The 232,580-nt window shown below is 45.2% G+C and overlaps 2 protein-coding genes and 4 long non-coding RNA genes across 11 annotated transcripts; 2 read left to right on the top strand and 4 right to left on the bottom strand.

The window, feature by feature from the left end:
• Window positions 1-3,938: 3,938 nt before the first annotated feature.
• On the bottom strand, window positions 3,939-106,683 carry LOC309362998 (cyclic AMP-dependent transcription factor ATF-7-like). The gene is given in 13 exon segments (XM_081899075.1): window positions 3,939-4,385; window positions 7,546-7,743; window positions 9,683-9,835; window positions 11,530-11,643; window positions 13,218-13,317; window positions 15,345-15,502; window positions 16,822-16,956; window positions 26,479-26,496; window positions 26,499-26,510; window positions 26,513-26,640; window positions 34,262-34,358; window positions 80,531-80,595; window positions 106,461-106,683. Coding segments are annotated over 12 exon segments (1,491 nt in total). The 5' UTR covers window positions 80,579-80,595; window positions 106,461-106,683; the 3' UTR covers window positions 3,939-4,055.
• Window positions 106,684-106,762: 79 nt separating this feature from the next.
• Window positions 106,763-117,646, top strand: LOC309363017. 4 transcript variants are annotated; one of them, XR_014165158.1, is made up of 4 exons: window positions 106,763-106,953; window positions 108,607-108,703; window positions 109,296-109,431; window positions 117,185-117,646. It is a non-coding gene; the product is annotated as an uncharacterized lncRNA (long non-coding RNA). The 4 variants fall into 4 exon arrangements; XR_014165156.1 differs by lacking the exon at window positions 108,607-108,703 and having other exon boundaries at window positions 106,763-106,925; XR_014165157.1 differs by lacking the exon at window positions 108,607-108,703.
• Window positions 110,910-127,364, bottom strand: ATP5MC2 (ATP synthase membrane subunit c locus 2). 3 transcript variants are annotated; one of them, XM_081899055.1, is made up of 5 exons: window positions 127,279-127,364; window positions 123,371-123,444; window positions 119,482-119,559; window positions 117,561-117,748; window positions 110,910-111,188 (listed from the first exon to the last, which is right to left on the bottom strand). In XM_081899055.1, the coding sequence occupies exons 2-5, from the start codon at window positions 123,407-123,409 to the stop codon at window positions 111,116-111,118; spliced, it is 378 nt and encodes a 125-aa protein (XP_081755181.1). In that variant the 5' UTR covers window positions 123,410-123,444; window positions 127,279-127,364; the 3' UTR covers window positions 110,910-111,115. The 3 variants fall into 3 exon arrangements, with proteins under 3 accessions (XP_081755181.1, XP_081755179.1, XP_081755180.1); XM_081899053.1 differs by lacking the exon at window positions 110,910-111,188 and adding an exon at window positions 116,092-116,374; XM_081899054.1 differs by lacking the exons at window positions 110,910-111,188; window positions 127,279-127,364 and adding exons at window positions 116,092-116,374; window positions 126,867-126,890.
• Window positions 127,365-145,248: 17,884 nt separating this feature from the next.
• On the bottom strand, window positions 145,249-159,667 carry LOC309363023. The gene is made up of 3 exons (XR_014165165.1): window positions 159,226-159,667; window positions 158,992-159,133; window positions 145,249-145,776 (listed from the first exon to the last, which is right to left on the bottom strand). It is a non-coding gene; the product is annotated as an uncharacterized lncRNA (long non-coding RNA).
• Window positions 145,783-152,478, bottom strand: LOC309363040. Its single transcript, XR_014165184.1, has 3 exons — window positions 152,344-152,478; window positions 150,080-150,132; window positions 145,783-147,019 (listed from the first exon to the last, which is right to left on the bottom strand). It is a non-coding gene; the product is annotated as an uncharacterized lncRNA (long non-coding RNA).
• LOC309363052 lies at window positions 152,782-153,767 on the top strand. Its single transcript, XR_014165199.1, has 2 exons — window positions 152,782-152,858; window positions 153,666-153,767. It is a non-coding gene; the product is annotated as an uncharacterized lncRNA (long non-coding RNA).
• Window positions 159,668-232,580: the final 72,913 nt, after the last annotated feature.

The following is a 232,580-nucleotide window of genomic DNA, read 5'->3' as shown; positions in this document are numbered from 1 at the left end:
TACTGACTCAGCAAATGCCACCACCACATTTTAGTGTAGGATAAATAATTCATCCAGGACTCCATAGCAAATTCAGGTGAGGAGACAGCACAATCCATACCATGTGTCACCTGTCACTGTGACAAATCCATCTTCTGGAGATTTTTCCGGAGGAACGCTGACATGGTTTGCCTCCTTCAGGACATACAAGGTAGAGATGGAGGAGGAATCTGCCCTACTAGGATTCCAAAACAGATCATCAAGACAGATCATGACCCAGATTGGACTGGTGGCCGTCTTCAGAATCCACAATTGAGTGTATTCTGATATGAGGCAGCCTGGGGGTTATGCACTGTCTCTGCCCCACAATCAATTTGCTTTAAAAACATTTATAAAATAGGATATCCATTCGCCCATAGCCTGAGCAGCATGCACTCGGGGCTTCTTGTGATGGAACATGGTGATATTTTGTCACTCTCAGGGGGAACTGTATAAAAAACCCCATGGCTGCGCCCCATATAAACACTGCAAGGACTGAATACTTTATAAGCTTAGAAGAAGGCTGGGAGAACAGAGGTGGCATGCCAACTTTGGGCCATCTTGTAAGTTGTTTTTTACCTGTAAACAGAACGGGCTAAGTCCCCTATGAGAACCTGGATGGACCAGGCTTTAATCAGTCCTTCAATCACTAGTACAAGGCATGATGAATTTCCAGCACTGTGCCTTCTTAACATTGTCTGCCACCTTCTTTCAGCAGCAGCTAAACATGGCCACTTCACAGTTCTAGAAACTATTTCTCTATATCCGCCAGAGGACTCTCTCCCAGTTTTTCAAGAAGCAGCAACAAAATTATCAGGGCATATATATGCGGCTAGAGGTTCAGCAGCATGATTTCAGCATTCATTATGAGAAGAAGAAGAAACAGCCAAGTCTGTGTTGCTTTCTAGAAGACCTATGGCTGAGAGAAGCTCCAGCTTACTCAAAACACAGCTCACTCTGCCAGGGCAAGACCCCCGGTTTCAAGAAGCAGACACCCCAGTAGCTTTGAACAGAGCTCTTCTCCGTTGACAGCAGCACACCTGCCAACTCAAGAAGGCTCTATTTCAAGTGGGATGCGGGAACCCTTCCAGCTCAAAGATCCAATATTCTATGTGAAGTCTTAGACCATGATGTGGAACATCATGGGGATTCAAGCTTGTTCCTTCTTTAGAGAGAAACTTTTCCTGGAACAAAACCTGAAAATGGAACCGTGATCAGTGCCTTCACTCGGAATCCACTGTGAATAGCACCATCTGTTCTTGGTATACATCCCAGAAAACAAGCTAGTACAAACACACTTATTGACTTGTGGTCAAGCTCAAAAGCAGCGAAAAACTGTCACGAGTTGCTACTTTTGTCCCCGGAGTGCACCTGTGTATCCAGAAACACAGGAGGAAAATCCAGCCTTACAATAGGTACATGACAGTGCTGTTTCAAACCAATATTCACATGCCATTCAGTATTATTTACTCAAATTTTAAACGAAGTATCCGGCTTTTACTTTCATGTCCTATTGAACAACAATAACAAACCTTTAGCATAGTGTGCTGCAAATCCTGTGTTGTTTTGCCTTGTTGTCTCCTTGCAGTTTATGGTATTTTGGCATTCCCGCCCTAACATAAAAATTACTTGCAAGGTATCACAAATAATATAACCCAACTGTGCACGAGGAAGCTGTAATTCTATCCATGCCCTCTGGCATTTTTGTTTAAGGAATTGCTTAGTCACAAATCTCAATAATAAAAAAAGACTGTGTGTCTGTGTGCATGTGCAAGAGAGAGATAATTTCATTTTTAATATGCAGATGCAAACTGAATTTCTATTCCTGCAGCAAGCGGGCAACAAAGACTAATGATACGAATGATAAATTCTAAATGATAACAGGCGTGGTGGTGGAAGAATCATGCGGCCTTCTTGCATTGTACACAAAGGAACAGCCTTGGGAGGCAGAAGGGAGTCAGTTTGGTTTCACTGCCACATTTCTCAAACGGTGAGTCATTGCAGTGAATCAAAATAAACAGCATATGCCAAGAGCTCTGCAAGGCGCGAATGTGTGTTCACTGCAGGCAAGTGGCATTTCTCAATACTCACAGCAGTGATGCCTTCTGCAGCGCAAACAGTCTCTTGTCTCATGTATTATTGTTCCTTCCCTCCTACTCTCTTCCGCATCTCCAGCAGCCAAGCTAAGCTGTTTTGCCAAAACGGCACTACAAATATTAGGGCAAGGAAGGATCTGGCCCAAAGTCTGTCCTGTCTCCAGCATCAAAGGGTTACACAGATCCCAGATCTTACTAACTGATCTGATGCAGGAGACTTCAAGAACCCAGGCTGTGGAAATGGGGTGGTCGAGTCAGGGGGTAGATAAATAGGTTAGGGGTAAAGAAGCAGTTCAAATGAAAGGAATGGATAGTGGGCAGTAGCAGGAGGAGGAACACCTCCCCTGCATTTTCCTTTAGCCCACAGATGGATAACCTGCAGCCTGGGTTTTGCACGCCCCTGACATCTTCAGCAGCTGCCCTATTCTTTTACCCCATCAGAGTTCTTTCCTTCCTGATAGCTGCCTCTTTATTTTTCCTGGTTCTTTAAAGTAAACTGTGGGGCTTTTTTGTAGTCTCAGAACAATTCAGGGGCCATTTTTTTAAAAAAATTAATAACGATTTATTGATTTTTTTTAAAAAAGCATATTTTTCCTGTTGTATGGCATGGGAAAAGAAGGCCCCCGCCCCCCTCCACAAGCTCCCTTCTCTGTGTACGAGTGAACACACATACTATGGTCACAAAGGATTTGCCTTCACTTTCTTTCCAGAATAGCAGTTGTAATTGTCTGTTGTTCTAAATAAATTAAAATAGATAAAATCTGTATTATGTATCCCCATCAAACCCAGTGGGGTTTACTTTCGAGTGCATCTGCACTCAGGATTGGGAATCTGAGATAGCCTTGGAAAATTGGAGCAAGGAAGTCTTCATTCCAGTTTAGCTAATCCAGGACACCTTTGTCTTGGTCTCCATCTGTTATTGCCTCTGACTCCATCTCCATCTCCAGCACACAGATACAGATACAGATACCAGACAGAGGGCCTTCTCGGTAGTGGCGCCTACCCTGTGGAACACCCTCCCTTCAGATGTGAAGGAAATAGGTAGTTATTTTCTCTTTAAAAGACATCTGAAGGCAGTCCTGTTTAGGGAAGTTTTTAATATTTAATGCTGTATTGTTTTTAACACTCGATTGGAAGCCGCCCAGAGTGGCTGGGGAAACTCAGCCAGATGGGCGGGGTATAAATAACTTCTTCTTCTTCTTCTTCTTCTTCTTCTTCTTCTTCTTCTTCTTCTTCTTCTTCTTCTTCTTCTTCTTCTTCTTCTTCTTCTTCTTCTTCCTCCTCCTCCTCCTCCTCCTCCTCCTCCTCCTCCTCCTCCTCCTCCTCCTCCTCCTCCTCCTCCTCCCAAGGAAATAGGGCCCTCAACTAAGAAAAAGGTTCCCTGTCCCTGATTTAGCCCCTGCTATTATAGCCCAGCCGAACTCTGAGATTCAGTCAGAGATTTGGGGAGCTAATGTTTGAGCAGCTAACATCTCCACCTCAGACCTCTTTTCTAACCCTATGGCTCTCATCTTCCTGCTTGGCAGATTGATCTAGTTAGTTCTTATGAAATAGTCCTTTAATCTACTCTGGCTTCCTAGTGATGAACCTTTACAGTTGTACCTTGGTTCTGGAACAACTTGCAACTCAATCGTTTTGGCTCCTGAACGCCGCAAACCCGGAAGTGAGTGTTCTGGTTTGTGAATGTTTTTTGGAACCCGAATGTCTGATGTGGCTTCTGACTGAGTGCAGGAAGCTCCTGCAGCCAATCGGAAGCCGCACACTGGTTTTTGAATGTTTTCGGAAGTTGAACAGACTTTCAGAACGGATTTCGTTCAAGAACCAAGGTACGACTGTATTTGTTTGTTTCCTTTGCCCTCAGATTTGCCTTGGCTGCTGCTACCTCCTTGGACGTTTCTGTAAGCAGGTGTAAATAATTTGCATATGTGGCTCCTCCTGACATCACCTGGAACCCAAATGTCTGACGCACGTTCTGCAGCTTCCGATTGGCTGCAGGAGCTTATTGCAGCCAATCCGAAGTCGCGCTTTGGTTTCTAAACGTTTTGGAAGTTGAACGGACTTCTGGAACGAATTCCGTTCGAATTCCAAGGTACTGAGATTGAAACATCTACACAGCCTACCCTCTTTGACTCTGCAAGTATGTTCAGAGGCTCCCCACTTACCGAGATAACCTTGTGTTTTCTTCTGTAATGCAGTGACAGGGCAGTCTTTGTGAGCCAACAGAAGCTGTTTGAGTTGAGCAACTTCATTCCGTAATAATGTAACTTCATTCTGCAGGAAAGGAAACATTTATCTTCATTGCATGTGCTCTCATGTCCAGCCTTTCAAACTTTTGTCCTTAATTGTTCGGGATAGGTATTGTATAAAATGGGGGGTGTTGTGAGTCATCTTGCTGGTTACCGGAGGCAGGAAATGCTCCATTTTTGGCATTTAAATAACTGATCTGATCTTAGGGTTTTAACTCTGTGCTTAAGCAGTGCTTTTTGCCTCTGAATCTGGGAGCGACAATCAATTGGGGGGGGGATCCCTCGAACAACTGTGCATATTTAAACATAGTAAAATCACAATATAAAATGCTCTAATTATTACAGAAATAGTTATCCACTTCAAGTTCATGGGATGGGGTGGGCTAAAATTCACACACATGCAGCTTGCTAGAATGTTTAAAGGCACACGTTTCCATCACTGAAATACAATGAAAGACAAGCCTCCATGCAAGGAACTCGGCCAAAATGCTGTTTGGTCAAGAGGGCAGATTGCAGCTACTGACGAGCCACAGCACCAACTGGACAGGAACACCGCAATACATCCAACCTTTATTAATACAGTTGCATGGATTGTGGCAGCTATTCTTAGGTCCTAGTATGCAGAAGTGGCCTCTGCAGGGGTCACAGGTCACAGCTTGCATTTAAAACATCTGAGCAGAAGCTGCTTGCATTTGTAACCCTGCCACAGCAGTCTTTTTGCGGCACTCCAAAGATAACATTGAAGGCACTTATGAATGGCTGGGGAGATTAATTCAATGAACACAGAGAGAACTCAGAGGAGTCCTTTTGGGTGAAAAGGAAGTCCTTGCTTCCGTTCTTTCACAGGGAGACAGGATGTCCACCGCTGGATTAGGTCCCCTTCCCAGGGACCAGCCTGGCAAGGCTAAAACCTTCTTCCTGGAAGTTGGGAACTTTCCAAAACAGCCAAGTAATGTATGTAGTGGGAAGAAAATCCCACAGAAAAACTGCAAACTAAGTGGCCCCTAACGACCTCCAGCAGCAAATCAAATTAGGTCAAAATTCCATAAAATATGGGATAAAACGTGAGAAACTGGCCTTCCAAGGTTCGGTGTGGTGGGAAAAGTGAAAGCAAAAACACGCTGCATGCACTTAGGCAAGGATTTGAGTCACTGCTTACAAGAACAGAAGTCCACCTGGTAGGAGGACATTAGGTGATAAGATATTAAAAAAGGAGAGCATCCCAGGGAGGGAAGAAAACTCTCACACCTTTGCTGTAATTGAGCCCTAAGGTTTAAGAACTCTGCACCCAAAGGCTGCCTCTGTTGATGTGCAGATGGCACAGAAAGGTATCCTTTTGCGTGGGCTCTCTCCCAGAAGGCTGAAAAGGGAACCATTCCTTAACCAAGAGAGCTGGAATTAGAGGTAGCATATTCAAAGATAATGCAAGGATAGAGTAGCTATAGGAACCCCTCTGCAGGTCAATAAAGCCTAAAGGAGAACAAGAAGGCTCCTACTGGTTGCATAAGGCGAATGTAAAGAATACTAAGGATAAGGCCTTGCATGTCAGAACTCAGGACCTTCGAAGATGCTGCAGCTAAGGGCTCAAACTAACTGTGGGGAAGTACACCAACACCACATTCAGGCTCATGGCATGACCAACGAGAGATGAAATCCATTAACAGCAGTAAAGAACTTCTTGATCTGGGTTAATAAGCAACCGTCTGTGCCCCTAGGCTTCCAATGATACTGAAAACTGCTAAAACTTTCCTTGTCTATGTATTTGGTCACATACAAGAATCCAAACCATCTTGAAGGAAAAATAAAATGTCATTTCCTAAATGTGTTGCACCATGCATTACTGTAGGTGCATACAGTGGAAGAGTTACAGGACAGCAGACGAGTTGAGATGACCCTGGGTTGCCATCTTTCAACTTTCAAGCAGTCAGGTTGTAAAGCTGTGGTTGAGGATAAAGAAGGGCAGTCCTGATATTACCAGTAACTGCCATGGATCAATACTGGAGAGGACAACTGGATCAGAAATCCCGTGCCTGCTTAAAGATGGTGATGATGTCTGCCTTGTATTCTGTGAGCCTCCCAACTGTCTCAGAGATCAAGAGAAGGCCAAGTAGTTTGCAGACTTGCATCAGTCAGCCCAGCTTCTCTCCTTCCCTACTAAGTCTGCTTCTGAAGCAAGCCACCTGACTGTTTCTGTTAGTGGTATGAAGTTCAGTTTTGGGAACTATCAATCTGGATGCTATCTGCTGAAACACCCTCCAGTATATGTATCCAGACTGATCTACAAATCTTCAATTTACCCAGTCTGTATGAGCATTCAAATCCCCCCAAGATAAGCATGACATTATGGGGGAAAGCTGCTTCTGCCCCCCATTGAAGGCTGACTGCTTCCTTGAGATGCTACAGGGAGTGGGCATTGCCCTGTCTGTTCAGATACGCTTTTGCACTGGTGTTGTTGATATGGAAAAGTACCGTATTTTTCGCTCTATAACATGCACCCGACCATAACACGCACTTAGTTTTTAGAGGAGGAAAATCCGCAGGCATGCCATCCGTAGGCATTCCCTCCATAACACGCACAGACATTTCCCCTTACTTTTTAGGAGGAAAAAAGTGAGCGTTATGGTGCAAAAAATGCGGTACATTTCACCTGTACAATCAGGAGATGAAAGCTAAGCAGATTGTATTTTTGTGTGTGATTGAAATGTGGATACAGTGGTACCTCTGGTTACGTACTTAATTTGTTCCGGAGGTCCGTTCTTAACCTGAAACCATTCTTAACCTGAAGCACCACTTTAGCTAATGGGGCCTCCCGCTGCTGCCGTGCCACCAAGTGCGATTTCTGTTTTCATCCTGAAGCAAAGTTCTTAACCCGAGGTATTATTTCTGGGTTAGTGGAGTCTGTAAGCTGAAGCGCATGTAACCCGAGGTACCACTGTACAGTGGTACCTCAGGTTACAAATGCTTCAGGTTACAAACTCTGCTAATCTGGAAGAGTTACCTTGAGTTGAGAACTTTGCCGCAGGATAAGAATGGAAATCGTGCTGGCAGTGCAGCGAAGCACGCCTCTAGTTAAGAACAGTTTCAAGTTAAAAACGGACCTCTGGAACGAATTAAGTTCGTAACTAGAGGTACCACTGTATGTGTAATATTGAAAGAAAAGTATTTAATATGTTCCAAGCACTTACACTTAGTTGGATGTTCTGTGTTGTGAGCTCCTCCGCCTTCTTCTCCAAGGATGACACCCAGAGCTTGCGCTTCTGGCGGCAGCGGGAGGCGGCAGCCCGGTTCCGTTCCAGGAAACGCTGCCTGCGTTCATCTGGATCTTCATCCATTGTGCGTCTCCGTCTGCCTCCTGTGCTAGGCGTGGGCTGAGCTGGGGAAACCTGGGGTTGAAGAATGAAAGAATTGCCGAAATTAACGAACAAGATTAATTGGGCAGTTTGTGCACTCGCAGGGCAGCCCATTAAACACTCAGCGGCCAATTAGTAACAACGCAGAACAATTTCCCCGATTCTTGATCTCATATCCTCACTAACTCTCACCAGGACATTTAGGCAAAATAGCAATGTAAGATTTGTGCAAGTGACTCAAATACTGATTGTGTTCATGCTTTTCTTTCTTTTAACCCAGTAGGGACTGTGTCATGTGGAGTAATAATCCTCTAAGCCTTTAACCTATTTGCTTTGCAGTTCTTGTTCTGTGGGACCAACAGGGACACTGAAAACCTTTTCCATTATTTCAAGAGAACAAAGAAAACTAGCTGCCAAGAGCAAAACAGATCTGCAGGTTCCCACCTTAGCTCAGCCCCACCAAATGGGCTTTATAATTATGCAGACCAGTTTACACTTTGCTACTACTCACTGTCAGTCAGGCAGCATATGGATAGTAAACTTCTGGAAGCCTGTCTAGCTGACAGAGCAGGTGGTGATTTTGATGGAAGGCTGGCATTTGGTGAGCTGGCAGGAACAAATGGGGTGCATTTAAACCCAAGTCATTAAAACAGGAAGAGAGAGAGAGAAGATCTGAAAACAGATATTCCAGACTGTGTCCCAATTGCCTGTGATGCCTAACTGGCAACTGTCTGGCAGCAGTGGTGACAGAAGCAACGGGGTGAAAGACGCAGCTTCTCTGAAAGGCAACAGGCTTCCTATACCCGTTCAGGGGATCTGGAACTCAGTGCCAAAACATCTCAGATTCTATAGCTAGAAAAGCCAAATCTGGCAACTGGGGGAAAAGAAACCCCATACAAATGAATTATATGCATATAACATTTCTATGCTTCTTTTTGCTTGCAGAATCAACAACCTTGGTTGAGTATATTTGGCAAATGGAAAAAAGGAGGGTTGGGTCTCACTGGTGGTGGTGGAGCAGAATGTAGATGCAAGGCATCTACAGTGACATGGGAAATGAACTGGGAGCTGTGTGGAGTAATGTACCATCACTTTCTGGCTACTAAAAGACTGACAATACTTTTTTTCTGAAGACCTGATGGTGGAATGCGAGAAGAGGCAACATTGCCTATGGTTACATACACATCACACTACTGTCAGTAGCAGACAGATCAGTCAGGTTTTTAAAGGGTAAAGGGACCCCTGACCATTAGGTCCAGTCGTGACTGACTCCGGGGTTGCGGTGCTCATCTCACTTTATTGGCCGAGGAAGCCGGTGTACAGCTTCCGGGTCATGTGGCCAGCATGACTAAGCCGCTTCTGGCGAATCAGAGCAGCACACGGAAACGCCGTTTACCTTCCCACTGGAGTGGTACCTATTTATCTACTTGCACTTTGATGTGCGTTCGAACTGCTAGGTGGGCAGGAGCAGGGACTGAGCAACGGGAGCTCACTCCGTCGCGGGGATTCAAACCGCCGACCTTCTGATCATCAAGCCCTAGGCTCTGTGGTTTAACCCACAGCGCCACCCGCGTCCCTCAGTCAGGTTTTTGCAGTGTTTCAAAAGCCTGCAAAAGCACACCTGACTGTGTACGACAATGGGAACCAAAAGTGAGAGGGTAATTGTGCTTTTGTCTTATCAATTTTCAACTCCTTTAAGTTCTCTGTTTCGTTCCGAGCATCTATCTAAAAGCCACCCAAACAATTTCCCCTCATTCCTCCACAGTCATGAATACTCGAAACTTGTTCTTTTTACACAAAGCCTCTGAATTTGATAGCAGCCAGTGGATTTCCCATCAGATGTCATACCACAAGCTGAGGGTGTGACTGCAGCCAAATCAAATTCAAATGTCCATGGTAAGCCCCCCTTCCCAGAATATTACAGCTCCCCTGTCCCAAGTTCTGCTTTGATGTGTTCCAGCTTCAAGCAGACCTGTGGTTGGGCTGGAGAAGGTGCATCAGGATGCTGGATGAGTATCTGACCCTGTTCAGGATGAGACGTCACCATTGTGCTTGCTGAACCCACCACCATGCCACTGCCATTTAGTGAGGAAGTAACTCCTTGCGTCAGACTGGCTTTTAGCCTCTGTAGGGGGACAAAAACAAAACAAAATCAGGAGAGGCCCAACCATTTATTTCTCTTTTACCAATACACACATACACCCCCGTCTCTCTTTACTACAAAGATGCAGGCTGTTGAGAATGAAGCCTGGCCAGACTCTTTAGGAAATGCTGCTAATAGCCAGGTTTCTATTTCAAGGCAAGACATCATCATGATGTCAGGACACACAATAGATGCAAGCAGAGGGAGGGACCATACATGTAGCTACCATTTTCAATGAAGATCACAGGCAGCTTGCAACATCTAGTCCCAGCTAAAACTGACAACTGAGCTAATTGAAAACTAAACGTATATCAATGCATTTGCTCACGTTCATTGTCTGACTCTCCAAAATCATCCTTTGTTTTTGTGTGCAACCCGCACACCTCTCTTCGCACCTTTCCCTGCCCTTCTGTCGTCTCCCACTCAGTTTCTAAATTTAGACTGCAAAGCTACTTGGAGAACAGATGTGTCTTTTTTCTTTACGATGACAGCATCACCTGAATCTTATCGATCAGTTGGCTCCCTTACTAAAGTACAAAGAGGCCCTGAGGTTAGAATTCTATTTACTTATAGCAGCTTTTTGCTTTATATTGAAAATGAAGGGCAGAGATTCATTCATTTTCATGTTTGTTCCCTCTTTTCCTACTCTCCTCCCCAAGGTCTGTAGCACAGGGACACCGGTAGCAGCAGTGAAGAGCAGACTGAAAGACTAATCTGTGAATCTAGAAATCATAAGAAACCGCAGGTTACTTCTGTGGACAAGCATTCACCTTGCCAATATTCACAGCTACCCTCTTCCCTAGTTTTCATAATGTATTTTGGGCACTGAACCTTCCTGACAGTGTCTAATATCCGCTAGGGAAAAAATTGAGGGAGCTTGATAAATGTACCTAGGTGTCACAAGAATGCCCGGGTTGCCTCCATCTGAATGTTGCTCTCTGTTCTGCCCTTTCCTTATCCTGCCCTTTTCTACCCCACTCTACTTTCCCATGGGACACGGGTGGCACTGTAGGTTAAACCACAGAGCCTAGGACTTGCTGATCAGAAGGTTGGCGGTTTGAATCCCTGTGACGGGGTGAGCTCCCATTGCTCGGTCCCTGCTCCTGCCAACCTAGCAGTTTGAAAGCACATCAAAGTGCAAGTAGATAAATAGGTACCGCTCCGGCGGGAAGGTAAACGGCGTTTCTGTGCACTGCTCTGGTTCGCCAGAAGTGGCTTAGTCATGCTGGCCACATGACCCGGAAGCTGTAAGCTGGCTCCCTCGGCCAATAAAGCGAGATGAGCGCCGCAACCCCAGAGTCGTACACGACTGGACTTAGTGGTCAGGGGTCCCTTTACCTTTCCCTACAAGGATATACGCTATCCCATCCAGTTATAGGCTATGCAACTTGCACCGACAGACTACAAAGTGCTGTCTTTTAGGGGAGAAGGTAAAGTATACGGCACTCTCTTTTAACTGCTAGTGGTTTCAGTGTTAACAGAAAGTGTTAACAGAAAAACAACAACCTGAATGTGACCACATGCATCGAGTGACCACATGCTTTGAGGTTATCCCCCATGAGAAAACTGTGTTAGGGGGCGATGTCGGGGGGGGGGCCAACCACGGCCGCATCTCATTTCCTAAAATCGTACTCTAGGCAAGCTTGCCGATTCTGTTGTTATCTAACGCAACTCACCATTTTAGCTTCTGAGTGCACTGGAAGGCCTGATGGTGAAATGGAGCCGCTGCTGATAATTGGAGGGCCGGGAATACCAGGAATGTTTGGCACCACAGATATAGGCCTTGCCAGCTATAAGTTGGAAGGGGAATGGAAAACACCTTGTATAAGTTAAGCAGTTTTGTTGATTAACTCCTACAGTGTAGGAGAAGGGATGGGCGAGAAAGCTTGCTTGATAAGCTGTACATGTTAGAAATCTAATCACCAGTGTTTGAGAGATAAAAAGAAACAAACATTGGAGCAGCTTAAGAGAGCAGAGGAGTACCAATGGCAGTTTCAGAAAAGTTAGACATTGCAGGAAAGAGAAAACACCAATGCTTTCTTTCGTTTCCTCTGAACCATTTCACGCATTATGCTGCAGCAAATCTCAGCACTGAGCTACGGCCAATCCTAGATCTAATATTCCCATTTATGCTTGAGATTTTTAGGTGTACAATATCTTAAATGTGCACTGCAAAACAGTAATGTGCAATCCAGCCAACAGAAAGCTTTTACCATTAAATTAGGTACTTCTAGCAACAAAAGAGTAGAGTTCTGGATCCAGGCCAGCTTGACTACTAACCCCACCATATCAATTCAGTAGTATTGTGCTTGGAGAGCAAATGTGGTTTAATGGCTTCAGGGGGGCTTTGGACTGAAGATGCCCAGGCTTAAAGCCTCATTCAGCAACAAAACTCGCTGGATGATGTTGGGCTCATAATCCTCTCTCAGTCTAATCTATTTAACAGGGTTGCTATTATGGAAATACATAACAACCATATATAAACCTGCCTGAACTCCTCGTACTAAGGGCAAGATAAAAACCGCTACTAATCATTACAATGCAGAGAAAAGCTTCTGAGGACACCCTTGGGATTTATTTTCCTTTCTGCAATTCTTTGTGGGGTGCACCACTCTTTTTGCATTTTTACAATGGGCACACAACTTCCATATGAGTAGAAGAGAGAAAGTGACAGGTGGCCAGCTAGAATTCATGCAGTATTTCTGAGATAACCTGGAGAAAAGGCAGTTAAGTGCCCAAACTAGATTTTCAGATTTATAGAGCTTCCCCTCAGACAATTCTAATTTCCAACACATGGCAGAAACTTCCTGAACACTTAAATAGATGAAAAGTACACCCACAAAGAAAGAGAAAAGTGGATTTGTATAGCACAGTCAGCAGCAGAACCAATGCAAACTGCACCAGAAGGTACTTGCATTTGTCAATCACATACCCCAAGAAAATTCATTTGCAGAAATAAAAGCTAAATAACCATTTCATGCCCCGAAGAGGCCAGAGAGGGAGTTTTTCTGGCCTGGAAAGGCCAACATGTTCTCTGTAAGCTTGAATGATTTCAGCATAGAGCTAGCTAATCAGAGAGCCTGCAGTTCCCAGCGTTGGAACCAACAGTGTCTGCCATCTGCTCTGATGAAGATTCAGTTTTGAGCCTCCCCCCCCCCCAGCAATGTGATTGGCAGGTGCTGCTAACTTGCAGGCTGGTGGCTCCCTCAACCCCCACATCCTCCCCGCTAGCCCAGGCTTATCTCACATGGAGGGGCAGAGAGAGATGTCAATTTTGCAAATTAAAGTGATCGCATATGCTCTACAAAGGGGGGAAACTGTCCCTTCCTTTATCAAAAGTAGCCAGGCTGGAAGCTTCTATTACCGATATGACAGAAGGCATCTGAACGGGAGGGCCAGGAAGGACGGGCATGGTCTGTCCATTCACAAGGTGCATGACAAGTGGTACAGAGCTGGTGGGAGATCTGCGAGAAAACAAAAGACAAACACAAAACATATTGCAGTCCAGTTTGTGAGTACTATCAGAAATCCCCTACCCAACACATCTGAGACACAGCTGATCCCATGTGACACACAGAGCCCCCTTCCGCTTCCTAAACTCTCCACTGAAAAGCTGAGCATCTCTGCTCTGGCAATAGCAGAGTTAGCAAACGTAATATTTTTCAAACATTAATTTTTTTGAATTGATAATAATTGGCTTCCATGCCAATGGAATATACATGGGTTACAAAAGCACAGGTGCTCCCAGCTTACATAGATCTGCTCAGGTTTAGACAGAATGTGCAAAGATATTCAAATTTCCTGATATTTGGCTTGATAATTACAACTTTCAAACCAGCATCCATCACCTGAGCCTATTATGGATTAGAGAGATGTGCAAAAGAGAGAGAGAGAGAGAGAGAGAGAGATGCTTTCCGGCAGAGAGCCCTCTCGTCAGGTGTAAAGTTCACTGGCCTTTCAACCCCAGTGCATGTGCAATTACAAGAGTAGATGGTCCAAGGGCCATGTAGGGTTGGCAGTAGTATTTTAAATAGGAGCCATACTTACTGAGGTCTCAAGTTGCAGAGAGATAGCTCTCCAGATGTACCTGAACTGCTAGCTGAAGGAGGCATTTTGAGATTGTAACATTGGGCCTACTGTGAAGGTCCATTTCGTGCAGGGAATGGAGGGGGATCCTTGGAGGGCCAGCCCATCCAAAGATCCCCTCCTCCCTGCAGGAAAAGAAGTCATTACCTAGAGAGAGGATCCATTTCAGGGCCAAACTAGTCTTCGTACGGCAGAGACGTGAAGCAACCTCCTAACGGATCTCATATATGGAAGAAAAGCCATGGAAGGTCACACAGAAGTTGTGGAATAGCCAAGAGGGGGGCTGCTTAACGCTTCCAGCATAAAAAAATACAGTGGTACCTCTGGTTGCGAACGGGATCCATTACGGAGGCCCGTTCACAACATGAAAAGAGCGCAACCCGGAACGGTGCATCTGCGCACGCGCGGGTTGCGATTCGCCGCTTCTGTGCATGCGCAAGAGGTGAAACCCAAAAATAACCCTTTCTGGTAATTCCGGGTTGCTGCAGGACGTAACCTGAAAGGACGTAACATGAGGTATGACTGTAGCTGAGAGGGGAATAATTGAGTAGCTACCATTTCTTCATTCAAAAGTCTTAAATCCTGTCTTTTTCATTTTTAAAAATACATCTATCGTGTATGTATTACATCTATTACATCTACATGCATTTGCTGTAGTTTGGCTCTTGGCCTCTGGGAAGGAGAGGTTTTAACTCCCTCGTGACAAGAGCTGTTCCCTGGATCCCAGTCTTAGTCAGGTTCTAGCTAGATCTGGAAACCTGAACAAGCCACAAATTCAAGTAAGAAGGTTTTCTAAAGTTAAAGAGAGGGAGCAATAACAGTTCAAGTAAGGGTCCAAGAAGCTGGAGCCTTTTACAGAAGATGACGATCCCAGTCTTAGGCAGGTTCTAGCTAGATCTGGAAACCTGAACAAGCCACAAATTCAAGTAAGAAGGTTTTCTAAAGTTAAAGAGAGGGAGCAATAACAGTTCAAGTAAGGGTCCAAGAAGCTGGAGCCTTTTACAGAAGAAGACTGCTCAGCCTCCCTCTATTCAAGGGAAGGAGACTGCAGGAGTGACACTGGAGACTTTTTAAGTAGACAGATACGAAGCTGAAGCCTTAACTTGCGGCAAAAGTGTTATGCATGAGACATAGTTTAAGTTTGATGGTTCTCCCTGTCCCATCTCAATCTTTAATTTGCTGTCTCTCTGTGTCAATTCTTCATGTACTAAATGATTTAACAGTCCCAGGGTTCCTATTTCCCCCTTCGTGTCTGCTCTTGTGCAGGTTCATACACAACTGGCAAATTCTACAAAATCTAAAATCATGAGATTTGCAGGAGAAACTCCTGGCCATTCACTGATTACCCAATATGAGGCCTCTTAAGGTCCCTACACCTCCCCCCACTCACGATCTCCTTACTTACCCAAGCTGTCTGTTGGAAGGTGGAGCTTGGGTGATGACAGAAGTTGGAGAAGGGAGAGTGGGATGCAGAGGATCATATCCCAAGTGCAGTGGAAGTGACCCAGGGCGTACAATGGTTGGAGTAGGCGTAGAAATGATAACAGGCTTTGAAGCACTCTCCTAAGAAACATGCACATACTCAATGAATGCCAGGCATTATCATTTTGTGGGACTAATAATGCATCCCTCCTACCAACCTTCATTATTCCTAGGACTACCGCTCCTGGGAAATCTGAAGCACAGAAACTTAACTTCAGCTGTACCCACAGAAACCAAAAGTGCTAAATCTTGTGTCGAGCATGAGATAACAATCACACACTCAATAGGCTGAAATTTGCAAGAAGCAAACAAGCTTCGTAAATATACATTAAATTCAACAGTAAAAAAAGGGGGGACACACACAAAGGAAGGAACCCAAACCATTCACATCCTTGCAACTAGATATAAATTATGCAAGTATTACTTAAGAACATCACTTGGCCTCAAAAGGCACACCCAGTTGCTTTAAAATCATGTGCCATCATACCAGATAATTTGTTCTAATTGCAAAATAATAGAGAAGTGCGGATGGATGAGATTTGCAGGACATCGGCAGGATACATTCCAGGCGAGAAATGAAGGCCATTAAAAGTTACAAAGCAATCCATTTCACCAAAGTGCCTCAACGACTCACAGAACTTTGAGCAGAAACTCCCTTTATCTTTTCAAGTGTCTCGGCTGGGACACTAAATCCTGATGAATGCACCAGGACTGTAAATCTGCAAAACGCTCCTGACATAGGGAGTAATCTGGGGTGGCTTCAGATAACAGTGTGCACCATGGCATCTTCTTACCAGGCCTCAACAAATTCGCATTTTCTGTATGTTTGTTTCTGTCTACTTTGCTTACAGTGAAGCTAGAAGATGTAGATTGCCACCTCTCAGTTTGCAGGGAGCCAGAATAGTGAAAATGGTCCTCTGAATCCAAGCCCAATGCCTCTATCAAGGGAGGCAAGAGCTTTAAAAATAGTTAACACCAATCAAGCTTCTACAAACTTCATTCTGTCAAAGCTTTTTCTTACTCTATGGGCCTGCTTCAGGTGCATCTTGCAGCCACCCCCAGCCCATGTTGCTTGTTGGAGCATGTGGGGGAGACACATAGCTGACCATCATTTGCATGATCAACACACCTTTCATGTGTCCACCCATGAAATGGAGAAGCTGGCTCTTACAACTGGCACTCTCATGTCATTATAGAAGTCTAGCAGTAGCCCTCTGTGTGCGGGGGCCAAAAGGGCACATTCTATTGAATCTCCTACAACTACGCCAGTATAACCATAAAAGATAATGAACACATATCTGCCATTTCTGATAGAAGCGGGTTTGTTTGTTTTAATATAAATTTTACAAGTGGGTGAATGCCATTAAAAACAGATGAAAAGACGACTCACGAAAGCTCACCTTCTCCTTGGCCTGCGGTGACTGTGGACTCGCTACCGGACTGTCTGGAGGGGAAGAGTCCACTTCAACTGGTTCTTCCTCTTTTATTTTGAGGTCTGGGGTAGAAGGTAGAGACATATCGAGGGGCCCAGAACACTATGGAAAAGCAGAATACATACTTTAGGGCTTTGCCATCAGGCTGCCTGGCTGATCTGTTCACCTTCCCCAGCTCCAGGCTTTTGCACACTAAGAGAGGCAGCACTCAGAATACTGGGTCTGCATGTCAATATGGAGAAGCAAAGATACCATGTATGGTGCAGGAGCAGCTCTGCCCTTCACTAAGGCGTATTCCTTTTCCTCCCAGGTGAAGGCCACACTGCATGGCTTTTCTAGCAACTCATATCAAAGATGGATTTTTTTTTTAAAGCAACACATTGTTTTTGAGATTCTGCGAGTTAATTCTCACCCAAGCAACTTCTCCTGACTTTTATCCTCCGCCAAGCCTTGGCAATATGAAAAGAAAGCTAAAATGCCTGTCGGTCACAAAAGGCACTTTCATTCGCAGAAGCGCTGCAACCCACTATATAAGTCATTTTTGAATTATTGCTTGATTTATCAAAAGCCAACAAGAGAGCCATACGAGTTATTGCAAATCTATGACCAGCCCATTGTAATAAAACCTCACCATATGCCTGAACCTGGAACCATGCCACCACACCTATTTTCAACAGCGCTACATGGCCCTTTCCAATTTTATTAACAGCAGCTTGTTGCCTTCGTAGATCAATGGGTCAAAGCAATAGCAAAAGGAAATGGCAAAGCTAGGGACTTGGGAGTGTGCGGCAAAGCAGGAAAGAGTCAAAGCACATCAAGTAGTCCTCAAGCAATCAAAAACAGCACAATGCTTCCTCCGGTTCTTGGATGGAGCTCCTCTGGAACATGCCAAGAAGATAAAAACAAGGTATAATGAGTGCTGGGAAGAAACAGGCAAAAGAGCATGAGGAGCAAGCCATCATTTGGTGTATTCAAGTCAGGGAACTGCTTTTAGTGGCTACCTAGAAAAAACATGGATCGTATATCTTTTCTTGTTGCTTCTCATTCCTTTGTTTGGCTGTTAATTCCCCCCCCCTCCCCAGCTAAATTCCTCTGCTTTCTACTGTGCTATACTTTGAGGGTGGGTTATCCTCCTTTAATCTCCTACCTCCATTGCTTACTATAATTTTCCCTCAAGCCCCCACTTCTATAGTACCAGCTTCTTCTGAGTCAACATAATACCAACTATGAGCTGTGTGGCACTTCCTGAAACCATTGTTCTTTAGCACAGGCTCAGAGTTATCTATCCTGACTGGCAAAGGTTCCCCAAATCACAGGCAGGGAGTAACCTCAATGCTTTTATTTTTTTGTTTAAACTCTGGATGCCAGGGAATGAGCCTCTTGGGGCTTCCTCCTTGCAAAGCATGGAGATAAACCATAGTTTATTTTATGAATGCTACAATTCTGAATATATATATATATATTGTAGAAATAAAATGCCACTGATTTCGGAGAGAGCAATTTCCAAGTGAGTATGCCGAGTAAAAGGTCCTGAAAGCCACTCCAGATTCTGGAGCAAATATATTTGCATAGGGTTATAGGCTTGTTAATTTCTTGACAGTTTAACACCCGTACACTTGAGAGGAAAGTCATGAGAGTTGCGCACTGTAGGTTTAGGGAGCCTGAAGGAGGCCTTTGCAACTGAAGCCCCCTTGGCTAAACGTAGCCCACTGATAAATGTTGCCTCTCCTCCCCCCCTGCCCCCGTTGCCAACCTAGAGCAGTATGGGAAAAGTGGCCTGTGTGGAAAATGAACTTGAAAGCAGACCATTTTATGAGAAGCCACTTAAAATGTGGGCCGCAGCCCTTCTCTTAGAGAACTGGTGTGCCTTAGATAATATGAGTTTTCAGGAAGTTCTGTGAAAATTAAGAGGAGAAATATTGTTTAAAAAATAAGGTAGACTACGATGTGATAGTAGTGCAATATTAATTAGGGAATGTGTAAGAAGTGATTAAGACGGAGAATTAGCAGACGAGTTGATGGAAGTCCAAAAAGATGATGTTGGTGATAAACAATACACACTACAACAGATTCTTCTAGTCCCCGGTGGAGTACCAAGTGGATGGTCACTAGCCAGGAGACAACTCATTGGGAAAGTTGTGAACCACAGATCACTCCACTGATTCTGCTGTGACAGGCCAGCTCCATCAGGCCTCCTCTTCCCTCAATGGTCATTTGGGGGGCAGCCATTCCAGCTGCCTCAGTGGGCGGGTTAAGAAACAGGTCTCATTTCATGAGCTTTGCTGAAGGCCCAGCTCCATCAGGTACCTCCTTCCCCCCAACTGTGCCAGCTGGTCATCACAGGAACATCTGGTGTAGGAAACTGGTGCCCAAGCTTTGATTTTGACTTTTTCCTTTTTTCTCACTGTCCTTGTCCCTTGCATGTCATGTTTTTGTTTTAGATCATATTGGATTGTATGCAAGCTGCTCTAAAGCCTTTTTTGGCTGAAGAGTAGGGTACAAATGCTCTAACTACATAAAGTAAATGCAGTCGTACCTTGGATCCTGAATGCCTTGTGAGTCAAACGTTTTGGCTCCTGAACGCCGCAAACCTAGAAGTGTTCTGGTCTGCAAATGTTCTTTGGAACCCGAACATCTGACACAACTTCTGCAGCCAGGGCCCGATTTAGGTTTGATGAGGCCATAAGCTACTAAAGGTAATGGGGCCCTTTATATGTCCAGCTGTCCTTTGTCACTGTTTTTTGTGTTGAATATATGTTGTTGTTGTTGTTGTTTAGTCGTTTAGTCGTGTCCGACTCTTCGTGACCCCATGGACCAGAGAACGCCAGGCACCTCTGTCCTCCACTGCCTCCCGCAGTTTGGTCAAACTCATGCTGGTAACCTCGAAAACACTATCTAACCATCTCGTCCTCTGCCGTCCCCTTCTCCTTGTGCCCTCCATCTTTCCCAACATCAGGGTCTTCTCCAGGGAGTCTTCTCTTCTCATGAGGTGGCCAAAGTACTGGAGCCTCAGCTTCACGATCTGTCCTTCCAGTGAGCACTCAGGGTTGATTTCCTTCAGTATGGAGAGGTTTGATCTTCTTGCAGTCCATGGGACTCTCAAGAGTCTCCTCCAGCACCATAATTCAAAAGCATCAATTCTTCGGCGATCAGCCTTCTTTATGGTCCAGCTCTCACTTCCATACATCACTACTGGGAAAACCATAGCTTTAACTATACGAACCTTTGTTGGCAAGGTGATGTCTCTACTTCTCAAGATGCTGTCTAGGCCTGTCATTGCCCTTCTCCCAAGAAGCAGGCGTCTTTTAATTTCGTGGCTGCTGTCACCATCTGCAGTGATCATTGAGCCCAAGAAAGTAAAATCTCTCACTACCTCCATTTCTTCCCCTTCTATTTGCCAGGAGGTGATGGGACCAGTGGCCATGATCTTCGTTTTTTTGATGTTGAGCTTCAGACCATATTTTTCGCTCTCCTCTTTCACCCTCATTAAAAGGTTCTTTAATTCCTCCTCACTTTCTGCCATCAAGGTTGTGTCATCTGCATATCTGAGGTTGTTGATATTTCTTCCGGCAATCTTAATTCCGGCTAGGGATTCATCCAGCCCAGCCTTTCGCATGATGAATTCTGCATATAAGTTAAATAAGCAGGGAGACAAAATACAGCCTTGTCGTACTCCTTTCCCAATTTTGAACCAATCAGTTGTTCCATATCCAGTTCTAACTGTAGCTTCTTGTCCCACATAGAGATTTCTCAGGAGACAGATGAGGTGATCTGGCACTCCCATTTCTTTAAGAACTTGCCATAGTTTGCCGTGGTCGACACAGTCAAAGGCTTTTGCATAGTCAATGAAGCAGAAGTAGATGTCTTTCTGGAACTCTCTAGCTTTCTCCATAATCCAGCGCATGTTTGCAATTTGGTCTCTGGTTCCTCTGCCTCTTCTAAATCCAGCTTGCACTTCTGGGAGTTCTCGGTCCACATACTGCTTGAGCCTTCCTTGTAGAATTTTAAGCATAACCTTGCTAGCGTGTGAAATGAGTGTAATTGTGCGGTAGTTGGAGCATTCTTTGGCACTGCCCTTCTTTGGGATTGGGATGTAGACTGATCTTCTCCAATCTTCTGGCCACTGCTGAGTTTTCCAAACTTGCTGGCATATTGAGTGTAGCACCTTAACAGCATCATCTTTTAAAATTTTAAATAGTTCAGCTGGAATACCATCACTTCCACTGGCCTTGTTATTTGCAGTGCTTTCTAAGGCCCATTTGACTTCACTTTCCAGGATGTCTGGCTCAAGGTCAGCAACCACACTACCTGGGGTATACGAGACATCCATTTCTTTCTGGTATAATTCCTCTGTGTATTCTTGCCACCTCTTCTTGATGTCTTCTGCTTCTGTTAGGTCCTTTCCACTTTTGTCCTTTATTATGGAAATCTTTGTACGAAATGTTTCTTTCATATCTCCAATTTTCTTGAACAGATCTCTGGTTCTTTCCATTCTATTGCTTTCCTCTATTTCTTTGCATTGCTCGTTTAAGAAGGTCTTCTTGTCTCTCCTTGCTATTCTTTGGAAATTTGCATTCAATTTCCTGTATCTTTCACCATCTCCCTCGCATTTTGCTTGCCTTCTCTCCCCCGCTATTTGTAAGGCCTCATTGGACAGCCACTTTGCTTTCTTGCATTTCCTTTTCATTGGGATGGTTTTCGTTGCTGCCTCCTTTATAATGTTACGAGCCTCCATCCATAGTTCTTCAGGCATTCTGTCCACCAAATCTAAATCCTTAAACCTGTTCCTCACTTCCACTGTGTATTCATAAGGGATTTGACTTAGATTGTATCTTACCGGCCCAGTGGTTTTTCCTACTTTCTTCAGTTTAAGCTTGAATTTTGCTATAAGAAGCTGATGATCTGAGCCACAGTCAGCTCCAGGTCTTGTTTTTGCCGACTGTATAGAGCTTCTCCATCTTTGGCTGCAGAGAATATAATCAATCTGATTTCGATGCTGCCCATCTGGTGATGTCCATGTGTAGAGTCGTCTCTTGTGTTGTTGGAAAAGCGTGTTTGTGATGACCAGCTTGTTCTCTTGACAGAACTCTATTAGCCTTTGCCCTGCTTCGTTTTGATCTCCAAGGCCAAACTTGCCAGTTGTTCCTTTTATCTCTTGACTCCCTACTTTAGCATTCCAATCCCCTATAATGAGAAGAACATCCTTCTTTGGTGTCACTTCTATAAGGTCTTGTAAGTCTTCATAGAATTGGTCAATTTCAGTTTCTTCAGCACAAGTAGTTGGTGCATAAACTTGGATTACTGTGATGTTAAAAGGTCTGCCTTGGATTCATATCGAGATCATTCTATCATTTTTGAGATTGCATCCCAGTACAGCTTTCGCCACTCTTTTGTTGACTATGAGGGCCACTCCATTTCTTTTACGGGTTTCTTGCCCACAGTAGTAGATATGATGGTCATCCGGACTGAATTCACCCATTCCCATCCATTTTAGTTCACTGATGCCCAGGATGTCAATATTTATTCTTGCCATCTCATTTTTGACCACCTCCAACTTACCCAGGTTCATGGTTCTTACATTCCAGGTTCCTATGCAATATTTTTCTTTACAGCATTGGACTTTCCTTTCGCTTCCAGGCATATCCGCAACTGAGCGTCCTTTCGGCTTTGGCCCAGCCGCTTCATCAGCTCTGGATCTACTTGTACTTGCCCTCCGCTCTTCCCCAGTAGCATGTTGGACGCCTTCCGACCTGAGGGGCTCATCTTCCAGCGTCATATCTTTTATATGCCTGTTGTCTTTGTCCATGGAGTTTTCTTGGCAGGGATACTGGAGTGGCTTGCCGGTTCCTCCTCCAGGTGGATCACGTTTGGTCAAAACTCTCCACTATGACCTGTTCATCTTGGGTGCCCTGCTCGGCATAGTTCATAGCTTCTCTGAGTTCTTCAAGCCCCTTCGCCACGACAAGGCAGTGATCCATGAAGGGGCAGTGATCCATGAAGTTGAATATATGCTATACGGTAATTTATGGACCTAATAGGTATCTAAAGCCATTTGCACATAACAAATAGGAGCCTACACAACACAAAACACTGTTGCTGTATGTAGGTTTCGTTTTATTTGCTTTTTATCTTATATTTTTGGAAATATACATCCAGGTTTTTTTCCTTGAATTTTTTTGGGGGTCCACAAGCGAGTGGGGCCCTAAGCTATAGCTTGTTTGGCTTATACATAAATCCGGCACTGTCCACGGTTTCCAATTGGCTGCAGGAGCTTCCTTGGTTTCCAAAAATTTTGGAAGTCGAACGGATTTCCAGAATGGATTCCGTTTGATTTCCGAGGTACTGCTGTACGTTAAAATGCAGACAGGAGAGGAAGCATAAACTATTATGAGAGGAGCTGCTCCAACAAAGACTCATGTCTTCTCATGTCTTTGAATAACCTGCACTAACTACCACTACAGACATTTTAAAATTAAGGAAAAAGTTTAGAGCTCCCAGAGAGAACCAACATATGCCAGTTAAGAATGCTGGCCTAGGGATGGAGGAGGGGATTTCTGTTTCAATGCCTATTTCATCAAGAAGCTCACCGGCCAGTTATTTTTCAGATTAAACTATCTCACGGGCTTGTTATGAGGACAAAATTTAGGTGAAGGGGAGGAGACAGCAATGTCACCAACCTGAGCAACTGGGAGGATGGAATAAACACAAACAGCTGCCTCCCTTGCTACATGTGCTTCCAGATGTCATGCCCATTTTGCTTCCTGCTGCGTGCAAAGGAAGTGCCTCAGAATCTAGGAGCGAAGGCACAACGGTTGGCATCCCAAATGCATGGATTACACATGACTAGCGCAGTGACTGGGAAGACCAATCACCCACAAAGCAGCGTGTCTGGAAATACCCTCTCTGCATTTAATTACCAGAAAAAAACTCTGTGGCTGGAGCTATCCAGGACAAAAAATAAATAAAAATAAAATCCCACACGAACTAAAACGAGCTCCAGCAACTGGAGTCAACTCAGCCAAATGTTCAAAGCATCTCATGAATGTGCCCAGCAGCCCCTGCCAAGTTTTCTGAATAGCAAACCAGCTGGATCTAACAATCCAAGTCAGTACTAGAAGGGGTAATTCCTTCGGCCTGCTGACACCGAGCCAAGCTTTGAACTGCGGCAGTCTCTTGTTGGAGGTCAGAAATATTAAGCCTGAGCCCTATTAAACAAGAAACAAACTTCCAGCAATCTAAGAATTCATAATGGTAGCTATTAAAAACAGTACAACACCAGGATTATGGGTGGTCTTAACATATAAAATATCTGGCTAGACTGTGGGTTGTCTACCATTTCATTAAAAAAACAACCCTCAAAATAAATGCTAAGATTAAGATTCGACGCTGAAATAATAAAAAATGTAACAGGGAAGGACCACCTCACTGTGAAATGACACTGCTCCGAAAGGTGAGACTATTGCAGCAATACATGGCTGAGAGATCCATGCTACTTCTTTGATTTACATAGAAAATATCTAAGTGAGAGGGATAAAAGCCCAGCTGGTCATCATTTCTTTAATTTTTGGCTGCTAAATGGATTTGTTTTGTTTTCCTGTATTGTTTTAATTTTTTGCCACGTAATTGTAACTATGTAAGCTGCTTTGGGGGCCTCTTCAAAAGAAAGAAAAGCAAGAGGTATTTTATATCTATATATCTGAATTCCCAAAGACACAGTCTTTGGAAAGACATTAATGTAATTTGATTTACACAGCTGAGAAGATGATTGAATACAGAGGTCTACTTGTTTAGCAAGCAGAATTCAGTCTGGAGAAAAACAAAACAAAAGGAGTTGCACTAAAGATGTGCTACCCAAGTTTTCTTTTCAGAATGCCTTGAAACACAAAACAAACCCTGAACAATTTTTAAATGTAGTTTCATGAAAACTGATATTCAAAGAATTCTGGGAATAAACTTGGATAGTGCATATATTTTGTTTTGGCTTTGCAATTTCATTCATTCCTTACATGGCTGCTCTGAAACCTAACTTCAGCAATGGCTGGGACGGGCTCCAAAGTTTGCAAATATAATAAAATAATAATAATAATAATAATAATAATCCCTCCTATAGGTTTCTTTTAAAGCCCCCCTGTAAAGAATGCAAGAAAATCTCTCTACTTAGTCAACATGGTAAATATTCTGCTCTCTACTGGAAATCTAGTGGTAGGCAATTTAGTTCACAGATAAACTGGAAAAAGAGTTTTGCCTGAAGACTTAATTCAAGCTTCCAGATCACTATAGCCATTCAAACAGCTGCTGCTGCTGTTGTTATTTATATAATAATTAGATATAATTACATTTAATATAACAATTATGCAATTATATATACACATATATTTAATTATGCTGATAATAAGAATGGCTAGCTTCTACATTCCAAAAGTGGTACCCTTTTCATTTCAAGTAGGACAAAGACATTTCAATGTACTCCGAATGCCATGCTTGTTCACCGGCAGACAGGTGGGCTGCTGTTCCTTACTCCAGGGTGAAAAATAGCCTACAGAAGTGATCCCTCTCCCTTCTTGCTTCAATGGTCGTAGCTGGAACCAGTGCTTGGATAAAGGTCAGATCTCAACACTGGGGGTAAGGAAGCTTCCCTGTGTTTCATCCTCTCACAGCAACCCACTAACTTCAGTTTAGTTACAATGCAATTTCTCTGGGCAGAAAACATAGTATCTGTGGTACTTACCGTGCCTGTCATTATTGATGCCAATCAAGCATTTAAATGCTAGCATGCATTCACAAAACAGAAAGGTGATGTGGCTGTTGTTGTTGTTGTTTTTACTCAAAGTGCTCTTAACCATCTGACTGCTATAAGCAATGAATGAACCACTGTATGCAAAACACAAGCAAAAAGGACCAAAGGCAGGTAAAGGTAAAGGTACCCCTGCCCGTACGGGCCAGTCGTGTCCGACTCTAGGGTTGTGCGCCCATCTCACTTAAGAGGCCGGGGGCCAGCGCTGTCCGAGGACACTTCCGGGTCATGTGGCCAGCGTGATGAAGCTGCTCTGGCGAGCCGGCACCAGCACAGCACACGGAAATGCCATTTACCTTCCCGCTGGTAAGCGGTCCCTATTTATCTACTTGCACCCGGGGGTGCTTTCGAGCTGCTAGGCTGGCAGGCGCTGGGACCGGACGACGGGAGCTCACCCCGCCGCGGGGATTTGAACTGCCAACCATGCGATTGGCAAGCCCTAGGCACTGAGGTTTTACCCACTGTAACTGTCACCTCGACCCGCGTCCCCTGGACCAAAGGCATGGGGCTACAAATAAGAACTTTGCACACAGCTATTGTCCCCAGCTTGGGAAGCAAGATGAAGACAAAACTATGGCAGATCTGGGAAAGTTGCTGGAAGTGAGCGCAGATAGTACCAAACTAGATTGCCTATTGATCTGACTCAATATAATGCCATGATTTCACGACTACCATGTGGCATCATATGATGCACTCAGTGCAGGCCACTGTTACAGCAAAATGCGACAGTAGATGAACCCTCTTGGCTCGTAATGTTTGCTGATGCATGCATCTTAAAATCCCAAGATGAACATAATTTAAGGACACTATGGAACAACAAATTCCCTTACAGCTCTCAGTATTTTAGCTCAATGAAAACCCTTAGCCTCTTGCCTTTTTCTCATCATCTTCCGTGGCTTTCTTGAAGTCATGTTCAAATGAACTTGCCAACTCATTGAAGAGGCCAACTTCCTCACAGTTCTTCAAAAACCGAGTTGGTGTCGGCGTCTGATCTGTTTAGAGAGCAAGAGAAAAAGACAATGAAAAACAAGTTCAAATCAAAATATTCACTTCACAGAATGAGAAGCCTGGGATTATTTATTCATCATAGAATTTCCTGAATGTTGTTTTCAGCCTGTATTTAGGTGGCTAAAATTATACATTTTACACACACATTTCAGGGATCATATATTTGAATTTTTTTCTAATAAAAGAATAGGAACAGCCAGCTGCAGATCACTTCAATTCAGATAGTCGGCACATCTCTGATTTTTCAGTTATTGCCATCTAAGCCAAGAACATGGGAAATAAGAGAAAGCTTCTGGGTGTATGGTTCTGATACCTTAACGCTACATGGGCTCAACCCAAATGATAACACCTGACACCACTCATCTACACAAATGCCACATTTCTGAATATTCGTGCTTCGGTATTCTGTAACTGTCACCTCGACTACAGTATTGATTTGTATTAGAGCAGGTGAAGAAGAAAGAAGCTGTGATGGTTTGTTTTAAAACTTTAATATCTCTGTTAAATTACACACACAAATCTGATCATAAGAAATCCTTCTGCTGGTGCCATGGGCAGAATATGGAATTCACTATGCAGGTGAATATTGTATTGTCACGGGGTTGGGGAGAATAAATGTCCACTTTGGTGGTTGTACGGGTGGAATGACAGTTTGGGCTGGGCAAAAAGCTGGACGCAGGGGCAATTTTAGAAGATACAACTGTGAGAAGAACAGAGCCAAAGGGAAGTCTGACACTTTATCTGCTCTAGATAGCATTGCCACATGACCTAAAAGATATGCTCCAGGATCCTTTAAGCATGGGGCATATCTCTTGGATAACAAGTACTGCTTGACAACCCTAAAAAGATTGTTCCTCTAAAACAGCAGTGGGGAAGTTCTGGCACAGGTTCCAATTTGACCTGCAAGGCTGTTTTCCCCAAAACAACCCACTATACAGCTAACATCGTATGTGATGTCAGATATGGGGCAGGCAGACATGACTGGATCAGCTGAGCAACTAAATTCCCCATGGGGAACACCATTGGCCAACTGATCCCTGCACTGTAGGAATTAAATGCTGATCAGGTCACCTCAGTGTTTTTTAAGGGGCTCACAGCCTTGGTTAACTCATATAAAAGTATTCTGGCCCATTCCATCTGGCCCAGCCTAAATATCATTGAGAAAACATATCTGTCACTTGTGAAGGGCTTCACCCTTTTGTTAATGGTCTCACTAATATCTTTTAAGTGCAAATTTAAGGCAATCTACAATTTAAGAGGGACATGGGTGGTGCTGTGGTCTAAACCACAGAGCCTAAGGCTTGCTGATCGGAAGGTCGGCGGATCGAATCCCCGTGACGGGGTGAGCTCCCGCTGCTCGGTCCTGCTCCTGCCAACCTAGCAGTTTGAAAGCATGTCAAGTGCAAGTAGATAAATAGGTACCGCTCTGGTGGGAAGGTAAACAGCCTTTCTGTGCACTGCTCTGGTTCACCAGAAGTGGCTTAGTCATGCTGGCCACATGCTGGCCACAAACGCCAGCTCCCTCGGCCTATAGAACGAGATGAGCGTACAACCCCAGAGTCGTCTGCGACTGGACCTAACGGTCAGGGGTACCTTTACCTTTACAATTCTTTTTATACCTTTTTATTTTTACTTTTTTATTTTTACTATTAGCTCCTACGTATCTGTTTAAGAACATTTATGGCACATCAGTGGCCTAAACCACCAATTCTCTTCCAATTTACAAAAATCTTAATGAATTGAAATTAATTGCTTTACCAACACCCCCGCCCCCCGAAAAACCCACCTATTCTTAATTGCCTAGAGATGAATCTTACTTGCCATAGAGAAACTGGAAGAGTGACTATTTAGAAAGCACCAGTTGCTTCACTTCTGCTCCTGAATGCCTACTTCCAACTACTACATGAACTTGTTTCTGCTTTGTACCTAAGGTGTGGTGTACATTCTGCACTAAGATAAAATTGATTATTTTTTTTACTATGTCTGCATCAAGTAAAACAGTGATCTGAATTATGTATATTTGGATAGATATGCTAATTATGCATAACTCGTTTTGCTGCTGTTAGCTATGGGAAAGGGAAGCAATTACATAGTTAGTTATACATAGTCACAATAAATTGCTCACAGCTTATTTTCAAATCCATGAAGGCTAAAGCCATACCCCACCCCATCCCACAAAGGACCTTGGTGTAGTATAGCTGCAGAAAGATGGGATACAGAGTGCCTTGGTGAAAATCTAGGTCCACATAACTCGGATTTTGCTGGACTTTTTACTAGGTTGGCAAGCTCAGAATCTCAAGGGAACCTTCTGTTTGCAAATTACATTATATGGTCTCACAGAGAGAAAAGTCTGATTTGTTCTTGCTGGGAGAGACAAGCTGTGTGGGCTGATATTTTCAGGATGTTTGCAAGGACTGGAGAGGAGTTCTGAGTGACTCATCTATTTTACTGCATAACTGCCGCAAGAGGAATAAATGACTTGCATCTCCTACCCTTGAAATGGTCGCTATCAGCACCACAATGCACAACTGGAGATGATGGCAGTTGTCAACACTGGAGCACCGTGGATAATTTTGTGCTTGACAAAAGGACTAAAAAAAACCCGTGAAAAAGCGATTTGCTCTGTCCTAGCTCCAGCTGCTCATACCCACAATACTCCTACTATGCACAATTCTTCCAGCAGTTCCTTTGTGTCAGGAAGAAAAAGTTCCAAGAGGAAGAAGGATTCTGCTTGTAATACATTAGCACCTGGCGAGAAGAGAGTGGCTACACAGAACCAAATGGTGACTTCTGAACTTTTTATATAGCAAGAGTAAAAAAAAGAAAAAAAGTACTGTATCAATAAGTGCACCTAAGAGGTATTTCCTGTCAGTGCTGACGGAATGAAATAAACCACACCTGCCAAAATTCTACAAGTTTTATAACTGTCAGAAGGCTCAAAAGCTCTTTCCTACATCCATCCTGTGGAATACAGGCAACAATCTTTTTAAGCGCTTCCAGTTGATGAGTGACCATGCATATGGGCATCGAGCTGCCCCTGGAAGTGTTCGGGAAAGGGGGCATAACGGGGCATGGGCAGGTTTACATATGTTCCACCAATGAGCGGGGAGGGGTGGTCAGGAACGCAACCCCTGCACAAAACAGTCGTTGCCTGTATACGGCAAGCAAACGGAAACATGCATGTTAATTCACAAAGAATTTTTGGGCAGATGAAGATGTTGGGACTTTTTGGAGCTGGCCGACCTGACTGGGAAAATCCGCGAGCAGAAAGAAGAGGAGACACAAGAGGATTGGAAGAAATTCAAAGAATATTTAGCTAAATACTGTAATATAAGATAAATAGAAAATCCTTGGAAGTAACAAATAGGCCTAGGGGTAGAATAAGGATATGTGGTAGTAAACACTAAGGATTAGAAGATTAATAAAGGAGAAGAGATTAGTAAATGAAAGGAGTTAATATTATTAGAAATATGAACTTGGAGAACTGTTATAAATGTGATATAATGAAATTCAGTTAGAGGGGATTTGAGGAAGTCAGCTATCAATGTTATGAGAATTACCGGTAGGTATTAGAAGGAATAATCTTTTTTGTGCTTTATTTTATTGTATTGTAGAGTGTTTTTCTTTGTTGTGTGTTTTGTGTTTCTTTGTTATGTCATTCTGTGATAAATGTGGAAAATCAATAAAAAAATTTGTGGGGAAAAATTCACAAAGAATTTTTTTTATTCCACCTTTTAGGGTGTTCACCCTCCCAAGGTAGCTTACAGCACAATCAGTAAAAACAATAAAATTATAAAATATTAAAACAATAAAGCAATCAACAACACTCAATTAACAGTAATTGATAAATACATTATTAAAACACAGTGCCATGTGAATCAGGTGTTGCCAGCAGCATCTTTACATATCTGGTTGTTAAGACATGATGGTTAGAAGACTATATGTTCCCCTGCTTATCTGCTACACTCTGCCTTTTTTTGTACTCCCTTATGTTTGATTGGCCTCTAACCAAACATAATGGTATCAAACATACCAGCATTCACTGATGAACTGTTAACAGTGTGGGTGGATGGGTTAGGTTGGGTAGGATTTTTTTTACTTGACTTTTTTCACCTTTGTTTTCCATGTTGCTTATCTAAATAAAAGCCTTATAAACAAACAAACAGCCACCATGCCATAAAAATCACCGAAAACAAGCTGGAATAAAAAGTTTTTAGGAGGTAGATATGTAGCTTCTTGGAGAGATATTCCTCAGACTGGATCAGCAGAAAAGGTCCTGTGCTAAGTAGGTCTGGGCAATATCTGGTTTTCAACAGTATGATATATCACAATGTTTGAAAGAAGAAACTATGTAGTGGCTAACGGGGTATTGTCCAGGCAACTGCTACTTCTCAGAAGCCTGAAACGTACCGTATTTTTCGCCCTATAGGGCGCACCAGCCCATAGGGCGCACTTATTTGGGGGGGGGGAGGAAAAAAATTTATTTCCCTCCCCAAGCCCCAAAGAGCAAAGAAGCCATGACAGCGAGCGGGGTGGATCCCGCTAGCTGTCCTGGCTTCATTTTTAGCCTCGGGGCTGGGGGTCTGGAAGCGACGGCGAGGTTGCGTTCCACCTCGCCATTGATCCCAGAGCTTGCCGGGCTGGGGGTGGAGGAAGCCCGAGCTTCCCCCAACCCCAGCCCCCAGAACGGGTCCAGGAGCGATGGCAAGGTTGCGTTCCACCTCGCCATTGATCCCGGAGCTTGCCGGACTGGGGGTGGAGGAAGCCCGAGCTGCTCCCAGAACGGGTCCGGGAATGACAGCGAGGTTGTGTTCAACCTCGCCATCGCTCCCGGAGCTTGCCGGGCTGGGGGTGGGGGAAGCCTGAGCTTCCCCCGACCCCAGCACGGGTCTGGGAGCGACGGCAAGGTTGCACTCAACCTCGCCATCACTCCCGGAGCTTGCGGAGAGCTGCCCAGAGCCTGGGGTGTGCCCCGCTGCGCTCCCTGGGTTTCGGGCTTTAGGCTGCTGTCCGCAAGCCTTGGGAGCCCGGCGGAAACTCCCGCTGGTCTCCCAAGGCTTGCGGATAGCTTCCTGAAGCCTGGAGAGCGAGAGGGGTCGGTGCGCACCGACCCCTCTCGCTCTCCAGGCTTCAGCGAAAGCCTGCATTTGCCCCATAGGACGCACAAATACGGTATACATTTTTAATTGCCTTTTAATATTTTAAATATTGTTACAGTGGTACCTTGGTTCGCAAATGCCTTGGTACTCAAATGCCTTGGTTCCCAAACGCCGAAAACCCGGAAGTAAGTGTTCCGGTTTTCGAACATTTTTCGGACGCCAAACGTCTGGTGCAGCTGTCGGCTATTGATTCCGGGGCACCTGCACCAATCAGAAGCTGCGCCTTGGTTTTCAAACATTTCGGAAGTCAAACAGACTTCTGGAATGGATTAAGTTTGGTGTTTTTGTTTTTGCTATTTATTTTGTGTTTTTGTTTTTGAGGCTTTTTCGATTAATTTGTTTTTGTGACTGTACGGAACCCAGTTCAGCTACTGATTGATTGATTGTATGAATGCGGAAATGGATAAAAGCCCCCCATCTAAACAATGATTATCATCAGTGCAGGTAAGAATTTTTTTTAATTTTAATTTTTATCATCTACAATGTTGTTGTTTAGTTGTTTAGTCGTGTCCGACTCTTTGTGACCCCATGGACCATGGACAATACTCTCTTATATATTTTATAGTACATTTGCTTTCATTTTATTGCTTTCATTTTATGGATCAACGGTCTCGTTAGATAGTAAAATTCATATCAAATCGCTGTTTCAGGGGTTGTTTGTAAAAGTCTGGAATGGATTAATTTTGCATTACTTTCTATGGGAAAGTGAGCCTTTGGCTTTGGACCGGACTTCCGGAATGGATTAAGTTTGAGAACCAAGGTACCACTGTACCACTGTTATTTTATAGAACAGAGCAACAAGGGGCAGCAGGAATCATGAGAGAAGTGATGACCACCTTCACAGTTTTCCCCACATCGTGATTTTTTACATAGCACACACAAACATTGTGATTCACAGTATGTTGCCAAGTCAATGGAAGTGGATATAGGCTATAGGGTTAGAAGTAGAAGATAGTGTATTTTTAAATAATGGAAGTGGATATAGGCTGTAGGGTTATAAGTAGACGATAGCGTATTTTAAAACAGTATTATTTGTAAGTGAAATGTGAAGATTTTTAAGTGTGATTAAAAATATATGAAAAAATGGTTAGAAATTATGATATATGTAAACTGCTAAAGATGAGGTAAAATGAAAATCAGATGGGGGGACTTGGGGAAGCCCATCTAACAATGTTTAGAAAAAATAAGGATAAGACAAGAATCTGTTTGTATTGTTTGCTTTTCTGTCTGTGTTGTTTATTTGTGTTATAAAATGAATTAAAAAAAAATGGGGGGAAAAAGAGAGTATATTGCCAAGTCAGTATTATGAAACGGTTATCACGATGTTGACTACAAACCTGTTTTGGACGATATATCGATCAGCCCTAGTACCAAGCCCTGTCCCTGGTACTCGCTAACTTCATAGCTCTCACTGCTGGACTAGAGAGCAGGGTCTCTGATGCTGATCCTAAGGCTCAGACACACACACACACACACACACACACACACACACGTGTACTTGGTGGTCCTTCTCGACAGTGTGGTCCCAAACCATTTGTGGCTTTAAAAGTTAAAACCAGGCTCTTAAATTGGTTGCCTATCTGTTTCCAGGCACAGTGTAATAAACCATTCCAGGCATGGAACGGTGTATTATGTCTGGAGGACAAAACTCTTAAAAGTGTTCTTGCTGCTGCATTCTGCACCTACTGATGCTTCAGGGCTGTCCTTCAGGGCAGCCCCACATAGAGGACATTAACAGTAATCAAACACGGCACAGACTAATTCTCAAGTAGAAACTCCTGCATATAACAGAATATTTTTCTTCTTTCACTAATCAATAGAGAAAAAGCCATTTCATTCAATGATTGCAACCCTGCCACTTCCTTTTAAGGATTCACAAATGAAGGATAATTGACAGGGTGCGGGGACATTCCTGCAACAGCCTACAGTTTATGGCAATAGCCTACTGTTGAGACAGCCAGGTATATTTTCCTGAAATCTTGTATAAAGGGTTGCATTGACTGTGCCTGTTGAGAGAGACTCATCTGGACTCTGCAAATGCACTCCCAGCAACAGCCAATGCATGAGATGGAGTTTCAAATTTATTAAGTGACAGCCTAAAAGCTTCAGAAAATTGACACCTGGGAGGAGGGAAGGAAGCAGAGCTCGTAAGCTTTTGTTTATCACCCTGAAAAAAAGTATGAAGAAATGTGAAAAGCCTTTTGTCTGTACATTTTTCACTCTTAAACACAAAACCTGGTATTGCCACAATACATAAAGAAGCAGAGTTCTAGAAGCCTCTCGCTTTCTTTCTTTATTCCTTCCTCCCACCTCTTTCTGAATAAATGAAGGTCACAATTTGAGTAGAGAAGATAATATTCAGTGCATCTGGTCTCTGGTATTGATCTTACAATTGGACTGTATTAAACGTGCCACTTTCCAAACTGACCTAGATTGTAACACGTACCTGCTATGATGACTGAATCCGTTCTGGCAGGACCGAATTTCAGTGTCATTTCATGCTTGAGTTTATGAACAGCCAGGTGGTCCTCATTTGTAAACCTCTAAAATGAAAAATGGCAGGGAGGAGGGGAGAGGAAAGAGAGAACAATAAGTGCACAAACACACTTAATATTATAACTGTACATTCTACACCAGGATTTGGGGTGGGGTGGGACTGCCCCAGGACAGCGGCTACAATATAATCACTACAAAGTGTAAAGCAAAAACAGAACAGGCCAGATTGTGGGAGAAGTGCTGCATGAACACATTTTCTCTAAATGGAAGGGGGAAAGCCATTACACGTTGAGCTCCTGGCTAATAGAGAGAAATGGGTTTAATAATCAAAATTTAAAAAGGGGAGAAAAAAGGCAACAGCGTGTAGTTACTGCACTAGACTAGGAAACATGAAATATTCTCTCTGCAGTGCTCTGCAAAATGTGCCACTTTATTATTGACTAATGGAGAGGGAAATTATTTACTATTGGCAATGGAGGGGTAGGAGTAGGATCAGTTAATGGCCTGAATTGTGCCAAACAGAGCTGGCATCTACAAGGCGATTTGGTCCTCAGTTTATGAAACATGACTGAGCTAGGCTGGCTCAAGATCAGTGGCCAATGGCTACAAATACAGAAATGCAAGAGCTCAATCATCACTCCCAATGAACAAGGGCCTTTACATCTCATGTGCCAAAATATGCTATGTTCCACCTGCAATATTATTATAGGAAGGAACAAAGTACAGCTGGTCCTGGTCTCTGGGACTCTACTGGTAATACTGGATTTCCCACACGAGAGCTCAAGGTGAAGACAGCCAACTATGATTAATCTTATAAAAGGCAGGTGATAAAATAAAATTGGGCAATATTTGCATGTCACCAAAACATCCATAAAGACCTTTTGCAATATTGATGGAAGTGAACAAATAAAAGCTACTACATTTTCAGAAAGAAATAGTTTTAAACATTTTTTGTTTTTATTCCATAATATAGTAAACACAAATGAACCAAAATAGTTTTCTTCAAATGGGAAGTGTGCTCTTAACTCTAAATGTCATATTAAACTTAGACCAAACTCTGAATTGAACACCAAACTGAATATATCAAGGCTTCATTTATCAGAATTATTACTACTTCATTTCCCCCACTGAACAACAATTTGCTCCAGTGAATTGCCTGCCAATACTGACGGCCTCTTCAAAACAGAACCAAATCCTTTTAAAGCAGACAGGTGCTTTCAGACCACTATCAGACCACTTATTGTGCCATCAGGAGTAAAACTAAGTTGAAGGTATGTCCCACTCCATGTGCCGGACCAATGACAACTTGAGACAGCCCCATGGTTATCATGCAGGCCATGAAGTTCTGCGTCAGCTCACAAGCAGCCATAGTGTGAATGTTGAGGTCACTAAACAAGATAGTCCTTGGCTCCTACAACACCACATTTGAGACCACCTTGGCCAGCAATCAGGGAGACTGCCTCTCTGGCCCAAAAGCAGATACAGGTCCTCCAATTCAGCTACTAAGAGATGTGGTTCCTTGGTGACGGTCACAGAAGTCTGATGGACCATGGCGACCTTCTCTACCCCTCTGGTCTGCCATAGTGTTGCGCTGAGTACCTGGTTGGGCAGAGCTGGGTGAGATCAAGCCCACCTTCCTCAACCACCCAGGTCTTGGTGATACATGCCAGATTTCCCCCCCCCCCCCCACACTATGCATCTAATGAATGTTGTTGCAAACTATACTTTCCAGATCACTCCTTTGCCTTTTATGACTTCAGCTCAATACTTCAAAAAGCACTAAGAATTTTGAAAGTAGTTAGGATGAGCAAAAGCAGTGTGAAAGCAATTTATTCTCTCTGGAAGGTATGGAATGAAGATAGCAAGTAAACCATTTACCAGCAAATCTGCCACTATTTCAAAAGCAGCTTAAAAAACAAAACATTCAAGGAAGAAAATAAAATTAAAACCCACATCTACAACTCCTATTTCTTTGACACCACAATCTGGTACAGAACTAGCGGATGGAGTTTTTACTTTGGCAGAATGGCAAGCAGTGGCAGCAGGACCATAAAACACTGTAATAGGGAGTCAAAACTCATTTATTTGCCACCATTGAAGGATTTGTGGCATCAAGTTTTTTCCCCTTTCAAGTGCTGTAACACTGTGCCATATTTCAGTAGGGATTGGTAATCAAAGCACTGTCACTGCCATATAATCATGGCATTTGAAGAAGTAATCCATGTTGCTCAGTAAAGCTCAGTCATGGAGACTGTGGCTTCTACTCTGATCTTCAGCTACATTTTGTTTAATCTTAGAAATTCTCTTCATGCCCTTATGTCCCAGAATACAGAAACCACATACTGTACAGAAGTTCTGATGCAGAGGAGATGTCTATGGAGATGTGTGTGCAGTAGGACTCTGGCTGAGTGATACAAGACAGACCCAGAAGCTGGTCTGAGGTCCACTCAAAGTAAAATGCTCTGCAAGCCACCCAGGGGGAGAAGATGCTCTTTTGAAGCCCAGAATTCAGATTATTCAAAATGAGGATGAACCAGGATTTACGGGTCCATAAAGTCATGAACTGCCTACAGCCCCTTGGTCTACCCTAAGCTCCCAGCAGAAAAGGCAGTGGGATAGGTGGAGGCCATCTGGCCAAGTAGGAATGTCAGCCTCCAAGACAAGATGCTGCCCCTTAAATTATACCTAACTGAGAAGGGCATGCAGAACTGCTTCACTATTTTGGCATGCAGTTGAGCTCAGAGTGTTGTTGAAACAGTTTTCATTGCCCCTGGGATTTACATTGGGAGCTGGCTCAGGTCCTGTCCTGTCTGACCCAGCCTTAGCTACCTGGAATTCGGATACCTATTATCAGACTCATGGAACAGATCCAACTGCTACCAGCCTTGCCAGGACAAGATACACAAGTTCTAAGCCACATTTGTTTGCAAGCTTACAAAGGATTTTAATTGCTCTGCAATGTTTATTGTGTGCAAACTGAAACAGATTCTGCTGCTTTCTAATGAATGCCAAAACCTGGAGACTAACCATGGCACTTCAGTCCTAAACCATGCCTCTCCACACAGAAGGGAAAGCGATGGAACGTGAGATGAAAGGATAACAGTCTGAACCACAGTACTAGCATTTTAATCTCTTGCCCCAACTGACAAGTTCAGACTCTGGAAGGACTCCCTTCAGACACTTAAAAAGAAGTGGAGAATGGCTCTGGGAGCTGTAGGCATGTGGTCTTCTCTTCCACACCAGAAAGACCGATTTCAAATATTTAGAGAGAGAAAACGATAACATGCTAACTGCACCTGTTACAAGGATAATGGGGGATTCATTCAGTCCTGGGCTTTGTGAACACAGAGTCCATTTGAAACCTGTTTTAATAACCCCCAAAACTCATACATACTCCTCGAAAGAGAACATTTGATCAGAGGCACAGATGATGATGATTTACAGTATATATAACCCACCCTTTTACAGAAAAGGTTCTCAGAGCACCATACAAAAACAAGTACTAAAACAGTCCCTGTCCTCAGGCTCACAAGATATGACACACAAGGAAAAAGGAATGGGATGGAGTTGGGAAAAATAAGCTCACGTTATTAAAAGTTAACAATTCTTAAAGTTACATATGCAAACCGGAATAACTGTTTTGGGCACCACGCATACAACAGAACACACAAGCACATACCACAGCATATTCTACTGAATACACAGACTACTGCAATGCGCTCTACGTGGGGCTACCTTTGAAGGTGACCTGGAAACTGCAATTAATCCAGAATGCGGCAGCTAGACTGGTGATTGGGAGTGGCCACATAACACCAGTCCTGAGAGAGATGCATTGGCCCCAGTATGTTTCCAAGCACAATTCAAAGGGTTGGTGCTGACCTTTAAAGCTCTAAACAGCCTCGGTCCTGTATACCTGAAGGAGCGTCTCCACCCCCATCATTCAGCCCGGACACTGAGATCCAGTGCCGAGGGCCTTCTGTCAGTTCCCTCATTGAGAGAAGTGAGGCTACAGGGAACCAGACAGAGGGCCTTCTTGGTAGTGGCGCCCGCCCAGTGGAACGCCCTCCCTTCAGATGTGAAGGAAATAAGTAGCTATCTTATCTTTAAAAGACATCTGAAGGCAGCCCTGTTTGGGGAAGTTTTTAATATTTAATGCTGTATTGTTTTTAACACTCGACTGGAAGCCGCCCAGAGTGGCTGGGGAAACTCAGCCAGATGGGCGGGGTATAAATAATAAATTATTATCATTACTATTATTATTACCATCATCATCATCATCATCATCATCATCATCATCACATAATTGGAAGGGATAGTGAGGGTCATCTAGTCCAACCCCCTGCAATGCAGGAATCTTGCACCCAACATGGGGCTCAAACCCATAACCCTGACATTAAGTGCCTTATGCTCTATCAGTTGAGCTATCCTTAATCTACAGAATGCTTTTTTCAAGCCTAATTTGTATGTTTATGTATACAGTGGTACCTTGAGTTACAGATGATTCATGTTACAGATGCTTCAGGTTACAGACTCTGCTAACCCAGAAATAGTACCTTGGGTTAAGAACTTTGCTTCAGGATGAGAACAGAAATTGTGCCGTGGTGGCGTGAGGCCCCATTAGCTAAAGTGGTGCTTCAGGTTAAGACAGTTTCAGGTTAAGAACGGACCTCCAGAAAGAATTAAGTTCTTAACCCAAGGTACCCCTGTACACTCTGTAGCTGCCAAGGAAAGCCTTTGCAAGCACATGTTTCCCTGTAGGTGCCTGTTGGGAGACTCTTGAGACAGTATAGATCCCAGGAACAGCACTCACATCCTGGGTCAGGAGCTAATAGGTTGACCTGAAGATCATTGTGAAAAGCTGGGGAAGGCAATGAGAAGAGAAAGGAGAAACAGAAGCAGGGCGGTCTGAATTTTCAACTGCAAGTGTTTGGAATAATACAAGTGCCAAATATCATTTCTGGAACAACACGTTTTATAAATGTACATTAATATGTTTTGCAACTAGTTTTTGTGTTCCTGCTCTTCAAAAAAAGAGAGGACTAATAGCAGCGTTTTTGGGTATCAGGAAGAAAAGAGAGTATGGCCATATTCAGAAAAGGAAGATTTTATCTCAGCTTGTTTTATGTAATTGTCTTGTAAGTTGGGCTGTAATGTTTTTCTCAGCTAGTGTTCACATTAAAACAGTAAAATCACTCATAAAGTCACTCAAATCAACATAATCATAACATTAAGCTAATTTCATATCAGCAGCAATGAACAAAACAGTTTCATCCACTTTACACCTCAGCTTAATTTCCTCCAGAAAAAATGGATGAAGAAATCAGTATTTAGGTGGCACTGAAACTCCACCCCAGCCATTGGCCATGCTGCCTAGGCCTGATGGTGGTTGAACAACATTGTGGAGGGCCACAGTTTGCCCATTCTAGAGGGTCAATCTGCCCTGTCCGTTTGTTGGCTTACTGTTGCTGACTTGTATCTGTTGTCAGTGAGATCATGCTAAAAGCTGTAATGCAAAGGAACTTCAGCATAATGCCAGCACCGATCATAATCATGTTATCCTGCTTTTATAAAATCTCATAGAAAGCAACAGGTCATAAAATGACTGGCTTATCTGCCCTGCAAAGTACCTTCAGGGTATATTGCCAGGAAGCTTGCAGAACAAATCCTGGCAGGCTGCTACAAACCTGGAGGCGAGAACGTGGGTTGAAACAGAAGCAAATTTGTGCTGTCTCAACCTTTGGGAAAGGGTTGACTATCTTGGAATTCAACTGATGTTTTGCGTGTCATAGATTTTAACAAAGTTACAAAGCTTTGTCCCTAATTATCCCAAAGCCCCTGTTGTGGCTCTTTCTTCTTTGGTCCATGGGTAATGTATAATAGCAGCACAAGACAACTGAAGCCCAGCCAATTTGCATTAAGTGAACAGCGGGCTCATGAAATATTTCTACAATATTTTTTAAAAGGATTTAGAACTCAGCCACAAATTAAACAAATCTACCTGAAACATAGGTGTGGCCAGGGCTCCACAAACCCAGTCCTCCAAGTTATCAAGCAGCTGACAAAAAGCTAAGAAAGGAGTCTCAACTTGCTGATCAGAAGAGACTCCTGTTGTGGCTTACTTTCTTGAAATCCCAGGGCATTTTTTGACCTTCTTCAAATCCCTGCACAAATGAGAAAATATTCTGCCTCTCTACCAAGCCATCTGATATGCTACGACAGGGCTGCAGTTGGATAGGGTTCCAGTTTCTTATGAATTTGCAAAAAAAAAAAGTTCAACAACTTTTCTGTCCGGATTTTCACTGTTTGAAATATGGCAACCCTACGCTGTGAGGACTCTGTATGGAGGGAGAGGGCTGAAAGCAACCTCAAATAATGGGTAGAAAGTCAAGCAATGTTTGTGAACCTCTGGGTGAAGTGTTGCTAAGGACAGAAGGCTTCTTTTCTTGGCCTTATCACTAACCTATTACAACGTGTTGTTTGAGTGGTTAATGCATTGTGCTTGAAAAATTACTGAGCAGCTGCCACAGCAGCAGGGGGCACCAAACCATAGTGGGCACATTTTAATTAAAGCACCTATTTCCATTTAACATACTTGCTAGATGGTGAGCACCCAAGAATACTTAATGAACAATCTTGGTTGGAAAAAGACTGTGCTGTGGCAATACACTGAAACAACTTTCTTTTGTTCCTTTGCAAACCCACCATTTCCATCTTGCAACAGGATGTCTGTATAAAAAAATAAAATAAAAATGAAGGTATAAAACACACAGTGCCTTTTAGAAATTTCAGATGAACATTACTGAAAAAGTGAATTACTTTTCCTTCAATTTTACTGGCAGCTTGCTGAAATCAAGAAACCCACAACGAGACACGTTCCTTTGGGAAACAGAGTGCTCAATGCATTTATGTGCACTACAGCCCCAGAAAGTTGCCTCATGCTTAAATTCTAAAATGTTATTTTTGGCTCTGACAGTTCCAGGGACCCATGTGGATATATGCCTTTTACTTGAAAAAATGTGCTTACATCCTGAAGTATGATTAATCCATGTTCTTTTGTTTTCATAAACTATATCAGAAATACAAGCTACATTCCTGGGCAACACTTATTTATATTACGAGCAAGCCAAGTCGTGCTTGCTTCGGCAGCACATATACATTATGAGCAAGCCTAATTTCACTATCTGAAAATGTATGCCCGTTGCTTAACTCTGAGCCAGGAATAACAAAATTAAAAATAGCGAGTTTTTGCTCCCCCCCTTTAAGCTGCAAGTTGGAAAAATACACTCAATGCATGCCTGCCATACGCCTCCCCGCTCACATGAGCTAGGTTTAAAATGCTTGACTTAATGTTTAAGTTTCATTGTTTGAGCTACAGGAATCCTCTTTAAGTCACCCAGTAGAAAAGACCATCGTGTTTATCGCATAGTAATGGCTTCACGGGTGGCGCTGTGGGTAAAACCTCAGCGCCTAGGACTTGTCGATCGCATGGTCGGCGGTTCAAATCCCCGCGGCGGGGTGTGCTCCCGCCATTCGGTCCCAGCGCCTGCCAACCTAGTAGTTCGAAAGCACCCCCCGGGTGCAAGTAGATAAATAGGGACCGCTTACCAGCGGGAAGGTAAACGGCGTTCCGTGTGCTGCGCTGGCTCGCCAGATGCAGCTTGTCACGCTGGCCACGTGACTCGGAAGTGTCTGCGGACAGCGCTGGCTCCCGTCCTATAGAGTGAGATGAGCGCACAACCCTAGAGTCTGGCAAGACTGGGCCGTACGGGCAGGGGTACCTTTACCTTTACTGGCTTCACATGAAAAGCTTTAACAATAATGAAAAGCTTTAATAATATTAGCAGTGTTCCTGAACAAGCCAACTTTGGCTCGGTTATTCTGAGTCACTTGGATTTTCTTTTTCTGCACTTCTCTATGAAAACCTATGTATAAAGCAGAAAGCAGCACTTCATTGTTGTGGAGTAGGACTGTCTTATTAAAGACCGGGAGCAAAGTGTATACAGCTTGAATAGGTTACGTTGGACAGATGCATCTTATTCTGCAATACTCCCTGATAAGCAATTATGCACACAGTAGTCCCATGCCAAACAGAATCTGTGGAGCTCATGGGCACAAAAAGATAATGCATTGGAGCTTTCCTTCCATTTATGTGCTCCCACCCAACAGCAAATGAATGGGTTACATATAGCCTGTGCTCTAAAACCAAGCAGTTAGAGGATACTTCCTCTATCCTCCACACTCTCCTCTCCCTGCCACAAAGACACAGGCCGTTCAGATTGACAGAAGTAGTTTTGCTTGCTTGGAGGAGAGAGCAGCAAAACCTATACCAGCGCCGCTTCAGGATGGGTGCCTGAAAGAAGAATCCTGACCCTTCTCTTCAGCTGCCCACTTAATACTGAAGATGTAAAGCCATGACTTCCTTTTCAACAGAAATACATCTGAAAATGCGGTGTTTTGAATGAGACAAAAGCGTTACCCAGTGGAAGTGACTAATGGTGACTAACACTTTTGCAAACACAGCTGAGCCATAGAATTCTCACATAACCTCAAACAAGCCAACTGTATCAGAGCATTTATAAACCTGCTTGCATCCTACCATCTGAGTTCTGCACTCAAAAATAAAGATTCTGTCGGTCTATTACTAAAGCACATTGCAAACCTATTTAACAGAAGCCAAATTGAGGTACGACAGAGGCATCTTCACATCTTCACAATCATATCTACTACCAAAGATTCGCCCCTCTCCAATATCCTTGAATGGATATAATCGTTAGGTTTTAATCTCCTGCCTATTCTTACATCATAGGAGCGCTTATGAAAGCAGGAAGTAGCATATGTTTCATGACTATATATCAGTGACGCCCCTAGCACAGACCAATGTAACCCACCTAATCTCCCCAGCTGCCATGTTAGATGACAGGTTGACATGCACAAGTATTTAGTTTCTGAAATTCATAAACTATGACGCCATCCAAAATTGTCCTACGTAGAAACTTAAAACCTATTACATTAAAACATTAAACCCAAATACAATACAAGTATGGAGTGACTACCAAACTATGGTTAATAAAACACAGAAATCAAGAACTAGGTAATCTTTCTGCTGCAACATTCCCTCTCTACATGTTTTCGGCAGAAGTTAAGCAAACAAGCCTTTCTTTCTTTTTTTTTAAAGTAGTTATGAATTCAGCAGCTTTTATGACTCAGAACCTGGGAAGTGGAGTCATGGTCAGGAGGCCAAAAATAGCATTACTTCTTGAGCTTGAGAGTGGATTTTATTTATTTATTTTTACAAGACACTGTGATTAGAATGTTGGTCTTTCATTTGAAAGGCCTGAACTCCCCATGTTGTCACCTTGTGTAAATCAGAAGTACCAGGGCCAAAATGATGTGGGAGCAGTCGTGTTTGTTAGTCACCCCCTTTTCAGGTTTAAGGTGGACTGAGGAGTTTTATAACCCCCAAAAAAGCATGTGGATGAAATGGGTTGAATTAGCATATCTCAAAATTCTGTTTTCCCACAGCTGTACCACCTTTTTTTAATGTTTTATCATTTCTGCAAATTTCTCTCTTACCCTATAACCACTCCTTAACTGTAAGGATTTATATTATTCACCATTTTGAAGTACCACATTTTTTTACCAGTAGGAAAGCCCAAACAACACATGATGCTAACTGAACAAACTGTTTACAGGATTAAAAGTAAGTGTGCATAGGATTATAGTCTTAAATTATATTTATTATTGAAAATATGCCACTGACAGCACAATATTTTAAATTTGTACCTTTTGTTAATCAAGTGTAGTATCTGTACTTTTCCCGACAATGATATTTGTGGATAGTTCAATATTAATTGTAAATAAGCAGATAGAGGTACAGTCATTCTGAAAGTCCCTCTTTATAAAAGTTATGTTTTCTGATTTTTGACCACTAACTGGTAAAGTATTTATAAATCCTATTAATGCATTCCACCCAAACGGTAATTTTAAAGTTGAAAGGTTGAAGGTTTTCTAACTGATATAGTTTATCTGACTTTATCAAAAGTCTCTTCCACAATATGATTCCCCCTTGTGATTATTATTATTATTCCGCCCTATACCTACAGGTCTCAGGGCGGTTCTCAGGATAAAAGCACAACAAAAAAGCACAAAATACACAATCAAAATAAAAACAAAAACAACCCAATAACTCCCCCACCCATAATTAGCAATTATGTTCAATGTCCATCTAATGATTTATGGTTGTTTTTTTAAAAAGAAAATATTTCTACAATCAAATCCAGATAGTCACCAAACAATTTCCTACCACTTTATTGATTACCACTTTATTGATTCTGCCAAATGTGCTAAGATTTTCATAATAATCCTCACTCAGCAGAAAATTAGGCCTGTATCAACTGGTTAATCTCAGGCATTTCCTTTTCTTGAGGATTTATTCATATCATGTGGTGTTCCTAGCATTTTGTATGGAGTATGGTATTAACTAGAAGTTTTAATTAATGAACACCTCATAATATTTGGTTCAGAACCTATCTAATCATAGAAAATTATTTGATTTTATCTGCATCTGCTTTGTTTATTTTATCTCTTGAAAAATTATGAGACTTTTAAAAAATACAATATGATCTTCAATTAAATTTAGGAATGTCTGTATTGGCAAAGAACTCATTGAAGCCTTTGTCCTGTGGATGCCTCAAACCACACATAAATTTATAAAATGCAATAAATTCTGCTAATCTCTCTTAACATTGTTGTTTGGTTATTGAAGGATATTTTTCTTCCTTTTATCTCCTTTTATCTCTCTCAAAACATTTTTAAGGCTTTTGCAGCTTATTATCTACTACATTTTTTTTTACTTCCTCCAGCTTCATTATCTCGATTATTTTTATTATGTTGTTCTAATCCTCTGACCTTTCAAATTAAACTCATCTTGTTTTTGTTTCTCAGTTTATTTACATAGGAAGACACGCTTATAGCAACACCGCTTACATAAACCTTACTTGCATCCCTGGTCATTAAAGATGGTATACCAGTAATTGTAATAACTGCAGTAATCTACTAAACTGAAATTTATCGCCACATTTTTCTTCTTTGTAACTCTAAAATGTAGGTCAACCACCTTTGAAATAAAAAGAGTCCATAGACCTTGCTAGTACAGAACGTTTTTACTGATTTGTCTGCCTAAATATACTTACGTTAAGCATTTGGGACACATCCGTTGTTTGAAGAAAGAACAAACAAACCAAACATTTATTTACAAAAGCTGCATTGCTTGGTTTCTGCAGGCAATTTTAACTTGTCACTGGCAACCAGTGGAGTGGTTGTTTATAGACTGAAAAAGCAAGTTATATCCAATGAAGCCATCCTTTTAGAGCAAAGATTTCCACCTCAACTGGCTGATCGCCGAAGAATTGATGCTTTTGAGTTATGGTGCTGGAGGAGACTCTTGAGAGTCCCATGAACTGCAAGAAGATCAAACCTCTCCACTCTGAAGGAAATCAGCCCTGAGTGCTCACTGGAAGGACAGATCCTGAAGCTGAGGCTCCAATACTTTGGCCACCTCATGAGAAGAGAAGACTCCCTGGAAAAAACCCGGATGTTGGGAAAGATTGAGGGCATAAGGAGAAGGGGACAACAGAGGACGAGATAGTTGGATAGTGTTCTCGAAGCTACCAGCATGAGTTTGACCAAACTGCGGGAGGCAGTGGAAGACAGGAGTGCCTGGCGTGCTCTGGTCCAGGGGGTCACGAAGAGTTGGACACGACTAAACGACTAAACAACAACAAAAATGGGACTTCCCCTCCCTCACCTTGCCCCACCCCATCTGCTCTGGAGGGGTAAGCAGGAAGGGGAGAGAGTAGAGAGGAAGTCCTATGTACATGCAAGTATACCTGTTATAAGGTGCCCGCTGATCTCTCTTTTGTACCTTCAAATTATCTATGTACAGCTGGTATGATACTTGTTACAGAAAAATATAGGTGTGAGGCTGCTCAGTCACCCAGCTCGAGCCCGCAGGTCCCTGCGGAATAAAGGAAGGAGTCCAGCCACCACCCGGAGCAAATAGTTGTAGATCAGTTTATTGTGCAACAGGTTCAAAGAGGAATTTTTGAACCCGAAGGATGGGGTGACAAAGACTTTTAAAATTTCCCCACCATATCCCGGAATACAGTTCGTACAGCATCATTGCTACATCATTGCTACATCATGACATGTCACAAAAGGGGAGGGGTTTAAGCTTGGCAAACATGTCCAGACAAGTCATTGGTACAAGATTAGCATAAGCAGACATGGCAGGGCAAGACTCAGGTAGACATAGACAAATATGTCTTAAGTACCCACCACCCAAAAGTACAATAGAAGTTCCTTTGCATGTCTAGAGCCGGAGGCAAGTCAGGTGATGAGATTTGGCTTCCCTTGGTTAACAATGAGCCCAGCAATTGTCACCTCTGGGCACTTCCTGGAGTCCTTTTTCAAGGGGAAATAGCTTTGGAATGGAGGAAACTGGCAAAGGAGTTGATTTTATATAATGTTTAAAGCTAGGTAGCTTCCCTGAGCTGTCAAGTTGAAAGGATACATTCAGGCATAATATTTGTAACATTTAACCCGTAATTTCCGTAACAATACTGTAGATAAGCAGGTTCAAGCAACAAAGTGCAGCATGCAGTTTTTGTTGCAAAATTAGACATGCACTTTATACGTGGGGAAGACGTGTGAATATGCAAACATGCCTCCACCCAAGTCACATCTAGTTTAGCCACAATGTGAAGCATCTCTTACAGCACATAAAGAAAAGGAACAGCATCAAGCTGACCAGCCACATGCAGACCCAGACTGCAATTCATGAGACTGCCTGCTTTAAATTACAAGGGATAGCCAACCCGGTGCCCTTCAGGTGCTGGTGGACTCTCATCACTCCTGACAATTGGCCATGGCGGGTGAATCTGATAGGAGTTGTAGATCAAAACATCTAGAGGGCACCACTTTGACCACCCCTGGAACAGATTGTGTGTGTTGGGGTCAATGGGGGAAGAAGAGATGCAGGAAAGTATTTTATATTCACTAAAGAAAACAAGACTGGATTCTGGCCCTCTTGCAAAATCCTACTGTTTATTACAAGAACCACAAATTGCAAAGGCTTCACAGTTCCTGAATCCCCGACTCAGTGATCCTTCTCAAGCAAGCTTCACGTTTATAGACAACTGGACGTTAAAGTGAAAAAAAGTATAAGTCAAAAACAGCTCAGTCTTTTGCAAGATGCCCAGAATTATTAAAACATGGAAATCGATTAATTTGTCTACAGCTCTGAGCACGTGTGCAGTCCGAGGCTATATGAGTCTCTTAAAATATCTCTGGCATCCAGCCTGGCCTTGTCAATTAAACACAAGCAAGAAAAGTTTTGCCAGCAGGTGCTAACACGAGCAGTTAGGACTGGTGCAAACCATTCTGATATTCGGATTTCTCTGGCAAACACTGTACGTAAGTCGCACACACCTTCCTTGTGCAAGACCTTGAATAATGGACAACAATGGAAGTGTGTGCGGTATCTGTGTACAGACACTCATGGTAGAAGTGCACATATTACGCCTGCAGAAGATTACCTTTAGCTGCAAGGTCATAGCAGGCTAGCCATAACTAGTGGTAGGCATTCTGTGGCTGTGTTTCAGGCAACACAGTAAGCTAAAAATCATACTGTGAACAAGTTTACAAGATTCGTCTCTCTCAACAAATTGTGAACAAAAGGCCAAGAACAAATCTTGGCTTCCTAACAAACCACAAGCACTGAGATTCTATGATAAGCCAAAGCTTGTGCCAGGGTAGGACTGCAACGGGGCTGATTTGGGAGCATGCAGTGGTATGCTGCTAGTTCACAGTAGATGGTTTATGGCTCACCATGTCTTCTGAATGGCAGTGTGGGGGCAGGTGGATGAGCCATAGTCAACTGCTCCACCTTGCAAGGCTGACAAACTCAATTGTTCCTGTAACCATGCAAGCTTAGTGCATACAATTTCTTGTGCGTGTGACCTGGCAAAGTCAAAATTTGATTACATTCCCCATCAGAAGCCCTGATAAGTAACTGCTTTTCAAAAATGTTATGTGGCAGGGAAAATTAAATAAATGAGGTCACAGGTGATGAATCTGAACACTTTTCTCACCCGTAAGTAGTCAACTCTTTCACATCAAGGCTATGCAAGGGAGACGATAGCATGCCACGACAAGATTTATTTTCAGAGTTCTGGATCACTTGGTTAAGCTGCAAGTGCTCAGCCTGCCTGCATACGACTGACAAATCATTGTTAAAGTTACTTATACTTCATGGACTCTGGTTAACCGAAGAGCAGCTTATGGCTTCTACACACATCACAGCACTTGAACATTCCTCTACTAGGAGATAGTTTCTGCAATTATGTCTATGCTGCTTGTACATCTACCTTTGGATGTATTTTACTAGGGAGAAATGGCATAGATTAAAAAATAAACCCACTGCACCAACAATCCATCATTCTTCGATACAAATATCTCTACCCTGTAAATCCAATGTTGTCTGCAGAATATAAGGCATTTTAAATATTTGCATTCAATTAACATTCCTCATTAAAGGTTAATCTAAAGCTATTTTTATACTGTCGGGAGTTAGGGAATACATAGTCAATTTAAGTATTTTACTTGCTTCATTTGTGAAAATTTTATTGAGTAGCCGTTTTACATTTGCAAACCTTGTTACCTTTAGCTTTTAGTTATTGCTAAAGGTTACCCTACAGGTAAGTGTGCACTGGATTGCAACCTTCATAGTCAACAATATCACTTAAAACTTCCCAAAGACGGTACTGTGGTAGCAAGGGTAAAATTAACAGAAGCAAAGAAAGGAGATAAAATGGCAACCTTTTATGCAGAGAGGAACATTCAGCAACTTTGTTAGGTTAACTTGTAGTCCTTAATAACTTGAAAAAGTAAAACTTAATTCAACACTCCGCCCTATCCTCCCAAAGAAATGCACATTTCAAAACCCAAGGATTTCTGTACCCTGGATTGAATGAGAAACATGGTGACATACTTCAGTTTGCTTAGTTTCTCTGCAAACTCAGCATTTGCTTCTTATTCATAAAGTAAAGTAGCTTTTCAAAATTATTCCTTCTACACTAATTGAGGACAAGCTTATGTTGCAAAATTTTGGAAGTCCCACCACCCCATGAGCCAGGCCTTAGGTAGAAGACTTGCACTGTTATGTTCTTGAGCAAGAACAATTATTAACTTCTTTGGTTGGTATGGCGCCTACCGCACTGTTAGCACTTAATTTTTTAAGTAGCAGCAGCAAAGATGATGATGCCCACATTTAACAACCACTGTAGAATTCCTGGAAGTCAGGCAGTGATGAAATACTGGTATGTGGAAATGCGCCCAAAGCATTCTTCAAGCTCACCATCTCTCCGCTTAACAAAGGTATCTACAGAAAACGTAAAAGTTACAACTTGCAGGACGACTTTCCATTTCAACCACAATGACCACAACTTACTACTAACCATCTGCAAGTGGGTTATGCAACCCTGTCAACTTTTCACAACGAAAAGGTTGATGATTGCTTCACTACAAATCCAGACAAGACTAAGCGAGTGCTTAACTACTTCCTCGTTCTCCTCCTAAATTCTTACATTTTGTAATGCTCATGATTCACAACAGGAGGAGGGGGAGCAGAGAGAGATTTCAGCTGGAAGAGAATTAAGTCTGGCAAGTCCATTAGCAAACTCCCAGTACACCCATCCTAACTGCACACTGAGTGTGTTGATAAAGTCCACTCCAGAAAGTCTTCCCATGCTCATTGCTTCATAATTCCCAAATGCAATTCTGCGCCTGGTGCTTCTCTAATTTGCAGTTCTAATTGCTTTTTGAAACTAGTCCTAGCCAAGGCTTTTAAGCATTTTACTTTCCAGATGCAGTCTCTTAATAAAAAGGCAGAGTAGCGACAAGACCAGTATTGATAGTCACAATGCGAATGAGCTTTGTGGAAGCTTTTCTCCATGTCATTTTGCCAATGCACCTATATTTTGATCTTGAAGTAACCTCTTTCCTTTCCACGCTTCTGCAGCTGTCCAAAGCTGAAACGTACCATCTGAAGTGGCAAATGAATTATGGGATTAAAAAAAAAAAAGTCAGGATGTAGAAAGGGCTCAGAACACAAACAGGTTATTCATCTGTTTCAAATGGGAATAATAAAATAGGCTAAAGACAAAAAAAATCTCTATTTGTAGAAAGAGATAAATTCCTTTAAGTTTTATGCTACTTGAAGTTTTATGGCCATTAAAATGGATGCCAATCCTTTAAAAATACAAAACTGGTGCAATAAACTTAGCTTGGTCTTTGTTTTTCTAAAATATTGACAAATGTGAAATAAGCAGCTCATTGTAGAGAGCTCATTGGTGACCAGGGAGATTTCCTCTGGGTTAAAAATGACCAATGCTCTGAAGCACTCATTTAAGGTAACAGAAACTTCCATAATTCAAAAGGTACCTCTGTATCTCCAAAACCATGAAATATCTAATGGATTGGCTAGTACTGTACTTGCCATTAAGGCTGCAATCCTACACACAATCACCTGGATCTAAGTCCCACTGAACTCAGTAGACCTTAATTCTGTACAGGCATGCATAAATAGTTGCCCTGTTAACCAATATCTAGGATGTGAGACGAAGAGGGGCCCATAGGCAAGGGTCTATGGCAGCTTCACAGTGGTCTCATGAAGAAAGTCAGATACTTTAAGGAAAACTGTCTAGCTGTCATCAGGCTTAAGTAAACTACTTCAAGGTAGTTTAGCAGATGAACCATTGTGGTAACTAGTGACCCACTGTGGTCTCAATCTGTGATAAAGGGAACAAGTAAGTTTATGGGCAGGACTTCTTTTCCTTTGTGCAATACCCTGGATCAGGCCTTGTTAGAAAAGGCAGATTTCTTTAAAAAGGCAATGCTTTGGTTACATTACTGTGAACAAAAGCAAGCAGAGATATATATTTACTAGCAATGCAATGGCTATTAGTACAGTGGTACCTTGGTTTACTGTACGCCAGCTCCCTCTGCCAATAAAGTGAGATTACTGAGTGAGATTACAGAGTCGGCCATTACTGGACCTAATTGTCAGGGGTCCCTTTACCTTAACTTTATATTGGTTTACAACCATAATCCGTTCTAGAGGTCCATTTGTAAACCAAAACAGGTTGTAACCCAAGGCGCGCTTTTGCCAATGGGGCCTCCAAAAATATTTTGTTCGTAATCCCAAAAAATGGGTTGTAATCCAAAAAAAGGTTGCAAACCAGGACACGCACTTCCGGGTTTGACATGTTTGTAATCCAAAATGTATGCAAACCAAGACATATGCTAACCAAGGTACCACTGTATTCCAAATTATTATGCTACAGAACTATTTCTAATACAAGTAGGACCTGCAGCCCTCTAGGAGTGCTTTTGTTCAGGGCTCCAATCAGGTTCTGATTCCTTTAAAGCAGGAATGGGGAACTTGTGGCCTTCCAGATGCTGGACTCCAAATGTCAGCCAGCATAGCCAATGGCCAATAGCCAAGGGTGATGGATATTATGGAAGGTCCAGATGGAAGGTCACAGGAGTCTCAGCCCAGCATTAAGCCTTTTTCAAGTGTGAAAACTCTGGGAGGTCCTTGGTTGGGAGATACCTGGTTTCCAACATCACAATATATCACCAGCTAAACATCACAATATATTACAATGTCTGAAATAAGGATGGAACTATGTAGAGGTGAACGCTCCTTGTTAATCAATTCTGGGTGAAAATTACCTGCCTTTATGTACTTCGGCATTCTCTTAGTATGCTTATCCTGGGGTGACTGTTTTGCTTCCAAATGAATAGGCACAGAACCCAAGCTCAATTTTAGAGGGAATGACTTTTATTATGTTCATCCAAGCACCACCTTGCTTGGATGAACATCATCTACTGATGCTATCAGGTCGGGAAGAAGGCCGAGAGGCATAGCTGTCAAGTGTCCCTTATTTGAAGGGACAGTCCTTATTCCAGCGCCATGTCCCGCTGCTGTCCCTTATTGATGGATGTCCCTTAAATGTTGTCCCTTAAATTTCAAAGGAAGCAGCTCCTCTCCCTCCCTGCCAGCCAGGGAGGAGGGAGGCGCCAACTGTGTTGCTTGGCTATGTTGCTCACCCAATAAGAAGTCTAAGAACAACTGGGGGGTGGAGCTTGCATGCCTTGTGTGTGGCTAGTTAATGCAAGCTGAGGGGTTTTTTGAATGCTGGACACCATTTTGTTGCACGTGCTGCTGCAAACTTTGCATTGCCAAGCCAGGCCGGGGAGCCATCTTAAGTTGAGGCTGCATAGGCCTTGTGGTGCATGTGATTCAGATTCTATTTTGTTGAACCTCTGGTTACAAAGTTGGTTGGACAGTGTTCTTGAAGCTATCAGCATGAGTTTGACCAGACTGCAGGAGGACAGGAAGACTGGAGTGCCTGGAACAGGTGAGGCTGCAGGTCCCTTATTTTGGTTGCTGGTCCCTTATTTTCAAGGCTGCTGGTCCCTTATTTTCAAATCTGTAAGTTGACAGCTATGCTGAGAGGTAAAGACTAATCCAAAGCCTCTAGTCACTTCCTAACTGGGCAAGAATCTGAGGTCTTTGAGGTCAAGGTCCAGCACTGTCCATACACTTGCTCCATACCCAAGTCATCCGTATATCTGTTGGTGTACACAGTTCTCCTTGTTACTTCCTTCACATTGGACAAAAAAATCACAAAACAGCAGTGACCATTTGCAAGAATAAGATTGCAATTATGCTCATGCTGCTTCTTTAAACTTACCATTGCTGTACAGTTATTGTTCTTCCTTTCTAGTTGGGCTAAATCCTTTAAATTCTCACCTCCAAACATAAAGCCACCCCTTGCCAGGTGGCCTTGTTGGCATGGTTGAAGTCCCATGTTTCTTCTTAAGATCTGTGTATCAAGATTTGTTGGGGAGGCTCTTCTGCACAACCTGACAGTGGCCAAGACATGCCCTGAGGCATGGGAGAAGGCTTCCCCAACAGTTCTTAAGAAGAAACGCCCAAGTGTTAGCAAGTGAACTAAGCATTTCTGAACAACCACAGACATCCAAGCCTTTGGAAATACAACCGTCTTAAAAAGCACCAACTTATTTACATGCCTTGCCCTAGCTCGACATCACACAGTGGTTTTATTTAACAAGGTTTTACTACAGCGGGTTAAATTATAGCTCTGTTTTGCTGGGCTTTCAGAGTCCCCTATACCCTATTCCTTTCGCACAAACAATTCTTAATTTGTAAATGTTTACTCTCAAGGGAATCTTAGAACCATGATTTTTTTATAAAACACATGCTGCTTTTTTTTTTTTTGCCAGACTATAAAAATTATTCCAGAGAAACAGCTGGGAGCTCTAAAACACAGCGGCTTGGTTTGTCAGCATGTATCATTAAGACTGTATTAGAGGCAAACAAGATGCCACATTTCTCAAGAGATTAACCTTCAAGCAGTCCTCGGGGGTTCCCTTCAGAACAGCAAGATCTATGAAATCCCACTTGCCCGATTTTCTACATGTCCCTGCCAGACTCCCAATATTTTGTTTACTGTTAGAATGTGTGCCCTCACTTGCTTAGCCACCAGCTTCCAGAACAGGCAAGACAGTTGTTTCAAGTCAGTGACTCCCCTGTGGTTCTGGTCAGGGGTGCCAACTTGAATAAAATATTGAAGGGGGCGGGAGTAAGCCCTGCCCTGCACATTCGATCACATGACAAGGTGCACAGACACTATTTGAATGGCAATGCCCATCAATGGGGGGGGGGGGAAGAGGACCCCTGAAATATTTTATTGTGGGGGCCGAATACCTCTCGGCCCCTAGGAGTTGCCTCCTGTGTTTCTGGTGCACATGTGGGGCTCACAATGTGCAAACATGAGCGCTGCATTGGGGGCTTTGCACCTTTAACCATGCACAGCTTTTTGAACATAACAGAGAGGCACAAGATTTCTGATCAAACGTTTTCACATGGGAGTGCTATGCACTGCCTCCACAGTTGGAGGCAGTAATGCTTATGAAAATCAGCTGCTGGCAGCCACCGGAGGGGGGAGTGTTCTTGTGCCCAAATTCTGCTTGGCTACTGTGATAACAGGAAGCTGGGCTTGATGGGCAAAGGCCTGAACCAGGAGGCTCTCCTCATGTTCTTAAATACATTACAGATTGGTAAACCTGTGGGCAATGAGAGAGAGAGAGAGAGAGAGGAGAGAGAGAGAGAGAGAGAGAGAGAGAGAGAGAGAGAGAGATGTGTGTGTGTGTGTGTGTGCGCGCGCGCGCAACACCATTTTCTGCAGTCTGTGAATATGACTGCAATCTGGTCAGTCCAAGTGTCAACTTTCCCCTCTTCTCAATGGTATTACCTTTGCCATTATCCCTTTTGTTCATAAACATAGGCTCTCAAACCCCACACTAGTCAGAAGTCATAAATCATGCTCCCACAAGGCAGATCATAAGGCTTAAAGAGATTCCAACTATTCATTTTCTCTTTCAGAAAAGCTCTTGTTCATGCTTTCTGAACATTTGCACGCTTTGATCAAGATCAAGAAGCAAAAAAGAACACGAATAAACTCTTGAATATATGTTAGCTTTGCAAAGTCTCGTGACTGTAGACTAAATCGTAGGCTAAATCACAAGGTATGTCATGTTTGAATTCATGTAAAATTGAAAGAAAATCTAACCTTTCCATATTAACAAAGAAAATCCTAATGTCTTCTTCCCATGGTCTGGAAGACACAAATGCAGGTGACCCACAATCTATGGACCCGGAGGGCAAGGTCAGTTAATGGGCCAGCACTGTCCCAACTCCACTCCACAGAAACCTCATCCTGCTTCTTTTTTGGGGAGATTTTTCAGGGAAGGATACATCACATGCTTCACAAAACTGTCTGGTTACCCCAAAACCCACTCAGCTGTTAGGATTTCCTTAACAGCTCTTGCTTGAGAAAGTTGGTAACTGCCAACTCCAAAGCAAATAGGAATAGTTCCAAGTTTTTTGTTTTGTTTTTTTGTTTGCCTTAAGCCAACAGCTGAGTTTAGCACTCTTTCCTATACAGAAGATGGAAAATGGAAATGAAGTCAGAATTCACAAGCAGACAATTGACACATTTCCTTTGCTCAGTGAGTTATGGAGAACAGGTTAAAAGCAGCATGTACACACTTTTATTTGTAAATAAAATGGGAATCAAGAAGAAAACGCACCCAGAGACCATCTCCAGACTCCACACCCAGGTTGCAGGCATGCATGAGAAGAAAACTAAACACTGCAACAGCATGTTAATGGCCACATCACACAAGAAACAAGATCTTCAAGATGTACAATATGAATAGAAGTTATGTGGGTTGGAAGTGGGAATACTTCTTGGCTGTGAGTCTTGGGGGACCTGCTCCCTGCCTTGCAGGCCTTTTCCCACCTGGGGCCTTGACTGACTCCATCTAGAAAAAGCTGAGGCTGCTGAGGACAGAGACCATCTTGGCCATGTTAGTAGACAGGTCATCGAGCCTGAACTTCCACAACCACCGACTGATCGCCATGAACCGCCACTGGTAGAATTGGCAGCAGCAGCCATCTATGCTTTTTATAATATTTTATTCTCTTGTTGGGACGCGGGTGGCGATGTGGGTAAAACCTCAGCGCCTAGGACTTGCCGATCGCTTGGTCGGCGGTTCGAATCCCCGCGGCGGGGTGCGCTCCTGTCGTTTGGTCCCAGCGCCTGCCAACCTAGCAGTTTGAAAGCACCTCCGGGTGCAAGTAGATAAATAGGGACCGCTTACCAGCGGGAAGGTAAACGGTGTTTCCGTGTGCTGCGCTGGCTCGCCAGATGCAGCTTGTCACGCTGGCCACGTGACCCGGAAGTGTCTGCGGACAGCGCTGGCTCCCGGCCTATAGAGTGAGATGAGCGCACAACCCTAGAGTCTGGCAAGACTGGCCCGTACGGGCAGGGATACCTTTACCTTTACCTTTATTTTCTTGTTAATTATGCTGTTTTAAATGTGCATTTTATATTTTGTTTTGAAATGTTTGAGCTTTTTTGTTGTTGTTGCAAACTTTGCTCCATTAAATGTGCATTCTGTAGTTGACCTCTTTTGCAATGTTTTATTTTGAAATCTTTAACATAACATTTTAGTTTCCTGTCAATTTTGTTGCCTGGGACGTGTACTTTATATTTGAATTTCTTTTGTAATGCTTTATTCTGAGTTGTTTCATTTTATGTTTTCATGTTTTGTAAAGCTCTTTGACCTTTTTTTCTTAAAAGTATAAAGTGGTATAGAAAAGAAATTAACAGAAAAGAAAATTCCTAGTGAAACCGTATAATAAAGAGTGCGCATAGGAAAATACACAGCTTTAAAATGAAATAAAGTCACAGGTTTGTGGGCGTGATGCACTCAGAGCAAGGTACTCTCTTGATTCATTTGATATGACAGTAAACGTAGTAGTTTAATTTTGAGATAATAATAAAAAAAACTTGGCAAAAATCTGTGAGAAATCCAACCTTTCAATCTATTAGGCACTTTAGCCCAACAGTATATTCTTTAAAATGTTACATCCCAACTAAAGAACACCTAACTGATATAGCTTCAAAGAATGCATCCCAGTTTATTTTAGAAAAACCAGTTAGAGGTGGGGAAGAGCGATACAAAGCAGCCGATTCCTATAGCTAAAATTATTACTATATTTATCTACACTTCTTTTCCCAGTGAATGTTAATATGGAGTTAGAAATGTCTCACATATGAGCTCAGAGAGAAGCAGTTCTAGCCAGCACAATACATTACAGAAGCATAACCCCAACAGTCTGAACATACAGGAACACATTTATTTGTATTAAAAATAAAGCAAATTACAGGAGGGGGCTGCACTCCAAAAATGGGAAAGGAATGTTTAAGCAGCTCATATTCAGATGCCTACGGGAAACAAAAGGCATTTCAGAACCCCCAATCTGCATTGACCTAAGTACCAAATTCTCCCTCATCCCTGTACAAATAAAGATCTCATTGAACTTTTCACTCATGGGTTTTTTTGACTTGGTATGCATAGCCAAAAATATCTCAGAGGCCCTACCATGTTGTTACATGCTTTACAGCAGTTGGCTGCATTTCCGAGGTCTTGTGCAGATGGAGCTGGTGAAAGGTTTCTGAATCCTTTCATACACGAAGAGGGAATGAAAAGGTATACGAACTGCTGGTCGTGCTCTGCTGCTCCCATATATGATGATATAACCCTCTCTCACAAGAAGAGCCAGATTCACAAACCTATTAAGCAGGAGTATTTTTATTTAAACTATTTTTCTCAAGTCAGAATGCATTCACTTTGAAAGAGCCCCACTGTTCGGAGTAAGCTCTTTCTAGACAGCTGCTTTCACTACTAGTAAATAGTAGTGCAGTAGGTATATTGCGATTCTGCTGTTCACACACAGATTTTGCTAACAGAATGCAGATTGCAGCATCCTAAAAAATGAGGCCCTAAGAAAAATGTTTTTTAGTGACTAGTCCTTAAAGCTGCTTAAACCAGTTTAAAAATATCTTTAGCTAGTACCCAGGGAAGTCTCAGATTCTCTTGAAGAGAGCAAAGAAGACAGAAAGCATAAAAGGATTTGCAGCAGTCAGAAATAAGACTTCTCCCCTAATAGAGGGACTAGTAGAAGAGCAAAAGAAGCTATGCAAAGTGTGTATTTCATTTGCCTCAACTGCAATCTGTATCAGATCACAAATAATCTCTTCTTAGTGCTGCTGGTGGCTAGAGTTGGGCAACCAGAACAGAACCCATCCGCCTAAATTTAAGTACAGAGTACATAGAGCAATGGCCAATGATGTATGGGGTAGAATACTGAATACAGTGGTACCTTGGTTTAGAACTTAATCCGTTCCGGAAGTCCGTTCTTAAACAGAAACCATTCTTAAACCAAGAAGTTCTTTCCCTAATGAGGCCTCCCGCTGCCAGTGCCCTTCCACCGTTTGGCTTCCATTCTTAGACCGAGGTAAAGGTAGCAAACCGGGATACTACTTCTGTTTTGTGGAGTTCATAAACCGAATAGTTCGTAAACAGGGCTGTTCTTAAACTGAGGTACCACTGTAGTAGAGGAATGAGACTGGAGACAAAGAGACAGGGGAATTAAACAAAGAGACAGGGGAATTATTATTTTAATATCATACCTGAAAGGGATTCGGAAATGTTCATCTATTAATGGAGGCCAATGTGTTGATCCGGGGGCGGGGGGGTAGATAAGTCACCTGCTCTTACGAGTGCTACTAAAAAAACATATGAACATGCATTCACACACAGAAGGATTGTCAATCACTTGACAGGCCACAGGGCGACCTTAATTGTCTTCAAAAAGCAAGTAGTCCCTATGAATGCAGAGACGCATTTATGAAAACCAAGAATGTCCATGTAAACAAATCTAGCATTCAGGAGCTGACGCTTCTGTACACTGAATAATTCCGTTCCCCTAGTCACAAATAACTCAGCCGTTCACTAGTATGTTCCATCACTTCCGAATTTCCTCCTTCTTCTCGCCACTACACTGACACTTGAAAGCAAAATATAGATTCTTAAACCATGGTCTGTGTACCACTCAGGGGGTCTACAGAAAAGCTGTGGTCAATAATATCTGTATTTGGCTCAGCATTTGGTTTATTTTTTGATTGTGATGATCCAAGACCATTTGCCAAGGCCAGATTATTACAGAAGCTTACATGGCTCTGCCTCAAATCCAATAATGATCATAACATGTCACTTGTGCAGTCTACCAACTTTCCCCTAAAAACTGACAAGTTAAAATGGCCCTTTTTGGTGGCCTAGCCTAGGGCCTGTGATTTTCATAATATGGCACAGGATTGATGATAATGATGGTGCCGGTGCTGAAGAAAAGTAAGTTATTTTTCTTCATATTTAATACACAAACACATCCATCACATTGGAAAGGCAATATTATGGATATTAAAAACATGAGTTATGTGAGTTTTGAGTTGATTCATAGAACAAAAGAAGTTTATTATATGGTCCACCAAGATATCCTCCACCGATTTTCAAGTTATCCACAGGGAGAAAATGCTTGAGACCTGCTAATAGGGAAGATTCCAAATTCTACCCCCCATAAGCAAATTCAGAATAAAGCATGCAAATCATGTTCATATGCAAGATATGCAAAAAATTCTATGATTCTATTCATTTTTCAATAGCTTATTTGAAAGAAATCTGCTTTATTTAAACTTGAGTTTAATGTGTAATACAACTGAAAAATGTTGGTCACAACTGAAAAATGTTGCTACCACAGAATGTAACAAAGGAAAAAGATACAAATGGTTGCAGGAAGATTTTGCAGGAATATGTTCAATAAAAACTAAGATTTGAAAACTTTTGTGAGCTAGAGGTTCTTAATCTGGATATTATTTATTCAGAGTCTGTTGGGGCGAAAGCTGCTTTTTTATAGGAGATAGACTGGCAAGGATTTCCTTTGGGAATGAAGGGAGGGAGAAAGGTTGTTTGAATGACTAATATATTAGCAAACAAGGGTTGATAATTTAGTATTTTACAGTGTATTAGTATTTTAGTATTTTGGCATCCATAAAGAGGTGCAATGCATCTCATTAGGACTAGGACGTTAGCTGCATCAGAAAAAGTCATCACTGTGACATTATACTTGTTTTAACAGGCAACAATCAGACTTTTATAAGATACAGTGGTGCCCCGCAAGACGAATGCCTCGCAAGACGAAAAACCCGCAAGACGAAAGGGTTTTTCGGGTTTTGCGACGCTTCGCTAGACGATTTTCCCTATGGGCTTGCATCGCAAGACGAAAGGCCATAGGGAAATCTCGGGGACCTTTTTTTAAATGCTGGCGGTGGGGAGCAAAGCCTTTTTCCCCCCTCCGGACTTCAGAAGAGGTCCAGGAAGGCCGGCGGGGGCGAAAGGCTTTGCTCCCCACCGCCAGCATTTTAAAAGCGGTCCGGGATAGCAGGGAAGCGCTTCCCGCTATCCCGGACGGCTTTTGAAGGCAGGCAGGGGGGGCAAAGACTTTTGCCCCCCCGCCCGCCTTGGGAAGAGGTCCTGGACCTCTTCCCAAGGCGGGCGGGGGGCAAAAGTCTTTGCCCCCCCTGCCTGCCTAACCGGGGGCTTTTAAATCGCCCCGGGACTGTCCGGGGCGATTTAAAAGCCCCCGGACGGCTTTTGAAGCCTCCCCCCGCCGCCCGGCATCGGGGCATCGTCCCGATGCCGGGCGACGGGGCGAGAAAGCCTCCCCCCGCCGCCCGGCATCGGAACCATGTCCCGATGCCGGGCGACGGGGCGGGAAAGCCTCCCCTCGCCGCCCGGCTTCGGGGCATCGTCCCGATGCCGGGCGACGGGGCGAGAAAGCCTCCCCCCGCCGCCTGGCATCGGAACCATGTCCCGATGCAGGGCGGCCGGGCAGGAACGCCTCCCCCCGCCGCCCGGCTTCGGGGCATCGTCCCGATGCCGGGCGACGGGGCGAGAAAGCCTCCCCCCGCCGCCCGGCATCGGAACCATGTCCCGATGCCGGGCGACGGGGCGGGAAAGCCTCCCCTCGCCGCCCGGCTTCGGGGCATCGTCCCGATGCCGGGCGACGGGGCGAGAAAGCCTCCCCCCGCCGCCTGGCATCGGAACCATGTCCCGATGCCGGGCGACGGGGCGGGAAAGCCTCCCCTCGCCGCCCGGCTTCGGGGCATCGTCCCGATGCCGGGCGACGGGGCGAGAAAGCCTCCCCCCGCCGCCTGGCATCGGAACCATGTCCCGATGCCGGGCGACGGGGCGGGAAAGCCTCCCCCCGCCGCCCGGCATCGGAACCATGTCCCGATGCCGGGCGACGGGGCGGGAAAGCCTCCCCCCGCCTCCCGGCATCGGAACGATGTCCCGAAGCCGGGCGGCCGGGCGGGAAAGCCTCCCCCCGCCGCCCGGCTTAGGGGCATCGTCCCGATGCCGGGCGGTGGGGCAGGAACGCCTCCCCCAGCCGCCCGGCTTCGGGGCATCGTCCCGATGCCGGGCGGTGGGGCAGGAACGCCTCCCCCAGCCGCCCGGCTTCGGGGCATCGTCCCGATGCCGGGCGGTGGGGCAGGAACGCCTCCCCCAGCCGCCCGGCTTCGGGGCATCGTCCCGATGCCGGGCGGTGGGGCAGGAACGCCTCCCCCAGCCGCCCGGCTTCGGGGCATCGTCCCGATGCCGGGCGGTGGGGCAGGAACGCCTCCCCCAGCCGCCCGGCATCGGAACGATGTCCCGAAGCCGGGCGGCCGGGCGGGAAAGCCTCCCCCAGCCGCCCGGCTTCGGGGCATCGTCCCGATGCCGGGCGGTGGGGCAGGAACGCCTCCCCCCGCCGCCCGGCTTCGGGGCATCGTCCCGATGCCGGGCGGTGGGGCAGGAACGCCTCCCCCAGCCGCCCGGCTTCGGGGCATCGTCCCGATGCCGGGCGGTGGGGCAGGAACGCCTCCCCCCGCCGCCCGGCTTCGGGGCATCGTCCCGATGCCGGGCGGTGGGGCAGGAACGCCTCCCCCAGCCGCCCGGCTTCGGGGCATCGTCCTGGACCTCTTCCCAAGGCGGGCGGGGGGCAAAAGTCTTTGTCCCCCCTGCCTGCCTAACCGGGGGCTTTTAAATCGCCCCGGGACTGTCCGGGGCGATTTAAAAGCCCCCGGACGGCTTTTGAAGCCTCCCCTCGCCGCCCGGCTTCGGGGCATCGTCCCGATGCCGGGCGACGGGGCGAGAAAGCCTCCCCCCGCCGCCTGGCATCGGAACCATGTCCCGATGCAGGGCGGCCGGGCAGGAACGCCTCCCCCCGCCGCCCGGCTTCGGGGCATCGTCCCGATGCCGGGCGACGGGGCGAGAAAGCCTCCCCCCGCCGCCCGGCATCGGAACCATGTCCCGATGCCGGGCGACGGGGCGGGAAAGCCTCCCCTCGCCGCCCGGCTTCGGGGCATCGTCCCGATGCCGGGCGACGGGGCGAGAAAGCCTCCCCCCGCCGCCTGGCATCGGAACCATGTCCCGATGCCGGGCGACGGGGCGGGAAAGCCTCCCCTCGCCGCCCGGCTTCGGGGCATCGTCCCGATGCCGGGCGACGGGGCGAGAAAGCCTCCCCCCGCCGCCCGGCATCGGAACCATGTCCCGATGCCGGGCGACGGGGCGGGAAAGCCTCCCCCCGCCGCCCGGCATCGGAACCATGTCCCGATGCCGGGCGACGGGGCGGGAAAGCCTCCCCCCGCCGCCCGGCTTAGGGGCATCGTCCCGATGCCGGGCGGTGGGGCAGGAACGCCTCCCCCAGCCGCCCGGCTTCGGGGCATCGTCCCGATGCCGGGCGGTGGGGCAGGAACGCCTCCCCCAGCCGCCCGGCTTCGGGGCATCGTCCCGATGCCGGGCGGTGGGGCAGGAACGCCTCCCCCAGCCGCCCGGCTTCGGGGCATCGTCCCGATGCCGGGCGGTGGGGCAGGAACGCCTCCCCCAGCCGCCCGGCTTCGGGGCATCGTCCCGATGCCGGGCGGTGGGGCAGGAACGCCTCCCCCAGCCGCCCGGCATCGGAACGATGTCCCGAAGCCGGGCGGCCGGGCGGGAAAGCCTCCCCCAGCCGCCCGGCTTCGGGGCATCGTCCCGATGCCGGGCGGTGGGGCAGGAACGCCTCCCCCCGCCGCCCGGCTTCGGGGCATCGTCCCGATGCCGGGCGGTGGGGCAGGAACGCCTCCCCCAGCCGCCCGGCTTCGGGGCATCGTCCCGATGCCGGGCGGTGGGGCAGGAACGCCTCCCCCCGCCGCCCGGCTTCGGGGCATCGTCCCGATGCCGGGCGGTGGGGCAGGAACGCCTCCCCCAGCCGCCCGGCTTCGGGGCATCGTCCCGATGCCTGGCGGTGGGGCAGGAACGCCTCCCCCAGCCGCCCGGCTTCGGGCATCGTTCCGATGCCGGGCGGTGGGGCAGGAACGCCTCCCCCAGCCGCCCGGCTTCGGGGCATCGTCCCGATGCCGGGCGGTGGGGCAGGAACGCCTCCCCCCACCGCCCGGCATCGGAACGATGTCCCGAAGCCGGGCGGCCGGGCGAGAAAGCCTCCCCCCTCCGCCCGGCATCGGAACGATGTCCCGAAGCCGAGCGGCGGGGCGAGAAAGCCTTTGTCCCCCCTGCCTGCCTTCCCAGGGGCTTTTAAATCGCCACGGACAGCGGAGAAGTCCTCCGCTGTCCCGGGTGATTTTAAAATGCCGCCCGCCAGAAGAGGTCGGGGGAAGGCGTTTTCCATAGGAACGCATTAATTGATTTTCAATGCATTCCTATGGAAAACCGTGCATCGCAAGACGAAAAACTCGCAAGACGAAGAGACTTGCGGAACGAATTAATTTCGTCTTGCGAGGCACCACTGTAGTTATATCATTTTACATCCTTTCATTGGTTCAGTTTAAAGCAAGTATTTGTGGTTTCCAGTTTGGAAAATGGTAAGTGTACAAAACCAGCATGTTATTGACGGTACCAAGAATGGAGATCCCTGGAACTCTTTGAATACACAGATCTAATTACGCTGCTCTCAAAGCAGCTTGCATCAGTCAACAGAACTAGAGGTTCCCACTGTTCTGTTGTTAAATGGGATTGATTTAAAATGGCAGTTCACAAGAATGGATGGCTATTTCGTAAAATAAAAACTGCACTATTGTCGCAGTTGTCAGTCACCTTCACAGTCTTGCCTCTGCAGTGAAAAAACTGGTAATGAGATTACATCCCATTTAGACATTTCTGAGAATATTCTCTGCACCAATAACCTAGAGAGGAATCCAAAGTGCTTTTCTTAGCAACAACAAAATTAAATTCATGTGCTATTAATCATTCATATTGGCAGTAGAAGAGGTGGCTACAAAATTGACTTCTACTTCAAAATGGGGCTGCTTTGATTAACTGCATTTCCTTCCCTTTTTAAAATTGTGGTTCTAGAATGACTGAACTCTTTATCAGGAACTTGACTGAAGCCAGGCTCATGTTTGGAACCAGCAAGAATTAGGCACTGGGTATTCAAGAAATTAAAGGAAATTGGAATATATGATTATACAGATTTTTTTTTGAAAAGCTATCCTCTTGAGGATAGCGTTATTTGCAAACAGAAGTTACAATTGAAACAGAATGACACCTTTTTAGTATCTGAGTATTCCTGACAATCTCCAAGCCTACAAGGTTTCAAAAGTCATTTAAATAAGTGTTCCTCAGCAGTGGCGTAGCGTGGGTTATCAGCACCCGGGGCAAGGCAAGTAATTTGCGCCCCCTAACCCGTGGATTTCCCTAAGCCCCAGATGTTGCGCCCGGTGCGGCCGGCCCCCCCTGCACCCCCCACGCTACGCCACTGTTCCTCAGCACACAGCAGCAGAATTGTCAGACTCTTTCTGCACTATCCTTTGATAGTACCCAGCAAATGTACCTCTGCTGAGAAACTTCTGCATATCTAAGATGGAACCCCTGCAAGTTACATTTTGGTGGTTTCTATGGAACGAAGCCTGAAAAACAATCAAGGCAGGTCCAACCATTAAGCTTATGCTAGAGCTGGAAAACTGAGGTTCATGTCAAGTTTCCTGGGGCCAGTCTCCCAACCTCAGCATTATTACTCTATTTGAGTTCGAATGCTGCGGACTGCCAGATCTGGTTGCTTATTGTTTCCCAAATAAGTTGTCTTTGATAGTGCTACCAAAACCAAAGCACCAAAATGCTATTAAAAAGAATGTGCACGTCCCGTTAATTGCTATCCACTACATGTTTTGGAAAATAGTTTTGTCTTTTTCTCTGTGCACTTGAACTCGTCTTTATATATCCTCATCAAATTTTGCATGATGGTTCCTGAGATCAAGGAGGATGATTCTGTCCATGTCTGCATAAAATCTGATGCTATTTTGAACAAAAGGGGCGGGCTGAACCTTTCAAAAATTTAACCACTTATTTCAAAACTCTGCTGGTTATTTCTTGTTTGTTTTAGAATTCCCTAGCATTGCTGGGCACTTTCCATTTGTCCTTGATAATCTTAATCTATAAATAGTACGACATCTGTTACTGTGATGTGCCACTTCATTGCCTGACTAATTCTAATGGACTCAAGTATTTTGCATCACTACCAGCGGAGATGAATTTAGTGTTCAAACTACATGTGTAAGTGTGCACACATGCAGAGGGTTCCCAGCCTCCCTGTATTTTGTTTTGGTCCTCTTACCCTACAGGGAGGGGGGTACACCGTATTTTTCGCTCTATAAGACGCACTTTTCCCTTCTAAAATGTAAGGGGAAATGTGTGTGCGTCTTATGGAGCGAATGCAGGCTGTGCAGCTTTCGCTGAAGCCAGAACAGCAAGAGGGATTGCTGCGCAGCAATCCCTCTTGCTGTTCTGGCTTAGGGATAGCCATGCAAAACAACATTTGATTCAGAATAATTTTTTTCTTGTTTTCCTCCGCTAAAAACAAGGTGCGTCTTATGGTCGGGTGCGTCTTATAGAGCGAAAAATACGGTAATTCGAGTAAAACTGGAGCAGGGGATTAGAGGGTGGGGTTTGTTGATTTTAGGAATTCCAAAATTGGACTAAATAATTCATATTACTGATGTGTGTGCATGTACATGTTCAGAAGCATGTGCATGAAGAAGAAGGTGATTTCTGGGTTTCACATTTTTGTTTGGGTTAAAAGGCGCATCCCAGAAGACTGATGACTCCTGCTTATAGTGCATCAGTTTCCATACCAAACTCAGAATTACAAATACCGTAAGCCTGCAACTTACGTTTCAGGGATCGCACCTAAAGCCAAAATCTCATATAATCAAAACACATTGGGTTCAATGGCAGGAAGGATTGCCAAAGTCCACCCCCCCCCCCAGTATGTCAAGTTGAATGAGCACGATTTAAATGTACGTACGTTATGGGTTTACTGTATATATATTTAGAATGCAGAAAATTTAAGACATTCCAAAGTACTCTGAAATTGGGGGTGGAGACAGAAGTGCTAAATTTGGTGTTTGGATTAAACACACAGATGGCAGTGCCTTGCCTAAGGAGCAATGCAAATCAAACACTCACTGCTTGATCTCCTTCAACTGAGTATTTGCCCCAAGCCAGGGATAATCACTCATAAATACAAAACATTTGACTTCATGGCCTTTTTGTGGCTTCCAGCTTGATAAACAGCAGTCAGCTACAGAATGTGAAGACATGAAAATGATCATTGAGGTATCTCCCCGTCCCCCTACGCATTCTTGGTCTACTGTGCTTCAGAAAGCAAGTAGTACAGCCACCTCAAACTGATGAGTTAAGACACCCAGCTGTCAAGGTGAACACAGGCAGACACACCACGCCCCCCCCCCCAGATCTTCAATGACTTGGTTCCCCAAATATTCCTGAGTAAACTGGCTGACCGCTACTTCCATTGGCAGAAGCTCGAAATTGTTACTGTTCCATCCAAACAACAGCACAGTGGTACCTCGGGTTACAGATGCTTCTTTTTTTTTTTTAATCTTTTTCTTAATTTTCATTTGCCACACATATACAGGAAAACAAGAAGGAAAAAACAAAACAAGTGCATTTGAGGAAAAAAAGCACAAATGCAACTATTCACTAAAAATCTTAACAAAGAAAATTAAAAAGAAAATTGTCAGTTACTCGCTAGCCTGTGGAGTACAGCAAAACTGTACCATTGCAGTAATCCTCAGAGCTAACCACAAACCACACATCAGCTCAAATCACTATTGCCAGGATACTCAAGAGTCTATAAAGAAAAGACATGCAAGCACGCCTCCTTTTTTACTAAGGGAGGCAATTTTATTAAACCACCAGCCATTAATACATTTAGATGTGAATGCAAGTTGCCTGTCAAGTTCTCACCAGCAAGCCCTAGTAACTGAACTTAGTGATCCTGAATATAAAGTGCTGAAGATGCACCACTTGCCTATGGCACTTAAAAGGTATTATTTTAGGACCCACCTTACTCCGATGATTGAAGTTGTTTTAAACTGTTTTTAATATTGTGTTTTAATTATTGTAACCTGTACTAGGACCTTGGGGGTGAAGGGCAATTAATTAAGATTAATAATAACAATTATAATAATAAAAGGCCCTGCTGATACAAGCCCAAGATACAGGCTCAAGATACAAAATTTTAAAAAGTGTGCCATCCAGAACCTTTGCGCCAGGGAATCCTACATGGAAGTGCCTTCTGTGTAGAGCAGTGATTCACAGATTGAACTTATGAAGTACTTTGCAAAGAACCACAGTAGAATTTTCAGCCTCCTTGAGGAAACTGGAGAACTGAAGCTGATGGTTTAAGATTGTGTATCAAACCTATTGCTTGAGTACATCTCTCAACATGGAAAAGGTTTTCAACTGGGTGGCCATGTACCCTGCGCTATGGAGGACAATCCTCTATTTGAAGGATGATTCAGTCAAAATGTAATCTAAATATAAAGAAGGGAGAATGGAAAGTGTTTTGAAGCTCCCCATTAACAGCTAACACCTGGACAGTAGACTGAACAGGTACCCAGTCTTCTGGTCACAGTTTGTTCACTCTGTTGAGAAGCACTGTATTTCTATTTGAAGTGTGAAAGTTATTTCTAAATCTGCATATTTTTCTCTGTATATCAGCATATGCAAATGTGTATCCTCTTTTCCCCCCATACGTTTCCTCTTTTTTTTGGTGATGTGATAGTGGCCATCCAACTTTTTCAAAAGGCAACAATGAGCAATCTGTTTTTTTAACACTACAATGTGCAAGTTCCTCTCCACCTCCCCAGATCATGGCCTAAAGCAGTGTTTCCCAACCTTTTTTGGGCAAAGGCACACTTGTTTCATGAAAAAAATCTCGAGGCACACCACCATTAGAAAATGTTTAAAAAATTAACTCTGTGCCTATATTGACTATATATAAAGTAACTCTCTTTAATAGGAATCAAATAAACATAAAGAAAGTATTTTATAATTACTTTATTATGAAATATTAAGTAAACAGAAATATGAAAAATTATAAAATACTTTATTCAGTGCGCAACCTGGGCCTGTTTGGCTGAACACAAAGCTGATATTCTGGCTGGAATCGAAGAAAGACACACACGTAGCTCTTCGTCAACAGCTCTCAGTCTCTCTCTGTATTTAGTTTTTATAGCAAATGAAGGAAGAGTAAGCAGGCTGGGGTGGGTTAAGTAAGGGCTGAAAGTGCCTAGATGAAGTGGGGGAAGCTAGAGAGGAGGTACATTCTGACATTTGAGGATAGACTAGGTTCTTTATGTGAATGATAGGTGAGTTATTTGACAGATCGAACTGAGAGCAAGGTGTGGCTTGTGTAGCTGGGGTGGACATGAATGTTTGGGGTGCAAACCCCAGGCCGGCCAGGTCCGAGGGGGGGCAGGGAGAGACGGGCCTGCCTGCCCCTGCCTGCGCTGTGGTGTGTTTTGCCCCGACCGACGGACGGACCGACCTGCCAGCTGTCTCCGCAGTAGCAGCGCGGACTGGAGCTCCGTCATTCTCCCCGCCAGTGCCCGGGGAGGGGAGTGTGGGGCGGCCGCTGTGGAAGCAACGGCGTGCTCCTCTTCCTCCTCCTCCTCCTCTTGCCGGGCTAGAGCCAGCCGGCTAGCGCTCGCCCCTCCTTGCTCGAGCCGACCCCACCGCCGGGGGCCTTCCCGTCCTCTCAGCGGCGCCGCCTCGCGTCCCTTGTCCAGGGGTTGGGAGGGGGCTGGGGGGGAGGAAGGGGGCGAGGGGGAGCAGCCGCCGCCGCTCCTGAGGAGATTCTGAGGCGGTGGCGGGCGACGCGTGGCGGAAGAGGAGGGGTCCCGCCAGCCCCGCGTTTCTCTCTCTCTCCCTCACGGAAACCTTCCCCTCAGCTTCTGCCGCTTTTTCTCTTCTTTCCTTCTTCCTTTTTTTTTTTTTTAAAAAAATGAAAAATCTTTCCTTTCTCTCTTTTCCAGCCCCCCTCCCCTCTTCACGGAATTTCACTGCACTCGGGCGCCGCGGCGCGCAGGCGCACTGCTTGCTCCTCTTTCCGCGCAGGCGCCTTCTCTCGCTCTTTCGCCTCCTTTTCTTTCTCTCTTGATGGTCCGCCTACAAAGGAGCAAGGGAGGCGCCCGCCATGTTTGGATTTGCATCCAGCAGGAGATGCCGCCGCCGCCCCGCCTCTCGCCGCCCGCCTCGCCCGCCTCCCTCCCACGGCACACCAGGCAACGTCTCGCGGCACACTAGTGTGCCGCGGAACACCGGTTGGGAAACACTGGCCTAAAGGTTTACATTTCATGACACCTCCAAAGCAGAATGTAATCAAATGGACTGGCTCTTATTTAGAAGAGGAAAGGATCTGGAGAGCTGTCCAGAGTAATTTTCATTTGACAGACAAGTGCTTGTGTTGATAGAGCACAGCATGTGGGGCTCAACTGGTTCTTAGGTCTGCAATGAATCCTCACAGTAAGAATGATTAAGCTTTCAGGTTACTGGAAGTGCTGCTATTAAACAATATTTAAGCCTTTCATTATATTTTAGAGCACAGAACACGTTATAATGCTCTTGTAGTTAAAGGTCTGTCAACATTTCCATTTTAGACCCTCATTTTTAAGAGGTTTATAATTTGGTAATAAAAATTCATTCTAGGCTGGAACTTGGCATACAGGAGCTCAGCCCAGGAGCTTTTTCTTTATTATCCAATTTGGTTTAAATTGGTTTGGCCATTTTTAAGTTATAGGCATGTTAAAAAATAAATGTTCACTGGCTTCAGATGACTTTTCAAACTTATTATTTAAAAATTAGCTCAGCACTCCCAGTTAGAAAGCGATCCCTTTTTGAGCAAAATACAAAAGGGGGAGGGAACACCATCTTTGTTGCTAATATGGAGTAATAACCCTTACTAGCAAGATGCTTGAAGCCTTAGGCATTAAGCCAGCGAGTTTTGTTACTATGGTTCCAGAGTAAGTGTATTGTGCAACAAAATCCAAATTCTAAATAGGGCCTGCTGGATCAGACCAATGGCACGCCTGGTCCAGCATCCTGTTCTCAATGGCCAACCAGATGCGTATGGCACTCCAGCAAGAAGGACCCGTGTGTGAGAGCGCTCTGCCCTCCTGCACTTTCCAGCAGCTGGTGTTCAGAAGCCTATCGCCTCTGACCATGGAGGAAGAGCAGAGTCATCGTGTCTTGTAGCCATTGATAGCCTTTACCTCCATAGGTAAAAGGTAAAGGGACGCCTGACCGTTAGGTCCAGTCGTGATCAACTCTGGGGTTGCGGCGCTCATCTCACTTTACTGGCCGAGGGAGCCGGCGTGCACCTTCCGGGTCGTGTGGCCAGTATGACTAAGCCGCTTCTGGCAAACCAGAGCAGCACACGGAAATGCCTTTTACCTTCCCACCGGAGCGGTACCTATTTATCTACTTGCACTTTGACGTGCTTTAGAACTGCTAGGTTGGCAGGAGCTGGGACCGAGCAATGGGAGCTCACCCCGTCACAGGGATTCAAACCGCTGACCTTCTGATCAGCAAGTCCTAGGCTCTGTTTAACCCACAGCGCCACCCGTTCCCCTTTACCTTCATGTTTCAAAGACATCCAAAATGATGGCCGTCACCGCCTTCTGTGGGAGCATTCCATAGCTTAACTATGCACTATGAAACATGAAAAGGTACTTTCTTTTGTCTGACCTGAATCTTCCCAATATTCAGATTCTTTGGGTGTACAGTATATGAATTCTAGTGTTGTGAGAGAGGGAGAAAAACTTTTTCTATCCATTTTCTCCACCCTATGTCTAATTTTATGTGTCTTTATTATATCTCCTTTTTTGATCTGGGGAATAATAGCACATCACCAAGACTCAATCACTCTCGGGGCCCAGTATCACTATGAACAATTTAGCGGATGAGTCCGGCCCTTTTAAGGTTTCTAGCTTGCTGGAGCTGATGCCCTCTTTGACATACAGAGTGACACCACCTCCAGTATGTCCTTCCCTGTCCTTTCTATAGGGTTAGGATATAGATAATCATGCCCAACTGGTACTCTCCATTCCACTAGGTTTCCATTATGACCACTCTATCAATGCTATCCTCTAAGGCCAAAGCACGCCAGGTCTCCCATCTTGGATCATAGGCTTCTAGCATTTGTACATAAACACTTACATTCAGTGTCTCTCTTTATGTTCTTTTGACATTTGTGCTTTGGCCTAGATTTGGCATGTAGGGGCCTTGTTGATGGGCCAAAGCAAATCTATTTAGACCACACTGATTATTCCGACATGACAAAGATACATGTCTTTGGCCATTTTTCTATCAACCCTGTATTGGAGCCATTAAAACGAGAGCAATGCAATTATAAGAACCGGCCCTTATGGTGTCTCTGCACAGCTGGTTCTCGGCTGCAGATTCTGGTTTTGCACCAGATGAGTCTTACTGAGAAAGGAATGCCCCAGATGGGGTACTGAAAATATTCTCTTACCACTCATTAGCTACCTCATCTCAGATGGCAGGGACAGCCTCTGGTCAATTATCTCAACATACAAGAAGGTTGACATGGGAATAGGCAGTTTTTCAAGTGCCTATGCCTCAAGCTATGGCCATTTTAAAGTGCCAGAACTTTGAATTGTGTGTGGAAACAGATTGGCAATCACTGCACTTCTCTACATAGGATATTATGTGACCAGTACTTGATCCCAGCTAGTAGCCTGGAAGCTGTATTCTGATCAAACTGAAGCTTTCTGCTAGTCTTCAAAAAGGTAGCTTCATATATAAAACACACTGCAGTAGTGGATATTACCAGAACATGGATAATGCCCCCAACCGAGAAAAAGCACTCCATGCTGTAAATGCTACTTGAGGAACCCGCGGACTGTGAACCTAATGCTTTAGGGAAGGGATGAAGAGTTCCTTTTGGCTGGCGGGCCAAATTCAATTGTGGCCAATTCTTTCTAGGCCATATTAGACAGGTGGGCAGGTTTGCTCACCTGCCAATTATCTGACATCATATGACATTAGTTGGATCTAACTCCCTGCCTGTGCTGCTGATTGTTCCTTTGCAAGCATTGCTTGCATTTGGCACCATTTAAATGTGTCACGAATTCTTGACGGGGAGCGGAGCGCAATCCCGTCTAAAAGAAGTGGAACACTATTTCCCAAAGGAGATAAATCGCCTGTTCACAGCACCTCCATATTTCCAGGATTATGTTTCTTTCTTTTTTTGGTCTCTCATCCGGCCCACTACCAACAGCAGTCACTGTCTCAGAACTTTCTCTCATTTTCACCTAAGCCAATTAAATAGAGCTGGGTGTTATAAAAGTACTGCCAACACTTCGCACTAAATCTCTGGATGATCTTTCCCTGAAGTTCCATGTAGATGCTAAGAAGTATGGGGGCAAGGTAGAATCCTGCAAAAAAGATCTCCTGAACCCAGCTGGAGAACTCCTGCTCCCAATGTTATTGGACATGAAGGGAAAGTATGTAGTTTGGCCTAACTGGTCCACATATCCTGCAGTTATTTCACAAGACCAGGCAATGCTGTTGTCTAAAAGCAGATCAAAAGGAATGGGGGAAATGTAGGGAAGTATGGACTTTTAGGAGAGGGATTCTGGCAAAGAGCTAACTAACACAAGAGTAAAATTCAGGGATTTAAAAGTTAAAGGGAGATGCTTACCCTTCATATTTACTTTTCTAGCAGAGATACACTCATTGTGCATTAGTTTGGATTTAGGCTATGTGATCAACTCTCAGTAACCAACTACCACCCCAGTTATCCAAGTAGAGGAAGGAAGAAACTCTCAAAATGGATGCAAGGTTTTGTGTTCAAAAGCATCAATGTACTTATATGAGATCTTTTCTACAATCACGTGATTTGCCACTAAAAAGTCGAAGAAAGCAAGGGCAGCCTGTCACTGGAAATCTTCTTGAAAGAAAGAGAGGGCACCTTCTCTCTTCCCCCCTCCTTCTTTCTAATACAAGAGCTTGTATAACAGGAATAATCTATATTGGTTTGTATTATACCAGCTATAAAACACACCTTGGCTTCAGTGCCATGTTTAACCAATCACAGAAGCCATTTGTTGGCTCGTATATTACAAAGCAATAGAGATTTAAGGGATAATGGTTATAGTGGCAGAGTATACAAAGCAATAAACTACTTTTGGAGGTTGGTTAAATGCCAAGTGGTGCTGAGGCTTCAGTGCCATAAACATTATTTCTATTATATGACAAGATAAGAGGATACAATAAAGCACAAAGAGGGGGAGTCATTTTCTGGCCTCATGCAGGTTCTGAGCTTTTGATTTCTTGGATGTTCTGCAGATGACACCCTTAGAAGCATAGGCTTAAGGGGAATAAATTCTCCGGGAGGTGGGTTTAAAAAGCAGACAATTGTTTGAGGAAATGGCTTGTATAAAAGTAGTGATGCGATCAGACTCTAAGTGGTGATTTGTGGTAAGTATTAAAAAGTGAAATGTTCCAATTTTTTTCCTTGGTAGCTGTCTAAATTCTCTGCCTTCCAGAATACAGCCAGTGTTACTGCACTACTCATAAAAAAAAATTCTATACTACAAGGCAGTTGTACTGGATAAAGCGCACTAATGACAGCCTTCTATTTTAAATACTCTATAACACCATCTACAAATTTCATATGTTTTGGATTTTAAAAAGTGAGTGGAAAGGGAATTCATAGCGATAACATTGAGCTGCTATATTTTGTGACAGCCAGACAACGAGTGAATTGCACCTTTCAGTTGAGTTGTGGTTTCTTTTTAAGCTAGAAAAGGGAGGGTTGATTTGTTTTTAGTTTTATGGTACTGCAACATGCTCAGTATGTCCTGTGGCAGATCTTGGGTATCTTGTCTATTCAAGGGATATGGGTTGTGTGTACCCTGCTTAGAGTTGTATTGATGGCACAGATGTTGCGGAAGCACCCTACTATGTGACCAGTTATATTTAATTTTGCTGGCCACTAAAATACACCAATCCAAAAAGCATCTACAAGCAGATGGTGGTGAGCTGAGCTGTGAATTGAACATGGGGTGCTTCACCGTGAGCAAAAAACAAACTGATCCCACTCCATCTGCATCCCTGATGTGGCAATTTTATTGTGTGAAATGGCCATCAGCTCCTTTCTCTACTGACGGCAATTTTATGTCTCTAAGACAGTTAATACAAGAGTGTATTTCAGTAGGTCTAATGAGAAGGTTGCATCATTATACATTTTTAAGTCAATACCTTTCTGCTTTAATGACATCGCTAAAGTTTATTGCTCACATTCAGCTCCACTGAGGATGTGTTTTATTATCTCAGAGTATTTTAAATAGCTTTAGAAGATTATTTTAAGTAGCCATTGGGGATGCCCAGTATCTCTGCCAACTATTTGGATCTATTTCACTTGACACTTTCGGCTAAAACACAGAGCTGCTTCTTACAACAAGTTTTCTTCTCAGCATAGATATCACAGTACTGTCAAAACGTCTATGTTAAACTGACACTTTCCCCTTCAAACATTATGTACAGGAAGCTCGCTATTACAGTCTGTACAGAGGGGCAATTTTATTAGTCTTGTGTGAAAAAGTAAAACTTATGTAAATAACGGAACTTTATCCATTTGGTTGGATTACTATATTACTGTGAATATACAGAAATAAATAGCCTGGGGAAAAGGCATTTAAGCCCTCAATATAGCTATTTGGGTACACTTTGATTGCATCTGTTTCTCTTGAATATCAGTATATCAATAAGCAGAAAACCTGATGTTCAGAAACTCATCCAAGTTTGTATATTATGGCAACTAAGAGCAGGAAAGGCCAACAGACCACCGATTTCCCCAAAACGAAAACACCTCCCTAACTCTCAAATACATGTATGTAAATGTAAAGTATTCTACAATATTCTTACTCCATAAATTGCAACTCTGGGTTTAAAATTATAGGGCAACAGGTTTAATTTAAACAATAGCTTTCAAACTACCAGTCCAAAACAGCCAAGAACCTTCCAGAGATAAGACTATGCAATAGTTTTCCTTGGAGGTTTCCAAGGCAAGGCTGGTCAAACATCTATCAAAGTGACTTTAGGCTGTGGACATCTTGTCTCAGGGCAGGAACTGCCAATGGGCACCTGGGTTCATTTAAATGTGATTATACTATCCTACACATGAAGTGCTTAGGTAGCGCCTGAAAAACAAACACACACCACAAACCAAAGGACAAAAGTCTTAGACTTGTTTCTTTTCAACTACATTTAAACAACTCAAATTGAGAGCATAGTCTGTGTGCCAATGTGATGTAGTGGTAAGTGTTGGAATTAAACAGAGGAGAACTGAGATTAAGCCACTGTTCAACCAACCACAGAGCTTATTGGGTGATCTTGGGCTAATCGTTATCTCCCAGCCTAATTTACCTCAGAAGATTATTAAAAGCATAAAAGAGATGGATCACAACCACAACCCCTGAAGCACTTTGGAGGAAGAATTAAAATAAAAAGAATCTGTCTCCACTCCAGCAGATATTAGACATTTGTTGTCAGTGACTAGGGGCAATCAAGTAGTAACAGGATGGGTGCGGTATGTACTACCACTACCGCCATCGATACCCCATTTTCAAACTTGGTTTCCTGAAGACCTTATAAGGCCTGTTCATATACCCAACAGTAGGTGCTGGAAAAAATCTGGATCCAATCTGCATTTATGTAGAGTTTACTCCTTAGCCTTTTAGCAATGCAGCAGAGGTTTAGGATCAAAGATTTCCTTCTCCTAGATAGGCTACTTTCCCAGGTTGATGACCCCCTCTGCCCCTCACTCCCCTCTACAGTATATGCAGAAACCTCCTTCTTGACCACTGGACCCAGTTTTGGTCTTGTCCGCCTAATCTGCTAGAGCCTGTCTTTCAATGCAGGGGAAGTCCTTAACTCATCAAGGGTTTGAGATCCATTGGCTACCCTCACCAGGCTTAGCCAGTCAGCCAAAGCCATTTCTGGGGTGTGGCCGCTGTTCTATACTGACAGCTTCTAGCAGCTACAGGTGAGAGCTGACTGCAGGGTGGGGACCAAATGTGGACAAACTATCCCAGGAGCACAAGCTGTCCCCCACCAGATTTACTACCCCTCCCCTAACCCCCCATACACCCCAATATTTGACTAGATGGCTAAGTAGGAGGGCTTATGAGAGCTTCAAACTGGAATTGGAAGTCAGTTAAAAAAACCTTCTTTAAATTAAAATATATCTATCTACAAAGGATTTCAGATGGTACATTCTAGGTGAAAACTGAAAGGTTTCAAAACTGTTCAGAGGGCAGCACTTGATTTCCCCCCCCCTTTGCAACCATGAGGGCTAGACACATACCCTAAAAAAAATTAAGCTGATGTGACTTAGGACTGTATACAGTCTCAGGCACAGGAAGTTTTTGATCCCCCTGCCTCCACTCCCTCTAAGAGACACATTCTTGTAAAGCAACCACTTTAGGGCAGGGGCTGGAATGGAAAGATTGTCACCTGTCCTCTTAGAAAAGAAACTAGATAAACGACCTTCAGCTGAATCTTTTTAAAAGAAGTATATGCAGCACATTTAGAACTCAGCTGTGTCACATCAAGCTTACTGCTGGGAAGTGATCATGTACAGAATCCAAAAATAACAGCCATTAAAGACCTAGCAACCAAAAACATGTTTACAGGCCCATTAAAAGCCCAGTAGCTTGGATTATAGGGTGGAAGGGATAGCAAGCTCATCAAAATCAGTTTTAGGTCACCGTCCCTTCACCACAACAGCACTTTCCAAAAAACAATAGAATGGAAGAAATTGGGAATCAAGTTAATCGGTGCCACAAATGCTGCAATAATGAATGAACATTTCATATTGTTAACGTGCTTTCAAGACAGAAGCGAAAAGGCTTCGCAGCAATACTTTTCAGCTTGTATTTCAAATTTATTTCACTTGCTCTTACTTGTTCCTGCTCTTCCCTGACCCCACCAAACACTCCAGTAAAGAGAAGGGATGGTTCACATTTTTTTAGCATACTGATCCAATATGTACCCCTAATAACATATTGGGCAGTATTCTACTAACAAGTCCTATCAATGTAAGGGTCTGCTCTTGAGTAATGGGTCTCTCCCCCCCCCTTGTGCCCTTCCCAAATCTGCACCAGAGGGTTAGGGGAACTCCTAGGACAGCTTGGGGCGTGGAGAGGTGAGGAAAATTCCAATGGACAAGCAGAAATCCTTGAACTGGTGGAATGACTACCTTGGTGCTATGCTGGATTTGATCCAATTATTCTGTGGATTTAGCAGCTCTTCCAGTTTTGTGATACTTTTATCTACTTATACAAAAATGTGTAAAAACTGTATTTTTATCAAAGAATTGTATTTTAGGGTAAAGTATATTTAGAAATGTGTACTTTGAGAGAAAATACGTATTTAGATATGTTCATAAATAGAATTTTTTCATACATGTGTTTAAAAAAATCAGATTAACATGGAAACAGGGATTTATGAAGAGATGTAATAATAATAGTAATAATAGTACTACTACTACTACTAATAATAATAATTACTTATACCCCGTCCATCTGGCCGGGCCTCTCCAGCTACTCTGGGTGGGTCCCAACAGAATATTAAAAACATGATAAAACATCAAACTTTAAAAACTTCCCTAAACAGGGCTGCCTTCAGATGTCTTCTAAAAGTCAGATAGTTGTTTATTTCCCTGACATCTTATGGGAGGGCATTCCACAGGGCGGGCGCCACTGCCGAGAAGGCCCTCTGCCTAGTTTCCTGTAACCTCACTTCTCGCAGTGAGGGAACCGCCAGAAGGCCCTCGGAGCTGGACCTCAGTGTCTGGGATGAATGATGAGGGTGGAGACGCTCCTTCAGGTATACTGGGCTGAAGCCCACATACATGACATTAGCACATGTAATTGATAGACACTGGGAACAGACTGATCTACCCATCCCTACTAAGAGACAGACAGAGACAACTAAGAGTTGAAGGCAGTAATGCTTTTGAATGCCAGTTGCTGGAAACCATAAGAGGGCTCCTGTGCTCAAATTCCTTCTTGTGGGTTTCTCACAGGTATCTGCTTGGCCACGTAAGAATAGGCTGCTGTATTAGATGGGCCACTGGCCTGATCCAGCAGCCTGGTTTTATGTAAGAACCACTAAGTATATAGGAGGGTGTACTTTTTAGCATCTACAAACTACAAACCAAGATTTCATTTCATTATGACACATTATAAGCTGAAGTGGCAGAATAAGACATTCTGTTCCTCTCAGTCTACATAAAAAGCATATTGATGGATGTGATGAAACCATTCCATCTTTCAAAGTATTATGTACATTCCTGAGCCCCAACCCATATGCATCATATTATGCAAAATAAATTAGTTCCCAATTGGAGAAAATAAAAGGGTATGCATTAATTGTATGAGGACGATTTTCTCTCTCCCCCCCCTCTGAATGGAAGGCAGAAGGAAAAGAAAAGGGGCAAATTGAAGACACAGTTTCTCTAAATGTAGGCAGATAAACCCACCTTCAAGCACACCATTCTGAAGGATGATAGAAAGCTCATTGAAGATCCCCACATCAGATTAGAAAGAAAAAAAATTTGTCGGCAAGTACAAGGAACATGCGGTGGACGACAGTAGAGAGCACTGACTGGTCACATCTCTCAGACATACAGACAACTGCATGGTCTTGACATGCGTATAATATTTCCCTCCTATGTATTTACAGATTGATATCTCCGCTACCGCTCACAGAATCACAGAGTTGGAAGGGACCACAAGGGTCATGAAATGCATGAATCTTGTGTCCATTGTGGGGCTCAAACCCACAATCCTGAGATTATGCTCTACTGAACATATACAATAGACTTGCTAGAAATGCACCTGCAAAACCTTGCAAGAGAAAGAGGCTACTCCATCAAGCCACAGTGCTAACTGTTTGCTGTATTAGTTAAGTCTTAGTACACTTCCAGTCACTGAGTTTCTTAGGCTGGAGTGTTTCCTTGAGCTGTGATAATGCTGCTTGCCTACCTGGATGGAGGACAGTTATGCGTAAAAGCCTTCGGCGTTGGCATGGCTGGAATGTAACCTCCCTTTTAAAGACAAGTCACGCCCCTTGCTCTGCCCCCCCCCCACTGTGCCTCTCTAGCACGCGGCCCCCACTGAGTAGTTCTGCTCTCCTTGAATACATCAGAGAAATAACAACTTCAAAAGGCTCTCCTTAATAACCTATCGCACTCTCGCCACTAATGAGATAGGGAGACTGTGTGCAGGACAGAGTGAGCGAGTTTGGGTTGCCAATGGCAATTTCAGCCATGCTTACTGCTGGCACGAGGCCTTTGCAGGTTTAGCCAACAGTGTATGTGCCCCTTGGACCAAAGAAAAGACTGACCCAGCACTTCAAAGTGTAATATAGTGAATATAGATTACAGGGTGACCAGTTCATGAAAATGCTGGAGTGTGCCACATTGGTGCAGCCTTCTCTGTGGCACCAGTGTGGAGAACAGAATCCTGGCAAACCTAATGCAACCCTGGGAGCCGGATGCTTTTGCAGAATGCTTCTGTACTCATGACTGGCTGGAATGTTTTGCAAAACGAGAGGAAAAGAAAAAGGGTGCATTGGGCATTTTTGCTTTGTTAAAAGGAAGAGAAAGTGTATTAATGTAGATTTGGAATGAGTGAGTCATTGGGGTGCTTCAATCTTCCATCAATTGCTTTCATCGGTCACAGGTAAAGTAAACCATGCTGCCTGTATGAATAAAATGTCAAAGCTGCTACACATTTTATTACATACATGTATACTGCATGAAGACTTCATTGTCTAATATGCATCAAACCAGCATAATCTGTTTTGCTACCATACTAGTAGCCCAATCCAACACATACATTTAATAAACAGATACATTATAAGCTGCTTTTCAAAAACATCCTAAAGTAGCTAACAAATTAGATTGTGTGTTTTCTTTTTCAGGCTTATTTGACCAAAGAAGAGAACATTAACTGGAGATCAGAATAAGGTTTTCCTTTTCCAGGCTCCATGGATATTATTGGGCTATAGGTTGGTATACCAAAAGAACACCAATACGGCACAAAAGCCAGGCAAATTTCATTACTTTGGAGCCCTTGCACTTGGTCGTAACTTGGATTTACGCACTGCAAATCCTCCGATCTGATTACCTCCAGTGATCACGTAAAACACTGGCTTTAAACTCTTTGCCTTAGTGATAAAACAGCCACTTTGATTCACAACGATACACTCGTAATAAAGTATACTGTAAACGTACCTGTCCGCAGCCCGGGGCATTGCACACAAATGGCCTGTCGTCTCCCATATTTTTTCACAGCTGAGCTACACAAGACACACACAAAAAAGCAAGGGGCGGGAAAGAGGAGAGAGAAAAATAATTAAATAAAGTGAATACCTCCAATTATGTCACAATTTTCAGGAATACAGTTCATCTGCAGTAATAATAAAGGGGGTGGTAATTCAAGATGGACCATTGCTTTAAGGAGCAGGGAAGACCAAGAAAATTCCCAGGGCTACTGTCCATTCTATTGTCGGCAAGCAGGGGTGACTACAAAGAAACAGTTCCTAGATTGCACCCTGAGTTACAGTCCTACAAACAGGACCTCCTGCAAGCATAACTCCATTCTGCCAAACAAAAAGGATGGGAGGTGGCAATGGGAGAGTAGAGTTTTTCACTAAGTTTTTCCTGGAGAGATCTAGCTCAAATATATGCCAACATAGGATTCACACAAAATTAGCACACCCTAAATGTTTTCTTAAAGGGACGCAGGGGGCCCTGTGGGTTAAATCACAGAGCCTAGGACTTGCCAATCAGAAGGTCAGTGGTTTGAATCCCCGCGACGGGGTGAACTCCCGTTGCTCGGTCCCTGCTCCTGCCAACCCAGCAGTTCGAAAGCACGTCAAAGTGCAAGTAGATAAATAGGTACCGCTCCGGCGGGAAGGTAAAACGGCGTTTCCGTGCGCTGCTCTGGTTCACCAGAAGTGGCTTAGTCATGCTGGAAGCTGTACGCCGGCTTCCTCGGCAAATAGAGCAAGATGAGCACCGCAACCCCAGAGTTGGTTCACGACTGGACCTAATGGTCAGGGGTCCCTTTACCTTTACCTTTAAATGTTTTCTTATGCCACTCTAGCACATGCACAGAAATGCACAAAGTAGCCTTTCCTCGTGAGATGCTTCGGGGCAAGTCATGAGGGTGATACAAGTCACAAGTGCAAGAGTTGCCTCCAGCCACCACCTGAATGCAAATGGACCAGGCAAAAGTCCCACAACACACTCAGACCAGACCATTTGGATACATCTCATTAATGGACTTGATCCCTAAAATAAGTGCTATTCATACACACACAGATATTCCATTAGCCAATTGATCAAAGAAATCCAGGCATCCATCCCATTTGGGAAGGGGGGATGTCATTTAGCAGTCACAGAGTCAATGGTCCAGGCAACAGAAAAGGTGTGGAAGCCAAGAACAGTCTAATCACTCTTCCATTTCATCCCCTCCATGTTTGTTTTGCAGTTCCCAGCCCCTAATTCTGATTTGCTGGATGAAGAGGGTTTTTTTTAATGCCATATACTTTTTGATCATCCTTATTCTTGATTCCCCTATTCTTGATGTACCACAAAGAGAGGTGCACTTTTCTAAAGAGGCTCTACAAACAGACATGTGCAAATAGGTAGCAAGGAGATAAATCCAAGGCCTCTTGATGCACAAGCAATATATTCAGTGGGAGAGAGCAAGAAATTGTAATTAATTAAGGGATTTTAGGAACGGCACTCCATTTTACAAGGCCATAATCTGGCTCCCTGGTGGATAAACTACAAGACTGATGGCAAGAGTAGTTTGTCACCGACAATAGCGGAGGATAACAAAGCATCCGTCCTGTTATGCTGTAAGTGGAGCGATTCTTATTAATAAAAAAGAAAGAGTAAATAAAAAAAACCTTACCATGTAAATTCTAGAAATTATGGTTCCATCCCCCATTGTTTTTTAATAGCAGGATTTAAAAAGCCGCAATAAAGCAAACTTTATCCCTTCAGGGAATTTGCTACCCTGACATATTGCAGCTGTTTACATTTCTTACAAACATCTCCAAACGCAAGTTGAGGAGCTAGCAGTCTGTCAGGAGCTGACAAATATTAGCCACTGAGGCATAATTGCAGCCATTGTGGAATAAAAATGTATTCAGAATCGCAAGTTTTCCTAAGTCCGCTTCACATATGCAAATTCCAAGGCTAGACTGCTAATGTGTATCCAGTTAGCTGCAAGGTGGATTAGATGCGCCTTTATAGATGACTTCCTGGTTTCCTCTAAATTAGTTCCCTGCAACATCTGAACTGGTAAACGGTGGTTTGAGCAATCCCTTGAAATAAGGATCAAACCATGATTTACAATTCTGGTTTGGAGGATTATTTAAAACTACAGTTAACAAGTTTGTACATCACAGCAAACTGGGATTTGCAATGTAATGACTGAATAATAATAATAATAATAATTTATTATTTATACTCTGCCCATCTGGCTGGGTTTTGCCAGCCACTCTGGATGGCTCCCAACAGAATATTAAAAACATGACAAAACATCAAACATAAAAATCTTCCCTAAAAAGCCTTCAGATGTCTTCTAAAAGTCAGATGGTTGTTTATTTCCTTGACATCTGATGGGAGGACGTTCCACAGGGTGGGTGCGACTGCTGAAAAGGCCCTCTGCCTGGTTCCCTGTAACCACACTTCTCGCAGGGAGGGAACCACCAGAAGGCCCTTGGAGCTGGACCTCAGGCTGAATGATAGGAGTGGAGACGCTCCTTCAGGTATACTGGGCTGAGGCCATTTAGGGCTTTAAGATCAGCACAAACACTTTGAATTGTGCTCGGAAACATACTGGGAGCCAATGTAGGTATTTCAGGACCAGTGTTATATGGTCTCGGTGGCCACTCCCAGTCACCAGTCTAGCTGCCGCATTCTGGATTAATTGTAGTTTCCGGGTCACCTTCAAAGGTAGCCCCACATAGAGCGCATTGCAGTAGTCCAAGCAGAAGATAACCAGAGCATGCACCACTCTGGCGAGACAGTCTGTGGGCTCGAAGGGTCTCAGCAGGCGTACCAGATGGGAGCTGGTAGACAGCTGCCTGGGAACTGAGCACAAATATACACCTCCCATGTTACAAATGGGTACCTGTTACATTTTCAATACGTACCTGCAGCAAGCATAATGTATTATTTGCTTGGCATTTCATAAAATTATTTGTTCAAAAGCAGTGCCAATATCAGGGCAAGCTTTTATCTTGAGGGTGAAAAATGTACTTTATAGCAGTAGCCTTCAACATTTTCAGACCCTGAACACAGCTTTAGTTCAAACAAGCATTTGGGAATGTTAAGCACATATTTGTATGGTGGTAATGCTGTTGCTGCAACCCACCTTAAGTCAGGCTGCAACCCTGTTATGGGTCCTGATCCACTAGTTGAGGACCAATGCTTTTCAGCAGGGATTAGGCCAGGGGTAGGCAACCTAAGGCCTGGGGGCCAGATGCGGCCCAATCTCCTTCTCAATCCGGCCAGCCGACAGTCCGGGAATCAGCGTGTTTTTACATGAGTAGAATGTGTCCTTTTATTTAAAATGCACCTCTGGGTTATTTGTGGGGCATAGGAATTGGTTCATTATTTTTTTACAAAATATTGTCTGGCCCACCACATGGTCTGAGGGACGGTGGACCGGCCCATGGCTGAAAAAGGTTGCTGACCCCTGGATTAGGCAGTTTTGTGATTTACTAGGGGACCATTGATAAATTGTCAATGGATCAACAAGTGGTTTCTGGCTGCTGGAAGTAATGCAATAAGTAATGTATAAGGCAAGAGTAGATCATCTCAAGAAATCCTAACTATGCATTCTTGCTTTGCCAATATAAAAGATATCACTGCACTATATGGATACGAGTATTCTATTTTTTTAAAAAAGGCCATGAGGTCTGAGGTCAGTCTTCCCCATATCCTGGAAGTGTTGTATCTACAGAGGCAATGAGAAGTAAAGAAAGATCACTGTGGTGCTTATTAGAATGGAATAGGGTATTAAAAATCTGTACACACACTGAAACTGAAGAAAAAGTAAACCAAGAGAATGTTGAAAATCTCTCAAACTCTAGCGTGAAAACTACCAGGCAAGATCCCAGTCTTATGTTGCTGAAATTCAGGGAGCCCTCAATAGTTGGCTTCCTTGCCTTGGAGAGGCTGACTCAGATAGCAGTTTGAAAATCTGTTTTATATCACAATATAAATTAAGCAAGGGGTAGTTTATAAAATGTGTGGAAATAATAATAATTTCACATACATGCCCATGGGCTCTGAGCTGGCAACTGACAGGAGTGAGACCTTGGGGTTATAGTAGGGAGCTCAAGGAAGATATCAACCTAGTGTGCAGCAAATTCCATGCTACGGTTCATTAGGAAAAGATATGAAAATAAAACTGTTGTCATGATAATGCTGTTACACAAATCTATGGTGTCACTGCATTTGGAATACTGTGTACAGTTCTGGTTGCCTCACCTCAAAAAGGATATTGTGTAGCTAGAACAGGTAACCAAAATGGGCAACCAAAATGTTCAAGGGGATGGATTGACCTTCCTATGAAGAAAGGTTGCAGCACTTTGGGTTTGTTTTTTTTTAGTTTAGAGAAAAAGCGGGTAAGAAAGAACATGATAGAAGTTTATAAAATTATGTGTGGCATGGAGAAAGCGGATAGAGGAATTTTTTGTTCCTCTTACGTAACATTAGAACTCGTGGGCATCCAATTAAGTTGAAATGTTAAGGTTCAGGACAGAAAAAGGAAAGGACTTCTTCATGCAGCTCATAGTTGAAGTACGGAACTCGCTAATAAAATATCATTTTTAAAAAAGAAGTATGGAACTCGCTCCCACAGGAGGCAGTGATGGCCACGAACCCAGATGGCTTTAAAAGAGAATGAGGAAAAGTCATGGAGAAAAGGTCTATCGATGGCTACTGGCCATGATAGCTATTGCTCAGCCTCCACGGTTGAAGGCAGTCGTGTTTATGAATGCCAGTTGGTGGAAACCATATGAGGAGAGACTGCTCTTGTGCTCAAATCTTCCCTGCCTGTCTGTCACAGGCATCTGGTTGGCAAATGTGAGAACAGGATGCTGGACTAAATGGACAATTGGTCTGATTCAGCAGACCCTTTTAAAGTTCTTTTGTGAAGTATTTAAGTTGTTAAATATGGGGAGGTGGCGAAGAGACCCCCTAGAAGGTAATGGGTTTACTGTCTGTGCTATTTTATAAAATAAGAGTTCTCCTACTCTGGCAAGCAAAGCACACAGTCTCATTAGCAGCATGCTTCTGCTACTGAAAGCGTAGAATGACCCTATTCCTTTAATTTTAAACCTAACCTTAACATGAACTTAGTACGCACAGCAGTATGAAAGAAGTGGTTATCAAAGGTATAACTCTTTAGGTATAACTCTTCGGAGGCCAGTGCAGAGCCAATGCTCATAAGTCATAGGGTTTAAGAAGGGCTGTGGGATTGTTCAAGTTGCCCAATGTGTTTTTCAAGAAATGTGTATTATATTCCCCTTGTTTTGCAACCCCTGAGGGCACCTGGATTTTCAAAGGTTTTACATGACAACACATGCCCCTGTGTAAAAGGGAATAAACTCAAGAGTGGTTTCGAAACATCACACAGTATGTGCTGCCCTGAAAACATGCAGTCACGAGTGCATTTAGCTTACAGCATTTATGTATCTGGTAGTGGCTGAAAAGGGAGGCTTGTAGGAGCCTAAGTAGCAGTGATGCATGCATCTTGCAAACTTAAGATTGCTTCAAAAGGGGGTTTAGATACATTCCAGGCAGATGAGACGATCAGTGGCTTCTAGTCATGTAGTCCCTTTCAGTGCTAGAGGCAGGATGCCTAAATACAGTGGTACCTCTGGATGCGAACGGGATCCCTTCTGCAGCCCCGTTCACACCCTGAAGCGAACGCAACCCGCGCCTGCGCGTGGGTCATGATTTGCCGCTTCTGCACATGGCGTCATTTGGAGCGTCTGCACATGCGCGTTCGGCAAAACCCTGAAGTAACGTGTTCCATTACTTCCAGATCGTCGCAGAGTGCAACCCGAACGAAAATGCTCAACCTGAAGCAACTTCAACCCGAGGTATGACTGTACCAGTTCCTGGGAATCACAGGTGGGTAGAGTACTGTGGCACTCATGTGCTGCTTGTCAGCTTTCCATGGGCATCTGGGTGGCCATTGTGAGAGCAAGATGCTGGACCGGATGGGCCCTTGACCCAATCCTTCAAGGCTCTCCTTACATTTTTGTGCACATCCCAATGTGTCAAACTTCCTGCAGGAGTTACCAAGCAGCATTTTGTTGAAGGTACTTTGTAACGCCCAAAGCTGCTTCCTCTGCTACAGCTGCTACACGAACTGCAATGCTTTTCTTAGGCTTCCTAGGAACTCAGTGAGTTTTCTTTAAGTGCAGTATTATAGAGTCCCACACAAGGCTGATCTACACTTGCACAGAGGTCAGAGAGGGTGCATGTGTCATGCAGGGACAGCCTCCTAGAACTGTATCACTTCAAATTTCAGCAGTGGTACCACATGCATGAAGGCTCCTTCATGCTGAAATAAAAATCTCTTTCTACATAGAAAGTAGCAAGTCAGGTACAATAGCTTTGTTTTCACTTTCTATTTTTATATAACAAGGGAGGATATCTTCCCCGTCTCTCCAAATCAGAGACAGCATTTCAGAATACAGTACCTCACCTGCAATCTGAACTGGTACAGTCTCAGGAAGGCTATCACCACAGAACTTCTCTGCATGTGCAGGTAAAGGTAAAGGGACCCCTGACCATTAGGTCCAGTCGTGGCTGACTCTGGGGTTGCGGCACTCATCTCGCTTTATTGGCCGAGGCAGCCGGCGTACAGCTTCCGGGTCATGTGGCCAGCATGACTAAGCCACTTCTGGCAAACCAGAGCAGCAGGGTTTACTCTCAATGGGGATGTCACCCCATCTTCAAACAGCTGCAGTAACTTTTTGTTAACCCTGGAAGCTAGGACCCAAACCAATGGGTTTAAGGTATAAGAAAGGAGATGTTGACTAAGTATCCGGAAGAACTTTCTGATTGTAAGAGCTGTTTGATAGAGGACTTATATGGAAGGTGGTGGACTCTCCTTCCTTAGAGGTTTGTAAGCAGAGGCTGGATGGCCACCTGCCATGTATGATCTAGTTGAGATTTCTACATTGCAATGACTTGGACTAGATGACTCTCAGAGTCCCTTCCAACTTTACAATTCTATGAAAAGGGACGAGGAGTTGTGCATGCAAAGTTTCAAGATACCTGGTGCTTACGAGCTTAATTTGGCTTTTATATCTGTTATCTCACTTTTTGAATGGTGTGTGCCTAAAACAGCTCATAACATTCATAAAGGGGGGGGAGCCTTTAAAAGATTAACAGTTGAAGACAATAAACAATAAAAAATGGGCCTATAAGAAGAGGTGACTGGGGGGCAGAGAGATTTTAAGACAAACTAAAAAAAACAAAACATGAAGAATTTATCAACTACAGTCGTCTAGACAAAAAGGTGAATCCTGCTGCTCTGTTGAGTCAGTACATTGGAAGAAGGTATGCAAACTCTTAGTTTCTCCAGCAGTGTCTATTAACTGGTTCACAAGGCTGCAACCAGAAACACTGTCACCTCATAAATCCACATTGAAATAGCTTTTTTCATTACGGCTTCTTAAAATATCCAGTTTTTCCAAGAATGTGAAATTTCAAGTAAATCTGTCTTCTATAAATTCTACAGCATATGAAACTGTACTTGCATTGTTTGGGATCATACCTACAGCGTGCTATTTAACAGCAAGGTTAATCTATTGCCAGATGCCAACTTCTAAATATTATATTGTCAGAAAAGGAAGTTAAGAACAGGAACGGAAAATACTTTAGATTCACAGCTAAGAATTCACTTTACCAAGGTCAACTTAATTATACCAGAAAACCTAGCCAGAGGGGGAAATGTCTCTTGCAGACTTTTAGAAGCTACCTGGAGGCAATTGAAACCCACCCAATTGAACCAGGGCAGGATCTTATTTCAAATTAGAAGACATATTTAGGTTAACCAAAATGTAAAGTAGGAATGCGCTAGGTCTGCTAAAGTAGAAGTGTCTTCAAGGAACATACTAGCTGATAAAAGACAATAAGTTGGCTCAAGACAAGTGAGCTAGGATAGGTCAGATCAAGGGAAAACACCTCAAGTTTAAAAATCTTATTGTAGCCGTCTCTGATTCTTTACAGGAAGAAGATATTTGAAGGGAAAGAAACAAAGATCTGTTCTTACCATGTATAGGCAACTATGGGAATACCAGGCTAAGCAACAGTTTTAAAGATCCTGTACACTTCATAAGAAAGCGTAGTTGAGTTATTAGTACCAGAGCTCCAGAATCCACATGCTCAGTCAGCACTGACAATGTCATGGGGCAGTCTCATTCCAATTAGCATCTTGTGTTGCCCCTCCAATAACAATTAGATCCCTGAGGACAGCAATAACCAAAGGCACAGGCAGCAAGCAGGGAGTACACAGTACCGGACAAACATATTCTTCACCCGCTTCCTTTGAAAAGGCAACTTTCTTCCTGAAACAATGACCCCTGCCTAAAGGTAAAGGGGTAAAGGGGACCCCTGACCATTAGGTCCAGTTGTGACTGACTCTGGGGTTGTGGCCGAGGGAGCCGGCGTACAGCTTTTGGGTCATGTGGCCAGCATGACTAAGCCGCTTCTGGCGAACCAGAGCAGCGCACGAAAACGCCGTTTACCTTCCCGCCGGAGCGGTACCTATTTATCTACTTGCACTTTGATGTGCTTTTTAACTGAAGGGACTGAGAAATGGGAGCTCACCCCGTCACAGGGATTCGAACTGCCGACCTTCTGATTGGCAAGTCCTAGGCTCTGTGGTTTAACCCACAGCGCCACCCGCGCCCCCGATCCCTGCCTAGGAATGCCTAAAAACAGAGAAGCTTCTGCAACAAACAAACATGATGCTGAGAGTAGTCAAATAGGGGTGCTCCTCGAACCATCTTTGTTACTCAAGGCCCAGGTGACTTTGGAAGCTAGGAGCGCCACTGCCTGGTTTCAGCTGGTGCAATCTCCAAGATAGAATACCACAATGTGCTCTGTATGTGGAGATCCTCTTTAAAACTGTCTAGAAATTGCAGCAAGCGTAATATGTTGCAGCAAGAATGCTGGTAGGGCCAGCAAGCCACAAACATATTACAAGTATTTTAAAACAGCTAAATTGGTTGCCAATTCCTTTCCAGGCCCAATGCAAGGTGCCTACTTTGCCATATACAGCCCTCAGCTAATTGGGATTCAAGTACCTGTAAGCAGTGTTTGAAACTCCCATTGTTCTATGTGCATTTTGAAACAGGGAATTTCATTAGCGCAAGCAGTTTCTGAGCCCTGGGCGCAGTACTGCGCCAAAGATTTCAGATTAAAACGGCAGAGTAGAAGGAAAGGAGGACCTTTTTCTGCCTCCCCACTTCTAGTTACTCGAGATTGGAGAAGAGACCCTCTTAAGAGTATTAGGGGGGTGGGGAGAGGAAGGACTAGACCATGTGAAAAATGAATATAGTGTTTTAGCTGCAGTTCATTCATTTTCAGCTTTATATTCTTGTTATTTAAAAAGTGCACCATTGTTGCATTGTGTTGTTGTGCCCATAACCTAGGTTTAAGGTGTCATTTAGCTCCTAGCTTTCATATCTCAGTTTCTTACACTGCCTGTAAGCATGCCCTTTCCTATATTGACCTGCCCATGCTTTAACATCAGCCAATGAGGCTCTCCTGGTGGTCCCCTCCTTGGTATGAGGTAAGTGGTGGCAGCTCCTTGTATCTGGAACACCCTCCCTACTGAGGTGTGTCTGGTATCCTCTCTCAATAGTTTCAGGTGGTTAATTAAGGCACATATTTTTCAGCAGGCATTTGGAGCAACAGAGACCAGATTGTTGTAGCTGCTGCTATTAGTAATTGCTCTTTAGTGAGCTGTTACCTGTTTTTAAAGAATTTCACTACTTTTTCAATATTTATGTGTTGTAACCTGCCTTGTGGCTTGTGCAAAGGGTGGTATAGAAGTCATATAAATAATTAAACTAGCATAGGTTATGGGAGGGCCTTCTTGGCAGTGGTGCCCGCCCTGTGGAACGCCCCCCCCCATCACATGTCAAGGAAATAAACAACTATCCGACTTTTAGAAGACATCTGAAGGCAGCCCTCTTTAAGAAAGTTTTTAATGTTTGAAGTTTTATTGTGTTTTTAATGTTCTGTTGAAGGCTGTCCAGAGCGGCTGGGGAAACCCAGCCAGATGGGCAGGGTAGAAATGATAAATTACTACTACTACTACTACTACTACTACTACTACTACTACTACTTTGACAGATGGGCAAACAGCAGAACTCCTTCATGGCCCTCAAATCCCTACACAAAAGAGGAAGAACTGAATAATTTGGTTTCTGGGGTGTATGTTCCTGCAGGAATCACAATAATGCTTTATTCCAGAGGATAGTGCCAATAGCAGCCAGCCACCCATAGCAAAAGGGGCACAAATATCATATTGGATCAAAGACAAGAACAACTGCAACATGACTGATATTCTGCAAGTGTAATTCATATAACCTTCCACAAGGGCATAGTCTGAAGGTATGTGACCACCTAGCTAAAGCTAAACAGCAAATGTGATGACAGAAGAGCAAAAGCAATGGCATGGAAAATCTAAGGGAGCGACCACAGAATAATTTATTTCTTTCGCCCTGCAAAGCCTGCCAGGTAATACCATTTTGGAGAAACAGATAAAGTCCAACACTGAATGCCAAAAGTGCTTTTATTTAAGTACACTTTCAAATAGGATTTTCAAACTGACATCACATCACATTTTGCAGTAAGAAAGGCCAGGTTTTCGTTCCAACGAAAACAATTGTGAAAATAAGCAAAACTCCCTACTTCAAAGATTTGCACACAATGCTCTCCTCAGAAATTTCAACTGTTGTCTCTGGTTGGGCCAAGACATGACCTAGGGATCCCTCACAAACCCAGTCCTTCATAGAACTGCTTTTCAGCTAGCTGGGAGCAAATGGTGGACACAGCAGAAAATCCCACTACATGAGACATCAGAATGCACTCAAAAATTTATTGCCAGTTGACAGCAATCCCATTTATAACTTCAAAGCGAATGTGTTTTCTTTCATTTGATTCCTTCATTTAGCATAGGCTTTATAAACAGTTATTGGGAACTTTATAATGTTTCTTTCAAGTATCTTTCTTTCAAGCAATTTCAGATTCTGGTATATAGTCAAAACCTTGAGAAACCATACTAGCTGTCACACTTGCTTTGCTCACCAAACACACGTAATATTATCTCACGAAGAAAGATACTAAAACACAAATCAAAGGAATGGGGGGAAGGCAGAGAAGCATAGAGCCACAGAATTGTAGTTTGTCCACTTTTGGCCCCCACCCTGCATTTAACTAGTCAAATATTGGGGTGTGTGGGGTGTTAGGGGAAGGGCAGGGCCTCTGGTGGGGGACACGTTGTGCTCCTGGGATAGTTTGCCACCTTTGGTCCCCAACCTGGAGTCAGCTCTCGCCTGTGGCTCCTAGAAGCTGTCAGCATGTGACAGCAGTCACACCCTGGAATGCCTCTTGACTGCCTGGCTAAACCAGATGAGGGTAGCTGATGGGTCTCAAACCCTTGGTGAGTTAGGGACTTCCCCTGCATGTGAAGGCGGGCTCTGGCAGATTGAGAGGATGAGACCAATAGCAGGTCCAACAGTCAAGAAGGTGGTTTCTGCACATGCTGTAGAGGGCAGGCGGGGATGGTCAATCTGGGAAGGTAGCCCATCTAGGAGATGGAAAACTCTGATCCTGAACCTCTGCTGCCTTGTGGGATATCTTCAGGAGAAGAAACCCTGCATAAATTCAGAGTGGAGTCCCTAAGATGATTGGATGGTGCTTTGAACTCCTCCTTCCAGCAACTCCTACAGCCAGGCTGGTGCCAAACGTATTGCTCCTGTTTCCTCTGAACATCAGCAAGGCCGAGAGTGTTGGTCTTGTCATCTCAGCAGCCAAGACCTACACACACGCTGCCCTGGCTTGCACCCCAGATGGATGCCAACAATAACAAGACACCACCTCAGTAAAAGCTTTGTTCGACATCCCTGGTACTTAAATCTCTAAAGTGGAAGGTACACCAACAGATTCTAGATCTCAGGAGAAAGCATTTAAGGCCTTTTTGGACATAAATCACAAGCACTTTGAATTGGGGCAAGAAGAAACCCATGCAAACAAACAAGAACTGGAGTCTCTTTTTGTGAGCAAATCAAAACCAGAGTTACACAATGAGTGCTGCTGTTTATGCAAGGTCTTCAAGGAAGCTCCTCTTAGGGCACATTGCTGTAATGTAGTATGGAAGTTACAGGTGCTGCTGGCCAGATTGAGAGGCAGAAACCATCAGTATAATCCAGTCAAAATGCAGGGCCCATTGATTTCAGTGCTTAAATACACAAGCGTACAATCTTCCCTGTTGAAAGCAATGCTGTGTAAGAGCTCAGCTAGGGCTGTCTGTCATCCCACTTTTTAAAAGAGATGAATATGAACCGACTCATTTGCCTCAAGTTTATGCACACTAATTTTATTGGCACTACTCCCTCACAATTATCTTTGAACACCATTAGTACTCAGACCTATGATAATAAACAAACCTAGGTTAAACCTTTAAAAGACAAAACACAGATAAAGCCTGGTGAGGTTACTAGAACAGGCTTCCTCAACCTCAGTCGTCCAGATGTTTTTGGCCTACAACTCCCATGATCCCTAGGTAACAGGACCAGTGGTCAGGGGTGATGGGAATTGTAGTCTCAAAACATCTGGAGGGCTGAGGTTGAGGAAGCCTGTACTAGACTATGGATGGGATTCAACTAATGAGTTCCATCAGCTGAAACCCTTGTGCAGTGCTTTACAATGAGGCTGAATTCCTCCCTTAAGTGGCAAACGTGTCGTTTCAGCAGACAACTTCTTACTTTTGACATGTGGTAAGAGAACATGTTCTTGCTAGAAAGAAAAATTGTGAGTTCGTAGTATAGGAAAAGTTACAGTTCCCTGTAAGCTAAGAACACTTTGATTACAGTAAGCCATAAAATGACTTCTTCCTACTTTGCTGTCAAAAGTGTAAGAACACGCAGGCGTAGCTTGCCTTGCAAAAGCAGTAAAATCTCTCCCAGTTAAAATGCAAGGAAGGAAGTATGTGCTTTGAAATAGGCTCCAAAAAGAGTATCACTCCTTAACAATGTTTCAGAGGAAACACAATTCAGCAGAATGTTCACTGAACCTTCTGAAGTACATAGGAAAAAATATTGGCCAGAAGGAGCTGATCTATGGAAAGAGCCAAGTGCAAGTACTTGTAACTTTTGAAATCTACCTGCAGCTTTCCTACAGGAGAGTCCCCAAATTTGCATTTCTCCTTTGCCCCAAAGAACATACCAATCTTACACATTCAAAAGCTGTTGGTTGGCACCCCTGTCTGTCTCAAGAGACAATGGAGTACGCCTTTAGGGGTGCAGTCAAACCTCTGCATTAGCAGCACCAAAGTGACCTCCCCAGGGCACAAGCTCTGAGCAGTGTGTATGTATGTATTCTATCCTCTGCCGTGCATCTTCTGTTTTATAATAAAGGAAAAGATTCCAAATTACCCCTCAAATCCCACACCCTGCAACTAGAAAATCTACTTAGCAAAATGAGGGCATTTTTGGAAGCCTGTGACACTGCATGCCCACTGTCCACCTTTTGTCTAAACTTTGAAAGCTATAAACTTTGCTTTTACAGCCAGAACACAATATTCTTAGAACTCAAAACACTGGTACCAGATTCTAAGTACAGTGGTACCTCGGGAAGTACTTAATTCGTTCCGGAGGTCCGTACTTAACCTGAAACTGTTCTTAACCTGAAGCACCACATTAGCTAATGGGGCCTCCTGCTGCTGCCGCGCCGCCGAAACACAATTTCTGTTCTCATCGTGAAGCAAAGTTATTAACCTGAAGCACTATTTCTGGGTTAGCGGAGTCTGTAACCTGAAGCATATGTAATCCAAGGTACCACTGTACTAATTTTGGCACCATGTCATGCAACCAGATATATACTTTTCAGTTAAGGAAGAGGTCTGATAGTTTATTAAGTATTTCCAATTAGGAGACTTTTCATTATTCCATGTCAAAAAGCTGCTTACACCACTCAAACATGCAAACCACAGCAGCAGAACATGCCTTGGATGCCAGGAACCGTGAGTAGAAGGAAGTTTGCTTTATCCTCTCTGTCCTCAAAAAGCATCTTGAGTGGATCAAGGGATCCCTTTGAACAGCATGAAATAGGGGAAGGGAGAATTGTCCAAAATTGAGCAGGCCTAAAACTGCATTAAAATTGTACTCCTAAAAGTTATTAAACTGATGGGCTCCTTTATAGAAGGCAATCCTTTTGTACATGTAAGCATTTATTTATTCAAAAATTTTATATCCCACTCTTTAGCTGAGAAAGCTCCCACAGTAGCTTACAAAAGCAATGCAACACAGTCCCATCCCACAGGCTTACAAAAGACATGACAGAAAAAAGGGAAAAGGGGTGGAAAGTGAAGCGGAAACAAGCAAACTTGGGTACCTTCTTCTTGTTCTTTTAATGACCGGCATGGATGGAAGTGGGCTGCTGCTCACAGTTCAAAAACAGGGCTTTGTAAGCAAAATCTTGCACCCCTCAGCAACGGGAGACAAGACTGTTGGTCCATATTTATTTTTAATATATTATTATTATTTATTAAATTCAGACCTATAGCAATATATGTATATGTGTAAAGGTAAAGGGGCTCCTGACTGTTAGGTCCAGTCGCGGACGACTCTGGGGATGCGGTGCTCATCTTGCTTTGCTGGCTGAGGGAGCCAGTGTACAGCTTCCGGGTCATGTGGCCAGCATGACTAAGCTGCTTTTGGCGAACCAGAGCAGCGCACAGAAACGCCGTTTACCTCCCCGCCAGAGTGGTGCCTATTTATCTACTTGCACTCTGATGTGCTTTTGAACTGCTAGGTTCGAACTGCTAAGAGCAGGGACCGAGCAACAGGAGCTCACCCCGTCGTGGGGAATCAAACCGCCAACCTTCTGATTGGCAAGCCCTAGGCTCTGTGGTTTAGACCACAGTGCCACCTGCATCCTTCAATGTATGTATACATACCAAAATAACCCACCTAACCCATAAGCTGGTGAAATAATAACAAAATACCATAAACTCTTATCCTAGACTACTATTTATATAGGTAATAAACAGTTTGCATCAACTGAAAAGTTTTAGAATGTGAGGAGTCCTCTATTTTCGTTTTTAGCCATATACAGTGGTGCCCCGCAAGATGAATGCCTCGCAAGAAGAAAAACTCGCTAGATGAAAGAGTTTTCAGTTTTTGAGGTGCTTCGCAAGACAAATTTCCCTATGGGCTTGCTTCGCAAGACGAAAACGTCTTGCGAGTTCTTGCGAGTTTTCTCCCTCCCCCCCTTTTTCTAAGCCGCTAAGCCGCTAATAGCGTTAATCCGCTAATGGCCGTGCTTCGTAAGACGAAAAAACCACTAGACGAAGAGACTCGCGGAACGAATTATTTTCGTCTTGCGAGGCACCACTGTACGTAGCCCATATTTGATTATTTTTTACTGTGCATGCAGCATCTTGTTGTAAAGTCTTTGTGATACCATTTGTGTTCACACAAACAGGTTTTGAAAACATTCCATCTCAATATTGTTTCCTCAATATAAATATTCTCCCCTGTTATATTTAGCAAGCTCCTTTTCTGTTACAAAATGCTTGCTAACTTTCACTGCATGAAAGCACAACACTGGTAGGAAACCAATGCATTTTCCTAAAATCCCCATATGCCAAATTTGTCAATGGATTTCCCTGTACAATACATAATTATATTTCCCAGAAGCATTTTAATATACTTCATAAAGAAAATTAAAACAATTTTAAGGCAGGAGCTAATGACAAGCAACAGAAGTGCCCAGATACAGTAATAGGAATCAGAATCGTGGTTGGAGTTTCAAAGATCTTTAGTCAGAAGAAACTTTTTAACAGCTTATCCGAGACTGCAGACTTTGGGGGAAGACATTCTCAAGACTCCTTAAAGAATTTTAAATTGCAGATAATCTTCATTATCCACTCAATTAGAGTAGCTATAGTGTAAGAGGCCTGACACTTTTCAGTGACTGCTTATAGGGAAAACAAGAACTATAATCATCTGTAGTTGACAGTATTATGGAACCCAGTAAATATTCTGGGTTAATGCAGATTTAATTCAGGCATCAAGCCAAACCATGGCTTGCCCCACCATGCTTTAGTATCTGAAGACAAACCACAGTTTAGAGCTCCTTGCCTGCTTTTCTATTTCATTTGTTCAACACTCCAGGTTCAGTGACCTCTGGAAGGGAGCAATGCCCATAGGTATCATGATGCCAAACCATAATTAACAGAAACCACAGTTTACAAACCCACTTCAAACATCATTTCAGATTCTTGTTTTGCCAGACAACTGCAACCATCTTTTGTCAATTCAGACATGCTGTCAAAACATAGTTAAGCCTTCCTAACCATAGTTTGGCATGATGTCTGAACTGAGCCACAGATTCCAAGCTTACATATCTAATGCCTGACTCACAATACTGTTTCTTTAGGACAATTTTGCTAGCCAAACAACTGTTCCCAAAAAACAACTTTTTGCAGCTACGTTCAAAGCGGTAAATCATCTTTGTTTCTTTCCCACTTAAAGATTTTAACATAATACGGTGGAATGTTACATTTTGTTGAAAAGCAAAGTTTCAGATACAGTAGCAAAGTCTCATGTACTGTTTTAATTATCCTGCTGCTACAATGTCACAGAATAATTTCAGCTACAGCGTCTGTAACCCGAGGTACCACTGTACAGTAGTTGAGGTTTTGGATGACTGGGGGAAATTATGTTGCTACAAACATGCGAAGTACGTTACACAAATTGATTGCTTTTCTGATTTTTTTTGTCAATTATTTAAAGTCTTTGAAAGGAAAGGTTTTTGTTGTTGTGTCATTTTTGTTGATGCTTTGTTGATGTGGAATGTTATCAGTAAGTAAATAAATAAATAAATAAATAAATAAATAAATAAATAGCAAATTGACTAGTTCTGCTGCTCTGGATTATTTTTCCTATAAACAAAGACGAGATTCTCTGTCACCACATGCTGCCACAAGTCACACTCCAAGGCCATGCCACAATTTGTTAAACTGAGCTTCTGAAGGTTGCAACATGAAATATTATATTTCCCAAAGTCTCATATGCCTTGGAGGGCCAGAAACGAACTTTTAACATGAGAAAAGTCGGGGTCCCCAAGGTTCTAAGAGCTAATAGAGCTGACCATGCCCTCCTTGATTCTCAATGGCACTTCTGAGTTAAATTTTATCCTGATGCAACCCCACTAGAGTTTAAAAGAAGGAAGCCGATGTTTGATCAGATATAAATTTAGTGCTTTCTCATACATTGCTTTCTCCAACTAGAATTTCATGGAGGATGGGACAAGGAAAACAGAAGTTACTGTGCTCTTTTCATATCACTTTGGGCTGACTATGCATTGGTTTAAAGCTACTAGATCAGACATCAGACTACTAAAGAAGATACAAGTAGAAAACAACAGACACTGAATCAGCAGGACCAAGGAGTTTATCCCTCCAGGCTTTGGGTGATACCAGTGAGGCCATGCTCAGTAACTTACTCCTTGATTTCAGTAGCTCTGCTCCCAAAATGACCCTCTGATATCTCCCAACTGCCTTAATTAAATATAATCCACTTATATTACCCAACAGTTACCAATTGCTTTGCTTTAGCTTCATAAGTAGGGAAAGTCACCAGGCAAAGAAACTGACAAGGCTTTAAGAAGTTGAGCTAGAGTCAGGAAAGTGCAGCACTCCCCAAATATGGGAACAGGTATCTTGTTAACTGTCAAATACCACATTACAAAGATATAACAGGACATATGGGCGGCAGGTAACTTACATACCTTAGTTGCATGTCAAACTATTGCCATATCCTCACTACATGAAGGACTGCTGGGTTATTACACATAATCAAATGTTTCTCAAACCTTTGAAATTCCCTGCATCCTGTTAATGTATCTTCTGGGACTAACCCAGATAACCCCACACTTGCTGGTGATTTGATATGCAAGTGTATAGCCATTTTCCTTGCAATGTCTTTCCCGCATCCTACAGCTCTGTGCAAGAGTCATGGATGGGACAAACTGATATCAAGGGTGCCTTCAGAAAGCCCTGACTGTAGGGAGCTCTGAAAAATCAATAATTATAATTTGGATTATAATTTGGTCTTTTTTATTTTAGTTTTTTATTTTAATTGGATTATTATGATTGGATATATTAATTGGATGTTTTTATTGGAAAATTAATAAAAATGATTTTAAAAAGAAAGAAAGCCCTGAGTTAAAGGACAGATGCTGAGCAACTCCCTTCTCGAGCTAATGCTTGCACAATTTATGCTGAATGCCTGTCTGAAGAACTTCTCAGCCACTGAAAGTCTTCCAGCAGCTCCTGTTCATTCCCTCAAAGTTCCAGAATTCAGAGTCCTCTGCAGTTCTCTCCTAGTCCCCTGCCTTGCCGGAAAGTCCTAACTCCTAATTCACCACAAGACAACCTAGGATTTAAACTGAAATAGTTTACTCTTCAGACTGAGCATACTCACAGATGGAAAAATCATGATATATTGATTTGGAACTCATGAGTTTTCAACAGTGAAAGCAGATGTCTTACTTGCTTCTTGTTGATCCCTGAACATCCCACCACTGCATTTTGAAACATATTTGTACCTAAGAGGGCCAGCAAAACCTAAAGAAATGAAAGTAGGAATTCCCAGAAGATCCTGACCACAACATAAGCAAGCATCTTCAAGGCAAGCATGAAGGCCCCATATTCTTCCCCAAATGCCCTCCAATACAGATACACACACTCTTCTTAAAGTTGCCAAACACAAAAAGTGCACCACTGCACACAACGCAATGGAAAACTAAGCAGGGGGGGGAAAAGAGGCAGGAACAGAATAATTCCATATAGATTTGATTACCCAAGGTCTTAGCAACACCTAAGAAATATTGAAACCTGAGGCTAGTAATTAATTCAAATGGGAAGGACAGACTTCAAATTCAGCTCTAATTGTTCCCTAAAGGCAGCTTCCTGAACAAATCCACCCTGAATAATTGCCGCTTTCAAATGGGAGACTAGTACCTTTGTTTACAACAGTGTTATCGTTCAATGTGTCAAAGTATCTCCAAATCCAAGGGGGTGGGGAATCAAATTGTTCCTAGACAAAACTCAACCGAAGCATAAACTAGGCCCACTAGGCAACAGCACCAGGAGAGTTCAATGACTACCCACTGCAACTTTCAATAAGTGATCGTCTCTACTAGGAGTAGTTAACCTGTGGGCCAGATCCAGCTTGGGAAGGAAGACATGAAAAGTGGCCTACCAAGTCCCCACAGTTTTATCACCCAAATTCAGCACTCAGATTAGGCGATACAGCACTCTGCTGGTGTGAAGACTGGAACCACTGCATTTTGACCTTCAGTTTGTCCCACACAGACACAAACCACTCTCTCCAAGTTGGGGGCGGAGGGATAGTGCCTTTTCCTCTTCACAAAGAGAATTCATTATTGTTGTTGTTACTCACCCTTCACCAGCAGGTCCCAGAGCAGGTTACCACAATTTAAAATTCAGAAATAAAAACAGCTATACAGTCACAGTTTGATTCCTGAAAACACACATCTCAGGTGTCAAGAGGCCAGGGTAAAGAGGTGCGTCTTCAGCATTCATTAAAAGCTGGCTAGTGAAGGAGCCAGATGTCTGTACTGTATGTATGGCATGTGTGCATGAGTGTGAGCATGTGCACACAACTATGCACTGGCCATGCCCACCACTGGCATGTGGCCTTTAGGGGTGTTAATGTGGCAATCAAGCTGAAAATGGTTAGCCACCTTTAAGCTATGCAATCTATAGCCTCCTGGTCCCATTGTTTCTGCTGAGAAGCACCTAAGGTCACGCCTAGAGAGGAACAGCTATCAGGAGTGAGGAATTTCTGGCCAGAAAGGAAAGTTATTTTTGCTGCTTGCAATCACTTCCTGGTTGAAGAAGTGAGGCATACTTCAGTGGTAAATAACCCTCACCAAGGGGGGGGGGACACTGCTTCACAGAGCAGTGATGGTCACCTCCATTTCAGCCTACTGTCTATCCGTTTTGAGAGAGGGCCAGCTTTAAGGATTCTGATGTTTTGCCTGCTTTCCTGAGGGCCAAGGAAGAGCCTACAGGGAGAAGACGGATCCTGCCTTGGAGGCAGCATATCTTCCGAATTACACAGGACACTGAAATTTCTACAGGATGGATATGAGTGTGATCATGGATTTTTTACTTACAGTAAAATGCTATTTGTATTTTGTGTTTGCTCATCTATACTTACATGAATTGATCATATTATTATGGGCAGTTTTCTATATTATTACATTTTCTATATTATTCTCCCCCTGTTCTCTCTGCTTATATTGTTGTTATGCTGACTCTATTTTGACAGCAAACTGACAATTTTAGCTTGAGTTACTAATCACTTTGGATAAAAAAACCCAGACAGTTCTAAATGATAACCATAATAAACAATACCGGAGGCATGACTGAAACAACCAGCCACGTTAGATGTACAATCAGTAAAAGTGAATCTGAGAAAATGCAGTTTTTTCAGCCTAGCGACTAGCCCATAACAACAATGATCAAGTAACTTGTCAGTCAGTGCAATCCATTTTTCCCAGCTATATCCATACAAAGTAAAGATAAAACTTTTGATGACAGGGATCACCTACATTCCCCCTGCCTCCATTTCTTTGCTGTGGTAATCTAATATGTGTTTGTAAATCCAAGATGTTTATTTCCAAACCTATATTGATGACAGACCAAAAATGCAGCTAGTGTCTGTTGACTAACCACAGTGATTACTTTTGGTTGATCAGTATAATGGTTCATCAGTGGTTGCTACGATTATAGTGTTCATATGACTAAATAACAGAAGTTCAAATAAGGCTACAAAAGGGAGACATCATTCTAGTAGGTGAACAACCATGTTCAGGTGCCTAATTCAGCAGTCCATTGCTACAAAAAGCTCACCTTTGCTCAATAAGCTGGAAAACCCATAGCCCAATCCTAAATATGGTCCCCAGAGGTCCCACTACATTTAGTGGAAGTTACTCTATAATAAGCAGTCCAATTGCACCTTGTGGTTTGTGTGCAAATATGAGTGAGAACATAATGTAGAGATGGAGAACCTGCAGAGTCAGAAAGGCATTTTAAATAAAGAAGATGGACCAATAGTAATATTTAGGGTGGTATTCAATTAGGTCTGGCTTAGAGTAGACCCACCAAAATTAATTGATGCTAACATAATAATAGTTATTCATTTCAGTGGGTCTACTCCAAGTCAAATTTAGTTGAATACCACCCTTCATATTAGCATACATCATTGCAAGTGTTCCAGAGTACTTTATGTACACTTTCCTAGTCATTCCTATAGTAATTATGTAAGATAAACTAGCATTAAAAGGTAAAGGTAAAGGTACCCCTGCCCGTACGGGCCAGTCTTGACAGACTCTGGGGTTGTGCGCCCATCTCACTTAAGAGGCCAGGGGCCAGCGCTGTCCGGAGACACTTCCGGGTCACGTGGCCAGCGTGACAAAGCTGCATCTGGCGAGCCAGAGCCGCACACGGAAACGCCGTTTACCTTCCCGCTGGTAAGCGGTCCCTATTTATCTACTTGCACCCGGAGGTGCTTTCGAACTGCTAGGTTGGCAGGCGCTGGGACCGAGCAGCGGGAGCGCACCCCGCCGCAGGGATTCGAACCGCCGACCTTTCAATCGGCAAGTCCTAGGCGCTGAGGCTTTAACCCACAGCGCCACCTGCGTCCCACCAAAAACTAGCATTACTATTCTCATATAACAAATGGGGAAGGCAAGAGAATAGCCGCCTGCCCAAATCCATGAGTAAGAAGAACTAGGGGACTTCCTGGTTCATAGCACACTTTTGGCCACTATTCTTGAGTAGCTCTGAACTCTTAAGTTCAGTCTTTTTGGCACCCAGCTTTTTAATTGCATTTTTACAGACACACCACAGACTACCCAAATGAAGCTACTTGGGGACCACAGCAACATAAAGACCCCCACCAGTTGCTAGAATGCCTCAGAACATCTGAGTAGTAGAACCACAGAGTAAACAACAGGAATTAAGAACATTTTGCCAATCCTGAGTAGATTGACAGAATCAAGGAATCAAAATTTCTTCAAACACTTAGGCACATAACAGACAAGGCAGCTGGGATTTTTCTAACTCCAATAAAATATAATAAGCAACAACTGTAGAGACAAGTCCTTTCAGTCCCTCACAAATCACAATTTTCAAATTACAAGTAAAACTGAACAAGCAATTCCTGGGAAACAGATATGCTCTTTGCTGCCCCATGACTGCTCAGTTTGGATAGAGACAAAGGGACAGATAATCGAGTCACCACTGAACCTCATATTTTGAGTAGATCAGAGAAACCATGAAAATATTAGCCAGAGGGGTGGGAAACAATATTTCTAAAAGCTGGCTTGTTGCTTTAGCATGGATGGCACTGCTCCATTTTTCATGGATCTGCCCTAGATCTGACAGAACCACTTTCTTTGAACCTCAGAGGCAATGTCTTTTTGACTTGGCAAAGTCTAAGAACCTGGCAGTAGATCCATTTATAACACTGGTAGCCAACACGGTGCCCTCCAGATGTTGTTGATAATGGACTACAGCTCCCATCACTCCAGACCACTGTCCGTGCTGGCTGATAATGATGGGAACTATAGTCCAACATTATCTGAAGGGCACTTCTGGTTTATATTATATATGGACATGAAGCTCAAAATGCAGGCAGTAGCAGCTGGATGCCCCAAAATATAGCTACTTGGTAAGGGCTAGTCTAGTTTTTTTGCTAACTGAACATGCATGAAATAGCTTCACTACTTTGGGTGGGGGGAGAAACAGGTTTCAGAACTCTACTCTTATTTAGCAGTGCACACAGTTTCATAGCTCATATCCATCACTGGTTATCAACTTACTTTTCCATATGGATAAGTAATTAGTAAATGCAGAGTGTAACATAACCAATAGCATAGAGGAAATATTTTTACTTTAACCCTTGAAGGTGATGTAGCAATTGTTTGCACACAATTCTAAGCCACAGTTTGGTTTGGCAAAGCAGCAATGCAACAGAGGAGAAGCAAAGTGGTGACAATCTCCTCTCCAGGTGCCACATGTCTTCTCATGCAAACTAAGTCATGGCTTGGCTAAACTTTACATGTGAATGAGGTCAATGACTAAGAGGGAACCTGCAAGTCCATAGCTTAAAGCTCATCTCAGTCGTGAGCCACTGTTCATCAACCCCATCTGCTACCTGTGATAGTTAAGACATTACAGAGCCATTTTTACAAGAGATCATGCATGAAGTGTTTGGAATAATCAAAATGAACTGTATAAATGCTAACAGGACCGTCACTAAAATTAGAGCACTTCCAATCAAGTTGGTTGAGCCAGTGTGTGTACTGCAAGAGCCCATATCATTTTTATATAACTAACTCTCGTAACATTAGAGGAATCACAAAATGTTGCCAAGTAAATTATGCACATTAAACAGTTTATCAGTAAAACAGAAGAGAACTTTTCCCATTCAATACTGAAACTTTATTTTATTTATTTATTTGAGAGAGAATAGAGAGAACAGATAGGCTGTCTTAAGTTGGCAATTAAGTGCTGCCTGACCCTCAAAATATTGAGATAAACAAGCCAATCAAGATCCCATTTCAAAGCACTGTGAATATGAAAGAAACCAAGCAAATAAAATGTTAGCTGTGAACAGTTATCAGAAAAACCAGCCAAGCAAAATAATCTATTCCCTCCACTCCTGAAATGTAGTTGAAGACTGCTGCATTAACATTTACATCCAACTCACAGGGACTGCAAGGGTAGGATCAATATTCATGTTCCTTCCATTGACACCATGTTGTTCACTAAATTTGACAGTGGGGCAATTCATTCCTTTTCCGTCCACACACTATTTTCCTGTACTGAGACATTCTATATCAAAGTCATTCTGACAAACCCACTAGCCTCTACATGAAATTCCTCAAATCACCCTTCACTATATTCAGAAATCAAGGGCCTGACATCAGAGACCAGTACCATTGGGCAGTGCTGAGTCCGCAGCAACTTGAGAGACCTCTCCAGCTTAACTAGCTGTCACTTTGGGCATTAACATCACACTGTTATCTGTGCTCCAAGTAGGCATGGTTGTGGCATTTTAAATGAGCAGTCACCCTCCATTCACTCAGCTGAATCCTCCTTGTAAGCAACAGCAGGAGCTGAGGATAGCACCACCTCACAGCTGTAGTAGCCAAGCAACTGGAGGTAGCTGTTCCATGTGTGTGCAAACAATGGTGGCAAGAAACAAATGTCATCTCCATTTCAATGTATCTGAAGAAGTGTGCATGCACACGAAAGCTTATACCAAGAACAAACTTAGTTGGTCTCTAAGGTGCTACTGGACAATTTTTTAATCTCCATTCACTATTATCCTTTGGGTGCAAGGCCTGGAGGACTGGGCCACCCAACTTCCATGCTGTCCAGAGACAGAGATGGCAGCAAGGCGCAGCTTTAATATCTGATTGCCAACTGAAGCAAGCAAGCATAATGTCTCTGCACACATACACCATCCCCAACTGTTTGATGTGGTGGGTGCAACAACCATACTGCAGCCACTTTTAACTGCTCTGCCGCTCACTTGAGAAGCAGCAGAGGCAGAGACCAAGAACGGCAGCAGACCCACCCCCTTTCTCTCTCTCTCTCAAGGGGGGTAGCTTGGAGAACCAACTAACAAAGACCCCCCAACTTGTTACCATCTCAGTAGCCAGCACTGCTGCTTGGAGGGCACCTTCTTCCGTGCTACGTAAAGCAGGTAAGCACATGGCATTCCTCCTATCTGTACACTCGCCTGCCCTCTTAACTCTGGGCAGCACTGAGAATTGGATCAATCACCACCCACCGGAGGGAGTGGACAAGCCAGTGGAAGCAGCTGCTTCATGGGAGGCGTGACTGAGAGTGGCAAGGAGCTGTTGTTGCTAGTCACTCACCTGCTCACTCTTGGGTGGTGCAACGGGCTGCATCTTATCTACCATACCACCCAGAAAGAAAGAGCAGAGCGGGGCAATGACTGCTTTTTGCTGACAAGAGGTGGTCCTGGGAGGCAACTGCAAAAGTAGCCCCTGCTTGCTCACCCTTGTACCCCTCGGCAGTACAAATGGGAGGCTTGCCACTGCAGTGGTGAGGAGCAGAAAAGAGGGTGCAAGGATGAGCAGCAGAGGTTGCCAAGCGCTCTCCAAATCGGAAAGCAATCTTGAGGAAGCCACACCACCGTTACCAAGTGGCTGGGAGCATATACTTATGTAACAGCTTCCACGAGTTACTCAGATTTTTTCCTTGCTGGGGCATCGCTTCGCTTATGTGTTCTCACCCACTTCTGCAAAGGCCACAACCGCCTAGTTCTCCCTTCCTATTGCCCTTATCCCCTGGAATTCCCCACCCAGCAGCCTCCTCCTCCCTTGGCATTTTTTTAAAAAATCCTCACTCCTCTCGTGCAGGCACCAAAAACTCTACTCAGGACCCTTGGAGCATTTCGAGCCCAGGTTCTCCACACGCACCCCAGCCCGCCCGTCACCGGGGCTTCTGGGCGCCCCCTCCCCCTCCCGGCCACCGCCCGGGCCCCCTTCTTAGAGCTTCCTCGCAGCCCCTCAAGTCCCTCCCACCCCCGGGAGACGGGGAGGGGTCTCGGTCCAACCCCGCGCCCGCACTGGCCGCGCCGCCCGCCACTCGCCTCCGAGAGCGGCGCCGATTGGCGCGGCCGAGCTGCCAATCACGACAAGGCGGAACCCACCCTCTCTCAAGCCTTGGAAAGAGTTGGGTTTTTCTTGAGGGGAGGAGAAGGGGGAGGTGCGGGGTGAGAGGAGCGGAGGCAACGGCCAAACTCACCTCGGGACCGGAGAAGGAAGGGAGGGAGGGGGTGGAATTGAGAGGACCGGGCGTTTTTGTCCCCTCCCTCCGCTTTAAGGTCCCGTGTCCCTCCGCCTGGCGCCGCCACTAACGGGGCTCTTCCCCACACAGCCCCGAGCTGCGGCCCCCAAGTCTTGCTGTGGTGAAGTGTGGGGCCCCCCCGCCTCCTCGTTTTCTGCGCGCTCGAGATCCTCGCGAGACTTGGCGGGGGCGAGGAGCCGGGGAGCCAATGGGGGAGGGAGGGGCGGGGTTAGTGCAAGGAGCGGGGCGGGGCCGAGACTTCGAAGAGACGACGGAGCGGACGGTGTCCTGGTGTCCTGAGGGGGGAGAAGGGAGAGGAGCCGCCGCCGCCCGAGGGCGACGGGTTCCCGACGGAGAGGGGCGGGAAGAAGCGGCACAGACCCCCCACGGGTAGCAGGCAGTGGGCGACCTCCTTGCCCAGTAGCACGTCGTTGACGTCGTGTGTGGCCGAGTTAGGTCTTGGTGTGATTCGGGCAGGTTTCCACAGGGCCGACCCATGACATTTTGGCACCTGAGGCGAACTGCAGAATGGCGCCCCCTCCCGCCCCACCGGGGAAGAAAGGCTGTGTGAAGGTCTACATCACAGGAACAAGGGCAGGGAGAAGATAAAGATCTGCCTCAGGATCTTCTGCTGCCCCTGTGGATCCTTCTCCCCTTGCCTCATGGGTGGGCTGGTCCTGGTTTTCCAGTACAGTGGTACCTTAGGTTAAGTACTTAATTCGTTCCAGAGGTCCGTTCTTAACCTGAAACTGTTCTTAACCTGAAACACCACTTTAGCTAATGGGGCCTCCCACTGCTGCCGCACCGCTGCCACACAATTTCTGTTCTCATCCTGAAGCAAAGTTCTTAACCCGAGGTACTATTTCTGGGTTAGCGGAGTCTGTAACCTGAAGCATCTCACTTTGGTGCCCTCAGGGAAATTGCTTTGGCGCAGAAGTCCAGGGTCCCCACCCAGCAGAATCATGAGTGGAAGGGCACCGAAACAAATGCAGTAGGGCTTCTGGCCTACCACATATTGAAGGAAGTGGGAAGGCATTTAGGTAAGGTAAAGGGACCTCTGACCATTAGGTCCAATCATGAACGACTCTGGGGTTGCAGTGCTCATCTCGCTTTATTGGTCGAGGGAGCCGGCGTACAGCTTCCGGGTCATGTGGCCAGCATGACTAAGCAGCTTCTGGCGAACTAGAGCAGCGCATGGAAACGCCGTTTACCTTCCTGCCGGAGTGGTACCTATTTATCTACTTGCACTTTGACGTGCTTTCAAACTGCTAGGTTGGCACTTATTGCCATCTAAAGGAGTGGGTAAGGGGACACCCGATAACACTGTTGCCTCAAGAGGTTGGAATGAGCCAAATTGTACTGCTGTCTTGAGAACCCTTTCGGGTTTTGACGGTGCTGATTCAACAGGAAGAAAGCTAGATGGGGTAAAAATCTCTCATAAAGGTGAAGTCTCTGTCTATCATAGTTGGACCTTTGTTTATTTCCATCAGGGGTCAAGCAGGGCTCTCCTCGACTCCTGACATAGCCAAATTAGTGTAGCATTTGCCATCTGCCTCTGCCTGTTTGGCAGCAATATTGTAGAAGACTCTGTGTCAGCTCCAACTTCCTTCCCATCCCAGTAGTTTGGAGATGTTTCTGCTGCTTCATCTGTGCCCTAACCGCAGTCCCCACCGAGCTCACTGTAACCCATGTTAGCAAGATGCCAGCCGGTTGATAGAGGCAAGCATGGACCCATGGCCTAACCTGTGTGGATTCTTCCACAACAAGCAGTGTTTTCATTTGTCCCAAACCTCTGAGAATATTATCCTGCCCCCCCCCCCTAGGAGTTCACCAGAACTCTTAAGTTGGATGTTAAGCAAAGGAGGTTGGGGGGGGGTGGCTTGTTTTTAAGACATGCCTGCATTGATCAAAAATTCATTTTTGTTCTTTAGTTTTCAGAGAATAATGACCATAGGGGTTGTCTTGAAAAGTGCCTGTACATCAAAATTTACAATAAGTAAAAGGTTCCAGTTTAAATGAGATTTGATTTTCATTGGGAGAGTTGCCATTTAGAGGCACAAAAGAATGCCTGCATTTCACTGTTTTGCACATTTTTTCATGCCAGTTTGCAGACATTGTCCCTCTCCCACATATGAACCAGGCTAAGAGTGAGCCTTTAAATCAACAGAGCAAAGTGGTTCAGGAAGAGAAGGTACAGACAGGTAGACTGTGCCTTATTTCAGATACATGAGATATTAGAAGATTGGCTTAAATGACAAGTAATGGTAATTTAACCATAGATTACCAAAACAATGCCTTAATAGCTTTAACAGTCAGGTGGAATTTTGCTTAATGTTTACATAGTAGGAACTGGGCTCTTATTTGTGAGATTGGCTGGCTGGCAGTGCTTTAAATGCTTTATACTGATGTTTAATTTTTCATGTTAAGTGAGTTATTGGAGAGTCATGGCTTGTTTTGTGCTAGATTGAAATGACTGGCATGATTCATACTGGCTTACTTCTCGTTAATTATTGTGCAATTTGCTATGCCCTCTGGCTTAGGCAATAAACTTGACCTGCTACTGCTTCATTGGTCATGGAGATACAGAACCCAAGTACCTACTCAGAGTAATGGTGATATAAATTTATTGTTACACCTCCTAACAGATTCACTGTTCAGGGTGAAAGAGAAATAACACATCTAAGAGTATTATTTTCTCAAGCATCTACATTTTTTGTAGATGCTTGAGAAAATAATTATTGTAAAAATTATTTTACTATCCAGTTTCCTCTGTCATCCCTTTGTTTAAGCTAGACTGGTTTACCCATGAATGTCTCACTCAATGATTGCAAGTTGAAGCAATTATTGGATGGTCCAAACAAAAAGCTTCTCCGCCATTTCAGTGTATGCTTTCAAGTACCTGTCATCCAGTATAGAGAAGTAAAAGGAGGTATGTGCATGTATGAAACAGAAAATTTTCATCCCTTTGGGACACACTTTCTTTTGAGGTTTGTACATAGCACAGATAATCACTGGGACTTAATAAATGCAAGTAATATAATAAAAATGGGAGGTGAAAAATAAAATTTAGTGCTTTCTCCTACTCTGTTATCCCTTCTGCCCCAGCATCCAACTGAGTTGATGCTTCTCCAATTTTAAGATCCTACTTGTGGCCAATGATTTGTTCTAGAATGCTCAACAGTGGAATAAGTTTGGGCGGGGGGGGGGGGTAGGAACTGTCAGCGCTGCTGTGGCTGGCTGCTAGTACAATTCAGCCTGCCTGCATCACTGCTGACATTCACTCTACCATATTCAAAATTCTTGCTCAACCAAACGATTTCTCCTTCTGGTGGTTGTGATAGAGGAGATGGAAATCTCTAAAATGTGAGCCAAGGAAGAGGAACTGCAGAATGGAGAAGTGGCAAAGGAAGAGTTAAGTGAGGTAAAGAGATAAGAGTGCAGAAAAAGTGGATCTTAGCAAGACAATAGTTTCTATAAAAAGTAGAAATGTAAGTCTCTTCTTACTGTTTGCTCACCAAAAACCTTCCTAGTAATTCTCATCCCATTTCAGTTGAGGTTAGTTTCTAATATGAGTGCTCAGGATCACAGTCTTCAGAGTAACACATTCTGTATTCTGATTCCAATTAAACACTCTTGGTGATGTTTGCAAACATCAAAAAATGGCAAACAACTGCATACAGGAAGAAAGTATCAGCAGGCTAGGGGTAACTTTGAAGTTTTCAGAAGTACAAAAAAGATTTAGGCAGAAATCCTTTAATCTTGGAGAAACCTCAAGATTGTAATGTCACTGGGATTAGAGAACCTTGTGTCTGTCCAACCCCATTGAGGACTTTTACCTTTTAAGTCCTTTTAAATACAACAAATATGTTTGTACCCCGCAAACTAGCAGAGCTGATGGGCAGTGCAGCTTCTCTGAGGAAAGGTTAGTTTTGATAGAAAGCAGCTATTACTGAGCTTGGGGAGAGTAGGAGCTGGGTGTAAAAGACACAGGAAGGCATGTCGCTGGATACATGGATCTTAGGCAAGTTGAAAGGGAGGCCAGAGAAAAAATGGCATGGACTAGAACTATAGATGGTCAAGAGAGAAGGGCTCAGTTATGGCGTAATGTATGTAATTGATGACGTTCACTTGCCTTCTTCGGGGAAGGGGGTGCTATTCTTACTCTTCTGTTAAATTCATATTGAAATTCAGTAAAATGAACTTTGCAAAAAGGAGAGATTAAAGGGAAATTGTGGTAGAGGTGTCCAGGAAACGATGGAACACTGAGAAGGGAGGGCATGGGGGAATTTTCACGCAGGGCAGGAGTGGGTGGGTGCTGTAGATAGCTGACAAGCAGAGGCACACTTGGTCAGGGAGTTGTGGGTGTTAAGAGGGGGGAAATGAAAATGAAAATACAAGTTGAAGTCATTGTGATTGTAACGGATTTATTAATTCTGTTTGATTCATGTTGTAACTGTCACCTTAGTCATTTAAGCTCTCTATTCGCTTTTCTGCAACCAAGCTATGGCCCATCTCAAGAGGCTGGCAAGAAACTTTCCTACTCAAATTAGCATCCATCTCTCTATCCTTGCCAGATACTGCCACTCTCAAACCTTACGAGCCTAAAGCTCACTTCAAGTGCTGAAAAGACTTAGTGGCAACAAAGGGAGAAATGCATGAGAGGTTCCAGTTAACCAGGCACTCGATCTAAAAGAGAGCGCATTAACAGCCTTGTTAACAATAATGTGCCATTGGAAGTAATATACTTGAGATTAAGCAAATGATATGTAAGTGAGCAAGATACTATTTGATGCAATTTCCATTAATTAAATTTATGACCCTTACTGCAATTTAAACCATGGTAACGCTTCCTGCATGCTGGCGAATGAGCTGTCAAATACCTCCAAGTCTAGCCAGCTTGAGAGAAATTGATTAAAAAATGAGGGGAGGGGCAGAATGGACCTTAAAATGGGCCTGGTCCTCTTGCTTAAAAATGGAACAGATCCACTTTTGCTTGCCAGGATTAGATGTCATCTTTGTAGAACAAGTGTCCTCAAAGAACAAAACATAATTTCCCGCAAAAGCACAGATGGCAGCTAGAGGTGGTAAAAGCTTCTTCCTTCACTTCCTTTCACATCTCCAACCTCTAACTATCTCTAGCAATGGCACTGGGGAGCCTGCAGCCCTCCAAATATTGGTGGACTGTAGCTCCCATCATCCCTGGCCATTGGTCATACTGCCTAGGGCTGATGGGAACTGGAGTCTAACAACATGTGGAGGGTCACAGCTTCCCCAACCCGGCTCAGAATCCAAAAATGAGTCTTGTCATGTGTACCCACCTCGCTACACACTGCATTCTACAGCTGCAATAGCCACTGATGCAAGGGAAGAAAGGCACTGATTGGAAAAAAACCCCAGTGGGAACTAAAGTACTGTTTTCATTAGAGTAAATCCTTCTTTTCTGGAAATGCTTGTTCCTTTAACAGGCTGTGTGGCAACCTTTTGCAGGTCAGAGATGCACCTGTTGAAATTGCCCGTCACACAGCTATTAATGGCACAGGAGCTCTGCCAGGGAAGAAACACACAGGCAAGAACTATAGTTTGTCATCATTGTAGGCAGATCATAAGGCTAATAGGACATGGCTGAACAATGCAGCATGGAATTTTGTTTTTGTGTGATGGGCTGCTGTTAAAGGCAAAGGAGACTGCATAGTTATCTTATCTATTGTGGTATCTGCCTTAAAGCCGTTCAGAAGCTTTCACTTCTGATTTTGATTAGCTATGGTTTAGTGTGCCATCCCAACAGCAAACTGTAATTCTTCTATAATCTATGGTTTGTTTAAAGAAGCCAACTTTACATATACATTTAGTATATCTGAATCAGGCTAGAATGTCCATATTCCTTTTGAAAAGCTATTTTAAGACAGAGGTGAGGAACACCTTTCTGCCCTTGGCACATGTGCCAAAAGTGGGCAGGGCCTAACCCAAAAAGGTGTTAAAAGTGAGTGACAAGTCCCACCTCCAGTTCTTAACTAATAGCAACTTTACAATTGGCAACCCATGTTGTAGGCAGTAACTTCTTAAAACTCCCTTTAAACTGTTTAGTGCTGATGGCAAAATTTAGATATATACCATGGCATCAGAACAAGAAATCTCATAGCAGAAACCCATTCCAATCTTCAGTGCCACCCCTTATGAAGTTCTTAATCTGGCAGAGCAGGAATATTACGATCTAGCTAAAGATCTAAGCAAGGGCTTAACTTGAGGCATTTGCTTTTTCTGTGCTCATTGGAGAGAGACCACCATGGATCTGTGCCCAAATTCTCTTTACTAGCTTGTGCTTGAAAGTGGGCCAGCTTGCAGCTTTGGCCAAGCAGAGAGGGAAGCTTTCTTTGTTCCCAGCTCTCCCTCCTAAAAAAGACACAAGTCTATGGAAAACTCAGCTGTAGGAACTTGTAAGGTGCATTCCTGTCATCAAAATTATTGGCTACCTCCTTACTTGTACTGGCCCTGAAAACGAAGATCTAGGGAGACTGCATCGCAAACATACCCTCCCACCACCAAAACTTTTCTCTAGAGCCTTAGCACAGCTCCACGAGTCTGGGCAGCAGAACTGCTTACATTACTCTCAGTTTATTTACACAGTCTTCAACACCACGGCACTTTCTTTACTGAAGTGGGCGGGGGAATCCAAGTGAGTTAAACGTAACATAGCTGCTTCAATGCCGGGATTATGAAACGGAGTATGACACACCTATGACTATTGTTTACAAAGTCTAGCAGTGCTGGCGACCTGTGGCCTCCCAGACGTTAGATCCCACCTCCCATCAGTTGTAGCCAGCATGGCCGATGGTCAGGGGTGGCAGAAGCGGGGTGTCTAACATCTGGAGGGCCACAGATTCCCCACCGCTGTGCTACGTCTCAGAAGTAATTGCTCTGCAATGATAGGTTAGGAGCAGGGGGCAGAAATCAACTTGAGAGTCCTGCTACTGTAACGGGGTTTCCACCCCCTTCCTCATGCCCCCCAAAATTGGCCCAAGTGTGTCTGTGAGGAAAATTGCCAGAACGGGGTGGGGGGGATCGTTTCATCCCCTTCCTCATGCCCCCCAAAATTGTTTCCACCCCCTTCCTCATGCCCCCCAAAATTGGCCCAAGTGTGTCTGTCAGGAAAATTGCCAGAACGGGGTGGGGGGGATTGTTTCATCTGGCAAACTGCTGGAATGAATTTCTTAGCATCCACAACAGCCTCCAGTTCTGTTTCTCCTCCTTTGAATTCAGGATATTGATTTATGGTAGAAGTATTACCCTTTAAGTGATTTGTTGGCATAAACTATGCCTCCTCTGCAGCCCAAGACAGTCTCTCTTAGACGTGATGTTTGCATGATTCAAATATACAGACTTGTTAGCATTCCCTTGATCATTTAACACCGCTCACTTAGCTACTTTTTATCACTGGGCTAGCCTGGCATCATCAGCAGGTTTCCAAAACACAGGCACAACTGTAATGAACACCCAAGCTCAGCTGGTTGCCTAGCAACCCCAACAGCAGATTGCCAGGACCAGCTGTGGGTCTTTCAACAAGCAGCAGCTCTGACTGATACAGGTCAGGCTCCTTAGAACTTCTAAAATAGTTTCCAGCCATTTGCTCACCCAGCACAGGCATATTTGGGTCATGCGTGTCAGATGGATGATTTTAGAATGCAGCCCTTGCTAATCATAGAACTGGAAAATGTGCAGAAAGGGGCAACTAAAAATGATCAATGGGTTGGGGAAAGAAGGCATTTAGGGCTTTTTAGTACAGGAAAAAAAAGCTTTCCGCAGGGAGGAAGGAAGAGAGAGGAGTTTTCTACATTATGAACGGTTTGAACAGGGGAAATTCTTGCTTTCTTATAAATCTTTAAAACTTGGGCATATGAAAGTCTATTTGCAGCAGATTCACAGCCAATGGAAGGAAGCGCTTTTTACATGTGTATTAAGAAACTCACTACTGAAAAGGTGGCAGTGGACACCAGCTTATATGGCCTTTTAAAAAGGAATTACGGTAACTCTGTAATTGTATTAGATCTGAATTTGTAAAATAGAATATTGTGTTGGTTTTATGTAGTTGGGTTTTATGCTGGGTTTGGTTTTTTTTTTTTTTTGAGGTTGCAGATTTTATTCAACTTGTTTTAGGAGGAGTGACCAACAGATTGAGAGCTGAATAGAAACTTCATGTTGAAAAAGAAACTGCCTGTGAGCTTCCAAGAAGCCTCTGTAGGAGCCGCTGAACCTTGGCCTGAGCCACCAACACAATTCAAATGTTCACTTTCTCGAAAATAGTTCTGCTGAACTGATACTGTATAGAAGGGCCACACTGCAGACTCCCAGAGACACAATGGGAGATAAGCACCATTTATGAAGATGAGAATGCACAAAGGTTCACCACATTGTAATACGGTGGAGTGGAAGCCTGTCTGTGCCTTCCTTAGGATCTACATTGGCTCCCAGTATGTTTCCAAGCACAATTCAAATGTTGGTGTTGACCTTTAAAGCCCTAAACTGCCTTGGCCCTGTATACCTGAAGGAGCATCTCCCCCAGCCCTATCATTCAGCCCAGACACTGAGGCCCAGCTCTTTCTGGCAGTTCCCCCACTATGAGAAGTGAAGTTGCAGGCAACCAGGCAGAGGGCCTTCTCGGAAGTGGCGCCTGCCCTGTGGAATGCCCTCCCATCAGATGTCAAACAAATAACGATACGACTTTTAGAAGACATCCGAAGGCAGCCCTTTTAATGGTTGATGTTTAACATTTTGTTGGGAGCCGTCCAAAGTGGCTGGGGCAACTCAGTCAGATGGGCGGCATATAAATATTAAATTCTTATTATTATTCTTCAGTAAATGGAGAACCTGTGCCCTCCCATTGTTGCTGGATTGCAGGCCCCACCGTACTTGCTTCTAGGCCATGCTGGCTGGATCTGAAAGGCGTTTGAGTCCAACAACATCTAGAGGGCCAAAGGTCCCCATCCCTGCTTTCGCCTTTCTGGGCTTCAGTTTCCTTGTATTTTAAAAACAGCTTAAAAAAAAAAGTTACAAGCACAGAAGCAACATAAGCACAGTGTTGCCTTAAATTACTAGGGAGCAAATCAATATAAAGGATGTGCTCCGTGACCTTAGCAGAACAGGGCTTTTAAAAGGGAGAGAAAAGATTCAAAGGTTGATTCTAGGTCATGTTTTAATTTACTAAAACACAAGGAGCAAAAAAGCTCACCAAAAGCTGAACAACATAAGCTGTATTTATGCAAAACTCTCTGTAATTTGCTAAGATAATGACCTCCTCCATTCAACATCATCAGAAGCAGTAATAGGTATTCCAGGGCTGCATTTCTTCCCAAGAGGAAGCCTGATTAAATTCACTGAGATACTGTTAGGTAAACCATTCTAATTAGAAAATAGCAAAAAGAAAACCTCACCAACGCCAGATTTATGGTAGGACTTGGGTTTTTCAGGAATCAATTGGATGTGCTGAATACAAGTTAAATGCATTCCATGATACTGTGCGATTCACTGACTAATGATGCAGAAAGGATTGGGGGCCAGTTACCCCTAAAACAAAAACAGAAAAAAATCAAGAAAATGTATACCAATACAGTATTTATTGACTTGCCCCCTCTGAGCTGGACAGATTTGGTTAACAGATGGGCTTCCCCTATCTGCCACAGAACAATCAGGTTGTCGTACACACTGGACTAAACACAGGGGGGAAAGAGAGGAGAGCACATGACAGGCAGCACATCCGGCTCCTTCACATTGCAAAGAGAATGAGGAATGCCACCATCAAGCAGAACAGCCCCATGGCCTCAGAGAGTGCAAAACCCAGGATGGCATAGGAGAAGAGCTGCTGCTTCAGGGAAGGGTTTCTGCAAGGGAAGGAGACAGACAGACAGGATAACCATCAATGGAAAAGTGTGATGAAGCCACACAAAAAAAGCTAATGTCATTCTAGCTTGAATCAACAAAAGTACAGTGGTGCCTCGCAAGACGAAATTAATCCGTTCCGTGAGGCTCTTCGTATAGCGGTTTTTTCGTCTTGCGAAGCAAGCCCAAGCAAGCTTAGCGGATTAGCGCTATTAGCAGTTTAGCGGCTTATCAGCTTAGCGGATCAGCTGATAAGCGGCTTAGCTGCTTAGAAAAAGGGGGGGGGGAGAGGGAAAAAACCCTGCAGGAACTCGCAAGACATTTTCGTCTTGTGAAGCAAGCCCATAGGGAAATTCGTCTTGCGAAGCAACTCGCAAACGGAAAACCCTTTCGTCTTGCGGGTTTTCCGTCTTGCGAGGCAGTCGTCTTGCGGGGCACCACTGTACCCCACACTAGTGCCCTTTAGCACTGTAAAGGCATTGTTCTTCTGGATTCAGCTGGAAATGGAATTAACAGTGATTCAGTACAGCATGTAATATAGTGCTGTATTAATCTGGCAATACCCACCCCAAAGGCCAAGATCCTTCAATTGTATTTACTTAACACAACTGAATTAAATTTCCATTCAGCACAGGGCCCGGCCATTCTCAATTCATAGCTCCCCTTGTGGTGTTTGCCTATTAGTGTTTCCTTTTCAGAACATACATGGCATTACTGATAAATAGTCCTGTAAATCAGTTCCCTGTAGTGGGGTTAATTACGGGATTCCTCTCTTTTTTTCTTTGTGAAATAGCACTATTTTGCATTTTTAGGGAAAAGGAAAGCAATGAAGAGGAAGTACTACTCCCCCTATTACTAGTCCCTACAAAAGGAACTGAATAATCACAAGCCAATTTATCAATAATGCCACAGCAACAGGAAAGCAATCAGAAGCAGAACCTACAAGGAGGAAGCTTCTAACTAAAGGCACAACAACCCTGAAAAATCTCAACAGAACTTTGCCAGTTTATAATGCACTGCAAACATGTTTTACATAAGAGGCCCAAATCAGGTCTGAAGAAACAGGAAGACAACAATACTGAGTGCAAGCAGCTGGCAGCAGCATTGCCTGGCTTCTCTGTAAGCAGCAAGGGAATGAAGAACGTAACTCCAGACTTAAAAGTGTGGTGCTCAAAAATCCAAACATACCTGGCGTAGCCAATGATAAGACTGCCAAATACGGTCCCGATGCCAGCACCAGAGCCAGCTACGCCTACGGTGGCAGCGCCAGCACCAATAAACTTGGCGGCAGTATCAATGTCCCTGGAAACAGTGCTGGTTTGGAACTCCCGGCGCAACACTGGCAAGAGCTCATTGTGAGCACCTGAGAGACAAGGCTGAGAGGAGCAAAAAGAAATAGAGAATAAGATACTGTTTTGAAGCTGCTTGTAACCTAAACAGCAGGATTCTAGTTCCAAGTAAATGAAACGTCAATTTTAACCCTGATTTTTTTTCAAACACTGCCCCAGAAAACTGGGAGTGGGGATTCTGAATTGGATAAATAATGGCCAACAAGTCAGGGACGGGGGCTGCTTATGGTGCAATACTTGTCTCAGTAGACACAAGTCCTACTGAGTTAAAAGTAGCTTACTCCAAGGCAGGAGCAGCCTATAGTTTTGGGAATCCAGGTCAGCAATGCGGCCACATCTGCACTGCTGATTCTAGGGAAGTGGTGCCTCGTTGTTGTCAATTAATCTACAGGGGACTTGTGTGTGCTATGGAGTCCCCGCAGTTCATGCAGAGAAATACTGAAGTTCAGCACCCTGCATGAGAGGCTCCTCAAATCTGCAATTTTAGTTTATAATGTTGGGTTTATCTATTCTTTGGTGTGTGTGTGTGTGCTTTAAATGTTTTTAACTTTTACTGATTATTTTAATATATATTTTATAGTCTTTGTAAATTTGCAATTTAGTGGTATACAAATTCTGTTAAATAATAAAGTAAGTAAATAAAAGGCCAATGTCATGTAGTGGTTAGCTTGTCAGACTAGGATCAGAGAGACGTGGGTTTAAATCCCTGCTCACCTATGAAGCTTAGTGGGTGAGCTTGGGCCAGCCATCATCTCTTAGCTGAATCTACCTTAGGAGGAGTAATGGGTGAGAGGGGACACATCAGGATAAAAATGGAATAAATGAGAAGTTGATCTGGAAAGTGTTTCTTGAAGCTAGAAAGAGGTGAGGCAGATCACCACCAACTTAGAAATTTTGTAAACTGGTCATCTGTTCGTTTTCTCACTACAACCCCAAGAGCTCGGTTTAAGTTACACTTATGGTTGTGAGGATACCATGGGATAGCGCAACACAAGCCACCCTGCACTCCCCAGAGGAAAGGTGGTCTAGAAGAATGATAAATACTAGAGTGTCAAAAAGTGTTCCTTAGTTACCAGGCAGAGACCTTAATTGTACAGCTTAAGAAAAAAACAACAGCTTTTTTTCTCTTTTGTTCCTTTTTTCATATATATATGTGCTTATATGAAATATATATATGCGCACATGTATGTGTAACATTTTCCTTATATTTTGTAACAATTATGTTAAATAAACAATAAAATTATCCAAGAAAAAAGCCCTGTAGTATCATGCCTCCTAGTGACTGAGATCTAAAATAATAAATTGTGGGTCAGGTATACAGTTGAGCACTGCTGCTGCACACATAATCCAAAAGGCCCAGCAGAGCCAGCAGTTCTAGAAAGGATCTCCCTCTTACAGTGGTGCCTCGGGTTACATACGTTTCAGGTTACATACGCTTCAGGTTACAGACTCCGCTAACCCAGAAATAGTACCTCGGCTTAAGAACGTTGCTTCAGGATAAGAACAGAAATCGTGCAGCGGCAGCAAGAGGCCCCATTAGCTAAAGTGGTGCTTCAGGTTAAGAACAGTTTCAGGTTAAGAACAGACCTCTGGAACGAATTAAGTACTTAACCCAAGGTACCACTGTATTTCCTTTTTCTACTCGGCCACTGAGTATTGCCCTAGACAACCTTTGCTGGTTACATCAGCATTATGTTTTTGAGATCCAAGGGTCTCTTTCCCCTTGGATGTAGCTGGAAGCCGTACCACACCGGATTTACCTCCTTCGTCCTGACCTCAGGCCTGTTCAGCACAGAGGCAGAGATGGGCCTACAGAGCAGCCGGGAACTGTTCTTTATCTGCAAGAGGGGAAATAAACAAGCTGTGAATACATACAACGAAGAAAAATTCTCCCTGACAACAAGGACTTTCTTTGCAAACGCATTCTAGTCTGAGACAGTCTCTAACTAGAAGAAGTGATAGTGAAACTATGACTTGAGCATGCCTTCGTTGGTCAGCACAGCAACAATTCTCCCTGGTAAAGAACATATTCTGAAATGGGGACTGTATCTCATGGATTTAAATTTCAGAACAAAATCAGGTAGCCAATGGCAGCAGAGAATTGATCGTGTGATTGATTGATTGACTGATTATTTATTTTGTACACCATCCTTCACCCATAGATGTCAGGGTGGTTTATAACATAAAAATACAGGATAAAAAACACAAAATTCGTAATAAAAATAAGAACAAAAACACTCTCCACCCTCACACATTTAAAAGGATATTGGATGTTAATCAGCCTAAAGCAGTATAATGAAGGCGGGGACAGCCACTGCAGAAAAGGCACTAGTCTAAACCGTAGTCAACTGGTGGTCTATTAGCCACATGTGACTCCCACCCCAGTTCTACCTTGCCCTCCACCATGTAAAACATGTTGTTGCTTTCCACATGGCAGGTACCCTGTCCCGTTCCCATGCATCATCCATGAAGTGCATATTCTGCATGCTTTAAAAAAATTAAAAGTCTTGAGCCTGGCAAGCTGGATCACTTTTACATATACTAAGTAAGTTTTCTCAGATTGCCTTAATTTGTTCTGCTTTGGCTAGACATGAGAAGGAGCAGCAGCATATGCAAGACAGTGGGGAACATCAGGCCCAAGATCTAAATGTGGCCCTCCAAGCCTCTCTGTCTGGCCCCTGGCACTCTCCCTAAGGCCACTCCCCTTTACCAGCCCTGCTTCACACCCTTGAGTGTTTCTGCCTAGTTGAAATGTGTTCCTTGACCACTGATCATCCTTGCACAGGTGGAGAACAGAGGGGTGTGTGCGTGTGAAGAAACTAGCCTATTGTACACATTGTTCCCCTGCTCCCTTTTACCTCTGACCGTGCCCTCCATGAGCATGCGGCCCGCAAAAGGTTGCCCATTGGCCCTTAGGCTGAAAAGCGTTCCTTAACCCTGCACTAAAACCTTGGCCACAGAAATCCTTCTGAGCCCCTACTGGTTTTCCCCAGCACTGAACACTTTGCTGAAATACACATCAGCAATTAATGCTAGAATTCTGTTCTATTTGTAAATGAAAGCAAAACTCCTGGAAGCCATTTCTATACATCAAGCCTCTTACAGCTTCAGGAACCAGCAGAACGCAGAGGCTGGGCTGAAACTCAGCCCTTTCAACTACTTGGGAGCCACTGTAGAGTGGAAGAGACAGCACCTGAGGATGGGACATATTTGCCCCCCCCACACCAAGTGTTAAGGTAAAGGGACCCCTGACCATTAGGTCCAGTCGTGGCCGACTCTGGGGTTGCACTGCTCATCTTGCTTTATTGGCCGAGGGAGCTTCCGGGTCATGTGGCCAGCATGACTAAGCCGCTTCTGGCAAACCAGAGCAATGCACCAAAATGCCGTTTACATTCCTGCTGGAGCAGTACCTATTTATCTACTTGCACTTTGACGTGTTTTTGAACTGCTAGGTTGGCAGGAGCAGGGACCGAGCAACGGGAGTTCACCCCGTTGCGGGGATTCAAACCGCCGACCTTCTGATCAGCAAGTCCTAGGCTCTGTGGTTTAACCCACAGCGTCACCCACATCCCTACTAAGTGCGAACCAGGTGGAATTTCCTGGTGGTCATTTGGAGGAAGCCAATGGAGTGGAATAGACACCAGATTTCCCTGCTTGGGCACCCATTTTTGAAGGCGGTTTCAGTGCGGAGGAGGAAATGCCATCATCTTGAATGATTTCATAAAAACCACTTGACGTTTGCCTGAAGTAAGATTCTCAGAAAGTTGTATTCTTCAGCAAACACCTCAGATTCAAGGGAGGTTTCTACAGTACATTTGGCTTGTGCTGCCAGGCATTTGGACAGCACCAATGACGGGATGTTTATACTCCAACTATATATTTAACATGTTTTTTATTTTTAATCTGCTTTAAAATTGCTTTGGGACTTTTTGTAATGGGAAGCGGTATATACAGTCATACCTCGGGTTTAATATGCTTCGAGTTGAGCGCGTTCCGAGTTGCGTCCTCGACAACCCGGAAGTAATGGAGCGCGTTACTTCCAGGTTTTGCCACTTGCGCATGTGCAGACGCTCAAAATGACGTCACGCGCATGTGCAGACGTGCCACCACTAGTTACGTTTACCTCTAGATGTGAACAGGGCTCCGGAACGGATCCCGTTTGTATCTAGAGGTACCACTGTAATTATAAAGCACTGAGGTTTTTTCTACAATCAAGCATTATATAAATCTTATGAAATAGAACAATAAACTATGTCGTGTGGCCCAATAGCTTGCACTTTGTCCTCTGCCTGCCAATGCTGCAGTTAATAATATGGGAGGAAGACACCTTGCCCTTTCTCCACCCATTTCACACCTGGGATGTGATGCTACCTGGTCATTCTGTATTTGCCATTTGCGTGGGACTCAAAGTATGATCTTCAGTAAAGTGATGAGGGAACAGCCCCCATGATTCAGACACCAACCAAGGGAGCAGATTAAGGCCTTTCAGATAGCATGACCTCCAGCCACCAATTACTTTCTGGGTCAAGCTCAAAAGGATGCTTAAGAACTTCTGCAAGTAAGAAGCGGGTGGGGAGAATCTCCTGATCCCACCCCACTCTTGATAGCAACTCTCACAGACAGGGCTGGGGAAAAGTGAATGGAACACAGCAGTGCATCCCAATATCACAGAAGGAATGGTTGGAGTATTGCTTAAGGGATTTTGGGGTGTGTGTTGGTTGCTCTTATTGATATTACATGTTTGTATCTTTATTAGGATTCATGTGTAAGTTGTTCAGTTTGGTTGTGTACGTTTTGGATGTTTTATTTATTGTTTGACATTTGTTGTGCTTGAATCATGTATCTTTTTATGTTGTAAGCCACCTTCAGAATGGTTTTAACTATGGAAAGGTGGCATACAACTAAAATGATGTTTGCATGGTATTGCTATTTTCAGTTTTGCCCACCTCTCGCTATGTGCAGCAACTTCCAGTGGTCTGCTAGGGAGGGAGGGGAGAAAGGACCCCTTAGTTCTGCTGCATTCTGTCCCTTATAGTGGTGCTGGGAATGTGACATGACAATGGCAGTGAAAGCCATATTCTGAGCTGGGCTGCAGGGGGCAGCGGGGGGAGGGAGAGAGAGACAGGAGCAGAGCAGAATAGACAGGAGTTGCATGATTTCATTTTAGAATTGCAAGGTCCAGCATGCAACTTAAAAAATGAGTGCTGATGTGTGTTCATGCCGTGTTTTGCTTTTAATTCACAAAAGAACAAGGAAGGAGGGAAAACCAGCTGTCTTAAGAACAGAGGGACAGGAACTAAGAGCTCTGCCAAACTCCACCCATCATTAAATGCCTCTCCAATACACTTGGATTTATAGTTCTACGGCAAAAGCTGCCATCATGTTTTCAGATGTTTTTCTTTGCAATCATGAGAACTAGTAATATGCTCCTCCTTTTTCAAATGAAAGATAAAATGGCAACAGAAACTAAAAGAACCTGTGGGAGCTATTGCATTACAGATCTGTCTATTTTCCATACATGATGGCAAAGTTACAGTTATGCAGGTTATTAATCCTTTTTAACCTACTAGCCAACATAGGCAAATACTTGACTTGTGATTTGAAACAATGCATTATTGAAAAATACAAGACACATCTTAAGTTACTCACAAGGGCGGGAGCAGAGACGAACTTTGCACAGGTATACATATTCAGGGACGTTGGGGGGTGGCCACACTCAACAGCTGGAAAAGAACCAAACAACATGGCATTAGGAGAAAGTGTGCCTACAACTTCTATTACTTGCTACCAATAGAAGCCCACAAGGCTTTTAAGATGTGTGGCAGTTAATTAGCGGAGGACTACAAAAACTGATGCACAGCCATATTAAGTGAAAGAGAGGCCATTAATTCAGGCAACTATGCAAAAACATATCGTGAGTAATAAGGCACAATAATTTAGTTCTTCAGCACAAGCATGGCTGGACAAAGTAGTGTTTGGCTGACCAAACATTTGGGGCACCCCAATTAGGAAGGAAAGAGATGCTAAAGGTTTGGTGCTGGCTCTTCTAGATTTGATCCTGGTGCCCTAAACTCCCAATTTAACACACTTAAGAGGCCTATGTTTTATTTTGCATTTATATCATACCCTGTCCCCAAAGGGCTCAGAATAGACAGTACTGTGATATTTATAAAATAGGACCAGTGCAATTCTTAAAAAAGAAAGAAAATATACTACTAGAATAAACTTTGCATAAATATTATTTGCCTAAGCAAGGTGTGCTGTATATCACCTCTGGAAGATGCCAAAATATTTAGAGGCCCTTGAAGAGAGAACTACAAAAGAATTGCCATAAAAGGCTCTCTGTGTTCCTGTTAATCAAAGCTAGCACACAAATAGTATAGTTCAGGTGTTCTCTGATAAACCTGGGCTGCATCTATCAGATCAGCTGCACGTAAGCAACTGATCCATGCAATTTGCCTTGCAGATGACTATCCTGGCATGATTTTCAGTATCTGTATCCTCGGGATCAACATTTGCACTGTGCAATTCCATGCAAGGCCTGACATCTTCCTTAAAGTATATGCAATCCCCCAGACTGCTCCAAGGGTGGATGCAACCTGAGGGCAAGGCCACACAACTGGAAGCACATTTGCTCCCCACAGTATTACCTGTAATGGGTTGTTGAGCTAAAGGTGGCTTCAATCGCTCATCTATACACAAGCTACTATTATGAACCAGTACAATTAATAGCATGTGGCATTCATTAAAACAGCTACTGAACAAGGCAGCTTGTTTTTTTTCTTTATTCAAGAAAAGGGATTAGGCATCAATAGATATTAGCTAGCATAGCTAAAATGAGTCTGCGTGGGGAACCTGAGGCTCTCCAATGTTGTTGGACCCCTCCAACTTCCTTAAGACCAAGTCAGAATGGCCAATGCTCAGAAATTATGGGAGCTGTAGCCAAACATTTAGAGGGCCACAGGTCACCCATCCCTATGTGGAGGGACAATATACTTCTCAGCAACACAAAACTGGAGTCAAACCAATAGTATGGTTATCTTCATAACCGGTTTATGAACTTCCAAGAGATGTCTGACTGGTCACCATCAGAAGCAATGCTGGGCTGGATCGGATTCACCGCTGAAAAAAGGAATCAGAAACCTTTCCCAATTTACTGCAAATAACTTGGTGATCTTCCCATAGATCCTGATTTACCTTCTGACCACCTCCAATCTAGTATATAGAGACAGCTCAGGGGAGAATTTTCTTCCATTTGCAAAGGGAAACAAAAGATTAGGACCAAAAAGTGTTTCTCTGTATCTTCTCCAAGCCACCGTACAAATGGGGACTTGAACACACATGTGTGTTGTGAAGAGGCAGAGAGATATGGCAGCAAGAACATATAGCTGTGGGTTAAACCACAGAGCCTAGGACTTGCTGATCAGAAGGTCGGTGGTTTGAATCCCTGTGATGGGGTGAGCTCCTGTTGTTTGGGCCCTGCTCCTGCCAACCTAGCAGTTCGAAAGCACATCAGAGTGCAAGTAGATAAATAGGTACCGCTCCGGCGGGAAGGTAAACGGCATTTCCGTGCACTGCTCTGGTTTGCCAGAAGCGGCTCAGTCATGCTGGCCACATGACCTGGAAGCTGTACACCGGCTCCCTCAGCCAATAAAGCGAGATGAGCGCCGCAACCCCAGAGTCGGCCACAACTGGACCTAATGGTCAGGGGTCCCTTTACCTTTTACTAAGCCAAACGTATATCTGTGGCTGCCTAGTTAGCAAATTCTACAACTTGATACGTAGTGGTTAAGAGTGTTGGACCAGGGCCTGGGGGACCAGGGTTCAAATTACCACTCAGCCATGACGCTTACTGAGTGACTTTGGGCCAATCGCTGCCTCTCGGCCTATCCTACTCCACAGGGCTGGGGATTAAATCAGGAGGGAGAGCGCTACGTCCACCACCTTGAGCTTTTTGAGGAACAAAGGCAGGATATAAATGCAACAAATTAATAAAACGTTGTAAAAGCTTGCTGGGGGGGGGGGGGGAGGAGGAAATGCTGTTGTTTAGTCGTGTCCGACTCGTTGTGACCCCATGGACCAGAGCACGCCAGGCACCCCTGTCCTCCACCGCCTCCCACAGCTTGGTCAAACTCATGCTGGTAGCTTTGAGAACACTGTCCAACCATCTCGTCCTCTCTCGTCCCCTTCTCCTTGTGCCCTCCATCTTTCCCAACATCAGGGTCATTTCCTGTGTCCCATTCATGGATCACTGCCTTGCCGTGGCGAAGGGGCTTGAATAACTCAGAGAAGCTATGAACTATGCTGTGCAGGGCCACCCAAGATGGACAGGTCATAGTGGAGAGTTTAGACCAAACGAGATCCACCTGGAGGGGGAACCGGCAAGCCACTCCGGTATCCCTGCCAAGAAAACTCCATGGACACAGGAAATGGTATATTTACATTACATGCCCGCCCCACAACACTTGGATCAGCGACCACCACTTTGGCTAGCCAACAATTTTGACCCTCCTTTGTCTGTACAGTGGTAAAAGGTAAAGAGACCCCTGACCATTAGGTCCAGTCGTGACCGACTATGGGGTTCATCTCGCTTTATTGGCCGAAGGAGCCGGTGTACAGCTTCCGGGTCATGTGGCCAGCATGACTAAGTCGCTTCTGGCAAACCAGAGCAGCGCACGGAAACGCCGTTTACCTTCCCGGCAGAGCGGTACTTATTTATCTACTTGCACTCTGATGTGCTTTCGAACTGCTAGGTTGGCAGGAGCAGGGACCGAGGAACGGGAGCTCATCCCGTTGCGGGGATTCAAACCACCGACCTTCTGATCAGCAAGTCCTAGGCTCTGTGGTTTAACCCACAGCGCCACCCGCGTCCCCTGTACAGTGGTACCTCGGGTTAAGTACTTAATTCGTTCCGGAGGTCCGTACTTAACCTGAAACTGTTCTTAACCTGAGGCAGCACTTTAGCTAATGGGGCCTCTTGCTGCCGCCGCACCGCCAGAGCACGATTTCTGTTCTCATCCTGAAGCACTATTTCTGGGTTAGCGGAGTCTGTAACCTGAAGCTTATGTAACCCGAGGTACCACTGTACAGTGCATCGGATTTATTTCCATTCTCTTAATAGGGGCGGCACCCTTAGGCCCAGCACCTTGAGGACTAGCGCCTTTCCTGGAGCTAAGCTTTTAGGCGGTCGAGGGCCTGCTTCCCCGGATGCACGACCTTTGCAGTGCATCCACGGCTAGGGCAGATCCGCTCAGGCCATAGGCGGCCCCAGCTGCGGACCCTCCCTATGCTGCCGTGGGAAGGAAGCTCCTTGAACGCCACGCCCCGCCCAAGAACGTTCCCAAGGGTGGCTCCGCCCCCCGCAGGCTCCTCCCCCTCGAACCCCGCCAATAGGGCGCACGCCCCGGTCAAACCCCCTTATAACTCCTCCGAAGGCCTCGAAGCATGAGGGGGGGGAGGGAAAGGGAAAGGCCCGGGAAGGGGGAGGCCGAGGCCGGGCGAACCCGGTGAAGGGAGAACCTTCCTAGGCCGCCCCGGCCGGGACTCCGCGACCCTACCTGCTGCTCAGGGGAAGACCGCGAGAGAAGGGCCCCCTTTCGCGCATGCGCCGGCGGAAGGCGGGATGACGCCACATCCGCCCGGCAAATATTTGTAGTTGAACGAGCGCGGCGGCTAGAGCGCCCAATAACGGGTTTGGTTTTTTTAAAGGGGTGTGTTTTTCCCGTCGCGCCATCTGCTGGTCCGGGGTGGTACGGCACCGGCTTCCTCGCTGCTTTCTCCCTTTACTCGGGGGCGATGCTGTCGGGAGTGGGTTTGTGTGTATATGGAGCTCTTGGCCGGAGTTCCGGACGCTGTTCGATTTTAAGCACGGTTACTTAAGCCCGACCGACGGCCACCTTGGGCGGTGCTTGCATGGAGAGACTGGGGTACGGATCATAGCTGTCAACGTTTCCCCCTTTTTAAGGGAAATTCATAGGATTCCTCGCAAGAAAAGGGAAACGTTGACAGCTATGGGACAGATGTACCCTAGTTTGTTATTGCGGTGCAATGCTACCTGGAAACTTGGGCAGCTTTTAATCATAGCTGTCAACGTTTCCCCCTTTTTTAAGGGAAATTCCCTTATTCCGAATAGGATTCCTCGCAAGAAAAGGAAAAAGTTGACAGCTATGCTTTTAATACAGGCGCGGTGGCATCATCGCGGACGTCCCCCAGTCATACTTTAATTTGAGACGCGCAGATGCTCAAAATAGCGTTACATGCATGCGCGGAAGTGGCAAAACGTGACCCAAGCATGTGCAGACGCGCCGTCGCGTCTTACGTTCCATTCAGGATGCGAAGGGGGCTCCGGAACGGATCCCGTTCGCATCCCAAGGTACCACTGTATTTCTATTCTGTGTTTCCTTCAAGGAAGCATGCACGGTTCTCCACCCCACCCCCTTTATCCTCCCAACAGCCTTGCAAGGGAGGCCAGACTGAGCGAGACCAGCCCAATGCCAGCCACCTCACGAACCTCGTGGTCGAGCGGAGATTTGAACAGGGGTTTCCCCAGTCCCAACCAGACAGCTTCTAGTGGTGCCGGAGCTCGCCATGAATGCCTCCCTTCTTCAATTATAATGGCACTGGCGCCCATCTGAGAAGTGCCAGAACTGGGGGAGAGAGAGCCCTGGGCACCCCTATTTTCATCGGAGGAATGTTGGAGAGTATGCCCTCTCCGCTGCTCAGAGGGAGCAAAGACGCCCAATGAAGGCTTTCTGATCTAGTGAAAGTGTGATGCCAACGCTCCCTGCCCTCCCCACCCCTGCTGCTGTTTGCAAATCAGGAGCATCGGTGGGTCTCTCCAGTTGCCTGTGTTTTGCACCCCTTTGCCCTCCGCCTGCTGCCAGTCCTGACAAAACCCTGCCTGTAATCGGCTTGGGGAAGAAGGGGCGCTTGTAAATCAAGCAGGCAGCTTTAGTGTCTCTCTGGAAGGAGCCAACTCCTCCGCAAGGCAGGCAGGCCCAGGTGGGCGATAAAACGCTGCGGTCGGCCCGGGGAGCAATTTGCTGGGCCCCGAGCCGAGGTGCACCATCCGCCGCACCAGCAAGCCCCTGCAAGGCCATAATTCAGCGCCTGGACCTGCACGCTTTAATTATCACTGCAACGGAATTTCAATGGGGGCCGATCCATCTTGCGGCTTGCTGGAGAGCGATTTATACACCCGCGTGCTATTTCATCTGCGGAGCCCAAATCTGCATTTTTATGGGCCGGCTTGGAGCTTCTTCCCTCGCCAGCCTTGGCGGCGGAGGGGAGCATGTTTGTGTGCGTGTATAAAGCTGTGTCTGGGTTTTTTTGGCCGTGCAGTAAAGTTCAGGAGAGATGCGCCTGTACTCTGAACCGAAGAGGAAATGCCTCGCCTTCCATTCCACATTAGGGCTGGTGCCATGGCGGCAGGAGGAGTGCGTTTTCATGTATAAGAGTGCCATACCCTCTAGCATTTCCCCGGTGAAAATAGGGACGTCCTATTCCAGTATAATAATAATAATTTTATTATGTGTCAGGGGTTCAGGAGCAGAGGCACAGGGGAAAGAGGAAGCGGAGAGCGAAGGGGAACAATCCGAGGGCAGCGTAGGTGAGGATGACAGTGGGGCAAGAGATTCCATGAGCCTGTCCAGTGATTCGGAAGATTCCCAGAAGGGGGCACCGATAGCCAGAGCAAGGGGGGTCCCGGGAGGGACGCACCAGAAGCAAGGGACCAGCGGTGACTCCCAAAGCAGCAGCTGGAGATCGGGAACAGTTTCCCCACCAGAGCGTAGCGGGGGGGGGGGAGAGTCCCATGTGTCAGGACCGGCTTCCCCTCCAGGGGAAAGAGAAGATGAGTCAGGGCTGACCACGCCCCTATCGCTGAGTGAGGGAACAGAGGGGAAGTCAGATCCAGCTAGCCCCCCCCCCCGAAGGGGGAAGCAGTGGCAGGAGCAGTGTAACGGTCAGGAGGAAGGTTGCCGGCTGGGCGCGCGCGCCAAGTTCAAATGCACAGGTGCGCGGGACAGCTGGGAGCGCGGATTGGGAGCCAGATCCTAAAGCATGCCGGAGGCAGGGGGAAGAATCCGGGGACTCTTCAGCATCAGAAGAGTCCAGAAAGGGCAACACCCCAGCGGGCAGGCGGACCCAGAGGAGAAAGGAGCAAAGGAGGAGGTGGAGTAAGGCTAGGGTCTTGAACTGGTGTCTGGGGGGAGGAGATTCAGACGGAACTTCAGCGGTCTAGGGTTGAGACGTAGAGCTGCGCGCCGCGGCTTTGGAATCGAAACTGAACCTTAATAAAGACTCTTGTATATAACAAGAACTGGCGTTGGTCCTCTGTGAGCTGGGACCTTGGGCAGCTCTGACATTATGTATGCCCACACAGCAGGCAGTGGCACTGTGGGTTAAACCACAGAGCCTACGACTTGCCGATCAGAAGGTAGGCGTTTCAAATCCCCATGGCAGGGTGAGCTCCCTGCTCCTGCCAATCTAGCAGTTCGAAAGCGCATCAAAGTGCATGTATATAAATAGGTACCGATTCGGCGGGAATGTAAACGGCGTTTCCATGCGCTGCTCTGGTTCGCCAGAAGCGGCTTAGTCATGCTGGCCACATGACCTGGAAGCTGTACACTGGTTCCCTCAGCCAATAAAGCAAGATGAGCGCCGCAACTCCAGAGTCGGCCACGACTGGACCTAATGGTCAGGGGTCCCTTTGCATTTACCTTATGTATGCCCCACTCATCTGACCGGGTTGCCCCAGCCACTCTGGGGGTTTCCAACATAAATAAAAGCATAACAAAGCATTAAACATGGAAAAACCTCCCTATACAGGACTGCCTTCAGATATCCTCTAAAGGTTGTATAGTTCCTTATCTCCTTGGCTTGGGGGATGCTTAACTCTATATGCGCCAACAAATCTCTGATGAAAACAGGGATGTCCAAGATCAAATCAGAAACTGGGACAGCTTCTGTAAATCTGGGACTATCCCTGGAAAATATGGACATTTGGAGGGTATGGAGTGATGGGAGGAAATGCTTCACACATAGAGAGCCATGGCAATCCATAATATTTTGTGCATGGGACAGGGGAAATCCATGGAATCCATGGCTCTATAAAAGCCGGTTGCTGAGCGCATGGGAAGGCAAACTAAGGCCCAGGGGCTGGATCCGGCCCAATCGCCTTCTAAATCCGGCCCGCGGATGGTCCGGGAATCTGTGTTTTTACATGAGTAGAATGTGTCCTTTTATTTAAAATGCATCTATGGGTTATTTGTGGGACATAGGAATTCGTTCAGTCCCCCTCCCAAATATAGTCTGGCCCCCCACAAGGTCTGAGGGACAGTGGACCGGCCCCCTGCTGAAAAAGTTTGCTGACCCCTGCACAAGACCAAGAAATGGAATCCAGGACTGAGATGTGGAAATGGGATGCTGCGGAATTCGATTTCTGTGAATTCTGATGCGGACTGATCTGACCTGCGCTTCTCAGACCGAGAATGGGGAAGCTTTTGCAACCCAAGGGCTGCATTCCCTTCTGACTAACCTTCCAGGTGCAATATTCCAATAGAGGCAAAATGGGCAGAGCCACAAACACACATTTTGCCTTTCTACCATAGATAACAGATGCACCCCTCTCTTTATCCTTCATCCAAACAAGCAAGTGGCGTTGTCAGAGTTCAAGGCCACAAAATGCACAGGTGCAAAGCAAATTGAGGGGCCTGGCCTGTGACGAGGGGGTGTGGTTGGTTTGTTTTTCAAAAAAAATTATTCATTTTATAACACAAATAAATAGCACAAACAGGAAAACAAACAATAGAAACAGATTCTTGTCTTATCCTTATTTTTTTCTAAAAATTGTTAGGTGGGCTTCCCCAAATCCCCCCATCTGATTTTCATTTTACTTCATCTTTAGCAGTATCATAATTTCTAACAATTTTTTTTATCACACTTACTTTAACCATAAAAATATTCATATTTTATCACTCGCAAATAATACTATTTTAAAATACACTATCTTCTACTTCCAACCCTACAGCCTATATCCACTTCCAAAGCTATTCTAAGATTTAAATATTAACATATTTTTTCAAATATTGCTTAAACTTCTTCCAATCTTCTTCCGCCGTCTCTTCTCTCTGGTCTCGGAGTCTCCCGGTCAGTTCGGCAAGTTCCATATAATCCATCATCTTCATCTGCCATTCTTCTATAGTTGGTAAATCTTGTTTCTTCCAGTTCTTCGCTAGCAATATTCTCGCAGCTGTTGTGGCATACAGAAAAAAATGTAACATCCTTTTTTGGGATTTCACCCCCCACTATACCAAGTAAAAAGGCTTCTGGTTTTTTTAAAAAATGTGTTTTTCAACACTTTTTTCAGTTCATTATAAATCCTTTCCCAGAAGTCTTTTACCTTGGGGCATGAGGGGGTGTGGTTTGCGGAGCTCTCCAAGGCCCAGAGAAAGGCATGGAGGGCTGCATTTGACCCCAGATCCTGAAGTTTCCCACCCCTGTCCTAGACTGATAGGTGGATTAGAACATAGGTATCCTTCAAATTTCACACCTCTAAATTTTATAAAACAATTCAAACATGTATCAAAAATTGTTAAAACATGCATTTTAGGATAAAATCATATTTAGGAATGTATAGATTGGTATAGATTTTTTATTTTATTTATTAATTAATTATCTGCCCTTCACCCTAAAGTCCCAGGGCAGCTGACAGCATTAAAGCACAATATTAAAAGCTGTTTAACATGACTTATGATCACAAAATTAATACGTGATAAAAATATGAATTTAAATACAAATTTTATTGTGATTTTTTTTTAAAAAAAATAAAGTTGCCAATTAATGCAGAAATGGGATGCAACAGAGTTATGAATGTGCATGTGTGAAATAGACATGGACCAAAAATGGATTGATCCATCCATCTCTGGATATGAAGTTTTGAGTGTGGGACAAAGAAAACAGACAGGAGTTGAGCTTAGCACAAAGTAAACCTCTCTCTTGCCCAAGACTTTGGAGACACTGCTGCAATGTTACTTGGCCCGAGAATCTGCCCACTGGCCTGATCATGGAATGTTTTGAAGGTTTCAGCTGATCATTCATCCAGCAGAACAAGCAAACTGCTTTCCTCTCATAAGTCATCTTGCTGGTCCATCTAGCACAGGGCGACCGGTCCCAGCAAAAATCTTTGAAGTCCTTTCAGATGCCATTCATCTACATTCATTCAGTCGTGGTTTTTTTATATTGCCCTTCCTCCAAATGGAGCGCAGGGCGTCTGACAACAGAAATTGAAGGAAAGAAAACAATACAATGATATAACCACCGTTAAAACCCACAAGGTACCAATAAAATTTTAACAGGGATCAGTGGCGGCACCTTCTGTAGCACCACCTGCTAAAAGCCAATTTCCTTATATGATCTGTAAACCTGGACAAGTAAAAATGGCTGTAGCCTTTGCTCCACTGTTTCTACCACAAGGGCTAACCTGGCTGTTTATCAACAGAACAAAACAGTCTTATTGTTGTTGTTCTGCAGTAGCATATACGTGGTCTTTAAAAAAGAATGAGAGGGCAGGTCCCCGCCCCAAAGAGCTTCCCATCGAGAGCAGGGGTAGGAATGCTTAGGAGGTGATGGTTGCTGAATTCCAACTCCTATCAGCCCCAGAAAACATGGCCAATGGTCCAGGGATGATGGGAGTTGTAGTTCAACAACATTGGTGGGTGGGTGTGCAAAGGCTCCCCATATCTAGACTAGAGATAGACAGAAGGGAGACACCAGAGGAAATGGAGGGGAATGGTGGTAGCCATCATTTCATTTATGCACTACAGCAGAATATGGGGAGTAATGGGTGTGGGTGCCATAGGCTTCACAGAAAAATTGGGTTTTGAGGAGAGATCTGAAGTTAGTCACGAAATTAAAAGACGCCTGCTCCTTGGGAGAAAGGCGATGGCAAACCTAGACAGCATCTTAAAAAGCAGAGACATCACCTTGCCAACAAAGGTCCATATAGTTAAAGCCGTGGTTTTCCCAGTAGTGATGTATGGAAGTGAGAGCTGGACCATAAAGAAAGCTGATCGCTGAAGAATGGATGCTTTTGAATTATGGTGCTGGAGGAGACTCTTGAGAGTCCCGTGGACTGCCAGAAGATCAAAATATCCATTCTTAAGGAAATCAGCCCTGAGTGCTCACTGGAAGGACAGATCCTGAAGCTGAGGCTCCAATACTTTGGCCACCTCATAAGAAGAGAAGACTCCCTGGAAAAGACCCTGATGTTGGGAAAGATGGAGGGCACAAGGAGAAGGGGATGACAGAGGACGAGATGGTTGGACAGTGTTCTCGAAGCTACCAGCATGAGTTTGACCAAACTATGGGAGGCAGTGGAAGACAAGAGTGCCTGGCGTGCTCTGGTCCATAGAGTCATGAAGAGTCGGACACGACTAAACGACTAAACAACAACAACAACTGAAGTTAGTAAGAGAGTTGGGTTCATATGGGTGTCCTGGGAGGCAGCTCTGAGCCAAAGAGGGAGCAAGCAGGTAAGGACAGAGTTGCTTGAGGGAGCAATAAGTGACAGCACATGGAGTTTTTATGCATCAGCAGAAGCCTGAACTGTGCACCAAAATACCTCAGAGAGCAGCGCTGTCCTCCCTAAGAAACTCTGGGAAACGGCACCGGATATGCTTAAGACGGCCCTGCCTCAATTCCTTCATCCAAGTTATTTACAAAAATATTGAACAATGATGGGCCTAAGTCAGAACCCCGTGGCACTCCACTTGTCATCTAGGATGATAAGGAAATATTACTAACCACTCTTTGGGTTTGGTCAGTCAATTAACTATTTCTCCACCTAACAGTAACCTCATCCAACCCACATTTTACCAGCTTCTCCACAATAATATTATGGGGGACTTTGTCAAAATCAATGTACAATATGTCTATAGGTAAAAGGTAAAGGACTCCTGGACGGTTAAGTCCAGTCAAAGGCGACTATGGGGTTGCGGCGCTCATCTCGCTTTCAGGCCGAGAGAGCTGGCGTTTGTTCACAGAGAGCTTTCTGGGTCATGTGGCCAGCATGACTAAAGCACTACTGGCACAGCGAGGACCATGAAGCACGCAAATGCTGTTTACCTTCCCGCCGCAGTGGTACCTATTTATCTACTTGCACTGGCACGCTTTCGAACTGTTAGGTCGGCAGGAGCTGGGACAGAGCAACAAGAGCTCATCCTGTTGCGGGGATTCGAACCACCGACCTTCCAATCAGCAAGCCCAAGAGGCTCATCTATAGCATTCCCCTGATCCACCAAGCTTGTAACTCTGATAGAAAAAAGAAATGAGCTCCATCTGGCATGACTGTTTTTGAGAAACCCATCCTGGGTATTAGCAATCACAGGATCCTTTTCAGACTTTAATGATCTGTTCTAGGACCTTCCCTGGTATGGATGTCAAGCTGAAGGGTTGGTAGTTACCTGAGCGAGATGGGCCAATGCTCTGACTCAGTATAAGGTACTTACTTTCCTATGTTCCTAAGCCTAGGACCAAAGGCAACATTTAATACAGAATCCCACTGAAATAAATGAGAAACCAGTGGGGTACACACCAGCGTAAGCATGCATAAATTTATATGAAGCGCATACGATGGCACTTTTAAATGGTGGAAGGTTTCACGGCCTTTCTTGTGCTTGCCCCATCACCACCATCCTAAGCGGGTAGGTCAACCACCGTTCTACAGATGGGGAATTTGACAACAAGAAATGGTTCAAAATGATGCAATCAGCCGGTAGCATCAGGGGGGATTTGAACTCAGGCCTTCCAGAATCAGCAGAAGCTGGGCTTTCAAACCCCTGTGAGACCTCTGCGAAAGTACCCATCGCTGTTCACCTCCGGGAGCGCTATCCGAAACTGCAGAGGAATTCTTATTCAAATATACTCTCTTGGCACGTATGGACAGTAAATCCTCTCTTAATGCAGGCAGGCAGGCACGCTGTGCACACATGCCCACCCCCCGCAAGCACATATATTTCTAATAAACATTCATTCTTTCTCCAAGCACACCTCCCATTAACTTTTCAACACTCCCCCCCCCCCGCCTTCCCCTTCCTCCTTGTAGTGGCCTGCTAGTCTCAACTCCCCAGGGAGAAACTGGGACCCAGGCTCCATATCAAGTTGTCTTTGCTTAACCCAAGGTTTCGGCGGTTGTAATTTATACACCTGCTCTTTGGGCCAAGAAAAGCCGTTAACTCATCTTTATTGCTGAGGGGGAAAACCTAGGATGCAGCTTAAAGTATTTCATCCCTTGCGGGGTCAAGTTTCCTGGGATAATTGGTTTGCGATCAGGTGCAATGTGTGTGTGTGTCTCAGAGCAAGGGGTGGGCATGGCAGGTGGTGGCCCTGGTCGTGTGCTGTTGGCTGCTGTGCTCCTTCTGTGACATTGAGATGAGACAAATGACTCCCCCCACAAGCGCTGTGTGGTTTAATCAGCATGCAGACCACCCCAATAGCCAGTGGCGTAGCGTGGGTTGTCAGCACCCGGGGCAAGGCAAGTAATTTGCACCCCCTAACCCGTGGATTTGCGCCCCCTAACCCGTGGATTTGCGCCCCCTAACCCTAACCTCCAGGTGTTGCGCCCGGTGCAGCAACCCCCCCCCCGAATCCCCCACGCTACGCCACTGCCAATAGCCTCTCTCAGTGCTATTTTTATGGAAAAAGAGATGCCGGAACTCACCATGAATGGCTCCTTCTTTGTCTTAGAACAGCAATGACACCCACCTCTGGGGGGTGAAGACAAACTACTGCATTAGTAGCACCGAAGTGACCTCCCCGGGGTACAAGCCTGGGCAGTGTGTATGGAGATCCTGGGCTGCCCAGATGACTGATGTGGTCCAAGGGAGAGCAGAGCAATGGCTTTGGCACTTACATGGCTGCAGGAGTTGCTGGAAGGAGGCGTAAAGCACCGCCCAATCATCCTAGAGACTCCATTCCTGATTTGTGTAGGGTTTACTCCTTAGCCTTTTCTTCTCCCGAATATATCCTGCAAGGCTGCAGGCTCACATGCTGAATAAGCAAACAGGAGAGCTCATAAGAGAGCCAGGGTGGTGTAGTGGTTAAGAGCGATGGACTCGTAATCTGGTGAACCGGGTTCGATTCCCTGCTTCTCCACATGCAGCTGCTGGGTGACCTTTGGCTATTCACACTTCTCTGAAGTTTCTCAGCCTCACTCACCTCACAGAGTGTTTGTTGTGGGGGAGGAAGGGAAAAGGAGGTTGTTAGCCGCTTTGAGACTCCTTCGGGTAGTGATAAAGCGGGATATCAAATCCAAACTCTTCTCTTCTTCTTCTTCATAAGAAGACCTCTGCTGGATCAAGCCAGTTGCCCATCTACTCCAGTATCCTGTTCTCACAGTGCCCAACCAGATGCCTATGGGAAGCCCACAACCAGCATCTGAGAGCAATGGCCTTCTCCTTCCTTGTGGTTTCTGGCAACTGGTATTAAGAGGTATAGTGCCTCTGACAACACAGGCATAGCCATTGTGGCTAATAGCCACTGATAACTTTATCCTCCATGCATTCCTCTAATCCTCTTTGAAAACCATCCATTTTAAAGAGAGGGGACTTAGCAGAAGAGGGAAGACTTTGAACTTGCTGGGTCAGTCTAGGGAGGTGACATGCTTTAAACACACATTATTATGCCCTTTTCACTGATGAGGCTAGGTGGGTGTATCTATTTTGTGCACCAAACATGACATGAGAGTGAGGGGAGCTCCCCTCTCTGCTGCCTTACCTCATTGTACTGTGAGCCTTGAAATACGTCTTTCAAGTGAGCTGTTTTGATGTTGTTTTTAAGAGCTGCATGTACGTTTGTCACCTTTTTCACGTTTGAAAAAAGGCAACCAAAACTGCTCTGGAGATTGCAAGGAAATTTTCCTGCTGACATCCCAGGTGCTAGCCAATCATCGCTGTGCTTCCAGCAAGTTTCTGCATGAGACTTGCAGAACCAATTTGTTTTACCACCACCACCACAATATGAACACTTGAGAAGAAACATACACTAGGGAAGAAACATGCAGCGAGAGCCTGTTCCCAACGCAGCTTGGTCGCCCTAAAATGTCAAGTCCATCTTGCTCCCACCAATCTACTCACCTTTTGTTCTTGTTGCCAGCTCCCTCCTTCCAGCACATCTAGATATGTCTCCCAATTAAACAACAACAACAACACACATAAGCAAACCAACCAACCACACAAAGGGAGAAGAAGAAAGCATTTTCCATCCAGCTTGAGGAATCACACCGATGATGGATTGGCTCCAGCAACAAGTACTGTGCTAAGAACAAAATCATTTTTAATCATCTGGAAAAATCTCCCAGGCAAGCAGTCTGTCCACCTAAACAAGATAATGAACACCCATCAGACCATTCAAATGAAAGAGCCCATTAGAGAATGGTGATTTGTGTGCATGTGTGAGTTTTATACCACACCAATAATATTTACGTGACTTAAAAAGAGAGAGTTGAAGACAAAAAGATGCTCTTAGTATCTCTTGTGAAACCACCCTTACCCTGTGCTTCTTCTTGAGCTGGCTGCCTATCTACCACTCCTAGTGCGCCCCCATATTTACCTATCCATCCATCCTCCCCCAGGCAGATTTTATCACCTGCCACAAACCTCTCACTCTGAGAGGCTTCATCATGTACCGATTAGAGGGCACAGTGTCCCTTCTTCTTGGATGATTACAGATTTTGCCCATGTCTGCTTCCCAGAGCAAAACTGAAGTGGAGCTGTGATTACAGGGAGGGAGGGGAGCGGAGCACCCAGCCACACAGAAATGCCCTCAGCGATCCATCTCGCCTCGTCGGCAGGGGAATGGCGTCTGATCGTTATGATGTGTTCAGCTCCCGGGGCCTGCTCTTCTTTGAGTTATGAGGATCATAGTAAAAATCAGTTTGAATTAGCCTCAGCTGATAAACAGCATCTCTTCTCTCAGAGGCAGAAAGACCTCGTTTGGAGAGGAGAACGGGGCTCAGTGGTTAGAGCTGCTGCCCCTTCTCAGAATTTACTTCTCCCCCTTATTCCTTCATATGACCTCGGGAGCCTGATTTTTAATCGCTCATTCTATTCAAGCAATGTTGGGTAAATCAGCTGCTGAGCTTAAAGGAAGGCAAGTTTAAGGCAGGGTTGGGGAATCTGTAACTGGACTACAACTCCCATCTTCCCCAGCCAGCATGGCCAGTGGTCAGAGATGGTGGGAGTTTTAGTCCTACAAGATGTGGATGGCTGCAGCTTTAAGCTCAGAGGCCACATTTAGGTGCCCCTCTGTTGCATAGGGAGGCAGGGGCTTTTGACAAAGGGCTGTAGGATGGGAAAGTGGAGAGCCAGTGATAAAGATGCTCTCTCTTTCTTTTTCCCACTTCTCATCCAAGCTGTGGCAGATTGGGTCAGCTGTGGGGTGACAGATTTCAATCTGTCTGTGTGGCCAGCCCAAAGCGCAGTGGAATGAAGGAGAGAGAGAGAGACGGAGGGAGGAAGCTGAGAGTGGAGAAGAGGGAACCATAGAAGATCAGGAGGAAGGGAGGAGCAAGGGAAATCTCCTTCCCAGACATGAGCTACTTGATATTTGAAGGCAACCAAGATGATGAAGGGCCTGGAAACAAAGCCTTATGAGGAACGGTTGAGAAAGCTATGTTAGCTTGGAAAAGAGGAGACTGAGAGAAGTTATGATAGCCATCTTCAAATATCTCAAGGGCTTTCACATGGAAGATGGAGCAAGCTTATTTTCTCCTGGTCTGGAATGTAGGACTCAAATCAATGGATTCCAGTTACAAGGAAGGAGATTCCGACTATACATCAGGAAGAACTTTCTGACCCTAAGAGCTGTTTCACTGTGGAACGGTCTCCCTCGGGAGACTGTGGACTCTCCTTCCTTGGAAGCTTTTAAGCAGAGGTTGGGTGGCCACCTGCCATGGGTGCTTTAGCTGAGATTCCTGCATTGCAAGGGCTTGGACTAGATGATCCTCATGGTTTCTTTTAACTCTACAATTCTATGATTCTATTCTGTGACCCCAGATCCGTCCATTAAAATGGGCAGGCGCTTTGCTTTTAAACAGCACACCCTTCTTTTCCCAGTCTAGGTGTGTGAACATATGAAGGAATCATGGTTATGCAGCTGTTTTGAGAACAAAGCTGAGTCTCAGGCCAGAGTGAATCAGATTACAGCTGCTAATGCTTGGTCCAGAGTTACTTCAGCCCCTACAGCAGGGATGGGGGAAGCTGTGGCCCTTCATATCTTGTTGGACTCCATTTCCCATCATCCTTGGCCATTGGCCATGCTGACTACAGCTGACGGGACCTGGAGTCCCAAAAACATCTGGCAGAGTTGCAGCTTCACCACCTCTGCCCTAGGGCTTAAGGCCTAGCTACCAAGCACCCTTCTTCCTTTTTAATTTTTATTTTTTGCTACTTATATGCTGCTTTTCAACTGGATGCCCCTCAAGCAGCTGACAATGGTTAGAACAAAAGCAATCCTCAAGCACACTGCTTTGAAATCAGCAGCCATAAAAGCAACAGGCAAAAAACACACACATGCACTAATGCAACAAACAGTAAAACAACAGGAGTTAAAACATAAAAACAGCAGCATCAAATTGAAAAGTCCCAGAGTAATAAAAATGGTCTCTGCTGCTTTTCTAGAATGACCCATTCCACCCATTCCTGGCAAGCTTCCCTTGGGAAAGAATTCGATCCGAAAGGTGCCATTCATGAAAAAGTGGCCTTTCTGTCCTCCTCTACATCCTGTTCCATCCTCTGTTCTGATCCAGGCTCTCTCTTCAGGATGAGCGAATCTGACAATTTTGGTTTCTCTCAGTTTCTCATTTTCCCAGCCTTAAGTTCAGTTCTCCACATTCCCACTTCAGTTTGCATTTTTTTTTAAAGAAAGCACAACATAATGAAAATTCACCAACATTGTAGTGTTAATCTCTCCCAACAGACACATTTTTTGCACGCCATTTTGCCATCTACACTTGCTTGCAAAGCAACATATTTGCATATGCAACATATGCATTTTTTGTATGTTACTTTAAGTATGTCGAAAGCACGTCAAAGTGCAAGTAGATAAATAGGTACCACTCCGGTGGGAAGGTAAACGGTGTTTCTGTGCACTGCTCTGGTTCGCCAGAAGCGGCTTAGTCATGCTGGCCACATGACCTGGAAGCTGTACGCTGGCTCCCTCGGCCAATAAAGCGAGATGAGCGCCGCAACCCCAGAGTCTTTCACGACGTTTATCTTCCCGCCGGAGCGGTACCTATTTATCTACTTGCACTTCATGTGCTTTCGAACTGCTAGGTGGGCAGGAGCTGGGGCCGAACAATGGGAGCTCACCCCGTCGCAGGGATTCAAACCGCCAACCTTCTGATCGGCAAGTCCTAGGCTCTGTGGTTTAACCCACAGCGCCACCCGCGTCCCTGACAAAAGATTAGGGTCCTGGAATTACAGAAGCAATCCCTGCTTCTGAATGGATCCTGCGATGTTCTGTTTTGGTTCCCACGAGAGCGCAGCCCTGAAAGACATGTGTCTCAACTGTCCTCTGTGGCATATTGGAGGGCATGGCGGGGGGGGGGGGCAGGAGAAATCTTGGGAAGCCCTGAAATCCCTGACTTAATAAATGGCAATGGGGTGGGGAATTGAGATATGGCGGTTCCATCTTTTGCCAGCTGTTCTGGCTGCAATTGCAGCTGTCGATTCCTTGTGTGTGGGGAAAACGCAGAAGAAACCTGGGGGGCTGGCCGGTGCTCTCAGAGGGTCCAGTGTCTCCCTGCCGCTTCCAGGTCTACACAGCCACCATCTGCCTTGAGAGAGCAGGGTGTGGGGAGGCAGCTGTAAATCCAGACAGCGCCTAATCGCTGTCATAAATAACCATCTGAAATAGCCATTAAGAGGGTCGGAGTTCAGGTTGGCATGACAACAGCCGGCTGGTGGTGACTCAGATGTTGCAGCAGCCAAGGGGGTGGGACTGGCAAAGATGGAGAAGGGGACAGTGTGGGCCAGGCAGGACTTGGGAGAGTCCTGGCACAGGGGTGTGTGTCAGCAGGAGGTCAACCACTCCCAGGCTGGCATCCAAGAAAGGAAGTTCATGCTGGTGCTTCCCCTCCAGCATCTAATAGAGGAAGAGAGTTACTCGATTCATATTCAAGCACAGAGAAGGTTCTAGTACAGTAGCAAACAAGCCTAATGAGCAAAACTGTTATGTACTGAGTTGAATACGATTCAGAACGCAGCAGTCTGATTGGTCCTAGAACAATGCAGCAGTACGATTGGCCCGCAGGAGCCACCCAATCCAGCTCCAGGTGGAAGTGAATCCGCAACCTGATTGGCCTACAGGAGAATCCCAGAATTAGCCAATCACATGCGACCCACTGTGTAAATAAGGTATATATAGCAGATATTTTGGGGGAACTTGCATTCCTCACTACTATGAGCTGAATAAAGAGCATGAAATCCACACTCGACTCCGAGTATATTTCAAAAACACTTCTACGAGGACAGTTAGCACCATCGGCCGAAGGATCTCAACAGGTCTCAACAGACATTTCCATTGCAAGGCAGAATACAGATTTAAATAGATCACTATTTAATTTTTATTTTGGTAGTGCCATCTCCTAACTATTAAATCATTCTCTGTGGGTGGAGATCGGAACTGAGTTCCAACACCCCTCAGGTGTGCACAATTGCCATTATAAGAGAAAAGGGGAGGCATTCATTGTGAGTTCTGGCACCTCTTTTTCTAGAAAAATACATATGCTCACACACTCATGCATACATACTGTTCAGCTCACACATCACACTTACTACCTGTATGTGGGACTGTTGTGCACAAGACCCGTGCCCTGCAGTGTATAGGAAATTGCTAGATCAGGGTGCAAGAAAATTAATTAAAAATTAACACAACATAGGGTGCTTAGAGCCATGAATAAGTATAAAACAGGGGAGGGGGACTGACTTGAGGCTCTCTGGATGACATTGGACTTTAACTCCCAGCAGCCCCAGTCAGCATGGCCAATGATTAGGGATGGTGGGAGCCACAGGTTTCCTACCCCTGGTAGATTCAGCAGCCTGTGATTTGACCAAGATGCCTGGATCATGAAATTAAGCATACAAACATGCCATTGTATGCGCACACACCTAGAATTGCATATTACTTTTTTGTGGGGAGATGGGTGGCAAAAGCAGCCCACTACCCCACCACTTGTATGGCATGTTATCCGTTCCATGTACCGTATTTTTCACTCTATAAGACGCACCAGACCACAAGACGCACCTAGTTTTTGGAGGAGGAAAACAAGAAAAAAATATCTGAATCTCAGAAGCCAGAACAGCAAGCGGGATCGCTGCGCAGTGAAAGCAGCAATCCCTCTTGCCGTTCTGGCTTCTGGGATAGCTGTGCAGCCTGCATTTGATCCATAAGATGCACACACATTTCCCCTTACTTTTTAGGAGGGAAAAAGTGAGTCTTATAAAGCAAAAAGTACGGTATGTCCCTCTCTTCTTCCAAGGAGTTTGGGGCAGCAGCAAGGTTTCCCCCCTGCTCCCATTCCCTCCCCTCGCAATAACCCTATGAGGTAGGTCAGACTGAGTGAGCAGTCCAAAGTCATTTTGCTTTGTGGCTGAGCGGGGATCTGAACCTACTCTAACAGCTGAATCCCATTGTGGCTCCCTATTTAGATGTATGAGGGACGCGGGTGGCGCTGTGGGTTAAACCACAGAGCCTAGCACTTGTCAATCAGAAGGTCGTGGTTCGAATCCCCGTGACGGGGTGAGCTCCCGTTGCTGGGTCCCTGCTCCTGCCAACCTAGCAGTTCGAAAGCACGTCAAAGTGCAAGTACAGTAGATACAGTAAATAGGTACCGCTCCAGCGGGAAGGTAAAAGGCGTTTCCGTGCGCTGCTCTGGTTTGCCAGAAGCGGCTTGATAATGCTGGCTATATGACCCAGAAGCTGTACACCGGCTCCCTCAGCCAATAAAGCAAGATGAGCGCCGCAACCCCCAGAGTCTGTCACGACTGGACCTAATGGTCAGGGGTCCCTTTACCCTTTACCTTTATTTATGTGTATGGCTGTCCGTGTACCAAGGCTGAGACATATATAAGCAGTACAAATGAAGGATTGTTCAGTGGGCAGAACCTTGCTCTTGGGTTCAAACTCCAGCTCAGCCACAGACTCCTTGATGGCTTTGGAACCCAACCACTCCCAACCCAACCTTATCTGTAAAATTAGGAAAGCAAAAGTCTGCTTGACAGCAGTTACTGCAACAATGAGCCAGACAATGTAATGTTCTCGCTTCCCTCTAGCCTTAGGGATAAGGCTCAGAGAGGAGAGAGGGCAACTTCTCCTTTTAGATTTCATGACCAGCCTCTTGGGCACACTCAACCTGTTATGCTCTCGCTCCCCCTAGTGGGGGGCACCTTTTTGTATGTGTTGGTTGGCATTTGTGTTTCTTTCCAAAGGTCTCATATGCACACACCCCTGGGGGCCACTGACCTCCGACCAGGATCTATTTCTAAGCAACCAAGCTGAGCTGTCTCTTTTGGCTAGGAGACGCAATGGCTTCTCCTGCAGTTTTAATCGCAGCAGCCTGCGGTGCATTCTTCCTGCCTTCCGAGGCTCAAGGGGTTGCCTTTATGGTTCAGAACAAAGCATGTGTAAAGACTGTAATTGAATCAAAGATGGCAGGGGGCTCCGGCTAAGTTGCTGAAGAGGCAGCGGGAGCACTTGCTTCTGCCCGGTGAAGGGTGCCATCACATTTCGCCTCCCACTGAGCATAAATACAGCAAGTCATTTAGCGTGAGACGCCAGCCTCATCAGCTCTGGAGCAAGAGGTACTGCAGTGGTAACTATCACACTTAAGGTGCTATGTCAGAAAAGGTTGCTATATTTCAAAAAGTAAAAACCAGGGCACCCTGAAAGCTTTTTTGGAAGACCCCAAAATTGTTGGGAATTCCCCCCGGACATCAATTCCGCCTTTGAAATCTGGACGTATGCCAGCCGTACAGTAATATCTTTTCCAACACTGTGCACTTTTCCCCATCCACGGTTGGGTGCCAGCGATACCCTGCCAGTGTTTCTCAAATTTGGGTCCCCAGTTGTTGTTGGACTACAACTCCCATCATCCCTGACAGCTGGTCCTGCAAGCTAAGGATCATGGGAGTTGCAGTCCAACAACCCAAGTTTGAGAAACACTGCTAGTCACTACAATGCCTATGGCATCTCTCAATTCTAGCTTAGCACACCCTTCTCCCTTCCGATTCAGCATCACACCAAATAAAGATTATTCATTTGGGGAAATTATACAGTAGGCGTGGGGAGCAAGTGTGCTGGCTTGCCCCTGCAGTTGAGGGGGCCAGCGCCATGCCAACATCACTTGTGCATGCTGCTTGCCATGCCGATGTGTCATGCACACACTGTGCGACTTCTGCAAGTGGTATGACCACATCACACGGCGCGTGCACAGTCACTACAAAATATTGAGGGCCCCCGGTTCCCACGGGTGCTTGCTTCCAGGAAGTTGCATTGGTTTTAATGGATTTTACTTCTGAAGTTGTTTGAATTTCACACGAGAACCCTTTAGGCATTGCAGTTCCAAAGTCGGCTGGAAGCTGAATCATAGCTGCAGTTTCACACAACACAATATAAGTGCGCTCAGAATTACATCCTTGGTGCACATTAAGCATTGCGTACAAGTAACAAAATGCTGCCTTTCTTTGCCCACAAGGAAGAACTTCTATAATTATTCCCACAGAGGTGTACATAGATGGAAATGTTACACTGGAGTTAGTCGTTCGTGTATGTCTTGTTTTTTCCAAGTCCTGTTTGTGATTTCCCCCTGAAATATCTGCCATGTCAGTCTGTTGAAGCAGAGCTCTGTAGCACCTTGTATTCCATCAGATTTATTTTTCTTGAAATATACACACCAGCGGACAGTCCTGATGCAACGTTTTCCAAAATCACTCCCATATGTCATGTGAGAAACAGATGCACTGCTGTTATAGCCAATTCTTCATCAAGGTGTTCTGTCTCTTAAAAGAAAAAGTGGGTGTAGGTTGTTTAGGGTGACATGAGCTACCCCATCAAAGAGCTGGAAGGGACCTTGATCTTCTAGTCCAACTTACTGCAATGCAGTGCAGGAATATGCAGCTGTCCCATATGGGGATTGAACCTGCAACCCTGGTGTTATCAGCACCATGCTCTAACCAACTGAGCTATCCATTTAGGCACATCCTTCCTTCAAGTATCAGGGATGCTGATTCCTGGAGTCATTTAGAGGAGGGATGGGGAACCTGTGGCCCTGTAGATGTGCTCCCATCACCCCTGACCACTGACCATGCTGGCTGGGGATGATGGGAATTGGAGTCCCAACGACACGTGGAGGACCACAGGTCTCCTGCCCCTTGATCTAGGGGGCCACAGGTTTCCCTCGTGTATTTTAACATCTAGCATGTGACTGCAAGAGCCTGGGAGGAACTCCTGCCTCCCACCAACCAGCTACCTCTTGCTATCTGTCTCCGATAATCACTTGATGTCCTTTCAAATCCAATTACAGTACTAGATTAATTGACTCAGGGAAAAGATGTGGCTGAGGGCTGGAGCTGCCCAGATTTATTTTCTAATAGGCCGCAGCGGACATGGCTCGTGCCAGGGGAGATTTACCATCCCCCTAATTCACCGACAGTTCAAATCTGTGATTAATAAGGTTTTTCTACCAGACTCATAATTTACCTCCACTATTTTTTTTTAATCAGCGGAACCAGCAACCGGCCCCTCATCATCCTCAATTACAAAAATATTAAAGCTGCAGGTGTGGTTGCGTGGTTGCTGCCCAGCTGGGCAGTGTTTCCTTTAAATCACAGCCAAATTACCATAACAATAAGTGGTATTTGCATCTGAATGGCAGCAGCTGAGCGTTGTTTGGAGATTGTAATGCATCAAAGCCCTGGTTTGGGGCTTATTCCTACGGCTGCCTCCAGGGGCAGCAAGCCTCAATAGATGGATCCCCTCTGGAAGGTGCCTAAAGATCATCTTGCTTCTCTGAAGGAAGATCTGACCTTTGCTCTCCTACACTGACCTACTATACTGATGCTGATGACCGTCCTCTTCAACCTGGGAACCTGGACTCTCTGCAATAACACTCACCAGCTATGATATCACTGCAGCTTCTGAGGTGTGCATTAGGGAGCATTTGAGATCTCAACCTGAAAGGTCAGGTCCACCTTCCAGAATGAAATTAGAAGAAAACATAATCTCTGGATCCTTTCTTTTTGCCTGCCAGATTGGAAGTGATGGGTAGGTCTGTCAGTATGCCTTTCAACCGATGTGCAGCGTCTGGGCTCAATAACTGGTTCTGTCCTGACTGGGCTAGGCGACTGGAGCACTTTCAGAGATCTTCCAGTCCTGGAAAGCAGGTCCCAGTGCACTGGACCCACAGCTGTGCATTGTGAGCACCAGTGTGATGGCCGGGGAATCCGATTCAGAGGCTGAACCGGAGGAATCCCAGCCTGCACAGGAGTCCCCGCCTCCAGGGCCGGCTGAGCTGGGGCAGGGCCTTGATTCTGAAGCGCCTACACCTGTGCCGGATCCTCAGGAGCAGGCACCAGGTGAATCCACTCTGGCTCCGGAGGTGGTTGAGGACTCAGTGCCTACAGGTGAGTCTCCCCCTGGGTCCAGTAACCCTTCAGCCTCTCCTGAACTGCAGAGGCTCAGGGCAGAGAGGTGGAGGGAACTGGTTTCTCCCAGGAGGAGTAAGGCCAGGAGAGGCGGGTCTCCTGGGGCCTGGGACCGCCCCTGGCCTCAGAGAAGGTGAAGGCCAGTCAGCCCGGTCCCAGGTTGTGGGAGCAACGTCGTTGATGAGCTGTTTTGGCCAGCACCCAGTCCGGTTCTCCCAGAGTTCCTGTCCTTGCCCGGCTCCTCGCTATGGACCCCACTTCGCCCATGGAGGACTGTCTGCCGACCCTCGACTCAGGTCCTGGACCTTGCCCCATGGTAACCTCCCCCCTGGACCAGCACAACCAGACTCAGCAGAGTATAAATAACGCGGGAGCTAGCTGTGAAACATCTGGAGGGCATCAGTTTGGGGAAGACTGGTCTACAATGACTGGTTCCCTCTCAAGCCTTCCCCAACTTTGGAGACCCCAGGGATCAAAGCTGGGACTTTTTGCTTGCAAATCCACTGGGTTCAGGCCTTTCCAGAGCAGCCCTGGCCATACCAAAGCACTGTGGAGGAGACACATGCTTTGCTTCCAATCAGGAGCAAGTAGGGATAAAGGGCCAGAAATTTCAGGAGGACCTGATGTTGTGCCCCATACTTGGCAAACTTCACAAACCGTTTCGCTAGAAAAACACATAAGCAGAAGTCGGGAATATCTTGGTTGACATTGTATATAATTCTAGTGCAGGGGTGTCAAACTCAAATTCATTGAGGCCCGCACCAGCAGTTTGGTCACCCTCAAAGGGCCGGTTGTATCTGTAGGACTATGTGTCCACCCTTTATTTAAGCAGAATAATAAGCAGACCCCCCCTAATAAGCAGAACCCCCTCCCCCCCACATATATCATATGTACTTACAGTACAGGAGAGAAGGGTTCAGGCAGCCATTGGATCTGTCACATCACAGGATGGCATGCGCTCAATATAAAAACAAGTGGAGGTTTCCTGAATGCATGTAAAGTGGAGGTTTCCTGTGTAGAATGGCTGGCGGCGCTAGAGGGCAGACATTCTCTGGCTTGTAGGCTACCGCGCATGCGCTGAAGAGGCGGCTTTCTTGTGTAAAAAAAAAAAAAGCGAGAATAAAATGTGAAGGCTGGCAGCCGGCGGCGGCTACATGGGCCACATGACGAGGTCTGGCGGGCTGGATTCGGCCCGCGGGCCTTGTGTTTGACACCCGTGTTCTAGTGTATGGGGCTTCTTGATATCGCTAGACTACAACTCCCATCATCCCTCACAACTGGATTATGCTGGCTGGGTCTGATGAGGGATGTAATACAACATCTGGAAGTCCACAGGTTACTGACCACTGTTCTAGTGACTGGTCTACTCTGGTTAAGAACTGGGATGGTTGGACCTCACTGGGACTGGCAGAGGCAGTCTTTGCAAACACAACAGTACTTTATTGCTTCATCACACATTTGGAATGAAGTCCACCTATAAGCCCCTGGTACAAGAGGAACTAGAGGAGTTCGAGAGAGCCCCAAGGCACTAATATGAACTACAGCACTTCCTGCTGACATACGAAATGAACAACCACGAAAATGTCATTTGAAAGACCCATGGTTAATTTAAAAACCATTGCCCATGGAGCTTAGAACTAAACTTATCTTACTTAGGGCTGATTTATAAGTTTAGCAAGGCACATGGCAACACATACACAGAAAGCCCTCCTGTATGTAATCCAACAAAGTCGTTGTTTTGCTAGCCTGCTAATTTTCTACATGCTGGCTCACCTTTTGGGGACATGCCATTAACGTGACCCTTCCCTAACTGCTTGAAGTGTGAAGATTCAGAAGATTCTAACCCTGGGAGTCTGCTGAAAGTGTATTTATTCATTTACTGAGAGAGTTCTATTCTGCCTTGCATAGATTACAAAAAGAGGCTAATATAGAACATAATAAGCAAGAACATTAAATATTCTCATAAATTAAGTAATTAATAGCATCATAAAAATGACTCAAAGCATCAGCCTCTAAAAGCCTAAAGAAGAAGAAGACATGACTTTATTTTCACAAGAATATAAAGCTGGGGAGAGAAACACTTCTGTGTATCAGCTCCACAGATGTGGTGCCACGACACAAAAGGCTCTTCCTCAGACCTCTACTCTATGCACCTCATTTAATTCAGGACCCACTAGGAGACCTTATTCTGCAAATATTTCAGTATGTTATTTTGGGCCCAGATTTCATTCCTGGGTTTCAAGCCCACATGGAATTCAGTGGGAATTACTTCTGAGTAGGCATGTATAGACATGCACTGTAAATCTCCCTTAGCATATAACTGCTTTGCTCTCGACTGTCCAGGCTGGAATATGACGTCAGAGCAGAAAAGCCTGCTTCTTGGCCCTTCTGATTATTTGGTGGGGTCCTGCATTTGGGGAGCTGCTAGTACATAAGGCAGCACCTTTTCCAGACCCCCTTGGATGAAACCCTGCCAGATTTATGACACCATTTCTCTTCTGGTGACTAGTGAAAACATTTCTGTTTATCAAAACCTTGGGGGTGGTGGGGGAAACACCCAGCCCCAAAATCCATTCTGCCTGCTGCTGCTTTCTCAGTACGTTTTATTCCTTTGTCTTTTGTGGGTTTAATGGTTTTATGCTTTTTATGGTTATTTTACCTCCTTTGTATGCGGCCTTGAGCAATTTCAGTGGGAAAGGCAGGAGATAAATGCTGTAAATAAATAGATGTACAATAAAATAAGGAAATGAATAAATAGACATGAGTTTCTCGCTGACTCTGGTGTATGGGCTGGTATATTTGTCTGCTGCTCCTTACTTCTGTTCCACACACCCATGCACACCCAAAGCCTTTTTATTCTCTGCCTTTTGCACAGAATAGATCAAGTGTAGGGCAATTCAGGCCTGGGAGCCTAGTCTGACTTTCTAGGCTTTTCATAGAATTGCAGAGTTGGAAGGGGCCACAAGGGCCATCTAGTCCAGCCCCCTGCAATGCCGAAATCCACATTTTGCCCAGTGTGGGGCTTGAACCCGCAACCCTGAGATTAAGCCTCATGCTCTACAGACTGAGCTATCCCAGCTGATGAGTCCCCTTTACTGCTCCCATTCGGTGCCTTCCTGTTGCCTGGCTCCAAGCAGCAACAGAGGAAGGGGGGTGAGGTGGGTGCGGTCCGCCCTGGGTGTCACCACTGAGGGGGGTGACAAAATGCCGGGCGGCACTCACTGCGGGGCCTGCAGTGCGCCAGAGCCACACATCTCTCCTGGGAGTGACGCAGTGGCTTGGACGCCCGCAGGCTCTGCGCTGCCCCAAACGGTCCGCCAGCTGCCTCCCCCTCAGATATAGGGTGGCTGAGTGGGAGGTAGTAGGCAGACCCCTCAGAGGCCCTGCGGAGCATCCTGTCCCAGCTCGCCCCACCCTGCGGGCGGCTGGCCCCGTCCTTGGGTGCAGGGCACACGTGCCAACCCAGGCACCCAATCAGTTTGCTCTGACGCTGGCTTCAAGGTGTCCTAGAACTGGGATCATGCCTCTTCCTTGCCTGGATGAAGATTGTGCATAGAAACCTCTGGCTATCGCGTGGCTGGAATGTAGCCTACTGTGCAAAGGTCAAAGCCACATTTTATTGCTCCACCTATTTTTCACCTCTGGCCCCACCCACCACTGACACGAGTCCCCCACCCCCTGCCCACCGCTAGAAGGTTACCTTGCAGCCATTGGGCTGTAGAAAGTTCCCCACTCCCAGAAGAGATCATTCAGCAGTTTCTATTGCTTGTGGGCATCCTTTCCCAAACTGGTGTCTTCAAGATGCTTTGAATCACAGCTCCCAAACACCCTGCTCTGGTGGGATGTGTTGTATTTCTCTTTACATTTATGTCTAAATTTGCACCCATGCATATGCAAATGTGTCCTATTGGTGGGAGGATGCATTTCCTTTTTCTTGGCGACATGTTAAGCGGCCACCCTAGGGACTCTGCAGTAGGGATGAATGGATCAGTCCATTTCAGTTCTCTCAGTTTCTTATTTTATCCAATCTTACATTCAATTCATTGCATTTCTGCAGCAACTTGCAATTTACTTATTTGTTTTTAAAATCCTCATGAAACTCCATCAGCATTTTAGCGCAAATTTCCCAACATAAACACCTTTTTGCATGCCGTTTTGTCTACACATTTTTGCAAGCAGTTTCCCCCGATATAATGCTCCGGTGCTTCCCCTTGCTCATAACAATATATACAACATATCCATCCCAGATGGCTGTAAACGTCTTATGTTCCCTTAGAGCACCACCATTGCCATCTTCAGGCCTGTTCCCCTGGCTTGCCAACAGGGGCAGCTGCAGCTCCCGCTCCCATCAGTACCAGCGTAAAAATTGGAGAAACTCCTACCGCTTCCTACTGACACAGCTCTTTCCAGATTGGGAAAGGTGATGCTGTCAGATCAACCCACCATGTTTTGCAGAAGTGGAAGAAATTATGCAAAGCCATGTAAACTACATTAATTTGTGTACTATATAAAGGTCATTTGGCCACCTTGGCACATAACTGTGTAAGTTTGTTAAATTATTGAAAGCGCAGAGTGTGCCCGGTCCTCATCGTTAAGTCTGATGTGCTCCTTCTTCCCATGAAAACTAATCCTGAAATGCTCCTTCCCACATTTTTATTATTTTGGGGAGGAAGGGAAGAAGGGACCCATCAGCAGGAAGGACTCAAGCTAGTAGGAGCAATGTGCTGCCGTTCTACTCGTGGGGAATTGGGATGCAAGAGTTCAGCAAGGCTCCCACACAGCTGGCGGATTAGAGTGTCCGTTGAGGGAGAGCAGCTCAGTACGGCTCAGTTCACTGCCTCCCCATTCAGCCCTTCATCGAAGAGCAGAGTTGGCATTTATAGACCAATAAAAATCCACTGGAATCTGGCCAGCTCCACTCACCCAGAAACATCGTCAGGAGAAATGGCTGGGAGCCAAACCCTGGACTGCCAGAGTCCTTCCCTACTGAAGCTGAGATGGACAACAGTCCTTCGCCGCTGCTTTCTTGCACATGAAAAACAAAAACACACAAACAACAAATACTTATTATTTGTAAAGCTGCCTTTATACCATCAGCATGTGGGTGTGGCCATACTGCCTCAGCTGCCTTTATGACATCAGCATATGAAGGGGGTGATACCTCCCCAACTGTGTTTATGACATCAGCTTGTGGGTGTGGCCATGCCCTCCTAGTTACCTTTATGATATCAGCATGTGGGCATGGCTACGTATTCAAGCCAGGAGTACCTAGCAGTAGAGCTGCTGCAGGTGAAAGACTCAGACTTGCTATTTCAGTCCTGTGGAAGAGGCAGACCAGCTTCATGGGCCTTGATCCCGAGGTGATCAGGCTGGCCCAATATATTTTGACACCTGAGGCAAGCCACAAAATGTACCACACCTCCTCCAAGGAAGAAGTAGTGAGTGGAGATCTACATTAGGTACAAGGGTGGGAGGAGACCACCAGTGCCCTCTATTTGAGAAGAGGTCTCTGTAGAGGCTGTACTGGGGGGAGGGCTGCTGAGAATGCAGCAAATTCGACATCTAAGGAGTGCGCCACAGCTGTAGCAGGCGATGCATTCATTCGAGGCTGGATCTGCTGCCCCTATGGATCCTGCTGCCAGAGACTGTCACTTCACCTTGTCTCATGGGTGGGCCGGCCCAGTATGTGACGGTAGGTTCATGCCCGCATTCAGAAAGGGGCAAATGGCTATACCATGCTTGTGAGAGGTCTTGCTCTCCCAGCCTCCTCATGAAGGTTCAGGACTTTCAAGGGAGAGATATGGAGGACCTGGATCTTCTCAAGGTTGGGCTTTTCCCAGCGGGATGATTGGGCCAAGACAAAACCACAGATTGGGGAGTTAAGATGAGATCAGTTCTGGAAGGGAGCTTGGGTAGATATAGAGAGAAAGAAGCAGGTTGGGCTGGGGGTTTTGTGGCACCAGAGTGCGCCTGGATCAGGAAGTGAGCAAAGAACAGATTCTTGGAGGCCCATGGTTTCCAAGAAACAAGCAATGGTTCAGGTAGCTACTAGCTGAAAATATATGGCTTGAGTCAGCTGTCTCTGGCTGTCAGCCTTGACGCAGGTTTTCTTTCCCAGCCACGCCAACTGGCTCCAGTTTTTAACTTCATCCCCAGTGACAATATTTATATGCAGGGCCAATTGACTGTCATGAACTGATGCCGTAATCCCGGTAATTATAACTGTATTATTATTAATATTATAGCGGATAAAATGGGATGAGACCAATGCCGGAATGAATCATGCTTCCCCGATGCACAAATGAAATTCAAGAGATTTCTTTCCAAGAATAAATCTTCAGATCCAATTGAATACAAATGAAGAGCGCTTGTGTAGGCTGAACGCTGGTTCCCACCGGCGCGTCACATCCTAATGAACTCGGAGCTTGGTGAGTTTCGTAAAAACAAATTGGCAATCCAGGTTTGTTTTACAATTAAATTGAAATGGGTTGGTTTCAAAGGGTGCTCCATGACGCAGACTTTAGATGGGTTAAGGAAGGTGCATTTAACGTTTGCTATGCAGTGCTGACTAAATGTGATCCACCTGGAGAAGGAACTGACAAACAACTCCAGTATTTTGCCAAGAAAACTCCATGGACATAAAAAAGGAAAAGCTTTGAGAAGAAAGTGAGAGTTTCCAAGGCATGCTCTGGTTCAAGGGGTCACAGAGAGTTGAACACGACGAAGACGACTAAACAACAACAACAACAACAATAACATGCAGTGCTGCAGTTTGGTAATTTTATGAATTGGACTTAATGGTCTTATGTCCCTCCCCTCTTTAGATGCTAATATGTGTACTCGCTCTCTTTGGAGGCCCTTCTGTTCATTCCATTGAACAGGGTCCTGTATTTTTGCCCCCCTCCCCAATCCTGCCCTGATAGCTCCTCTGTTGCCAAAGGCCATTGTGGGTTGCATAGTCTGATTGCAGGTGTGTGCGTGCACACACAAAACACACTCTATATGAATAGTTCCGCCTTGCTGCAAGACATGAGAACATTTCATACAAATCGTCCATTATCTAGCCTTTTCTATTACTGTTTCCTCTTCCCTCCATGTCCCTTTCCCCTTTTGCGCCATGTCTTTTTAAATTGTAAGCCTGAGGGCAGGGATTGTATTCTTTTTAACTGACTCTATGTAAACTTCTCTGCAAGCCTTTTGAGCTGAGGAGTGAGGTGCAAATGCTGATAATGATAATCAGGGCCAGCCCAATACATTTTGGCATCTGAGGTGAACCACACAATGACATTCCTCTCCCCCCACTAGGGAAGAAGGGCTGAGTAAAGATCTACTGTATATCAGAACAAGGGGGTAATAAAGATCTACAGTGGTGCCTCACAAGACGAAATTAATTCGTTCTACGAGTTGTTTTGTCTTGCGATATTTTCGTTTTGCGGAGCGCGGATTCCCTGGGTATTAACGGCTTTAAGAAAAAGGAAACAAAATCGCAAGACGTTTTCATCTTGCGAAGCAAGCCCATAGGGAAAATCGTCTTGCGAAGCAACTCAAAGAACGAAAAACCCTTTCGTCTTGCGCGTTTTTCATCTTGCGAGGCATTCGTCTTGCGAGATACCACTGTACATTGGATCTACTGCCCCATAGATATGCAACCTGAGGGGGTAGACTCACCTTGCCTCATGGATGGGTCGGCCCTGATGATAATGAGGATAATGTCTAGGGACATCAATCATTTTCCGAAATGGAATGGGCTCCTGGAGCCAGCTGAGGACACATGTCATGCTTTACAGTCCTCTGTCTGAAGAGCTACCAAAGGACCATCCTATATTTGAAAGTGCTCTCTTTGGACAACATGCTATGCCAAACCATGGCTTGGTTGACGGTAGTGCAACAGCAGGAGGGTGTTGGCATCACGAGATCTCTGGAGGAAGGGTGGGATTAAAATGCAAATAATAAAACCACATTGGCCAGGATGCCCATTGATACTACACAACTCTGTACTCTGCATTAGGTTCTGCATTAGGAACAATCAGGGCTGTACACTCACAGCATGTGAGAGACTCAAAGCTGATCTAAACCTCACAGGTGAAAACACACACATTGTTGCTCATGTGGGAAAGGATGGGGGCAGGGAAAACACTTGTAACACCAATGACCATTATGGGCAATATTGTTGTGACATTCACACTGCAAACCTGATTGAAGGTCCGATTGCAGAACACGCTTCCAGTGTGGATGTGTTTTAGCTCATTCTGTGTGATGACAGATAACCGAAGCCCAGCGACATGATTATTGAGTTGGTGAGCTTGGAATATTGACTTGTGTGAGCATTGACTTGACGACTGTGGAATAGTTTATGGCTGTTAATATCCAACAGGCTCATGGGCGAAGAAGCAAGAAAGGGTTGTTCATCAGGGTCAGGATCTCACAGAGATACATGGACACCGTGGATTGTGGCAGGATGGGTCCCTGGGCTTCCTTTATTCTGCATTGAGAGAGATGGCAGAGACCTGAATGACTTCCCTCTGAGTTTCTGGCTGGGTGCATTGCCCAAGCAGAAGTTTATAATGGGGAGCAGGAAGGAGAGGTAGCAGATTGAGCTTGAGGGCCATATTCCCTTCTGGGCCACCTTCCAGGGGCCAGTGGTGGGCGGAGCTGGAGGCAAAAGTGGGTGGAGCAACAATGGGACATTTAACCTTTGTTCAGAAGGCTACTTTCTACACAGGTTTTCCCCACACCCCTTCCTATCCTCCGCTCTGGACCTGAGGTTCCTCAGCCCTGCCTGAAACTCTCCACTGGGCAGCAAACGGAAGCTCCTGGAAGCCCGGCTGGGCACGAATGCTCTCTTTGCCCCTCACCCCGCCAGCCCCCCACCTCCTGCAGCCAGACCTGCCTGTGAAAACTATCCAGACTTAAAGCCAATCAATTTCCAACGAGTAGCAGAGTTTGACGGGAAATTCATTCCAACTGGGGGCCTTGATTTATCTTTCAAATATACGGACAAGCGTGCGCATGATGGAGCCCATTAAAATGTTGGAAGATTGTTTTTATGATTGAAGTCTGTATTACACTCGCCATAAAGAAAGGCAGCGCGGAGTCATTAGCATTTCCATGATGTTATATTTCTGCCTGTCGCGGGCCGATAACTCATCTTTACGGCTTGTCCCACCGCTAGCTCTTTGCTACAATGAGTATAGAGTTAAGCAAAACTACAGCAGGGAAGGAGAATCCGGCGAGCCGCCTGCCCTTCACGCCGCGATCGCCTCCTCTGCTAGAGACATTTTTCAGCGCGCTGAAAGAGCACATATGCAGAGAGTCACTCTTCCCCCGCTGCTATTCTTCATCGGTCCCTCTCTCTGTCTCTTTCCTCTCTCTCTCTGCCCTCCTTTCTTCTGCTCACCCATCCGGCTAAATGAAACGTATCTTGCATTTCGCCACCTCCTCCTCCCAGACTTCCTGGTTTGCTATCACCAAGTCAAAGAGACAGGGGGATTTTTTATATTATTATTAAGCAATGACCTTCTTTTCTCTTCCTCCCGCCCATTTTTAGCAGAAGACTGTGGCCTGGTCTGCCCTATATTGGCTGCCCATCAGCTCTGGCCAGCAAGGGCAATGAGGAAGGGATGATGGGAATTGTAGCCCATCTTGTGATGGGCCCAAGGTCCCCCAACCCTAGTATACACGTTATGATGCGACTATTTCTGTCCTTTGACTCCCCACCTACAAAAGAATAGGCTTTATTTCCAATGTATAGTTAGGATATCTAATTGAACCATTGAACTGTAGAGGTGAAAATGACCACAAGGGTCATCTAGTCCAACCCCCTCCAATGTGGAAATCTTTTGCCCAACATCAATCCTGAAATTAAGATGCTCTACCAACTTATGCTCTATCAGCTGAGCCATGACCCAGGTTCCTTTCGTGACTCTGGGCACAGTGTTTAGGAATGGCTGATGGCTCGTGATACTCGCCATCACAAGCTTTTGTCTGCTGCTCTTGTTATATTTGGTTTTTAGTATATTTCAGATGATAATATTTAATTGTTGAGCAGTGCCTGGATGTGTTTTATGTGGCAGGTTGCATGTAAATATTGTTAAACAAATGAATAATGTACGGAGTGATTGTTTTTGTCTTCCCCCCCCAAAAAAAACCCCAGAGCTATGCAACATGCACTAGTTTTTTGTTCTTTTTAGTGACCTAGAAACTCTTATAAACATGCTTTTGAAAATCCACTTTTAATTTCCAAAGCTAAGTTTCTGGTCCTCATGGCCCAGAGATACATTTGATAATAAGATGGCTCCAAAATTTCATTTTTAAAAATTAACTGAAATAAGTGGGAGAAGTTATGTAACAATGATGCATTCCTGCAGCCAATCCGAAGCCGTACTAGCATTGCAGAAGTCAGTCCCCAATTCCATTATTATTATTATTATTATTATTATTATTATTATTATTATTACCACCTGGTCATCTTATTGGGTTGCTGCATCCACTTTGGGCAACTTCCAACATATATAAAAACATAATAAAACCCCCTTGGCTCAGGGGTCGCATAACTCCATGCCCTCCAACATTTCTCCGATGAAAATAAGGGTCTCCTACCATCCCCTCCAACAAGGGACACTTAGGGGATCTGGAATGAGTGTACCTCTTTGCCTGGGCATGCGCTCTTCTTTGCAAAAGAAAACAGGATTGGCAGCAAGGTATGTTGGGCCCATGTAATGTTGCAAAAGCCATGGTGTTGTTGAAGTGCAGCAAAACACCCAGGAAGTTGCATGGGTGCAGCCCTGTTGTGCATTGCATCATGCAAAGCCTTGTGGGAATCAATGCAGATGGAGAGCAGATGCAACAGGGGCATTGAGGAAAATTTGTGAGCACAACCCCCTCTCCATCAACTTGCCCAGGCTAATAATAATAATAATAATAATAATAATAATAATAATAATAATACTATTAATGGAAGCACACTGAACAAAGAGCCCAGATGCCAAATATTTGGCTGAGCTGATTGTCTGTTCCCATTGCAAAAACACATAGTAATAGTCTGACCATCTATAGGAAATATGTGTCAGGTGAGACACACAAATTTTTGTACGTATCAGTGAGGGTGTGTGTAAGTAGTTCATGTTGCAGCGCAGGTGAGTACTGATGTCTAGGAATAAATCCTAAGAGAGTCAGAGAATTATGACAGTTACCACAAATGCCATTGCCAACTGAATGCCTTCAGGAAATATCAAACTCATCGCAGTCATTTTCATCATTTACTAAGAAAGGACATACTTCATATCAAGCCAGTGTAAAATATATCAGCCTCATGACACAAAGTTTTGTGACATTTCCCACTGACCTCTGGATAGTTACCTGTGAATGTTAACATTCACCAAGTTTGTGACATTACCTGGCACATGTTGCAGTGAATGTCCCAAATCTGGTGGATGTTGACAATCCTATATAAATGTTTTTGAATGTCTCCACTTGTCCAACATACAATGGCGAAAAATGATCATTCACCCTGAACATTCACTGATGCACCTCAGTTTTTTGACTTCTACAAAACTAATTTGTAGTACTTACTTCACATTCTATGCAAACACAAGGTCTGTCTCCCAAGAATATTCCCTGACTCCAGTTTCTCCCAGCTGCTTCACTCTCGGTCACACTTGCTGTTTCCAAATATTTATAGCTGCATCCATGCATTTTCTTTCTCATGACATGCCTAGGGATGGGGCGAAACAGCGATTTGACAAAAAATATATATGTGTGTGAAACAGACTCAGTAAATTGAGGACGAATGTGAAATGGCCTCACCCCCAACATTGTTTCTCAAAATAAATTTCAACTTAACCTCTCTGATCCTTGCTTATTTCAGATTATTTTGCTGAACTCTGAGCACACACACTGCCTTCTCATACAAAATCAGGATCGTGGTGCAGCAATATAAAAGTATACCCCCTCCCTCTTAAAAGTAGTACAAAATAATCACTCAAATGACTCAAGAAAATTGTAAACAACTGCATAGGCACAAAAAAGTCTTCAAGAAGACAGCTGAAAGTCAAATGCGAGGATGCCTGAGGAGAGATTGTTCCACAAATGCCAGGTTTCTGGTTGAGCCCAACTATGCCTCTGTAATATTAATATTATTTCTGATAACAAATGCCTAATCTCTGAGCCTCGCCCCCCCCCAACCCCACTCTGGTCTGGGGGCAACTTTAAACTTTTGCTTTTTAAACGACACATCTCTGAGGTGGATTTTGCTTCTTTGTTTCTTTTTCTGAAAGACATTCTCGTTCCATTTTATTTTAAAACATCTAAATGTAAAAATAAAATAAAAAATGTTTCCCTAGTACTTCAGGATTAAAAATAAGATGGTACGGAACACTCTTTTTTAAAAAACGAGACTGCTTCAACCACAGCTTTTTCTCTGGAGGAATACTTAATATTGCACCGCTCAAAGAAAGCAAGTGGCTGGAGGAACAATCCACCGATTTAGTAAAAGTGTGCGATTTTCTGTAGATAGCCAACCATCTAGCAGTATGGTTGTGGCCCTCAGGGAGCCATTTTTCAAAACGATGGCAGCCATTTTGTTTTCCCCAAAATTCCAAAACAAAATGGCGGCCACTCTTATTCTCTTTCCACCTCCACCCCTCAAATTTCACATCACGTCAGTATATAGGTGAAACTGTTGGAGAAAATAATAATTTCATGAAACTGTATTTGGATTATTCCATTATCTTTTAAGCCTATGGACTCCCTTTCACGGTACAGAACTAGCCGCTTTTAGGTACTGTACGTGGTGAATGTCCGTTCCAGAAAACCAGAAAGAATAAACTGTTAGAATCTATGGTGGCCACTGTATACCTGAAAAGAGAATCAGCTGGGCATGGCTATTGTGATGAATCTTGAATTGTTTTGTAGATAGATGAAAGGGGATATTGGGAGATACTTAATGAATAGGAAAATTAGCCAACGTCTTAATAAAGAAAGATGCTGAAAAATGGTTATAATGGTAATTAATTACATGATATTATGATGAGGGCTGATCTGAAGAGCCAAATGATTTTGATTGGTTCAGAATGATGGCATTGGGTTACAACTATTAAGTTTGCTGTGATCCTTTGGTGAAATGAAATGACCTGTGTGATCCACAAGTGTGTAAAAAATTGTTCTTGCAGCCGCCTCCTTAATTTTAAGGCTGTCCCTAAGCGCATTTGTATTTCAATAAAGGCCTATCTTTTCACTTGCAGCCTGCATCCTTTTCCTTTGGGTTTCTATTTGGGTAACCTCCAGTCTAGGAACCTCCTTTTTAATTTCCCCAACAAAACAAAACAGCCAATTCAAATGTGGGTGAAATGGCTAAGAAATTGTTCTTGTCAATTCCCCGCTCCCTCCCAGCCCTAGATGGGGAAGGAATTACAGTGGTACCTCGAAAGACGAAATTAATTCATTCTGCAAGTTTTTTCGTCTTGCGAATTTTTCGTCTTGCGAATTTTTTGTCTTGCGAAGCACGGATTCCCATAGGTATTAATGGTTTTAAGAAAAAGGAAACAAATTTGCAAGACGTTTTCGTCTTGCGAAGCAAGCCCATAGGGAAATTCGTCTTGCGAAGCAACTCAAAAAATGAAAAACTCTTTCGTCTTGCGTCTTACCAGGCATTCGTCTTGCGAGGTACCACTGTACCTGATTTGCACCTCCTCGACTCATAAGCAAGAGGTGATCCAACTGTGAGTGGCTTTTAATTTCTTTTCTTTAAACTGCTTGGGGGTAACTAGAAAGCAGGTGGCCAACCATTTTCCTTAGTTGTGCTCATGATGTTTCTTTCACATTTGAACCAACTGCGGCTGCTTTCAGATGACCTGTTTGCTGAGCTTTCATCCTCAGTTGTTTGCACAAAAGTTTTCAGGGTGGTTACGGTATATGACCTTGGTTGTTTGTTGAGCTTTCCTCCTGATTTGTTTGCAGGGAGGCTAGGCGACCTTGTGTCAGGCAAATGTTATCCAACACTTTCCAGTGCATTTTCTTGTCATTTTCCTTTTTTTTTTTACAAGGAAGTTGGTTTGCTGCTCTAGAGTGCCAAATTCTCTTTAACTGTGTGCTCTGAATTTGTGGTACATGGCTGAATCCCATCTGAAACTAGTGACAACCTGGAAGTGCCCTGTATCCTGATAGGTTCAGGAATGGCAATAAATTCTGAAAGCAGAGCAAATAGCAGCAGCAATATAGCCAAGAAATGAAACTGTATCAAACAGCAAAAATAACAAACAAAAATTCTAAAATATATTCAAAATTAGCCTGCCATTAAAATACATGTGTTCCATTTACGTGTCTTATATGTGTCCGTATTTTCCAGGGACATCCCTGATTTAGAGACGGCATCCTGGTTTCTGATTTGATCCTGCAATGTCCCGCTTTTCCTTAGGCTGTCCCTATTTTCATTGGAGAAATGTTGGAGGGTATGGAGTTATCCACCCCCCGAGCCGTTTGAAGGCAATCCTGAATAGGGAAGTTACTAAAAAATTTTTAATGTTTTGTTATGTTTTTATATATGTTGGAAGCTGCCCAGAGTGGCTGGGGCAACCCAATAAGATGTGTGGGGTATAAATACAGTGGTACCTCAGGTTACATACGCTTCAGGTTACATACGCTTCAGGTTACAGACTCCGCTAACCCAGAAATAGTGCTTCAGGTTAAGAACTTTGCTTCAGGATGAGAACAGAAATTGTGCTCCGGTGGCACGGCAGCAGCAGGAGGCCCCATTAGCTAAAGTGGTGCTTCAGGTTAATAACAGTTTCAGGTTAAGAACGGACCTCCGGAACGAATTAAGTACTTAACCCGAGGTTCCACTATAGTAAAATTATTATGGAATGGGACACCCCTGTTTTCATTGGAGAAATGTTGGAGGGTATGCCATTGTGCATTTGTGTCAGACCCAGAGAAAGAGAGGGAGCACGAGGGCTACATCAGCATGCTGCTGCATGCATCCATTCTGCTATCATATGTGCCTGAGCATGTATGGCTGTGCGCTCGATCACTCCATCACTGCCTCGTTCAGGCTTTGCCTTTGTAGGGCTTTAAACCTGCCAATGACTTGCGGACGTGCTGTGAAATCTGAGTGGGCTTGGCCCGCTCCTTGCCGGTGGTGTGCGCAACCAGAATGCTAAACAGCCCTTGGGAGACAGGCCTCACTTAGTGTCCGCATTGGTTGAGTCTCTTAAGGGTGTGTGTGTGTGTGTGTGTGTGTGTGTGTAGAGCATGACAAGACCTTTCAGCAGTCAGCCCTAACTGGGATTTCTTCTTGACCGTGTGTGTGTGTGTGTGTGTGTGTGTGTGTGTGAGAGAGAGAGAGAGAGAGAGTGCTGCTTTCTCATAAACACGATGCTCATTTCTCCTTCCCAGGCTGGGAGCAACAACCTGCTCGATTTATGGGCCCTGCACTATGCATTTGCCACCTTGCTTGGTACAGCTTTCCCTCCGAGGTGACAAGACGCAGGTTGTTTAGACAGACACACACAGATAAAAGAGCAATCTGCTGCTATCTCGTACTGGGGCAGGTGGGATCTGCTTTCTATCCATGGCAAAAGTCCTAATGTTCATGGAAGCCACAAACTGAGGAGAAAAGAGGGTAGTTTTTGTGTGTGTGCGTGTGTGTGTGTGTGAGAGAGAGAGAGAGAGAGAGAGACAGAGAGAGAGAGAGCGCGCACAGGCAGCGGAAGGCCTGAAGGTTTTATCATCTCTCCCCTGGGAAAGTTTAATGCAAGGTGCTAAAATAGATAAGTTGTTGTTTGCACACATTTGTATTGGACATAAATTAGACATCCTGTTAGATAAACTGGCTGCAGCTGTGGGGAGAAGGTCAGAGAGAGGAGTGTGGGGACAGGCATGGTTGGGCTGAACAATCAGCAACTTGAAGAGAAGATGCAAGTTTCCAAGGGGAGTGGGGTGAGAATAAAAAAAAGAGATGGTTGAGACTCAGGACAGGTAGGTAGTGGCAAAAACCCAGGAATTGATTAAACTTATACACTGTGGGCTCTGCTCACTCTCAGCCTCTCTGAAGCCCAGGGAGCAACATTCATTGTGGAGGGAGAGGTCTGGGACACTGCTGGATGAGTCAGTACTATGCTCCCCTCCCATACTTTTTATTGTGTGCTGGTGATGATTTGGGCTGATGATGGTACAGGGACAATTTATACACTTTGTGCCTGCAGAAGTTTTGGGGCTGACAACCTGCTTTATCTCTGGTGAGCGCATGTCCCGTAGCTTCCTGCTGAAACCCTGTAACTTTTAAATGCCACACATATACAGGTTTAATATTTGTCCCACTTTTGTTGCGCTACAGACGGCAAGATTGCTTTCACCCTCCAGATGGCAAGAATGCATTAGTGTTGGGGAAGCATTGGAAAACAACTAATAAAGTGACATGATGGGTGGATGGTCCAGTATAAATCCACTACTAAAGGTAAAACTAAAGGGACCCCTGACTGTTTGGTTCAGTCGCGAACGAATCTGGGGTTGCGGCTCTCATCTCGCTTTAATGGCAGACGGAGCCGGCGTACAGTATACCTGAAGGAGCGTCTCCACCTCCATCATTCTGCCTGGACACTGAGGTCCAGCACCGAGGGCCTTCTGGCGGTTCCCTCACTGTGAGAAGCGAAGTTACAGGGAACCAGGCAGAGGGCCTTCTTGGTAGTGGCGCCCACCCTGTGGAACACCCTCCCATCAGATATCAAAGAAATAAACAACTATTTGCCATTTAGAAGACATCTGTGAAGGTTTAGGGAAGTTTTTAATGTTTGATGTTTTAATGCAGGCACGTCCAACAGGTAGATCGTGACCTACCGGTAGATCACTAGATGTCTGGGGTAGATCACTGGTAGATCACTGGCTCCACCCAAAGAAGCTCAACAACTTTGACCTGAACCCCCCAAAAGGGGGTAGATCACCGCCAGTCTTTAACTCTGTGAGTAGATTGCAGTCTCTTGGAAGTTGGCCACCCCTGTTGTAATGTATTTAAAATCTTTTGTTGGAAGCCGCGCAGAGGGGCAGGGTATAAATAATAATAATAATAATAATAATAATAATAATAATAATAATAATAATTTTATTTTATTTTATTGACAGTTACTGTAGTATAGACCACTGTTGGGGAAAACTACAACTCCTACCATCCCTGAACACTGGCTATCTTGGCTGGGGGCTGTTGGGACTCAAAGCCAAACAACCTCAGGAAGGCATCAGTTACCTACCTAACTGTGTAGATGGGACCAGAACTATCACCATTTTCCCACAGCAATGATGGTTGCCAGTGTTAGGGTTCCTCCCTGGGAAAACCGTCTCTCTGCCGCTGAATTGGAGCAAACTGCAATTTGGTTTTCCATGGATTGACATTTGCTCCAAATCAACGGTAATAGCTTGCCTACAAATATTAGCCTCCTTCATTACAACCGAGCAGTAGATACATTCTTAAAATAAATAAATACTCAATAGACACTTTAAAGTCTGCATACATTTAATTTCAATCACAGCTGTAAAAGATTAATAGCTATTACTTTCTTTGATCGTTATAAGAACTTTGTAACTTTAATAATGTGTTTGGGATTACTTGTTGCTGCGCCTCCCTCCCTATTCCTTTTTCTTTTTGTATCATAACTTCTAGATTGTAAACCTCAGGGCAGGGATTGTCTTCTTTTTTTTATGGCTCTGTAAATTGCTGTTGGCTAAAGAACACCCCCAATTCTTCACCCCCATTTCCATGCCTCCTCCTTCCTCCTTTTTTCAACTTCTTCCTATTTTCAACTCCTCCCTGCTCACAGACCACCCTGTTGGTAAGCTTGTTCAGTTAGAGAGCTCAGTAAGTAAGTTCAGTTGATGGACGGTGTACATATTTTGTTGTTAATGAAATATCTGTTTTAAATCACTACATTGAATTTGGAACTTGAAGGCAACACACGGTGCCAGGAATGAAATATACTGTGGGAAGGCGCTATGGGATATTTGAGGGCTCTGCATCCTTTATCTCTCTCATATGCGGCGGCTGAGAAATGGGAAACAGAGATGTTTGAGTACAGCAAGATGGAAGGGACACTGAAGTATTCTCCTTCTTTCTTCCAGTCTCCCCTTCTTGCTCTTCCATAGCACTGCAAATGCCCCATTCAACCCCCATCCACTCCCATCTGTTCCTCCTGAATCATCCTCCTCTCCAGCTTGCTTCCATCATGTCACCAGAGCCCTTAACCTCCCCTCTCTCACACTTGTATCTAGCTTTCTCCCCTTCCTCCCTCCAAATGCCATTTTCATCCTCACCCAATTCCACCTGCCCCTTCACTAATTCCTCCTCTCTCTTTCCCCCTGCCAACAGAGGACTAAAACTGTCAAACACAAAAAACCCACTTCTTCCCCTGCCTTCCCTAAGCCCCCACTAGCCATTTACCATACACACATCCCCTTTATTTTTCTTCCTGCTCTCTCCTTCCCCCATCACTGCCTTTTGAACCTAAGGGGAAAACCAATGAAAACAGCATGATGGCGGACTAGTGTGACTATAGTATAGAGATAAATAATATTTAATATTAATGGTTGTCAAGTGTGATGGCCTTTTCTTAAATATACAGTGGTACCTCGGGTTAAGAACTTAATTCGTTTTGGAGGTCCGTTCTTAACCTGAAACCATTCTTAACCTGAGGTACCACTTTAGCTAATGGGGCTTCCCGCTGCTGCCACGCCACCAGCACATGATTTCTGTTCTCATCCTGAAGCAAAGTTCTTTAACCGAGGTACTATTTCTGGGTTAGCAAAGTCTGTAACCTGAAGTGTCTGTAACCTGAAGTGTCTGTAACCCAAGGTACCACTGTATATATGAACAGCTATCAAAAACAATTGGAGAAATATCTTGTCATTCATGCCCATGTTTTTGATGGCTGTTCACTGCTGGCTATACCTTCTGGCCAAAGTACCAAATGGCGGCTGAGAGACTAATGTGTCCTTGTGTTTGTGTGTGCCTAGAGAGAAAAACAGTGTGAGAACTGTCAAGTAGGCAGTGAAGAACATAAGAAAAGCCCTTAAAGGCCTCCCTGGTCCAGCATCCTATTCTCAGGATGGGCAACCAGGTCAAATCCTGCAAACTGTACCTGACTATAACAGCGCTATTCTCAGGCAACTGGTACTCAGAGGCATGCTGCCTCCTGCAGTGAAGCCATTGACAGCTTTATCCTCCATGAATTAGTCTAATCTTCAAAAGCCATCAGAGTTGGTGGCCATCACCAGCTCTTGTGGGAACAAATTCCATAGTTCACCTACATAGGTAAAGGTAAAGGTACCCCTGCCCGTACGGGCCAGTCTTGACAGACTCTGGGGTTGTGCGCCCATCTCACTTAAGAGGCCAGGGGCCAGCGCTGTCCGGAGACACTTCCGGGTCACATGGCCAGTGTGACATCGCTGCTCTGGCGAGCCAGAGCTGCACACGGAAACGCCGTTTACCTTCCCGCTGGTAAGCGGTCCCTATTTATCTACTTGCACCCGGAGGTGCTTTCGAACTGCTAGGTTGGCAGGCGCTGGGACCGAGCAGTGGGAGCGCACCCCGCAGCAGGGATTCGAACCACCGACCTTTCGATCAGCAAGTCCTAGGCGCTGAGGCTTTAACCCACAGCGCCACCTGTGTCCCTACATGCTGCGTGAATAATAACTTTATTTTGCCTGTTCTGAATCTGCCAACATTCCTCTTTATTAAATGTCCCTGGGTTCCAGCATTAGGAGTGGGTGGTGGGGAGAAAGGAAAACAGGCTAAGTTTTGCAGCTGGCTTAGACGATATATAATGAGATGAAAAAAATGTTGAAATATACTTTTATAAAGAAACCAGAAGCATTTCTCTTGGGTATATAAATAGAAAGGAAAGTAAGCTTTTTTCATATGCAGTAACAGCAGCAAGAATACTATTGGCCCAAAAATGGAAGCAAGAAGAATTACCAACGGTGGAAGAATGGAGGATGAAATTAATGGACTACGCAGAACTTGACAAACTAACAGGAAGGATCCAAAACCGGCAGGACCAGAAGTTCACTGAAGACTGGAGTAAATTTACGGACTATTTGAAGAGTATTTGTGATGACCAGACGACGTTTGTAGGTTTGCAAGGAGTTCTGTGAGGAGTATTAATGAAAATATTGTTAAAACGGAAAAGGAGAGAAGATAGGATAAGAGATATAAAGATAGTATTAAGTTAGGAAATGCATAAGAAGTGATGTAAGACGGAGGATTATCAGAGGTACTGATGGAAGTCCAGTAAGATTGTATTTGTGATAATTTTGTGTGGTATGTTTTATAATTTTGTATGTTAAAATTAATAATTTTTTTTTTAAAGTTTTGCAGCTGGCTTGCTGGCTCCAAAGTCATAGCATTTGGGAGGCAGAAGGGGGACTGATGACAATCTGGATGCTTGCCTGCTTTTCCCCTGCACAAACTGATATTCCAAAAACACAAGTCTTTAGAGATCTTTTCTCAGACTACCCTCCACAAGGCTGTCTCCCCAAAACTTCCTGCTATTCTGGCTAACAGAAAGCATTAATACTACCATTAATAAATAGCCACAACTGCCATGGACATTGGCTGCAACTTAAAGAACTTGTGCTTGCTTCTCCCTCCTCCTTTCTGTTACTTCTTCCTCGCGTGTGATTGTGAGCCTGTCTTAGTGACTGTCTTGGAGCTGATTTTTGTAAGCTGCTCTGAGAGCCTTTTTTTTTTGCTACGAGGCGGGCTGTTGTTGTTTAGTTGTTTAGTCTTCTCTGACTCTTCGTGACCCCATGGACCAGAGCATGCCAGGCACTCCTGTCTTCCACTGCCTCCCGCAGTTTGGTCAAACTCATGCTGGTAGCTTCGAGAACACTGTCCAACCACCTCATCCTCTGTCATCCCCTTCTCCTTGCGCCCTCCATCTTCCCCAACATCAGGGTCTTTTCCATGGAGTCTTCTCTTCTCATGAGGTGGCCAAAGTATTGGAGCCTCAGCTTCAGGATCTGTCCTTCCAGTGAGCACTCAGGGCTGATTTCCTTCAGAATGGAGAGGTTTGATCTTCCTGCAGTCCACGGGACTCTCAAGAGTCTCCTCCAGCACCGTAATTCAAAAGCATCAATTCTTCGGTGATCAGCCTTCTTTATGGTCCAGCTTTCACTTTCACGAGGCGGGCTATAAATGCAATAAACAAGTAACAAAGTAAACAAATAATGAAATGTATTAGTGTCCCACAGCATGCTCGAGAGGCCGATGCTGGGATTTAACACTGGGGCAAGGGTGTGGGGAGAGTCTGAGTGCTGGAGGAAGGAGGAAGAGGAAGATGCTGCAGTGACTGCCAGTAGACAAGGCTTCTGCATTGCTGCTTTCCCAGTGAAAGTTGGATGGATGGTTGGCGTCAGTTTATGACTCAGAGAAAGCAAAGCTGGGAGATAGGTCAAAATTCTCTCCTTTCCCCATCCAATCCTGGCTGGTTCCCAAGTGAAATCACGGTGCTGGAGAGAACGTTGCTTGACTGGGCCTGTGCAAGATACATTCCCCAACTGCTGCCACAGGAATCCGTCTAATGACATTCCCGGCTGTTCCTTGAAGCCAAGAGCTCAGACTGCTTATGACGAGCCACAAAAAACAGCCCAAGTCTCCTTCTTTGCAATGTGATGGTGGGTAGACGCAAGAAAAGGTATTTACATGGCACAGACAGGATGTGCTAGATTATACCTCTTCAGTTCTGCTCCTATGTGCTGGGTGAGAGACATTTGAGAAAGCTACATTAGAGAAAGAAATATACCGTAGATTTGTGTGTCATGGGAGGGAGCACAATTTGGGAATGAGCATGCCAAATCCTTTTTTCATAGGGTCCAGTTTTGTGATGTGCATTGCAAAATAGATTTCCCGGCAGTCCAGAAGGAAGGAAGGAAGGAAGGAAGGAAGAAGACGGGTTTTTGCCAGCAAGAAGCAGCCTTGGGAAGACTTCTGGGGGATGGATGCTATCTCAGGATTAGTACTGCTTTGTCTAGATGCTTTGTCTACTTCCTGCTCCTTAAAGTTGTATATTGGAACATATACACATTCATTCACACTTGAAACAAGACACGAACCAGAACATACCCATCTTTTAAAACTTGCACTTCTCTGAATTTTGCAATGCAATTTTCCAGCCAAGTGATATGTAAAGGTAAAGGTAAAGGTACCCCTGCCTGTACGGGCCAGTCGTGTCCGACTCTAGGGTTGCGCGCTCATCTCGCTCAAGAGGCCGGGAGCCAGCACTGTCCGGAGACACTTCCGGGTCACGTGGCCAGTGTGACTAAGCGGCATCTGGCGAGCCAGCACCAGCGCAGCACACGGAAACTCTGTTTACCTTCCCGCTATAAAGTGGTACCTATTTATCTACTTGCGCTTAGGGGTGCTTTCGAACTGCTAGGTGGGCAGGAGCTGGGACCAAACTACGGGAGCTCACCCCGCCGCGGGGATTCGAACTGCCGACCTTGCGATCAGCAAGTCCTAGGCACTGAGGTTTTACCCACAGCGCCACCCGCGTCCCTAAGTGATATGTACAAGGCTCCATATATTAGGACAAAGCCTGCATAAAAATACAAACATTGGTGGAAATGATGTACAAAAATGCATTATATTAGGCAAAATGACATACAAAAAGGTATATCAGGAGAAATATGCACTAAAATGCTGATGAATTTTCATGAGGATTAGAATTTTTTCACAAACTGATGTGGAAATGTGGAGAGCTGAATTTATGATGGGAACAAATGAGAAAAAGACATTGACAAATTCGTCTCTCCCTAGTCAGGAGTCTTTGGAAGGAAAGGGCTAGTGCTTCCAGGTTAGGCTAATGAACTGTATCTGGTTTGTTATCTCCGCATGGAGATGAATCTGGACATTGTCAAAATGAAGGCTGTGTACATTTACAAAGGCGTCTGCACAATGTCACCCAGAAAGCTGTTGGGGTCAAAGTGGATCAAAGCATTGGAGAAAGACGTAGAAGGGAGCTGTATTCCCTCTTCCCTCTCAGCCATGAAGTTCTTGCCACCTTAATGATTTATGGGAAGAGCAGACCCTTCTGATAGGCTCCTCTTAGGAGCAAAGACATTTTATCAAAGTCCAATCTCTCTCTCCTCCCGATTTTAAAAAGGGGCCAATCAGTCTTGGTTCAGGCGTGGCTGATCTTTCCAGAGCCCCAGCAAATAGTAATGACGGATCCCTCAATAGATCATTTTCTTTGTGAATTAATGTAGTGACAAATGTAACATTGCTTTAGCATTGCGTCTCACTTCCTGCCCAGACTACTAGCCCCAGTCCAGCCCTGTTAACAGGATAAGAAGCTAAATGCAAATAAAGTAAGTTGGAGCCTTGGTTCAGGGGTCGGCCCACCATCTTCCATTTGCACATTACTCCCTCATCTCCAGTTCCATAAACACGAGGATAGGAAGCAATGTCTTCCCCACCCTTGAGTGGGTTTTGTGATACCATGGAAAGTAGACAATTAGAATAATTACTGACAATTGCCTTTAAAGGTAAAGGGTAAAGGGACCCCTGACCATTAGGTCCAGTCATGACCGACTCTGGGGTTGCGGCGCTCATCTCGCTTTATTGGCTGAGGGAGCCGGCGTACAGCTTCCGGGTCATGTGGCCAGCATGACTAAGCCGCTTCTGGTGAACCAGAGCAGCGCACGGAAACACCGTTTACCTTCCCGCCGCGGTACCTATTTATCTACTTGCACTTTGACGTGCTTTCAAACTGCTAGGTTGGCAGGAGCCAGGACCGAGCAACGGGAGCTCACCCCATTGCGGGGATTCGAACCACCGACCTTCTGATCGGCAAGTCCTAGGCTCTGTGGTTTAACCCACAGTGCCACCCGTGTTCCAACAGGATAAGTAGCTAAATACAAATACAAATAAAGTAAGTTGGAGCCTTGGTTCAGGGGTCCGCCCACCATCTTCCATTTGCACATTACTCCCTCATCTCCAATTCCATAAACACGAGGATAGGAAGCAATGTCTTCCCTACCCTTGAGTGGGTTTTGTGATACCATGGAAAGTAGACAATTAGAATAATTACTGACAATTGCTTTTTCCAGGTTGTAAATGACCTCTGTTCTTGCATTCACTATTATCCAGACCCCATCCTCTTCTGAAGCAAAGGCTCAGTGGGAGAGCATCTGATTTGCATTCACAAGGTCCCAGGTTCCGTCCCCAGCATCTCCAGGTAGAACTAGGAATGCCTCCAATCTAAAACGCTGGAAGCGTACTGCAAGTCATGCTGTAGACAGACTGTACTGATCTAGACGGAGTTATGGTCTGACTTGATATGTCAGCTTCCTGTGTTCCTAAAGGGATTTGTGTCTTTGGCATACAGACCTAATACATAGACATATTTATTTGTCACAAGCGACAGTCAATTAGGATATAGAAGTTATGAGATAGCCAGGAAGACAGAATAATGCGGTTTTGAAGGAAATGCCAAGCCGTCCTTCCTAAATGGCACTCCTACTAGGAAGATACAATGATTGCTGGTTCCCATCTACCTCAAAATCTCTCTCTCTCTCTCTCTCTGATTTATTGCAGGCTTGGTCCCTGGTGCTATAAAACGAAATGATTCTTCTCACCACTAATTTCTGTGTAATTAGATCACTGCTGGTGTGGAAAATGGGCAGCACTGGAACGACCCCACAGCCACACTCTGACATGTGTGATAGGGAGTCAGAAAGATTCTGGCACCTGTACAGGCTGGGGAGCTGGTACCCGTGTGTAGATTTCACAAAATCTGTCTATCTCAGCTCTTCACACACACACACACACACACACACACACACGACTGTATTTCCACTCCACCCCCTTGAAGTTCCCAGTGGTCTCCCATCTAAGACACTCATCAAGTCCATACAAAGTATGGCAGTTCTGCAGTTTCCCGTGTTCCTAAACCAACCAGCATGGTGAGATCTGATGGAAACTGTTGACAAGCAACATCTGGAGGTCCACAGGTCTCCCAAGCCTGTCCTAGACCAGTCACTGGGGCCCATAGAAGTGCTAATTTACACCTAGGTATAAAAAAGGTAAAGGACCCCTGACAGTTAAGTCCAGTCGCAGATGACTCTCGGGTTGTGGTGCTCATCTCGCTTTACAGGTTGAGGGAGCTGGCAATTGTCCGCAGACAGTTTTTCCGGGTCATGTGGCCAGCATGACTAAGCCGCTTCTGGCAAAACCAGAGCAGCGCATGGAAACACCATTTACCTTCCTGCTGGAAGTATTTATCTACTTACACCTTTTTTTGGTGTGCTTTTGAACGGCTAGGTTGGCAGGAGCTGGGACCGAGGAATGGGAGCTCACCCCATCATGGGGATTCGAACTGCCGACCTTCTGATCAGCAAGCCCAAGATGCTCAGTGGTTTAGGCCACAGCGACACCCGCGTCCCCACACTTAGGTATAAACACATGAATATTCTTGTTTAGAGGCTTTTAAAAAAAGTTTTATTTTTATCAATAAATCAGTAAATTGCTTGTGTTTAACAACTTTTCTGAAGCATCAGAAGATCCTGCATAAGGAGCACTCCTGCAAGGTAGCACATAGTTCATTTCCCCCCAGTGCTTAGAGACATTCTCTCTGACACATTGAGAGTACTTGTTCTCAAGCAAGCACTAACCAACCATGTTCTGGAGTGGCAGAAAACTCCAAAAGCAGCTTTCTTCCAAGGAAAATACAAAGTATAAGGTCAGTTGCCTTGTAAGGAAAAGTACCCAGGAGGAGATCTAAGGTGCCATTTGGAATTTATTTGCAAAGATATAGGTTTCCACCGTTGCAAAAAGTTTAGGAATGACTCCTGCAGACAATATAAAATCCTTTGGCAGAGGAAACAGAGCCGATTCCCCTGTTGATTGCAGCGCATGTTGAGCACATCTGCCAACCTGATTCTGGCTCTGCTTTGACTCCACTGAGACACCCAGCTGAAGGAGCGACTTTGGGCAGAGTTCACTGCTGATTTGTTTGTGGGTTTAAAAGTAAATAAAAATGTAAGGCCAAATACCAGTAGCTACGACTCATTTACAAAGGTATTTTCCAGATAATCAGTAGCTCAACATGTATTTCAGCAAATCTACTGAGATTTTATAATAATAATATAATAAATTTTTATTTATACCTCGCCCTTCCCAGTTTAAAAACCGCCCTCAGTGTGGCTAACAGCAAATTTAAAACATTGATTAAATTGCGACTTGAAAACAGCACAACATAGAATACAACATAAAATGCAGCATCAATTCAAAAATTCAGGGTCATTTTTTTGGGGGAAATCCCCAGTCAGTAGACATCGAATAATCACCAGGCTAACTGGCCAAGTTGGTCCTACTAGGGCCAGCAAGGAGGTGTGTGAATAAGAATTTAAATGTGGGGTCCCAGAAAGGGTTTCTTCATAGAAGAGGAAAGGGGAAAAGGCAATAGAGGATCAGGCTAAGTGAAACTGAAGGCCAGGCAGAATAGCTCTGTCTTATAGGCTCTGCAGAAGGAGATCAAGTCCTGCAGGGCCCTAGCCATTCCCTAGTGAGCATTCCACCAGGTTGGAGCCGTCACTGAAAAAGCCCTGGCCCTGGTGGAGGATAGTCTGGCTTCCTTAGGGCCCGGGACCTTTAAGCTATTATTATTCATGGCTCTTAGGGTCCTCTGTGGGACATACCAGGAGAGGCGGTCCCGTAAGTATGAGGGTCCTAGGCTGCATAGGGCTTTAGTAGATGTGGCAATATTGGAATGGGTTCAGGGCACAAACTTATATCTCACTGACCTTCAGCTTGTTGAGACGCCTTGTGTTTAACACTGTTGTGCCCAGTGGCGTAGCATGAGTTGCCAGTGCCCAGGGCCATGCGGACAAAGGAGTTGGGAGGGAAACAGATGGAGTCCGCATGCACATTCAACTGCCTAACGGTGTCCGCGTCACCCAGGAGATTGCAGCTGCAGAGAGAAGAAAAGAAGAGTCGTTCTGTTGTCTGGAGAGGTCACTTCCTGGTTCTCATGGCGAAGCCGTTTTCAATGGAGCCCAGTGATGTGTGCAGCTGTATAGAGGTAGCACCAGGTGTTGAAATTTTGCGTTCCTAAAGGCTTTGCGCCTGGGGCAATCACCCATGTGGCCTCCCCCACGCTATGCCACTGGTTGGGCCTACCTAGTAGGTAGCTTTCAGTCTGGGAGCCTCTTTGAGCTTGTGATGCTGATGCAACAAACTGAGAGAAGAAGGGTTGGAGAAGGAGGGATGAGGAACCCACAGGTCCTCAAGAAAGAGTTGGAGCCTAGGAACCCATAGAATGAGTTGATTCCTGTCCTGCACTATTTTTCCTGAACTAACAGTGAAGCATCTCTTATAAGAAAAAAATGCTCCTTTCCCTTCATGGGGTATCTAAGAGTCCTTAAGTGGGTTCCCTATGGGTCAGAGAAAATAACAAGAGGCCAACCAGAGTATATTGAGAAGCAAAGCGGCTAGTAAGCCTGATCTTTATTAACTGTTGTAACAGGGTCCTCGCTCACCACACGCAGGAGGGAGGAGAGAACCCAGACCAATGGTGCACAAGCCCTTATATAGACTTCTGAAATTGCCCACCCTGTAGCTCAAAACCACCCCCAACAACATCATACATACATCACAAAAGGAGGCGGGTCTACAGCAGAAATACATCACAGGAGGCTGTCTACAGCAGAAATCCTTTCTGCCAGGATACCTCACAATGGTCACTGATTGCTTTACCTTGGCAGCCTGGCCTTTCTTTTGTGATGGTAATTACTTTAATTCCTGAATCCAGGTCACGGGCTCACCCTATTCATACACAAACACGCTCTTAAGACAAGCAAGCAAAAGACAGTGAAGAGGCTTTCCCATTTCCTTCCTCCTTGCAGAGAAATATTTGAGGTCAATTTGGGAGAGTCAGAATGGCTTCAGGACTGCTCTCCTGTGGTTTATATACTTACATATGTGTTTGCCTTGTACATTTATGAACGTTTATTTTATATTTGGGACCTTAGAATTCTTATAACACATCACTGTAAGAACTTAGCAGAACCAGGGCTAAGTTCTGCAGAAATGTGGAGACACTCAAGGGCAGAGGAGAACTGTAGATGCTGGAGATGGTTTTTGAGGTTCATTTTCTGGCTAGGATAAGCACAAGCCGTGGTCTGTGTCTGAAACTGTACAGGAATGTTTTTAGTCAGGAACAGGGGAGGGGAGTGGTTATATTGCATTCATTGTTTTTTACCCATTCTTTTTACCTCATAGTCCACAAATACTCAAACAATAATAGCAAATGGTGTCAGGAGTTGTCCCATTTGCTCTGTAAGCTAAGAGTGGTTGGTACAGAAAGTCTGCCCTGCTGGCTCTTTTGGGCTGGATTCTGAGAAATATTTGCCTGGGGGAGCCAGTGCGAGCCCTACGAACGTACGTTTCCGAGCACAAGTCAAAGTGTTGGTGCTGACCTTTAAAGCCCTAAAGGGCCTCAGTCCAGTATATCTGAAGGAGCGTCTCCACCCCCACTGAGGTCCAACGCCGAGGGCCCTCTGGTGGTTCCCTCACTGCGAGAAGCCAAGTTACAGGGAACCAGGCAGAGGGTCTTTTCGGTGGTGGCACCCACCCTGTGGAACACCCTCCCACCAGATGTCAAAGAGAACAACAACTACCAGACTTCTAGAAGACATCTGAAGGCAGCCCTGTTTAGGGAATCTTTTAATGTTTGATGTGTTACTGTATTTTAATATTTTGTTGGAAGCCACCCAGACTGGCTGGGGAAGCCCAGCCAGATGGGCGGGGTATAAATAATAAATTACTACTACTACTACTACTACTACTGCTACTAATGCTTTCCCCTTTCTGTTCCCTACATCCACTACACACTCCCCACAACAATTGGCTATGAGGGGTTAGAGAACCCCCTAGAATAACGCATGGAGGGAGGAGTGGGGAGATCGTTCTACCACGCAAGCAGAAGTACTTGTTACGACAGAGCAATCTCTCTTGTGCTACTTTGAATTCCACCCATTGACTGCTATGTAAAACAGGCCAGTTTAAGCCAACAGCTTAACAGGTAATTTTGGTGAAAACCAGATGAGAGATTCCAGTATAAGTAGCACAAGTTTAATGAGGCAGCAGGAATAGGCAGACAACTTTCAGGACAACAGATCTTTCAGGCCATTGGATTGTGCTGTTCGATACTATATTATAGATAAGAGCTATTGACTTCTATGGTGAGTATGGCCACTGAAATGGAATCTAAGCATGGAGCAAAGCATGCTTTGTGCTATTTGGATTTTCTTCTTTAAGTGTGGGATGTCTGATGGAGATTTTATACAGCTGGAAAATCTGCTTTAAAAAAACCATCGCATCCATTTTTTAAAAACAAGAGTTAGTTCCATCTCCAGCCTTAATTTAGAACTCACAGGTCCCTTAGGAGGCAGAGAGCAGAAATAAAGATAGGCACAGCAGCCTTTATATTGGCATAGCTGGATATTAACTTTTAAGTGGTACATGAGGGAGAGGGCAGGCTTTCACCAAAGCCTTTGCAGCCCATATTATTATCATCCCCATTTTACAGACAGTGGGTTATAGGGGTGGATTTTTGCTTAGAGAAAGCAGCCTTGAATCAGGCATCTCCCCAGACTCTTAGCTCACCCTTAATGTATAAGATCAAATGTAACCAGCCATTAATGTCCTTGTGCAGCTATTAACCCAAGCCACAATCCAGCAAACAGTTTTGTGTTGCACTGAAATCAATGGAGCTTATCTGTTTTACTCAAGGATAAAGCAGCACATGAGTGGCTGCCTGTGGTCTGTTATTGCCAAAAGGTAGCAGGGGAAACCGAGGCAAATGTGTACATGTGTGTGTGTGTGTGTGCATACGTAACCCTGGTTAAAGGAGGCCAGCACCTTTGTTCAGTCTTCTGGTCGTTTTCCTTCCCCTCCCTCCGAGCTGGATTTGCCAGGCTGCACTGCACAAGCTGTATAGAAGGACCCTCTAGTACTTTTACAACCTCGGTCATAAAAAAGGCCATCAACTCAAACTAAGTAAATATACATATACTGTACATATGCATTAAAAAAGTGGATAGGAATTATACAGCTGCCAAGGGTTTATGCTTGGAGGGGAGTGAACCTCTCTGGGTAGGTAATTGGTTGGAGCAGAAGTAATGGCGGAGAATCCATCTCCATAAACTTTCCCCAGCTAATTTATCGGGAGAGGCCAAGCACATTTCTCGAACTACAGTGCATCAAGCTTGTCAGGCACCCAAAGCAAAGGGTGGCCAGGTTGACAAAACGCACAAGTGGCCGTTCTATTTATTTATTTAGGAAACACTATAAACCACTTGATCCAAAAGGGAGCTGGAAGGCAGGCAGAAATGTCAGCCCGTGCACCAGTCCATCTGGACGGTTGACTTGGGGGAGTGTCCCTTAGCAACATTGCCCAGAAGCAGTGGCATAGCGTGGGGGGTGCAGGGGGGGCCGGCCGCACCGAGCGCAACATCTGGGGGGCGCGCTTGCACTCGCAGCTCTCTGCCCCTACCTGGCTCACTCACTCTCTCTCTCACTGCAGTGCTGGCTGTGCGAATCCGATCCGAGCCGCCGGGTCGCCGCCCACTGTGGAGGGGGTGGGTGCCAGGCGTGCGGTGCGGAGAGAGAGCGAGGGACTATCTGGGGGAGGGACAGTGCAGCGGCCACCCAGCACAGCGCTGAGCGCGGGAGAGAACCACACCAGCCCAGCCCAGGCAGCAGCAAGAAGAAGCTGGCAGCGGCGGCAGGTTAGGGGTTAGGGGGCGCAAATTACTTGCCTTGCCCCGGGTGCTGACAACCCACGCTACGCCACTGCCCAGAAGTATTCTGGCGTATGGTTTCGGCTTCTTGTTTTTAGGGTTGCAGGCAGGGAACTAGGAGTGCAGAGTTCAGTTCTTTGCTGAGTGCCCATCTGCCCTGGGCAGTCTGGAGCTGGTGAAAATGGGGTCGGGGGGCGGAGCATGGTAAACACAAGAACGTCAAGAGTAAAGTTCCCTCTTTGGTTCTTTTTAGCCTAGGGCGGAAGCAAGAGGTCATATTTTAGAGTGAAGCCTGTTAAGTATAATTGTTTAATGTGTATTGCAGTGGGAAATCTATAATGTGTCTGTATTGTAATGCTGTTAACCATGGTTGGTAATTTCCATGAATTTAGAGAAGAGCCTACCAGGTTCATCATTAATGGGGCTGTCTCACGGGACTGTATCTGTGTGGATCAGTCACAAGGCGATTAGCTCACAGTCACATGAAACAGATAGTATTTCAGGTCTATGTATGGTAAGCTGGTAGTCATCCATGTTGGATGTGGTGTCTCTTTGTTCTAAGCCAGGCATCCCCAACCTTTGGCCCAGATGTTTTGGACTACAATTCCCACCATCCCTGACCCACTGGTCCTGTTAGCTAGGGATCATGGGAGTTGTAGGCCAAAACATCTGGAGGGCCGCAGGTCGGGGATGCCTGTTCCAAGCTGTTGAAGAGAATGCATGTCATTCTCTGTCTCCAGAAAAACAGCCTGAGGCTAAAAAAAGCTGCAATGGAGAAGAGATGGAGTTTTGATTTTCACTCAGAATGCAAGATATTTATAATCTACATTATTATGACTTATGCCGGCACCGGTGTAAGAGATACACAACTAAGTGAATGTGTTTTTTATTGTTTCAAGTTGTTTTGAAGTTATGTTCTGTGAGTCTCTGAACCACATTTTTGGACTGGATAATTTTTATTTCAATACAAGGGCCAGTTTTTGTTTATCCAGCAGCTTCGACCTGTGGAATAGTAATGATCTCATTAAAGTCATAATAGAACCGTTTGCACGTTCCACGTACTGAAAACCTGGGTAAGCAGTTGGCCTTCAGAGAGGGGCTGTGTGGCTCAGTAGCAGTAGCACCTGCCTTTTATGCAAATGGTCCCTGCTTCAGTCCCCAGCAACTCTGCCCAGTGATGGGAAGCTTCCATGTCTGAAACCCCAGAGAGCCACTGCCGGTGAGTGTAGACCAACTTGTGTCTCTAGTTGTTTTGGACTACAGTTCCCATCATCCCTGACCACTGGTCCTGCTAGCATGGGATGATGGGAGTTGTAGTCCAACAACAGCTGGAGACCCAAGATTGGGAACGCTGCTGTAGACAGTGCTGCCCTAGATGGTCCAGTGGTCAAACTCAAGAATAAGGCAGCTTCCCATGCCCCCCCCCACTGTTGCTTTCTCCCCCTTTTTAGTGCCACATTTCATTTATACATACAGTGGTACCTCAGGAATTAAGAACTTAATTCGTTCTGGAGGTCTGTTCTTAACCTGAAACTGTTCTTAACCTGAAGCACCACTTTAGCTAATGGGGCCTCCTGCTGCTGCTGCTGCTGCACGATTTCTGTTCTTATCCTGAAGCAAAGTTCTTAACCCAAGGTAATATTTCTGGGTTAGCAGCGTATGTAACCTGAAGCATATGTAACTGAAGCGTATCTAACCCAAGGTACCACTGTACTTACTTTCCTTTGTTTTTGGGGAAAAGGAGAAACACTTAAAAAAATAATTGGAAATACAGTGGTACCACGGGTTACAAATGCTTCAGGTTACCACTAACCCGGTAGTACCTCGGGTTAAGAACTTTACCTCAGGATGAGAACAGAATTCACGCAGTGGCAGCAGAGAGAGGCCCCATTAGCTAAAGTGGTACCTCAGGTTAAGAATAGTTTCAGGTTAAGAACAGACCTCCAGAACAAATTAAGTTCTTAACCTGAGGTACCACTGTATTTCCTAGGATTGTGAAAAATATAATTGGAAATATTTCCTAGGATTGGAGAGATGGGGAGAGATCTGTGTAGAAATGTTTACTCAATGGGAACAAAATGTCACCAAATGGTGCCAGCCATACCATAGCTGGCTTTTGCTACAATTTCCCAGAACTGTTTTATTCAGAGCTCCGTCTTGGATGAAGACTTTTATAAGGAATGCGACAAAGGGGCTTTCCAAATTGGTCCTGCTGCTTTGCAATGCTATTCTCCTTTACGGGGTGGTGGGGGGGGGGAGAGAAACTTAGACCCGGGTGGCAAATGGGGTTCACCAGGCTTCACAATCTGGCCCTCATCATGACTCTCTCTAGGAAACACCCGTCCCCTCACAAGCCCTGCACCTCACTTTCCTTTGTAGTGTTTTTACCTGCCTGGAATGTGCCTTTGAACTCTGACCTCTTGTTGCCCTGGATGTAGAACAGACACAGGTGTGGAAGTATGGATGCAAACTTGGCTGCTGTAGAAAGGCACCAGCCACCTTTGTTTAGGGGTGCCTGTCTGGTACAATATTGGATTATCCTGTATTTCAATGAAAAATGCCACTTCCTGTATTGATACAGTTTTGTCCTGTATTTCAGGTCTTCTCTCTCTCTCTCTCTCTCTCTCTCTCTCTCTCTCTCTCTCTCTCTCTCTCTCTCTGTGTGTGTGTGTGTGTGTGCCCTCTTCAAATGCATGTTTGAAAGGGTGCGTGAATGGTTCTGTATTTAAGCTCTGGGTAGCCAAGCACAGAGGGACATGGGTGGCGCTGTGGGTTAAACCACAGAGCTTAGGACTTGCCAATCAATAGGTTGGTGGTTCGAATCCTTACGACGGGGTGAGCTCCCATTGCTCGGTCCCTGCTCCTGCCAACCTAGCAGTTTGAAAGCATGTCAAAGTGCAAGTAGATAAATAGGTACCGCTCCGGCAGGAAGGTAAACGGCATTTCCATGTGCTGCTCTGGTTCGCCAGAAGTGGCTTAGTCATGCTGGCCACATGACCCGGAAGCTGTACGCCGGCTCCCTTGGCCAATAAAGCGAGATGAGCGCCGCAACCCCAGAGTCGGCCACGATTGGACCTAATGGTCAGGGGTCCCTTTACCTTTTTAGCCAAGCGCAGACAGATTTACAAATTCACGTGTTTGTTTGTGTGCGTGCACATTTGTGTGTGACAAATTCCAAAGGGGGCATCATGCTAGGCTGGAGTAGATTGCAATGGATTGCCTTGAAGTCACTGAAATTGAACTGAATTTGTTAAATTGTATGAAAACCAACAAAAAAACTGGAGGAAAAAGAAGTCACTTCAGCACCAAATGAAAATAAATTGTCCCCAAACCACCCTGCCCCACCCTGTATTTTGCCAGAACAAAGGTGGGAAGCCTACTCTGTTTTTCCATCCACTTTTGCCTCTGATCGCAGCCACCCCTGGCAAATGGTCTCCCTAAGGGCAGTCCAGGAAGGAATGCAGCCTTACATCTTCTTGTTGGCATTAACACTCTCTGCACACTCATCCTTGAGTTGGCTTCTTGGAGGTCACAATGAGCCTGCCAGTTTGGGGCTGCACTCTCTCATACCCATAAATCAGTCTTGCTTCTTTTCTTTTTTTTGTACTCTCATTTCACTGCCATCTCAAGCCACTGCTCCCTCATCACTAACTCTGGGAACTAAACTCTGCAGATGTGGATTAGGCTGCTACTCTGCAGGTGAGGTCCCCTTGGAGCTCTGATCCAGAGAGGCCCGCTGTGGGAGTTCGCAGCCTCAAGAAACGTGAGGCTCAATGCACCAGCGGGAGGCAGCACAGATGCCCCATAGCTGGGCAAAACCCGGCACTGAGAAGCCTTAAAGGACAGAAGGTGAAAAGTAACCAGAGAAATGGCGCACAACAGATGGGCCAGGCCCCTACTGGGCAGAAACCAGCTGGGAAGATTTCTGTGGCTCAGGAATATTAGTTCTAACATCTGCAGCCCATATTCTTGGAATGGAGACCTGGGCTAGAGGAATAAGCCCTAAGTGGGTTAAGACTTCCCTGCTGGGGCTGTTAAATTTAGTCACAGTGATTTACTTAGTTACCCTCAGAGGAATTATTTCACTGGGTTTGGGGGATCACTTCTTGAACTTGTGGAATTCTCTTTTTTTTTTTTTTTATAAATATTTTATTAGGTTTTTAATAAACAAATTTCCACTTTCAAATACATACTTCCGTAAATCCAATGGACTTCCCCCATCTCCCGAGCACTGCATTCCCTGTGTAACCAAAACCTCAGCAATTTGTTGACTTGTTTTATACATAACAATATATCTTCCATTTTATCGTGTTATCTGTTGTAAACATTTCGATACAATTGCATTAATTTTTAATTTCCACACAATAAAAATATTTCGTTAGCTCACTTCTGTCTTATAGTGTCTTATTTATCAATTCAGAAATTTGCCGATACTGAAGGTATACCTTCCTAGAAAGGAGCATTTTTTAACATTCATACAACTTATAATGCTTTTTCAAATAGTCCTTAAAATTTTTCCAAACTTCCTCCGTTTCTTCTTCTCCCGAGTCTCGAATTCTGCCAGTCATTTCAGCCAACTCCATATAGTCCATCAGCTGCGTCTGCCATTCTTCCAATGTGGGTAGATTTTGTGTCTTCCAGTGCTTTGCCAACAGAATCCTCGCTGCTGTAGTAGCGTACATAAAGAAAGTTCTATCTTTCTTGACCATCCTCTGGTCTACCATGCCCAGAAGGAAGGCCTCCGGTTTCTTAGGTAAGGTGAATCTCAGCACCTTTTTTAGTTCATTATGTATCATTTCCCAGAAGGCCTTCACTTTCGGGCAGGTCCACCAGAGGTGTAAAAATGTCCCTTCCTCTTCCTTACATTTCCTGAACTTGTGGAATTCTATGGTTGCTGCCCTTTCTTTCTTAAAGTGAATTGATCATGCCAGCCCTTTAATCCACTTTAACTGCTCAAAGCTAAAGTTACAGTATGCGCTTTAATCCCATCTGCAAAACCTTGGCAGTCTGGATGCACCTTTAAAATATTCCCATGTCCAGAAGCACTGGTGGGCATGTAAGTGATCTTTCAAAGGGAAAGAAAAATAAATCGGCAGGCTGGTGATGCTGACAGGGCTTTCTCCACTTTCTTGCTCTCTTCTTTACCACCACCCTGAGATGAGAGCTGGGTTGCAGTGCAGCTCAATGGCAAATGCCCTGGCAACTGCAGCAGCATTAAAATGGCGAGAGAGGGGTTTGACTATACTCTCCCGTTGCACACACCAAAAGGAGTAGGTCCTTTTGCTCTTCCACTCAGCATCCTCCTCCTCCCCACTTCTGTACCCTGTAGTCATTCCACTGTACTAGTTAGTCTCTCTGTTTCATTAACTCCCCGCGTTAAGAATTGCCTTTATCCTGGTGGTTTACTGCTCCTTTACGATGCTTTACAAGATGTTCTATTGAAGCTGCCCTCAATGTTTTTGCTGAAACATGCGAGCCTGTGTGTGGATATTGATATATGAGCATTCATGCAAGTATGCCATAATTGCTGTGCTTTTGTTTGCATGCAGTGGAAGGTGTCAGAGGGGGGTGACAACAGAAGCAGAGATGGGAAGATGAGGACTCCAGTATCTCCTGCAGCTTTGTCCAATTGCTTCTGTCGTCAGTCCCTGTTGGAGCACCAAGGAGTTCTCTGTGGCTGTCTTACAGCTTAGGGAAATCAGATAATGCTAACACTCAAAAGATGCTGTAAGCATCTCTTTTCTTTTAATGTACAAGGCATGGCTGTTCCAAAACATAGGCTAGTTCTGCGCATTAGTCCTGCTTCAGGGGGTAGACTGATGATGCTCCAAGGCTGCTTTCAGACAGGTGGCTCCTAGCGCTATCCAATCATTGATCTTCCATTGTAGGCAGAATTGTGATTGACTTGCAACACCATCGGGAGTATTGTGATTTTCCTGTGTGTATATCCTGCTATGTTCTGTCCAAAATGGTAGGCATGGCATAGCTGCTGTGGGTAGAGAATTTGAAACTCAGCACACATTCAGTAACCTTCGTGGTTTTATATTCCCAGTTTACTTTTTTAAAAAATATCTTTTAATTATCACTAAGACATATTCAACGAAGGAGCAGTATAGTGCTGTAACACTATTCTGATGTAATGTAGATTTTTATTATGGTGCTATAATGCTTTAACACCATACTACAATAATGCTATAACGCTATACCAGCCTATCATAAAAAACCAAAATCAGAACCCAGAACTTCTTGACAATGAATAAATGAACTATCAAATACAAAGACAGGACTGCACAATATTGCCCAGCACATACAAATGTTGTATCACATAAGCGCTGCATTGCAATAGGATTACTTTCGTGAAATGGCATTGCTCACATCAAAATCCTGCCATTTTGATTGGTCCTTTCTATATGTGCAATTTTTCACTTTTATTACAGTCTTTCTGCATGTGTCACTTTCTTGCAAACCTACTTTGTCATGAGTTCTGCAGCCCGAAGAATGCATACAGCCCTTTTTTCCATGGAAGAATGAGAGGGAGAAAGAATGCCCATAGAAATCCTGCAAACAGGGAAGCAGTCGCTGATGACGAGTGGGATCTACTCACACAATTCTGCAGCTTGCAGTAAGTACAAAAGAAGAGCCTTTCTGGATCCCAGCAAGGGGTGATCTACTCCAGCACCCTCTTCTCACCGTTGGCCAAACAGATGGCAGTGGGAAACCTCTAAGCATGCAGGACACAACCACAACAGGACAATTTACAGTCTATATTTGGTAGCACAGTTTACCTTCTACATTTGGACCAGGCAGAGGGAAGACAGCACAGAGAGGAAAAGAAAGGGGAATATGAGCAACTACTGTTCTGTGTGCTTTGGGTTTCTTTCAACTGAGGATTAGCACTGAAAGGCTAAGGCAAAAGTTTCACAGAACAGGTGATGGTTGGAATCTGCTGGGGAAATGAAGATGTAAGTCTGGCTTTGGCATTTGGGCAAACCTGGCTAAAGACAAAAATACTCCCCAGGAATATGCTAAAAAAAGAGATAGCCTTTAAGCATGCAGAGTGTCTCTGGATAAATACAGCCAGAGTGTCTCTGGATACAGCCAGCTCTCATGGTTTCAAGGAAGAATTCAAAGGTTAAAAAAAGATACAAATTGTTATGCATCAAGCTTGACCCCCCCAGCACCTCTCTGTCTGGAAACTGACCACTAACAGCAATTCTCTAGGTGCCTACTCAGAAGTAAGTCCCACTGAAAGCAAAAGGGCTTATTTTCAAGTATGAAAGCTAACAGCATGAAGTCACACAGTGCTTGCCTACTCTTAGATAGGGGATGGGGGAGGAAATCGATTTCTTAATTGAGAAAGTGCCTAATGTACATTTATTGGACCAATATGTGAACCAAAAATCAGTTGGCCTTAGAAATGTACACTTTTCTGAATTTTTAGATGCAGTTCTCCAACTAAACATCTGAGAATGGGGAGGAAAGTGTGTAGCATCTCCCCCATCTTTCACCAGAGCCAGGTGCTGTGAGAGACCTCAGCAGTGGCCACCTAGTAAGGAAGTCCTGGCTTGTGTGGGACTAACATCTAGCTGCTTCAGGAGACGCTTCTAGGCCAGGAGACTCAGCTGCAGAAAGGCGTTTGTTAGAACACCAGAGAACAAGGTGGAGAAACATATATACACTTTCACCCCTCTGTGATGACTGTTGTCTCATTGTCTGTTCTATTGTGCTTTAAATATACTGTGAGCCACCTCGAGAACTTCCCTTAGTGATCAGGGTATACCGGTATATGCTCCTAAACAAACCATGCATACAAAAATGCATAGTTTAGGTGAGACTGTTTATAAAATGCACACATTCGGGCAAAGAAGATGCAGAAATGCATTCTCTCAAGGGAAATCTCTTTGTTTGCAAAAATGTGTCTATTAGCCATAACGGCATACAAAAATGCCCATGTCAGGAGGAAGAATTCACACCAAAGTGCTGACCAATTTTCACGAGGATTTAAAACAAAGAAACAAATCGCAAATTGCCGTGAAAATGGGGAGAACGGAATGGGAGCAGCGAGAACCCGAGAGAAGCAGAAACTGGCAGATTCTTCCATCCTGGCTCCTAGGTAAGTGAATGCAGGATTGCAGCCTATGGGTTAGTTATGTCCATTAATTTCAGTGGCTCTGCTCTGAGTCTAACTAACATCGGATCCAACCCCTTGTTGCCAAGTTCCTCCTGTATGTCATTCAAGCAAATAATTTGTTGACTTGTGTAGCCTGTTGGCTGGTTGTCAGCCAGCACCCCATGGCTGAATTTCCCAGTTGGTCTTGCATTGGATTATCACCCACATGGTAGCAGAGCCACAGACTGAATTAGATCACCCTTTCCGTTTTAATCCTGTTATTGGAAAATGGGAGTGTGACTAACAACCCCACCAGCAGCAGGAAGTCTCTCTCCTCCACCCCACGCAGGACAATCTCAGGACATATCCATGGAAAATGGTGGATTCTGCGGCAGTGAAAAGAACAGGCTTTTTTCTTTTTCCAGCTTCTCCTGAATGCATTGCCTATGCTCCATTTAACTGACAGCACCTCTCTTTTTGTTGGACAACATAAATAAGGAGCTGCTGTAGCACTGCTTGCTATGAAGCATCCACACAAAACCCTCCAGTGCCTCCAGATTCCTCTCAAAGAGAAGGAGGATTTTGTTTGTCATTTATAGGGAATGCGAACCGGGTGGGGTGGGGAGTTTTTGCTCCTCGTGGCCAGCAGGGGTCTCTAGCACATCAAGAATTGTGGCAAAAAACAGCCGAGGGAGACAGGGTTGGAAAAATCCACTTATTTTTCTCTGCTTCTGCCACATACAACGGTCGGCAGCAAATTGGAGGTGGAAGCTTCAAATCTCCTCCCTTCATGTGTGAAGGAGAGGTGAGCCTTGAGGTTTGCTATGACTTGTTCACAATCTATGGGCGGCTAAAAGGACCCCCACGTCCACCCCCAAAAACCTGCTGGTGTCTGAGCAATCTGACCTTGACTGAGGGAGCTTCCCGACAGGGGTTTACTGTGGGATCCTGGCTTCTCATGCAGGCAAGGTTCCCTCGCCCCCAGTATCCACATGATGCCCTTGTGATCAAACTGCTAGCCTGTATCCCCACCCCTTCCCAATTTAATCTGGATTTTCCCTCTCCTTCCAGGGAAAATCTGATTTGCTAATGAAACAAACATCCAAACCTGTTGCAAATGGCCCTTCCCCTTCTGGTTCGTTAAATATTTATTTCTCCTGCCTGCTTTATTCTACTTTGATTTTATAATCTTTTACCTGAATATTACCTCATTCTTATCATTTTTGTACCATACTTCCCAAATCACATCTTACATTTTATTGTTTCCCCAAATGTTGCATCTTAGCTTTTGTCTTGTTTTCTTGTTTGTCAATGTTTACTCAAATCCTGCTAGTGAGTCCACTTCTTTACAATATTTCTGTAAATACTACATGTACAATTCTCAGTGCCTTTAAAAGTCTCTATTGTCCTAATCTCTTAGTTTTCCAGTCAGTTTCGCCATTTCGGCATATTCCATCAGCTTTTCTTGCCATTCTCCTTTTGTTGGTGTCTTGTCATCTTTCCATCTTTGGGCCAGGGCTCTCCAGGATTTCAGAGTGAGTTTTCTCCAAGCCCTGGACTGAACCTGAGACCTTCTGCCTGCAAAGCAGGTACTCTACCAATGAACTACAGCCCTTCTCAGATGGGCTGGCTTTTTTTGGTTTTGGGATTCTCCCCTAGTAGGGTTCATAGAATTGTAGAGTTGGAAGAGACCCTGAGAATCATCTATTCCAGGGGTTGGCAATCTTTTCCAGCCATGGGCTGGTCCACCATCCCTCAGACCATGTGGTGGGCCAGACTATCTATCTATCTATCTATCTATCTATCTATCTATCTATCTATCTATCTATCTATCTATGGAATGAACAAATTCCTATGCCCTACAAATAACCCAGAGATGCATTTTAAATAAAAGGACACATTCTACTCATGTAAAAACACGCTGATTCCTGGACCTTCTGCAGGACGGATTGAGAAGGCAATTGGGCTGCATCCTGATTTCAATGCAGGAATATGCAGCTGTCCTATACAGAGATCAAACCTGCCAACTTGGTGTTATCAGCACCATGCTCTAACCAGCTGAGCTATCCAGGCTCCTGCTACCTTTTTGTGATTAATTGATTGATTGATTGATCGATCAATGGCTTTAAAATGGTTCTAGGGGAGGGCAGAAAGCATAGGCATGAGGAAGGGTCCAGCTGCCCCCTCCTACCCACTCATACTGTGCACCGAGTCTCCCCTTCAACTCCCAGCTTTGCAGAGATTTGTTATGGCCCAGGTTGGATCAGGCTGTGTGGTGCATAGTGGTGCCTTGCAGTGAAGTCATATGCCTGTTTATTCAGATGTCACTCTCACTGTCTTCATTCTTGCTTTCCTTAACTGAGTGTTTTCTGAGTGGCTGTAGCTCTCTGCCCATTTACTTCGACATAAGTCAGTGGACTCACTTCTCTGAGTAGGCATGTGTCCTTATACTAGGCATTTAAAAACTAGGACAATTTAAATGGTGATAGGTGTGAAATTATTAAAATAGTTTAAGAGTGCAGAATTTATAAAAATGCATGATCCTTGTGGTGAATCCATCAGAAAGAACTGTGGTGGATTTTGGAGTTGCAGAACTAATCAAGAATTTAAGAACAAACAATGGGCAGTAATCTTCTTCTTTGGTGATCACTCGTAGCCGAGTAAGATTGTCTTCCATAAACACAGTTTTAACAATGAGTCCGTAACTGACTGTGGAGGCCAGTTCTGGATCCACACATCCTTCTACAGTGGGGACATTGGTTTTTGGGTGGGAGTTGATGACAGTGTGGATTTGCCAAGCGTGCCTTCCTCCTAGCACGTTTTTCCCTTGCATCCTGAGTTGGAGTGTCTTCAAAGCCCACGACACCTTTGATAAAGGCTGTTCTCCAACTGGAGCGCTCACAGGCCAGTGTTTCCCAGTTGTCAGTGTTTATACTACATTTTTAAAGATTTGCCGTGAGACAGTCTTTAAACCTCATTTGTTGACCACTAGCATTATGCTTTATATTTTAAAGTTTGGAGTAGAGTAGTTGCTTTGGAGAAGGGACGCGGGTGGCGCTGTGGGTTAAACCACAGAGCCTAGGACTTGCCGATCAGAAGGTTGGCGGTTCAAATCCCCGCTACGGGGTGAGCTCCCATTGCCTGGTCCCTGCTCCTGCCAACCTAGCAGTTCGAAAACACACCAAAGCGCAAGTAGATAAATAGGTACCGCTCCGGCGGGAAGGTAAATGGCGTTTCCGTGCGCTGCTCTGGTTCGCCAGAAGCGGCTTAATAATGCTGGCCATATGACCCAGAAGCTGTACGCCGGCTCCCTCGGCCAATAAAGCGAGATGAGCACCGCAACCCCAGAGTCGGTCATGACTGGACCTAATGGTCAGGGGTGGAAGACGATCATCAGGCATCCACACAATGGCATAACTGTGGGCTTGTTCACATTTTTACTTGTCCCATTCCTAGAAAGCATGGGGTCAAATGGTTTTCCACTTGTCCTGTGCTTTCTAGCTATGGGTCTGAGTGGTTTTGCCTTTGCCTCTCTGTGATTCCCTGGAAAACCCACACTTTAGCGCTAAATCGGAACAAACGGCAATCTGCAAAAAAACACCAATTGCTATTCCTTCTGATTTCTTTTGATTCCATGGGCTTCCCCAGGGGAAAGCGACAGGCCAAACAGAAGTGTGGAGGAGCCTAATATTTTTTCTGAACTCTGAGAATTTTGATTACACCAGCATTATGGGTTGTGAGTGGCTCCACAGTTTAGAGGAGGACCTCAAGCATATGTTGCTTTTGGGTCAACAGTTCTAGTGGAGCCTTCACTCTAGTCAGCAGATTGGATGCTGTCAGTTCCGGGTCCTATTTAAGATCAATAGGTTTAATCATGAGAAGAAAACAAAAGGATAGCAGGAGATGGAACAGTTAGATTCAGCCCTATTCCTTTCTTTCCCATCCCTGATTACTCATCACTGGATGAAGGTCAAGATAGTCTCAGTGGGTTGGTATTTAGGCCAGGGATCGGGAACCTGTGGCCCCCCCAGATATTGCTGGACTACAACCCCCATCATCCCTCACCGTTGGCTAATGGTCATGTTGGTTGGGGCTGATGGGGATTGGAGAACAACAATATATGGAGGCTTACAGGTTCCCCACTTTGACTTTGAACAGTTACCTGCTTCCCAGTAGTGATGTATGGAAGTGAGAGCTGGTCCATAAAGAAGGCAGATCGCCGAAGAATTGATGCTTTTGAATTCTGGTGCTGAAGAAGACTCTTGAGAGTCCCATGGACTGCAAGAAGAACAAACCTATCCATTCTGAAGGAAATCAGCCCTGAGTGCTCAATGGAAGGACAGATCCTGAAGCTGAGGCTCCAATACTTTGGCCACCTCATGAGAAGAGAAGACTCCCTAGAAAAGACCCTGATGTTGGGAAAGATGGAGGGCACAAGGAGAAGGGGAAGACAGAGGACGAGATGGTTGGACAGTGTTCTCGAAGCTACCAGCATGAGTTTGACCAAACTGTGGGAGGCAGTGGAAGACAGAAGTGCCTGGCGTGCTCTGGTCCATGGGGTCACGAAGAGTCGGACACGACTAAACGACTAAACAACAACAACATATACTGCCTTTTCTCCATGAAGATGAAGGTGGAAATTCAACAATTGCATAGGAACATCTATAAGGGCAGGGAAATTTGTCTGTTATTACTGAACTACGTATTGTGGAATGCCTGATAAGTTTCTGAGAAGTCTCAGGGTTCATAAGAGCACAGTTTTGACAACCGCCACCCTAAGTCCTATCCCAGATGAGGGCATTTTCCAGGAAGCAGATTGTGATTCAATATGCCTGCTTTTCCTTCCTCAGAGCTACCACCCAGGCATCTTCATTAGCTCACCCTGTTCTTGTTGAGAATCTCATCCAAATTCTCGAGTTACATCAGGCGTGATCTTCCTGCCTTCTCCAGCATGAGTCTTCCTTCCCATGTAAATAAAAAAGTAATCTGAGAAGGAGCTTGTAGATGGAGGTTGCCTCTCTATGATAAACAAGCATGACCTTATGCACTTAAGTCAGTGCCAGGCTATTAGTTTGCCCTGAGCTCACCTCTAGGTTGTGAAAGGCCAGTGGGTAAGATCTAGCCTTGTCTTCCTTTACCTGCTAAAATCAGAGTTAAATTATCTATGACATTAAATGTATTATTTGACATTTCATATAGTGTTTTTTTTTAAAAAAAAACCCCCACACAAAACACTGACATCTGCTGGGGGCAGGGGACAATAAGGACTACAGGGAGGGTCAGCCCTTTCTAGCTATGCCACAGACCTGACGAAAGTCACATATAGTGGTACCTCGAGTTACAGATGCTTCAGGTTACAGACACTTCAGGTTACAGACTCCGCTAACCCAGAAATAGTACCTCAGGTTAAGAACTTTGCTTCAGGATGAGAACAGAAATTGCGCAGCGGCAGCAGGAGGCCCCATTAGCTAAAGTGGTGCTTTAAGTTAAGAACAGTTTCAGGTTAAGAACGGACCTCCAGAACGAATTAAGTACTTAACCCGAGGCACTTTGCTCTGCCCCAAGAGGGAAGCTCCAGTGGCCATGAATGGAATCTTCCCACACCCAATAGTACTGTTATGAGTTTGGGGTTTTAAGCTGGGTGCCAGACACCTCTAATCCCTGGATCCAGTGAGTGTTAGAATTTAATCGGGGAATCTAATTCTTGCCATAGCCAGGCTAGCCTCTTGGTGAGGTGATAGCCTAGGTGATGAGCCATTAAGGGACATACCCCTTTGGGGGTTGATGTGAACCCCACCACTGTGGCTTCAGGTTGTATATAGGTGTAAAGAAATCATGTGTCATAAAGACACCACAGTCTCTGCTGTGCCACATTCCTGAAAGGAAACACAAACCCTGTGTACGTGTCTGGAACCCCAGGAAACTTGAACCACCTGCAGATTGGGGTGGCATGCTACAGTATGTTTGGACCAAGGTTGCTGGAAAACTCAGCTCGTAATGGACGTGGAAGTAGAAATTGCTGCAGTGTGCATTCTTATTAGAAATTAAAATCACAAGGTTGAGTTTTTTAAAAAATGAACTCTCACAAACTATGTCTTTAATAACATTGTTTTTAGAATAGTTTTGACGTTTCCTTTACATTGCATTCACATGCAACCCACTATGTGGGATCAGCTGATGGGTGGGGAGTCCAGTCCTGATTTCTGCATCGTTGAGCTGCATCAGTGCCAAGAAACACAACAGAAATATGGCAGAAATGACCAAAAAATGCTGCTACAGTAGACAGCAAGACATAAAAGGTGGTGTTTGGTGGAAACGGAACTGCATCAGAATGGAAACAGCGCTGATTACACGGCTTGGAGTGGAAATTGCTGTCTACTTACATCTTTAGATAAGAGCGAGGGTTCATTCTTCATGGACTCTTCAGTGCCAAAGGAAAGAGTTAACTCTACCATATTGTACACTGTGCTTCCAGTCCTACTGGAGGTCCTGGTAGCATGTGATATCAGATTGTGTCACACATAATCTGGGCCTTCATCCTGGAGGCAAATGGTGGCTCTTGTACTGTAATCATGTTATGCTGGGTCTACTGTGGGCTGAGTTCATGGTACATGGTGTTGCTGTTCTCCAGTAGGAATCCACTTGGTGAGAAGGAATCTACCCTGGAGGGGAGGCCTACCCAGTGGCAGCATGGGAAAATTAATTTGTGCAAAGCAAGATGGCAGGAAACTAGAAGGGCTCAGAGCAGCAACTACTGGGCTCAGGAAGGAACTGAAGGGGAGATTTTAGAAGGAGCCCCAGATTCAAGGCAAACTTTGGAAAAAGACGGAGTAGCAGTTAGTGGCTGGCTTGACAGGGTACGTTTCCTGACCCAGCAGAAGCTGGCTGTTTGGAAGAGATATCCTTCTAGTGGCAGCACTGTATCAGGATCGTATTATAATGCACTCAGTGTGTTACATGTGGGGAAATCGCTTTGGAAAATGTTTATATTAGGCAAAACGGCATACAAAAATGTGCGTATCAGCAGAAATTCACACTGTGTACTGATAGATTTTCATGAGGACTCTCAAAACAAAATCCACAAATTGATGCGGAAATGTAGAGAAGTGAATTTAGGACTAGAAAAATAAGACACTGAAGCCAACATGTTTGCGAACCCTGGTGAGTGCTGAAGCACATCATTAGTAGCATATATATCTTTGGAACCTGTTAATTTATTTTAGAAATACTTTATTGATTTTATTTTAGGCATTTAACTATTGGCCTCCAAAATATCCCAAGGGCAGTTTACACTGTCAAAGGAATGAGCTAATCAAACCATGAAAAATACAAAATAGATAAACAGCAGACATAGAAAAACACTCTGTGCTGTAGATGGCCTCTAACACTCCAGAGCGAGTCCATGCTTTCTCTCTCTCTCTGTATATATATAATTGATTGAAAAAAACTATGTTGACTAGAATGTGCTTTTCGATTTAAAAATGACTCTCTTCCACTTTTCTGTATTGCAACAACAACATTCACAAGTGACACACGGAAGAATAAAAGGTGCTCTCAGACAAGCAAACGAGGCTATTCGAGATACTTCATCATCTTCAAGGGTGCCAGCAGCTTCCATCCCATTTTCAATCCCAGAGGCGGGGGCTCGCCAAGTTCACCAGCTATACCAAGCTGCAACAGCCCGCGCTCCCAGCAGATCCAACCTCATCTTTCAAAGGGCACATGATTTGCAACTTTAAACTTGCAGGATGTGGATAGCTACAGGCTCAGTGCCTTGCTCACCACTTCCATGTGGCCAGCAAAAGTGGAGTTCTCAAATGGGCACAGCACTTCTCAGCTTCCTCCTGTTTTTAAAAAGCCCTTCTATGGGCAGCCAAGGCAGAGAAGGTGGAATGGCATTGGCACTTCCCACCCCACCAATATCTTCCAAAAACCAAAATGTGGGGCAACTATCCTACCTCTCCTCTCCTCTCCTCTCCTCTCCTCTCCTCTCCTCTCCTCTCCTCTCCTCTCCTCTCCTCTCCTCTCCTCTCCTCTCCTCTCCTCTCCTCTCCATCTTTGTCCCACACCAGCCACCAGTGGCGTAGCGTGGGTTGTCAGCACCCGGGGCAAGGCAAGTAATTTGTGCCCCCTAACCCGTGGATTTGCGCCCCCTAACCCTAACCCCCAGATGTTGCGCCCGGTGCGGCCGGCCCCCCTGCACCCCCCACGCTATGCCACTGCCAGCCACCCAGGCAAATCCTGCCCTCCAGAAAGGAGCAGAGGAATTAACATCATAGCTAAATGGAGTTGCAAGTGGGTGAGCCCTTCCACCTCCAACAATGGCTCTGTGCTGCAGCACCAAAAAACCCCCACATTATACCCATCCCTCTGCCATAGCTGTCAACCTTCCCTTTTTGGGGGGAAATTCCCTTATTCCAGCGCCATTTCCCGCTGCTATCCCAGATTGTTAGATATCCCATAGACTATCCCCGGGACAGGTGAGGCTGCTGATCCCTTATTTTCGAGGCTGCTTATCCCTTATTTTCAAATCTGAAAGTTGACAGCTATGCCCTCTGTTTGCTTCGGTTTGGCGACCCCTGGCTTAGAAGATTGCCTGCATATTATGCAATCTTAATAGAAGATGTAGAGCAGTGTTTCCCAAACTGGGTGATACTGCTGTGGGTGGGGGGCTGGCTGGAATAATCTAGGGTGGTGGTAGTAGCCTTGGGTACAATTGGGGGGTATTGAATAAAAATAAGGGGGCGGTGGAAGCATAAAGAAAGAGAAGAAAAGAAGATATATTTTTTTGAAAAACTGTCCGTACATGTTCCATCTGTTGTGTGATGACCCTTATACTGCCAGGCCGGGAGCAGTTGCAGGATGGTGACAACGCCTCCCTGGGATCCAGCAGTCATGCTGAAGGTGAGGAGTTTCCCCAGGCTTGGTGTGAACCCTTTCCAGCTTCAACCAGGCCTGGGAAGTGGATTGCAACTAGCCTGCCTATTTGTCCAATGGCAGGCAGGCTGCAGCACTGGCACTACCCATGGGGTGGATCGGACTGAGCCGGCCGGCTTAAAGAAGATAGATTTCCAGGGGAGCACTGAATAATTTTTTCCTGAAAAGGAGGCAGTAGGCCAGATAAGTTTGGGAACCTTTTGGAACCTAGAGATTTCCTTTTTTGAAAGGAAAGCTCAGAGTTTGGGGTCCCTGCTGGCGTGGGTCCTGGTGTAATCACTACATCATGAATCTGGCCCTGGTAGGACCGCAGGGATTCCTATTGCCTGGTGTCCGAACAACTCACTTATCAATCAAAGTTCTGACTTCACTCATTGGCTAAAGCCACAGACAGGCGGGAGCAGCCAGGCAGAAATTATGTGACAGAAATTATTTAGAAGGGTATCTTCACACTGTGCTTCATAACTTTCTTTCTAGAAGGGCTAGAGACTTACTCTTTATATTAAAAACATGAAATCTGGTGCCGCTGTTCAGGGGCATGAATGAAGGCCTTCACAGGCACTGGATTGACAGTGCCTCCACTGACTTTAACTGGGGTATAGGAGAAATGAAGGGTGGAAACAGTGCAACAAACTAAAATATTAGAATTCAGCTGTGGCAATTCATTGTTTGTAGCCATGTTTCAAAAATATCTTCTGTGCTAACAATGTATATTAAAACCTCAGCTGCAGGGGCCTCTAATTCTGGGCATACTGTGGGTGGTTTTGCCACCAGGACCATTGCAGGCATGGGAGACCTCAGGTGCCAGGGCAGTGGCGTAGCATGGGCGGGATCACAGGGGTGGTTGTCCCAGGCGTGAAATTCTTTGGGGTACAAAAATTCAAAAGAAAAGAAGAAAGTAGTAATAATAAATTTAAAAAATAGTGCGCCTTCCCCATCACATAGAAAATCTTCCAGTGTTCACATGGGCAGACTAAGGAGCTGATTTGGGCAATGGTTGGTTGCGAGGGCTTTAGAAAGATACCCACTCCTGATCAATCCACCATCCCACTCTCCACCATGCACAATGCTCATGGGGCATCACTGCTGCCACTCGTGTAGGACACTGAGTTATTGCTGCTTCATTCCAGCCTATTGGCAGGCAGTGCTGAGGATACTAGCTTTGCCCTGGGTGCTGGAAACCCACGCTACACCACTGCATCAGAGACTGGATGTGTCCCGCCAAGCCTCTGGATCTTGCCCTTGGGATTGTCCCCCAGGCCACACCCCAGCCCAGCCCAACTTCATACCCACCTTGAGCGCTTCTGCTTCGCCAGGATGTATCCTTGAACTCTGAGAATGCCTCTTGGTGGGCTGGATAGATAGAAACAGGCGTGTGTCCGGCCCCATCCACCGCTGCCAGGTGGCCTCCAGAAGGTTGCCCAGATGGGAATGTGGCCCTCAGTCTGACAAAAATTCCCCACTCAGCTAATGAACTGGGTGTGATATGGCACGGTTGTGCCTGGTTTGGGCTTAATGATCCAGTGGTGTGTGCATCCCTGTCATTGTGAGTTCATTTGCACCCTGGATGGCATGTGGGTGTCATCTCTGACATGGTGTCTGATTGGTGGGACCTGAAAGAGTTTCCATTGTGACACTGAGAGGGTGTCTGTCATTTTTCATCCTGTTCCCACCCCCTGTTTGTATGTTCTGCTCCTCCCAGCATGAGCAAGCACTGGATCCACCACCACATTCTGATGCAATATGATTGTTTTGTCTTATATTATGGCACTTTTCTCCTTCTGTTTTTGAATGCTACTCTGCAGAAGAGCAAGATTCTCCCCCTCTTCATCACCACCTCCTTTGGTAGTAGCTTTCTGGTGGAGAACAGCTTAAATCCCCTGTGAAATCTAGAGGCTCAGGACCTCCTGTGGGTTTAATTCATGATGACAGACGGAGTAAAATTCTATGCACATTTCTTCAGAAGTAAGTCCCAGTAAGTTCAATGGAGAGTACTCCCTGGAAAGGGTGTAGTATAAGAGATGTAATGAGCAAATCAATGCGACAGAGTGCAAATCCACTGCGGTCTCTCTGTGTGACCATGGCAAAGACAGTGGCATCTTCAAGCCAGTTATTTACAACACTCATTTCTAAGGTGCTTAGCAATTATATATTATAAAAGAGTGGTTTGTAGAAGCGTTAACACACACACACACACACACACACACACACACACACACACACACCAAATAGAAAACCAGGTTTTGATGGGAACTACCCAGAGGAGGTCTTAGCAAATGACAGATCCTTTTTGTGTTAACAGAGCAACCTTTTAATTCATGTCTATGATCTTTTCAATCAGGTGAGATTTCTTACACACACACACACACACACACACACACACACAAACTCTGGCCTCCCTGCCTGGCTATCCCAGATGCCATTAGACATAACTCAACAGACGATTTCATAAACCTACTTAAGAATGTAAAAGTTTGATAATAATTCCCGTATTATTAACCCTCCCACCCTTGTAAATTTTATGGGCTGGGAGCTACAGGGGGGGATGAAGGCACGGCCATCGGACGGGGCTCCACGGCTGTGATTCATTCTGCTGTCAGTCTGGGTCATATTTATTAATAGTCCTAATGCGGGAAGCAATAAAGGAAGAGAGAAATTCTATTAATTAAATCATTGTTATAATTAACTTTCATTAAAGGAAAATCAATAAAGAGGAGCCGCGATTGAAATAGTGCCCATCCATTATGGCCGATTTTACTGGAATGCATTCAGGGCCTGCTATATATTATAGCTCTGGCGGGGGCGGGGTGGTGGTGGGGAGAGGTAGCAGGCCTGTGAAGGGAGGGCTGTGTCACAGCCGACTGATTTAAAGAGCCCTGCTCCATTTCTCCCTCTCTCTCCCTGCCCCCCTCTGTGCATGTTCAAGTATAGATTCGAGGCAGGTATACGGAAGATCTATGTCCTTCTGTAATAGAGACTAGTGTGTAAATATAAGTGTGGGTATTTTGGGGAGGGATGGGTATGCCAGTGTGCACTGAAGCAGATTACTGGAGTGGACGCGTTTATTGGAACTGGTTATGTGAAGAAGAGAAGGAGGAGGAGAAGGAGAAGGAGAAGGAGAAGAAGAAGATGCCTACCTGCACCACTGATATCAGGAGGGGATTAGGAAGCACGTGTTTTATGTGCATTGCCTGAGAGAGTACACATTTGTGGAGTCCTGTCCCAGAGATGTCAACCTGTGACGTATAAATGCACGCTGCCCTGTTTTAGCCAAGCCCACAAGGTGCTGATCTAGAGATGAGGAACATGCGGCCTTTCAGATGCTTCTGGACTACAATTCCCATCCTACCTGGTCTTATGGCTGTGCTGGCTGGGGCTGATGAGAGTTGGAGTCCAACAACATCTGGAGGGCCACAGGTTCTCCACAGAGATGGAAAGCCTAGAAGGGACGCAGAGTCAGTGGGAATCATTTAACAATCAAAGGTAGCAGGTTCTAGATAGCAAGGCTCAGATCAGGGTTTCAGGACCTGGGAGAGCTCCTAGGGAAGGCAGGTGTTGACCTGAAAAAAAGTCCAAAGTACAGCAGGGTTCTTACATTCTCATGGAACTAATAGAATCATACTCCTCAGGCAAGTTGCTGCAGCAATTCCATTATTTGACCCTGTCCACCAAAAGCTCTTTGGGGATTTCATTCCCCTGCTGCCCTTCAGATGTTCTATTGGACTCCAACTTCCATCAGCCCTAGCCAGCATGGCCACTGGTCAATGATGGACACTGTAGTCCAACAATATCTAGAGGATACAAAGTTGTCTACTCTTGCTCTAAACCCAGAAGCTTCAGGGGCTTTGAAGCTTCCAGAGCAGGAAATCCTGGGTTATCATATATGAAGCCACTGTCAAAAAGGTCTAGGGGTATTCAAAGTGTTGCAGCCACCACCAGATTGGACTGAGACTCAAATTAGTTAACCAGGGCAGGTTTAGGTTAGATTTTGATAAAAGGTAAATGTAAAGGACCCTTGACAGTTAAGTCCAGTCGCAGATGACTCTGGGTTTGTGGTGCTCATCTTGCTTTACAGGCCGAGGGAGCCGGTGTTTGTCTGCAGACAGTTTTTCCGGGTCATGTGGCCAGCATGACTAAGCCGCTTCTGGCACAATGGAACACTGAAACCAGAGCAGTGCACGGAAACGCCGTTTAGCTTCCTGCTGGTGTGGTACCTATTTATCTACTTGCACTTATTTGGGTGTGCTTTCAAACTGCTAGGTTGTCAGGAGCAGGGACCGACCAACGGGAGCTCACCCTGTCGCGGGGATTCAGACTGCCAACCTTCTGATCGGCAAGCCCAAGAGGCTCAGTGGTTTAGACCACAGCGCCACCTGTATCCTTTAGATTTTGATAAATGCATACTATTGCATGTCCAGAATATGTTAAACTATACCCCAGCAGTATAAGCCAGGACTGGACCAAGTTCCCAACATCGATATTTCTTTGCTGTTTTCTCTCTCTGTGTGTTTTAATGTTGTTTATTGCAAAGAGAAGAGAAGAGAAGACTGAGGTGGGACATGAATGGTAACACCTGGAAGGCTGCCACAGAAAACAGGGCAAAGACTTGTTCTCTCCTGGGCCTCAGTCGGCAGATTTTGGCTGAACATCAGCATAAATGCTTTGACTGTTGGACAATGGAACCCATTGCTTAGGGCAGCGGTGGTTAAATTAGTGCCTTCTATATATTGTTTGACTCCAATCAGTCCCAGCCAGCAGGGCCCGTCAACAGGGATGATGGGAATTGTAGTCCCGCAAACATCTGGAGCGTACCCCCTTGGCTACCCTTGACCTGGGGGGTGATGAGTTCTCCTTCACTGGATGTCTTCCAGCAGAGGGTGGACACCTGAGCCTCTGTTGCCCTACACCCCACCAAGCTCTGTGATTCCACATACATTGTAAGGTGAGATTATGACAACAAATTTTGGAGTACTTGTATTTCTTGGATGTTGTGCATAGGCACGGTCCCCACCACTGGGCTGACAATCTAAGAAACTGGACAGGCAAGGGAAAATTAATGGAGAGAAAGGGCCGAGAAGGGAGATCTGTTCAAGAGTGCCAGAATGAAATGATGTTTTTGTAACCGGTGTTAAAAGCCATGATAGGCCACCCCTGATCTTCTATTGGTGGTACAGGAAGGGTGCAACATCTCAGGCCCTTGACCAGTGATATGGGCCAGATTCTGTATATAAAGCCCCTGTGTGTACTGCTGATTGTTCTGCAAGGTGCTGCACTGCAAAGGGTTGTTAAGAAGAACCTGTGTCTCTCCAGATGTTGTGGATTACAGCTCCTATCACCCCGACCACTGGCCATGCTGGTTGGGACTGAAAGGAACAGGAGTTGATGTTTTTTTAAGTAGGGCCACAGGCTCCCACAGAAGTAGGGTGGTCTGACAAGAGATTAAGGTCCTGGTGTCATGAGCAACAGGAGAGCAGTGCAGTGCAACTAATTCTGGAGGGACACAGATTCCCCTACCCTTGTCTTTTTTTAAAAAATGGAAGTGGCAGTGAACACGCACATAATCACACACGTGTGTGGATTTGAGAAGTCTTTGTCCTGAAGAGAAGGTTGTTCAATGTCCTAAAACCATATACTGGTCTTGGCAGTGTGGAGTCACCCCAGTTCCAGTTCAGACCCGGACAGGGCAATGCCTCCTTTGCAAAATGCGCTGTGCTGCTTCTGGATGGAATTTTTCGTTTCTTTTTTTCTTGTTGCTACAATGATCCATTATTAATGTTGCTTGGTGGTTTCTCTCCAATACCCAGCATGCTCAGAAACCTTGGCACGTGGCTGAGATTGAATAGGCCCGGCGGGGCAGTTGGGAAGGGATTGGCACAGCCGTTAGAAATGGTCTCAGGTGCCAAATGTGTCTTGTACCCCTTGGCAAAATGGTGGCCGGGGGAATTGCTCGTGGTACCAGGACTGGAGGAAGGTGATTGTAAAGCTGCTGTAATTCATCCCAATGGCCCCCTGCTGCATGCAGATAAATTTGGAGGAATACAGTAGATCACCTGAGCCCTGTCAAACTCTGACAGCCTCCTTCTTCTCTCCCCCCCCCCCATTTCTTCCTTTCAACGCTGACTTCCAAGGTGCTCTGCCCTGGTCAAAGTATTCAGCTAGCCCGTTTGCTATTGTGCCTCTCTATTGATCCAGAAAGTCCTGGAAGCAACAGGGAGGGCTGAAATAATATTGGCTACCTTCACCTTATGGGACGCGGGTGGCGCTGTGGGTTAAACCACAGAGTCTAGGACTTGCTGATCAGAAAGTCGGCGGTTCGTATCCCTGTGACGGGGTGAGCTCCCGTTGCTCGGTCCCTGCTCCTGCCAACCTAGCAGTTCGAAAGCACGTCAAAGTGCAAGTAGATAAATAGGTACCACTCTGGCGGGAAGGTAAACGGCGTTTCCGTGCGCTGCTCTGGTTCGCCAGAAGTGGCTTAGTCATACTGGCCACATGACCCGGAAGCTGTACGCCGGCTCCCTTGGCCAATAAAGCGAGATGAGTGCCGCAACCCCAGAGTCGGCCACAAGTGGACCTAATGGCCAGGGGTCCCTTTACCTTTACCTTCACCTGCATAAGCCATGCTTGTCATTACTGGGGCCGGGACCATTATTTAGCATCCATTTTGCCTCCAGCAATGTCTCATAAGGAAAATGGCAGGAGTCCGAGCTGAAATCTGCCGGTAAGACTGAAGATGGACCACCACATGGAAAACTGAAAGTGGGATGTGTTAGGCATTATTGCTTATGGTATTTACATTTGTCCCACCCCCTTGCTCCAATCCCACCACTGTTCTTGGTCAAACAGGTTGGGGAGGTTTTTGTAGAGCCTCGTAAACCTGCAAAACCTGTATGACCAGAGATGATAGGATAAAAGAAAGAAATCATGAGCAGTGAGGGCACTATCATACCGTTAATACTCTTAAAAATAGTTGTCTGGCTACTTCCTTACAGGCAGTTTTCAGCAGAGCCAAATGGATGTTCAGGAATAGAAGTCGCAACCCCAGCAGAGGTCTCAGCTGTCTGGAGGCTGGTTTTGATCACTTAGCAAATGAAGGGCATTTCAAACATGCTCAACTTTTTTTTATTGTTTACACCTGGGTATCCCAAACCAGCTGTTGTTAGACTACAATTCCCATCATCCCTTGTTAGCAGGGCCAGTGGTCAGGGATGATGGGAATTGTAGTCCAAAACAGAGACCCAAGTTTGGGAAACCCTGGTTTGCACAATACATCCCAGGGGTAGATTCTGGCTTGAAAAGAGGTCGAGGGCTGGGCTCTGCTCTGTTGTACTCCTGCTGCCTTACTGGTCCAGTGACAGCCAGGGTGATAAAGCAGTTAGGGTGTCAGACTAAGACCTGGGAGATGAGGGTTCAAATCCCCACTCAGTCATGAAGCTCACTGGGTCACTTCAGGCCAGTAGCTTCCTCTCAGTCTGACCTACCTCACGGGGTTGTGGTGGGGATTAAATGAGGAGTGGGGTAGAACAATGTATGCCACCTTGCGCTCCTTGGAGAAAAAGCTGGGACACAAATGGGATAAAGGAATAAATTAGGCTGGTCCATTAGGGGCAAATAGGACAGTGCCCCACCAAGCTTAGTTTGCCTTCAGCCATCCAGCCTCCGCCTGCCTGTCTTCTTCCTCATGTCCAGTCCAGGGCAGGGCCCCTCTGCTTATCAGCTTGCTTCTCCTTACTCCCTGTAGACCTCAGGAGGGAACAGCAGGACGACAACACTAGAATACAGTGGTACCTCGGGTTAAGTACTTAATTCGTTCCGGAGGTCCGTTCTTAACCTGAAACTGTTTTTAACCTGAAGCACCACTTTAGCTAATGGGGCCTCCTGCTGCTGCCATGCCGCTGGAGCACGATTTGTGTTCTCTTTTTTTAAAAAATAATATTTATTAACAGTTTAAAGACTATAAAAGAAAAGAAAAAAAATTCAACAAATTCAACAAAATTCAACAAATTCAACAATACAACAAAACAATACAACACTATACAAAAACAAAAACACTACGTAACAATAACACAAAACATTGAATTAACAAAACAAAACAAACACAATTTAGAACACGTCCAATAATTTCAATATCTTAACTTTCATTCACTTGTTTCCACGACCTCCTCACACCTCCCTTTTTGTATTCCACTTCAATTAACTGTTTCAGCAATTCCTTTCCATCTTCCTCTGTTTTCTGTCCTGTAATTTATCTTAACTTATTCTAACCTTATTTTTTCCCTTTAATACATTAAAAATCTATTTGTACTTAATTCCTTATTACATTTCTGCTAAAGCCATATAACTTCATTCCAGCATTTTTCTAACATTCATTAATTTTACAGTATTTCTGTAAATAATCTTTAATTTTTTTCCAATCTTCTTCCACCGACTCTTCTCCCTGGTCTCGGATTCTGCCAGTCATTTGTGTTCTCATCCTGAAGCAAAGTTCTTAACCCGAGGTACTACTTCTGGGTTAGCGGAGTCTGTAACCTGAAGCGTCTGTAACCTGAAGTGTCTGTAACCCGAGGTACCACTGTAAATTGTCTGCCCCTGTCACTACCTGTTGTTCTTCATCAACTCTGGCTCTGCCCACTTCTCAGCCTCTTCTGCCCTACCACTTCCAAGAGGCACTAACCACCATTGGAAGAGAGAAGGGGTATCAGAAAGAAAGAGAGAGAGAGAGAGAGAGAGGTGCCTCCACAGGCGGCAGTTCCTCCCTTCTTCAGCATGCAGTCCCAGATTGATGACTCCTAAGGGAAGGCAGCCCTTGACAGAGAAAAGATTCCCCACCCCTGATTTAAACCCCGCAGAAATCTCTTTACATTCCATGTGTGGCTTGCCATCGTGAAGCTTGGAGGTGTCCTTGACTCTATGAAACGGCCACTTCATTAACTTGAATTGTGCCTATAAATCACAGAGTCCCACTCTGAAGAGCAGAATCCCAGCAAGCGGACTGTGGCCCTGTGGAAGAACGGCCCTGGCCACAATCATATTTTATGAAACAAGAAAACCCTGGACGTTTGTCAATCATCATTAAACCTAGGATATACCTTGCCAAGGCATTGTAAGAGGAAGACAATTCATTAAAATCAGGTGGAATCAAGCGGAAATCACCAGAGATCCAAAAGAAAGGGGCTGGTGGTGAGAGAATAATATCGAAGCCATGCGCAGAGCAGGATGCAAACAAGGGCTGTCTTAGAACAGGACTGTGTGCATTTCACCGCTGTATACAAGAGACAGCAAGGGATTTGGTAAGGAGTATGGAACTCAGCAAGTTGAGTACTTCAGCTTAGCAGGTGTCTAGTCCTTATGACTGCAAAGTAGATTTGAAGGTGCCAGAGCTGATCTCTGGATAAAAGTATTGCAATTTCTTTAATCTAGCATGCACTCTTATTTAATACTGTGTTGTTGTTGTTCCTAATCCAGTTTATTTTCACAGCAGACTGTTTCTTTCCTTAAAGCTCCCAGTAGCCCCACATCCAAGGACAGATCTAGTTTTAGCACTGCTACCGTATTAAGTGCTCCCAGAGCATTCACTGGGCAGTGAACAAGACTGTGCAAATCTGACAATTTTGTCTGCTCTTAGTTTCTCACTTTTCCAATCTTAAATTCAGTTCTCCGCATTTTCACATCAGTTTGCATTTTTTTAAAAAAATGTCCTCATGGAAACTCACCAGCATTTTAGCATATAAATTTCTCACAATATAATATTTTTGCAAAGCAATTTGCCAAAGCTAGTCCCCATCTGTATTATCGTACCACTTTAAACAGTCACCGCATTCCTCAAAGAATCAGGGAATATGTTGTTTGTTACGGGTGCTGATACAAAAGACAGTTCTCAGATTCTTTGGGGAATGCGGTGACTGTTTAAAGTGGCATGATCCTCCTTTAAATGGGGATGCAGATGAGGCCCTAGAGTGAGTCTACCCAATAGACATGCTCACAACCATGTAACTCAGCCTTCACTTCATGGGGAAAGTGAATTGCCCAAGAGTTAAACTCTCACAAACTTTATGACGTTTGAAATTCATGTCAATCCTTCTCTTGTAATGACTGTGTTGTTCTGTGCATTTGGCCACCACAGGGTCAATTTTTGAGGTGCTGGGGTCACTGCTGTGCAGTGGCGTAGCGTGGGTTGTCAGTACCCGGGGCAAGGCAAGTAATTTGCGCCCCCTAACCCGTGGATTTGCGCACCCTAACCCGTGGATTTGCACCCCCTAACCTGTGGATTTGCACCCCCTAGATGTTGCACCCGGTGCGGCCGGCCCCCCTGCACCCCCCACGCTACACCACTGCTGCTGTGGCAGCGAATCGCCCTAGATTTGTACCAAATGTGCAGCCACTACTGTGCCAGCTGAGGTTTATACAGTCCAAAGGGAAGGGGGATGTCTAACAGGCTCATTGCAATGCAAAAGAGGTGGCCTGCTGCTTATTGATTATGTTATTAGGTTTTTATGGGGACTACAGTATTTTGTTTTAAAATGGATTTGGATTGTTCTTGTAATGCTATACATCACCTCGGGTGCCTCCAGGCAGAGGGACAAACCCTAAATGCAATCAGGGAAGGAAGGCAGGGAAAGAGAACTGGAGGGAGATCTCCAGACTGGAACATTAATGGGGGCATTAACTGCTAGGGCTGGGGAAGAAATTTGATTCAGTTTGCATTTAAAGGCAAACCTACCTATGCCGCTCCTCCCGAAACAATACGTGAACTGAAGCACAGCCATCTTCTGCAGTGCAGTTTTCCAGCCAGGTCATGTGTACAGAAAATGCACTTAGAGGCGTAAAGTCTACATAGAAAATGCATATATTCGTGAAAAGAGCATACAAAAATGCATTGCCTTCTGGGAACTGGTGCTGGAGAGGCCACATGAGAAATTAAAAACACTCCAAACAGCTTTCCTCATGAACTGCTCCTGGCAATCGCCTCAAGGTGGGTGCAGTGTTTGCTCACCATCCCAGAAATAATCCAGTCTGAGTTTTGCTTCCTGGTTTTCTAAAGTAAAAAGGCTTGTTATAATAATTTTAAGGTCATATATAAAAAAAATTAAATGTTCATAACTGTATATATAAGCCACACATCTGAAACCCCACAGATTAGGTCCTGAACAAATTGACCTCAAATATTTCTCTGCAAGGTCAAAAGCGGGAAACCTCCCCATTGTCTCTTTCCTCACAAATCCTGTCTTAAGGGCACATTCAGGATATGAACAGGGTGTGAGCCTGTGACCTGGATTCAGGAATTAAGTAGTTATAATAACAAAAGAGTGGCCAAAACCCAGATAATGCAATCAGGTAACTTGCCAGACAGGAGATAAACAACGCACTCAGATTTCTGTTGTAGACCGCCTTTTCTGTGGTGTAGGTATGGTGTATCTGGGGGGAGGTCTTGAGCTACACCCCTTTCTGTGATGTATGTATGATGTTTCTGGGGGTGGTCTTGGACTCCAGGGCGAGCAATTTAAAATGTCTATATAAGGGTGGGCACATCTTTGTTCTGGGTCCTCCTCCTCTCTCCTGCGTGTGGGGAAGCACCCTGTTACAACAGTTAATAAAGATCAGGCTTACTAGCTGCTTTGCTTCTCAGTATTCTCTGGTTGGCCTCTTGCTATTTTCTCCTACCGACAGAGAACCTACAAAAGGACTCTATATGGGCTCTTGGATACCCCATAAGGGAAAAGGAGCAGTTTTTTTCTTATACTGTATCAGGGTCATTTCTGTTTTGTGTGCTTGGTGCATTCAATTAAACTTACATCAGGACCCTTCCTTGTCACTGCAGCACATATACCAGCTTAAAAAGGTAAAGGGACCCCTGACCATTAGGTCCAGTCGTGAGCGACTCTGGGGTTACGGCGCTCACCCCGTCGCGGGGATTCGAACAGCCGACCTTCTGATCGGCAAGTCCTAGGCTCTGTGGTTTAATCCACAGCACCACCCACGTCCCTATACCAGCTTACCCTCCCATTATAATGAATGCTAGGGGGGAAATGCTTCAGAAACTATTGTGTTTGGGCCTGGAAAGGAACAAGGAAGGTGAAGGGGTGAGAAAGTGAAATTAGGAGGTAATGACAGTAGTGACAATATGCACATCTTTAAGTGTTTTGAGGCAAAGCATCAACATTCTCTCCATCACCTCTTGTTGGCACCTGTCTGTCTCAAGACAGAATGGAGGAGTGCATCTTTGGGGTCTATTGGGTAGCTTCACTCTAGGGGCCCCATCTGCATCCCCATTTAAAGCAGGATCGTGCCACTTTAAACAGCCACCGCATTCCCCAAAGAATCTGAGAACTGTCGTTTGAATCAGCACTTGTAACAAACTACAGATCCCCATATTCTTTGAGGAATGCTGTGACTGTTTAAAGTGCTATGATAGTGCAGATGGCACAAGGAGAAGGGGACGACAGAGGACGAGATGGTTGGACAGTGTTCTCGAAGCTACCAGCATGAGTCTGACCAAACTGCGGGAGGCAGTGGAAGACAGGAGTGCCTGGCGGGCTCTGGTCCATCGGGTCACGAAGAGTCAGACATGACTAAACGGCTAAACAACAACAAACTAATACAGGAGAGATATCAGACCCTCTAAGTGTCCCTACTTTCCAGGGATAGTCCCAGATTTACAGAAGCCGTCCAAGTTTCTGATTTGATTCCGGAATGTCCTGCTTTTCCTTTGATGTTGTTGTTTAGTCATTTAGTCGTGTCCGACTAAATTGAAGCATCACTCCTGGTGGGTGTAAGTTGCGCATGACTCACTTCCATAAAGCAGCATGCTGAACACAAAAACCTGGTTGACCTTCATCTTGGTAGTACTGGTCACCACCTAATGAGCTTTCATTTCAGCCTGCTTCACACATTACTCCATGGGTAGGCAAAGTAAGGGGGCCGGATCCGGCCCAATCGCCTTTTCAATCCAGCCCCCCAGACAGTCTGGAAATCAGCGTGTTTTTACATGAGTAGAATGGGTCCTTTTATTTAAAATGCATCTCTGGTGTAATGGTTCTAGGAGTTGCTCGTGCGTAAGTTGCCGCCCCTCCTGGCTAGGTTACCTGGTTGAACCCTTTCTGTCTGGACAGCCCTTCACTTCGTGGCTTTCAGTCACTGGCAGAATCCGTCAGTGGGCATTTCTTGAACTTCTTCCAGCAAAGAAGTTCTTTGACGCCAAGTCTCCTCCTACTCTCCCTGCGCGGAAGTCTTCTGCGCAGGGAGGGTGTGGGCAGTGGAGCACCCGTGCTCTCCCCGCTGGTCTTCGGCGAGGAGTCCTGGAGCCTCCTCTCCGATTCCCCCATCTGCCCCCCTTCTCCACTGGTGTTACGCTGATTTCCTTCCCCAGCAGATGAGCTGCCTCTCTCCCTACTGGGACCCTCTCCGGCATCCCTCTGGAGCCTTCCCTCCACCTCTAGCTCCGATGGCAGTTCCCTGACATCTGGGTTATTTGAGGGACATAGGAATTCGTTCATTTCTCCCCCCAATAGTCCAGCCCCCCCCACAAGGTCTGAGGGACAGTGGACCAGCCCCCTGCTGAAAAAGTTTGCTGACCCCTGAATTACTGCACCGACATGGGAGCTGCGTCCCTGTGTCTTGATCCAGGCAAAGCCTGTCTGGGTTTTGCTGGCATAGGAACACAATCATCTCATCATTGTAGCCCACATACTTATTCCATCCAGATAGCCAGGGTCAGCCCAATATATTTTGGCATCTGAGGCGGAAAATTCAAATGGTGCCCCCTGTTCACAGTAAAAAAGGCAGCGATCAATTAAATAGCGGATAACTCGCTGCCCTCTAATGTCACTTGAAAACTGCTGTGTGAGGCACGTACTTCATTTTGCCTAAGTTTGCAGCACGCAGCCTCTCTGGGGCACTCAATTAATCGGACCTTCCTTGCCTTTGAGCCCATAATATGCCATCACCGTACAAACCAAATCCTGGCAGACTTCAGCAAATCTAACAAGCTCAGCCACTACCATGCTGCGATGCCTCTGCACCTTCTCTGATTCTTTGAGTTTAGCCACTGATGACCACATGATGGTCAACCTCTCCAGCAGTGGATGTTTCCTCCCATGGCCATCTCTGCTGTGTCACTGTTATCTGTTGGAGACTGGAAGCTGTCTAGGCAGAAATGATGGATATACTCTGCCTTGTACAGCACCTAGCACAGAATCAGCATTCAATAAATGCTAGGTGGTGGCATTTCGCTCAGCTGCTGAGCTTCAGTGGTTTCGGCAAAACATATACTTTAGCAATGCAATACTCGGTTGCCACAAAGACCTTTACTCTGGGCTTATTCCCGCTTCCTCTTGTCCTGCCACTTCCTCCCAGGGAATCCTGTTCTTTAGCACTCATTCAGAGCAAACAGCAATAGGGTTTTTCACAGATTGCCATTTGTTCCGATTTAGAGCTAAAGAACAGGTTTTCCCTGGGAAAGAAACAGGGCAAGGGGAAAACCGTTTGCATCCATGACTCCTAGAAACTTGCTCCCTGCCTTGCAGGCCCTGAGTGACTCCAGCTGCAAAAAGCTGGAGCTGCTGAGCAAGCCAGAGACCACTTGGGCTGTCTCTTAGTGCAGACTCAGGTCATTGAGCCTGAGCTTCCATAGCTGCCACCTACCACGAACCTGAGGCATCTCTGGGGGTGTTTCATTGCTGTAACTGCCATGGCAGCTACTACTGGTATAGTGGAGCTTCTGTTGAATCCAATAACCCAGTCTTCCCCAACCTCTCCAGGTGTTTTTGGACTGCTGTGGGAGTTGTAGTCCAGCCTCTTCTAGAGAGGTCACCAGCCAGTAGGTCTTTACCCCCCAAAATGTTTGTTACTGCATGTATCTGTTATAAGCATTTATACCCCGCCTATCCAGAGTGCATGGACAAGGTGGCCAACAACCAATAATACAATAAACAGACACACACTAAGATCGTAAGAAGAGTCCTGATGGATCAGGTCAACCAGATTCCTCTATGAGAAACCCTAAAGCAGAACCTGAGCAACAGTAAATCAGGGTCACAGCAAGTACAAAGGTGTGGATAGAAAACAGCACCCAGTGGGGGGCCACTAGGTGGCGCATCGGAAGATGGCTGACAATAACATCTCTCCGACCCACACAAGGTAATTTGGAGCTATGATGGGGGTAATTAGCCTCCTTAACCCCACCAGGATTGTGGTGGGGACGGCCCTTGCCTGCTGTGCCCTATACCACCCCCAAATTTGTGGGGGTGGGGGCCCTAGGCACAAAGCCCTCCTGTGGGATTTTCGGCACTCCTTGACGCCGTCCCTGATTCGCGCCGCTGGTTGCAACGATCTTTAAAAGAAACAATTTGGACGAGATTAATTGCACATACTTCAAGGAAGGAGGGGGAGTAAAGGCTGCTGACAGAAGAGGTCTCTGATAACAAGACAAGAATAAAATATGAGAAGATATGTCAAGATACGGTATGACAAATGACTGAGGGGGGAGGGGAAAAAACCTGCCTTTCCTTTTTCTATGTGATTTAACAAGAATCCCCTCCCCTGATGAGTCAGAAATTAAAGACTTAAGCTGTGGATTTAAGGCTGTGTGGAGATAAACTTTCGATCCAAAGCAATGTTTCAAGATGAAGCTGGAAAGCTAAGAGTTTTGGAGTGACACAGTTAAAAATGCCGTCGCCATTTTGGGAGGCATTGTTGGAGCTCTTGGGTCTGGGAGGAGAAAGAGAGAAATAGAGTTGTTTACATATCGTGAATCAACTTCTCGGTGGGACTTAAGAGCGACAAATGCCAAAATTTACGATGGAAAGAGTGATGTTATCTACGAAGGAGATATATGGAAACCATCTGGACTTAGTGGAGGAACGGGAAATCCACACAGGAATATTATACTTGTTATCGGCTTAAGGAGACTAACAGAAGAGATCGTAAAGTAAGAAGAGAAATTATATGAACAAGATATGATGTGGCAACACCAAGATAAGACTGGATAGAATTATGAACTTTGTTTGGACTGATTGGGACTGATTTGGACATTAACGCAGTAATAAGAAGATGATCTGAATCCCCCTTTGGATCTTGAAGTATGGGTTCCCCCAACAAAATTTAAAAATTTGGCTTTGTAATTTGGAATTTATACAATGTGATTTCATTTGATGTGATTGGCCAGTTAATAAAAAATATTTTTAAAAATAATAATAAAAAAACAGCACCCAGTTATAAGCTAAAAGCAGTGCCACTGAATAAATATAAGCCAACCCAGGTATAATGTTCACTTCCTGTTGGAACAGGAAGGTCTTTTGCTCACATCCGTCCTTTGCTTGTTTCTTGTACCATGTGTTTTGTTTTTTGACCCCTCCTTTCCCTTTTGTTGCCTGTCTCACTGTTGGAAGTTTAGATTGTATGCTCCTTGGGGCAGAGACTTGTCGTTTTTTGGTGTGCTTGTGTTACTCCGTAAAGTGCCTTGCACACGGATAATCCTGTTGTGTCGTATGAGCTGGGAAGTCCCAGATTCAAATATTACCCCGTCATGAGCGCAGCAAGTGGCTTTACGTAAACCTCTCCCTGTCTGCCAACCTTCTCTCTGCAGTACAGTGGTATCTCAGGTTACAGACACTTCAGATTACAGACACTTCAGATTACAGACTCTGCTAACCCAGAAATAGTACTTCTGGTTAAGAACTTTGCTTCAGGATGAGAACAGAAATCGTGTTCTGGCGGTGTAGCAGCAGCAGCAGCAGGAGCAGGAGGCCCCATTAGCTAAAGTAGTGCTTCAGGTTAAGAACAGTTTCAGGTTAAGAACGGACCTCCAGAATGAATTTACTTCTTAACCTGAGGTACCACTGTACAAGGATAAAAACACTGCACTACCTTACAGGTTTGTTGTATGGATTATTTAGATCATGGAGGGAACTAGTGTGATTTAGCAGGTGGTCGTGTTTATTTCCGAGCCGTGGAAAGCTGCTCTTGCTGATTTCTATAAAGTGAGATGCGAGTTAAAGCACAAGAGCAATCTTGGCTGTGTTACTCCCCCTGATCAGTTGGCAGCCCCCTCCAAAGCTCTATGCAGGTGCATTCATATGGATGATGTGTGTCAAGACACACATGATTTGTGTCAGATGCAACCCTGGGCAGCTTTCATCCTGCGGCTTCTGCCAGTGGTGTCCTGACTCAGCAAAATGGGGGCAGTGGTGCAACTGGGAGGGCCTGGGCTTGGCTGGCAATTGCAGCAGCAAGACTGTAGCAGCTCCCTGCTTCTTCTTCTTCTTCCTTGCCTTTTCTCCTCACACGCCGCCGCGCCCCCCCCCCGGCAGCCGCTTTTCCTTGGCAGGCAGGAGCTGCAGTGCATTGCCACGCGGCCCATAACTCTTGGCAATATTGTGTGTCTTTTGTGGAGGGGGGCTGACAAATTGTGAAGAAATATTTAATTGATTTGTTTATAAATTTATTTTGTATCTTGTGAGAAATCCCAGGCTGTGAATAAAGGGTCAGGGAAGGAATAAACAAAATTTATAAGGTAATAGAAAAGCACCATCAAACAGTGAATCATGTAATTCAATCTAACAAGGAGGACTCCGCCAGGCCTGTAATAAAAAGGACTCACCACCAGCCTATAAGGCAGAAGACAAATGGGATCTGGAGAGACCAAAGAGAAGGAGAAGGGAGGGAGGGAACGGAGGGCATCTGCTTGGGCTCTTAAAATGGGAATGGCTGGCTGGTGTATGTGTGTGTGTGTGTGTGTGTGTGTGTGTGTGTGGAGGGGTACCCAAGGTTCACATTTTGCAAAAAAATACAGGGTTAGATGCTGCAGAAGATGCAATTTTGCAAAGCTGGGGAGGGCAGAGGTGGTGTACGTATGTTTTAAACCAGTCGCATGCTTGATGAGTGGGTAGTGGGCAGTTCTGCTGGCTGGGAAATAAAACCTTCGCTTAGGAGGGGGGGGGAGCCTCGGGTTACTGCTGCCTCAAAAAATAATAATTTCTTTTATTAAAAAAAAAAAAGGGAGGGTGGGAGGGAGTGCCATTGCCTTATTACTGCTGCTGAGTTTCTCATAAAAGTCATAGCCGTAACTACCGGATGCTCCGTCTCGGGAACAAATAAAGTCTCCCTCATTAAAAGGGGCTCGTTTGTGCCGCACCTCCCCTGGTCTCTATATATTCCTGGTGTGATGAATGCGCTGAGGGGGGTGGCCTGGCCTGGAATTCCCCTCTTCCCATATGTGTGTCTAACCGTATCTGATTCTCCCACTCCGCCCCCTCTCTGTAATAATAATTTATTGTGTGTGTACACACACACACATCCAACATACATGTGCATATTTAGATATTTATCTGGAGATAGACAGAGGTGGCGCTGTGGGTTAAACCACAGAGCCTCGGACTTGCTGATCAGAAGGTCGGTGGTTCGAATCCCCACTATGGGGTGAGCTCCCGTTGCTCGGTCCCAGCTCCTGCCAACCTAGCAGTTCGAAAGCACGTCAAAGTACAAGTAGATAAATAGGTACCACTCCGGCAGGAAGGTAAATGGCATTTCCGTGCGCTGCTCTGGTTCGCCAGAAGCGGCTTAGTCATGCTGGCCACATAACCAGGAAGCTGTACGCCAGCTCCCTTGACCTATAGAGTGAGATGAGCGCCGCAACCCCAGAGTCGGCCACGACTGGACGTAATGGTCAGGGGTCCCTTTACCTTTACCTTTAGATAGAGGTGTAGATATGGATATAGGGAGAGACAGTAGATAATGACATGCATGTAGATAAGACAGTAGATTTTGTTAAGGGAGAAATCTGAGGGCTCCCTTGGACAAAAAAAACAAGGACACTGGCCAGGAATACCAGAGCAAAACAGCAGCCAGTAGGCTTGGTCTTTATTGAAGACTGTCGTGACAGGACTCCCACCTGCCCCAAGGTGGAACAAGATGGGAGCCCTGAACAAAAGAAGACCCCAACTTTTATTAGCTACTAATCCCCCATGCTGCACCCCTAAGACTACATCATAACTACATCATGACTACATCATTGACACATCATAAAGAGGAGGGGTTCAGGGAGGAGTTGTGGTGATAACCTGAGTGTCACCTGTCTGGTTCCTCCTTTCCCCCTCCCCATGATTACGTTCCTGAGGACAAAGGGGAGTTCACTGTTTCCTGCTCCCCAGAGGGAAGGGCTGGTCACTGTCCTTTGTTTCAGTCCATACTGAATCCCCTTCCATATGCAGGTCCTTTGTGAGTGTAATGATCTTCTGTGAGTGTAATGATCTTCTGTCTAGGACCATCAAGGTTGGCATGTCAACTGGGTAGGGCTCACTGTGGACGTGTTGGATGCCTTGTGTCAAGTCTCCCCCCTTTGATAGTCCTCCCCCCTTTGATAGTCCTCCCGTCATGGTGTAAAATAAAAGTGGAATGGTACAGATCCGATGTATGGCTGATTTGTGTGAGTGTGTGTGTCGTGTTTGTACAAACTGAATGATTGGGGGGTGGGTTCCTGCAACAATATCTATACAGGCATATATCTGTATATGCAATACATGCCCCTTTGCACTGAGATGCCTTTTTAGCTGTTGTGGGAGGAGAGATACTTCATTGTGTATAAGCCAGAAAAACTCACTGCAAGGTTCAGAGCCCTGCCCTTCAAGACAGTGTTTGAGCAAAGAGAGAAGAAATCAGAGGAGCCTCATGTAAACCACCACCTCCCTGATACCTTCCAATCTTGAACCAAATTATATCCCTCTCTTATGTGGCCTTCTAAAAACAATAGCAAAAGGGAAGAGGGATGGGTTTCCTCTCAGACCCTCCAAATGTCCCTATTTTCCAGGGACATTCCTGGAGTTACAGAAGCCGTTCCAGTTTCTGATTTGATGCCAGCAGTGCCAGATTTACGTATAAGCTAAATAAGCTATAGCTTAGGAATGGGGGCCCCCAAAAAAATTAAAGGGAAAAAACCCTGGTGTACATTTCCAAAATATAAGATAAAAAACAAATAAAATGACATTAGATACCTATTAGGTCCATAAATTACCATATAGCATATATTCAACACACAAAAACAGCGACAATTTGTTGTTGACAAAGGACAGCTGGACATATAAAGGGCCCCATTACCTTCAGTAGCTAAGGGCCTCATCAAACCTAAATCCGGCTGCCTTAATTCAAATCCAGCTTGATTTGAATTAATTTTATAATGAATGATTTTAGAGTGTTGTTTGTGTTGTACCTTTGTACTGTTTTATTGTTGTTAGCCGCCCTGAGCCCGGCTTTGGCTGGGGAGGGCGGGATATAAATAATTTTATTAATTATTATTATTATTATTCAGATGTCTTCTAAAAGTCTATTAGTTGTTTTTCTCTTTGACATCTGGTGGGAGGGCGTTCCACAGGGTGGGTGCCATTACCGAGAAGGCCCTCTGCCTGGTTCCCTGTAACTTGACTTCTCGCAGTGAGGGAACTGCCAGAAGGCCCTTGGCGCTGGACCTCAGTGTCCGGGCAGAATGATGGGGGTTTTATTATGTTTTATATATGTTGGAAGCTGCCCAGAGTGGCTGGGGTAACCCAGTCAAATAGGCGGGGGTATAAACAGTAAAAATGTTGTTCTTGTTGTTGTTAGTAGTAGTTGTAGTATTGAATAGGACGTCCCTATTTTCATTGGAGAAATGTTGGCGGACATTCCTCTGAGCCAGCCGCCTTCCCTTGCAATAATTTGTGCATTATTCCACGGTTAAGGCTCTCTTTCTTCGCACCTGAGTGAAGTAAGTCCAAGCAGAACACCATGAGGCTTTCTTCTGAGTAAAATGCACATAGGCTCTGAATAGATGTAGCAAAAAAGGTAGTTTTCTGCCCAAATAGCCTTTCCCCCTTTTTAGACTTCACAATACCAGAGATAATAGGTGCTCCTGGTGAAAGCACCTCTGTCCTTTTCAATGGCGCCCCTGCCCATCTATCTGTCGCTCTGTCTCCCTTTTTTCTCTCAGCACACACCTACACACATGAATGATTGGTTGTTACATTAAATTTTCGATCGATGCATCAAGCTACTGGGCACTGGACTCCCCGGAGAATCTATTCTCATAAAACACTGTATATCTTTTCCCCTTTACACTGTTAACCTGTTACAAATAAATAAAAAAGTGAATGGTTTTGATTTGTGGTATCTGTGTATGAGATATGTGTATACCTGCACACACGCTCTTCTACAACATTTGTTTTCTCTGCGAAAGTGCTAGGTGCTGTTCAGAACAGAAGACAGTAAGTGGAAGTAGTAGCAGAGAATAATGTTCCTGGTCCCAAGAGCTTAAGAGTAACACCCTGGGTGCCTAAAGTGGAAATCCATGGAAGAAAGTTGTATTTTACCCTAAACTCTTCAAACACCCACTCTGCCTCATTGGAAAAAGTTTCAGTGGTGGAACAACTGCTCTGTGTGAGGAAGACCCTCTAAAAAAGTCTGGTTGGATACAAGGGTGTTAAGGAGGAGTTTAAAGGGGGAACAAAATCAAGAAGGGGTGTATTGCAAAGTGCAAGTTCTGCTACACTAAAAGCTCTGCCCATGAGTACTCATTAAACAATATTTTGTGGGTATGTGGCACCCACGAAAGGATCCCACTCGAGGAGCTAAGCATTTGAGCAGGAGAACGTGACCTCTCAGGTAAGAAGGTCCTAGACTGTTTAGGACTTTATACACTAACAGCAAAAACTAGTAGCCGTTTAGCAGTCATCACAGCCGTGTTACACGCTGGCAGAAGATCACTCCTAACAGCATTCTGCACCAGTTGCAACTTCTGAACCAACCTCAAGATCAGGCCCACAAAGAGCAGGTTACAGTAATCCAACCCACGAGGCTGCTGGACCACCACAACCAGGAGTGGTCGCAGATGCTATACCGGCTGAAGCTAGCAGAAGATGCTCCAAGTCACTTGGGCCTCTAGTGACAAAGATAGTTCTAGGAGCACCTGCAAGCCATTAGTCATGGGAGGTAAATGGAACTTCCATATGCAGTGGCAATGTATCTCTGAATACTAGATGCTGGGGAGAAACAGTAGGAACCCACCACTATGTCCTGTCTGGCTTCCAAGCAACCAGAAACATCTGCTGGACCACGGGATGCAACAGAAGATGGGTTTTGGCCTGATGAAGCAAGACCACTTTTGTACTGCCCTGCAATGAAATTGAGTTATAATCACATCCGGCTCAATGTGTGTTGCATACATTTTTGTTGTTGTTGTTAAGTCATTTCTGACTCTTCGTGACCCCATGGACCAGAGCATGGCAGGCACTCCTGTCTTCCACTGCCTCCCACATTTTGGTCAAACTCATGTTGATAGCTTCAAGAACACTGTCCAACCATCTTGTCCTGTCGTCCCCTTCTCCTTGTGCTCTCAATCTTTCTCAGCATCAGGGTCTTTTCCAAGGAGTCTTCTCTTCTCATGAGGTGGCCAAAGTATTGGAGCCTCAGATTCAGGATCTGTCCTTCCAGTGAGCACCCTTAAGAATGGATAGGTTTGATCTTCTTGCAGTCCATGGGACTCTCAAGAGTCTCCTTCAGCACCATAATTCAATACACACCACCAACTTCTACATCACGTGGCTGCCCAACTCACCATAATTTCCTTCATCACTCCCCATCTCTGGCCTCTGGTCACAAGATCAGATCAAAAGCTTATCAGTCTCACAGCTGCCCACCCTTGACCTCAGATCTAAGCTCTGCAAGTGTAGCTTTCTCCTGATTAAAGCACAGAGTGTTTGAGTGCTGGGACATTTGCAGGGAAACCAAACTACTTGTTTACAAAGCTATTGTACTAGCAACTTTATTGTACACTCGTGAAACATGGACAACTTATAAACGTCATCTCCAGCTCCTTGAAAGATTGCATCAACGATGCCTCTGAAAAATTGTATATATCACTGCGGAAGACAAGCAAACTAATGTCAGTGTTTTGGAAGAAGCAAAGATCACCAGTATCAAAGTAATGATTCTTCAACATCAACTACGTTGGACTGGTCATGTGATTAGCATCTTCCAAAGCAACTACTCTATTCCCAACTTAAGAATGGAAATCGAAATACCATTGGACAACAAAAGAGGTTTAAAGACGTTCTCAAGGCAAATCTAAGAAAATTCAGTATAAGCACTGATAATTGGGAAACACTGGCCAGCAAGCGCTCCAACTGGAGAAGAAGAAGAAACATGACAGGGCTCTCAGCTCTGGTCAGTATCACCAGCGCTGGTTTCCTTAACCAATCACCCCATTTGATCCTGGTGAAATCCTTTTCTTCTCCGAGGGATATCCCACAAGGCAGTGGAGGTTTAGTATCAGAGTTTTCCTTCTCCTAGATGGGGTACCTTCGCAGGTTGACTTTCCTCACCTCCCTCTACAGCATGTGCAGAAACTGCCTTCTTGTCCTTTCTCTCTCAAACTGCATAGCGTTTTGGAAAATGTGGCGCTAGCCATTGCAGAAGAGAAAGATGTTGTGGGCATTGCAGATCCATTCCTGAAAAACATTGCAAGTTGTGTGCTGGAATGCCCAGTTCTGGAGTTAGACATTTCCCAGGTTCTACTCCTGAGGTCTGGAAAGCAATATAAAGTAAAGTAAAGGTACCCCTGCCCGTACGGGCCAGTCGTGTCCGACTCTGGGGTTGCGCGCCCAACTCGCTTAAGAGGCCGGGGGCCAGCGCTGTCTGGAGACACTTCCGGGTCACGTGGCCAGCGTGACAAAGCTGCTCTGGCGATCCAGCACCAGCGCAGCACATGGAAACGCCATTTACCTTCCCGCTATAAAGCAGTACCTATTTATCTACTTGCACTTAAGGGTGCTTTTGAACTGCTAGGTGGGCAGGAGCTGGGACCGAATGACGGGAGCTCACCCCGCCGTGGGGATTCGAACCGCCGACCATGCGATCGGCAAGTCCTAGGCACTGAGGTTTTACCCACAGCGCCACCCGCGTCCCTTGGAAAACAATATATAAATACCTTAAAAAATAAAGCAAGGCAATGCAAGGCAGCTAATAATAGTAGTAGTAGTAGTAGTAATAATAATAATAATAATAATAATAATAATAATAATAATAATAATAATAATACTCTGGAGCCAAAAGGACTAGAAGGATGCTTAAAAACAACAACCTAAAACAAAGCTGGGATTATCAGACTGTTGAATTCTGATTCCAGTGCTAAATCTTGAATTTTTATGGTGCCATAAAACACGCTGCCATAGTCTCACAGCCCACTTCTGCTTTGGAGCTCAGTTTTGGTAGGAAAGCCAGATTCCAGGGAAGCCATGGCTGGAGTTGTCCTGGTTTTGCTGAGCTTCTCAAGGCTGCAGAGATGCCTTTCTTGGTCCTGATTTACAGTGCTGTTTGTTTAAGGCCAGGCACAGGCGCTCTGCCTATTGGAGGCAGCCCAAGGCTGCGGCCCCATCAATCTCTCAGCACACCTCTCTCCACCCAAGAATCTGAATGGGGTTCTCGCCGCTGTTCAGGGGTGGTTTGCGGTGCCCATACTTTCCCAGCCACCAGAGCTTTCCCCTTTCCCCATTCTCCCTCCCCCCGCAGTGCAGCACCCAACACCAGGAGCGAGTCAGGAACGGACACGCCAGCTCCTAACAACCCCTGATGGATGGTGCAGTGGGAGCGATATTGATCAACCCTCATTAGAAAAGCTTTTTCATCACCCAGGCAAAGTGTTTCTCTGCTCCCCTGACAAATAGGGGTGTCAGAGGGCACTGACGACATCATATATCCTTTCCTTCTCACAGCCATTCCTTGCCACCTTAGACACCATGCTTGGCAAAGAAAATAACACACAGGGAAGAAAAAAACACACGCGCACACTGGGGTCAGGTTCAATTGGGTCAGCAAGGGAAGGTGAAGGCTTAGAGTGGCGGGAGCGGGGGACTATGGCAACGAGGGAGGGATCACACAGCACAAATCCGCTTGGGGTTGCTGTTTGGTGCCAAGGAAGGCAAGGGCGAGGAGGAGTTTGGATTTGATATCCCGCTTTATCACTACCCAAAGGAGTCTCAAAGCAGCTAACATTCTCCTTTCCCTTCCTCCCCCACAACAAACACTCTGCGAGGTGGGTGGGGCTGAGAGACTTCAGAGAAGTGTGACTGGCCCAAGGTCACCCAGCAGCTGCATGTGGAGGAGCGGAGACGCGAACCCGGTTCCCCAGATTACGAGTACTGGATTCACTTGAGAGAGTGTGCAGAACTTATTGGGTACTGGAGAAGGCAGCTGATCAGAGCGGCACCTGCTTAATAATAATAATAATAATAATAATAATTTATTATTTATACCCCTCCCATTTGGCTGAGTCTCCCCAGCCACTCTGGGCGGCTTCCAATCGAGTGTTAAAAACAATACAGCATTAAATATTAAAAACCTCCCTAAACAGGGCTGCCTTCAGATGTCTTTTAAAGAGAAGATAGCTGCTTATTTCCTTCACATCTGAAGGGTGGGCGCCACTACCGAGAAGGCCCTCTGTCTGGTTCCCTGTAACCTCACTTCTCACAATGAGGAAACCGCCAGAAGGCCCTCGGTGCTGGATCTCAGTGTCCGGGCTGAATGATGGGGGTGGAGACACTCCTTCAGGTATACAGGACCAAGGCCGTGGGCAAATCCGCTCCACTTTCCAGCGGGGAGGAGTTGCGGTGGACCGTGCAGCCACCCACTCCCCACTGGGGGTGGGGGACTTTGTCCCCCGTTGCCCGGGAATCCTGGCCACATCAGAGCCCAGCCAGCCAATCTGCTGGGTTGTGTGTGTGTGGCTGGGATAGTTTAAACCAAGGAGCGAGCTGGAGGACTTCCTCTTGGCTCGCTTCCTCACCCGCCCTCCTTCCCTATTTTGCAGGTTAGGCAATGACCTTGCTATGGACTTCGGTTGGTCGCCTTGGTTGTCCGAGGGGCCTGGTAGGAATTTTTCCAGTTGGCAAATTGGCTCTGGCCACTTGGTTTTCGCCTACCTCGTAGCAATCGTCACAACTTTGTTAGGGTTGCGGTTAGGCATTGTTTGACCTTGTGTGGGGGAGGGGAGGTGTGGCCATCACCTGTCCCTCCATTCTTAAGGGTATTCCGTTAAAGGAATCTGGGGGTGTTGATCTTGTCCGAAGCCCGGTCGGGGGCTAGGGCCATGCCACAACCCTGACGGGAACACCAGGGGGAGCTTGAGTTGGTCTGCATCGACAGTGCTCCCCCTACTGGTGGTTTACCCTTACCGGACTTCCTGCGCAGCGGGCAGGAGTCAGATATAGTCGGATCCAATCAATGCCCAAGCCAATACCACTCACATTCTGTAATTCAATAAAGTTGTGGCCAAATTTGCCCAATAACATAAACCTTATATCTGTGTCCTTGTGTGAGTTATTTTCCAACGAAGGGGTGGTTGCGGGGTCTCGACACGCAATAGACTCGAGATGTGAAACAGACATAATGGAATTTAACCTTCCCCAAACTCTTTTTCTTTTCTTAAGGGGAAGAAAATATGCGCTAGGAATCAGAAGTGGGGAAAGACTACTGTGCTCACATTCTGCTTTTGGGATTTTCGCATCCTGAGTGTGTGAGATGGAACCATATTGTTATGTACTGAGTTGAATAGGATCCAAAAGGCAGCAGTCTGATTGGTCCTAGAACAATAGGATTCAGAATGCAGCAGTCTGATTGGTCCTAGAACAATAGGACTCAGAATGCAGCAATCTGACTGGTCCTAGAACAATAGGACTCAGAATGCAGCAGTATGATGGTCTGCAGGAGCCACCCAATCCAGCTCCAGGTGGAAGTGAATGTGCAGCCTGATTGGCCTACAGGAGAATCCCAGAATTAGCCAATCACGTGCGGCCCATTGTGTAAATAATGTATATAAAGCAGATATTTTGGGGGAACTTGCATTCCTCACTACTATGAGCTGAATAAAGAGCATGAAATCCACTCTCGACTCCGAGTATACAGTATTTCACATGTGAATAAGTGCAAGCAAAGAAGAAGTGATAACAGGAGTAGGAAGCATGCTCAGTTATCCTGAGAACTTTGAACAGGACCTGGAAATATTTAGGGAGCAGAGGTCACCAGGAGCTAATGGGCAGAGAGGTGTGGGGCTCAGGGGAGGGAAAACCTTGCATTTGGCGTTCCTTGTGATGTAGCTGATTCAGTAGAGAGTGTATCCCTTTGTTATATCAAATCAAAACGTATCTGTCTGCCTGAGATTAAGTCTACAAACTCTTGGCTTCCTGACTTTGTTTTTCACATGGGGGAATATGGGATTGCCCCCACATCTTCAAAATTACCACATCACATAGCAAGTGCAAGTCTTAATGATCCCTGCATCCTGTTATTATATGATGACTTTATAACATCAGTATAACTTTGTGAATTGACCTGCGGCACCATGGTTTAAAACAGCAGAGGCAACAACAACAACAACAACAACTACCTTGTTTGGTTTTGTTCCTGAATTTTTGTCTTGAAAGGAGTGAGGTTCTTTGCTTGCTGTCCAAGAGACTGCATTTTGAATTTCTAGCCAATCTTGGCTATCTGGCTAGTGACTAATTTCCCCTGCTCTCTCCCTTCCCTCATGCCCTCATACAGCTGTGTATGGCAACTGTCTACTCAAAAATAAGTCCCATGGAGTTATATGCAGTTTACCCCCACATAAAGTGGAGGGGCAGGAGGCCTGTCCTCTTGTCACTGTTGCCCACTCCCTGAGCAAATGAAAAAGTGCAAAAGAACTAGCCATGAGGGGAAACCTCCTGTGTCACAGCAGCCACCCAGCTGCCCCAAAGGAAGAAGAAGAGTTTGGATTTGATATCCCGCTTTATCACTACCCGAAGGAGTCTCAAAGCGGCTAACACTCTCCTTTCCCTTCCTCCCCCACAACAAACACTCTGTGAGGTGAGTGGGGCTGAGAGACTTCAGAGAAGTGTGACTAGCCCAAGGTCACCCAGCAGCTGCATGTGGAGGAGCGGAGACGCGAACCCGGTTCCCCAGATTACAAGTCTATCGCTCTTAACCACTACACCACACTGGCTCTCTAGCAAGCAGGAGCAAGGGTCACCCCACTGGTTTTGCTTCTTGTGACCCTAGAGGTGGCTCTCTCTCTCTGGTGTCCAGAAACATGTTGACCTTGAAAGCCCTAAATGGCCTCGGCCCAGTATACCTGAAGGAGCGTCTCCATCCCCATCATTCTGCCCAGACACTGAGGTCCAGCGCTGAGGGCCTTCTGGCAGTTCCCTCACTGCGAGAAGTAAAGCTACAGGGAACCAGGCAGAGGGCCTTCTCGGTGGTGGCACCCGCCCTTTGGAACGCCCTCCCACCAGATGTCAAAGAGATAAACAACTACCTGACATTTAGAAGACATCTGAAGGCAGCCCTGTTTAGGGAAGTTTTTAGTGTGTGACATTTTAATGTATTTTTAATCTTTGTTGGAAGCCGCCCAGAGTGGCTGGGGAAACCCAGCCAAAGCCACTCCTCCACCCATGCAACCTCTCTGCTGCTGCCCTTTGCTCAGTGTGGTGTAGTGGTTAAGAGCGGTGGACTCGTAATCTGGTGAACCGGGTTCGCTTCTCCGCTCCTCCACATGCAGCTGCTGGGTGACCTTGGGCCAGTCACACTTCTCTGAAGTCTCTCAGCCCCACTCACCTCACAGAGTGTTTGTTGTGGGGGGGGGGAGGGAAAGGAGATTGTTAGCCGCTTTGAGACTCCTTCGGGTAGTGATAAAGCGGGATATCAAATCCAAACACTACTTCTTCTCCTGAATCCACCCTTCTTGAATACAGCTGATAGAAATTGAACAAGGTGCTCCAGATCTGTCCTCAGCAATGCTATGTTCCACTGAAAAGAAACCCTCCAAGTGTCCTATTTTCCAGAGACAGTCCCAGATTTACAGAAGCTGTTCCAATTTCTGATTTGATCGCGAATATCCTGGTTTTCCTTAGGACGTCCCTATTTTCACTGGAGAATTGTTGTAGGGCATGGAATAGGACATTCCTATTTTCACGGGAGAAAATTTGGAGGAGATGGCTCTATTTTCACTGGAGAAATGTTGGCGGATATGTGAAAATGCCTGATAATTTAATGACAGAATCCATCTTCACTGTGGCTGAAATCATATAATTAATTCATGGCCATTTCATCCTACACTAGTCTCCCAAGACCTTTTTCCTCCATGCTTTTCAGCTGAGTCCCTGACACTATTACAAGTAGCATATCTATATTTTCCTTTTCCTGACCATTCAACATATGCCATGCACAGTGAAATATACTTGGAGTCTAGAGTGGATTTCCTGCTCTTTATTCAGCTCATAGTAGTGAAGAGGAATGGAAGTTCCCCAAGAATGTCTGTGTTATATACATCATCTACACAATGGGCCGCACGTGATTGGCTAATTCTGGAATTCACCTGTAGGCCAATCAGGTTGCGGATTCACTTCCACCTGGAGCCGGGTTGGGTGGCTCCTGTGGACCAATCAGACTGCTGCATTCTGGCCCCCATTGTTCTAGGACCAATCAGACTGCTGCATTCTGAATCCTATTGTTTTAGGACCAATCAGACTGCTGCCTATTCAACTCAGTACATAACGCACATTATACCAGCAAACCTTAAAAATGCCTAACCAATATTATTTTCCCTACGTAGTAGATTGTGTCTGTGTGGGCAGCTGAGATAAACCATCCTGGACCCTGCGATAATCATCTGAGGCCTTTCTTCATGTGCCTCTTCCATGACAGTTCCGGAGAGCGGCAACACAAGAGAGCCTTTTCTGTGATGGCTCCCTGAACAGTGGCGTAGTGTGGGGGGTGCAGGGGGGGCTGGCCGCACCGGGCGCAACATCTGGGGGGTAGGGTTAGGGGGTGCAAATCCATGGGTTAGGGGGTGCAAATCCACGGGTTAGGGGGCGCAAATTACTTGCCTTGCCCCGGGTGCTGACAACCCACGCTACGCCACTGTCCCTGATTGTTGAATGGTCTTCCCAGGGAGACTTGCCTTGTGCCTTCATTACATATCTTTAGGTGCCAGGCAAAAACATACCTCTTCTCCCAGTCATTTGGCTAATTAAACAATCTACGGTCTGTTAAAATGTGTAGAAGGGTTATTGCTTCTGTTTGCTACTAGATTAGATAGATAGATAGATAGATAGATGATAGATCGATTGATCGATTGATCGATTGATCGATATATGATAGATGAGCGATCGATCGATTGATATATGATAGATAGATATAGATGATAGATAGATAGATAGATGATAGATAGATAGATGATAGATAGATAGATAGATGATATAAATAGATAGTTATCAGTTCACCTAAGACTGCAATCCTACTCCCACTTACTGGGAGTAAGCACCACTGAACACAAGAGGACTTGCTTGTGAGTAGAGATGTAAAATTGCACTTTAATGCTGTGATCCTGTGCCCATTTCCTTGGGAATGGGCCCCATCCATCTCAATGGGACTTATCCCAGAGTAGATGTGTATAGGATTGCACTCTAAGGCTGTCCAGAGAGTTGAGGCAAGATGCTTCTTAACTCACAGCTCACATCCTCTGAGCTGCTACCCAGTCTCTCCGTCTGAGAGCAGGCGATAAACAGAGGACCTCACACTTTGCACTATTGAATTCCATTCCATTTCTATTACTCCAGTTCACAAGGTCTTTCAATTCATCTAGTTTGAGGCTGTGCAAAAGGTCGTCAGCCATAAGCCTGGTGTTTTAACTCACAGACGTGGCTCTCTCCTTTTACTGAATGTGTATTTGAATGTGTGGCCACGAGCTGACACCAAAGCGAAACACGCTCATTAGCCCACTGAAATCAATAGGCTTAAGTGCACACGACAGTTAAGTCCTCTTAAGCACAATTATTTCAACTGGGCTAATGGGCGTGGACTTAAATGCACTGAACAGTTAGGTGCTCTAAAGCCCATTTATTCCCCCCCCCCAATATAATCTGTGTAATTTAAATTACACACATATACAAAGAATTTACAAAAAAATGCAATCTCATATTACAAAAAGAAAATTCAAGTAAAAAAGCAATTAAGAAAGAAAAAAGAAGAAAATACAAAAGAAGGAAAAAGGAAAAAACGGATTTACATACATAGAGAAGCATAATCTTCCTTGTTAACGCTTAAATAAACACCTAAATAAAAAAGACTTCTGACAAAACAAGTCTTCTGATCGTTCTCATTGTACTGTTGTTATTTTTCCGCACAGTTTTATATTCTTTAATGTTATTCCTGTCTACTCCAAAAATGGTATTTGTTATAAGTTTTTATTTACAGGTATCACTCAAGTTCTGCTAATATGGTATCATTGGTACAATATGATCTTATATAATCTCTAAAGCCCATTTATTTCAATGGGGCTAATGGGTTGAGCAGGTACTTGACTGGTCACCAGTTATATCTGTGATATTTGCTTTATTGGGGGGGGGGTTGGGAGAAGGGGGTGAATTCTATTTAAAAAGTAGCTTATGCATTTCTAAAATGCACCCTGGTCCTGCTAGACTGTAAGGACTTAGACCCAGGTCTGTATGTGTATCTTTTATACTATCTTTCACCAGACAGGATGTGCTGGTGGGAATTTTAGTCCAAAATATTTGGAGGGCACATGGTTGGCAAAGGCTGTTCCATATCATCCAACACTCCTCCAATGAAAAGAGGGATGTCCTATTCAACAACAACAACAACAACAACAACAACAACAACAACAACAATGTTTATACCCTGCCCCAGCCACTCTGGGCTGCTTCCAACATATATAAAATAATAATAAAACATTAAACATTCAAACACTTCCCTATACAGGGCTGCTTTCAGATGTCTTCTAAAGGTGGCATAGTTATTTATCTCTTTGACTTTGGGGTTGGGTAACTCCATACCCTCCAACATTTCTCTGATGAAAATAGGGATGTCCCAAAGAAAAGCGGGATATTCAGGGATCAAATCAGAAACTGGGATGGTTTCTGTAAATCCAGGACTGTCCCTGGAAAATAGGGACACTTGGAAGTTCTGCTGTTTCACACAAATATGTGTTGCATGAGATTCCAGGAGCCTGGGCTGGATAGACTTTCTAAAAGGTTATAATTGCACTAATCAACTGTTCATGTATGTGATGGGCTGGATTCACCCTCTTGCAGCTGCTTCCTCCACAATGGGATTCATCTTTTTTAATTTCTTTTTTTCCCCCAGGGGGGCCATTCCCACTTCCGGGACGCGGGTGGCACTGTGGGTTAAACCACAGAGCCTAGGACTTGCTGATCAGAAGGTTGGCAGTTCGAATCCCCGCAACGGGGTGAGTTCCCATTGCTCGGTCCCTGCTCCTGCCAACCTAGCAGTTTGAAAGCACATCAAAGTGCAAGTAGATAAATAGGTACCGCTCTGGCAGGAAGGTAAACGGCGTTTCCATGTGCTGCTCTGGTTTGCCAGAAGCGGCTCAGTCCTGCTGGCCACATGACCTGGAAGCTGTACGCCGGCTCCCTCGGCCAATAAAGCGAGATGAGCGCTGCAACCCCAGAGTTGGTCACGACTGGACCTAATGGTCAGGGGTCCCTTTTACCTTTATTCCCACCCAGCCCCAGTTGCTGACCTGCTTGCTGGGTTTGAGCTGGCAAATGCAGTCGTTCAAGTGTGAAAATAAAAGCCTGCAGCCAGACCAGCATTTCATGTTTTCATTCAAACATGGCTCAGTTTAACTGTGATTACTCCAAGTTGGTTTTATTCTTCTTATGCTTACTTGGGCAGTGCTTTTAAAAAGGTGTGCCTTGCTTCTGTCGGGGGTTAAGCTTAGTTTGTCCAAAGTACAAATGTGTGGTCCAAGAAAGGAATTGCAAGAGCATTCTTAGAAAGAGGGAGAGAGGCCTTTGCACAAACCTATCTCTCTCCAGAAGGGAAGCTGCTGTAGCCTTGCAGCGTAGAAGCATCGCTTACCATCAACACCTGAGTACGAATGCTGGCTTTTGTTTTCGACATACTAGCCCCTATGTTTCTAAGGTAGAACATAATAAAAGAAGGTACATTTTATCATACGTTGTGGACCTGTCCCAAGGTGAAAGACTTCTGGGAAAAGATTTATAATGAATTGAAAAAAAATGTTGAAATACAGTGGTACCTCGGGTTACATACGCTTCAGGTTACATACGCTTCAGGTTACAGACTCTGCTAACCCAGAAATAGTGCTTCAGGTTAAGAACTTTGCTTCAGGATAAGAACAGAAATCATGCTCCGGCGGCGTGGCGGCAACAGGAGGCCCCATTAGCTAAAGTGGTGCTTCAGGCTAAGAACAATTTCAAGTTAAGAACGGACCTCCGGAACGAATTAAGTACTTAACCCGAGGTACCACTGTATACATTTATTAAGAAACCAGAAGCCTTTCTACTTGGAATAACAGGTTTGGAATTGGCCAAGAAAGATGTCAGATTGTTTTTGTATGCCACAACTGCAGCTAGAATTTTGTTAGCCCCAAACAGGAAATTACAAGAAGTCCCAACAGTGGAGGAATGGCAGATGAAGATGATGGACTTTTGGGAGCTAGCCGACCTGACCGGAAGAGTCCGCGACCATGAAGGAGGAAGAATAACAGGAGGAATGGAAGAAATTTAAAGACTATTTAGCCAAATATGTCAAGATAACTGAAATAGAATTACTTGCAAGTATCAGATTGGCCTAGGATTTAAATATGTGATGTTATAGAATAATATGTTTAAAGTTAAAAGGAAAAGAAAGAAAGAGGTTAATTGACTAAGTAAATTTTAGATGAAATTAGTTTTGGAAAACTGCTACAATGGTATATATTTGGAAATTCAGCCAGGGGGATAAGACTAAGTCACCCAACAATGTTAACAAAAGTGAAATTATTATAGTTGGGATTTATGTTTGCTTGCTTGCTGTTGTTTTTTGATGTTTTCTTTTTGTATTTGTTGATATGTTTGTTATAAATTTGGAAAATTAATTTAAAAATTTGAAAAAAAAGAGAAGATAATAAAATGGACAGATGGAAAACGAGATGCGACGAGGCTTCCCCCACGGACTGATACAGCTGAGACATTTATGGGGATTTTTTTTTAAATAATAAAAAAATCTGACACCCACTTATTTTTTCTTTTTGCATGCACTTGTTCCATACCTCCCCACCCCTTTCGCATCACTGAGCCATTTCCATCACCCTCTGAGAAGCCTCCGCAGCTCAGCCCCTGGCCTCTTTTAAGCTGGCTGCCCCTCCCGCTCTGCCGCGTTTCCATCTTATTCACCCCGGATAATTGCAGCAGCCGTGAGTCAGGTTGTATTAATGATCTATAGATCCCAGGTCACCCATTGCGCTTAAGACTTGGATTGCAACACTCCATTACTATTGGCTATACAAGGGCAAAGCCTCCATCCGTAGAGCCGTAAATCCGGCCTCGTTGAGCCATCACTCAGCACCACTCCGCCTGTCCATCTTCACCTGCCCGCAGGTCTTTTGTATTTTACATTTCTAATTAAATAAAATTACACACACAGACAACCCGAGATGTACACAGACTGGGAGAGAAAGAAGGTGGCAGTGGCAGTGGGGAGAGAATAATGAATTCCTCAATGATTTGCTGTTATATTTTAAAGGGTCCATAAAAGCCAAGGGTGATAAAAATTGATTTTGTCGTTATCTGCTCTAGTGCTGGAACAAGGAGAGCGCTGCTCCCCTCCTTCCAGGGGATGCTGGTTTCCCTGGCTTGGGTTTGGGCTGGGTGGGGAAGTCTGCAGTGAATGAGGGACCTGGTAGTCCGAACAAACAGACATGGGAGAGGTTGCCTCTGAAAAGGACACTGTCAGCAAACTAATCGAGATGGCTTTCCTGCCCAACCTCCTATTTAAGACTGCAGAACTCACTGCCACTGCATTGTTCTGGAGCTGAGGGATTCAAATTACAAGAAAGGTACTGATGTTACGAGCTGCCAGATCGTGGGACGGACTCCCATGGAAGGTAGCGGACACTTCTTCATCAAAGGTTTTTAAGCAGAGGCTGGATTGCCATGTGTCAGGCATTCTTTAGCTGCAATTCCTGTGCTGTAAGGAGTTGGACTAGATGGCCTTTGAGGTTCCTTCCAAGTCAACAATTCTGATTCTGCGACGAGATGCCAATTTTATGTTTCGACCCACATATTCCTGTTTTCTCTGTATGCCAATACAATGGTACCTTGGGTTACATACGCTTCAGGTTACAGACTCCGCTAGCCCAGAAATAGTACCTCATGTTAAGAACTATGCTTCAGGATGAGAACAGAAATTGTGCGGTGGCGGTGCGGCAGCAGCAGTGGGAGACGCCATTAGCTAAAGTGGTGCTTCAGGTTAAGAACTGTTTCAGGTTAAGAACGGACCTCCGGAACGAATTAAGTACGTAACCAGAGGTACCACTGTAAATGTTGATTGATTGATTGCTTGATTGATTCTGTGATGAAATGACACACTTGGCCAGAGATGGCAAAGGGAATCCATTTACCACCTTTGCTAGTGAGCATCTTAAACCTGTCCTTAGCATCAACAACAAACAACAACGACAGTGATTTTTACACCTTTGCCCACCATTACTTGTCTTCTCATGAATGAACTGATGGTTAGCTCTGAATGATCCAAAGGGTTTATAAACCCCCTTGCAACTGGAGACTGGAAACAGGAATGAATTCAGAAAGGGAAACTAGGCGCTGGGCCAACATGAATCTCATCCAAAGGGCCACGCTGGCATGGGTTGCTGGCAGCAGATGCCTGCTTACTGATGGGACCAGAGAGAGAGGATGGAAGTTCATTACCTCCATACTCCAGCACAACCTAGCTCTCTACTGCAAGAGACAATGTGGTGTAGGGCAGGGATGGGATAGGGAACCACCAGCCCAGAGGTTGGATCTGATCCATGTTAACCTCCCCTCCTTGGCCCTGCCCTTTCCCTCAGTGTAGCAATTATGTTTAGAAAATGGTTACCAGATTTTTTTCTATGAATCTGGGGACACTTTTTTTCTTTGGAAGCTGAGTAGCAACAGGGAGTCAGTAGTGGGGATGGTGAGGCCCAAGCACACATGCATATTGTATAAAGGTGCAAAGCCTTTCTTTCGCACCCTGTGAAACTTAAATGCAGAGGTTTTTTAGAAAAACTGGGCAGCGGCGTGTTGCCCACCCATGACTCCCGAGCCTTTCCCAATCTCCTGCCCCCTTCCCCCTTTGTTTTGACTGATCGGGAGAGCGTTGCACAGGAGGGGTGCAAGGTGCGCGGTTTCTCTGCCAGGCAAGGTGCAAAGCCCTTCTTTCGCACCTTGTGAAACATAAATGCGCAGAGTCTTTTAAAAACTGGGCAACGTCTGCCTGCCCGCAACTCCTGAGCCTCCCCTGATCAGTCAAAATGAAGGGGGCAGGGGGCAGGAGATCGAGGGAGGCTCGGGAGTCATGGGCAGGTGGCGCACCGTTCACAGGGTGCGAAAGAAGGACTTTGCACCTTGCCTGGCAGAGAAACCGCGCACCTTGCGCTCCTCCTGGGCAATGGTGTGCCGCCTGCCTGTGACTCCCAAGCCTTCCCCGATCTCCTGCCCCCTTTCCCCATACGATGTGTTGCACACAAGACACATCATATGAAGACTTCCGGCGAGGAAAAATGGCGGGCACCACGGCAGCGAGCAGCTCCTGAAGCCAGCCAGAGCGAACTGCGCTACCAAGCTGGCTCTGGGCTGCTGCTGCCATGTTTCCCGTAGACAGATGTGCAAATCTGGGGATGGAATTTGTCCAGGGACAGGTTTGCAAATCCGGGGACTGTCTCCGGGAACCGGGGATGTCTGGTAACCCTGGTTTAGAAGGGTAGAAAGCTCCTTGATATGAGTGATGATGGGAGTCATAGTTCAACAGCATCCAGAAGACCACAAGGTTCTCCACCAACTAGGTCTCAACCAGAGAGGTGCCTGTTCATTGAGGCTCCTTATGACAAGATGCCAGGGACAGGACTTTGGACCTCTTGCATTCAAAGCATGTGCTCTGTCACTGAGCTAGGGCCCTTCTCCACCACCCATGTCTGTCTTGTTGGCCCATCTCCCCTTTCTGCCTGTTTCCATCACGCTCTCTAGCCTGGTTTGCTTTGGTGCACTTCTGGAGGATGATTCCATACCCTCCAAGTGTCCCAATTTTCCAGGGACAGTACCGGAATTACAGAAGGCATCCCAGTTAGTGATTTGACCCTGGACTGTTCCAGTTTTCCCTTTTCCACCCCTCCACGTCTTGGAGAACAATGAAAAGTGGTGTGCATGTGTAGGTGCCACCTTGCTGACAAAGGTCCATATAGTTAAAGCTATGGTTTTCCAAGTAGTGATGTATGGAAGTGAGAGCTGGACCATAAAGAAGGCTGATCGCCAAATAATTGATG

This window comes from Podarcis melisellensis (genome assembly GCF_964234715.1).
Source record: "Podarcis melisellensis genome assembly, chromosome: 2".
NCBI classification, from domain to species: Eukaryota; Metazoa; Chordata; class Lepidosauria; order Squamata; family Lacertidae; genus Podarcis; species Podarcis melisellensis.
This window is presented reverse-complemented; position numbering and strand designations above follow the sequence as displayed.

What these genes read in the sequence shown, in the direction of transcription:
- ATP5MC2 (XM_081899053.1), bottom strand. Translation starts at nt 123,409, where the DNA reads ATGTATACCTGTGCAAAGTTCGTCTCTGCTCCCGCCCTT. An exon ending in TCGTCTCTGCTCCCGCCCTT is followed by an intron (nt 119,560 to 123,370) that starts GTGAGTAACTTA and finishes CCCCTCTTGCAG; the next exon opens with ATAAAGAACAGTTCCCGGCT. An exon ending in CTTATCATTGGCTACGCCAG is followed by an intron (nt 116,375 to 117,560) that starts GTATGTTTGGAT and finishes CTTCCCTTGCAG; the next exon opens with AAACCCTTCCCTGAAGCAGC.